This window comes from Balaenoptera ricei, chromosome 16 (genome assembly GCF_028023285.1).
Source record: "Balaenoptera ricei isolate mBalRic1 chromosome 16, mBalRic1.hap2, whole genome shotgun sequence".
Lineage (NCBI taxonomy): Eukaryota > Metazoa > Chordata > Mammalia > Artiodactyla > Balaenopteridae > Balaenoptera > Balaenoptera ricei.
In genome coordinates, this window is record NC_082654.1 from 43,997,409 (window position 1) to 44,285,766 (window position 288,358).

Here is a 288,358-nt window from a genome sequence, read left to right on the forward strand (position 1 = left end):
TTAGTCACTTTCCTTTTATTAATTTAAAACCAATAATTTTCTTAGAATCCTGTCCTTTTTGTGGCATAGTAATTAAAAACAAAGCAAACAAACAAACAAAATGGGAAATAATAAAGGAACAGGAAGTTAATTCTTTGCACAACTCATTATTCCTCATCTGGGGGAAGAATAATACAATCCTCTCTCCCCATGTACATTTTATTGTATCCTTTAACATCAGAAGTAGAAAAGCATTGTGCATAGACATGCTTAATTTGAGAGTAGTAAGCCTCCCATGAAGTATAATTTTTTGAATTGATGAAAATATTCAGTATTTGTGCGTTCAAGGCACAAAAGAACTATGACAAAATTAAATAAAAGTAAAATTAAATCCTGACAAAAATGAATAGTTTTGTAATTTTGTCAGAAGATTTTATACATACCCATTATCTCCCCTGGGTTGTGTATATTTTCTATGTCCTGAAATGTATTAATGCCTTTAACAAATGTTTTTTTATATTTCTAATACAGTGAGATTCTTTTCAGATTACAGTTTTCTAGATGTGAAGGCATAATGTGAAATAATCAACTATTCTGAGAATCAGGTTACTGAATGGAGGGAGTAGGTGAAAGGAATGCACATTGGCTAGGATCTGCAATTTAGTTCAAGTAGCTTTAAGACTCAGCTCCACAGCAGGAAACCAATCCTCTATGAAAATCTGGACATAAATACAACTGAATTTAATTGGAAAAGCCTTGAATTTTGGAGTCAATCTTCCAGAAAATGCCAAATTAAATGGAAAATTACTCTGGTTTACCTTGGAGATAGCTTCACACTTTAGAAAATTGCCTTGAGGAAGCTGCTTCTTTCTGTGATAAAGCTTTCAGTGTGTCTTTAATATGATACAAGTGCCATTATGACCCCAAATAACAGTATCAAAATATGAGTTGTATGGTATAGTTGTAAAAAATAAGAGAAGTAAGCAGAAGACTAGCTTGAGTAAACTCAATTGTACATCTCCTAAAATATTAAAGTATGAAAATATGAGTTCTTCCATTTTGGAATGATAAGAAATAACCCCATAGATTTTTGTTTGTTATCTTTGGTTTTTACTCCATTTTTGTGAAGCTCTAAGAATGTTTTTATGCATAAATGGGAGAGACAACCATTACTGTATATCTCAGTGTATTTAGCACATAGAAGTTGGAAAAAATACATGGATTGACTGACTTGTAATGAGAAAACACTGTTTCCTTGTTGAAAAAGAGCAACTTGAGCATTTGTAATCATCTATTTGCCATTCACAAAGCCTTGAAATATCAGCTCCCCTGTGAAGTGCTCTTTGGCCCTACCAACAGAACCTCCTATTCCTTTTCTACTTTATTTCCATTACTGGATTGTAACATTACCAACACATATACAGTCTTTTATTAAAATAGATTTATATATTCTACCCAATGGTACAATAAGGTGGCGGGGGGGTGGTGGTAGGAGCTGTTTACCACAGGTGCAAATGATTAGGGAAGTTCATTGGCTGTAGAGAATTAAAAAATAAAATAAACCTGACTACAATGCAGTCTGCTTTTTATTGTCACCATGTGTCAGCAACTCTACATAATGACAATGATAAAATATTCCTCTCCTCCAGAGAGGATCATTCCTACCCAGAGGCACCCTCCACTTCCCACCCCTTCCCAACCCTACCCCTATTTGGAACACCACTCGTTATATCCCTCCTTCAACTGTCATATATTTGAGGATAGAATCAGTTTTAAAATATAATTCATCTATCTATCTATCTATCTATCTACATCTGTGGTAATACAGAAGACACTCAAGAAAAGTTGGTAGATCATGTCAGTAAAATAATGCACAATTATAAGATCTAAAAATAGCACAATTAGAAGATCTAAAATAAAGGGAAAATGAGAAAGTTGGGTTTCTTACTAAAGGGATATCAAAATATATTTTTGTATTAAATCAGAGAAAACAGTACACAAAATCAAATAAATTATGGAAATGTTCCATAAAATTATTTTCCAAGTTGTCACAAAAAGTTATCGAAATATAGAGCAAAAAAATAAAATAAGCAGCAACTTAACAAGGAAATGTGTATCTCACATCTGCTCACATGTTTGACTGTGTCCACAGAGGATGAATATTGAAATAATGACTTCTCCTTCTCATTAGTTTTCCAAATCTCAAAAAGTGACTATCAGAATCAAATCCAGAAAAATGGATTTTGGGAATTGTACATCATGATATAAAAGAAACTTTATCCTGGATGGTATCAATGATAAGTTGACAACAGTATAAACTAAGTTCAGTACCTCTGTACTGGGAAAGAGGAATTTGACAAAGTCCACAGAGAAAAACAGTAGGAGAGGATAAATTTCTTTAAAAAATAAGAAAAAAAAAGTTAAATCCCACCAAAGTAGCAATATAATGGAGAATATATATATATATATCATTTTATGTAATATATATGTATATTACTTTGGAGGAGTCAAAAAAAATTTGGAAAATGACATTTTTAAAATGCTGAAGGAAAATGGAATTCCTATGGACTAAAAAGCAAAATAGGCATATGCATTACAAATATCATGGTTAACCACGTACCTAATGGTGAAGAACTCCTGATTTTGATATTTAGTAATTTAGAAGTCATTTTATCCCAGAAACAAGATTGGCTATGAGGAAATTAATTTTTAGACTATGATGGAATTGAACTTCATGCAGAAAGGAACACAAAAGAGAGAGGATCATCTGTTATACTAAGTACAAAGGCACTTGGTATCACTGCAAATATAAGTTGAAAGAGGAAAATATTTATTGCTTGATGCACACTATCCCCCAATCAAATCAAATTGGAAATGTTATTTAAGGATATAGACTTCCCTGCATACAACAAAGCTAGAATTTGAAAGGATTTCAACTTGTGGCTATTAAAATCATATTATATATATCATATATATATAAAAAATGCATGTGTATATATGTAGTATATATAATGTACTAGTAACAGTATATACATATACTGTGCTATAACTGATATAAAATATATCATTAGTTATAATTTATATTACATATAAATTATATATTACATTAATTCTAAATATTGTCTATAAATTATGACCAAGTTTTTATGGATTCACATATCATCAGCTTAGAAAAATTTGTAAAATTATAACTAAATCAGAATTGAAAAGGTTCATGTAAAATAAGGAATAGTTAATGACATGTAAGTCAAGGCAAACATTATCTCTTTATTACCCTGTAATCTCCATAAGGACAGAGGTCTTTATCCTTCACTGCCTTATTTTAGCCCCTAGTGAATAAAGAGTTACATAAAAAAGAACAGTCACTAACAGAAATAATAATATGGTGTCAGGAAAGAGGTGAATTACAATAATTTGAACGAATCTATTGTTGGGGTACTAATAAACAGAAGAATATATAGTTGGTGGTGAAGCTCTAAATTAAAGAATGCAGAATATGATAAATTGCCACAGAAGGAAATTGCTCTGGGACATGACCATCTTGTTTCTGAGTTTTTTTGTTTTTTTTTTTTTTTAACACACTGAAGTTGAGATTTCAGTGGACTGCGGGAAAAATGATCATAATATCAAGAAGTAGATTCTAAATGAAGAAAAGTGGTACAGATGAATATGAGCTATCTGTTACATAGAACTCCCTGGGAATATTCCTTCTTCCTTCAAGGCTTATTTTTAGTTATCCCTTTTCACTTTTAGCACAGAATTTAAGAATTTTGCTTTCTTTTCTGTAATGCTGCCTTAACAATTTTTCCTATGTTGGCTTAACTATATCCAGACATGTATATTGCAGGTCACCAATTTGGATTCCTTAAATTGTTGCTCCCAAAACAATCATGCAGTTTTTCTAATTATTTTCTTACTATTAGAAGCTTTAGAAAAATATTTTGGATTTAATAAGAAATTATACTAATGGAAAAAGTAGGAACATATCACCTAAAAAGTACTAGTACTTGTTGTAAAGGGTGTATATGCTTTCTTTTATTAATTGTTTTAGTTTTCTTCCCTGACTTCCAGGGGCTTAGTAGTCCCTAGTAAACATTTAGATATTTACGTTAGAATTTAACCCCACCAAATCCTGTTTGGTTTGAAAGTACATAATGTTAACAATTTTTACCTGAGGGTAATTTTAGGAATGAACACTTTTAAAGTTTAATATGACTCATTTTTTTTCTCAAGTTAATGTTTCATCTTCTGTTTAGTTATAAGTACATATAATCTATTATCTCTTTACCTATACTACACAGCAGCTGATCTAAGAATTTTGTGTTCTGCAATGGTCTGCTAGAAGAGGAAGGCATTTCTCTGTTGAAATTGTCTAAAATACAAGCTGTAAAGACATGGTCTCTACTCTAGATTTTAAAAGGTCCTAAATTAATCTTGTCATCATCGTCCTAACTCTTCATTAATATCTGTGTCTCAGTTACCCAGAAACTTTATAATTTTTGTGTATTGTGTGGCATATAGAAATACTGTGCAGAATTTTTAGAAGACTCCCTTATATAGTCCCTAATGATATCTAATCAAACTGACACTCTCCCTTCGTCCACCATGACTGATACCATTTGTCTTTACTGCATAGAGTGCCCTCCTGATCTCTCCTATAATGCTGTAGGGTTCCAACTATGTATGTTCTACTGTCTCTATTGCTGCTTTTCTCTGTTCTCTTTGATATTCCTGATGCTCTTATTAGGCAATTTTAGGCTTATTACATCTTTCCATGCAAATGTTCTTTAACTTGCTATTAGTGCTGAATCTCAGTAATGGTTATATGGCCTCCAAGGAGAGGTTTGTATAGAAAAGAAATAGTAATTAGTTGAATTTGGTTTCTATGTAAGTATCCTTTATCAATGTTGGAGAAAATAAAGCTCTATTAGTGTTTTTGAGATTTTAATTAATTTATTCATTTTTAACTTTGCCAAATTTCAGTTTACTTCCAAGTTTGAATGGAAAGTTGGTTTGACAATTCAGAAAGATGTTCTATAGATCTCATAACATAACTATGGTTCAAATGGACACTTTGCAGATTTTAAGTGCAGCCATGTAGGAAAACAGGAAGGGCAGGATGAACAAAGAGTACTGCTAGGCTAGTTAAATTCTAATTAAGCAGTGAGGAAGAGAATAATTTACTAAGGGATGATTTTAATAACCTGATAAATCTAAAATTAAACACATAAAGTTGAAACAATTTATAGTGATTATCAAAAATAGTATAACCATCAATTTATATTGGGTAACACTGAATTCCTATGTTTTTATTCAACTTTTGCTAATATAAAGTGTTATGTGAAATAAAACCAAATAGTAATACTTTAAAAATGAAGGTGGCATTATAGTGATAAAATTATCCTTTGGCGTGTTTCTAGAGGAATTCTGGAGGATTTTGTTATTAATCTATAAATATATTGATTTCCATAGGCCCAAGTATTATTTCCATTTAAATTTTGCAGTTATTGAATACTTTCAAAAATAGAAGATACCAAAAAGGAGTTCAGCATTTTTTCAGCATCCTCAAAACATCAACATATCCATACTTTAATTCAAGAATTACTTAAAATCTAATACATACATTCTAACAACTGAAAATGACCTGGGTCTTGAATAAATGGATCTTACATGTTGTTACTGTCAGCTAATTTACCTTGGGACTCCATACATTATGTTGGCTTACCACAAAATAAGGACCCAGACTAATACTCCCTGAACACATATTTTATGTTCAACATCTTCCACATTTCATCTATGAGGTATATGGAATTAGCCCCATTTTTATAGGCTGGAAGAATGAAGTTGAGAGAGAATAGCAATTGGTCCAAGAATCCATAGAAGGGTTGGAATTTGAATCCAAATTTTTATCTGAATGTATAACCCCTGATCTTTTCCAATACCAAATAGATTCCTCGTATAACATATGACACGTAAATGGTGCTTTGTAACTTTTCTAATATTTTGTATATAGCATTCTTTTGATGTTCCACAAAAATCCTTTCCTATGCATAGATCTAATAATATATTTAATTTCTATTTGAAGAAGACACTAAGAAGCAGCAGATGTAATTTATTTTTCAATTAATTTATAGTTTTTAACTTTTAAAAAAATATTTGTAAATCCTTTTTAAAAATAACTTTTTTGTAATGATACAAATGAAATTATTTACAAAACAGAAACAGACTCACAGACTTAAAGAATGAACTTATGGTTACCAGAGGGGAAGGGTGGGGGGCGGGGATAGATCGGGAGTTTGGAATTGACATGTACACACTGTTATATTTAAAATAGATAGCCAACAAGGACCTACTGTATAGCACAGGGAACTCTGCTAAATACTCTGTAATAACCTAAATGAGAAAAGAATTTGAAAAAGAATAGATACATGTATATGTATAACTGAATTACTTTGCTGTACACCTGAAATTAACACAACATTGTTAATCAACTATATTCCAATATAAAATAAAAATTTAAAAAAAATAACCTTTTTGTTTTAGGATAGTTTTAAATTTAAAAAAATTTATGAAGGTAGAATATATCATTTCTATACTCCACAACCCCACATCTAGTTTCTCCTAGTCTTAACGTCTTACATTAACATTTTAGTGAGGATTCTTCAGAGCAACAGAGCTAATAGGAGAGCTAATAGGAGATATATATATAGAGAGAGAGAGAGAGACAGACAGACAGACAGACAGACAGACAGAGACAGAGAGAGACAAAGACAGAGAGAGGGATTTCTTTATAGGAATTGGTTCACATAATCATGGAGGCTGAGAAGTCCCATGATACGCCACCTACAAGCTGGGGAGCAAGGAAAGCCAGTGATGTAGTTCTAGTTCAAGTACCAAGACCTGTGATCCAGGAACTCTGATGGTGTAAATCCCAGTCCGGGGGCAGAAGAACACCAATGTTTCAGCTCAGGTAGTCAGGCTAAGAGAAAATTCTCCCTTCCTCTGCCTCTTTGTTCTATTCAGGCTTTCAGCAGATTGTGTCTTGTCCACTCATATTGGAGAGGGTGATCAGTTTTACTCAGTCTACCACTTCAAATGCTTATCTCATCCAGAAACACCCTTACAGACACACAGAGAAATAATGTTTAACCAACTATCTGGGCACCATCTGACCCAGTCAAATTAACACATCAAACTAACCACTATCAGTCTGGTACATTTGTTACAACTAATGAACCAATATCAATTTACTTTTATTTATTAAAGCATACTTTCTTCAGATTTACTTAGTTTCTACAGCATATCCTTTTTCTGTTCCAGATCCAAACCAGAATACCACATTACATCCAATTGTTATATTTCCCTAGGCTCTCTTGGCTGTGACACTTTTTCAGACTTTCATTGTCTTTATGATCTTAACAGTTTTCAAGTATTGCTGGTGATCAGGAGTACTGATTAAGTATTTTGTAGAATGTCCCCTCTATTTAGATTTGTCTGATGTTTTGCTATGATGAGATTGGGGTGATTTTGTATGGGAGGTCGGCCATGGAGAAGAAGTGTAATTTTTATCCAGCTGTATCAGGGGCATATGTTATTAACATGACATCACTGTTGATGTCAACTTTGATTTACACAGTCAGAGTTCCTGGTTCTCAGGTCTTGGTACTTGAACTAGCACTACATCACTGGCCTTCCTGGCTCCCCAGCTTGTTTCAGGTTTCTCCACTGAAAGCTATCTCTTTTCCCACTTTTCATACTGTACATACGTAGTCCACATTCAAGCAATGAGCGTTATGCTCCACCTCTCTAAGGGAGGGTGTTTCTATTTCTTTTTTCTAATTATAATAATTGACAATTATAGACCTCTTAAAATATATGAAAAGAAACAAACTTTATAAAAATAAAAGTTATCTATAATCCGATACACACTTATTACATAATATCGGTGATTTCAAAGTGTGAGAGTTGTAACATAGGTGGCATTTGTTACCAGTGTCACATTGTGAGAATGTACTTCTTTTTATTCTCTTTCAAAGCTATGAGAAAATCAAAAATAAAGTTTGGTGTTGGTCTGTTATTTGCAATTGTCTGACACCATATCTTTTTTTTAACACTACTGGGGCAGCCTCAGGCTCATGTGTTTACAGACAACTCTTTCTACGTGGATCAAAATGACAATATTTTGTTTTCATCATATTTATTTTTAGGAACATGTTCATTTTTTTTGCCAATAACACTAGCTTCAAATTATAAAAGTAAAATCATATTACACATTAAAAAGTATTTTAAAACTAAAATGCTGATTAAAAACATATAAGTAAATAGTGATACAGATGGTATACAGAAATAGCAAATATGTGAGTGAGAGTTGTTTGAGAAATGTTAATCTAATATAAAAAGTAGCAAGCTATCAAAACTATCGGTAGGGGCTTCCCTGGTGGCGCAGTGGTTGAGAATCTGCCTGCTAATGCAGGGGACACGGGTTCGAGCCCTGGTCTGGGAAGATCCCACATGCCGCAGAGCAACTAGGCCCGTGAGCCACAACTACTGAGCCTGCGCGTCTGGAGCCTGTGCTTCGCAACGAAAGGCCACGATAGTGAGGCCCGCGCACCGCGATGAAGAGTGGCCCCCACTTGCCTCAGCTAGAGGAAGCCCTTGCACAGAAACGAAGACCCAACACAGCCAAAAATAAATAAATAAATAAATAATAATTTAAAAAAAAAAAAAAGGTGGGTTTAAAAAAAAAAAAAAAAAAACTATTGGTAGAATTCAAGTGTGTCTTCAGGTGCATGAGCCCTGTATAAATATTTTTTTCTTTTGCTCAATGCCAGGGAATATAAACAATTTAATTTTTAAAAATATAAAATCCATGGGCTCATTTGAGGTACAGTGATTTTTCAAGAGAACTTTAGAATAATGGGTAGAAAAGAAGTTACATATTTGTTTATTGTCCAATCAGTGTACATGAAAATCCTTCATAGTATTCAGGTACCATTTCTTTCTGTTTAGTTGTAGAAACCATCTCTTCCTGTTCTTTTTTGAAAAACAAAACAAAAAACAAACAAAAACACACACATGCACACCACATGATACCTGTAAATTTCATATGCCAAAAAAGTCAGTGGCACTTGTACTCACAATGCTGTATCTCTTCAATATAGCTGTTGTATTGAAGCCATATAAATTTTCTTATCTCTATAGTTCCCTGATACCATTTAGTTAATGCTGGTTACTCATGAGGCTGCATCATCCATTGTGTCACCCAAGAATGCTGCCTTTTAATGGCTTTTTCTCTGAGTTTGTTATTCTGCTTTGTTAATGATGACCAGAAGGCAAATCTCACCCAGAACATGAAGGAAAATGTAAAAGATTATTTAAAGTAAAAGGTCATGTTAAATATAGTCTTTGGAATTTTATTAAGTAAATGTAGAACGCATCTTCCAACTGTGTCTTCATTTTAACTGTTCAGGCCTTAACTGCCCCATTTCCAAATGTGATCTCTTTGAATGCTACTGCATCCTGCCTTTCATACACCCATCATCAGGAAGGAGGATATTGAGAAACCCATTGTCTGATTGAGTCAGTGGTCGCATTCCCACAGATAATGTTTATTCTACCTCCAGCCTGTGAGGATCCAATTTCACCTCCACATTAATCAGCAATAAGAGAGAGCCCATCAATCAGAAGGGCCATGGGTTTGGAAAGTCCTCATAAAGGAAAGAACAGCCACCCTGTGGGTGCAACCATGAAAGACTGTCTGACTACATGATTCAGACCTTAGGTGGGAGGATAACGGACTGTCCTGGGTGCCAGTGGAGGCAGCACAATGAAGTCAGTGGAGCCTGTTACCACCCACACACACACTCCCTTTGAGGTTGCACAATGGTGGGAACGGGAAAAGTGAAACTCCATACATTGGTCCCAATATATGGCTTTAGCTTGGTGATGGACCAGTAAGCAGAGCCCTGAACTTAACCTGGTTCTAATGTGAAGGAGAATCATCCAAAATCAGGGTGTCAACACTATTTTGGTGATTTAATTCAGGCAAGTGGGTCATGATACTGCTCTGTGGGACAAAAGCCAGACCAGCAGGTACCAGGATGAGCACATAGGTGTAATTTTTCCCTCCTCCTAGCTTCCCAGGGCATGTGATTGACCACATGATTAGACTTCCCTGAAGGGGAGAAATTTGGACTGAATTCAAGTCTGGGACTGCTCTTCCCAGATGGCACTTTTGGGATCTCTCAATCCTAAGCATCAGAAGGGAACTGAGCAAATTTCTAGGAAAGCACTCCAAAGCTTGGGGACTTTGGGACCATATCTGAGGGGAGGGGCCTCCAATTGCTGGGTATAAGTGTAGTATTAATTTGGTCATGCCCTAACTTTCCCCTTGGGAATATACCATGAAGCGTTCTCATTGTTAAATATCTTTTGGTACCTAATGTTGAATAACTGAAAAACAATACCTAACGGAGATTTCCTAATTTCATAATTTTGAAAATTTTGGTAATTTGACATATTAAAAATGTCAACGTTTTGATTCCTGACTTTAACATTTTATATATATTAGATATACAATTTATATGTCCTTTCTAAAAATTTTTAATGTCTAAGAATTTATATTTTTATCTCAGTTTGGTATGTTAATGTGTTTCTTATTAAGTCTCAGTGCTTCAATTACTTAGTATATTAATCCAAATATGGTCTCAGTTTGATGTTTGCCTTAAAATTATCATAGATTTTATGCATAGCTTGTATAAAATAACATCACTGGTAGTTTTTCCTTGATTTTTATTCTTTGAAAGTTCTTACCCTATTTAAAATTGATTAAATAACTTTGTTCTTTTTATCCATTTGTATTTATAACCTTTGGAATTTATATGTTAAGAACAAAGTTGATTTTTTAATTTTACAAAATATGTTTCATAAAATCATTTGTAAAATTAATAACTCAATGCTCATTAATGTATGATTTTTAATTGTATATTAAATTCACATAAATAAATAGGATAGTACACTATTCAATTTATTTCTCTTCTCTGTATATATATATATATATATTAGAATGTTTTGAAGTTTACTGTAATTCTTAATTCTTTTTAAAGCATTTTGTTCTAAGTATCAGAATTAGAAATGAAATAGTTTTTTTGATATACTTTAATGTAAAATTAAGACTTTTGCTAAAGAGAAAACCACAGACCCAAAATGGCATAGATTGTTCTAAAGCCCGTGATACCAAACCTAGATTTAATACCTGACCTAATTGCAGTTTTGATCTGCCCCAGAATTGTAATCTTAAGTGGCAGTCTGGAATTTCCTGGTCAGCACCAAAGAGGTAATCTGTTATGTGGGCCCTTTCCATCCCCCATCCCCTAAAGGAAGAGGAGCTCATCTGACCGATAAAGGACCCCTCCCCCCTCACTGTTGTTCCCTATTCCCAAAAGATGACCTTGCCTGAAATAATTTTTTCTTTTCTTTTGCTTTTTTCTTTTCTTTTGCTAAGAACTTCCATGCCCCACCCTACTTCTGCCTATAAGAACCTTTCATTTTTGCAAAAGTCTTCAGAGCACCTGTCTGTTTACTATATGGGATACTGCTTGATTCATGAATTTTTGAATAAGGCCAATTAGACCTTCAAATTTACTTGACTGAATTTTTTTTTTTTAACGCTAAATCATTAACATAATCTGGAGATTTAAACCAGATTATTCAGATCTATGTGACAAAATAAAAATTATCACCAAATGCACATACTATAGCTTGAAAGTAAGCAAAATTTTACTGACCTATTACATATAAAAAGAATGATTGTTAGAAAATAAAAATTGATGTATAATTTGATTAATTCAATTTGTTATTAAAATGATATTGAAAGTAATGTATCCATATGGCATCTATAAATTCTGTACATCTTAACCACTACTTACATTTAAACACAATTTATTTTATTACACCTCTAACATATGCCATACCAAGGTTGTTTTTATCATTAGACATAACCAAGTAATGGAAAATAGGTTCCAAATTGTTGTTTCACAATAACTAAATGTAAATTTGTAAAAATATTAAAGCATAAAGCTAAAATGAAAGTGAGATAACTGTTAGATCAAAGATTTGGAAGATGAATATGCATACATATATATTTATATACATGTGTCATGTATTTGTGTACATATGTTCACACAAATATACACATACACTCATTCATAGTGACTTATATTAGAGCCATGGTAATGTAGTACAAGAAAGACCTGAGTTTCAGATCTAACACATACTAGCTGGGCAAGTATTTAACTTAACTAGGTCTTAGTTTCACATATTGTAACTTTGTATATAAGACATTCCAGATTGGAGAGGAAACATTTTTCAAATAATGGATTCTTTAAGAAAATGCTATTTCTCTTTCTATCCCATTCTTCTCTCATTTCCAAAGCCTATTATTTCACCTTATTTTTGCCTTTCCATCTCCCTCTGCACATGTGGGCCTATATCTGCCACCCATTCCTTATGGATACTGTTTTATCACTTTTTCTCTATGACCCCAAACAGCTTCTACCAAATCATATACTTTAGCATACAATCATATCACAGATCGGGAAAAAAATGTTGCAAAAGACATATGTGATAAGGGCTGTTATCCAAAATATACAAAGAACTCCTAAAATTTAACAATAGGAAAATGAACAACTCCATTAAAAAAATGGGAAAAGACCTTAACAGATACCTCATCCAAAAAGATATACAGATGGCAAATAAGCATATGAAGAGATGCTCAACATCATATGTCATTAGGAAATTACAGATTAAAATAAAAATGAGGGGCTTCCCTGGTGGCACAATGGTTAAGAATTTGCCTATCAATGCAGGGGACACAGGTTCGAGCCCTGGTCTGGGAAGATCCCACCTGCCATGGAGCAACTAAGCCCATGCTCCACAACTACTGAGCCTGCGCTCTAGAGCCCGCGTGCCACAACTACTGAGCCCACGTGCCACAACTACTGAAGCCCATGCGCCTAGAGCCCATGCTCCGCAGCAAGAGAAGCCACCGCAATGAGAAACCCGCGTACAGCAGTGAAGAGTAGCCCCCACTTGACACAAACAAAGAAAGCCTGTGCACAGCAATGAAGACCCAACACAGCCAAAAATAAATAAATTAATTAAAAAAAGAAAAAAATAATAACAATGAGATAGCACTACACACCCATTAGAATGGACAAAATCCAAACCACCAACAACATTAAATATCGGTGGAGATGTGGGGCAACAGAAACTTTCATTCATGGCTGTTTGGAATGAAAAACAGTACATTCACTTAGGAAGTTTGGTGGTTTCTTCCTAAACATACTCTTACCATACAACCCAGCAATCGTCCTCAAAGTTCTACCCAAATGAACTGAAAATTTATGTCTACACAAAAAATACACATGGATGCTTATAGCAGATTTATTCATAATTGTCAACAACTTGAATTCAACCAAGATGTCCTTCAGTAGTTGAATGGATAAATAAAAGATGCTACATTCAGAAAATGGAATATTATTCAGCCTTAAAAAGAAATGAGCTATAAAACTATAAATTATACTATATAATTCCAACTATATGACATTCTGGAAAAGGCAAAACTATAAAGATAGTAAAAAGGATTGGGGAGGGAGTGATGAATAGGTAAAGCACAGAGGATTTTTAGGGCAGTGAAACTATTTGAATTGATATTACAATGGCATATTCATGTCAGAATACATCTGGCAAAACTCATAGGACATACAACACCAAAAGTGAACCCTAATGCAAACTATGGACTTTGGTTGATAATGATGCATTAATTTAGGTTCATGACTTGCAACTAATGTAAAACTATGGTGTGAGATGTCCATAGTCTGGGAGTTTATGCATGTATGGGAGTAAGGGGTATGTGGAAAATATCTGTATGTTCCTCTCATTATTGCTGTGAACTTAAAACTTCTCTGAAAAGTAGAGTCCATTAAAAAAAAACCTGGCTACAAATTTTACCTCATTTAAACTTGTATAAGTTATTTGTGTGTGAATACTTCGGTGAAATTTTGTGTGATTTTCCAGTACTTAAAGGGAATCACAAGATGTGTAGGCATTATTTTTCATGATTGTCTATGTTACTAAAAGATTTTTGATGCCCAGAAATCAGATCAGACAGACCATATCCCATAGTACAGTTTCCTGTTTTTTTAATTATTCAATTATAAATTCAGAAACAGAAGGACATTTACCAACTTTACACTGCCCAAGTTTAATCCAATGTGTGAGAGGTAATGGATGCATAATGAAGTCTAGTGACATCCTTTACCCTGCTAGCAAATGGAAGTTGAAATAGAGACAGGTTTCAGAAGTAGAAAACATTGATTTCTATTTAACCTGGCATACTTATCTGCACACAGAGCTCATATTAATTCTCTCCAGGGAGGTTTTCCTATGACAAGATAAGTTTTAAAAAGGAATAGAATTTGAACACACACACACACAACACTCATGTGAATGTACGCACAGACTGAACAAGTTTTATATATTTATAACTTAGGAGTTACATGTGGGAAAAACCTTATGAACAGAGGTAGCCATCTTACGAATCAGCCCTGTCCTAATACGAAAAAACAATTACTCAAACTCTTGACCTCGTGGAATGTTTGAAAGAACACTGAATCCATAGTCAAATAGTTCAGAGCTTGGTCCTTACACTTAGTTGCTCTAAGAATTTGGGCAAGTTACTGAATTGGGCAAGTTCAGAAGTTGATTGAAAACATTATGCGTTTGATAAATAGAAATTCTTCTTCTTACAAGTTGGAAGATATTTCGGTCATAGTAGTCACTGTTTTTGATACTCAGTCGTCCTCTAACAAACTGGTATATTAGTTCATAGCCTGCATAGAGTAGAATAATATAAATTGTATGTATATTTGTTGTACATAATGGGGCTCTAGTAAATGGCAGTTTCTAAGAGAGAGAGATATATATGAAATGATATCTGCATTCATCATAATATATACTTATAGACACATAAATGTATATACATATATATCCCACATAAATTATAATCTTAAATCCTAAAATTAACTCATCTGGCAGATTCTATTTTCTTTATTTTGAAAAAGAGAAAACAAAGTTCAGAAGTGTTAAGTGACTTGCCTGAGGCTGTACCACTAACAAGTGTCAGAGTTGAAATTCACACTCCATCCAACTGTCCCCAGAGCCAGAGTTTCCTGCACTACACAGCACTGCCCCCTACCTTTTCCAGCCTGGAGTCATCAGACATTATTAATTTTATAACTTACTAAATGGCATGAGAGCTGAAGCAAGAAGGCAGACCTTCTCCTTAATTGATATCAGTTGGGAACATTTTGACAGATGACAAATCTTTTGCTGCTCTGGGCATGTCCCAAATGCCTCAAGAACACTTTAAGTACTGATTTACAACAGAATTTTAGCAAGTAGGTGAATTTGCAAATCTGGAATCTCCCCCTCCTTCCCTCCAGATATAGATATATCTATATCTATACACATATCTATATCTATACAAATACAGATGTATAGAGTTGATCCTTATTACTCACAAAGTCTTTTTCCCTGTACTTTGAAAGTATAGGCAGTGGTAGCTACTAGCCAACACTCTAGAATCTGTTCTCCTATTTGAAACATGCACAAAGGGTCACACTAAGAAAAAGAAATGTCAAATTAGTTAACATATGTATTAGGGCCCGACATTGTATCAGACATTATTAATTTTGTCACTTAATGGCATAGAATATATAGTAGATTCTTCAGGTTTTTTTTATTGGAGTATAATTGCTTTACAATGTTGTGTTAGTTTCTGCTGTACAGTGAAGTGAATCTGCTATATGTATACATATATCCCCTCCCTCTTGGACCTCCCTCCCCCACCATCCCACCCATCTAGGTCTTCACAGAACACTGACCTGAGCTCCCTGTGCTATACAACAGGTTCCCACTAGCTATCTATTTTACGTTGAAGCTATTTGTTTAAACCCTCATAGTTAAGAAGTAGATGAACAGGAATATTTTTTAGGATAAATTTAAGTCTCCTTGTTTCTCTTTCCTTAACTTTCCTCATTTATCTAAAAACTTGGGTCAGATTTAAGGGCAAAGTGATTTACAACTAAAAAGGAAGGTTGCTCTGTAAAACTGATAGAGTAGAGGACCCAGATAAGATCAAAATAGTTAAGGATAGGGAATTCAAAAGGGTTGAAAGATAAGCATGTATGGATCGGGTTGTGCCTTTTTTTCTCCACCCACTAGGTCAAGGAAATAAAACACAGTGCTTAATATCCACATTTCCCATATGCCAGGAAAATGATAATAAACAAAATTTTGTAATGAAGAAAACAGCATCCTAAGCACACAGATAGTGGCACCTGGTATTCCATTTCTGACTTAAGACCTGGTCTGTTGCCTGGGGCAGCAGTCTCTGAACTAAAAGAAAAAACACGTTCACTGACTTTCTCTTTCTTTCATTTCTGGGCAACTTTCTCATCTTTGCCTAAGTATTTCCTATAACTGCAGTGGCAGTATAATAGTCCTGGGTCGTAGGTGTATGTAGTTGGAGCAAACAGCCTGCTGTCTTTCAAGTCTGCAAGGTACTCCCAACTCCACCCCAGTGAAAGAGGCAGAGGCCAAGAGTCTAGTCTATTCTAGTTCACTAGAATTCCCTATTAACATTTTGGGCCAAACCCTTGAATAATTACAGACGAGTGCATTGTCCCCCTAGTCTTTGACCTGAATGTACATTTTCTTCAGGATCTTCATGGGAAGAAATACTTGATTAGGGACACAATTTGGTTGTTCCAAGATCCACTGCCATCATGCCATTTCTAAGTGTCATTTATGTATATCAACATCAAAACCACATTCTATTTTTAGCTGTTCTTTTTTTTTTAATCCTTAACTAGTCCCTTCATTGTGTGCATTATCTCCCAGGCTTCTTCTCTCTTAGAATTCTTCCCTGTTACCTATGTGCTTCTTGGTGGGTAATTATCAATATATAGTCTTCTTCCTTTTGCAGCTCTACCCATTTGTGTCAAAGACTGCATGGCACTTGCTTGCTCCATCCCTGGTCATTTATTTGCCTACACTAGGGTCCAGTTTCATGCTATTCTTTTGTAGCTGTTTTGAATTTTGTGAAAATACTCCCAACTGCATACATAAAAACGCAAAAGGATATACTCTGTGACAATCACCAAATAGCTTTCCTCTTTCTTTTCCTTTTATTGTATCTATATGAGATGATGGATGTTAACTAAACCTATTGTGGTAATCATTTCACTATGTATGTAAATCAAACCATCATGCTTTGCACCTTAAACTTATACCATGATGTATCGATTATTTACCAGTAAAACTGGGGGAAAAAAACCCCCCAAATTCTAACATTTGCATTGAGTCCTTATCCATTTCATTCTTAATCCTATGCATTTTCCACTGTAATTCTCTGTCTTCTGAGTTACTGGTAGTCTTTTTAGTATTTTATATTAGCTATCTTCTCATGATATTCATTTAAGATTTTCACATTCATGTATATGTTTTAGTGAAAACATGCTCCAGGATAAGGGGCTCTTAGCTTAATGCCAATGGAATTCTCTAGATATGGCATATGGGATTCATAGATCTAAATACTCCCTAAAATTTTGTAAAATTTGTGTGATTGTATGTGTGTTTTAAACTATTTTGGAATAGAATTCATAGGTTTATAATATTATTAGTGATTACCATGCAACCTCCTAAATCTTTTAAATGTCAATGTTATATAAAATTATAGTAATGAGGAAAATAACAATAATGAACCCATAGTGTAACAGAAACAATAACAACCTCTACCGTTTATTGAGTTCTTACCATATTTTAAGTAGTATGCTGAGGGCTTTATATACTCAGTCTTAATTAATTCTTATAGTAAATTAGTGAGAGTTTTTTTTAAAGATTAAGAAACCAACTCTCAGAAAGACTAAGTCCCTCCCTTAAAGCATCATGTGGGTTAGTAGAAGTGACAGATCATAAAAAGTTCTACCTGCCTCCAGTGCTTATATCCTCAGGACATCATACTAATAACCTTATTCAGGCTAGACCAAATGACTTGCACAATTTAAAATATTCTCTGCCCCAGGACATATATTAATATTAAGCACAGTATTAGTGCATATTAAGCTAAGGAAAAAGAGTTTTATTTAGGTCATCAGTGAGTGGGCAGTGAATGTCTTTTTCAGTTTTACCACCCTCCGTTAAGGCTGAGTCAGACTAAATAGCAAGAGTAAATATGACCAAACGTCAACATGATTCCAAATTAAATTATTATAATCTCTTTATGATTGGAAAAATATATATCATTTTTGAAAGTTTTTATTAGGAAGGTATATGAATGTATATCCTCTATTTGAGATTTTTAAAACTCATGCAAAAAATGGTCTTAGCCATCTTTTCCATACTGGTTACTTGAAGGGTGATTGGACTAATCCAGAAGAACCAAAATCTATTTCAGGGTTAACCACTCCCTGCATTATTTTGGGTATAACACTAAAAGATTTTTAAGACTCATCTTTTTCAACCATAAGGAATAAAACTGTTGGACCAGGGGATCACTTTTTTCCCGTATTCTTTCCAATGCAAAATGATTTGTCCCAACTTTTGCCATCATTTTATTGTCTTCTTGAAGCCAAATTCTGTTTTACCATATTCTCTCTCTTTCTCCCTTTCTGTGTACGTGTGTGTATGTAGCTGTGTATGATCAAATTAATGCTTAACGCAGCAACAGAATTGCAAAGATTAGCTTTTACTCTTTCATCAGCTGGATATAAGCTTACATTAAATGTGTACCATCTTTCTCTTAAATAATCTGAATATATATGACAATTAAAATAATATGCATGGGGAAGCACTTTGCCTACTTAGCTTGATAAATGCCCTCCATAGTTATGCTTGCTACCCTTCATGCTTTTTCCCTCTCGGATAAGATCTGTAACATAGTACACTACTTAAGTAATTGGAAGTTTTAATTTGATTTCCTAGATAAGTTGTGAAGTATGGTATAACAGCAATTTGCTTACATTTGAAAAAATAAAACTAGTAAAGTACTCTCGGAAACCTAGTAGGGTGACAGTATGCCATGTATAATTTTGGTCACTTTATCCAGGAATGCTTCAACGATAAACTAACATGCTATATATTTTTATTTTACGTGCCTAGATTTGGAAAAATACTTCAATTAATAACAAAATTAATTTAAAATAGAAAAATTATGAATATATATGCAATCAGTAAAGTATCTGGAAATTTCCTTAAACATAGTGTTGGGTTCAGTAACTATTTAGAAGCAAGGAATGAATTTAATGAAAAACAGCTTCTGAAATTCACATGTTCTAGTGTATATGTACATGCATATGCTTATGTGTACATGCATGACATCTCAAATTTTTCTATCTACTATAAAAGTTCATTCAGTCATATGTATTTATCATATAATTTTGTGCACAGTGCCATGCTAGATAGTGTTGGCTGTTTCCAACGCCACATTCTGGGGAAAGGCTAATGATCATTGTATTGATTGTAGAGCTAATGATAATATGATTGAGAAGTAGGAAAAAAGAATGATAAAAAAGAGTTAATTAATAAGAAATAAAACAAACACACAAGCAAGTAATAGTAAATTTCCTTCCTAGGGAGCATTTATTGAGGACCTCTTATCAGACCTGTGTAGGCAGAAATCATTTGACTATGATGACAACAGCTGAAGCACTATTCACCTGCAGCAGTGGCAGAGAAATGTCAATTTCTGAAATGATTCTGGTAAATCCAAAAGCATTTGGTTCTATCTGTCTAAGCTAAGATGTAATTTATTACATCCATTACTTGTAATACTTTGCATCAGCAGTACAAAGAGTGAGATTACTCAGTTAGGGCTGTAAATAGTGAAGACGTGACACGAGGTGCACTGGGAAATAGAGCTTGTCATTGAAGGTGAGGGTCACGAGAGGATGTAGGCAAGGGCAAACAGATTAAAAGGAAGTATGATCATCAAGATAAATGAAGTGTCTTTTACAAGAGAGTCTAATCTTCTAGGAAGTCCACTGTTAATGTATCATTTATATCAAACACTAGGAAGAGAAAATTAGCAGAGGAAAATAATATTGAAATATTCATTGCCAAATTTCCAGCTATGCTTTATCACTCACTTATTGTGGGTGAGAGTTAATTTTATGTATAACGTTATTTTTAAAATCACCTTATGGATTACCAAAATATAAAACTATATCTAAAATAGTTAATATATTATCTGAATTTTATGGAGGTTATATTTAGATCAATTCAACTTAGTTTGAAAGCTCTCCCAGGATAATTTATTTCCCTGACATTTGGGTAAATTAACAATCCAAATGATTAATATTTCCTTAAAATAGATATGCCCCTGTACATAAGTACAGGCTGTAAACTAACAGTCTTCATTTAGAAATTTAAGCAGAGCACATAACACTGTCATGTGACTTTTTAGAAGAGTTAAACCTGACTGTGCTTGTGAGAATATCTATATCATCCATGCAAATAAATAAAAGCAATTAATTTTATCTTATAAACACTTCTGTATATTTTGATTGTATAAATATATATCATATGCAAATTTATCAGTGTATTTTTAAAGGACTGATTGGCCATTCAAGTTAATGTTTGACAGGTAATACCTTCCATAAAGATCTTGTTTATTTTTTTCATTGTCTAAATTTGCAAAGAGCTTGTTGAGTTGTTGCATGGATGTAGATATTCAGACTGAACACTGAAATTAACTTTTGATTCTGAAACTCTGCCTCAAATCCTGGAGTATTTTCTAATCAAAACATTACTAAATAATTAAAATATGCAATATAGCTTTATGCTTTGCATGTTTTTAACATAAAACACAGTATGGTTATGTTATGGATAGATTCTATCCCTTATGCTCTAAAACAAAATTAAATTTTCACATTATACAGAGGAGAGAATAGTAGAGTGGGGCACGTAGGTTACCTTGGTACTTTCTAATTGTTTAGGGTATTAAGTTGTGAATTTCAAGCTGTGTGAGATTTCAAATGACCATTAATCCCTGGAGCTCAGATACCATTCCCCAGGCTCACAATTCACTGATAGAAGCTTTAATGGACTCCAACACTTTCTCATGGATTACAGACATGTGACTTACCTGAAGAGTTGAGCAAAAACACTCTGTAGGCAAAAGCTGAAATAAGCATTTGACAATGTTCATACATGGAACAAATTGGTATGAACATGAAGGCCCTTCGCCTGAGTCCTAATCCTTAGTGTTAGAAGAAAAGTAATTCAAATGCTTTAAATTTATCAATAGAATTTCCTTGAGTTTCACAAGACAGTAAGACTTGGTGAAAATAAAACAGTTTAATTTGTGTTTACACATGTGTATAAGCATGATACTGTGCAGCTCTTACAACAATGCAGAAAGTATAGCAGAAATTGACTTTTGCTGTTAACAGTGAAGGACCTAATAGAATAAGATCTAGTAGTATATGATTTATAGTATAAGATCTAAGGTCTGAATATCTGGATTTAAGTCATGACTGAACCAACTCACAAATTATGTGAATTTGTTAATATATATACACTGTCTCTATACCTGCTCATCTTTTAAAAAAGAGTTCTTTTTTGTTAGGGTTATTACCCTTCACTCTGGCACTCTGACTCTAAGGTAAGTCAAAAAAAATTTCACCCAAATCCCATTATTTCATCTGCAAGATGGTTTATCCTCTATATTTTAGTGTTGTGATAAAGATAAATTATTATAAGTAAAAATGCTTTGAATTGTGTAAAATACTATGCTTTTTTTTTTTTTCTAGCCAGTAAGAGGAAATTCAGATTAACCAGTTGCAAGGGTGCCCTTACTGGCTTGGGTCAAAGAATGTTAATTGACCAAACTGAGAATTAAACCCATTTTCTGGCTTCTTTAGCACAATTCTCTTGTCAACTGATTTAACCAGCCATAGACCTAAACTGCCAAAAATAGAACTGCTATGTACTTTAGCAATGAACTGATATGTGAGAAACCACTTCTACAAGAAACAGTTTTAATGTATTCCCTATTATATGTCTCTTGAGCTTAAATTTATAGTGATTATTGCCAAAGTCACTTAGTAAACTAGAGCCTCCTAACTTTGCTCAAGTATGTAGTTTTAAATAGTTATCAATGATACATTTTAACAAAACACTAACACATCTATCAAAGCAGAAGGCTTGTCAAGGAAAGAGCTAAAAAGACTGACAAAAATTTCAAAGCTGAAAAAAAGATTTTTTTTAATCCTCTGCAAATTCAAAGCTGGATGAACAGAAATTAATATAATTTTCCAACAATTCACTCTAATTATGGAACTCTGTTCTATGGAATTTTAGCCTAAAGGAGATATTTTACATCCTATAAATATTGTACAAAAGAAAAAAATTTCAAAAAAATCACCAAAAAATTTAATTGATGACTAAAATAGTATGCTCTTTTAAAAAATGAACGCAAGCTTTTTCATTAAGATTTTGATGTCATCTGACCATCTAGATTTATTTTTTAAATTTGTATTGAGAAAGACTGTCAACCTTGCTTTCATTTCTTAAAATAATGATTTTGAATGGAAACAATGAATGGTTAAGCAAAAAAGAAGAGTTGTAACATTACCAATCTTAAACAGTATGCGTTAGTTTCCATCATAAAATATACACATATTCTCTTTACTAAATTATTTCAAGATTATTTAAATTTCTAATCTACTGTTTATTTCTGTTTCTGGCAGTATGGCAGATAGAGCGATCAGAGAAATTAGCTGGAAAGAAGTCTTTGGGAATTACCTAGAAGAAATCAACCAAAACACTGGATAAAATTTAGAAAAAGAAAAAATATATATACACATGATGACAATTGTGTTAGTGAGAAGGTAAAATAAATCTTAGAATGCTATAAATAAAATGAAACTGTGAATCCAGAGAGGGAAAGTAAGCCTAAATAATGTTGGCTCTTGGAACTTCTGCCAAAGGCTACTAGCCTAGCCCTTAGATTTTAATGGGTTTTGCAGAGAGATGATCTAAGGCCTCCACTGTGTGGGTGAAGCAAAGACTTCCCAAACAAATCTGGGTCTCCTAAAATTCAATGCCAACAACAGACAAACAAAGTATGAAAAAAGAAACATTCCACTGACAGAGACAAAATAAGAAAATTCTGCCCTAACAATTCCTAATCACAAACTGAGTATCACACAGTATTGGAACTGACATTTATAACATTGTGCTCACCTAAGAATGCACAGGCAAAAATAAAAATAATGACTATCCTAGATTTGTAAGGCCATGAGGGATCTATCAGAAACAACTATAAATACTTTCCAGGGGAATGCAGTTAAACTTTCAACAAATTCCCACAGATAAAGTGCAAGTGTCATGGACTCACCATTTAAGATCACAAAAATACATGAAGAAGTAATCCACTGTGAATAAGAGTTATGAGAACCAACAAACTTCAAAATCATACTGCATATATTGGAATTATCAGAACCAGAATACAAAATATATTAGTATATTTTGAGACATAAAATAAGGTATTAAAATATTACATATAAAAAAGAGTTTTCCAGAAATTTATGTATACACACACACACACACACACACACATATATATATATGGTATTTGAAGTTAGAAATTCAATCCAGAATTAAAGAGATTACATTCAGCAGAATATAGAATTGACACACTGAAGAATAGAAAAATCCCACAGAACATAACAAAGAGATACAAGAAGATAGTAAATATGAATGTGTGGTTGAGACATTGTTGATGGAGTAAGACCTACCATGTTACAAATTGGAATTTGAATAGGATAATAGTGGGAATGAAGAAAGGAAAATATTCAAAAATAGTGGTGACTTTTCCTCCTCCACATTCTCTTCCTCCAACTCTTCCCTTCCTTAGTCATCCCTTCAACTCATGAATGTTCAGACCTAAAACAGATAGATGGGGCCAACAGAGGTAGTCATTTAAAACTGATTGGAAAATAAAGGATATATATATTAGGAGTGTGGGGAGAGTACAACACAGCATTCTGAAACCTGAATGGTGTGAAGAGAGCATCTGAACAGAGATATGGAAATCTAGAGGAGTGTTTATTAAATAAAGAAACAAATAAATAAATAGAAGCACTGGAGCCAATTTCTCACTCTTAGAGAAGGTAATTACAAATATAGAAAGGAAGAAAACTAGAATGGACCCAATGATGTGGAACTGAATTTGGGTATATATGTGTGCACTCAAGATTTTTGATGATAGATAGATAGATAGATAGATAGATAGATAGATAGGCAGATAGATGCAGAACTAGAGATGGAAAATGTGACCAAATATAAATTTTCTGACTCTTTCACCGAGAGAGCTGGAAGCAGCAGTGTCCTAATAGCAATGAACGTAACAAATATTCAAATTTTGGCTTCTAAATTCCATCTTCCTGTAAGACATACCAATTCTCCTGGAGAATGACTGATACAGGGTATAGGCATATAAAAGTATACATATAACATATTGGGTTGGCCAAAAGGTTCGTTTGTTATTTTTCTATAAGATGGCTCTACTAGCACTCAGGTGTCTTTAACTTCATTTGAAACAATTTTGTTAGATTGTATGTGACAGTTGTCATATCAGCATGCATTTAAACAAAGACATCAAAATTGGTGAATTTTTGTGTAGTCATTTTAATGTTGAAGATGGAAGAAAAGCAACAATGTTCGGCATATTATGCTTTATTATTTCAAGAAAGGTAAAAACATAACTGAAATGTAAAATAAGATTTGTGCAGTGTATGGAGAAGGTGCTGTGACTGATCGAACGTGTCAAAAGTGGTTTGCAAAGTTGTGTGCTGGAGATTTCTCGCTGGACAATGATACACAGTCAGGTAGACCAGTTGAAGTTGATAGCGATCAAATCAAGACACTAACTGAGAACAATCAACTTTATACCACGCTGGAGATAGTTGATATACTCAAAATATCCAAATCAAGAGCTGAAAATCATTTGCACCAGCTTGGTTACATTCATCGCTTTGATGTTTGGGTTCCACATAAGTTCAGCGACTAAAACCTTCTTGACTGTATTTCCTCATGCAATTCTCTACTTAAACATAACAAAAACGTTCCATTTTAAAACAAATTGTGATGGGCTATGAAAAGTGGATACTGCACAGTGATGTGGAATGGAAGAGATCGTGGGGCAAGTGAAATGAACCACCACCAACCACACCAAAGGCCGGTTTTCATCCAAAGAAGGTAATGTTATGTGTATGGTGGGATTGGAAGGGAGTCCTCTATTATGAGCTCCTTCCGGAAAACCAAATGATTAATTCCAACAAGTGCTGCTCCCAATTAGACCAACTGAAAGCAGCACTCGATGAAAAGCATCCAAAATTAGTCAACAGAAAACAAATAATCTTCCATCAGGATAAGGCAAGACCACATGTTTCTTTGATGACCAGGCAAAAACTGTTACAGTTTGGCTGGGAAATTCTGATTCATCCACCTTATTCACCAGACACTGCAACTTTGGATTTCCATTTATTTAGGTCTTTACAAAATTCTCTTAATGGAAAAAATGTCAATTCCCTGGAAGACTATAAAAGGCACCTGGAACAGTTCTTTGCTCAAAAAGATTAAAAGTTTTGGGAATATGGAATTATGAAGTTGCCTGAAAAATGGCAGAAGGTAGTGGAGCAAAAGGGTGAATACATTGTTCAATAAAGTTCTTGGTGAAAATGAAAAATGTGCCATTTATTTTTATTTAAAAACCGAAGGCACTTTTTGGCCAACCCAATAGATCCTGGAACAACTTCTACCGGATAGCAAGAAACTGCTCAGAGATGTAAGCATGTCAAAAACACACAGAAGCTGAAGATATTCCAACTGGTCAAATTTGGAGAAATTTGGCCATCAAAATAGTAATTGTAATAATAATAATAACAACAATAATAACAATAGATAATAACATCAAATAAAATAGGAAACATGAATATAAAGCGATATAAATAAATAAATAAATTGGAAGTTTCATAAGAAACAAGATATTTACATAGTTTCAAATTGACTCCCAAGAAAATATTTATTAATTACAAAGGAAAAATGTATGACTTTTGAGTGATAAAATATGACACATAATACCTCATTAGAGTAGTCAAAGTGATCATCACTATTAAAGAGACAAATCTAAAGTGTGCACCACCTAATAAGATGCAATGAGAACACAGCATCAATTCTGTAAAATTCCTGCTAAAGTGTCGTAACCTGTACCATATCATGAAGAATGATATGCACAAATCCAAGTTGAGAGATATTCTTCAAAATAACTGGCCTGTAATATGCAAACATGTCCAGGTCATAAAAGTTAAGGAATTGCTAAAGAATTGTTTGAAATTGGAGGTAACTAAAAAGATGTGAAAATTAAGTGCAAACCATAATTCTGAGCTGAATTCTTTGGCTAAAAAGGACAATCCTGGAAAAACTGTAATGGAGTTTGCATATTAGTCAGTAGCAATATATCAAAGTTTAATGTCAAATTTGATGGTTGTATTAAGGTCAAGCAGTAGAATATCCTTTTTTGTACAAAATATGTATTGAAATATTTTTGGTGATACTATCAGGTCAACAAACTCTTAGATGGTACAGAACAAAATAGTTGTTCTTTATTTGCTACTATTTTGTTAAGTTTGAGAATATTTAAAAATAAAACTCCTCATTATTTTATTATACACCATTTTTCCTAAACTGTCTTGTAACAACAGTTTGTAAAATTTTCCTATTATAATTATTATTTTTTTAACTTCATGGCTATATACTTGCTCCCTTCAAGTATTGCAAGATGTATACTTATTACTAAAGGTAAAATAAATAAAAATTCATGTGGGGAGTTTTTTCCTAGAGGCTTTAATATCATTGGAGGCCTGTATTGTACAAATCACAGAATTCTTAAATTATTTTGGTGGTAAAATTCATAATTTAAAGAAGAAAGTAAACTGCATTTACACAAATTACTTTTAGTTACGAAAAGTAATACTAAATTCAGCACACAGTTTTCATAGACTCTACATAAACTTTTCTACTGAAAAATATTATTTGATGTATCTGGGGGAGGATGGGTGTTTGTTTCCAGAGCAAGACTGCAAAGTTATGCCTTTTTAAAATTAGTTAAGCAATTTTGAAAGTCTCTGCATTCATAAGAGTTTTACATAGAATCCCAAATACAATAAGAACTCACTGAGTGGGTTAACTGCATACTGGTTGCAAGTTAAGCAACTTAAAAATCATGCTTTAATCCTCCAAAGTATTATGTGAAGAAATTACAGCACACATTTACTGTCCAAATGGTATCCTAGTGACCTAAAGTGTTGAACATGGGATTTCTTTAAAGCAGAAGCTTATGCACACGATTTTGGCTCAAATTAATGCTTAATTTTAATTTTACTAAGATTTTCTATACTGTAAAGAGTAGTTATATAAATACATACAACAATGAAACTATTACAGAAAGTAAATGCCTTTTAATTACTAAAGACATTTAATGTAGAACTATGGACCAACTACTTTTTAGATATACAAAAAACAATAATTCAGGATTATTTCAAAGAGGTAAAAATATTCAAAACAGCCCACAAAATTCTGAGTTACTCATAGTGCTAAAATTATTAATTATTCCCAATTAAAAATACACATTGAGGGCTTCCCTGGTGGCGCAGTGGTTGAGAATCTGCCTGCTAATGCAGGGGACACGGGTTCGAGCCCTGGTCTGGGAAGATCCCACATGCCGTGGAGCAACTGGGCCCGTGAGCCACAGCTGCTGAGCCTGTGCGTCTGGAGCCTGTGCCCCGCAACGGGAGGGGCCGCGATAGTGAAAGGCCCGCGCATCGCGATGAAGAGTGGCCCCCACTTGCCACAACTAGAGAAAGCCCTCGCATGAAACGAAGACCCAACACAGCCAAAAATAAATAAAATAAATAAATAAATAAAGTAGCTATTAATTAAAAAAAAATACACATTGATATGCTTACTTGATACTGATGAATAGTAAGTGATAGTTAATGAGTCTGAAAAAAAAGCACTTTCTAACAATTCAAGTTTCAGGATGTTGAAATGAGATTTCTATTAAGAAAATCAGTGCCATCTCCTGAAGGCAAAGAAGAACAAGTAATCATCCTTCAGAGAAACTGAAAAGAAGATAATTATACGATAGTGCTGACATTTTGTTGTTCAAGGAGGGGAAGGCTGAGTATGGGTTTATTGGTAGATGTATGTTATTCTCATAGATATTGTAGAGTAATCACACAAATATATAAGATGCATTTTTAAATAGTCCTTTATTTATGTTTGTTTTTCATGAATTCTTAAATAATGTGTTGGGTTGCCATTAAATCATCTTAAGTTGACTTTTTCAAAACATGTAACTTTTTTAAGTGTCTGACAGTGTCTGAAATTATTAGTCTGCTAATTATCCCCCAAATCCATTTTACCATTCCACTTTTAATAAAGAATTCCTTGTTTTTAGAAGAGCGACTTGCTGAACAGTGACAAGTCACCCTTCTTAGTTTACTGTATCCAGCTTTGACCTTCTAACTAAGGTTTGTACAGTTACTGTTAGTGGAAGGGTTGTGTGCAACTTCTATATCACATCCTAATGAGTATCAGTTTGCTGTCCACTTTCTCTATTCCTTTCCCACAGACCAACCACAGAAACTGTGGGTATGAATTATCCACAACAACGTAGACAAGGAACACTTAGCTGATAAAAAGGTAGGATTTTGAGTTTTTTGGTTCACTTCATTCTGAGGTCTCTTTATTACAACAGCTCTATCTGCAGCCTAACTCAGTGGCTTTGCATATGTGGGTATGTGAAGACTATTTGAAGAGTATAACAGCATGAATATAAGGGACTTAATTTTTAACACTTTAACTTCCATATGTACTCTTTAAAAGAAATGATTTGCTGGAGAACATGTTTGAGTTATCCACAGCTCTTCTCCAACTTTACAAAAGAAAGGCATATCCACTCAACCAACCCCAATCTTAGTTCAGTTCCACGCTGAAGCTGTGGAAACCTCCATGGTATAAAAATGGGCAGCATTTTAAATGATTGAACAAGAATCCATAATCTCACAGGGTTTCCTGTATTCCCATCAGAACCAAAGTTAAGTAATACAAGTAAATGGAGGAATTCAGATTCAAACTTAGGCAGTTAGTTCCAGTGCCTGTTCTCCTAATCACAAGACAAACACTTCAAAAAGACAAGCCCAAAAGACAAAACCATCATACGCAAAGCTCTCGTCATTGACACTGTTTCTGAGCCATATCAACAACAATCATCCACAAGGTGTAAAGCCCAATTTGGATGAGGGGAGAAGCGTTGAGTGCCCCTGGAGCCCACGTTTAAAAATATCAAAAACTAAAATTTATTGAACATTTACTGTGTACTAGGCACCATGCTAAGCCATTCACAAAGGTGTACAATAACTCTGTGAGAGGTATATTTTATACATTCATTTTACAGAATGAGGCACAAAAAGGTGAGCAAATATTTTAAAGTAGCATAGGAAGTAGGTGGCTAAGTAAACAGTCAAATCAACTCACTCTAAATATAGAACTGGAAGTGTTCATTTGTGTTTATCTAGCCTAAGATATTAATTATAGATAGCATGCCTGATAAATAAATATCAGTAGAGGTGAACATAGATTAAGGTTAGGATTCTTTCCAAACTTAATATTCTACAAAAGGCCATATATTTTGTTAAGCAAGGAATCCTTTTTGATTACTTAGGACATCACATCACATCAGTATCATTCAATAATAATGTAAAAAATATTGATGTTTTGTATATTAATAATGATAACTACTTAACTTTTATACCTATGTAATCAATCAAGTAGTCACATTGGATGCCTTGTCTGTTTGAATCCTGGAATTCCATGGAAATCCATGTGGCTATAAATCTTCATGTATAAATATTAGAGTAGACATGCTTTTATTTCTCAATTGTAAATACCTACCTAGGATTGAAACCTCTGTGTTGTATGGGTAAGTATAAGTTTATAAATAACATAAAATGTTTTCCTAAGTGTATGTGTAACTAAATAAATACTCTTAAAAAATTTCCAAAGTGGTTGTACCATTTTACATCCCCTCTCCTACCAGCACTGCATGAGTTCCAGTTGGTCTACATTGTGCCACAACTAGATTATCTCAATATTTTAAATTTTAGCCATTCTAGTGTATATATAGCTGTGTCATGTTATTTTTAATGTGAATTTCTCAGAAGGTTAATTTTTGAGCACATTTTTATGTTCTTACTAGGAATTCAGATATTTTATTTTGTCAATTGCCTGTTCAAATATTTTGACCATTTTCTTGGGTCTCGCTTTCCTCTTACTAAGTTGTAAGAGTTTTCATTTATTCTTGATACAAGTCAGTAACATATATTTTTAACATATTCTTCAGTCTCTGAAGAGTCTTTTTCCCCCCTAATTGTTTCTCTTTAAAAAGAGACATTTTTAATTTTGGTAAAGTGGATTCATTCTTTTTGAAAAAATAGTTCATGCTTCTTCTGACCGAACTACCTTTGTCCTTTTTCTAGATTGTTTTTGAAATTAAATGGCCCTTGCATTTCTATACAAATTTTAGAATAAGCTGGACAAGTGTCTGTAAATAACTGTAGATATAAATTGTAATTGTATTAGATCTAAAAGTTAGCTTGGAGTAAGTTGATATCTAAACAATATTCAATATAAATATATATGTGATTCATATATTAATACAGTTTAAAAGAAAAAGTGAAAATTAATGCTATTCCAGGAATAAGAAATAATTGCTAGTACATTTTCATTTTAGAAAGATACATAAATAATACATAAAAATTGAATACCTAGTATATATACTAATTAAAAATATTATAAAATAAATCATGCTATATATTTCAAAACCATTGCTATATGTTAACACTGTAATTATCCAAATACATCCATGTTAGAAAATATGAACCTATCTCACTCATCTTTGAGCCTACAAACACATTTCTCTATTTTATCAGTACACTAACATTGATTAATTTTAGAATGTTCAGGATGCTTCTGTTTCTTTACTACATTAAACAGCTCTGTAATAAAAATCTTTGTACAGAAATCTGATATAGAATTCCACTTATATAACTGTGATAAATTTCCAAAACCACAATATCGAGATTTGTACATTTTAATTTTTCATATGCATGTATTTAAAATGTGAAAATGACCTTTATAGCTACTGGTCCATGTTAGATTTTTTATAACAAGGTATAAGAGGGCCAATTTCCATAGATACCTGCAAACTTTATAATACTCTTTATCGTTTTATATTACTTTTCAAATTATTTTGATTATGATCTATTGATAAATTTGTGAAGGACTTACCCAAGTGTACTAGAACCTGTTAGATATATGGTGACTATTTAAGAGTTTTTAATGTTTTGGGTGAGGCCAGAAAAGTGTAAATTCTAGAAATCAACTTAAAAAATAATTGTTCATCCCATGACAAATGGATCATTTAATTAAATACGTTTAAATACTTTCTATGTTTGCCAAGCATTATGTACTTCAGATAAATTGGTGAAGAAGGCAGACAAAACATAATTTTTCATAGGTCTTAACTTTAAGAGTGTTGGGCATGTAATAAACTACCAAATAATTGCAAAAAAGAAAGATATAACATATTTCTTTACCATCAATAAATATTTACTAAGCACCTACACTCCTTGGGATACATCACTGAACAAAGCAGGAAAAAATTCCATCCTTGTGGACCTTATGTACTACATTACAAGTAAGTACCTTTTATTTGTATGTTAGATGCTTTAAAGCACCATCAAACAACAGACGAGGGTAAGGGGAATTAAAGGGCAGTGACAAGTGCTACACAGAAAATTATAACAGTTATGCGAAAATGATGAGGAATTACTAAGGAAATTATATATAAGCTGAGATTTGAATGACAAAAAAGGAAACATTCATTTAAAGATATAAAGTCAGGTGCATGTATCATTTCGAATTACGGATTTCTCCATATATATGCCCAGGAGTGGGATTGCTGGATCATATAGTAGCTCTATTTTTAGTTTTTAAAGGAACCTCCATACTGTTCTCATACTGGCTGTACCAATTTACATTCCCACCAACAGTGCAGGAGGGTTCCTTTTTCTCCACACCTTCTCCAGAATTTATTGTTTGTACACTTTTTGATGACAGCCATTCTGACTGGTGTGAGGTGATACCTCATTGCAGTTTTGATTTGCATTTCTCTAATAATAAGCGATGTTGAGCATCTTTTCATGTGCCTTTTGTCCATCTGTATGTCTTCTTTGGAGAAATGTCTATTTAGATCTTCTGCCCAGTTTTTAATTGGGTTGTTTGTTTTTCTGATATTGAGCTGTATGAGCTGTTTGTATATTTTGGACATTAATCCCTTGTCGGTCACATCATTTGCAAATATTTTCTCCCATTCTGTAGGTTGTCTTTTCATTTTGTTTATGGTTTCCTTTGCTGTGCCAAAGATATATATATATATAAAACTGAATCGCTGTGTTGTACAGCTGAAAATCACACAATATCATAAATCAACTATACTTCAATAAAGTAAAAAAATAAAAACTAAAGTCAGGGAGAATAAATACTGCAAAGGCTCTACAGAAGAAATAAAATTGGCATATTTGAGGTTAAAAAAAGGCTAATATGCTTGAAGCTTAGAGGCTATAGAAGAATCACAAGAGCAGGTGCCTGAGAAGCAGGTATGGGCCATGAACTCAAGAAAGGTATATATAGAAGAGCCCATTTTAAAAAATCATTTAATATATCAACTAAAAAAAATAAATTTCTTTATAGCTTCATATATCTCCATATAATTATATTTATATGTGTATGTGCATGCATGCATGGGTGTGTGTTTCTGGAAACAACCACATAGTGACATGAGTGATAGTACTGAGTTCATGTTGTCATTTGATTCCACTGACTTTAATAGGATTGGCTAAATTTTCTGAGTTGTTCCAAATTAGATGTCAGAAGCATGTCTAGTTGATTTGTTACATTCAAGGGTGACCAGAAGGGATATATATATCCCTGTATATATGTATACATGCCAGGAAAGTCATAAAGGGATATATATATATATATATATATATATATATATATATATATATATATATATATATATATAAATGTATATACACACACATGCCAGGAAAGTAATAACATTGGATGAGAGAAGCAGGCCACAGAGTGTCTGAAAAGAAGGAAATGGGAGATAGGATGGCATATTACTGAAATGCCAAGAGCAATGCCTTGGCAATAAAACAGAACATAACTTCCTTTGTATTTATTTAACCCAAGTTAATTTCTCCTATGCCTCCGTTTCACCTGAAGAAAAGAAATTAACTTTAATTTGTGATTCCTTTCTACAGCTCACCTAAATTGATAGATTGGGAGAGGAGAAATTATTCTGTCTTCATCATCATCAGTCTATGCTGTCAACTCTCAGGCCCATTAGCTAGTCTTGTTCCTCAGCCATCAGTCCACACAAGTTGATAGTGAATTCCCATCCATAATCCTTTTTAGATCTGCATTTTTTCTCCCCCACACCCATATCAGTAATAGCAGTACCACATTCATTCTGCTGTTCCTTTAATCTGCTCTGTCATTTTCTAAGGTCTAGTCTTCCACTTCTTCTTTGTTCTCTTTCCTATTTCCTGAAGGTGAGTCTAGAAAACATACTCCCCTCTGCTTTTAAAATTCTTAAAGTACATGGATCTTCTTTCCTAATGCTAACATCTTCTTTCTTAGGGTTTAGTGCTTGAAGAAGGTTTAAAGAATGCCCCCACTCCCAAAAAGCCATGAATGCCTAGTCACCAGTTTCCCCTCATATTTTTCCATCCCTGACCACCTTCAACCCCACAAAAATAATTTTCTTTTTTCTAGTCTCAAGAATAAGAAACATTACTCATCTATCCATCTGCTTTCTCTAAAATTATTTTCACTGTTGTGAATCATTACAGTCATTAAGGTTCTAGATTTGAAAAATCAAAATGCAAGAAAATGCGAAAATATTTTTGAGTTCTTCGCTTCATATTCCTCCCATGAGTGAATAAGCACAGCAGAACTGTCAACTGATTTGGTGATGGTGATGGTGATGATGATGGAGTGAGTATGTGTGTGTGTGTGTGTGTGTGTGTGTGTGTGTATTTATGTTGGGGAGATGTATTAAAGTACAGCATAGATCAAAGGGCCCAAAATACAGAATGCAAGGGAAATAAATCTGTTAATCTTTCAAAATTGTTATATTGCCACTGATTAATGACATGGTAAATTGAGATACCCAACTAGGACACAAGATGGAATCACTCCGCCTTAAAGGCAAGTTGAATTTGCAAAGCATTTAGATACACACTTATACATGCCGTTGAAATATATGGTACACCTGACCCACAAAATGTGTGATGTGTTCATTAGAGAAGTCCCTTGAGTCCTTAGAATAAAGAATAAAGACAATTAGTGGGAAGCTGCCGCATAGCACAGGGAGATCAGCTCGGTGCTTTGTGACCACCTAGAGGGATGGGATAGGGAGGGTGGGAGGGAGATGCAAGAGGGAGGAGATATGGGGATATATGTAAATGTATAGCTGATTCACTTTTTTATAAAGCAGAAACAAACACACCATTGTAAAGCAATTATACTCCAATAAAGATGTTGAAAAAAATCATAGGAAAAAACAAAGAAAAAAGGCAAAAACAAGGAACATAACTAAATTTAAAAAATAAAATTAGGAGTTTATTTATTTTAAAATTTAAAAAACCTACTGTATAGCTCAGGGAACTCGACTCAGTGCTCTAAATGGGTGACCTAAATGGGAAGGAAATCCAAAAAAGAGGGGCTATATGTATACGTATGGCTGATTCACTTTGCTGCACAGTAGAAACTAACACAACATTGAAAAGCAACTACACTCTAAAAAAAAATTAATTAATATAAAAAAGTGTGTTCCCCTCTGCTTACCATGTAATACATGGTAATACATTATAGTAATTTGTAATAGCATCATTAATGATTACAATTTTTTAAACTTCTAAGAGCACAGCAATATAGTAAGAAAGCTTATGGAAGAGGGATTTGTTATTATATCTAGAAATTTGCTTTCACATTTTTATTAGTCTAATTATAGAAAGCTTTCCACACAATGAATTCAAGTATGGGGAGAATTCACACCTTGTTCTCTAAGTAGCTGTCACTGAATAAATCACTGAAAAATCTTTGGATGCTTTCTAGCTATTTATACATCTTTAATATTATAAAAACACTAAAATGAGTAAAAGAGCTAATTAGAGAAATCTAAAAGGAAAGGATAAAAATTTCCTTGTTAAGTATAATTGTTAGGACAAATCTAATTTGAAAGGTTAACAAGCACTTAAAAACTACTGAATCAAGTAAAGAGTGATGCACCTAATATAATTATATGTAGTTAGGGGGCATATTCATTTTTATATATTAAGATCTGTATTTCATTATGCCAAACAAATCTGAATTAAATGTTGCAGATTGTATTATATAAAATCTGAATTGAGGTTTTTAATTGACTCAAAATTCATATCAATTTTTGTAATTAAACTATCTGTATAAACTATTTGTTCTGAAATATAATGATAAAGGGTCTTCATTTTATGTATTCAATAAATATTATTTGGTTACCTGATACGTGTCATTCACAAATGAACAAAGCTCCAACCCTATTCGCAAAAGCTAGTATGACCCACACATGATAATGACAAAAAAGAAGTATAATAGGTTATAATATAGAGGAATTTAGAGTATCTTAATGGAATACAAATGACAGGCACCTAACTCAGTTTGAGGTGGGAAAGGGAGGATTTGGGAAATGTTTCTAAGTGGAGTGGACTCAATGATTAGGTACTTTAGGCAAGGAGAGAGAGGAATAGGGCTCTAAGCAGAGAAAAGTCAGCAGGTGATAAAGCTAAAAGAGGAAAATCCATCACATTTGTGTAACCCTAGGGAGTTGGAATAACCACATCCTAATATGAACAAGAGAGCATAGTAAGGACCAATGCTAAAACACAGGCAGATGCCGACGGCTTAAAGGTTTCATATACCAAAATAAGGTGTTTGACCTTTATTTGAAAGTCCCCTGTGGGTTTTTTAAACATGACATGTTCAGAGATGTATATTTAATCTATTTCAAATATTTCAAAAGGATATTTTCTTTTAGAGATATTTAGCAATAAACATGCAATCCAGTACACAAAAGGAGTTAAAATGATAGAACCATGATGGTATTAACAAAAAGATTTATTGCAAGGAATCTCAGTTTAATTCCATTTTTTTCTTCTTTTTTTCATTTTCATCTCAAATCCCTCAGTGAGTAAAATGCCTGCCCTTCCCGTGGGACAGCAGAGCAGAAGAGGGTGTAAAACTTTTGGGGAAATGTAATAACAGAGTCCCTCCCTGATATTTTTAGATTGACACCACCTAACTGGGATTATGTTTATCAGACTTTGAAACACACTTTATATGACCTCAAAGATCAGCAACAGAATCATTATATTTCAAAGTATGGAGCAGCATATTTAATGCCTCGAGGCACTCCAGGGTCATGTTTAACTCAAAACCAAGTTTGAAGTGACCTTTGTAAGAGACAAGCATTACTAATGGTTCTGCACTATTTGGATCCTAACAACCACTTGCACTGAGCTTCCTTTTCCTGAGAGAGGAAATAACTTTCTTCACTGGTTGAAAAATGTATTTGTTTGTGTGTATGCTTATGGCATTTTGGTAATTCAAATATGAGAGTATATTTCTAGAGGCTTCTTCCCTCACTGTGGTGATACAAGAAAAAAAAAAGGGGAGTGAGTCATCGCTGGAACTCAATTCCAGTAAAACATCAATTATTTTTCGGATTCAAGCCTGCCTGTTGTCTGATCTGCAAAAAATCTAAAAAATGGATACATAGACTGGACTGAAAATAGGAACTTAATGGGAAACAAAGAGAGAATAAAAGTTTGTAAAAGGAGATGTTAGATGTCTATTGAATTTGTCAGAGAGAGCTAATGGGTCAGTGAGATCAGACATATATATTTAAAAAAACAGATTAGGAATGAAAGTTTTACTTTGCATTAAAAACAAATAATTAAAATGGTGTTGACAAAGTAAGGAAGGCAAAAACAAATGAGGAACAGGAGAAGGGAAAGCTTCCAGAGAGAGCTTTTAAGGAGCTTTTGGAGCATTAAATCCTTCCAGGATTTTAAAAGTATCTTTACTATCCGGATCAAAGGTATATCTCAGGAGCCTACGCTTGAAGAGAAAACTAAGCAGAAGGTTCTAGTAGGTAATGAAAAAGCCCAGGGATTAAAATCTTCCCTGAATTAATGTATGAATTGTTTAGTCTAATAAATTGATCACAGAAAGGTTCAGCTTAGGTAAAAGAATCGTAAGCAGGATCAGTCAAGTCAATATATATCAAGTTACATCTGTGTCTACTAAAATCTTTTCTGAATTGAGTTAATGAATGATTCAAAAGTAGATCTATTTTCTGAGAAAACAAAGGGCCTATTGAGAAAAGGGCTTGAATGTGATATATCAGGTCTAGCTCCTTGAAAATTTCAATAGTGAACAATTACATCAATATAAGTTTTATAGGAGTTAATACTTGACTTTTTCTTTCTTTTTTTAAAAAAAGTTCTCTCTCTTCTTGTAGTTACTAGTACTGCATACGTTTTTGAAAAGTCTGCAGGATTGTTCAGATATAGCAGGGAGTTAAGACATTTGTATACTGCTGTGCTGTACAGTTGATTTGTAATTAATGCAGACAAATATTTGATGGTGGTTGCACAAAAGAGACGAATTAAATGAATCAAACCCCTGAATCCTTTTGGAAGCAAAGCCATGCAAAATTTCAATATGGCATGAAGAAGAAAATGACACAGAAGTTTAGTCATTGAGCTAACAAGAGGCTCCATGACTCCCTATAAGCTGAAACCAGTCACTTTATCTCCTAATGAATTGTGATGATGTTTTGTATAACATTATTTATTATACATTCATGCATTGGTTCATTCAATGCATATTTATGAGTATCTACTATGTGGTAGAGAATGTATTAGTGTACTACCAGTTAGTCTCCTGTGTCTAGAGATTGGTGATAGAAGTCACCTGTAAGACACAGAGAAACAATTGAGCAATTAAAAGAGTCTGATAAATGTTTTAGAAGGGAAAACACAATATATTCTGAGGTTGCATGGGATGGGGGTGTGGTGGAAAGACTCAGATTTGGAGGGGTGGTCACAACGAGTTTGGAGAAAATGAAATTTTAACTGAAACCTGAAATGTCAGGAGAACTTAGCAAATAGGAGGCAAGGTATCTGAAGAATAATAATTTCGGGAAGAAGGAACAACTGAGCATCCAGCTGTTATATCAGCAAGAGAGGTTTGTTCTAGGAAATAAAAATCAAAAGGACAGCAAAGCCCTAACACAGAATTGAGTGGGTAAGAACAGTGAGGAATGCTGTTGTCTGTTCAGATTTGCAAAACAAGCCTCTAACTGCGGTATGGAAATAGATTGTATACTGGCTAAATAAACTGAAACATTTTTGTAGCAATGCCTGTCAAAGACATCAGTACAATGGTGGCAGTGATATGGAAATTAGTGAACTGATTAGCAAAATCAATTTAAGAAGTAGGTGCTACTGATCTCATTAGTTAAATGGATGAGATTTAGGGATCACTGCAAGACAAGTTTCATTAGAATAATTGGGGGAGAGAGTAGATTATAATAGGTTAAGTAATGAATGTACAATTGGTAATTAAAATAAAATATATGTCTACCAAAACTTTTGGCTGGAAAGGGAAGAGAAATGTAATGATTTGGCAATGGAGGTGGGGGGGGGGGTTGAAAACATTGAGCATGGTTCCATGTTTACAGCAGAAAGCCAGTACCGAGAGAAAGTTGAAAGTATGCCAGAAAAGAAAGATTGAAATTGAAGTTCTGTTCTTAAAGAGGCAAGTGTGGTTGGATTCAGAGCAAAGGTAGAAGCATTAGCTTTATACAGAAATATAAATTTTTATAATAAGTAGGAGAAAACAGGTCGCTTTTGAAGGATTTGTGGTAGGAGTTTGAGGGACATTTAACTGTTAAGGCTGACAGTCAAATTGAACAGGAATTTATGAAGGACAAGGGACTCGGGGAACTGGAGATATTTATAAGAGAGTAGCTGAAGTTATGGACCATTAAATTCAACCTGGAACAAAATCAGGGGGAAAAAAAAGGGTGGAATGGTGCACAGGAAACAGACTGACTAGGGGACTGAGTTCCCCTTTGAGTTTGAAGAACAAATAAAGAAGTCGTGCAAATGAAAACAGGAACCTTTTATGGAGTGTTTCTATGGCCCACTTCATCAGTAGGCCAGTCCCACCCTGAGAAAAACAAGGTCAAGGAATTCGCCACAGAAAGAAATGGCTAAAGTGGATTGAAAGAAAAAGTTATAGAGAATTAAAAAGTCAGGGACCCAAAGGCTAAAGTTCTTTTTGAAGGGCTAGCTAAATGTTCAAATCATGCCAAAAAAGAAGGGGGAAGGTAAAGAGAATATCTAGGTGGCAAAGGGTTTGATGAGAGGGGAAAATTAACAGATAATTCTGTAGATGACAGCAGCAAGAGGTATAATATGTCCAAAAGGCCTTTGCCTCAAAATAGCATGAGGATGACCCAAGGATGAAGGAATATTCACCTGAAATTGGTTTGGTGTAACAAAGAAAACTAGTCCCATCTCTCATTCTGGGATATATATAAGGAATGTGAAATAATCAACTACCTCAAAATCAAATAGCCATTTAATCTAGGACATCAAAAATCTCCCCTCCAAAATAAGACTCTCTTTCTTATTGAAAAACTTTCATGTTAAGTGTGATACTAATTTCATTTCCACATTCACTCTTAATGTTGTTGGTAATGGAGTTCTATACTAGTTAAAGTACTACCAGAACACGAGCAACCTAACAAAGTCTCGTCTAAATAATTTAGGGTTTTTACCTAGCATTTTGCTACATTCTAAGGGGGTTGCTAATTAACTAAAACTTTAAGCTAGCAAATTTACGAGTATTTGAAAACAAAATATATTTTGGTTAGAAATCTTTCAGTCTGGAACTAATACACACATATTACACACACGCACACTTTTCTGGAACAAAACGGCTTAATCATGGAGTTAATGCCTGCTTGAATTAATTTATTGTTTCTCATAAAATTTGCTATTGAAAAGACCTATGAAGTTGATTAGCAAAGGATTATTTTCAAATTGACTTTTACATGTTAGAGAACATCTTTAAATTTTTTTCATGATTATAAATTTTAATTTCTTCCAATTTTAATGTATCAAATCTCACAGATTAATTTTAAATTCCAACCAAATCTTTAGTAAAACAAGAAAACATGCTGGTTATAAAGCACAGTTAAGGAAGCTCTGCATTAAAATTCTGTTATAAGATTCTTCATTTGACACTCAATTCTGATTAAAGGACTGTTAGCCATAAGATTATATTCTTAGGCTTGTAACTAAAACAGATTAAGATGATACGGTTTCCTCCTGCTCTGGAGAACAGTAGTAGACTGGATTTATGTTGTGCTATTTTTTGTTGTTGTTGTTATAGGCTTTGTCAAAGGAATTAGGTTTTAGAATTTTATGGCTTCATATGTTCCTTGAAAGATAATACTAAGCTGTATAGATTTGACCTTTACCATGTTCTGTAATTCCTCTGCATGGTCATTCTTATTCTTCCCTTGATGTGCTCAGAAGTCAATGACAAGAGAGAAGCAGACTCAGAAAATACTATTTATAACTGATAACTGGCCGAAGGCAGGCAATCCAGGCCTGTCTTTCTCAGGGTATTCTGTGTTTTCTGACTCTGATTCATCATCCTAGAATCCTAGATAAGCATCAGAATGAAGACAAAATGTCCTAAATCAATTAATGGAAAAATAATATTTTCCTTCAGTGGTTTGATTATCCCACTTCACATATAAGACAGGTTGTCACTGAGATGTTATTGATTTACCACTTTATGAACAGCAGCAATTCCCTCCCAGTTCCTGCACATCTTTGAAATCACCAACAATATTTTTTTTAATAAACAGGAAGATTTTGTAAACTCTGACAAAATATTATTGAATGCTTCTTATATGCCAGTTCTAAAAGTACAAAGAATTAAAAGATATAGTCTCTGCGGTTATAATCTATTCAATATTATGTATCTGGCAAGGATGTGGTCTGGATATGTTTTGGTATGAATGAAATTACTACTGTCTATTTAGCTTTAGGATTCTGATAAAGATATACAAAATGCACACTGCTCAAATGTTTTGAGAACAGGATTTCACTTGTCAAACATAGCTACTTGCTTTAGTTTCCTTAAGTCTGCACCACTTTTCTGATATTTTGTCTCAGTGATGCATCACAGAGAACTACTCTCCCTTTATCCATGTTTTACAGCTGTAAGGTGAAGATAATTCAGACCACTCACTTGCCTTCCTCATAAATATTAGTGAGAATAGGACTTACATTGCACTGTTTACTTGACTGTTAGGCAGAGAAAGGACAAATATTATATGATATCAATTATATGTGAAACCTAAAAAAAAACTAATACAAATCACCTTATTTACAAAACAGAAACAGATTCACAGACATAGAAAAAAATTTACCAAAGGAGAAAGGGGAAGAGGAGGGATAAATTAGGAGATTAATAGATACACACCACTGTATGTAAAATAGATAAACAACAAGGATTTACTGTATAGCACATGGAACTATATTCAATATCTTGTAATAACCTATAATGGAAAAGTATTTGAAGCTGTATACCTGAAACTAACACAATATTGTAAATCAGCTATAGTTTAATGAAAAAATAGTTTACTCAAGAAAATCAATCTAAAAAATTAAAAATAAAAATAAATTACTTCACTGTTAAAGATCTAGTCATTTGACACACTGTATGTCATTCATAGCACCTGATGACTCTGTCTAAAAGATGTGACACTGAGAGGAAAAGTTATATACTTTGTAGAACTCTCTGCTTTGAATATGTATTGAGTGGCCAAATAAGTGGTTGACCACTGCACATAAATGTCTACAGACATTTTAGGGGGTCTGGAATGTTGAATTTAAGTCAATTTGATTTTTTTCTGATAGATTGAACTGTTTATCATTATAAAGTATTGTTCTTTATCTTCACTCACAATTTTTGTTTCAAATTCTAAGTTTTTATTGTAGAAAATATATACGACATAACATTTCCATTTTAACTGTTTTTAAGTGTACAGTTCAGCCGAATTAGTTACAACCACAATGTTACACAGTTATGACTGCTTTAGATTTCCAAAACTTTTTCAACAATCCAAACAGGAACTTGGTAGCCATTAAGTAGTAACGCCCCATTCTCCTCTTGCCCCAGCTCCTGATAAACTTTACTCAATTTCTAATTTGACTATTCTAGATATTTCATATAAGTTGAATTGTACAATATCTGTCCTTTTGTGTCTGGCTTCACAATGGTTTTTATGTTTCATTCCTGTTGTAGCGTGTGTTAAGACTTGATTCCTGTTTATGGCTGAATAATAATTCATTGTATATGTATAACATTTTGTTTATCCATTCATCTTTTGATGAACACTTGGATTGCTTGCATCTTATGGTTATTGGGAACAATACTGCAATGAACACTGGCATACAAATATCTGTTTGTGTCCTTGTTTTCAATGATTTCAGGTGTATACCTAGGAGTAGACTCTCTGGGTCATACAGTAGTTCTATGTTTAGCTTTGAAGGAATCCCCAAACTGTTTTCCACAATGGCTACACAATTTAACATTTCCACCAGCAATCTATGAAGGTTCCAATATCTTCACATTTTTGCTTGCACTTGTTATTTTCTGATTCTTTGTTTTTTAATATAGCCATTCTAGTAGGTGTGAAGTGGTGTCTCAGCGGTTTTGATTTTCATTTCTCTAATGACTAATGATGTTGAATAATTTTTATGTGCTATTGGCCATTTATAGTCTTCTTTGGAGAAATATATACTAAAGTTCTTTGCCCATTTTATAAATGGAGTTGTTTGTTCACCTTCCTGAAAATGTTCTTTAATGTGCAGAAGTTCCAAATTTTGATGAAGTCCGATATATCTATGTTTCTTTTGTTACTTGTGTTTTAGGTGTCGTATCTAAGAATCCACTGCCAAATTCAAGGTCATGAAGGTTTACTCCTATGTTTGTCCTAAAAGTTTTACACTGCCAAGCTCCTTCCCAGGAGAACTACACTCAGCATCTCAAGCCTCCATAGCTTTGAACTGTGTCTTTGAGCACTGTGCTTTATCTTGATTTATTTTGGGCATCTGTTAGCAAGATGTGTCCTAAGGCAATTGCTTCTCTGCTTTATGCCATTTTGGCTTAGGAAAGGTTTCGTAGGAACACCCTACTTTCAGATAGCGAAAGAAACCTGTGCTACAGCTCAGTCAATATATGGTCTCTTACTCAATGGTCAGTATATGAAAGTCTGCCTGAAGTTTTTGATGCATTTGCATGTGTATCAAAAAAGTCATCAGCATTTTACCTTTTCATATCAAGGTTCGCAAACGCCTACAGCCCACTCTTTTCCAGACATTTCCAGCCCACTCTTTTCCATTCTGTATATCAAATTCTGTTACTTGCCACAACACGATTCTGTGAAACTAATTGTGTCATTTATGCATGTATTTAGATGTCAAAAAAACAGAACACCCAAAGAAAGAGTGGTTGATCACTTAAGTATTTATTTATTTGTTTTTTGTTGTTGTTGTTGTTGTTATGACCTAATAAGTCAAGAGTTGGCTGTGGAGGGTTTATAGTGACTCCATTTTTATATCAAGGACCCTGGATGCTGCTTTCTCTCTTTATCCATCATTCTTAGCCTGTGGCTTTTTGACCCCTCCATCATGTTTTTAAGTTATCTACAGGATCAACTTCATAGGCGTGAGACCTGTGTAGTAACACAAGGTCCTACTCTCGGAAAGGATTCTGCTCTTGGTTTAATACCCCTTGAAATTGTTAACAATTTTTCTTTGAACGTGCATCTTGTAAGTGAAGTCTTATGGGAAAATAAAACATGTGCATGAGCAGAGGAGATACATGGGGTGGCAATGTAGGCATACATCAGCTCAGGACTGCAAGCAACGAGAGCTATGGACAACTTGGGTGTGAAGCAGTTCAACTGGCCACCTGCTGGTCACAATGTACAGTAAATGTCAGAAGAACTAGTAAAATGCCATTGTATAAATTTTAAATTAAATTTAGACTTTCAAAAAAGGATGGTTTGAAGAGTTACGTATTTTTGAATTCTTACAAAACTTATTAGCTCTAGAAATACTAAAATTTATACTTAAAATAATTTATAAAACTGTATCCCAAAGTTTTCACATCCTATAAAGTACAATTAACAGCAGCAGTAGCAATGACATCAGCAGAAAGATCCTTCTCAAAGTTAAAAATTATTTCTTGCATTTGCCAAAAGAAACTGGTGTCACTTTCAACTTTATTATTTAAAAATGAAGATGCTAAAAGTATTTTGATGACATACTGGATAGATCTGGAGAAAAATGAGCCAGAAAAATCTTAGGATCAATCAAATATCACATTAATTATTATTTATTATGTTATAAAAATTTATGGATGAAAATATTTTATGCCATTTATAATATTTTCCTGCCATTATATTGTTATTCATGTATTACTATTATCCCTTTTAAGTCTTAAAATAATGAAATATTTTAAAGAAAATGTTTTATAATTATCCACATATTTTACCCCTGCTTTTTGAATGGGGGCCCTGCATTTTTATTTACACTAAGTCCCACAAATTATGTTGCTGGATATCTGCTATAACTTTGAGCATCATATCTATGCTATAGCCAAGAATAATGGGAAAAAATAAAAAGTAAAAAAAAAAGTGAAGGGAGTATGTGAACAGATTGGTCTTTCTTAAAAATACTATTTTTCCTCAGAAACCTCACCCAGTGATTCTTATATCTTATTGGCCATAATTGTATTACATACTCTTATAATTCCAAGGAAATTTTGAAAGCATAGAATTTTTAATCCAACACACTGCCACCCTGAAACAATTCTTTGTAGGGTTGTCTTCGTAAGGGAGAAAGGGTGAATGAATATTGAGCTATCCACAAGGTATTTTTCATTTTGTCAATGTTGAGAACATACCTGTGGTTCTCTATCACATCCAATAACCTCTTTTTCTAAAAAATATTATGCAACGCCTCCTTTATTCTTCTGAAATAAAATTATGAGTTTTATATGTTACACATAAAACACAAAAATTAGTCAATGTAATAGCCAAAATCCTAACCATAATCCTAAGAAGAAATAAAGGAGGTAATAAATAATATACACTTAATATGTTTAAAGATCACTATAAATTAGTTATGGTTACCCCATACATAGAATCATACTCAAAGCAAAAGTGATGCATGCCAATTCAGAAAGTCAGCTGCACTCCATAGGCAATTAAATATGACATGATATGGCAACATTGTCATCAGTGATCTGATCTTCCAAAATTAGGATTTTTTTTTAAAGTCTCTTAGTAGAGATTCCAACAAAATTAACTGTGATATTTCTTTATTTACACTGACATCTTATTCCTAATATAGTATACATTTAAGCCATGTAACTTAAAAGAGATGGATTCTAGACTCAGATAAATAAACAAATATTTTTGTGACGTGAATACCCAAGGAGAATATTGAAATTTGTTCAGTCTTCTGGGCATTTTCTTCCTTGGGTAGGAATATTGGACACTTTGCAACATGGATCACATCCCAGGCCCCTATGCTCTAAATATTAATAATGCTTCACAATCTTTGTTGTAGGCATAACATTTCAAGAAATGCCTCTTAGAGAGGTTAAACCTTTCTGCCTTTAGAGTTTTTCTTGTTATATTCTTTGAAGCACATTTCTTGTTTTTGTTGCTGCAGTGGTGGTTTGTGTTTCTTTAACTTTAATTCAAGTAGTTTTAGATGTTCCTGATATGCCTCATAGGGCCCATGCATATACTGCTGTATCCCTGAAGTTCTTAGTTGTAAGTTCTGAAACTGTTTTATGCAGGAATTCATTTATTGACATTGAATGTTGGATAATCCTCAGAATGACCCAGATATTTGGGAGACAAGTCTCTTAAAAATGGCGGGAAAAAGACAGGCTATGCTGCAAGTGTCACAGTCAAATCACGTCACAGAATGACTGTGATTAGGTTGCTGCTCCCTCTACTGTGGAACACTAACTGACAAAGTTCACACCATTGACACTTCTGTCTCTGGCACTTGATGCACCTGCTTGGCCTCACTGCGAGAGCTGCCCCTTATCCACAGCAAGTGGCTATAGATGGAATGGTTCTTCTGATAAGGAAAAGAACCATAGAGGCTGGAACAAGTTCCAGTCCCCCACCTGTTGTAACTGTCTATGCTATTATGAGGAAGCTATTTAATTTTTCTGGGTCTACCTCTTCATATTTTTTTTATTAATTTATTTTATTTATTTTATCTTTGGCTGTGTTGGGTCTTCATTGCTGCACATGGGCTTTCTCTAGTTGTGGCGAGCATGGGCTAATCATCATTGCGGTGCACGGGCTTCTCATTATGGTGGCTTCTCTTGTTGCAGAGCACGGGCTCTAGGCGGGTGGGCTTCAGTAGTTGTGGCGCGTGGGCTCAGTAGTTGTGGCTCACGGGCTCTAGCGCGCAGGCTCAGTAGTTGTGGTGCACGGGCTTACTTGCTCCACGGCATGTGGGATTTTCCTGCACCAGGGCTTTAAACCGTGTCCCCTGCATTTACCTCTTCATATTTTTAAAGTCAAGATTACTTTTGCTACCAAGAAAAACTACAAAAGTAGACAAGATATTAAGTGTGTACAAATGCACATCTGTTTAAAGGCATAGGAACATGAAAACACAGGTTGGATAGAACTACTGGGCCAACATATAGAAGATGGAAAATCAGAGAAGTGAATTCAGCATTAGAGTTGTTTTCCTCCTGAAAATGTTTCACTATTTTCAGAGGTAGAGCAAAACTACTGACAACTTCACATGGTTAGATAGGCAAATGTGGAATAATAATATTATTCTCATGGTTAGACAGGCCAAATTTAAGGTACTGACAAATTTCTTGCATTTTGAATTGGGATTTAATGGTAAACTGAAAATAATTCATCATTTGGTCTCCTAGAAAAATTCAAGCTCTCAAATTAAATTTACATGATCCTAGATTACTGATGCCTCAGTTAACTTCAAGAAACAGATGCAAATCCCTTAAAAGGAAGATAACTATACACTAGAATTTAAAAGACCATCTAGTACATGCCAGTACCCACATACAAACATCCCACAATAAAACAGGCAGGATATGAAAAGATTAAAAAAAAATTAATGACAAACAGGGAAAGACAGAGTCATGTGGATTCCAGTTACTGAAACCCTTATAAACTCTACACATTTTAAAATGAATACATATTTCATGACTAAGAATATAGATATATATGAAAAGTTCAGTGGAGGAAAATTCAAGATCTGATGGGAAAACTACAGATAAATATCTTAGCGAGAAAGCCCATGGCTACTCCATGAATGCCTGTGCTTGAAATAGCTCTTTCTGGAGAGAAGATGTAAGCTGACAACCTAAGCAAATATGAAAAATATACTAAGGGATGTTATTGTTTCAAAGGGCATATTTTCTGCAAACAACTACTAGAATATATATGTATTAAATCCAGGCAAGGATTTGTTAGGCAAGAACTCTCTATTGACCCACTCATTGAAATTGGCAAAGGGATTCTCTGGCTGATCAGTGATGTGCCAGACTGACATATTTTCTCCTGATTGAAGGCATGGGTCTATGCCTGAAGATGAATCTCCTCTTCGCCCTTGGAAGCCATCCATGGTGCCCAGTAGAATATTTCCCTAGGATGTAGGCCTTGAGGCAACTTCATCTGTGAACAAAAGAAGCCCATTTCCTGATATGGAATATGAGGCAGGGATGACATGAAATATGGCATAACTTATGTTAATTCAAAATTCCAAGTGTTTGCTTCAAATACTCATCATTATATCACAATCAGGATGATGCTCACCTCAAACTGAATCATGAAAATAATTCTCAGCTACGAAATTCTAATGATCCTTTGCCCTTTTCTTCGTCACTTAATACTGCTTGGCATTATTTTTACAAGACACTTGTGCGTTCACCTTAAATACGGTACTGGACTGCTAGCATTTGAAGTATATCCATGGAAATTTACTTTGTAGTTTAACTTTTGAGTTTTGCACTTATGCATGCACACACAAACACACACATACACATTTATCATACGTGAAGATCACTTTAAGCTGACATTTTCTGTAGAATTACATTCTTATTTTACTTTATGTAAATAGTACATTATTGAGTATTACCTCACACAGGTCAGAATGGCCATTATCAAAAAATCTAGAAACAATAAATGCTGGAAAGGGTGTGGTGAAAAGGGAACCCTCCTGCACTGTTGGTGGGAATATAAATCGATACAACCACTATGGAGAACAGTATGGAGGTTCCTTAAAAAACTAAAAATAGAACTACCATATGACCCAGCAATCCCAGTACTGGGCATATACCCTGAGAAAACCATAATTCAAAAAGAGACATGTACCACAATGTTCATTGCAGCACTATTTACAATAGCCAGGACATGGAAGCAATCTAAATGTCCATCAACAGATGAATGGATAAAGAAGATGTGGCACGTATATACAATGGAATATTACTCAGCCATAAAAAGAAACGAAATTGAGTTATTTGTAGTGAGGTGGATGGACAAAGAGTTTGTCATACAGTGAAGTAAGTCAGAAAGAGAAAAACAAATACCATATGGTAACACATACATGGAATCTAAAAAAAAATAAAATAAAAGGTACTGATGAACCTAGATGCAGGGCAGGAATAAAAAGGTAGACATAGAGAATGGACTTGAGGACACCGGTGGGGGGAGGGGGAAGCTGGGTCAAAGTTAGAGTAGCATGGACATGTATACACTACCAAATGTAAAATAGATAGCTCGTGGGAAGCAGCAGCATAGCACAGGGAGATCAACTCGGTGCTCTGCAATGACCTAGAGGGGGGGAATAGGGAGGTTGGGAGGGAGGCTCAAGAGGGAGGGGATATGGGGATTATGCATACATATGGCTGATTCGCTTTGTTGTACAACAGAAACTAACACAGTATTGTGAAGCAATTATACTTCAATAAAGATGTATTAAATAAATAAATACACTTTTAAATAAAATTTTTCATTTTAAAAAAGCTATATTGTTTAAAATGTGTTTGCTAAAAAATAATGTAGAAATGAATTTTATACAAAAATTCAAGTTATCTCATTTTTGACTACAATTAAGAATATTGTTTTTTTAAATATTATTCTTTTAATAGATCTTTATTGGAGTATAATTGCTTCACAATACTGTGTTAGTTTCTGTTGCACAACAAAGCAAATCAGCCATATGCATACACATGTTGCCATATCCCCTCCCTCTGGAGCCTCCCTCCCAATCTCCCTATCCCACCCCTCTAGGTCATCGTAAAGCACCAAGCCAATCTCCATGTGTTACGCTGCTGCTTCCCACCAGCTAACTATTTTACTTTCGGTAGTGTATATATGTCGATGCTACTCTCACTTTGCCCCAGCTTCACCCTCCCACCCCACATCCTCAAGTCCATTCTCTGTGTCTACTTCTTTATTCCTGCCCTGCAAATAGGTTCATCAGTACCATTTTTTTTTTTTTTTAGATTCCATATATATGCGTTAGCATACAGTATTTGTTTTTTACTTTCTGACTTACTTCACTCTGTAAGACAGACTCTAGGTCCATCCACCTCACTACAAATAACTCAATTTCATTTCTTTTTATGGCTGAGTAATATTCCATTGTATATATGTGCCACATCTTCTTTATCCATTCATCTGTTGATGGACGTTTACGTTGCTTCCATGTCCTGGCTATTGTAAATAGTGCTACAATGAACACTGTGGTACATGTCTCTTTTTGAATTATGGTTTTCTCAGGGTATATGCCCAGTACTGGGATTGCTGGGTCATATGGTAGTTCTATTTTTAGTTTTTTAAGGAACCTCCATACTGTTTTCCATAGTAGTTGTATCAATTTACATTCCCACCAACAGTGCAGGAGGGTTCCCTTTTCACCACACCCTTTCCAGCATTTATTGTTTCTAGATTTTTTGATAATGGCCATTCTGACCGGCATGAGATGATGCCTCATGGTAGTTTTGATTTGCATTTCTCTAATAATTAGTGATGTTGAGCATCTTTTCATGTGCCTCTTGGCCATCTGTATGTCTTCCTTGGTGAAATGTCTATTTAGGTCTTCCACCCATTTTTAAACTGGATTGTTTGTTTTTTTAATATTGAGCTCCATGAGCTGTTTGTGTATTTTGGAGATTATTCCTTTGTCTGTTGTTTCATTTGCAAATATTTTCTCCCATTCTGAGAGTTCTCTTTTTGTCTTGTTTATGGTTTCCTTTGCTGTACAAAAGCTTTTAAGTTTAAGTCCCATTTGTTTATTTTTGTTTTTATTTCTGTTACTCTAGGAGATGGGTCAAAAAAGATCTTGCTGTGGTTTATGTCAAAGAGTGTTTTTCCTATGTTTTCCTCTAAGAGTTTTAGTGTCTGGTCTTAAGTCTTTAATCCATTTGGAGTTTATTTTTGTGTATGGTGTTAGGTAGTGTTCTAATTTCATTCTTTTACATGTAGCTGTCCAGTTTTTCCAGCACCACTTATTGAAGAGGCTGTGTTTTCTCCATTGTATGTTCTTGCCTCCTTTGTCGTAAATTAGGTGCCCATATGTGCGTGGGTTTATCTCTGGGCTTTCTATCCTGTACCATTGATCTATATTTCTGTTTCTGTGCCAGTACCATACTGTCTTGATTACTGTAGCTTTGAGGTATAGTTTGAAGTTGGGAAGCCTGATTCCTCCAACTCCATTTTCCTTTCTCAAGATTGCTTTGGCTATTCGGGGTCTTTTGTGTTTCCACACAAATTGTAAAATTTTTTGTTCTAATTCTGTGAAGAATGCCATTGGTAGTTTGACGGGGATTGCATTGAAGCTGTAGATTGCTTTGGGTAGTATACTCACTTTCACAACACTGATTCTTCCAATCCAAGAGCATGGTATATTTCTCCAGCTGTGTATGTCATCTTTGATTTCTTTCATCAGTGTTTTATAATTTTCTGAGTATAAGTCTTTCACCTCCTTAGGCAGGTTTTTTCCTAGGTATTTTATTCTTTTTGTTGCAATAGTAAATAGGAGTGTTTCCTTAATTTCTTCTTCTGATTTTTTGTTGTTAGTGTATAGGACTGCCAGAGATTTCTGTGCATTAATTGTGTATCCTGCAACCTTACCAAATTCATTGATTAGTTCTAGTAATTTTCTGGTGGCATCTTTAGGATTTTCTATGTATAGTATCATGTCATCGGCAAACAGTGACAGTTTTACTTCTTCTTTTCCCATTTGTAGTCCTTTTATTTCTTTTTCTTCTTTGACTACTGTGGCTAGGACTTCCAAAACTAAGTTGAGTAAGAGTGGCAAGAGTAGACATCCTTCTCTTGCTCCTGAGCTTAGTGGAAATGCTTTCAGTTTTTCACCATTGAGTATGATGCTTGCTGTGGGTTTGTCATATATGGCCTTTATTATGTTGAGGTAGGTTCCCTCTATGCCCACTTTCTGGAGAGTTTTTATCATAAATAGGTGTTGAATTTTGTCAAAAGATTTTTCTGCATCTATTGAGATGATCATATGGTTTTTATTCCTTAATTTGTTAATGTGGTGTATCCATTGATTGATTTGCATATATTGAAGAATCCTTGCATCCCTGGAATAAATCTCACTTGATCATGGTGTATGATCCTTTTAATGTGCTGTTGGATTCTGTTTGTTAGTATTTTGTTCAGAATTTTTGCATCTATATTCATCAGTGATATTTGTCTATAATTTTCTTTTTTTGTGATATCTTTTTCTGGTTTGGTATCAGGGTGATGGTGGCTTTGTAGAATGAATTTGGGACTGTTTCTCCCTCTGCAATTTTTTTGGAAGAGTTTGAGAAGGATTGGTGTTACCTCTTCTCTAAATGTTTGATAGAATTTGCCTGTGAAGCCATCTGGTCCTGGACTTTTGTTTGTTGGAAGATTTTTAATTATGGTTTCAATTTCATTACTTGTGAAAGGTCTCTTTATATTTTCTAATTCTTCCTGGTTCAGTCTTGGAAAATTGTACCTTTCCAAGAATTTGTCCATTTCTTCGTGGTTGTCTAATTTATTGGCATATAGTTGTCTGTAGTAGTCTCTTATAAACCTTTGTATTTCTACAGTGTTGTTGTGATTTCTCTTTTTTCATTTCTAATTTTATTGATTTGCATCCTCTCCTTTTTCTTGATGAGTCTGGCTAAGGGTTTACCGATTTTGTTTATCTTTTGTTTATCAAAGAACCAGCTTTTAGTTTTATTGATCTTTGCTATTGTTTTCTTTGTTTCTATTTCATTTATTTCTGCTCTGATCTTTATGAATTCTTTCCATCTACTGACTTTGGGTTTTCTTTGTTTTTCTTTCTCTAGTTGTTTTAAGTGTAGGGTTAGATTGTTTATTTGAGATTTTTCTTGTTTCTTGAGGTAAGATTGTATTACTATAAACCTCCCTCTTAGAACTGCTTTTGCTGCTTCCCATAGGTTTTGGATCATTGTGATTTCATTGTCATTCGTTTCTATGTATTTTTTTAATTTCCTCTTTGATTTCTTCAGTGATCACTTGGTTATTTAGTAGCACACTGTTTAGCCTCCATATATTTGTGTTTTTTACAGTTTTTTTTTCCTGTAATTGATTTCCAATCTTATAGCGTTGGTCAGAAAAGATGCTTGATACGATTTCAAATTTCTTAAATTTTCTAAGGCTTGATTTGTGACCCAAGATGTGATCTATCCTGGGGAATGTTCCATGTGCACTTGAGAAGAAAGTGTATTCTGCCACTTTTGGGTGGAATGTTCTATAAATATCAATTAGATCTATCTGGTCTATTGTGCCATTTAAAGCTTGTGTTTCTTTATTTATTTTCTGTTTGGATGATCTGTCCATTGGTGTAAGTGGGGTGTTAAAGTCCCTTACTATTATTGTGTTACTGTTGATTTCTCCTTTCATGGTTGTTAGAATCTGTCTTATGTATTGAGGTGCTCATATGTTGGGTGCATAAATATTCATAATTGTTATATCTTCTTCTTGGGTTGATCCTTGATCATGATGTAGTGTCCCTCCTTATCTCTTGTAACAGTCTTTATTTTAAAGTGTATTTTATCTGATATGAGTATTGCTACTCCAGCTTTCTTTTGATTTCCATTTGCATGGAATATCTTTTTCCATCCCTTCACTTTCAGTCTGTATGTGTCCCTAGGTCTGAAGTGGGTCTCTTGTAGACAGCATATAGATGGGTCTTGTTTTTGTAACCATTCAGCCAGTTTGTGTCTTTTGGTTGGGGCATTTAATCCACTTACATTCAAGGTTATTATCGATATGTATGTACCATTTTCTTAATTGTTTTGGGTTTGTTTTTGTGGGTCTTTTTCTTCTCTTGTGTTTCCCACTTAGAGAAGTTTCTTTAGCATTTGTTGTAAAGCTGGTTTGGTGGTGCTAAATTATCTTCGCTTTTGCTTGTCTGAAAAGCTTTTGACTTCTCCATCGACTCTGAATGAGATCCTTGCTGGGTAGAGTAATCTTGGTTGTAGGTTTTTCTCTTTCATCACTTTGGGTATATCCTGCTACTCCCTTCTGGCCTGCAGAGTTTCCACTGAAAAATCAGCTGATAACCTTATGGGGATTCCTTTGTATGTTTTTTTTGTTTGTTTTTCCATTGCTACTTTTAATATTTTTCTTTGAATTTAATTTTTGTTAGTTTGATTAATATGTGTCTTGGTGTGTTTTTCCCAGGGTTTACCCTGTATGGACTCTCTGTGCTCCTGGACTTGGGTGACTATTTCCTTTCCCATGTTAGGAAAGTTTTCAACTATAATCTCTTCAAATAGTTTCTCAGACCCTTTCTTTTTCTCTTCTTCTTCTGGGACCCCTATAATTCGAATGTTGGTGCATTTAGTGTTGTCCCAGAGGTCTCTGAGATTGTCTTCAATTCTTTTCATTCTTTTTTCTTTATTCTGCTCCTCGGCAATTATTACCACCATTTTGTCTTCCAGCTCACTTAATCGTTCTTCTGCCTCAGTTATTCTGTTATTGATTCCTTCTAGTGTATTTTTCACTTCAGTTATTGTGTTGTTCATCTCTGTTTGTTTGTTCTTTAGTTCTTCTAGATCTTTGTTAAACATTTCTTGTATTTTCTCAATCCATGCCTCCATTCTATTTCCAAGACTCTGGATCATCTTTACTATCATTACTCTGAATTCTTTTTCAGATAGATTGCCTACTTCCTCTTCATTTATTTGGTCTTGTAGGTTTTTACCTTTCTCCTTTATCTGTGACATATTTTTTTGCATCTCATTTTTTTTCTTTTTTTTATGAGTGGGATTGTGTTCCTGTCTTACTGGTTGTTTGGCCTGAGGTTTCCAACACTGGAGTTTGTAGGCTATTGGGTAGATCTGGGTCTTGGTGTTGAGATGAGGAACTCCATGTGACCTTGCTCTGATCAATATTCCCTAGGGTCTGAGGTTCTCTATTAGTCCAGTGGTTCGGATTTGGAGCTCCCACTTCAGGACTTCAGCCCAACCCTGGGCTTGTGAACCAAGATCCTGCAAGCTGCCAGTTCACTTTGGGGTACCTCCCGTCTCCTTGGGCATCAGAGTCCCCCACTAGCAGCCGGCAGGTTCCCTAGTTGTGATGAGATGCTAACTCCACGTCTTTCCACCCTGCCATCTTGACTCCGCCTCCAAGAATATTGTTTTAATATTTCTGTTGTAGAAAGGACCTTGTAAATTAAGAATGCAGATTTTTGACTTGATATACAATAGCTTAATTTACGTCTTCACTCTTTTTTTCAAATAGCAAAATAATTATGTTGATAAAATATCTTCATTTACATACACAGAATCCGTCATTGCCAAAAGTTAGAATAAAAAACCTCTAATAGTGAAGTAAGAGACATAAAACACAGATGCTCTTTTAATCACCTAACGCCAAGTATTTACAAGAAAGATTAATTGCAAACCTATTCTGTAAAATTTCCGTTCCCTTTGCTTCAATTTATGGCCAAGTAATCACTAAATGCTTTGCTAAATTTCCCCAGAAATTTAGCAAGAACACATGTTCTTGTTATTCTATTTCCTAGTTTGAAGGAAATTTACACCAACCAATATGTGCTGAGACATAGGCTACCCACATTACCACAGTTCTATGACCAAACTGTCAAATAATCTGTGCGCTAACCATTAAGTCACAAAAGAGAATGAAAATCCTACATTTTTACTCAATAAGGCAAAGTAAGAAGGATAAAATAAGTATTCCAAATCTCTAATGTGTAGGCATTAAAATAGTTGTTCTTAGGTATGTGCTTTATACAAATATTTCTATTAGCACTTCTCAGACAAAATCTTTGAAAACAGAAGAACACTGTAGGCATTCAATCATTGAGACACATAAGGGGATGTAAGTCCTAGAGCTTTATTCAAGAAGGTAACAAAAAGATGTACCGTAAAACCATCCTAAGTAATATGTGGTGTTAGAAAATAATCCTTAAGTGTGTTTTCAGTTAGTATTACTGTTAACATTTCCAAATCAGCAATATAACCACCCAAAAAACATGCAAAATGTTAATGTTTAACTTACTTTTCTATCAAACTTAATATTACATTCTGCTTAAGAATATGTTCAAATCTAACAATCAATGATTACATTCAATCTACCTCACTGGATATATATTTATATCATTGGAGAGTTTAGTTGGAAGAACAGATAAAATTAAAGTCTATGGATGTAATACCTAAGGGCAAACACATTTCAATATATTTTATATTGAAAAATATACTTAAAATCTGTTTTTCTTAATCTTTTAGTAAGATAGTTTTTTGAGAAAAGCTTGTCTAAATATAAGCAAATCTAAGAACTAATTTGGTCTAATAAAGTTGATTATTTGAATACCATTTTATGTTAATGTTTTCCAGTTATCTGTACTAAGTAAGTAAATAACGCCTATTGTGACTGCTCTGTCTAAACAAAACACTTTATTTACCACAACTTCATGTATTTAAGGATGATCCTGCTGTTATACATTTTCCAGAGAAAAAGTAAATGTGATTAGGCCTGTAAATGACCTGCAGGTTTTCGAATACTATATTCGTTGACTAGGGACAAAATACTTTCTATATTTCATCAGTGTCATGGTTAGATCAGAAAAACTGAAACCTCAGAGGCAGTCAAGCAAGGAGAAATTTAATACAAGGTAAGGGGTGTTTACAATTTTATAGATACTAAGGTGATCCAATGATTTGATGCCTCCTGAAATCCACATCTTTGTTTCATCCCCTCCACTTGCCTGTGGGCAAAACCTATGACCTGCTTCTCATCAACACAGCATGGCAAAGATGATGAAAGTCATACCCATCATTATGTTACATTATATAGTACTCCATTCTGGCAGGCTGAAAGAATCTCCTTGTGGGATTAGTAATAAGAGGCCATGTTGGAGAAGCCTACATACAAGGAACTTCAGATGGCCTCTAAGAACTATGAGGGTACTTGAGGACCTGAGAATGAGATCCAATTAAGAGAACAAAGAGCCCCAAAAAGTTGAGGCCGTAAGTCATAAAGTCTCAAGGAAATAAATAATGTCATTAACCTGATGACCCTGGAATTCTTCCCCATTAGAATCTTCCCCAGTTGGGTCTCCACGTGAGAATGCAGCCTGGCCAATGCACTGATTGAGCAGAGGACATGGCTAAGTGGTGCACAGACCCCTGACCTCCAAAATCTGTGAGATAATACATGTTGTTTGAAGCTGCTAAATGTACGGTAATTTGTTAAATAGCAATAGAAAACTAATATACTCTTGGAAGGACTGAAGGAACAAGTTCAGAAAAAATCTGTTAGCTCTCTCTGATTTGCCCTGGAGGTCTTCCTGGATAGAAACTACCAAAGATCTGAAGTGCCTGCAGCCCCAAGAGGAATTATTTTTACCAAACAACTGATATCAAAGCAAAATCTTGAGGGACTTCCCTGGTGGCACAGTGGTTAAGAATCCGCCTGCCAATGCAGGGGTCACAGGTTCGAGCCCTGGTCCAGGAAGATCCACATGCCATGGAGCAACTAACACTGTGTGCCACAACTACCAAGCCTGCTCTCTAGAGCCCATGAGCCACAACTACTGAGCCCGTGTGCCACAGCTACTGAAGCCCATGCACCTAGAGTCCTGTGCTCTGCAACAAGAGAAGCCACCACAATGAGAAGCCCGGGCACCACAACGAAGAGGAGCCCCCACTGGCCGCAACTAGAGAAAGCCCACACGCAGCAATGAAGACCCAATGCAGACAAAAATAAAAAAAGATTAAAAAAAGCAAAATCTTGCATCAACAATGTTCCACCAACTATCCACTGGGCTGTGGGAGGGAAAAAATAGCTTCTGCTTTTCTTATGCCTTTAAAATATCTGAAGAGTACCTCACATTAGCTGAATGGAAACCAGAATACTGCTGGCAAGGCACTCAGTGAAATACAGTTCCCTCAAATTTGTAATATATATTTGGCATGTAGCAACAAATAAAAGATGGCAGCATAGTGATTAAAAGTACTAGCTCTGTCTGTGAATCTACTAAGTCTTAGGTATAAAATTTTATGAAATTCACTTAACCTCTCTAATCTCAAATTGTGTTTTCTATAAAATGTGAAAACTTTTATCTACCACATTGGGCTATAGAGAGGATTAAATATCTATGTATCTATGTAGCACATATAAATACCTCTAAAAATGTTTGCAATTATTTTTATGATTATTACTATTATTTCTGCTATCATTATTATTATTTACCATTAAATTTCTCTACATCTACACATCTTCCTTTTTCTGAAAAGAAAATGTTGTGTTCCTCCTGTTTTAAAACTAGATATTTCCAGTATGTTCTCATATCCTATTGATCAGTTCCTCTTCTTCTTCTGCCCCTTGGTTAACATTCTCTGCATGATCTTGCCACCCTTTCTAAATTCTATTTTCTTTCTCTACACTGTCAAAAGATTTAAGGTTGGTTTTTCAATATTCATTCCCTTTTAAAGTACCTCCCTATAATCTAGCTTCAGTGACTACTATTCTATTAAAACTCTGCTCTTCAAGTCACAAATTAACTTTTTCTTGACTGTTTTAATCTTCTTTAATTATTCCTCTTTCTTCCTGACCTCTTTTTAAAAAAGATTAAGTCAATGGAATATTTGTTGCTCCTAATAATTTTTGAGAGAAATATTAATGGGAAACCAACTACTTTCCAGATATAGAGATGAAAATATTGATAGTCCTTAGAGACTAGTGAGATAATGACTTGCCTCAATTTTAGTATAGCGTAATATAAACAAATCTAGTTAAGGAATAAAAAAAATTAACTGGAATATGTAGGAGAAGCTTCTCCTTGACTTAAGGCTTGAAACATACAGAGAAAAGATAAGAGAGGAGGTTGTGAGACAGCAGTGATGCATATTTTACCCTCTATCTTACTTTTTCCTTCCAAAGAATTGTGACTGTTTCAATTTCTCTCATTCTCCCTCTCCGACTTAATCTCAGGATTTATCAACTCTATTGATGAGAGCCAATTCTAAATGATAGCTGGATCACAAATCTAAAATGCACCCTTCACTCTTACTGGATCTTTTTTACCTTTGTGCTGAAGAGATTAGTGAAGGAAAAATGAAATACGGAAAGATTGATTGCTTGCTTGAATTACAGTTTTTGTTGACATATATGCTCAGTGAGAATCATTTTACCATGGGTCTTTAAAATTGTTTTTGTTTCACCTGAGTTAATAAATACACTAATTGTAGGTAACATATCTTGTCTTTTTCTTTTGCCTATCTCTACCCTTCCCAGACAACATTGAGCACAATATACACATATGTTATGTGCTCAAGAGATACTTATTGAAATGAATTCCAAACTATTGGTGTGAGCTTTCTATAACATGGCAAAGTAATATGTCTAAAGGTATTTGAAATTTATGATTCATATTAAGCTGTCTCTAAACACATAGGCAAATGGATGTATATTGCAAGAGTCTTTACAAGTTAAATACTACTTCACCAATAATTGGGTATATCAGAATAAGATGCCTTCTGTGTATTTTTAGTTTTAGGGAAAATTGCTTTTTTTCCTCTTTTTACTTTGTAAAAAGTATTTTCATTTCCATAGTCAGTAGGAAGTCAATCTACAGCAATTCTTAATATCCTTCAGAAAAACAGACAATGTCATTTTTTTTAATGTCATGGTTTGAGAGTTCCCATTTTTTCGGGACTATTACAAGAAAAAATTAAGTTAAATATAGGAAATTTAAAGAATTAATAGAAGATTCTCTAGAACACATTTTCATTCTTTACTCACTATTTCTTTTTTTAGTTATATATTTTCTAGTGTTTTTCCAATTTTAGTACAAATGTACTAAATTTTGTAAAAATAACTCCAGAAGACATATATTTTGTGTATGTCTTTATGACAAGTCATCTATTGCAGCAGGGAGAACAGTCTGTAGACTTGCCATCAAGATTCATTACCATCGTTATTGCTTCACATAAAGAGGGATTTAGCCTAAAAAGTAAAGCATAAGGACTTTGGGAGCTGCTGCCTAAAATGATATGAGAGTCTGAATTGTGCGAATGCAGATAAGGCAGTCTTGACAGGACTCTCTTTAGATTGAATGTACCAGTCACTGGTATTCTCTGGAAAATAAATGACTGCTTTTTAATTATCAACTCAAAATAATGCCATTTGGGATAAGTTACCAAGTTTATAGCTGAATGTACAACTTAAATTTAATTTATAGATGAACATGAAGCAAAGTAAAGAAAAAACTTTGCCAGTGAACTTAGAAATTATATGGTTAATTTAAATGTAGTCATAGCATAAATCAATACGAGGAATAATTAAATGCAGTAGAAATCAAATATTCTTTCACTGTTTTAATCTATCCCATTTAAAGGCACCCTGCAAATGTGGTACATTTTTACTATTTTTAAAAATGCTGTGCAGTAGAAACTAACACAGCATTGTAAAACAACTATACCCCAATTTAAAAAAAAAAAGCACTGAAACTAAAAAAAAAATTTAAATGTAGGGATATTTATCAGTTGTTGGGAGATGGTTATACAGCTGTGGGCCATTCCTTGATGACTGAATTCCCCTTATACTGTCCAGTGACCACTTCATCAGAATTACATGGTTTGTACAATCATTGTTCAGATTACTTGGCCCTACTTCAGTCATAATCAATATTTGGCATAGGAATTTAAAATTTTTCCAAGCTTCTCTGGTTATTTTAATATACACTGACATTTGAGAACCATGACTCAGAAGGATAGAAATTCCTATATTCAAATGCTTTTTATCACCATCAAACATTTGTAAACTAGAAAGATTCACATCATAAAGGAAACTTCAAAGAGGAAGAAAATAATCCTCACAAAATTCATACTCATATGATTTTTAGTGTAAAAATGTATTATGATAAAAGGAGATAGGAGACCTTACCAAAGACCAATATCCTAAACCCTGGGGATATAGGGATAAAAACAAAACAAAATAAAAACAAAAAAGATGTCTGCTCTCAAAGCAGCATCCACATTTCTTCCCACTACAATCTAGTAGGAGGAAGCAGAAAATAATACCATAGTAAGTAAACTATTTATGATGTAGGAAACAATGTATGACTTCATTCATTTTTGAAGGCTATATTATGAAATTTTCCATTGCACATATTCTTCTCAGCAATTTAACGATATTGTACTCTGGTCTTCACCCTTTCCTGTGGTTGTTTTCAGCTGATAGCTGGACTTCTATTTATAAATTACCTGTGTTTATATGCCTGCCGCCATGGTGGAGGCTGGGCAAGGTGCTCCTCTAGCCCTTCCTTCTTACCTCAGTGCCTGAACAGAACAAGGCCAACCAGTAGTAGCTTCTCAGGAGCTGCCAGATCTGTGAGGGCTCAGAAGGGTGGTTATGCTTTCAACACATTGTAAAGGGTCAGGTTGCCCAGGCTGGGTGAGTCGAGTTTGGGCGTATACAGGCTTGGGCTTAAATTCATTTATTGATGCATTGGACACAATAAAACCACAACTGTTATCAAAAAGTTCCCCCCTACCCCCCTTTTTCTTGTTCTCCCATTGGAAATAGCTTTAAAAAGAAAAAAGATTAAAAAAAAAAAAAAAACCCTGAAAGTCTGTGTAATGTCCTTAGTCTCTTCTTGGTAGGCTCTGAATTCCAATTTTTCATTTCCCAACACCATGAGAATCAATGTTTTGGTCTCTTAACAATGATTTTCTGCTTAATTTCTCCAATTCTGACTCCATGCATACACAGCATATGTGCTGACAAATGCTTTCTTAGATTCCTATCAGTATGTAGTAAATTACCACACTAGGGGGCTGTAACAACACTCTTACTATCTCACAATTTGCTTGTGTCAGGATTATAAGCATGCTTATAGTTGGTTCCTCTGCTCACAGTCACACAAGAATGCAAGTTGTTGGCTAGACTGTGTTCTCATCTAGAGGCTTGACTGAGGAAGAATTCACTTCCAAGTTCGTTCAGGTTGTTGGAATAATTCATTTCTTTGTGTCTGTATGACTGAGGCATTTTGCTGGCTGTCAGAAAGAGATTGCCCTCATCCTAAAGGATGCTCAACATTCCTAGAGTCTTCGGTAGTTTTTTCCATGTGGGCTTCCACTACTTGGCTACTGCCTTCTTCAAGCCAACAAGAGTTTCCCACTTCAAATAGAAACTTAATTAAGTTATAGAGGCATCCACCTGATTAAGTGAGGTGCTCCCAGAACAATCCGCTTTGGATGACCTAAATATCAACTAATTCGAAACTTTGCAAAATTCTTTCACCTTTTTGCCTCCCCCCAATCTAGTGAGATTTTTGCAAGTCCTAATTGCTGCTTTCTCTTCAAGTTGTGCCCCTTTAAGTGAGTTGACAAATATCCCATGAGGAAAATAATCTCCCTTCTTCCCCCCCTCAAATCTTGCTGCCTTTGTTGTTCTCTGTACCTTCAACGTTCTCTTTCTTATTTTGTTAGTATGATTGTTTGTGGTTTTTAATCCAGTTTTTATAGTTGTTCCCAGGGAAAATATTCCTTCTGATACCAGTTGCTTCATCAGACCTCGAAGCAGAGTTTGATGGTACACAATTATTTTAATCTTTTGCAAAACGTAAACCTTTCTTCTTTGAAATTGGATTTCTTTGGTTTTATATAATAAATTACATAAGATATAACCTGGGGCAGTTGGGTTAGACATGAAAAGCAAACGCACACAAGCTGAAATAAACAAGTGGGACTCATCAAGCTAAGAAGCTAGTACAATAAAGGAAAAAAATCAATAAACTGAAAGCTCTGTATGGAAAACAGTATGGTCTTTCCTCAAAAAATTAAAAATTGAACTACCATATGAATCAGCAATCCCACTCTTGGGTATATATTTATAGGAAGTGAAATTGATACCTTGAAGAAATATCTGCACACCCATGTTCATTTTACCACTGTTCACAACAGCCAAGATATGGAAGCAACATAAATGTCCCTCAATAAATGAATGGATAAAGAAAATGTGATATGTATGTGTGTGTGTCTGTGTATACACAAGCATATACAAATATATACATATATACATAATAGAACATTATTCCGCCATAAAAAAAGAAGGATATCCTGCTATTTGTGACAACATGGATGGAGTTGGAGGGCATTGTGCTAAGTTAAATAAGCCAGGTGGTGAAAGACCAATGCTGTGTGGTATCATTTATATGTAGAATCTAAAAGGAAAAAAAAAAGCTAATTTCATAGAAACAGAGAATAGAATGATGACTGCCAGGAGCTGCGGTTGGGGGGGGGCACTTAAATGGGATGATGTAGGTCAAAGGTACAAATTTTCAGTTGTAAGAAGATTAAGTCCTAAGGATCAAATGTACAGCATGGTGACTATACTTAATATGGTATTGTATATATTTGAAAGTTGCTGAGAATAGATCTTAAACATTCTCATCACACTAATAAAAAGAGTTAGCTATGTGATGAATGTGTTAATTATCCTGATCTTGGTAATCATTCCACAATGTATATGCATATCAAATCATCATGTTGTACACTTTAAATACAGGAAATTATATTTGTCAATTATTTCTCAATAAAATTTAAACAAAACAAACAAAAATAAACTTGAACAGCCTTCCAAATTGTTTAGGGAAAAGGATATTCCTTAGAGAAAAAAGATATCTGTCAAAATGTGGTTTAAATGATATAAATAGGAAACTGTCTTTTGATCTGGCTTCCTAACATGAGTAGTAGACAAAGGCTTGACTTATGCTGTCTTCACTTTGATATCATCTCCAGTAGTTAAGTCAATGACGCCAAGATATATGTTTATTAATAATTGTAAAAGGTACTTTAAAAATAGATACCTAAATATACATAATGTTCCATGTAACATCAGTTGAAAGAATAACCCACCGCCAATATCAAAGACACTCATCACTTTCTGTTTTTGTGTAACCCCTCCTTCAGCCTTCTCATAACAATATGTTGATCATCTAATCAAATTTTCATATAATTCTATTAGATTAACTCAATAAACTAAGAAATAGGAAGGGTCTTAAATTTTTTTTGAACTTAACAGAAGTCTGCAAATCAGCATTCAGTATTTTGTTTTTTCCTGCTAGTTTTCCTCCAATTGCAGCAATAAAAATGCTTTAAAGATCCCAATTACCCATTGCTGTCACACGTTGCCAAGCTTCCAAGGTAAAGAACTTTTCAAATACAGTCAGGTGTAGTAGAAGTTATTATCAGAAAATAAATCTTTCAAATGAAGAACAGCATTCTTTGCATGTTATATAACCTCCTGCTCTTTTTCTTACTAGACTGAAATATCAGGAATTTAAACCTAGTTTTAAAGATCTTTATCCAAAGAGCTTCTGTTAACATCTTTGGTAACCTTAAATGTTAGCAATTATAACCACTGGATCAATACTTTTCACGTTTTCTTGCTTAAATATCTACTGCAAGAACTTTAGTTCTATTATTTAGAAAAAAGCTAAACCCACTACTCAATGTCAATGTTATTAGGGGTGATTCATTAGCACACTCAGACAAAGATCTAGTCAAGTTTTGAGTACATAATATCTGCACAGAAATTGACAAACTAATGACTTCTGAAAGGAGGGAGAGGACACTATATTAAGGCAGGTGTGAAAACAAAGGAAAATGATGACATCTGAAAAATTCAGAACTATACTATATAGGAGCAGCCCATTTTATGTAGACTATCTAGTTGGAAATGAGAGTGGATAAGTTAAATAACTTGTCTTTAAAGTAGTTTTGCTATAGCAAACACACCATTTTCCCCCCATAGAGCATAATGTGCCTTGAGGAAGGAAAAGGAAGGATTGATATCACATGAATATATTCATATAGGAAGCAATATATTCATATAGGAATAATTCTGGGTCCTGAGCATAAAGAGCTTCTCCCTCCCTGTAATTATTCCTTATTTTGAACATGAATTTTATGGAGAATATGTATATGTGTGTATATGTACATATATATGTACATATATTATATGAACAGAAGGAAACTTCTGTTGGATGTTTAGCATTAACATCTATTCTTCCAATTTGACGTTTGTTACATATATTCTCCATTAACTGAAACTATTCCAATAAGCAAATATTATGGGATGCTTGCACAACAGGTTACCGAAAAGAAATAGTTTCCATCTAATACTATAAATATCACCATGAGTTTTTGGAACAGATTTCATTGAAAGCAATAATTTGTTCCATAAATGTCTGGAAGAGCCTATATAAAGCACTTTTCTGTTGTAACTCAAAATCGACAGTCAAATATTTAGTGTCTCTTTAGAAACCTAAATCAAATAGAATTTCTAATGAGTGCTTAGCAGAGATGCTTGCACATATTAAGTGTCTAATAGATATTTAGAGTATATTAATTGATACATATTATTCTCCATCAAACTAATTTTGACATTTCTCTACTTTTTTGTTACCAGCTTGTCATCATTTTTGGTTAGGGTGATAATTTTTTTCTATCCTGATTGTCACATACTGTTGATTTAAGAAAAGTGATTCATAATTGATCTTTTTAATATCCCTTCCCTGTTAAGTCTACAGGTAAATTATTCACAGGAGAAGCTAAAAATAATATCTAAACTCCTTAACGATGAAGAATTCTTGAGAATTATGGAATGATACCTTGTGTGTGTGTATGTGTATGTGTGTGTATATACACAACCATACATAATATATATATACTGTACATATATATACACACATATACATATATGTACAAATATGTATACATTATCTGGATATAATATATCATATAGGTATATAATATAGTAAATTTAGTATTTTCCCACCATCAATTTCTTTCCTCTCTGCATTCACGCTATCACCTCACTGAAAGGTAAAGTCTATGCCCCCAATTACTTGAATCTGAGCTGACTTGTGATTGCTTTGTTCAATTGAGTACACTATAAGTGATGTTGCATGATTTCTGTAACTAGATCATAAGATACTAACCATAATGTAAAAAGTACATCTACCCTGAGATCTCCAGCTGTGAGGAAGCCCAAGCTAGCCAAGTGAAAAAGCTAGTTGAAATCATTAACTCCTATAACCAAGAGAGATAATAGTGTCACCTATGTGGTGACTTTGAGGATTATTTGCTATGCAGCAAAAGATACTAAAACAGTATTCATCACCAAAATCACAATTCCACTGTAAAAAAACGACAATGATTTGTAGTGGTTTTGGGATTAGGCAATCAGTAACATCTGGAAGTGATCTGATGACATGGCTGGTAAGAGATTTAAAGAGATGGAAGAAAATGTTCATGGAGGCTGGGAAAAGAGATCATTATTTTGTAATGGCAGAAATTTGTATAAACTGCCATCCTTTCATAGAATAAGTATCTAATAAGCATGGATATTTCTGGGGGGAATTTTCAGGCAGAAAACAGAAAGTAGCTACTGCTTCTTCAAGCTGTCTATGTTAAAATCTAAGACAAGAAATGAACAACAACAAGAACAAAAGAAGTGTCTGGTTTACAAGAAAACTTTAAAGGAAATAATTAAAGGGCCTAGGATTCACTGAGTTCAAGCATAAGGCTATTTCTTATCACCTGTTTCTCTCAGGGGAAAAAAAAGTCTCAAACTGTGAAATGGAATGAAGACAAAGAACCTCAGTTGCCAGTAGTATAAAAGTGACCTATGAATGAAATATGGACCATCAACAGAGGTCTCATATCCATTAAAATAATTGAAAGGAATATAGTGCAGATGCATGTCTACAAATTGATAATCTAAATGAAATGGACAAATTTCTGGAAAGACACATTATCAACCTAACACAAAATAAATAGAAAACATGAATATTCCTATATTTATTAAAGTAATTAAAGTTGAAGTTAAAAGCCTTCCTGCAAAGAAGTTTCCACGTTCAGATGGTTTCACTGGTGAATTTCACCAAATAATTTTTTTTAATTATTATTTTAAAAAATTATTATTAAAAAAATAATAATAATAACTGAAAGCTTAGAAAACTATTTCACAAAAAAGGAAGGCTATTTTCCACATTATTTTATGAGGTCAGTGTTTCCTATATAACAAGGTTAACCAAAGATTTACATTAGAAGAAAGCTACACACCAATATTTCACATAAACATAAACCTAAAAATCTCTCACTAAAAAAAAAAGAAGTAAATATGTGAGGTGATGGATGTGAGTTAACGTAATAACTTGATGGTGGGAATCCTTTCATAATGTATATGTATATCAAATCATCCCATTATACAGTTTAATATATTACAATTTTATTTGTCCAATATACTTCAATAAGGCTAAAAACGGCTCAGATATTTTAGTTTCAAAATAAAAATGCATTCTATTCAAATATTAAAAAAAATCATTTAAAATGTTTTATCAAAACATATCCAGTAATATATGAGGAGTATTATATACTATGTACAAGTATCCAGTAATATATGAAACATACACCACAAACAAGTAGTATTTATTTAGAGAATTAAAGATAAAAAACAATAACACTACAACTAAATATAATAATGAAATACTACATTCATTCTCCCTAGGCTCAAAAACATAGTAAGAAGAGCCACCCTCTCCATTCTGTTAAACATTGTGCTGGGATCCTAAAAAGTGCAATAAGATAAGAAAAGTGAATCAAAGGCCTACACATTGGAAAAATAAATGAAACTACCTTTATGAAAAATGACATAATTTTATATTTCAAAAAGTCTAAGAAAGCTACAAAAATGCAGACAAAACTCATATATGAGGTAAAGAATATCCAGGATATGTCATATTATAATTTTACATAATAAAATATAATTATGTATATTTTAATATAGTACTATAGATAATTATATATATAAATATAATCAAATACTATATATTATCAAGGAAAAATATGACGTTGAATTTTAAATGTTAAAGTATTGTGTAAATGCCACTTAAAGTAACTTCAAAACATAAAATTCTCAGGGATATGTTTAGCAAAATGCCACAAAATCTATACATTGAAAACTACAAGACACTACTGAAAGAAACTAAAGAAATCCCACAAAAACATATTAATAAAAACTTTTGTAAGTGAAAAAAATAAATATATAAAGTCAAGGATCTCCACCTTTCCATGTACAATAAAAAATTTTAGAGATGTACAATATTCTTGAATTAAAAGGTTCAATATTGTTCAGATTTAATTCTCTCCAAATTGATCTGTAAATTTAGTACAATCCTAATTAAAAACTCTGCCAAGCAATTTTTAAAAAGAATAATGGAATGTGAAAATTTTTATTTCTTTCTTTTAATACTTAACAAAAAGTTATTGTACTAAATAAAGGCAGTGAAGTATTTGACAAAAGGATAAATCAATGAAACAAAATACAGAGTTCATAATTACTTGTGCATATATATGATTCATTGATCAATACAGATTTCAACCTAATTTAAATGGGAAAAAGACAGTCTTTTCCAATACGGTATTAGAAAAATTATATATCCAAATTAGGGGAGAAAGAAAAGTTTTACCTTGACTTCTCACCAGAGAAAAAGTAAGGAAAACTGTATTATATCTAAATGCAAAAGCTGAGTTTGTAAAATTTAAGATAGGAACACAGGACAGAATCTTCTCTACCTGGGCATAGAAAAAGATTACTCGGAAAGGACACAAAAAGCAAGAACATAAAATTTTTTAAAAAATAATAAATTACTGTCACAAACTGAGGATCTCATGCACTGTTGGGGTCTGTTGGACTATTTGCTCTGGGGGAATCCATTCTCCCATAAGAAGTCTGAGTAGCCTGAAATCTCTGTGCAGTGAGGAACCCCAACTTTGCCACATAGAGAGAACATGTGAAGTCAGAAATGCCCAACCAGCATCCATTTTTTCCTGCCATCCCACACAAGTGCCAGTCCTGTGAATGAAAAAGCTCTTAGAGGACCACAACTTTGGCTACCACCTGAGTGTAATCATTTTAGGGACACCAAATTAGAACCAACCAGATATTCAACCTCTAGAACCTTGAGAGATGTCATTAAATTGTTTCTTTATCAAGTCACTAAGATTTGGAGTGTATTATTATAATAGGAACAGGATTGTAAACAACTGACTTGGTTTCATATGCAGGTGGCACAGGCAAGCTAGTATACCATACTCTATCTGGGGCCTAAAAAAAAATGCCCACAGTAACAAAGACAATAAAAATATTAATCCTCTACCTGCTCATGATAATTTGTACTTCAAATTTTTGAATTAAACTTTTTCCAGGGATAAATACTGTAAATACTCTCAGGAGAAAATTATTTGTTAATTCACAAGTGTGTTAGAAAAAATGGAAACACTGAAGATTCTCTATTAATGCCATGGGGAAGTTAAATTCAGAGAAAACAAAAGGACCAGACAGTGGAGGTCAATTTCATTTCCAACTTTTGACCGTAGCCAAATCTGACATAATACATTAATTGATAGGAAAGTAGGCTTATTTTAATCCAAGTTGACTTCCATCTGGGTCTTGTAAACAATTATGTATATTTGATACCTAATATCTATACCCAGAAGACAGTAAAATAATCCAGAAAAATATAACATCACTTTTCCTTTTTTTTAATGTTGAACTCATTAACTTTTTAATCGGTTTTTCTAATGAAGTAATTGTTTTTGACTTCCTAGAATAAAGAAAATATATTTTAAATTTATGCTTAAAAAATAATTCAAGTTTGATTTATCTTAGAGTGAAATTTAAGTATAGACTGTGACTTTCTTGTTAATTGTTCTTAATTTCTGGAACCAAAAATTTCTATTTCTATATAATGCCTCAGAAAGATAACTCTGATATATTCTATAATATATATGGATTGTCAAAAAGCACTAGTCTAGAAATTATGGAACCAGTGTCTTAGATCTGTTCTCTGCTACTAATTAGAATATCAATTTTGGTTAAAGTTTCAAAAGACAGTGACTAGTTGGCATGCTTTCCTTTACCTTCTGCCAATAGAAGAGAAATGATACAGATCATGATTAACCATTAGGCCAAAGTAGAGAGACCACTGAGCCCAGCCCCTAGCAAATTTATGATATCCATGTAGCACAAGTGAGGAATAAACATTTGTTCTAAAAAAGCACTAAGAGATAAAGTCACAGCATAATATAACTTATCCTGATGATAAAAATAATTGACTGTGGAAGTAAAGTGTTGCCGTCTCTCTCCCTCTCTCTCTGTCTCACACACACACACACATAAACACCCCACACACCATAAACCCTTCACTTAGAAGTCATATAGCAGTTGATAGGGACATTGTTCTCAAAGTCTGAAAGAGTGACATTTGTGCTATGCAAAGGTGACCTATCTGGAAAAGCTGCCATTCTAATAACTCAGAAGACAGACCATTTACTTATGAACTTTTATCATATGAGAAGAAAATATAATGTGAAATAGTTTTAACAATAAAAGTAGTTAAATATATAGTAGTGTCAGTTGATTGCTGTTGACTGTATTTGGCAAATTAGTATTAGAAAGAGCTAAGCGCAGAAATAAAATGTCTGATTTTGCAAGTAGTAATGAAAGGGAATAAAGAGAGTCTACAAATTCAGGGACATGTAAGACTGAAAGAGACAACTGCTTCTCAACCTCAAAAGATAAAAAAAAATAAACAGAACTGCTTTGACCAACAAGGTTTAATCCAAAGTCAGCCTTGAAGACAGGATGAAATCAAGGGTATGTCCATGACACCACTGATTAAACCCCTGAATGACCTGAAGTGGTAACATAAATTCTTTCAATTGCAAGATGACTTCAAAAAATAGACTAAAAGTTGTGGCATTCCCACAAAACTTGTAGGCTTTGTGATGAAAGAGCAAAGATATACAGCAAATCTTAGGAGGATGTCTATAAGAACAAAAACTGGAAATATTGAAATTGATATAAGTAACTGATTGGATTCAAATATATAAGATATCCATTCAATTTTAGGCTAACAACTACTAAACAACCTATATTCTGGACTTTAATAAAAATAACTTTTGCCACTTTGAGACTTAACATGATTTTTCAGCCTGCAACCCTCTACAGACAAAATCCCTCAATGCCATTTTCAAATATGGCTAAGGAGGGTCACGGAAAATATTAAAATTTCCTATGGACAGTACAAAAGGTCACACAGGACAAGGTACTAGGAATTCTTTCCCAGTAAAATATTTCTTATCACTAGTAGGGGGGGATCCTTTCAAAGTTTTCTTAGTGAAATATCTGAGTTACTACAAACCAGCGACTAACATATACCCCACATGTTTTCCCATTTTTCAAAGGAGAATGCAATTCTATTCATCCTGTCTCTGTTCTACCATGTATATTCAGCATACGAGGACAAATATCTTTTTTTTTTAAAGTTAATACATCTACAGATGGAGAGAAGCAACTCAGTGGGCTGAAATAGAGACAAAGATTATAATTTGGTATAGTAAATAATATTAGTTTTATAACAAAGGGAACAAAACCATTTCTGCAAATTTGAGTTTATATCTTATCTTAGCAAAGCTTACACAGAGCCAGCAATTTATAAAACCTTTTTATGGGCAATCGGTGGAATAATGCATTAGACTTGGAACAGTAATTTGTTTAGACTAAGATTGCGTTGTTCCATTCTAATTTTAAGTGCTTTAACGTATACCAAACTCACTTATAATTAGGCTTCTTAACAATGCTCTATCTTGTTTTTTGAAATTTTGATGCACTGAAGCCTCTTTTTGCTTAGAAATGTCCCCAAATATAAAGCATTTTCCTTTCTCCAAAAAACATTTTCTAAGTTATGTTTAACTTTGTATCTCAGTCATTAACAAAGAAAAGTGTTAGTATAAAATCACCCTAAAGGTTTTGCAGTTGAAAGAATTGTGAATGCCAGACTCTACATTTCTATATACTTCAGAGATACTTAGACATGGCAAAGCTATTTTGACCAATTTGCCACCTATTTGGAATTTTCAAACATATTTAAGTGTGAGCTTTTGACACACGTTGAAGTTTATGCCTTGCTTGAATTCTATTTTCAGATACAGAAAATCCCTGGCTTGTTAGCAGTCTCTGTTTTCCTGATTCTTACACCCTATAAACAAGATCTCTTTGTATTATCTAAAATTCCCAGAAAATATCCATTACAAAAATTATCCCTCCTTAAAAGTCACAGTAAGAATATATAGACTTTGATTTTAAGGGTTCCAAAGCAGGCAGGATAACCTTCAAACATGAAGGGTAATTACATGAAAAGAGTGGATCAGATATTCTCTCTTGTTGGGTTCTTTCTTATCCAGGAAAAGTAGGTTTAATTCAACATGAGGGATTTTAGAAAATCACACATTAGAAAGGAGTACAGCAGTCAAACTGTCATAGTTATTCCCCAGAAATTACTAAAGTGAATGTACACATAAGATAAAGAGAGTAGCCAATGATTTCCTGAGAAACTTATTTTAAAGGAATTCCCAAGGATGACATTAATAAAAGAAAGAAGACAGAGTGGGCTTCTGGCAGATCGTTACTGTGAATTTATATATAAAATTCAAGACCCACTGTACTTATTCACTTTTGATAAATCAAGTAGTTATTGAGTTAAAATGTGCTTAAGCTCATGTTTGGAAAATAAATAAGAAGGCCAATAGAATTTCTCCAGGTTTTTATGAAATATTGATGGCTAACTTGAAGATTCAGATGAAAGCCAAAATATGAAGGCTAAGTGCTATTCATAAGGCGAAAGAAACTATTGCTCACTAGCCATAAAGAATAATATTGACATATCATACTTTTAACTTTGCTAGTGAAAATTATTCAAATGCTCAAAGCTAGAAATTATTTCTATTAGCGAGTAGAGAAAGAGTCATAATCCATGCTATATAGAGAGCTCATATAAAGCAATAATCAAAAAAATCAGCAACCCAATAAAAATATGGTTGTAAGGAGGAGCTTCAAGATGGCGGAAGAGTAAGACATGGACATCACCTTCCTCCCCACAAATACATAAGAAATACATCTACATGTAGAACATCTCCTACAGAACACCTACTGAACGTTGGCATAAGACCTCAGACCTCCCAAAAGGCAAGAAACTCCCCACGTACCTGGGTAGGGCAAAAGAAAAAAGAAAAAACAGAGACAAAAGAATAGGGACGGGACTTGCACCAGTGGGAGGGAGCTGTGAAGGAGGAAAGGTTTCCACACACTAGGAAGGCCCTTTGCGGGCAGAGACTGCGGGTGGCGGAGGGAGGAAGCTTCAGAGACAGGGAGGAGAGCGCAGCAACAGGGGTGTGGAGGGCAAAGCGGAGAGATTCCCACACAGAGGATTGGTGCCGACCAGCACTCGCCAGCCCGAGAGGCTTGTCTGCTCCCCCACTGGGGCGGGCAGGGGTTGGGAGCTGAGGCTCGGGCTTCGGTCGGATCGCAGGGAGAGGACTGGGGTTGGCGGTGTGAACACAGCCTGATGGGACTAGTGCACCACAGCTAGCCGGGAGGAAGTCCAGGAAAAACACTGGAGCTGCCGAAGAGGCAAGAGAGTTTTTCTTGCCTCTTTGTTTCCTGGTTCGCAAGGAGAAGGGATTAAGAGTGCTGCTTAAAGGAGCTCCAGAGACGGGCGTGAGCCATGGCTATCAGCGCGGACCCCAGAGACAGGCATGAGACACTAAGGCTGCTGCTGCCACTACCAAGAAGCCTGTGTGCAAGCACAGGTCACTCTCCACACCTCCCATCCTGGGACCCTGTGCAGTCCGCCACTGACAGGGTCCCGTGATCCAGGGACAACTTCCCCGGGAGAACACATGGTGCGCCTCAGGCTGGTGCAACGTCATGGGGGCCTCTGCCGCTGCAGGCTCGCCCCGCATAACGTACCCTCCCTCCCCCTGGCCTGAGTGAGCCAGAGCCCCCGAATCAGCTGCTCCTTTAACCCCGTCCTGTCTGGGCGAAGAACAAATGCCCTCAGGGGACCTACATGCAGAGGCGGGGCCAAATCCAAAGCTGAACCCCAGGAGCTGTGCGAACAAAGAAGAGAAATGGAAATCTCTCCCAGCAGCCTCAGGAGCAGCGGATTAAATCTCCACAATCAACTTGATGTACCCTGCATCTGTGGAATACCTAAATAGACAATGAATCATCCCAAATTGAGGAGGTGGACTTTGGGAGCAAAAATATACATATATTTTTCCCTTTTTCTCTTTTTGTGAGTGTGTATGTGTATGCTTCTTTGTGTGATTTTGTCTGTATAGCTTTGCTTTTACCATTTGTCCTAGGGTTCTGTATGTCCGTTTCTTTTTTGTTTTTTTTAATTTTTTTTTTTAGTACAGCTTTTAGCGCTTGTTATTGGTGGATTTGTGTTTTGGTTTGGTTGCTCTCTTCTTTCTTTTTTTTAAATTTTTTTTCAATAATTGTTTTTATTTCAATAACTTTATTTTATTTTACGTTATTTTATTTTATTTTATTTTAGAGTCTTCTTTCTTTCTTACTTTCTTTTTCTCCCGTTTATTCTGAGCCGTGTGGATGACAGGCTCTTGGTGCTCCAGCCAGGCATCAGGGCTGTGCCACTGAGGTGGGAGAGCCAAGTTTAGGACATTGGTCCATAAGAGACCTCCCAGCTCCATGTAATGTCAAACAGCAAAAATATCCCACAGATCTCCATCTAAACACCAAGACCCAGCTCCACTCAACGACCAGCAAGCTACAGTGCTGGACACCCTATGCCAAACAACTAGCAAGACAGGAACACAACCCCACCCATTAGCAGAGAGGCTGCCTAAAATTATAATAAGGTCACAGACACCTCAAAACACACCACCAGACGTGGATCTGCCCACCAGAAAGACAATATCCAGCCTCATCCATCAGAACACAGGCACTAGGTCCCTCCACCAGGAAGCCTACACAACCCACTAAACCAAACTTAGCCACTGGGGGCAGACAACAAAAACAACGGGAACTACAAACTTGCAGCCTGTGAAAAGGAGACCCCAAAAACAGTAAGTTAAGCAAAATGAGAAGACAGAGAAACACACAGCAGATGAAGGAGCAAGGTAAAAACCCACCAGACCTAAAAAAAGAAGAGGAAATAGGCAGTCTACCTGAAAATGAATTCAGAAAAATGATGGTAAAGATGATCCAAAATCTTGGAAATAGAATGGAGGAAATACAAGAAACTTTTAACAAGGACCTAGAACAACTAAAGAGCAAACAGACAGTGATGAACAACACAATAAAAGAAATTAAAAATCCTCTAGAAGGGATCAATAGCAGAATAACTGAGGCAGAAGAACGGATAAGTGACCTGGAAGATAAAAGAGTGGAAATAACTACTGTAGCGCAGAATAAAGAAAAAAGAATGAAAAGAATTGAGGAAAGTCTCAGAGACCTCTGGGACAACATTAAATGCACCAACATTCGAATTATAGGGGCCCCAGAAGAAGAAGAGAAAAAGAAATGGACTGCAAAAATATTTAAGAGATTATAGTTGAAAATTTGCCTAATATGGGAAAGGAAATAGTTAATCAAGTCCAGGAAGCACAGAGAGTCCCATACAGGATAAATCCAAGAAGAAACACGCCAAGACAAATATTAATCAAACTATCAAAAATTAAATACAAAGAAAAAATATTCAAAGCAGCAAGGGAAAAAAAACAAATAACACACAAGGTAATTCCCATAAGGTTAGCAGCTGATCTTTCAGCAGAAACTCTGCAATCCAGAAGGGAGTGGCAGGACATATTTAAAGTGATGAAGGGGAAAAACCTACAACCAAGATTACTCTACCCAGCAAGGATCTCATTCAGATTTAGGGAGGAATTAAAACCTTTACAGACAAGCAAAAGCTAAGAGAATTCAGCATCACCAAACCAGCTTTACAACAAATGCTAAAGGAACTTCTCTAGGCAGGAAGCACAAGAGAAGGAAAAGACCTACAATAACAAACACAAAACCAATAAGAAAATGGTAATAGGAACATACATATCGATAATTACCTTAAATGTAAATAGATTAAATGCTCCAACCAAAAGATATACACTGGTTAATGGATACAAAAACAAGACCCATATATATGCTGTCTACAAGAGACCCACTTCAGACCTAGGGACACATACAGACTGAAAGTGAGGGAATGGAATAAGATATTCCATGCAAATGGAAATCAAAAGAAAGCTGCAGTAGCAATTCTCATATCAGACAAAATAGACTTTAACATAAAGACTATTACAAGAGACAAAGAGGACACTACATAATGATCAAGGGATCAATCCAAGAAGAAGATATAACAATTGTAAATATTTATGTACCCAACATAGGAACACCTCAATACATAAGGCAAATAATAACAGCCATAAAAGCGGGAATCAACAGTAACACAATCATAGTAGGGGACTTTAACACCCCACTTTCACCAATGGACAGATCATCCAAAATGAAAATAAATAAGGAAATACAAGCTTTAAATGATACATTAAACAAGATGGACTTAATTGATATTTATAGGACATTCCATCCAAAAACAACAGAATACACTTTCTTCTCAAGTGCTCATGGAACACTCTCCAGGATAGATCATATCTTGGGTCACAAATCAAGCCTATACAAACACAGCAAGGCTAAACAATACACTACTTAATAACCAAGAGATCACTGAAGAAATCAAAGAGGAAATCAAAAATACCTAGAAACAAATGACAGTGAAAACACGACGACCCAAAACCTATGGGATGCAGCAAAAGCAGTTCTAAGAAGGAAGTTTATAGCAACACAATCCTACCTTAAGAAACAAGAAACATCTCGAATAAACAACCTAACCTTACACCTAAAACAATTTGAGAAAGAAGAACAAAAAAACCCTAAAGTTAGCAGAAGGAAAGAAATCATAAAGATCAGATCAGAAATAAATGAAAAAGAAATGAAGGAAACGATAGCAAAGATCAATAAAACTAAAAGCTGGTTCTTTGAGAAGATAAACAAAATTGATAAACCATTAGCCAGACTCATCAAGAAAAAAAGGGAGAAGACTCAAATCAATAGAATTAGAAATGAAAAAGGAGAAATAACAACTGACACTGCAGAAATACAAAGGATCATGAGAGATTACTACAAGCAACTCTATGCCAATAAAATGGACAACCTGGAAGAAATGGGAAAATTCCTAGAAATGCACAACCTGCCGACACTGAACCAGGAAGAAATAGAAAATATGAACAGACCAATCACAAGCACTGAAATTGAAACTGTGATTAAAAATCTTCCAACAAACAAAAGCCCAGGACCAGATGGCTTCACAGGTGAATTCTATCAAACATTTAGAGAAGAGCTAACACCTATCCTTTTCAAACTCTTGCAAAATATAGCAGAGGGAGGAACACTCCCAAACTCATTCTACAAGGCCACAATCACCCTGATACCAAAACCAGATAAAGATGTCACAAAGAAAGAAAACTACAGGCCAATATCACTGATGATCATAGAGGTAAAAATCCTCAACAAAATACTAGCAAACAGAATCCAACAGCACATGAAAAGGATCATATACCATGACCAAGTGGGGTTTATCCCAGGAATGCAAGGATTCTTCAATATACTCAAATCAATCAATGTGATACACTATACTAACAAACTGAAGGAGAAAAACCATATGATCATCTCAATAGATGCAGAGAAAGCTTTTGACAAAATTCAACACCCATTTATGATAAAAAACCCTCCAGAAAGTAGGCATAGAGGGAATTTACCTCAACATAATAAAGGCCATATATGACAAACCCACAGCCAGCATCGTCCTCAATGGTGAAAAACTGAAACCATTTCCACTAAAATCAGGAACAAGACAAGGTTGCCCACTCTCACCACTATTATTCAACATAGTTTTGGAAGTTTTAGCCACAGCAATGGGAGAAGAAAAAGAAATAAAAGGAATCCAAATCGGAAAAGAAGAAGTAAAGCTGTCACTGTTTGCAGATGACATGATACTATACATAGAGAATCTTAAAGATGCTACTGGAAAACTATGGGAGCTAATCAATGAATTTCGTAATGTAGCAGGATACAAAATTAATACACAGAAATCTCTTGCATTCCTATACACTAATGATGAAAAATCTGAAAATGAAATTAAGAAAACACTCCCATTTACTATTGCAACAAAAAGAATAAAATACCTAGGAATAAACCTACCTAAGGAGACAAAAGACCTGTATGCAGAAAATTATAAGACACTGATGAAAGAAATTAAAGGTGATACAAACAGATGGAGAGATATACCATGTTCTTGGATTGGAAGAATCAACATGGTGAAAATGACTATACTACCCAAAGCAATCTACAGATTCAATGCAATCCCTATCAAACTACCACAGGCATTTTTCACAGAACTAGAACAAAAAAACTCACAATTTGTATGGAAACACAAAAGACCCCGAATAGCCAAAGCAATCTTGAGAAAGAAAAATGGAGCTGGAGGAAGCAGGCTTCCTGACTTCAGACTATACTACAAAGCTACAGTAATCAAGACAGTATGGTACTGGCACAAAAACAGAAATATAGATCAATGGAACATGATAGAAAGCCCAGAGATAATCCCCCACACATATGGTCACCTTATCTTTGATAAAGGAGGCAAGGATATACAGTGGAGAAAAGACAGCCTCTTCAATAAGTGGTGCTGGGAAAACTGGACAGCTACATGTAAAAGAATGAAATTAGAACACTCCCTGACACCATACACAAAAATAAACTCAAAATGGATTAAAGACCTAAGTGTAAGGCCAGACACTATAAAACTCTTAGAGGAAAACATAGGCAGAACACTCCATGTCATAAATCACAGCAAGATCCTTTTTGACCCACCTCCTAGAGAAATTGAAATAAAAACAAAAATAAACAAATGGGACCTAAGGAAACTTAGAAGCTTTTGCACAGCCAAGGAAACCATAAAGAAGATGAAAAAACAACCCTCACAATGGGAGAAAATATTTGCAAATGAAGCAACTGACAAAGGATTAATCTCCAAAATTTACAAGCAGCTCATGCAGCTCAATACGAAAAAAACAAACAACCCAATCCAAAAATGGGCAGAAGACCTAAATAGACATTTCTCCAAAGAAGATATACAGATTGCCAAGAAACACATGAAAGCATGCTCAACATCATTAATCATTAGAGAAATGCAAATCAAAACTACAATGAGATATCATCTCACACTGGTCAGAATGACCATCATCAAAAAATCTACAAACAATAAATGCTGGAGAGGGTGTGGAGAAAACAGAACCCTCTTGCACTGTTGGTGGGAATGTAAATGGATACAGCCATTATGGAGAACAGTATGGAGGGTCCTTAAAAAACCAAAAAGAGAACTACCACATGACCCAGCAATCCCACTACTGGGCATATACAGTGAGAAATCCATAATTCAAAAAGAGTCATGTACCACAATGTTCACTGCAGTTCTATTTACAATACCCAGGACATAGAAGCAACCTAAGTGTCCATCAACAGATGAATGGATAAAGAAGATGTGGCACATATGTACAATGGAATATTATTCAGCCATAAAAAGAAACGAAATTGAGTTATTTGTAGTGAGGTGGACGGAGTTAGAGTCTACCATACAGAGTGAAGTAAGTAAGAAGGAGAAAAACAAATATCGTATGCTAACACATATATATGGAATCTAAAAAAAAAAAAAAAAAAAAGGTCATGAAGAACCTAGGGGCAAGACGGGAATAAAGACACAGACCTACTAGAGAATTGGCTTGAGGATATGGGGAGGGGGAAGGGTAAGCTGGGACAAAGTGAGAGAGTGGCATGGACATATATACACTACCAAACGTAAAATAGATAGCTAGTGGGAAGCAGCCGCATAGCACAGGGAGATCAGCTCGGTGCTTTGTGACCACCTAGAGGGGTGGGATAGGGAGGGTGGGAGGGAGGGAGACATAAGAGGGAAGAGATATGGGGATATATGTATATGTATAACTGATTCACTTTGTTATAAAGCAGAAACTAACATACCATTGTAAAGCAATTATACTCCAGTAAAGATGTCAAAAAAAAAGAAAATATGGTTGTAAGACATAAAACAGGCAATTAACTAAATTGGAGAATAGCTAATAGACATATAAAAATATCTTATCACTCACTATTAAGAATTGCAAATAAAGACATGATTTTTACAATATCAGATTGAGAAAGTTTAAATATTTTAAAAATAAACGGTACTGGTAAGAATTTAGGAAAATAGATGTTGTCTTATGCTTTCACCATTATATTACTTTGTATAATCCTTCTACAGTGTAATTTGGCAATATTTTTACCTCACTTACATTTAATTTGGAGTTACAATTCTACCTGTATACTATATCTTATATAAATACTCATAAAAACAAAGAAAGAGATTGTAGAACTATATTTACTCTGGTAATATTTACAATAGAAGACATACTAATGTAATTCAAAACTCTATTCTAGATGTTATAATTCCAGATATTATAAAAGTTAAACAGCAACTAAAGTTCATTTTCACTCACATAAAGTGTATTTGTCACTTCCTCATCAGTAGTAGAAGCACTCTGCTCTAGTCAGTCATCTGGAGAAACGGACTACTGCAAGCTGTAGCACTTCAACAGGTGGCTGGCTCCAAACCACCTTCACCCAGTTGACTGTGAGGCTGTGTGGGAGAAAATTTAGAGGAGGCTTTTGTTATATTACCCAGTCTTAGAAATGGTATACACCGTATGTTTTCAAATTCCATTAACCAGAGCCAGTCATATGGCCAGGGAAATGTAGTCTAGCCATTGTCCAAGGATAAAAGAAAATGGGTTTTAATGACCATATATCAGCATCTGGCATATCAGTTTATATGAAATTATTTAAATAATTAAGATAGGTGAACATATTACAATCATATGCAGTCAAAAATAACTGAGTGTATAAATATAGGTTAAACTATAAACAGTGATTATCTTTTTAGGAATAAGATTAGGGAAAAGTATATGGCAAACTTCACAATCAACTTTCTACACTTGTTCAATTTTATTTCAATGACTACATTATTTTATTTAATTGTATTTTATTTCACATTTTGGAAAATAAGAAAAATTATTTTCTAGTTATATCAGTGATCATCTTAATTTTGAAATGACGGATTGGTCTATATTAAATCTGGTTATATAGGATTTTAGATCTTGGAGATAATTTCATAAATTTTTTTCTGTGATAGCATGTAGACTATAGTTGTCTGACTATATAGCAATATTCCCTATTTTATAATATCTCTGGAAATATGATATTGAAAAGAAATCTGGTTAAAGGGAGAAAATAATAGATTCTGATATAAGTTCTACATTTGATTTCAGGAAATCAGTGAACACTTCCAAACATGTAGTAATTCTAATTCTTCCATAAATATATATTTAATATCTCATAGAGCATTGCTCAAATAAAGAAAAATCCTACAAATCAGTAGACTAGTCTCACCATTAATTTTTAAGCAAATTTGATCAAGTACATCTATATTGATGCTAGAGACACTGGAGATTTTCCATATGTAAAAATGAATTTTCAAAGCTAAATTAAAATTAAATTCTTATTATTCATTCCAAATGCCATAGTAGAAAACAAAATAAAATAAATCAAACCATTTTTGAGATCCTCCTTTATTATATGGCACCTGCAGCTAATATCAACATGCCTCTTTGTAGTATCAAGTTCCTAAAATTCTGACTGAGCACCTTACTTATGGATATTAAATTGCTCACCTCTCTAATGAAAAAACAAAACAACTTGCACATACACACATAGTAATTGCTACTTCTTCTTCATTTTGAAATATAGGATTGTTTACTTTTGCAGAATATAATACAGAGTGATTTCTGCCCTTGAAGGTACTTAGAAATTTACATTTATTGCTTTGAAATGGCTTTAGATGTGTCAGGTTTCAATTAGATTGACAACTTTTCCTGAAGAAGTCTGTGTGAAAATATCTGCCAACAAGTAGAATCATAGAATATGGGGATGGAAGGGTCCGTGGAAAACAACCATATCAAAATTCTATTTTGTCAATCAGAAATCTGAAGAATTATATTATCTACCAAATTTCACATATTTAAGAAATACCAGATCTGTACTAGAGTCCGAAGTTATGTCCAGCCCATTGCTTTTTCCCACTCTTCTACATACCCTGTCGAATATTTATTATAGTACTTAATACAATATTGGTGCAAACTGTTTTGTTTTTTCTTTAAAGAACATGAAAAGTAGTAGAAAACTGACTGAAACTGGTCTAACCTACAGGGTACTGGCAAAAAATTCAAACTTTTAATGAGTCAGTCAGTTACAACTTATATTGCAAGCATTTTCACTTAATATATGGAATAGTTCTATCATGGAATATGACAGGCATAAGTATTAATTGACATAATAAAAACTAATTTGACTATATCTCTGATAGAATATTACATTGAATTGACAGACAGTTTTTGAAAGCAGTTATACAAATTAAAAAATCACTGAAAGAAGAACTACTGATCAGGGAATTTAAGGAATAACACATGAGCAATTCTGATTCAATTGCTCATTTCTCTATACATTTTATGCGTAAATTTGATGTAATCCTAATAAGTTTTGTTATAATTTTTGCGATGTAGCATGGTATTTGAAATATAGAGCAAAAGAAACAATCAACAAGATGAAAAGATCACCTACTGAATCAGAGAAAATATTTGCAAATCATATGGCTGATAAGGGATTAATATCCAAAATATATAAAGAACTCATGCAACTCAATAGGAAAAAACATACAATATGATTTAAAAATGGGGAGAAGACCTGAATAGACATTTCTTCAAAGATGACATAAAGATAGTCAACAGGTACATGAAAGCAGATACATCACTAATCATCCGGGAAAAGTAAATCAAAACCATAATGAGATATTACCTCATACCTGTTAGAATGTATATAATTAAAAAGAGAAAGAAAAAAAATATCTTAACGAGCAATGTTTGCCAGCATGGGAATGGGGTCTGAATAAACTGACCCTTGATTTACTCTAATTTTAAGGTTATTAATATGATCAGGCAGATCACTTTTGTTCTTGTCGATGTTGTTAAAGCCACAACGTGGTAAGGTTTTCACTCAGAGACTATTCTGCGATAGTGTCCACACCACACTGAGGAGAAACAGATGGGTGTGAAATCAAAATTGAACAGGATAGAGACAAAGGAGGTGGAGATCTAGAGAGAAGTGGGGATGGATAGGTGACCGGGGGAAGGGACAGGAAAAAACAGCCAGAGCCAGGAGAAAACAACAAAAGAATGAGTTTTATGAAGTTAAAGAAGCTAATCTGAAGACAGAGTCCTCCAAGAAGTTTAGTAAAACTAAATTCATATAAAATCGAGCAACAAAAAAGTACTGAGTTGAAATCCAAAGTTATTGTAAGTAAAAAGAGCTTAAAGAGAAGAAGGTATGTAAAATGCTGTAGTTGGTCAGATCTTTTATTCCATTTGGTTATTGATTGCTATACCAAGACTACCAATGCATTTCGCTGCACCTACCCTTGCATGTTATATTGCTATATATCTAGACCTCTAGGGCTTTTCAAAACATATACTTTAAGAGAATAGGAGAGTGAAGAGAGAGACAAAACAAATTGTCAAATAAATTTTCATTTATTAGAAAATAAATAATTGATAAAATTTATTATCCAATACAGAATAATGGAGAACGGTAAGGTATGAGGTCAAAAAGAACAGTTGGTATAGGTGAGAATCAGCTGTTCCCCAAGTCCCTGAAAAATCTATTAGCTTTAATTTGCTTTATTTGAGCGAGGTAGAAAAGTTTGAATTCCAGCATCTTTCACGATACTTGGTACAACGCTAAGAAAAACACACCGTCAGTGTACAATAACAGCTAATTAAACTGAATTTGGGGTTGAAAATTCTAGCTGTTAAGTTGTTTAACAAGTCTTGTTTTCAACTTTGATATTTGTATTAATATTAATTTAAAATTTTCTCAACTAACATGAGTCTGAATTGTAATAAGAATTACAGTATGTTCCTATTCTTCCTAAAATAGATAATTAATTAGTAATTATACTATTACCATTCCATAAGTGACCCTAGTGCTTTACTTTTAGGGAATGGATGAAATATGATTGTTGAAGCACCATTTTATCCTGAAAAATGCTCTCAAAGTCCACCAACACTACAACTACAACTGAGTCCCTTGAATAACTGGATACCAGTATGTGCCGATAAATGTGGCAAGATGGATCCATGGGCATACTTGGTTTACTTACACTGATTAATAAAAAATCATCGGGAGAATATAGTTATGTGCAATTCTCAAAAAGTTCTTGATGATACAAATTCAATATAACCTCTGTTTACAGCACGTGGTCTTGACTCAAGATGGTTTGATACTTTGACAATTGCACAACTCTCTCCCAAATTCCTGTATGGGCCAATATCTTAGTCCCACTTGGTCGGATCAAAAAAAATTTTTTTAGCTTATATTACTTTGTAATATTAACTATGTAAACCTTATGTAATTTTATTTCTCTTTTTCTTGTTACTGTCAGCAAACTATGAAAATCCCTCCTTTTTTTCTTACTGACTAGAGCAACCTAGAACAGCACTGCAAATGTTCCTATACTTTCATGCTTACAAAATGATATTATTTCTGTTTGGCTTTTACCCAAATATTATTGTTATTTATATTCCTATTTCATCAAGCCTATATGCTACTACAATTCTTATTTAAATACAGTACTTTCTTATCATTGTTTTACCATAGCTTTTAATTATTGACTAGACAAATTTCTCTCCTTTGTAATAATTTGGTTATGTGAAAAATTAATAGCAAACCGTTAAAATAACTTTATTATCTATGAGAATCTACAATCTGTATAAAGGCTTTAGGGCCATAATTCACTTACTCAGGTTTTTTTCCAAAATCTATTCTGGGTTAACAAATACTGGGTTTTTTGTTATCTATGGTATTTGTTATGTTGCAAAAAAACAGAAGAAACAATGTGGAAAAGTTATCAGATTATATGCTGATATTGAGAAAATATATTAAATCTGATAGAGAAAAATATAAATAATGTGCATTTTAAGTTATAAATCAGTTCAACATTGCACTTAGAGCTCAACACGAAATAAATCTGGTTCAATGGATAGGTTATCAAAAAGAATCATGAGAAATACAGCTATATCCAGGGAATTTTCTATAAAAATGTGGGACAATACCTCATCTTTTCATATAGCTTATTTAATTTTTTAGAAAAATCTGTGTTACTTAACCTTCAATCTGGAACACTTAATAATAAATTATTGGAAAATAAAAATCACAGCAGAATTAGTTGAGACATACTCCTACAGTTTCAATCTTTTTAGAGCAGAATTTGCAAGACAGTACATTATAAACCATATCCTATGAAGACACAGGTTTTGTTTAGACCACATTGTTTTTGGATCATAGTGCATTTTAAAATGGGATGTTCACATGAAATATATATATATTTGAAATATATATGAGTATATACATACACGCATTGACAGTTGCAAATTTTAGTCTCTTTTGATAAGAATTGAAAATTTGGCAGCACATTTTCAACCTTACAACAACTAGCTGGAGCCAAGCTGCTGCCACTGTAGACAGGCTACGGTCCCCTGAACCCTATGCATCCTACTCCTCTACACTGAGGCTATTACTAACTGTTCATCTTTACTGCCTTGATTTCATGACCCTTAGCTAGAGAGGACTTTTGGGAGTGTGCATAGTAATTTCAGTATACCAATTCTTCTACGTCTCCCAGCTGACGCAGTAGGTAATGATAGCTGATGCTTTTAAGAGAGTTCATTCTTTTAAAATCAAGACAACTTTAAATTATCGTAAATAAACTGTCTTAAATTAAATTTCTAACAATGTTAAAACAAAAAGAAAAAGAAAAAATCTACTCTGCTTAACTAAGTCAATCAGAAAATACAATTAACCTGGACTTTTATTGCATGGACATTAGAGTTAGTGAAATCTTTACTTTTTAGGAATAAATGATGCATTCAACACAAAAATCAATTTAGAAAGCAACATAAAATTCCTATAGGAAGAAATCTTATTTTTAAATTTAATATTCAAATCCAACAAATACTTTATAAGTTAATTTCAAAAGTCTAAATTGAACATATAGATATATATTTAATTATTTAAAAATTAATAAATTTCTAACATACGTGTTTTATGCATTTTTACACAACAAACCTCCTGTGTATATTCCTTGAATAGCCAGACAGTTCAAGGTACAAACTTCTCTACATAACTGCCATTTTAAAACTGCTAACTTTGATTTTACAATTAATTAAAATCCAGATCATAGTTAGGAATTTCCATTATTACACTGTGCTGTTTTAAAATTAGGGCCATATATCCTATTGATGTGAATGAATTTTTTATTTGAATGGCCCTCGACTATTGTGATTTGAGGATGTCTAAGTATACTTTATACAGCATTTTCTTTTAGTTTTACATTTAACTGTTACTATTCAGCATTTTAAATGTGGTCCTGACAGTACAATTGCTTCTAATCTGTCCTAAAATAGATATCTCCTTTTACCACTGAAAATTGTTAAATTTATACAATTACTATATTTCAGTACCGATACTGTGACTTACATCTTGTTACACAAAAGTCGTTTTGACAATCCACTATTCTGTTTTAATAGATGAGTTTGCAAAACAATCTACTATCAGATAAATGATGTGTTACTGCATCAATGTTTGCTTTGAACTGTGGTTTTCTGGAAAAGGAATTAGCAGAAATATTTTAGGCTTTTAAATTTAGAATTATGAATCCTTCTGCCTATTCACTCTAAGCTGACACAATCTGGGAGAGGATGGAGTGAGTGTGCCTTGAATGTCAAACTAGAAACAAGACAGTACATTAATAAATAAAAACACGAATACTGAATGTTTTGAACTTATGGTTATACCCCCAAAATTGTTCCAAAGATGACAGAATGATATACAGTGAAAAAAGCAAATATGCTGGGGTAAGAAGACCTGGCTTTGGATCTCATATCTGCTACTTACTAACAGGGACTCTAAAGAAGACATTTGTCGTCTCTTATCCTTGACTTACTTGCCTTTAAAATGCAGAGAATGAATAACTCAGAGGTTTGTCAAGATGAATAGATAAAATAATTAAAATGAAAAGAAAACTCTAAACTCTACATTTAGATAATTGATTATTTATTCTTTAAATAAACATTTCTAACACATTTATTTTTATGTTGGAAAATGTAGGCTTTCTATAGTTTTGTATTGAAAGTTAAGAATTACATTCTGTTGGCTAACATTTACTGAGGTGCAGCAGCCTCTCATTTAGAGAGGCTAATAAATTATGAGCCCAGAAATCTGTAGTGTTAGTCTAAGCCCTGACAATTTCAGAAACTCATGTACTATCTCTTACTCTCTCTCAGCGAAGTATCATTTATAATCCTTATCTGTTGAGGTGTTAAAAGGATGAGTACTTGTAAAACATTTTAAAATCCCTTTATTGAGTATAAAAATCTTTGCACAATTATTTTTCCCAAGCCACAGTAAAGGATACGTATGGGCTCTTTAGTTTTAAGTAAATGCTCTGAATAACCCAAATTTGTGTAATTATAACAGCTGACTGGTTAATGCAAATTCCATTCTTTTAATGTTTATTGATAGAGATTTTTATACCACAAAGTGAAAAGAATTGGTATAACCAAACTGGGTTACAAATGATAAGGCTCAATGTGGTTATTTACAAAGTAATCTGAAAAAAATTTCCTTGTTAAGTTATACTACAGGTGTCTCTTTTTCCTGATCCTAACATTTAGAACTAAAATTATAATATGCAACAATTTTCACCAGTTTGGGGACTTTGATAAAAACTGCTAATGCATCCATACATTTGACTACCCCTCTCCATCCCTTTGCTATTCATCGAAACCCTTGATTACTTACAGTTAAAAAAATGAATACATTAAAAATAGATCATAATGATGAAAACAGTATAGACATTAAGCTAAAAGAAATTCCATTTTTAAAAGTCAGAATGTGAGAAGGAACTTAATAATTTTACACAATTGATTGTTGGAAAAAAACCCAAAAAATTCCTAAGTTCCCTGTAGGAATAACGTGGAAATAGAATTATCAAACTTATTTAGAGACATACTTTATTTTAGATTTAGAAAAAGAAAGCAAAAAGCCATGTACCTTAATGAGCTAGCAAGAATCAAACTGAACATTGCAAAAGTAACAGGAAAATGGCTTCATATCTCAACCCTTAATATCTCAATCTTTATTTTGAATGCATCATTGATGATTTCAAATATACATCATCACTTGATCATGAATGTAATTTTAAAGATAATCAGATTAAAAAGCGTACAACCTCACACAAAACCAAGGTGACATTAGAAAAATGATATTCAACTTTTATGGATAGTATTCTGAAATGAAAGAGATTAAACTGAAAATGAAGATAACTCTGCTCGTATTTCATGTTTTCTAGTACCTTAATGATCTTGGACAATCCCTTTATATTCCCTGCCTCAGCCTTCTCATGTGTATGTCAGGGATGATAATGGTTGTATCATCTAAATTACTAGATTGCTATGATAATATAGTGATACAATGAGTAATCAAGTACTGAAAAATTAAGAGTACAGTTGTATTTGATTTCAGCATGACCATCATTCATTGCCTATCAGGATGACACATTTGCAACAGTGCCTGAAAGCTTGCTATTTAAAAAGATGCTGTTACTAACCAGAGTTGTCCGCACCTTACATTTGATTGCATTTGGGGTAGACAACTGACAAAAAGGTAACAAAGATACTAACTGGACATGAACCTACGTGGAATAAAAACATCCCTAGCCATTGTTTCAGAGAAAGAAATGAAAGATATAGAGTATGTGCCTGAACTTGCAAATATTTTTCCCATAACATAGGTAACAACATGAAAATTAATACAAGTTAAATGTAAATGAAAAAATTTTAATAAAATAGCACTTACTGTTGCAGTTTTTAAATATGTGTATATTTGTGCATACAGATATATACACATACATATTAATAGGTATATGAGCATATGTGTATGTATATATGTGTGTATGCACATATGAACATGTGTACACACACATGCACATCTGTGTTGTGTATGTCTGTGGTTATAGAGATATTTGACCTTAGGCAATTGTGTGAACTGATTACACAGTCTCTGTAAACTTGGTGTCTTCAGGACTGATGTTCAGGCTTGAAACCCACAGGACAGGACAGAAGAGGAGATGGATATAAATTGGGAAAGAAAAAAAGGACAAGCTAGAATCTGTATACTTGAGATGAAGTACACATGGATGGACTGAAACCTGTTTCAACTGTATTTGCCTCAGTCCTTAGTTGTACAGATGTACTGCAGAAGCTGGTACATTACTAATGGGACTAAACACACAACCACCACTCCAAGAGTCAGAGAGGCAGAAGAAGGACCAAGTAGAAGATAGAGAATTTGCAGAACACTGCCTAGCCCTAAACAGGTGAACCAATGAATAAACAACAAAATATTCAAGCTACAAGTGTGCCCATTTGACACTATACTGAGTGTTATAAAATTCTTAATAAGTTTTTTTTTTTTTAAGAATTTTAAGTCATTACAACAGTCGCCTCTTTTTTTTTTTTTTTAATTTATTTATTTATTTATTTATTTATTTTTGGCTGTGTTGGGTCTTCGTTTCTGTGCAAGGGCTTTCTCTAGTTGCGGCAAGCGGGGGCCACTCTTCATCGCGGTGCGCAGGCCTCTCACTATCGCGGCCTCTCTTGTTGTGGAGCACAGGCTCCAGACGCGCAGGCTCAGTAGTTGTGGCTCACGGGCCTAGTTGCTCCGCGGCATGTGGGATCTTCCCAGACCAGGGCTCGAACCCGCGTCCCCTGCATTGGCAGGCAGATTCTCAAACACTGCGCCACCAGGGAAGCCCTCTTAATAAGTTTTACTTTTTTTATTGGTATATTCACAAGGATAATGAGAAACTAAATATATCTTGAGTGAGTTTTCTCTTCCTAGCCCTGTAATTCTTTTTTTTATCTTTATTGGAGTATAATTGCTTTACAATGGTGTGTTAGTTTCTGCTTTATAACAAAGTGAATCAGCTATACATATACATATATCCCCATATCTCCTCCATCCCTGTAATTAACCAAATGCTTTGTGCTCTGAGCCTTATCCTACCCAAGAGATATGTCCAAAATAAAGCACTGGTACCAGATGGGATTTCTGCTAATTTAGAAGGATCCCTCAAGTAACCAGTCTGGAATGATCTTTGGAGGAACTGGTGTTACTTTGTTTTGATTGAGTTTAAATCTGAATTCACTACACACACCAGGCTCATGCTTTCCCCACACTTCAATCAAAGCCAGCAAATGACTGTTTTTGATCCAGAAATAGTAAATATCTCTACCACCACCACAGCTTTTCATTGTTCTCTCTGTTGAAGTAGCAGCTTTTATTTTGAATGTAAGTTTTGTCTTCAGTAACAATTGTTTGTTTTTCTCCTTGCTGGAATCTAAACAAAGAGGTACATAGAAGGAAAAATTCTTCTTTGTATTTCAGTGTCATTGTGGATTCCATTCTTTCCTCACATAATGCAAAAGAATCCAAAATAATAACAGGAAAATAACTGACATGAGGTATAAAGACCTAAATGAGACCTGGGTGTATTTACTCTGTTTGCTTAGTAGCCCTGGGCAAAGTTTAAACACAGTATAACAGTAAGTAATCAACCATCAAAGAACACTGCATTTTAATCGATTTGCAATATATTCACTTAACTCCAACAGCCCATCAGAAACAAAGGCACTTTTCTTTGGCTCATGCTTTTTGTTGAACACCACTGAAAAAGTATTTTAAAATTAGGCCCTATTGTGTTACTATGCTGAAAGTGGCATAAATCATAAAACAGCATGTGGTTAAAGCCAGTTCTTGACAAAATTAGTCAGAGCTCAATAACTTCCCAATCTGTGTAGATCTAAGATTATTTTTCTTCAAAGTTTATAATAAAGAATCCCAAAGCACAGAAATATGACACATTTATGACTCCAAAACAAATGAATACCTTCAATTGGTTTAGGCAATAATCATGTCAGAGAAAAACCTTTGCAAAAATATGTTTTTGTACAAATAGTGGAAATAGTGGACTGAAAAGGGACTGCCATTTCTCAGACTCACCAGATAGACTAAAGGAAAAATTTATTTTGGCCTTACTTCCTGTGTACACAAAACTCTTTCTCACGTGTTCCAGACAACCCATAAAAAGACTCTCCTTTTTCATTAAGGCAAATTTAGGTAAAATTGCAAAGCAGAAGTGTCACTGTATGTTTCTATTTTCCCTACCTGGGTCTTGGAGTTGATCTAAATATCCATCCATTCTCCATCTTTTCATGGGGACCTTTTTACCATCCCATCTTCTCTTAGATATATTTATTTCCTTAATAAATACAGAGATAGAATATTATATATGAGTCCCTTGCAAGGTACTCCATAAAGGTATTGATTCCATAAAAATACTGAAGGGCTTCATTGGAGAAAAATACAATAGGAGCTTTGTTTAGAAGAATAACAAATGCAGCCATCTCTAGCATACATGCAGATCATTGATGATGTAGGCTTGTAACAATTTGTCTTCATGTTAAACACGGAAATTAAAAAAACGAGATGATAGGCTCTCACCCAATTTCCTTGAAACATAAAACTCTAAATTTTATTTTTCTTTAAATATTTGGTGATAGACAAATATTTTTCTACTCTAAGAATAGCAAAAAATAAAAATGACGAATTCAGCCTATACTGGAAACCAGTGCTGAGGAATGTTGGAATAAAGTGATACTGGAGATTATTTTGAACTGGAATTCACATGTCTCTTTTTAAAGTGGCAGGCTTTATTCTTATCTAACATCTCCTTGTCATGGGCCTAAGGTTGCTTGAAAGTCTAGAGAAGCCAAAAATATAGATTTTAAAATAGGAAACAACTATCTTTAAATTTATTTTTTAATTCCATTTTTAAAGCCTACCTCACACTGAGGGGCACATATATATCTCCGTGTGTGTGTGTGTGTGTGTGTGTGTGTGTGTACCTGTATGTGTGTGTGACTGTGACCAAATTTGACCCACAGAATTAAGAATTTCCAGCTTCTGGTATTGAAAATGAACTATGTATAACACAAACAAAATCATGAAACTATGACCATCACAAACAATTCAGCTTTACCCAACTTACTACAACTATATAATTCACTGAGTACACCTAGTACATTAATCAACACAGTGTACAATTCAGCCTTCCACAATTTACTTGTAGTCAGCTATCTATTAGTTAAGATAAAATGACTAGTTGGGATGAATATTGGGCACAAGAAAGGTTTGTATAGCAGATATTAAACAGAGTGAGTTGTTTGCATCTTATTTTCCTGCCACAGTCAATATAAACTGCCATATTGTAGAGCATTTCATGCCATATACAGAGATAATGGTGAGCAGAACAATAGCATTTTAAAATTCATTTGAAGTTTAATAATAACATTAATGCAGTCAATCTAATTAAAGGGCATTATGTAATTCACTGTCTCATTCATGCTTCTTGTGAAGATGAAACTGAGCAGGACTCTGTAGGGCCTTCCCAGGTACAAATCCTCTCTGTGTCCCTCGTTTCTTATTCGTAGAAAATAGGCTTCAGCCTCCTAGATCTTCCCTGAGTGCTAAAGAGCAGATTCAGGTACTAATTAGGGAGAGGAGGGAATGCAGAAGCAAAGCAGGAGCAGTCAAGAAACAGTGCAGGGATGGGGTAAGGTCCTGTTTCCTCCTGAAGGAATATACATAATAATATCTTTGAGTTCTTCTACAGGAACTAAGGCCCCCCCACCCAGGTGGTGGATAGTAAATTCAGGCTGAGCACAAGATTCCTGGAGCACCACCCTGTTACCTCACCACCAACCAATCAGAAGAAAACCACACACCCTGCAGCCCTCATCCCAAATTTTGCCTATAAAAACTTTTCCCTGAAAACCATTGGAGAGTTTAGGTGTTTTTACCACGAGCCACCCATTCTCCTTGCTTGGCCCTGCAATAAATTTTCTCTGCTCCAAATTTTGACATTTTGGTTTGTTTGGCCTCACTATGCATTGGGCACAGGAACTTGTGCTCAGGAACAAAGATGTTGATATTGAGAATATAAATATTTGTAATGCAGACATTGCCAGCTTTCCTGTTGCAAGATGTATGCTAGTATTTTTTAGCCTTTGAGTGACACATGATATAAATACAGAAAAGTTAATAAAGCATAACTGTACAGCACCCAAATCAGGTATTGGACATTTCTTAGCATTACAGTAGCCACTGTTGTGTTTCCTACTAGTTTACTTCCCTAAAAGGGTAACCAATATTATCCTGATTTTTAATCATGGATTAGACTTGCAATCATCTGAACTTCATACAGGTGTAATAGTAGAGTACAGAATTTTGTGTCTGACTTCTGTCACTCAGTACTATGTGAGATCACCCATACTGCAGAATGAAGTTGTAGTCAATTCATTCTTATCGCTATATGATATTTCGTTCCATGAATACATCACCATTTTTTATGAATTTTCTCTTGATTGGTCTTCCATGGTTCCCAAGTTTTGACTACTACAAATAGCACTGTTATTAACACTGATTTATGTATCCTGAGGAAAAAATATATGCACTTCTTTTAGGTAAAGGAACGGAATTGCTAGGCCATTGGTTTTATAACTATATATATAGCTTCCTAGTACTACCAAACAATTTCCCAAATTCATCAAATTACATCGAACTACTTTGATTCCAAAAGCAGTATATGTGCTCTTATTTCTCAATATTCTTTACAGTATTTCGTTTATAAAATTGTTTTATATTTTTGCCATTCTAGTGGCTGTGTATTTTAATTTCAGATAACTTTCAAATGACCAATAAAGTTGGACATCACATTACTCATTGTATATCTCCTTTGGAGAAGTGCTCCTTAATTTATTCATGTTTTGCTCATTTTTATATTTTTAAATACATATTTTTATTGTGTTACTTATATTTTTGAATTGAATGACAATATATTCATTTCTTTGCAATTTTTCAATAAAATTGGTTTATGACAAACATAAAATCTTATTAAATTAGTAAGGACAGTTTACTCTTTTAAAGATTTTCTACAAATTATTAGAAATCATTTCTAGATTAATATTTTCTGTAATTAGATTCATTGAACATAGTTAAACCTGATGATCACAGGAGACAATTATCAGCAGGAACAAAAAATGACAATTTTTTATCCAAAAAATGTGAATTCAATTCTCAATTTGATTTTTCATTTATTTTACAATAATTCATAACACCTAATCATGTGTCAGACATTTCTTAAAGAAACTATACACAGGTCAATGCACAAATTCTTGTCCTTGTTATAAACAGAAAACTCAAATCAATTCAATTAGCATGACAACTCTTGTGCATGTTTGTTTTCTTTTTAATTAGATATCAAAACAAAGCATGATGATCTTTCCAAAACTGTCTCTTTATGCCATTATAAAAAAAACAAATTCCTGAGTTGAAAAGACTGAGGTCAGACTCATGTTTAATTTTCTTAAGTTTTGGCACAATATATCTCCCTTAGTCCCAAATAATTTATTTAAATCCTGAGAGATAGAGTGAATGTGAGGCTAAGGATGTAAGGACTTAAATTCACATTGATTTCCTGTGAGCAAATCATTCTTGATGGTTTGTGATGATGAATTATACTCAATTCAGAGGAAGAAAGGTTTCCTTTGCTGCTACTTCTTTTTGTGACTATTTGACAAGTCTCCATGTTACCACATCCCTGCACCAATTACTAGATGTTTTTCAATGAAATGTAACCTATCTCTAGCTCTAACCTTCATATTGAGAAAGGAAACACATTCAGCTAGAAGAAAATAACCACAAGACGAATTAAAGCACATTTTTCTTTGACACACCCAACAGCAAGGTTAGTCATAGACTTTCTGGGTCATTAAAAGTAATTAGTCTTACCATAGCAACCAACTACTTTGGCAGCTATGTTTTAAATAGAAGATGTAAAAGGGAAACAGTAAGAAAAATAGTCTTTATTCTGCATGATCCAAACTCATTATGTAAGGTGACTAAATTATTAGATGAATTGTTTATATCTATGTTGATTTAGGGAGTAGAAAACAATCTTTATTGATCAATAGCAGCAATACAAATGGATTATATTAAGAAACATTCATAATCTGCCACAGATGGCAAGGAATAATTCAGGGTCATGCTATTAGTGGATATTTCTAAGGTTTGCCACTTAATGACTTCCTGTATTTAAAAATTCTGATATGAGAATTATGATCCAGCATAAAACAACTGTCTCCTATCACAAAACATATTACAGAAATGCATTTCTTATTCTCTAATGTAAATAATCTAAAATATATCAAATATTTAAAAATCATATTTTTGTAGCCTAATAAGACTGAATGTTCTGGGGTTACCATTAGTAAGATCTGATCAAAATATAAATCATGTGGCTTTAATATCCTGATAAGCCCAAGAAAAACGCTAAGCAATTCATTCTCTCTCACTTCCTCCCCTCCCTTTCTCCCTCATTTTACACATATCTCAAATTTTTAAGAAATGGGTAAAATTTATTTTTCTATTTACTTCCTTGGAATATCAAATTAAAATTTAAAGCTTAACCATAATGATGAATTTATTCAGTGTGCTTAATATTTTTCTTTTTTGCTCCTACAATTTGATTTAGCTTGCTTTTATTTTAAATCACTCTTTCAAAAATGTTTTAAACTGAAAGCACCTATTTTGTAAAACATGGCAAAATAAGCATATATACTTATTTCTGCTTCCACCAAATGATGATAAATGGTAGTAAAGGAATAAAAGGTTGTTTCTGCTTACGCATGCACAGCTCAGTCCTAAGTCAAAGAGTCCAGTGGACCCCTCTCCCAATCTCTGGAGCTCTTTCTTTTTACAGTTTCACCATTTGATATGAGCCTGCCAATTGTAGCTGGTTTGGCCTCAAATAGCAATTTGTGTCTCCTTACGTTAGTGAGACAACTGAGTCTTGGTTGGGTTTCCCTTTCTGGTGATGTGGCCTGGAAACTGACCCAGAAAACAAGATGGTACAATCACAGGGTCACCATCTTTGTTAACTTTCTCTCAGCCCACAGCCTTCTGTCCAATGTCAGAAAAGTACTCTTTCATATATTTTATCCTATTTTTTTCAGTTGTTTACTGTAGGAGAATAATCCAGTCTCTCTTCATTCTGGCCTGCTAACAAATTTTGGAAAGTTAAATTCTCCTTGCATTCCTGGGAGAAACTCTACTTGGTTTATATCCATTATGTTTTCATATATTGCTATATTTATAACCAAATTTCTGAAAACCAGTAAAAAGAGACCTTAAAAGCAACCAGTGAAAAAAGACACATGTACAGAGAAACAAAGATAAGATTGATAATAGACTTCTCATTGGAAATGATACAAGCCAGAGGATTTTTACATTGTATGGTCATGAGAGATATTTGTTCGTGTTTTATTTGTTTTATTTCATAATATCTTTGACTAGTTCCGATATCAGAATAATACAAAATTTCTAAAATCAGCTGGGAAGAGTTCCTTTCTTCTGTATTATTCAAAAGAGGTGTGTATGATATTATTTCTTTCAAAAATCATTGATAGAATTCATCAGTAAAGACTTATCGGCTTAGGGTTTTCATTGTGAAAAGGTTTTTAATTCAAAGTAAATTTATTTAATTGTCCATAGGTCTATTTAGACTTTCTTTTACTGCCAATTTTGTTTATTAAAATTTGTCTTTTAAGGATTTGCCAATTCAGCTTATCAGATTTATTGATATAAAGTTTTCACACTAATTCCATTTACCTATCTACATTCTCATTACAAAAATTAGTTTCTCTCTTAAAATGCTAAAAAAAATTTGAAAACAAATAGAATGAAAAAGAAACAGGTTATAAATTATTTGTCTCTGTTTATTAACAGTATAGTTAGTTGAGGTGGTATATATTTCACCACAAAATGAAGATAAGAAAATTTTCAAATATGGAATTTTAACACTCTTTCAAAAGCAGGATTTTAAGTTCCATTTACCTTATACTTTAGATTTTGTTTGGGGCTTTAGCCTCCTCTCTAATAACTTTGAAGCCCAAATACTCTTAGATGTTGGGGTAATACTATTGATACTAGGATGATTAATACTTTTTTTAATAGAAAATGTTGTCTGATACATCAGTTAACTATTGTGTAGAAATAATCACAAAATTTTACTGGTATTCAACAATAATTATTTATTTAATTCATGTGTCTCTGGATCATCTGTAGATCGGTCAGTGTAGGTCTGGCCCAGCTGAGATAGCTCCGTTCATAAAGGTTGGCTGAAAATGTATTTCAACCTCTACTTGGAACTAGCAGGGTAGGATGGGTATGTTCTTCCCATGATGATAGCAACAGCACAAGGGCAGGCCCAAATGTCAATCTTGTATGAAGACTTTGCTGATGTCATATCAGCTAGCATCACTAAGGGACCTTTAGCTTTGTTCCTTTCAGGAATTTAATTCAAAGCTTGCTTCTTTGGTAAATTATTTGTTATATTAGTTTAAATTCCATGTGTCTTAATATTTATTATTTTTCTTGTCTTGCATATTTATTCCTATTCTACGGCCTGATGTAAATCTATTCACATTTTATTATGTTTGATGTTTCTCTTATTTCATGAAGTATTAAACATGATTTTTTAGAAGAAAAAAATAAACTTCAGTCTAGAAACTGATCAACTTCCCTTTGAATTATGACAACTTATTTCAGAATATGAATGCTTAGTTTAAGGAAGGAACACATCCAATCCACCATAAGCAAACATGCTGTTGGGATTTTACGAGGCATTGCAAGAAAAATAAAATCCTCAAATTCTTCAGTAATCCATTTTATTGCTCATCAACCCAAATGAAAGGACCTATATTTTTATGTACAATTTAAACTGCTCATGTGGTAACAACTGAAATAATAATACTTAAGAATTATTGATCAATGGCAAGTGTTCCAAGTAGTATGCTAAGAAATCTGTATACATCATCTTGGGCTTCCCTGGTGGCGCAGTGGTTGAGAGTCTGCCTGCCAATGCAGGGGACACGGGTTCGAGCCCTGGTCTGGGAAGATTCCACATGCCACGGAGCAACTAGGCCCGTGAGCCACAATTACTGAGCCTGCATGTCTGGAGCTTCTGCTCCGCAACAAGAGAGGCCGCGATAGTGAGAGGCCGGCGCACCACAAGGAAGAGTGGCCCCCACTTGCCGTAACTAGAGAAAGCCCTCGCACAGAAACAAAGACATAACACAGCCATAAATAAATAAATAAGTAAATAAATAAATAAATGGATCATCACATTAAAAAAAAAATCTGTATACATCATCTCAATAATTTCCATAACAAGCTTGTGCAGTTGCTATTATTTTTATCTTCAGAGATATGGAATGATTTTCCAAATTTACAAAACTGATAAGTGTCAGAAAAAGGCCTTACGCCAAGGCAGCACAGTCTCACAAGAGCTTGTGCTCTAAACAAGATGCTTAGATCTAGTTCCATAATCTTGGGGAAATACATTATTTGGAACAGTATTAATTGTAATAAATGTACCATGTACATTTGTAAGGTATTAATAATGGTGGAGGGCTTCCCTGGGGGCGCAGCGGTTGAGACTCTGCCTGCCAATGCAGGGGACACGGGTTCGAGCCCTGGTCCGGGAAGATCCCGCGTGCCGCGGAGCAACTAGGCCCGTGAGCCACAATTACTGAGCCTGCGCGTCTGGAGCCTGTGCTCCGCAGCAGGAGAGGACGCGATAGTGAGAGGCCCGTGCACCGCGATGAAGAGTGGCCCCCGCTTGCCGCAACTGGAGAAAGCCCTTGCACAGAAACGAAGACCCAACACAGCCATAAGTAAATAAATAAATAAATAAAATAAAATAAAATAAAATAATAATGGTGGAAACTAGGTATGGAGTATGTGGAAACTCTATATTACCTTCACAATATTTCCATATCTAAAACTGTTCTAAAATTTAAAAAATATTTTAAAAATCAAGTCACATAAAAGTGTGTATAGGGGCTTCCCTAGTGGCGCAGTGGTTGAGAATCTGTCTGCCAATGCAGGAGACATGGGTTCGAGCCCTGGTCTGGGAAGATCCCACATGCCGCGGAGCAACTAGGCCCGTGTGCCACAACTACTGAGCCTGCACGTCTGGAGCCTGTGCTCCGCAGCAGGAGAGGCCGCGATAGTGAGAGGCCCGTGCACCACGATGAAGAGTGGCCCCCGCTTGCCGCAACTAGAGAAAGCCCTTGTACAGAAACGAAGACCCAACACAGCCATAAATAAATAAATAAATAAATAAATTTAAAAAAAGAAAAAAAAAGTCTGTATAGGTATTTTGCTAAATATGTTAACCTTTCTTTATTAAAAATAATTGATTAAAAGAAGCTATCACTTATAAGTGGCATCCTATTTCCAGAGATGTTAAAATGTGGATATATATATACATTTTAAGATTTTTGAAATATATAAAAAAGGTTTTGATCACTTCTTAGTTCTTTCCTGTTAAGCTTACAATAGATTACAAGGCCCTCTTATGTCAGTACTCAACTAAAGTGTCTGTCAACAGGCCTTCCTTGTTTTCCTCATTCAAGCTAAACTTTTTATTTCACATGTTTCTTCTTAACTCCTCTCACTCTCTGCCCCAATTTTCACTGTGGCACAACCTGTTATATTTTATACTCTCTCCAGAAACAGAGCATTCAAACCAACTGTTTCTTCTCTCTGGAATATTCCTCACCTTCTCATTTAGCAAACATTCAATTATCATTTAGGATTAAATTGAAATATTGTTTAATAAGCATGTCCTTCTCTGCCAGTTACCTGCCAAGTAAGAAGAGAACACCTTACTATTTGCCCCCCATAGATTTCTTGGCATCCTCTTTCTTTATAGCAACTGAACTTCTATTTCTTGCTTACATTCTGGCTTCTTCAGGATGAAAACATCTCATAAGACAAGGGCTGAGCCTCATCCACCAGAGGGCAGACAGCAGAAGCCAGAAGAACTACAACCCTGCAGCCTGTGGAACAAAAACCACATTCACAGAAAGATAGACAAGATGAAAAGGCAGAGGGCTATGTACCAGATGAAGGAACAAGATAAAACCCCAGAAAAACAACTAAATGAAGTGGAGATAGGCAACCATCCAGAAAAAGAATTCAGAATAATGATAGTGAAGATGATCCAGGACCTCAGAAAAAGAATGGAGGCAAAGATCGAGAAGATGCAAGAAATGTTTAACAAAGGCATAGAAGAATTAAAGAACAAACAAACAGAGATGAACAATACAATAACTGAAATGAAGACTACATTAGAAGGAATCAATAGCAGAATAACTGAGGCAGAAGAACGGATAAGTGACCTGGAAGACAGAATGGTGGAATTCACTGCTGCAGAACAGACTAAAGAAAAAAGAATGAAAAGAAATGAAGACAGCCTAAGAGACCTCTGGGACAAGACTAAGTGTAACAACATTCACATTATAGGGGTCACAGAAGGAGAAGAGAGAGAGAGAAAGGACCTGAGAAAATATTTGAAGAGATTATAGTCGAAAATTTCCCAAACATGGGAAAAGAAATAGCCACCCTAGACCAGGAAGCGCAGCAAGGCCCATACAGGATAAACCCAAGGAGAAACACCGATACACATAGTAACCAAATTGGAAAAAATTAAAGGCAAAGAAAAATTATTGAAAGCAGCAAGGGAAAAATGACAAATAACATACAAGGGAACTCCCTTAAGGTTAACAGCTGATTTCTCAGCAGAAACTCTACAAGCCAGAAGGGAGTGGCATGATATACTTAAAGTGATGAAAGGGAAGAACCTACAACCAAGATTACTCTACCTGGCAAGGATCTCATTCAGATTCAATGGAGAAATCAAAAGCTTTACAGACAAGCAAAAGCTAAGAGAATTCAGCACTACCAAACCAGCTCTACAACAAATGCTAAAGCAACTTCTCTAAGTGGGAAACACAAGAGAAGAAAAGAACCTACAAAAACAAACCCAAAACAATTAAGAAAATGGTCATAGGAACATACATATCGATAGTTACCTTAAACGTCAATGGATTAAATGCTCCAACCAAAAGACACAGGCTTGCTGAATGGATACAAAAACAAGACCCATCTATATGCTGTCTACAAGAGACCCACTTCAGACCTAAGGACACATACAGACTGAAAGTGAGGGGATGGAAAAAGATATTCTTTGAAAATGGAAATCAAAAGAAAGCTGGAGTAGCAATACTCATATCAGATAAAATAGACTTTAAAATAAAGAATGTTACAACAGACAAAGAAGGACACTATATAATGATCAAAGGATCAATCCAAGAAGAAGATATAACAATTATAAATATATATGCACCCAACATAGGAGCACCTCAGTACATAAGGCAACTGTTAACAGCTATAAAAGAGGAAATCGACAGTAACACAATAATAGTGGGGGACTTTAACAACTCACATACACCAATGGACAGATCATCCAAAATGAAAATAAATAAGGAAAAAGAAGCCTTAAATGACACAATAGACCAGATAGATTTAATTGATATTTATAGGACATTCCATCCAAAAACAGCAGATTACACTTTCTTCTCAAGTGCGCACAGAACATTCTCCAGGATAGATCACATCTTGGGTCACAAATCAAGCCTCAGTAAATTTAAGAAAATTGAAATCATATCAAGCATCTTTTCTGACCACAACGCTATGAGATTAGAAATGAATTACAGGGGAAAAAACGTAAAAAACACAAACACATGGAGGCTAAACAATACGTTACTAAATAATGAAGAGATCACCAAAGAAGTCAAAGAGGAAATCAAAAAATACCTAGAGACAAATGACAATGAAAACACGACGATCCAAAACCTATGGGATGCAGCAAAAGCAGTTCTAAGCGGGAAGTTTATAGCTATACAAGCCTACCTCAAGAAACAAGAAAAATCTCAAATAAATAATTTAATCTTACACCTAAAGGAACTAGAGAAAGAAGAACAAACAAAACCCAAAGTTAGCAGAAGGAAAGAAATCATAAAGATCCGAGCAGAAATAAATGAAATAGAAACAAAGAAAACAATAGCAAAGATCAATAAAACCAAAAGCTGGTTCTTTGAGAAGATAAACAAAATTGATAAACCATTAGCCAGACTCATCAAGAAAAAGAGGGAGAGGACTCAAATCAATAAAATTAGAAATGAAAAAGGAGAAGTTACAACAGACACTGCAGTAATATAAAGCATCCTAAGAGACTACTACAAGCAACTCTATGCCAATAAAATGGGCAACCTGGAAGAAATGGACAAATTTTTAGAAAGGTATAACCTTCCAAGACTGAACCAGGAAGAAACAGAAAATATGAACAGACCAATCACAAGCACTGAAATTGAAACTGTGATTAAAAATATTCCAACAAACAAAAGTCCAGGATCAGATGGCTTCACAGGTGAATTCTACCAAACATTTAGAGAAGAGCTAACACCCATCCTTCTCAAACTCTTCCAAAATATTGCAGAGGAAGGAACACTCCCAAACTCATTCTGTGAGGCCACCATCGCCCTGATACCAAAACCAGACAAAAATGTCACAAAGAAAGAAAACTATAGGCCAATATCACTGATGAACATAGATACAAAAATCCTCAATAAAATACTAGCAAACAGAATCCAACAGCACATTAAAAGGATCATACACCACGATCAAGTGGGATTTATCCCAGGGATGCAAGGATTCTTCAATATATGCAAATCAATCAATGTGACACACCATATTAACAAATTGAAGAATAAAAACCATATGATCATCTCAATAGATGCAGAAAAAGCTTTTGACAAAATTCAACACCCATTTATGATAAAAACTCTCCAGAAAGTCGGCATAGAGGGAACCTACCTCAACATAATAAAGGCCATATATGACAAACCCACAGCAAACATCATTCTCAATGGTGAAAAACTGAAACCATTTCCTCTACGATCAGGAAAAAGACAAGGATGTCCACTCTCACCACTATTTTTCAACATAGTTTTGAAGTCCTAGCCACAGCAATTAGAGAAGGAAAAGAAACAAAAGGAATACAAATTAGAAAAGAAGTAAAACTGTCACTGTTTGCAGATAACATGATACTATACATAGAGAATCCTAAAGGTGCCACCAGAAAACTATTAGAGCTAATCAATGAATTTGGTAAAAGTTGCAGGATACAAAATTAATGCACAGAAATCTCTTGCATTCCTATACACTATTGATGAAAAATCTGAAAGAGAAATTAAGCGAACACTCCCATTTACCATTGCAACAAAAAGAATAAAATACCTAGGAGTAAACCTACCTAGGGAGACAAAAGACCTGTATGCAGAAAACTATAAGACACTGATGAAAGAAATTAAAGATGATACCAACAGATGGAGAGATATACCATGTTCTTGGATTGGAAGAATCAATATTGTGAAAATGACTATACTATCCAAAGCAATCAACAGATTCAATGCAATCCCTATCAAATTACCAATGGCAGTTTTTACGGACCTAGAACAAATATTTTAAAATTTGTATGGAGACACAAAAGACGTCAAATAGCCAAAGCAGTCTTGAGGGAAAAAAACGGAGCTGGAGGAATCAGACTCCCTGACTTAAGACTATACTACAAAGTTACAGTAATCAAGACTGTATGGTACTGGCACAAAAACAGAAACATAGATCAATGGAACAAGATAGAAAGCCCAGAGATAAAGCCACACACCTATGGTCAACTAATCTATGACAAAGGAGGCAAGGATATACAATGGAGAAAAGACAGTCTCTTCAATAAGTGGTGCTGGGAAAACTGGACAGCTACATGTAAAAGAATGAAATTAGAACACTCCCTAACACCAAACACAAAAATAAACTCAAAATGGGTTAGAGACCTAAATGTAAGACCAGACACTACAAAATTCTTAGAGGAAAACATAGGAAGAACACTCTGACATAAATCACAGCAAGATCTTTTTTGATCCACCTCCTAGAGTAATGGAAATAAAAACAAAAATAAACAAATGGGACCTAATAAAACTTAAAAGCTTTTGCACAGCAAAGGAAACCATAAACAAGATGAAAAGACAACCCTCAGAATGGGAGAAAATATTTGCAAACAAATCATCAGACAAAGGGTTAATCTCCAAAATATATCAACAGCTCATGCAGCTCAATATTAAAGAAACAACCCAATCCAAAAATGGGCAGAAGACCTAAATAGATCATTCTCCAAAGAAGACATACAGATGGCCAAGAAGCACATGAAAAGCTGCTCAACATCACTAATTATTAGAGAAATGCAAATCAAAACTACAATGAGGTATCACCTCACACCAGTTAGAATGGGCATCATAAGAAAATCTACAAACAACAAACGCTGTAGAGGGTGTGGAGAAAAGGGAACCCTCTTGCACTGTTGGGGGAATGTAAATTGATACAGCCACTATGGAGATCAGTATGGAGGTTCCTTAAAAACTAAAAATAGAATTACCATATGATCCAGCAATCCCACTACTGGGCATATACCCAGAGAAAACCATAATTCAAAAAGACACATGCACCCCAATGTTCATTGCCACACTATTTACAATAGCCAGGTCATGGAAGCAACCTAAATGCCCATCGACAGATGAATGGATAAAGAAGTTGTGGTACATATATACAATGGAATATTACTCAGCCATAAAAAGGAACAAAATTGCATCATTTGTTGAGACGTGGATGGATCTAGAGACTGTCATACAGAGTGAAGTAAGCCAGAAAGAGAAAAAGAAATATTGTATATTAACGCATGTATGTGGAACCTAGAAAACTGGTACAGATGAACCAGTTTGCAGGGCAGAAGTTGAGACACAGATGTAGAGAACAAATGTATGGACACCAAGAGGGGAAGCCGTGGGTGGGTGGGGATGGTGGTGTGATGAATTGGGCGATTGGGATTGACATGCATACACTGATGTGTATAAAATTGATGACTAATAAGAACCTGCTGTATAAAAAAATAAATAAAATAAAATTCAAAAAAATTTTTTAAAAAAAAGAAAAGTTATATTTGCACAAACCCCTGCACGCACACACACACACACAAAGACATGGGCAACCTGTGTCTTTTTTTAAAACCATTATAGACCTAGGTTTTGGAGCAAGGTTTCCACAAAGTGAATGATGAATAAATACTTTGGGGAGATTATTGAATTAATTACTAAATAAAATAATATACCAGATGATTATGTGTAGAATGAGAGAAAAAAAGGGTCCATACTCACCTCCATCAGTTAAGTGTAGATATTTTATTTAGAAATATTTGAAGTGACACAGAAACATGAATATTGTATAAAGTCACAAAGTAAATCTTAATTTTAAATTGATTAAATCTACATAATCTAAAATAAACTAGCTCAGGAGGCAGGATCAAGATGGCAAAGTAGGAAGACCCTGAGCTCACCTCCTCTCACAGACATACCAAACTACGACTACGGATAGAACAACTCTCTCTGTGAATGACGTGAAGGCTGGCAGAATGGCTCTTTTAAGATGATGAATGCAAAGAGAAAAATGCATTGAGACAGGCAGAAGGGTCAGAGACGTGATCTAGTCAGGACACATATCCCTGGTGTGTGACCCAAAAGCGAAAAGGGATATCACAACCTCAGAGAACCTCCCTAAGGAGCAAGGGATTCAAGCCCCATGTAAGGCACCCCAACCCTAGGGACCAACATTTGGAAAATAAGCCCCCTTAACCAGTTTTAAAAACCAGCAGGGCTTACAACAGGGAGAATAGGAGGGCTATAGGAAACCAAGACTCCACTCTTAAAGGACTAAGGTACAAACTTACTCTGAGTCCCAGCACATAGGCGGCAGATTAAAAAGCACTTGGTGCACTAGCTTGTCTGCCAAGACAACCCCAGCATGTCCCAGCCTGTGCTGGGCTCCAGCTCCAATACCTCCCAACAAAGCAGCGGCCCATGGCAAACCCAGAGAGAAGCCCTGGCTGGTGCCAGGCTCAGGCTCCAGTCCCACGCAAGGTAGTGATTCTCAGTGTGCCCTGGGAAAAGACCTGGCCCATGCACATTTAAGCTGCAGCCCTCCCGCCAAAGTCTATGCACATGCAGTCTGCATAGGGACCCTCCCGCAAAAGGACACACCTTCAGTATTGGGAGATTCACCTAATTTATAGAGACAAACATAAAAAGTCAAACAAAATGAGAGAAATATGTTCCAAATGAAAGAATAAGATAGAACCCCAGGAAAAAACACACTAATGAAAGAGAGATAACTAATTCATCTGATAAGAGTTCAGAACAACACTGAAAACTATGAGACACTGATGAAAGAAAGTAAAGAAAACAAAAATAAATAGGAAGATACACCATGCTCATGGATCAGAAGAATTAATATTGGTAAAATGTCCATATTACCTAGGGAAATCTACATATTCAATGCAATCCTTACTAAAATACCCATGGTATTTTCACAAACCAGAACAATAATCCAAAATGTATATGGAATCACAGAAAACTGGAAATAGCCAAAACCATCTTGAAAAAGAAAAACAAAGCAGGAGTATCATGCTCCCTGACTTCAAACTATACTACAACGCTATAGTAATCAAAACAGTGTGTTACTGCACAAAAACAGACCCACAGATTAATTGAACCAATAGCCCAGAAATAACCCCAGGCACATATGGCCAATTAATCTACGGCAAAGGAGGGAAGAATACACCATGGGGATAAGATAATCTTTTCAGTAAATGGTGCTGAGAAAACTGGACAGCTACATGTAAAAAAAATGAAATTAGACCATTTTCAGTCACCATATACAAAAGCAAAATCAAAATGGATTAAAGAATTAAATGTAAGACATGAAACCATAAAACTCCTAGAAGAAAACATAGGCAGTATGCACTTTGACACTGGTCTTAGCAACGTGTTTTTTGGATTTGTCTCCTCAGGTGAGGGAAACAAAAACCAAAAAAAACAAATGGGACAACATCAAACTAAAAAGTTCTTGCACAGTGAAGGAAATCATCAACAAAACAAAAAGGCAACCTACTGAATAGAAGATATTTGCAAACAATATGACATTATTATTTATATATAAAGACATTATATATATTAATATATATGTATACACTATCTCTTCTCTCTATAGGAAGATATTTATGTTATATATAACTGTATAATATATTGTCATATAATGCAATGTATATTATATGTTGTATATGTTTATTATAAGTCTATATGCAATATTATCTATATGTTTATTATATATTTATACATCATATATTTACATATGTAAATATCTATCTATGCTATATATATGTAATGCTTTAGGTAATGCACTATAAATAGATATGCATATAATCATATATTCAATAACTCTGCATTTGATGATTTCTAAGCTACATTTCTCTGCCATTTCTTCCAAATACACAGTGAGATGTTCATCTATCTGTACAGTCTTTCCAAGGCTTCCCTTAAGGTATACAAGTTTCTCGTGTCATATAAAAAAAAAAAAAGCTTGGCAGATCAGATAAAATCTCATGAATTATGGCCTAAACTTTATGACTTATCTCTAACTCACTCCAATGATTTGTCACATCAGACTTTTAATTTTCATTTTATAAACGGAAGTACTAAAATGTATGTTAGATGGGATTTTGACCTGTGTACATATAAAATATTTTATTTCATGGTGTACTGGAAAGGAAATGAAAGCCACACTGGTAATGTACAAAAGGAATTCTGGGAAGATGGCAGTTCAAAAGTACATCCCTGAGCCACTCTCCTTCCCAAGGATGCATCTCTTAGATGGCTAAAACCCTGGGGACGTATGATGTAGCTTCCCTGAATGGACTCATAAGACTAATTCTGAGGCATTATAAGGCGGGAGAGCACAGTTCTCTGATGGATTCTAGCTCTCCTCTTCTAGAGGCAAATGGTTTTCACTTCAGTCATTACAAGTTCTTCCTTCTCAACATATTCCTATCTGGGGTCTCAGGAGTCTACTAAAATCTCAGTAGTTTCAAGCATTTGACAACAGTATAAGCAAAGGAGTAGGTTTGTTTTGGTTCATTTATTTATTTATCTTTTTATAACATGATAATCCCTAATTTAGAGAACATAAAAGGAATATTGAACTCTGCAAATTTCTTGAGGAGAGTTAGAGGATAATGGAAGGGGAAAAAATCTTGAAAATTTCCCATTTTATAATAATAATTTATAAGAACTTACCATTCTCTGATAATAATTTTTAATACTTAGTAAATTATGATATCTTAAGTAAAAATTATTGCTTTACTAGCATTTACTGAGAACTCTTCAATAATATATTTTAAAAGTCTGGTTGCACTAAACACATGGAAAAGTTGCATATTTTGTTTATTGTTAAGTACACAAGCATATAGTTAGATTTCCATTATTCTTTAGAAGAATGCTATTTACCAGTGCTTATCAGAATTCTTGGGTTAGTTATGATCTTTATTTTCTTTCTGTTCATATTCATTTTATTATAAATTAAAAATATTTAACTTCACCGTAATTAGTCGAGCCTATGTTATATGGTGAGGTAGATTTACATGAATGCTATATTTGGCCTACTTCAAATATTTAAGGCATATATGTACTGAAACTCAAATGTGAATCATAAATACTTATATTTCTAAAGAAGTTATAAACATTTCCCCGAATATTTCCTATACACAAAAATAAACTTCATAGATGATATATTGATATACTTTCTATTAATTAGATACTATAGATACTGTTAGACACTGGAAAATAAAATGGCAATATGAGGATCTTTGTAGTGTTGCAACTATTTAGTATCTTGGCTGTCATGGTGGATACTTGAACCTACACAAATTATAACTGAATAGAATTTAATTCACACACACACACTCATACACACCAGTAAAAGTAAACCTGGGAAAATCAGAACACTTATTTTGCATTCTGAAAAATACTCTTACTATAATACTGATATTAAACATAAAGGAGTATTACGGCACAAACACATCTGAAATCCTCTTTTTACATTGTTTCCAATGAGGGATACATTCCATTGTTTTTGGCAATACATTTATTGTTTATTTTATGTGTTCTCTCATTTTAATAAACTGGTTTTTTTTTAAGAAGATGACATTTCAACAATATATCACAGTACTTAAAGAGTTTTGTCAAAAGAATCAAACTCCTCTCATGTTTTGAAAGCAGCCAAATAAAGAAAATTACAGGAAAAACACATACCGCTATGTTCCTATACAGGCACTCTAAATTACCTCTGGAAGGAGCTCCCAATTTGGATTGTACCACCAGTTCTCAAATCTAATACATTGATGAAATGTGCATATATATTAAATACTTTGATATATGAGTAGAGGAATGTGAAAAGGATGTGAACAAAGAATCAGGGGCCTGTTGCCAAAAAGTAGACATTGAATCAATGTACTTCACTCACGTAGTTTTGTTTTTACAAAAAATTATATATAAAGAAGTAGGAACAGGAAGAGAAATGAGAGCACAATGCTTCTACTCAGACTATGGCCTAGCCAGTCATACAGAATATGATCAATCCTATTTCTATTTCTTCCTCATAAAGAGATTTAAGAAAATGAATCAGCAGAGAAATATTCAGGACTGAAGTTTCCCTTTCCATGGCCCCAAATCAGTTTGTTGAGTTGACTCTCTTGTGTCATATTTGGATCACACCTCAAAAATTCCTCTGTAGTTTTATTTTGAATTCATGTTTATTTGCTGGAAAGTGAATCAAAATTTATATCAAATGGAACATCAAATATTGTGCACTTAATTAGGCCAACCAACAAATTTAAGGTAAATTAACTTACTCCAATGTTGCGTTTCTAGAGAGATTTTTAAGGCTCAACTCTATCACATTTTACATGATATTTATGATACCTAAAAAGGATAAGTGACATGTTTAAGATCACTATAGGCCAGGTTTTTAGATTTTTAATCCAATAACATTTCTTATAGAGTGAATGTTTAATTTCCTAGCCGGTTTATTTCATACCACAATTCAACAGTGTCATCTGAACACTCATATTTGGCAAGGTTTATTATCAGTAAAGCCAAGAATATATTTACTCTACTGGCACCTCATTACTTAAAACTTGAACTGAGTATTTTTCACTTATTTTAAGGTTTTGCAATGTATTATTATGGGATACATGTGGGGATCTTCTTCTACGCCAAAGCGTTAATGATAATTACTTTTCCCAGCATCTCAGAAATTAATTGTCAGCAAATTCCATTTGTTGCCTCCTTCTAACCCTCACTGATTGCTTTGCCATCAAGAGAATGCAACACAGTTGACAGACTGTCATTGTAGTCTTAGAAGCATACAAAGATTTATACCTGGGCATTTTATGATTGCCAATAATTTATTATTTCAATCAACAAAATATATTCAGCATCCACTAATGACACAATTACTGTCTTAGGCCATTTGGGAGGTACAGTGATTTAAGTCAGGCTGCTAGAATTCTAGGAGTATTCATTTTAGGAGATGACATCAAGTCATGTTCTTGAATTAGTACAACAAAAGACAATTGCAGTTGTATGTTATCTGATTGATAACAAAAGGTATTTTAGGAATCTGGAGAAGGTTTTTGCAGGGAATCTTTTCCATTTCAAAGGAATAGAAGAGACACTGAAAAGTGGATACAGAAGTTAGTTTTCAAACATATGTATGATTATATTGGATAGGGATGAATAGGGAAGGCATTGCAGAATGTTAGGTGGATGACTGATATGTGCAATGTCAGAAAAGGAAAGGGTATTTTTAGAATCTCTAAGTGGTACACTAGGGCTAAATAAGAGTGTAAGTTCAGAAGAGAAGGGAGAAATGGACTAAAACACAGGCTGGTTTCTTTGGTAGCACTAAGGAATGCTCATCAAATTATTTTGATAGGGAAATGTTATTGTCAATGATGCTCTGTCAAGTAAAGTACTTATCATTCACTAGCAAAATGACATAGAGACATATTGCGGGAATAAAAATGATCATTATTTTGAAGAACAGATTTCATATTTGGCTCAGTATTTGTCCTATAATGAACTGTGATTTAAATTAAAATATAAAGCCACTATGAGAATAATCTTTCAAATGTGAAACTGAGATACACAAATGGTTAAAATAAAAAGCCCTTGAGTCTGTGCTCACAGATATCACCACCTAGATTTTCTTATTTGTACATGCACATGTTGACATATAGGTCTTCCTCTGTATACATACATGGTTATTAACAGCCAAAAGTATAGTTTCTTTAAAACTTATTTTCAGTTAATGAGTTATAATGCAACTTTCTTTTTTAGTTGTAATAATTTTAATTATCCATCAGATGTATGAGTTCTCTTTCAATATCTAGTATTTTTAAAAATGGTAAAGCAAAATTTAAAGATGGGTTCATGGCTCTTCATGCATTTTTAAACCTGTCAAGGGATGATTACTCAAACATTAGTCACACTCCATGCTTGTAATTTGGAAACATCGGTTATTCCAGAATGAGAACCAAGGTTAATTATAGATAAAAACATTGTGATCAAAGAAAAAATTGTGGTCCAATACCTTCTATTTCATCCAGGAAATAGATGTGGGGAATAAAAAATATGTTCAATATAATCTCCCATTCAATGTTTATAGGTAGTTTGGGGTTAAAAAGAAATTTCCTTGTGCAAATAAACATCAGGATGTCTTTAGTTACTCCAAAGGTAAGAAACACAATCGAGGTAACAAAAGGGCCCAGGGATTTTAATTGCTTGAGGCTTTTAGACACTAGAAAACCTAGTTCATATTTATTGGGATAATAACAGGCTTGTGGCAAAGAGAGTCAAAAAAAGAATGTTTTCTAGATGAAGAGTCTTATCCTTTATGTTTGAATTTAGGTTCTTCTAAGCAGAACCTTTTGTGCTTCATAGAAGTTTTAATTTGCCTACAGTGATATCAAAAGGAATATTACTTATGTTATTACTTTCTTTTTATGGTGATGAAAATGTATTTGATGATTCCTTGATTCAGTAATTTGGAGCATAATTTCATGTGAATTGTAAATCTATATATATTTACATATGTGTGTATATATATATATATAGATAAGTTAGAGAGATATATATATCTGTCTAAATATATAAATATGTATCTGATTTAATTAGGATTCATATCACTTTAGAGAAGAAAGAGAAAACACAAAGTAAACAAATTAGGAGAAATGATAACATTCTAGTTTGTCACACTTTTATACTTATGTAGACCCCATTTTATTCCATAAATAATTTATTAGTAATGCATTTTATTAATTCATTTTTATAAGGCAATACACTATAGTTTCATTTTAGAAAATTTGGAAAGCAGAAAGAAAAAGAAAAAATGAAAATAACCTATAGTCTTAACATTTAGATATATCCACTATTGAAAATTAGTTTATATATTTATAACTCATATATGTGCATGCACGTGTGTGTGTTATGTTTTGAAAATAATTCCATAAGTACAGGAGTATAAAGTAAAATCCTAAGATCTTTGGTGTCTTGCAGTAGTAAGCAGCAGAACAGGAAGTTCTGTTGCACAATGGGACTAAGAATTGGGAATTTCAGGTGCCATCTGGGGGAGGATGTAAAAACAGACAAAAGAAAGAGAAGCCCTTGTTGAAATTTTGATGTTGATATTATTGCAAATTAAAAGCAAACTTTAAATCAAAGTACCATTAGCATGATTTGAACTGAATCAAGAGGCAGGGCATCCCAGAGTCTGAGGTAGCCCTGAGAATATATGCCCTCTGACAATAACTGAAATCTTAAAGGGGTACTCTGAAATTGCACATACCCACAGTGACTTCCAAATCATTTAATTTAGATCTCTAGAGCAAAGAGTTACATAAAAAATTCTTTAGGTACAGTCACCAATCATGTATTCCCAGCCTATCAGCCTAGATTAAAATATTATAAAATTTTATTTATTATGTTTTAACCTCAATAATTGCAGAAAATTACCCCTCTGTATTACCACACCACTATCCAATAATAAATATTCTCCAACTTACTGGCTCAGGTATATTCCAGAACAAGTCCACTTTAACCTGTCTTGTTGCCTGAGTATTTGCCCCTCTGTTGCTAATCCCAGTACCTCTCCAATGTCTACTTCTGGACAAGGCTGGTCTCTAGTAAAGACCCTACTCCATCCCCAGGAAGGACATTCTCCTCTCAGAATTCCAGATAGTACAACTGAAAATAACTATGATTGTTAACAAAATTTACTGAAAGTGTTATATTAAGGAAAAGAAAACACAAAGTAACTAAAAACCTATATTCATAGTTAGCGGTCCTGAAACCTAACAGAACTTCAGAATACTTCTGAAGTATTAGAGCCTGTAATTAGGGCAGGTCACTATTTTAGATGGATATCTCAACTCTCTAAAATTGGATTCTCTTAGCAGTATAATACCTCAGAGTCTAGGCCCAATCATAACGTCCTGGAAGGAAATATGTATACTTACTTGTCCCAGAGTACTAGCTAATGTAAGCATTTATCCCTCTTAGGGCAACTCCCAAGCACACTGCTTTATTCCTATGTATCATAATTGTTCATTGCAAGAGTAATTTTTCCCAAACGCTTACACACTCAGTCTTAAATAGCCTGATATACAATATATAGTCAACTTAGTCCAGATAACACTAGAAATGTCAATCTAGCACCTCATAATATTTTCTCCAATATGGCAGGCAGAAAAATACCTGGCCCATATTTCCCTCCTATTGTAGAACAGCTTCAGCTTCAGATTTCCTACAAAGGAGCACTTTCACAAAAACGTAACACAAATAACACAATCACAAACACACACACACATACCTTCTAAGAACAAAAAAAAGAATTTCCAGGCAAGCCTTGGAAAGGAAAAGAGGGAATGGAGATAAAACTCTAAATTTGCAAGGTCACAGTTCTGCTAATATATACAACATAGTTTATTAAAGAGAAGATATGGATGCTATGCATTTCTGTTTTTCTTTACACAAGTAAGGGATTCCACACAGAAGAGTGAGGAGGAATTTGCCTTATATATCCATGATCAAGAAGTTTCATTTTCAAGATGGGTACTCTCTAAACATAGAAAAAAGTGATGCAACTTTATACACATTATTTAAATTGAAGTGGTTTTTTTTTTTGCTATTTACCACAAAACACCACAATGTATGGCTTTTCACAGTGTTAAAAATTTTATATTCAAAAATATTTTTTATTATATCAAAATATTTAATGAGTGTACCACATGTAGGCCTTCTTATTCAGCATTTTCATTGCCTGTCCTGTATATTTTAAACTTTTTGGACTTCTTTATTTGTCCCAGTAATACAAAAATATAAGTTAAGTCACTAGCTTTAAATTTGTTCTTTGTCAGATGATCAAGAAGGAATCAAGTGCTTTGACTCAAGCTGTTTTCCTAGTAGTGGAGCTTTATGTATTTCAGCAGAAGCTTTACAATGCCTGAGACTCCATTTTTTCCTGAATTGATAATTTCCTTTGCAGGGTGAGTCAACAAACAAGATAAATGCCTATAGGTGAACTGAATATAAATGATGCCATGGAGGTATAGATTACTCACTCAAACCTAGGCAAGCACAGACCTAGTAGTCAGAAATTGACTCTTGATATTCATGCCTTGAAATAATATGCAGACATGAAGTGTTCATAGATGCCAATCACATTGGAGTACAAAATGAAATACCTTGTAAAATATTATATATTCCTTTTTGTCTTTTACTTTAAAAGAAAACATCACATTATTCTCTGAATAATTTAAAAATAATCCATATGATATCATCTTTAAGAGTATTAATTCTTTAAGAAAATTCAAATTTTTACCTATCAAAATTTTTAAATAAGCATAGATTATAAGGAAAAAATAAAATTCTCATGTTGACTCACAAACCCAACATACATAGTTTATCTCACACATCTAAATAAGTTTAGTTATGAATGCTATTTATTTGGAATGTTTATTTTACTTAAACTGTTCGGATATAAGCTTAAAAATATTTATTAACTGTGATTACTTATCTCAGATACTTGTGCTGCCTGTGATACTGAACCAACCACAGTACTCTGTAATGGCCTATATGGGAAAAGAATATAAAAAAGAGTGGATATATGTATATATTTAACTGATTCACTTTGCTGTACACCTGAAATTAACACAATATTGTAAATCAACTATACTCCAATAAAATTTTTTTAAAAAGCATATCTACAGTAAAACAGTTAAATATTTTGGCATATTCATAAAAATGGAATTTGACAGATGTGCTGTCAAATATGGTAATCATTAGTCATGTGGAGCTATTTAAATTTAAAATAATCAAAATTAAAACCTAAGTTATCCTTTATATAAGCCACATTTCAACTGGTCAATAGCTGCAAGCAGTTAGTAGCTAACACATAGGACACTGCCCACATAGAAAATGTCTATTATTGCAAAAAAGTCTAATCAATAGTGTTGCTATATACCAAAGAAAATGAAAGCATTGCCATGTACTTTCATAAAAAGCACACAAAGAACAAACTTTATTTTTATTTTTGATCCCAAGTCTCTCTGTCTATATAACAGTGACATCCATGTTGTGTGTTGCTATTAGAATTTAAGAAAGAATAACAATCATCCTTTTTTCATCAGAGAAAAATGATATTTCCAGTATACATATAGAAATCCCACTACCAAATTTATCAAAAATATAATTTTTTTCAAGTTGCCAAAGCTGTGTGCTAAAGATAAACAGGAAGTTCTAGGAGATTTCTAAAATTAGGATTTGCAAAGAAAAATTCTAAGTAGATATTAAATATAGATAGTAAGCTAATTTATTTTTACTTTATCAAAATTATTGATTAGGCTTTAGCCAGTAATCTGAAAATCCATATCTAAACACTAGATTGGATAGAGAAATATTCAAAATGGTATGGTCATTGACATAGCCTGTTGATTTTTTGTACAATTATTTTGGCCAATTTAACATTTAACCTCTTTCATTAGCTAAATAGCACAGTACTCATGTGTGAACAATAAGTGGTTATTCTGCTGAGGAATAATATCAAAAAACAAATGAAATTATTAAAGAAATAAATGAGGAGAACAATTTGGAGGATAGTGATTTTCTGTAGTCAGATAATATTCTATATCTGTATTTTAAATGAGCATTAAAAATATAGCTTGGCCCAATGGCAAATTAGCATTTTTAAGAATATAATGTATATAAACTTGACAAGAATAATTATAGTCTATTTAAGAAAGGAAAGAAAAAAATTGTAACTAAAATGGTAAGTACAGTCACAGTAATTACAGCTGGCAAACACTTTGTACTGATGTCTTTAATAGTCTAGGCAAGATTTAGGCAGTCATATTTTAAAGACTAAAGTTTAATTTCTAATGATTAAATGTAAGAAGAATAGAATAAATTGGCAGTTAGGATTTTCAGTAATAAATCAGTTTGGAGAATAAACAAATTTACAGAACATCTCTACTTGAATGTGTTTCTGAAAGGCTTTTCATACAATGATATCATTAAGATCACAGAAGTACTCCCGTAAGACTTATTAAAATCTTTAAGTCATGGAGTGGAAATACTCTGACCTTGGATTACATAAAAATGTCTTCATGGTCCTAATGACTTCCCTTTTTTTGCCTCAAAATATTTATTCCCTGAAATGCTGAAACTTTTTCTTTTAATTAATAACACTTCATTTTTAAGAGCAGTTTAGGATTCACGGCAAAACTGAGTGGAAATACAGTGTCCCTGTATTCCAGTGCTCCCTGCCCCATCCACATGCATAGTCTCCCTCGTTATCAACACCCACCACCAGAGTGATTAATTTGTTAACAACTGATGAGTCAAGACTGACACATCATTATCACTCAAAGCCCACTGTTTACATTAGACTTCATGGTTGGTGTTGTACAATCTGAGTGTTGACAAATATATAATGACATGTATCCACCATTATAGTATCATACAGAATCATTTCACTGCCCTAAAAATCCTCTGTGCTTTTCCTATAGATCTCTCCCTGCCCCCTAAACTCTAGCAACTACTGATCTCCATAGTTTGCCCTTTCCAGAAAGTCATATAGTTGGGATCATACAGTATATAGCCTTCACAGATCTTTTCAGGCTTCTTTCCCTTAATAGGAGGTACTGAAAAATCCCTACATGTCTTTTCATGCCTTGAAAACTCAATTCTTTTAATTGCTCCATAATATTCAACTGTTTGGATGCACCATAATTTATTTATCCATTGACCTACTAAAGGACATCTTGGTTGCTTCCAAGCTTCAGCAATTGTGAAAAAACTGCTATAATATGTGTACAAAATTATTCCATAGACATAGTTTTCAACTCCTTTGGGAAATACCAAGCAACACAGTTGCTGGATTGTATAGTAAGGGAATGTTTAGTTTTGTAAGAAACTTCCAAACCACCTGTAAAAGTGGCTGTACCATTTTGTATTCCCACCAGCAAAGAATGAGACTTCCTTTTGCTCCACATCTTCATCAGCATTTGGTATTGTCACTGTTTCGGATTCTTGCCATTCTAATAGGTACGTTCTGTGTCTTCCTTTTGAAATATATTATAGACACTTTATAGAATTGGGTAGAAAAACAAAATTGAATATCTTTGATTATTATGGGTTATTTGTGCCCATAATATAGCATAGAAACACTTTAGCAAACATGCCCTTTCTCTATTTACTTTCTATATAATCTAAGATATAGTGTATTTTTATTTTTCTTACTTTCATCTCTCCTTCTTTCCTTCTTTCCTCTTTGTTTCTGCTTTTAAAATACCAGAAATTTTTGCTTGAAATAAGATGGCCAGTCTCTAAACCCACAAACAATTTACTTTGGGAGTAACAAAGTTTCATATACCTACACCATTCACTCTCTGGGAGGGTCCTAGAAAGCTTGAAGGGATTGCACTGAAAAGAGCTCGGAGAGGTAAAAAGCATATAAGGGATATTGGTGAAGATACTCTTGAAGATTGGTGAGAGATGTAGACACTTTACATTCTGGACAGAGAGGAAATTTTAGAATTAGATTTGTAAGCTTACAAATACTTTCTACTTCAGGCTTCTGGCTTTGAAAAGGAAAAAAATCTGACTTTCCAATTTCCCTCTAAGCTGTCCGATCACATGTCAATAGGTTGCATTTTGGATAGAAACTCAAAGTTAATATTCTCTAATAGTAATCATTGTAGAATCAATCCCATAAAAACTAGGCATAAGTAATCACAATCTTCCCAAATTTTCTCAGATTGTCTTCATGTTCTCTTTTTAACCTATAACAGTGGTTATTTTTATTGGAGAGAAAATTGATCCATATTTTAAAATCAAAAACAACTTGAGAAATACATTTGTGTTGTTGCTTTTCTGAGCTGGTTGGTTTAACATGTACTTTCCAGTTTCCATTATTTTCAAAACCCCTCTTTGTATTACAAAAAATATATTCCTATGTTTTTGCCATTTCTTTGAATTTCTGAAGCTTATTGTTTCTGACCATGGAGACTTTATAGAAGTAAATGCATACATTTTGGAAAGCCTCGGTTTAACTTATAGCATTACCATTTATCAGTTCTGTGATGCTGGACAATCAAATTTTGTGAGCAACAATTCTTTCATATGGAAACACAGAGGATTTAGTTTCTGCCTTGCTATCCTTGTCATTTTGCTATTGATATCAACCAAGATAAAGGTATATTGTGAAACTTTAAGTACTATCTACACATTAGATAATAAAGAGGGATGACTGTGTTGAACATAAGGAGTAATCACTTTTAATTGAATTTCTAACCAAAGTGTTCAAGTAATTTTATTTCAGAAGTGCCATCCACCAAATTAATCATAAAATTAACCAGATAAACCATATTTGTGAATTTTTACATAGTCAGGTTTTTAGATTTAAAAGTTAAAATGTAGGCTAGCAGTTTATATCTTGTTAGTATATATTGCTAAATATTCTCAATATACATGGATTTTGAATTTCACCAATAGTGGAATGGTTATTAACTATATTAAAAGCATGATTATTTCTTGAACCATTTTTATTGGCTCAGAAGGGGGCAACTTGGATTTATGTGACCAAGTGGTAATTATGTATCTTTTGAAATTAATTTGAAGGGTTATGGGTAATGAAAAGATTTACATAAAAACTGGATTTGTGTTATAATGAAATGAAATCAAATGTATTCTTCTCTGAGTTAATCAAATGTTTCTTCCCATTACAATTTTATTTCATATTAAGGTTACTAACATAAATTAGCTTTTCTTGTCCCTGGTTATTTTCCTCCCCCCATTGTATCATCACAAAACCTTTAAATATATATTTTAGTTAAATCTAAAACATTTAAATATGCTTTTCAGTTAAATTTACCCTCTTGCATAGATTAAATTAATGTACATTAATTAATAATAGCATTTAAAATATACATATTTAACAAAATTGTGATTAATGCATGCCTTATAGTTCAGGCTGCTCTAACCACCTGGATTTTTTTTCCTGCAAGTAAATTCAGTGAACAATGACCACTAATACAATTTAATGTGACTACCCTGATTTTTGCTAAGGCCACAGAAGTTTTATCCAATATGGTTTTGCACCAACACTGGAAATGTCAACAGAGTAAAAAGGTGACAAATATCTTCATATTTTTATAAAAATAGCTTTTATCTTTAGGATACCATGAAAGGGTCTCAAGGACCCTCGAGGGCCACAGAGCCCCATTAGAAAACTGCTGCACAGAGAAGTGAAGAGATAATATTGTCCTCAAATGAGGCCTTCTGCTGTATCTCTGGTGTATAGCAAACTGTGTGGTGTTCTCTGCTTACTGAGACAGAGAAAAAAGCTTTGGCCAAAACTATAGCTGCAAACTAAGTGTTGATCACATCCTATAAGTGAACCACATCTTGAAAAGCATCTGCTATATGTCACAACAATAGTCATTCTCCAAATCTCATCCAACTTCTACCTAGATCAAACAAGTTAAAATGGAATACATTAACACTCTAATCTACATTTTACAAGTCTTTGATAGTGGAACCAACGTTGGGGATTTCCCCAGAGATGTGGTATATCTTTTGGGCTTCAGTTTTAATGTTTAGGGAAAGTTTTAGGAACTCACTTTGACACTTCTTTCAATTTTAGTCCTCAATGCATAGATTCTATTGCCAATGTAATGGTTATATTTGAAGTATGCGTTAAAGAACAGGAGAAATAACTTCAGACCAAGAGGGCTTTTCTGTTAATTATATTAAATAAGACATTAAGATGCTTCCCACCTACTTCAGTCCTAGGGGTTATCATGATCAGTTAGATACCCCTAAAGATTCTTGTAGGTCATACCAGAAGATTAACTCTAGTACTGTTACCTCCTATGGTGACCACAATCTCCCCGTCTTTTTTGGCTAAATGTCACTGCCACTCTAGAATCTAATCATTTCCATTGAACTGTGAAGCCCATTTCAATAGTAGCATCTTCTGTCTTTGTTCCTAGTCTACATAGGACATTCATTATTGCACTTTTCAAGGATGTGTGAATTCTCTTCATCAATATCTTTCTCAGTACCTTAGTGAAAGGACAATTCCAAAGTCCAGATGGAATATCCAAGGAATGTATTTCAGGGCCAGGGCAGAGAGTGTTCATAATCCCTGCCCTGGTGCATTTTATAGCTTTGTGGATTACTGCTATGTGATTTCCATTCTTTATTCCTGAATAGCAGCTGTATTTGTGCATGTGTTTAATTGAAGTTAACTTACATGTATTCCACCCTTGTAGGTTGGTGGCAATGGAGAGATAAATGGTCTGCCCAATTCTGAGTAGTCATATCTGGACCAAGAGATCCTGCACTTTGAGCTAGGTGCAGTAACTGGATGGGTCCTTGGGTTATTTATTTTGGAGAGGGGTAGGGGTGTGTGTGTGTGTGTGTGTGTGTGTGTGTGTGTGTGTGTGTACTAGTCATCTTGGGCTGCCATAATAAAATATAATGGACTGGATGGCTTATCAACATAAATTAATTTCTCACAGTTCTGGAAGCTAGAAGTCCAAGATCAAGGTTCCAGTGGTCTCTTTCTAGTGAAGGTTCTATTCTTGGCTTACAGATAGCCACCTTCTCACTATGTCCTCATGTGGTCATTCCTCAGTGTGCACGTGAAAAGACGGAGAGAAAGAGAGAGAGCTCTCTGGTGACTCTTCTCATGAGGACACTAATCCAGTTGGATCAGGACCCCACCCTTATGACCTCATTTAATCTTAATTATTTCCTTAGAGGCCCCATCTCCAAATATAGCCACACTAGAGGTTAGGACTTTAACCTATGAATTTGGGAAAGGACACAGACATTCAGTCATAATAGTGTGTGTGTATATGTGTAAGTGTGTGTTTTATATGGGAAGAAGGTAAAAACAGATATTTGGGAAATCAGACTATGGACATCTTCCTTTTAAAATAGAGTAATGGCTGGGCATAGAGCCAACCAATTGAAAACTACTCATCCCAGCCTTTCTTATAGCTAATTGCTCAAAAGACTATGAACCGAATTGTTATGTACAATTTCCACACTGCTTTCTTGAAAAAAATCACTTGCTTTCCATTTACTTGTCCTTCTTTCTCCAGTTTTGAATGTGGGTACAGTGGTGACCCAGCTTCATCTGTGCAGATGAAGACAAGCTTCTCAGGGAAGTGGATCAGAGAGATAGAGGAAATGAGTCTCTGATCTTCTGATTCAGAGCTGTCTTAGGAGACCACTGACCTCATCTCCGTGCTACTGCATGAGAAAGAAATAAACTATTTTGTTTAATCTTTTGCATTTGGATATATATTTTTTTGGTTTATAGCATTTTATTTTTTTAATATTTGTTTGTTTTACTTATTTATTTTCCTTATTTTTTTGGCTGTGTCGGGTCTTAGTTGTGGCACATGGGATCTTCGTTGAGGCATGTGGGATCTTTCGCTATGGCGCGCTGTCTCTTTCTTGTGGTGCTCAGTCTTCTCCCTCGTTGTGGCATGTGGGTTTTCTCTCACTAGTTGTGGTGCATGGGCTCCAGAGTGCGTGGGCTCTGTAGTTTACAGCACGTGGGCTCTCTCATTGAGGCACATGAGCTCAATAGTTGTGGCGCGCAGGCTTAGCTGCCCCGTGGCACGTGGGATCTTATTTCCCCGACCAGGGATCGAACCCACGTCCCTAGCCTTGGAAGGCGGATTCTTTACCACAGGACCACCAGGGAAGTCCTGATTTATAACATTTTAGATGCAGCTCTGATTAATACAATGGAAGAATACTAATGTCGAGGATTAGTATTACTGATACACCTCAACCTCTATTAATATTTATACTTTCTATAATTCATGCATATTCATAAATACCATTTGCTTAGGGTTTTGAAAGTTGTTAATTACACTTCTCAAAGAACAAAGCCTTGCTCTGTGGGTTCTGGCTATTCAATCCTACTTTGTGAAGACCAACATCCCAGCCAACCCACTGCTCTAAATAATTGATATAAATTGTTGCACAATTGATTTGCCCTTAGCAAAAGGCTTTGAAAACTGCAATAAATCACTAAGACAGCTGAAATGATCTGCCTAGTTGTGCTACAATATGGTTTGGGGGTTGCATGAAGATAATGGTCTCAGACTCTATCCAATTCAAGTACATGGATTGAAATTATTGGCACTTTGAGAAATAATGTCATGTTACAGTTTGTTCTACATCCTCTCCTTAAAGTTCTAGAATATATATTATGTGACACTGTACATAAATAAAGTTTATGATTAATAATCCATTATTGTTAAATTGGAAAGTACCTATATAGTACATATTTTCTTTCAATTTATTCCACCGTCACAATTTTGCTTATATTACACATTCATATATTCACTTGACAAGTATCTATTGGGTGACTACAGTCTACCAGCCACTTTGTGGGGCTATTGGAGATACTATATTGAATAAGATAAATACTGAAATGCTATCTTCAAACCTGTGTTCTTAGCTAAAACCCCCTTAAGGGGTCAGTGATAGGACTTGGTTAACCATTGTTGTGTGAAGACATCAGTTATTTGCAACATGGAACTCTCCACAGAGCAGGTCAAAATATAGCAGCTGACTTCTCAGAGTGAGCATGCCAGAGAGTAAGAGAGAGCAGCCAAGACAGAAGTCATACTCTTTCCGTACCCTAATCTCAGAAGAAGCATCACATCACCACTACCACAATACATTCACTAGAAAAAAAAGGACTAAATGCAGCCAATATTCAAGGAGTATCTATTATAAAAGTGTATGAATATAAGGGACCACTGCAAGGATGTATACCATAAAGGCTTTTACCTCCATCACCTTTATGTTTGTTTTTCTTTTCTGTATTTTATCTTGATTTCTTTATCACTGAGTTTTTTCTCAATGTATGGTTGATTATATATTACTGTGCATTATATACTATAGATATCAAAGTTTACGGATAATTTTTGGTATAAGATGATGCTTTCCTTCTCAAGATATGATGTTCACTTACTTCTGGTTATATTCCTATGAGCATAAGTAGTCTGTGTGACCTTTACCCAGTTGGAGATTACAATGTTTCAAAGTTTGCTTTATTTATTGTGAGGGCTGAACTACTTTCAGTACAATTTTAGTCCTTGTATATGATGTTCAGAGTTCCTTTCCAAAGCCTGTGAACTTTAGTTAGGTCTCATTTCCTTGAAATGACAAAGAGACCTGTGTCTATGAGTTTTAGAAAGCTTCTGCTCAGCTAAATAGTCTCCGAACTTTCTCTTATAGAATGGTCAGAAATTCTAAGAAAAAAGGCAATTCTAAAATCCTGCTTCACCTTTTTGACTTTTGTCTTACATCCAAATCTCAGCCCTTTATGATTTCAGTGTTTTGGTAGTTAGCTTACTAATATCTTTACAAAAATGCACACATATGTTTAATATATACGTGTACATATGTGTTTTTTTTAGAATTTTCAGCAGAATGTTTAGCTTTAATTAATCTACCTATATTGAAAGCAGAAACAGTGTTGTTACATGATATTTTATTTTTCTTAAGCCAAACAACTATCCTTTTTATGCAGCTTCAGAAAGGCAAAGAAATTTAATCATAAGAAATAAGACTCTAAGCTTATCTATATTTTACTTGAAATGTTTGCTTTTGAACACGTTACGATAGTTATAACATTACATTTGAATGAATATATATACATGTATGTATATATGTATTTTATGTACATATGTGTATATACATACATACACACATATATACCTCAATACACTTTCCTATACCCACATACAGTTTCCAGTGTTTTGCAGAGGCATTGTGCCTTTCTATATTATATTAGATATAGTATGTCCACTATTTATAAAGTGCCTTTCACTGTTTAGAGTAGTATTATTCTCTTTATAGGGGATTCTCAGACTGCTAAAGTACAAGCGACCTGCAGAAGCAATATTCTCATTCCACTTTGAACTAGTGATCTCCTACTTCCTGTTTCTCAATGTTTTCTTTATCACAAAACAAGCTAGAAAAACATGCTATATTATCAAAAGTCCATTGACAAATCCAAAGTGGCATGAATTCCAATCAAAATATGTATGGGAAGAAGATGCCGATGATAATAAATATCTCATCAGCCTACGCTGTTATTTTTCTGCTCTGTTCCTTAATATTCTCGCGTTTATGATTTGTTCATGAATTCAGTGTCTTGGAACAGTTGTAGAAGGACAACACTGGGATTATAAAGTGGTGAAATGCTCAGAGAAGACATTGCTAAAAAGTAAACTGAGGAACATTAAAATTTTCTAGAGTTTATTTGAGCATACACAGATTCTAATCAAGCAGTACCAAACCAAAGGTGGTTAGGAATGTGGCACCAACAAGAGCTAGGCAGGAGCTTTTTATGGAGAAGAGGAAGCAAAACAAGGGAATTACTTGATTGGCTATAGTTTAAGCAGTTGCCTTGTTTGGTAAAGTTGGTTGTTTGTGATTGGTTGTTCTTAAGTTTCATTTTCTAGGATTTCAGTGCATAGACTCTGGCAGAGGTTTTGGTTTGCTTACACAGGCTACAAGGTATTTGAGACATCTCAGTCAAATGGCCGCTTTGTTTATAACTACTTTTAACAACATAGAAGCAGAAACAGTATTGCACAGGGCCAGGATAATAAAGCCAAACAAAAGGAACAGTTAAAAAGTAAATTTGTAACTTTATCCAGTTAAGGAAATCATTCATTCAGCCACTGACACTCACTCCTTCACTTTCATTAGTTCATTCATTCATTCATTCATTCAACAAGTTGCTACTGACGGCCTAATATGTGCCGGACACTAAGATTCAGGTTATAGAAAGATAAATAAAACACTTTTAATCCTTGAATCCATGATGCTTATATTTTAGTGGGACAGATTAAATAAAGTCTACAAATGCAGGAACACTGGAATGTGGCTACAAAAGCGACATGCTATCTTTCCTTACTCTTCCTCTTACTGTTTTCCATTTCTGACCAGAGGTAGGCACAAACCAGTTAGTCTACATGGCTTGGGTATAATATTTTTCTGTCTTTAAGTCTAGGTAGTTGAATTCTATACACTGTACATAGCACATTATTTAATACTTTATGAAATTTTAATATTTCATTTTCTAGTTAATGTTTTCCCAATCTTTGAACAAACACTGAACAATGCCAAATAAAAGAATATATTTTCTACTTTTGTGGTATCCTCTATGTGAAAAGTAACTTTCTCTACATAGTATTTGCTCAATAATTATCTAGCAATTTATTTTGGCAGACATGGCCTCCTGAAAGGAATTGAGAGGCAAGAAAAATATCTCCATATTTGTCAATGTTCTTTTTGTTATGATATATTGAGAGCTGCATATAATTCTTCCTTCCAAAAATAGAACCTCTTGTTTTGAAATTCAGTAAAGTTATGCATTTGAGTGATAGCTGTTTTTATTTATTTATTAAGAGGTAAAATATTTGCAAACTTTGATAATTCACTCTGAGTAACATACTTCTTGTGACACATTTCAAAAATAATCTGGACATTCTAGTATCTTAAAATATTGAAATTGAGCCATATAGTACAGCTTATTATAGTTTTCTTCCTTCATTTTATTTGAAGCTCATATTTCAATAATATATCTTATTCAGAAATGTGAGCATATATCATTCTTATTCAAAGCTCTACTGTATTGATTTAACTGAGACCTTATTAACTGGGCTCTTTTCTATGAGAGAAGCTCCTATTGACTCTAAGGTAAATATGAGAGATGCACAATCAAACCAAGGAAATAAAATGTGTTTTTTTACAACCTATTTAATTAGCAAGAGGTCAGGTAGATCCATTGTCTGCTAAACATTTTAAAAATACATTTACAATTATCATCTACAACTTAAACATAGAGTTTATAGTGTTTATTATCATGATAATTAAAAGTCCTTGTATGTTGAATTCCTCAAAGGCTCTGTAATCCTTCTCAGTGTTCTGAAAAGTAAGCATTTTATTGGACATAATTAGTATTCTTCTTAGACTGGAGAGGATCTGCTAACTTCTTTAAGCTAGGTAGGATTTACCAATGTACAGTTATATTTGAGATGATCTCTAAGCAAATATTTTAAATCATTTTAGTTAAGTATAGTGTGAATAATATGAATCAGCAGGTTATTATAAATGGCCATCTTTCTCCTGCAAATATATATTTGCTGAGTTCCTACTATGTGCAAAGTTGCATCTTAGACGGCAGAGCTGGTACTGCTAAGATGAAAGAGCCTGGTTCTATAACACTAAGGAGCTTGCAATCAAGAGAATGATTCAAACTAAAAAAGCATCAGTGCGGTTACACAGATAGATGGGTTATACTAGAAGCTGACACTAATTGTTGAAGAAGCAGTACATGTTTGTACTATGAGAGTCAGGGTAACCTATACAAATAAGATTTTGGCCTGAGATTCAAAAGATAGAGAAGATATTTATTCACAGATAAAGATAAAATGCAAGTTTTCTGGTGGAAAAAACAGCTCTTGGAGGTGAGAAAATAAATGCTGTATAGATAAACAGAATCATGTGGCTGTGCCATAGGATGCAGGATAAGAAAGAACATAATGAGAATGCCAGGCGGCTGTAACGAAATTTAGAAAGACTGTGAATGTCAGGCTAAGAGATACAAATTTTATTTGAGGAGCTTTTGAAGGTTTTCAAACAAGAGGATGACATGATCCTAACTGAACTGTAGGAAGCTTATTATAACAGTCACATGCATTATTCATAACAGTGGTGAGACCCTGAAGGCAATCTGAGTGTTCAGGTGAGAGATGTCAAGGAAATAAACTAGAAGAGTAGCCGTGGAACTGAAGAGAATTTTTTTTGGAAACGAAATCACAAAGCGATCTATAGTCCATAACGCAATAAAACCAAAAACTTTTTTTTCACCTGTAGAGTAACAATAAAGAGAAATGCCTTCTCTTCTGTCTTTTCATACTCTGTCAATAGAAAACACATTATTTACCCTCCTTTATCAAGCATGTATACTGAAAGCATTATCAGCCCTAAATGATGGCTGTAGAAGAATAATTTGTTTTTGTCCATTGATCCAGTTACCTGATTTCCATCAGGTCTCTCAGTACCAAGGAACAAAATGTGTGGCACCTTTACCCTGGGCAACTCATGCTCAATGTGATTCAGAGTGAGTGACTAATCCTAATTCTGGACCACTGGGAATTTCACAAAATTATAAGCACTGTGAGATCTGCCTGTACAAAGTCCAACTGACTATATCTTTTTTGCCACTAAGTGAATTACTACTGTACATGCAGCTGCTACGGTCTGAATGTTTGTGTCCCCCCCAGAATTCAACTGTTGAAATCCTAACCCCCAAAGGTGAATGTATTTGAAGGCAAGACCTTTGGGAGTTGCTTAGGTCACAAAAGTGGAGTCCCTATGAATTAGATTAGTGTCGTTATAAACGAGATCCCACAGAGTTCCCTCATCCTCTCCACCATGTGATAATACAACAAGAAGTCTGTCACCTGGAAGAGGGCCCTCACCTGACCATGCCAGCAACCTGATCTCAGACTTCCAAACTCCAGAATTTTGAGGAATAAATTTCTTCTGTTTAGAATGCAGTTCTACTACTGTTTAATTCTGGAGAACAATGTTACCTTTGGAAATCTTTTTAGTAGTTTGACTGAACTACTGCCTTATTTAAGCAATGCAAAAAAAAAAGGCAATAACAATAACTAATTTAAAACTAATTATGTACCAGGCACTGAGTTTAATGCTTTGCAGGAATGATCTCTCTTAACCCTCAAAACCATTTAGTGAGCTATGAACTACAGTTACATCCATTTTTTAGATAAATAAATTGTAACATACAGAAACATAATTCTTGCTACAAATCACAATACAGGTAAATAGAAAAGCGACTCAGGAACCCAGACCTTTCTGATGCTGAATTCCAGGCTCACAGGCACTCCTTGATGGTAAATTTTCTAATATATTATTATTTCCATACAAAGACCTAAACGTCATTATGCTATTCATTGCAATATTCACACTGGTCTTACTATATGACCTTCTGGGAAAATTATGTTAAATATTACCTCTACCTTTACTTCTGATATCCCATTGTCAAAGGAATTCTGAAATGTTAGCATTCCTTTTGCTTAAAGACACTCATGATTTTAGTGATAAAGACACTGATGATGACTAAAGTAAAAGTTAACATGTATTGATCAGTTAATGCATACTAGGGTCTGTCCTCTATAGGTCCCAGTCCAATTCAGAACAGTCAAAATATATAGAAGCAGGAATAAAAAAGTTGTGTAGAATATGAAAGTTTTTTCTCTGCATGGAACACATTCCTTCACCAAATTTGCTTTTACAGATCTTTCAATTAATTAAGTGTGGGGAAAAGATTGTGTTTAATTACAGACCACAAAATGTGGAATCAAAAGAACTAGGCTTTGAGTCCTGATGCTATGCAAACTGTTTCAGCTTCCTGCCCTTGGGTGAATTATTTATCAATTCCTTTGTTTCTGAGGCAGAGATAGCAGTACCAGGATTTTTCCACTATGACGGGGAGGGAGGGAGGTGGAGGGTCATGCCCCTAACCCCCTCTTGTTCAAAGGTCAACTGTAATTTAATCTCTGGGTGTGCATGTTGTTCTTGAGATTTCTAATTTCAGAATAATGAAATTTTCTCCTCCTTAAAGAATTGATTTTCCCTACTTTGAATAAATTCATTCTTTATTTACTTATGAATGTATACATTCTCCAAGTGTTTTATTATAATTATAATAATTATAATTATGCTAATAATTATACTACTAATAATTATACTCATCTGGGAGATGGCACCCAGAATACTACAAACTATCTTCAGAGTATAAGATTAAAATGCAGTAGTTTCTCCTTTCCTCCACAAAATAGATACTTACAAAATCGCACAACTTGAGGAACTGCTCCTTTAAATAGTGTTTTGGAAATAAATAGATATACATATTAATAGATAAAGCCTATCATATAAATATAATTTGATGAAGTGAGTTTTCTAAGAAAAATATTTTACTGTCTGGCCATTATTTTTGAAATCTAGTAGAGAAGACTTGTTTGATAATTTTTTAGAGAAAGAGGATAGTAAGCTGAATATGAACATGAAGTTAATCCAGGATACATTAAGGAAACTTTTATAAAGTTTAAAAATATTGACTTTGAAGAGACAATTGATGAAATATATGTAAGTATGATATACTTCTAAATTAAGTATTACAAGATGAAAATATTAATTAAAATTATGACACACAAATATTACTAAGGCAGAAAAACATTAAGAAATAAAATGATAATTAGAAAAATCTATGCTAATGAATTGAGCTTTTATGTGCTTTAGGATAGTTTTGACATCATGATATTTGTAAGTGGGAACTTCTTCAGAGATTAGTTTTGTCCATTTTATACATGAGTCAAAGACGTCTCACCCTGATAGGTATGGAGATGACAAGGGATAAGATTTTAGTTACTTTGCTATTTTTCAGTTGTTGCTTCAGTTCAATCTAACAAAATTTTCTATTGGTAGCTAGAGAATCTAATGAAAGTATTTTCTTTCTCTTAAGCACTTCATCTATATTAGCTATTTGGCTGTCTAACTGTAACTATATTCCTACTATATATTACTGCCCAATTTCTTAATCTTAAAATGGGAATACAAATCAATCTCCGAGTTTTGTTGTAAAGAGTAAAGGAGATAACATACATAAAATATTTATCAGAGAGCTTAGCACAGGTTTTAAACATATGAAAAGTGATAATGATAAAGCCCACTAGTAAGTCTTATGCTCAATGATTATATGGCTTTTATTTATGTGTTTAGAAAGTCTTAGGCAACTATGTTATATTAATAAACTTATAGAACAGTATCAGTTCTTTATGCAGATACTGATCTTTTTTTTCTGCTATAGAGATCATTTCATTCAGATATTTTGGGAACTAGAAACTAGCCTAAAAAAATGTGTGTGTCAGGGAAAAAGGAAATGGGCAGGATGGACTGTGAGGAAGAAGGGGAGAGTAGGAGAGAAAAAAAAAGATAGAAAAAGGCAGATTCAAGCAGAGACAATGGGAGAAGAGTCAGATCAACATGGAGAATACCTGCTCCGTGCAGTGTTTTCTGACCTTAAACCTGAGAAGTCTTTGATCTAAAGCCTTAGGTTTGGGGCTTCGGCAACTCTGAAGGAACTGGCATGGCCGACCTCATGATGGGTGATTTTCCAAGATGAGCATCATGTTTTCCAGAATTACATGGGCAGGTCTACTGTATGTGAACTTCAGGCCTTGATAACCTTACTTTAAACAACACTGTCCACAATGGACTCAACCTAGGTGCCCAATTCCTGGCTTGAACTCTCACTTGACACCTTCTTGATCTTCCTTTTTTTTTTTTTTTACCTTTTTTAAAGTCTTTATTGAATTTGTTACAATATTGCTTCTGTTTTTTGTGTTTTGGTTTTTTGGCCGCAAGGCATGTGGGATCTCAACTCCCTGACCAGGGATCGAACCTGCACCCCCCTGCATTGGAAGGCGAAGTCTTAACCACTGGACTGCCAGGGAAGTCCCTTGATCTATTTCTGGACAAAGCTGTGTTTCTCAGAAATTTGGAGACCACCCAGGAGATGTATCTGGAATCTACACCTCTGAGCAATTTTTAAGTCATATCCTAAAATTCATGTGAAAGTTACTGAACAGGCTGAATTACATAGGTGTGAGCAAGCAAACTTTTTTTTCTTCTTATAACTGAGTTCAAACACGTTTTAAAAAATTTCTCTCCTACTTGCCTATGGATAACCTGAAAAAATCCTGTAACTTTTTTAGTACTTACAGATATTAAAAGTCTTATTTTGAAACAGTAAAAAGTCCAAACTAACTGTATTAGTTTTTTATTGTGTTGTAACAAATTACCCCAAAGACAATAGCTTAAACAACACCAATTTATTATCTCACAGTTGTCTAGGTCGGAATTCCAGATTAATTCTGCTGGTTTCCCTGTCCTGGGCTTCACAACGCTAAAGTCAACCTGCTTCCAAGTTTACTCGCATTGTTGACAGAACCCAGTTCCTTGTAATTACAGGACTGAGCTGACCATTTTGCTGACTAGCAGCTCAGGGCCATACTTAGCTCTTAGAGCTTTGATCCTTGCATATGAGCCCCAACTCAGAGTCTGAATCAGCACACCAAATCCTTCTCATCCTTGGAAGCTCTCTGAATTCTCTTTCTGCTGTGTCTATTGATATTTTCTGCCACCAGCTAAAGAAAGTTCTCTGCTTTTAACCATTTATGTGATTAGATTTGACCTTCCCAGGTAATCCAGGAAAATTTTCTTTTCTTAATTGAATCTACATAATATCTCATATTCACAGGTTTTAGAATTAGACTGTGACATCTTAGGAAGACTATTATTCTACCTACCATACCAATCTCAATTAAAATTTCAATTTCTCATCTGGTTCAAAGCTTTTCTTATCATCCATCCTCCCCCCAATTTAGGTCATGCCATAATTCTGTACTGTAAGTGCAAAAAGTGTTTTAGTTTGTCATTTTGCTCTCCTCCACTCATCTTATCCCTACTCTTTCGGAAACGTCTGAGCTTTCCAGGTTTGGCGACATGGCAAGGAAAGATTTTAGAATAAGTCTCAGTTAATTAGAGCTGGTGTAAACTAGCATGGTGGTCTCTTTGTGACTCATGTTCTACCTCTCTCACATGCACTGCTACTGTGGATTCTTTGGAAATGTTCCTGCACTGTTCATTTCTTTAATACAAACTCCTGGAAAAAAACTAAACTATGGAATACACCTGATAGCCAATATTCATTTTGGCACTATTCCCTCATTGTAATTGGAATATGACAACAAAAAATATTTAAAATCTAGCAATACTGAACTGAATTTTCCCTTTATATTCAGTAGTCAATAATAAAAATCTGTGCATTTACATACATGGATTATAAATCAGAGTTGTGTGAGTCCAGGTCCTGACACCTGGCTGTGTGACTTTGGGAAAGTTTCACAACCTCCTTCTGCCTCAGATTTCTCATATCCAATATACAGACAATAACAGTGCCTAGTTCACAGTACTGCTGCCAGACAAATTACTTAATAAATGCAAAGCATGTAGAACAGATCTTGACACTTGTAATGCTCTTAATAAGTAACAATTATTATTATTATTATTATTATTATTATTATTTCCTGATGGATTTCCCTCTCTCTTTAATAATCTCCTATTCTTCATGCTTATAATCTTCTCACTTCTCATATACCCATTATCTACAGTTCTCCAATCCTTCTAGAATTAGCTCCATGTACCTCCTTGCTCAATCCCTGCCTCAATTGCCCTTCTCCCTATTCTCTCTCTCCCCCAATCCTCTCACTTTCATACACACACACACAGAGCAAAGTTTATTTAGAACTTCTTTGTGCTCTCAGAGCACTTTTTTTCTCTATTTCACCTCTGATTACATTTCCTTTGTCAATACCATCTAGCCAAAGATCACTAGGAACACACTTGCAGTTGAACAAGGTGGGTTCCTGTTTTGTTGTAAGCAAGGTAGAAAACAACTCATGGGGAATCGTGGAGTGTCTTAGTAAGAGAGTTTTAGAAAAGACTTATTACTGTAAGGTTTTACTGTTAGGTGATTTCCTTACGTTTAAGGAAATGAGGCTTTGCTCTGGATTGGGTGTTGTCAGGAAGTAGAGTACTTTTATGATTGGTGTCTTAGCCTGTTTGGGCTGCTATAACCAACTATCACAGAGAGGATGACTTATAAATAGCAGAAATTTATTGATCACGGTTGTAGAGGCTGAAGATCCACGATCAGAGAGCCAGCATGGTTGAGTGAAGGCCCTCTTCTGGGTCACAGACTTCTTTTTGTATCCTCACATAGCAGAAAGGGACAAGAGAGCTCTCATAATTTAATCACCATTCAAAGACCTAACCTCCTAATACCATCACCTTTGGGGGTTAAGATTTCAGCATATGAACTTGGGTGAGTAGATACAAACATTCAGACCATAACAATTGGGTTGGGTATCTTAATAAATGTTATCTATAAGGAGGGCACTCTAGAGCCAAGCTAAAATTATAAATGGCAAAGAGGCAGTAGTCACTATTTTAGCCAGAAGAATGAGATGTTTGGTATTTTGCATGTTGGACAATGTCCGTATTTATCTATGCTCAGACATGACTACACAATGGTCTTGTTTTTGTCTGAATCCATCCTATTCAGAGTGACTTTGTCTGATGCTGACGTTCTATATAATTATTCACATTCAACAGAATAACACCAAAGCCTGACTAAAAGTAGTAGGCTGGGTCATAGTATTACCAAGGCCTGCTTGTCTTTTTCTCATCTTGCATTAGTTTATGCCTCTTTCTCACTAAAATAATATACCTCTTGGATTAAAAGATTATTCATCATTATACCCCAGGAATTTGCCACAGCACCAGACATTTAATAGGGACACAATAAATATTTGTTAAATTAGTATCTTACATATCCAAAACTGCGACTAGTTTTTTTAAATATATATCTAAAGGGAACATTCATCCATTTATTAAATATTCATCTCACCTATCATCATTGACTGGTTCTTAGATATAGCTGTTAACCAAACAGTGCATTCCTTATCAAAAGTAACCGTGGATCCAAAATATTTTTTCTTAAAAGAAGAATCATGGTTTAAAATCAAATTTGCTATGAAGGATACAAAATTAATTATAACTTGTGATTAAAATTTTTAGATAGCAGCTTTATAAAAAGAAATTTAAATTGCAATCTCTATTTGCTAATTTATGTCTTTGGCAATGTTTGCATCCACATTGCAATTTTAACACTTTTTCCTTGACAAGTCTTGCAATGACCATAGTTTTTTTCACTCTGGATTCAAGAATGCTGTTTATGAAAATGGAAGCACAGCTGATGACACTGTGATGACACACTGCACTAATAAATAAATAAACTGACTTCTTTCCTCTCCCCAGTGCTCCACTGACAGATGAGACTAGGTAGTATATTTTCAAAGCACCATTGTACTAGTGATGCATTGGAACAGAATGCCACTAGAGAGACTTTCCCCCAAGTGAAATATTGTTCTGTCACAGGGTTTTAGAGATTTAAGCATCCATTTCCAAATCTAGTCCATGGGCCTATTTGAAAAATAAAATCAAAGTTTCTTTTTAATTTCTTTTTTAATCTTAATATATCAAAGAAAATGCAATGCATGTGTATGATAGCTGAGAGCCCAAGCAGTTCAAACTCATAAATAATGTATTTTCCGTGTATTGTATACATGCGAAAAGGCTAGCTTACCTTCTAGGGGAAAAAGCTTAAGGTAAAGGGTAGACATGCTAAACAACGGGCCTTGGGATGTAAAGAAGCAGTTTATATGAGGTCTAAGAAAAACAAACTCAGAACTACTGTGCAGGAAAAGGGATACAGTGAAAACTTTTTAAGGATAACTTCTGAAACCTTTCTCCCCAAAGCTTAATGCATGTGTTGTCAACCCCACATATGTAAGTGATTATGACCAGAATAGAACAGAGGGGGACACGAGACGTCACTGTGCAGGTTCAACAACAGGAGAAAGGCTGTGAAACTCCTCTGGCTACTCCATAGCCAGTTGGGTGTTTACTTCTCAGAAGAGCTAGATTAATCTAACCCAAGATAACCATCCAGTTTAACCAACTAAGCACAAGAACCATCAAAGCTATGTGAGTACATGGGGAAGTAAAGTAGAGCTGCCCTGCCCAGATGTACAGACTGTGCCTTACTGAAAGCACTTGGCTAAAGGGACACGAGTGGGGCTTGGAATCCATTCCATACTCTGCTCACCAAGCCAGCAGCCCTAATTTGGAGGAATCAACTCAGACCATGGGGGACTCTTTCTTAACTGTCTCCAGAATGAGTAACTTTTTATGAATTATTTATCTATAGGGAGCACCTTTTTATAATTTGTACAAAGGGGCCAAAGTATCCTTCTAGAGTACATGGAAAAGAAGTAAAACAGTCAGATGCAATTATATGTCATTTGATGTTTGATAGGTAAAAATAATTTCAATCTATTTCAGAAGGTACAACAGGTCCAGTGTAGATACCAGGTGCTATATGGATTAGTAACACCTCAGAACTCAGATTCCTTTACCAATTGCAAAAAGACTGGTTGGATTGAGGCCATAACTTATTCTCTCAGAAACCTTTATACACACTACTATATTTAAAATAGGTAACCAACAAGGACCTACTGTATAGCACAGGGAACTCTGCTCAATATTCTGTAATAAACTAAATGGGAAACGAATTTGAAAAAGAATAGATACATGTATATGAATAACTGAATCACTTTGCTGTACATCTGAAACTAACACAACACTTTTAATCAACTATACTCCCAAATAAAATAAAAATAAAAAAAGGAAACCTGCATCCCTGACTCTTTGATACCCTGGCTCATTTTCCTGACTTTAGCTTCATTAAACACTTGACTTATATTTGGTGCATTTATGGACTCCCTGCTGAGCTGGTTAATGCTCCCAATTCACAGACCCATATTTTCTCCTGCATTATTAATTCCTGCATTGATGAAACCATGGGCAACATTTACCATGTATAAGAATGGTAGAGTATTTCCTATCAAAATGATACAGACCTTATAGCTGAAGCCAGGTCTTAGAGTCCTCCAGCTTTGCCAGGAATTATCCATATTTTTATCTGGATGCTAGACATTTTAGGGTTCCTGGGGGAAATGGAGTGCTTTGGATAGCAAAAGGAAAACTGGAAGATTGTGCATATGACTACATACCAGTCAGTATGGGTACATGGGTATTTTTTTAATAATTTAGCAACTGGCACAGCCCTCTCAGGGCATATGGACTGAATATCAATCATGGGTGGAACTGACCTTGCGCTTCTACCCAAGGTCCTCCTGTTTGTATTTTACACCTAACTCTTGTTGCCATTCCATTAACTGCCATTTATGCTTCCCAGGCAGGTCAAGCCTTGCATCTTCTAAAGTGAATAAATCCCTATTACTTCCATTATTTTAAAAAAATCACAGTTTTTTGGCTTAGTGTAGTTTATTTTGAAATTTCTTACTTTGCAACTGAAAGAATACTAACATAACTTCTTATGTCCTCAGTACCTTATTTCTTCAAATTTATACTTTATCATTTATGTCTTCACTCTCTACATATTGATTCCTGACAAAAAAAATCAATTTGTCCCATCATCCTAAAAATCCCTATCTTCTAGCCTGCTTCCCTTGATCTCTTTCTTCCTCTAAACACCAAAATTCTTGGAAGTACCCTTTACTTTAGCTCCTCATATTATTTCATTTACAAATATGAATTTCAACCTACGAGTCTAATAAATAGGTTCCCGCTAAGATAATTACTAATCTGCAAGATTCTGATTCAATGGTTTATTTTCTTAACAAGTTACCTTCTACCTACCTTAGAACATTCTTTCTAAGATAACATTTTTCCCTGTGCCTGTTCTGTGTATTTTGGTGTTCTCTCATATTTGCTTTCCATCTTTTTCTCTTCTAATTCTATATTCTTTTGGGGGGCCATCCCATCCATGATTTTCAGTCCCTATATTATCAAGGTTCTTAAATATTTATTTCCAACTCTGATTCATTTTTTTTTTTAAACTAAAACTCTACAGTTTGGTTCCTTACTAAAGATCCTTCCCAAATGCCCAGTTACCCAAAGTGAAATACCCCTCAAACCTAAATTCTTTATCATTATTCCTTAAAACAAACTTGATTCTACTTCTATTCTTCCAAACAGGTTTTATGTGAGTTTTATCCACCTGGAATCACTTGCCCTACGTCCGTGTAGCATCCAAAGCTTGCAAAACATGGTCTCTCTTCATGAATCTTGCAGCTCAACACATTATCCCCACCGTTCCTGCCGACCTTGTATGGTGTATTATTTTTTAAATCATCTTAAGACTTCCCACTCTAGAGTTTGTTACCTTTAACTGATTTAGCATCATTTACACTGCAGTTTGGACCACGTCAATTCCCTTCTTAAATATTCCTTAAAATCTGTTCACATTTGATCTTCTTAAAGATCTTTTCACAATACCTTAGAAACAATTCCTAACTTATCAGCGTTTTATATCTCTTTTTCCCTACCCTCATTTCTTTAAACACATAAAACTATCTTATATACAATTGTCTCATCATCTAATCTAGTTCTTGGAGGAGCAGGGCTCATCTAACAAACTGAAAAGGATTATGTGCTGGTATTTCTCTACTACCCTTGCAGGAGATTTAGACCACCACTGCAGGCACTTTATTTACCCTTGTAACCTCAATGTATTTTTCAACTTGAATTTTAACCTTTAGATTCTGTTACCTTTCTTGCTCTCTTTGAAATATAAAATATATATACATATCAGGAAAAGGGAAAATCATATATAACTAAAATTGTTAGAAGGTATTTATGAAAATATAAGTTATTTTCAAAACACAGTAAGAAAATAATGGCAGATGTATGCTTGCTATTTCAGAAAAGGCACAGTAAAGGGAAAAGAAAAAATTAGGTCTCGTATCAGACTTAAAAGTACCACTTTTTAAATTGTGTAGAAGAAGTAAATAGACCCAGAGTAAACAGAATTCAACTTACAAGGTTTTTGTGGTTGAAATTGTATTGCACCATTTCCCAGGGAAATGAGCTGCTAGAAATTCAACACATAATTTATTACCCTCACTTCTGTTTCTATTCGGAATCTTATAGTACATACCATCTATTTCTAAGGAAGTTAGGCTACCTGTTAAGATTCTTACATTCCTTAAGGAAGGGAGCATGCATGTGGTATTATTCAACCTAGTTTATGTATTAAAAAATAGATATGGAAACTGAAGAAAGTACCCATAGGACACCACTCACATATGAAAATTGATATATGTACTCAAACAACTTAATGTATTTCCTGAATTACTTCAAATTGATCACATATGAAATATTTCTGAAGACTGAATTTTTTAGCCCTTATCCAGATGCATTACTACTGACATTGGAAATAGGTTTTCCATTTGGAAATTGGATGTACAATTAAAGATGTTGGATGTACAATTAAAGAGCTAATCAAGGAAGTATCCATTATTTCCAAATGATTCGGAGGCTTCTACCTACTGTTTTAAACCTGCTTTATCTTTCCTAATGTAGTCTTATTTTATTTCCCCATTAACCTCCATTTCTACATGGGTATCATCTGTAATGTCAAAAAATGTCTGCTTTGGAAAAGAAAGTGTATTGTATTGGGAATTTAGAGGAATAGTTTCTAGGTACCGCCTCATTGGCATTAGATTGATATTCACAAATGTTAATTGAATACTCAAGATTACCAGGTAAATAGAAAATAAGAATGGTTTACTGTTATGAAAGTTTGTTATATTAACTGCAAAGTTTTTATATTTTTGCAATTAATCAAATTTAGCTTATGAATGTTTTTTTCATTGAACGATGAAATAAACTATTAGAATGATTTATCTGCTTTCACCTATGGAATTAACAATTTCTTTTCGTGAATAGTTATATGTCTTAGATCAGTCTTCTTTACTGCTGCAATTGCTCTGAATTGAGTGTATTAGGAAAAAAAGCTATATATATATATATATATACACACATATATGTCACCGAGAATTCATAAAATATGAACTCATCAGAGAATTTTTAAAATTTTAGTCTTATCTCATAAGTAATAATATTCATAATTAGAAAAATTATGCATTATGGTTAAGCCAAAAAATAATTAAATATGTTTACTGAATATATATGAAATACAACTACATTGGAACAAATATACATCTTAGAAACCTGTTTTGCCTCACAGAACAATGCATGAAAAAATAATTTAATGTCAATTTATCCTCATTTAAAGCAACATTTTAAAAGGATTATTTGGGAACAAAAAATATTATTGTGTTAAAACACCTGAAAAATCTGAAGTAGTATATAATACTCTTTTCTACTGAAATGACGATATTATTTTGATAAACTCTAGTTAGGTGGAATTTAATACTTAGAATTCATGATTCTGGATGTTAAATTTCTTATTTGGAAATGTATTCCTGATTACTTTGAGTAAAAAAAAATGACTTCACGGAACTAACCACCAAAACGGCATGTATGAAACCTCTACAGCCTCTGCCTTACCCGCTCACCTTGGCAGATATCAATGAAGGCCCATGCAACCTCCCTTGTGGCAGGCATTTGTCATGGGCTCAGCAGCTACTATGTGTGAATTTTGAAAGGAAAAATTTGGATTAAACTAAAAGCTCAGTTCATGTGTAGAGTTTAAGTAGTCACTCAGAGCTCTGGGAAAAATATAATTATTTGTCAGACACCTATTTATTTTGGTAACACACACACACACACACACACACACACATGCATGTGTGCACAAAGGATTTACAAAACACTAAAGACTCAGTAAATGTTTTAACTGACGCTATTTGTATTTTCAAGTGTTCCATCATTTCCCTCATTGCTTCCAACAGCTCTTCGCTCTAGTAAAACAAAGCAGTGCCTGTGAGCAAAATTTATTTGACCACTCTGATGCAAATGACTGGTGACTGGTTAGTAGCCAGTCATTTTAGTTGCATGGTACTTTGGGAGGAAAAAAGGGATCAGACAGTGGTCACACATACTCAAGTCACTTGTCTAAAAAATGCAAATATCTGCACAAAATTAAAATACTGCTAAAAATCAATGTATTTCACAAGTTTTTTGACTCCTTGGCATCATGAAAAGAAGTAAGCTATGAACTTGTTTTCTAAATTATTCAAAAGCTCCCAGCTGTATATTTTTATAAAGCTCTAAGTCACTGGATTGTCCCTTTATATTTAAATTCCTCTAAGAACATGAAAGCACCTGGATATAAGCTTTTAATTTGAAATCAACTCCTTTTGCATATCAATGTGCTCCTTTGCTTAGCTTCCTTCTTAAAAAAGCATTATTCAGTTTACAAATATATCTTTTTTTAAATAGTTGATTTACAGCGTTGTGTTAGTTTCAGGTGTACAGCACAGTGATTCAGTTATATATACATACACACACATATATATATACATATATATATATTCTTTTTCAAATTCTTTTCCCTTATAGGTTATTAAAAAATACTGAGTATAGTTCGCTGTGCTATACAGTAGGTCCTTGTTGGTTATCTATTTTATATATAGTAGTGTGTATATGTTAATCCCTAACTCCTAATTTACCCTTCCCCGCCACGTTCCTCTTTGGTAACAAGTTTGTTTTCTATATCTGTGGGTCTGTTTCTAGTTTGTATATAAGTTCATTTTTATCATTTTCTTTTTTTTTTTTTAAGATTCCATATATAAGCTATATCATATGAGATTTGTCTTTCTCTGTCTGGCTTACTTCACTTGGTACGATAATTTCTAGGTCCATTCACGCTGCTGCAAATGGCATTATTTCATTCTTTTTTATGGCTGACTAATATTGCATTGTATATATACCACATCCTCTTTATCCATTCATTTGTGGATAGACATTCAGGTTGCTTCCATGTCTTGGCTACTATAAATAGTGCTGTAATGAACATCGGGGTGCATGTATCTTTTTGAATTATAGTTTTCTCCAGATATATGCCCAGGAGTAGGATTGCTGGATCATACGGTCACTCTATTTTTAGTTGTTTAAGGAACCTCCATACTGTTCTCCATAGTGGCTGTACCAATTTAAATTTCCACCAACAGTGTAGGAGGGTTCCTTTTTCTCCATGCCCTCTCTAGCATTTATTATTTGTAGACCTTTTAATGATGGCCATTTTCTGACCTGTGTGAGGTGATACCTCATTGTAGTTTTGATTTGCATTTCTCTAATAATTAGCGACGTTGAGCATTTTTTCATGTGCCTATTGGCCATGTGTTTGTCTTCTTTGGAGAAATGTCTATTTAGATCTTCTGCCCATTTTTTGATTGAGTTGTTTGTTTTTCATATTAAGCTGTATGAGATGTATATATATTTTGGAGATTAATCCTTTGTCAGTTACCTTGTTTGCAAATATTTCCTCCCATTCTGTAGGTTGTCTTTTTCTTTTGTTTATGGTTTCCTTTGCTGTGCAAAAGCTGTTAAGTTTAATTAGTTCCCATTTGTTTATTTTTGTTTTTATTTCCATTACTTTAGGAGACAGATCAAAAAAGATATTGCTGCGATTTACTTCAAAGACTGTTCTATGTTTTTCTCTAGGTGTTTTATAGTATCCAGTCTCACATTTAGGTCTTTAATCCATTTTGAATTTATTTTTGTTTATGGTGTTGGAGAATGTTCTAATTTCATTCTTCTACATGTAGCCATCCAGTTTTCCCAGCACCACTTACTGAAGAGACTGTCTTTTCTCCATTGTATATCCTTGTCTCCTTTATCATAGATTAAGTGACCAAAGGTGCATGAGTTTATTTCTGAGCTTTCTATCCTGTTCCATTGATCTATATGTCTGCTTTTGTGAGTTAACACCTATCCTTCTGAAACTATCCCAAAAATTGCAGAGAGAGGAACACTTCTAAACTCTTTCTATGAGGCCACCATCACCCTGATACCAAAATCAGACAAAGATACTACAAAACAAGAAAATTACAGGCCAATGTCAATGATGAACATAGATGCAAAAATCCTCAATAAAATACTAGCAAACCTTATTCAATAATATATTAAAAGGACCATACAACACGATCAAGTGGAATTTATCCCAGGTATACAAGGATTTTTCAATATCCACAAATCAATCAGTGTGATACACCACATTAACAAATTGAAGAATAAAACCCATATGATCATCTCAACAGATGCAGAAAAAGCTTTTGACAAAAATTCAACATTGATTTATGATTTAAAAAAATCTCCAGAAAGTGGGAATAGAGGGAACCTACCTCAACATAATAAAGGCCATATATGACAAACTCACACCTAACATCATACTCAATGGTGAAAAGCTGAAAGCTTCCCCTCTAAGATCAGGAACAAGACAAGGATGCCCACTCTTGCCAATTTTATTCAACATAGTTTTGAAAGTCCTAGCCACAACAATCAGAGAAGAAAAGAAAAGAAAATGAATCCAAATTGGAAAAGAAGAAGTAAAACTTTCACTACTTGCAGATGACATGATACTATACATAGAAAATCCTAAAGCCACTACAAGAAAACTACTAGAGCTCATCAGTGAATTTGGTAAAGTTGCAGGATACAAAATTAATACACAGAAATCTGCTTCATTTCTATACACTAACAACGAAAGACCAGAAAGAGAAATTAAGGAACCAATCCCATTTACCGTTGCATCGAAAAGAATAAAATACCTAGGAATAAACCTACCTAAGGAGGCAAAAGACCTGTACTACAAAAACTATAAGACGCTGATGGAAGAAATTGAAAACAACACAAACAGATGGAAAGATATACCTTGTTCTTGGATTGGAAGAATCAGTGTTGTTAAAATGACTATACTAGCCAAGGCAATCTACAGATTCAATACAATCCCTACCAAATTACCAATGGCATTTTTCACAGAACTAGAACAAAAAATTTTACAATTTGTATGGAAACACAAAAGACGCTGAATAGCCAAAGCAATCTTGAGAAAGGAAAACGGAGCTGGAGGAATCAGGCTCCCTAACTTCATACAATACTATAAAGCTACAGTCATCAAAACAGTATGGTACTAGGACAAATATATCTTGAGTGCTTGATACACTGCCAGCGTCTGTTCACTGTTCTTCGTAAGAAAGCAATGGACAAGTGACCAAGACAGCTTGGCCTTAATGATCCCCTCAGCTTGACTAAATCTTAGACAGGTATCTTCCGGTCTATAGGCCCTTGATTCCCTTTTCTTAGAACATTTACTTTAGAAAACTTGCAAATATAAATTATTTCTCTGCCCCTTTGAGATGTAAATCTTTTAAAAAGCCTTTTGCCAGTTTTATAAGCTAGGACTATTTTTCTCCAGGACCTGGAAGCCATCTGTTTGAAATGTAATCACCAAAGAGTATAACACCCCTATCTCCCAGTTTCTGTGAGAGTGTAGATGCCTAACACAGATGGCCTAATAACATTGACCAATTTCCCTTCTACTGCCCTTCAATACTTCTCCAGTAGTTCACCCCATCTATCAAAAATTCTCCCTCCTTAAAAATTGTCTCATTTCTTGTTGCAGCAGACTTGAGCTAAATCTCTTTCTCTATTGCAGTAGTCTTTAGTAAAGTCTTCCCTGTCTGTTTAACTCTGTCAGGTACAATTTCTCTTCAACATAAGACAGAAAAAGTCCCTGTCCTTAGGGAGCTTATATCTTAGTGGGCAGAGACCCAGTAAAAAGTAAATCAATAAATCAAGTAATTTCATATTTTTATAAGGTTATGAAGAAATTAAGAGAGATAATAGAAGTTTTGGTCCAAACATAAAATGGATAGATCATGCTAATATGATAAAGTGAGTAGGATGTAATTTATAAAGGGTTATTTTGAAATTGTGGTAGAGGGGAACCACAATAAATAGTGCAGAACCTGGAGTTACTAGCAGCTGTGCAGTAATAACTTGCAGTCCCCAAGGATGAAAGTAGGAGTGGTAATTAGAATCCAGGAGAGAGGGGAGGAGAGAGTTCTGTAGATAATAATCTTGTGTGAAGGACACAGCCAGCCTTCTTACAAAGACACAACCCAGAAGTAAATATCCAGGTTTTACTCTACAACCTATCTCCCATCTCCTGCAGGGGATCTCCACTGGCCAAACTCAACAGGAAGCCAGAAGTCCTTAAAGCCCTGTTCAAAAACTTAATACAGTTGAGCCAACACTATTTATTTTGTATAATATATTTAACTCAATGTACACCGTTATAATATCTTTATTCCATTTCAAGTATGTGTCATTAATCTGTTCACATCACTCTGAGGCTATGTCACTTGACATGAAAGTTAGTGAAGAGATGTCTATTTACTTATTAAATGGAAGACAATGTATTAATATAGAAAAAATGTTCATTATTGTAAAAATCAAACAAATAATGTTTGAGCACTATCTAGGAGAGTTATCATATGGATATCAGACTATGCTCCTGAATATGCAATGTATGGGAGAAAAACTTTGTCACTTGGAGGAATGAAAATTCCTGAAAGACAGACATTATGTTATGCCTCCTTCCCATGCATCAAAGGGGACTGGAGTATTGAGTGAAGAAAATTAATGCCTCAAACATACTAAGAGTGCAAAAAAGGGTATCCTTCAGATTACAAGGCAAAAGACTTTCAATTTGATTCCATAGATAGTGGGGAGTTATTAAAAATCTTTTGAAAAAGCAAATTAGATTGTGTGTTTGTGTGTGCATGTATGAGTATGAACATGTACTTATAAAACAGGTAGCGGCATCCAGGGTAAACATGAGAACAGATGGATTAGGTAAGAGACCACAATAACAGTCCATTTGAAAACTACTGTTGGTCATTACAAACTTTTGGTAAATATCTAAGTCACTCTTGCATTTTCTATCCTCTGTACTAGTTAGTCTGCAATTTCCCTATGACTTTAAATAACATCTATGCCTATTAAATACATTTATAGGCCTTAACCTCTCCTCAGAGCTGCTAACTTGAGTATCAAACTGCTTATTTTGTCTTCTTAGCTCTTTTGTAAACATTTCCAACTATATACATGCAAATGATCACTCAATCCCTATGATTGGCCCCATCCCTACATTGAAACTTCCTCACTCCCAGTCTTTATGTTTCCCAAAATAACCTGAGAATATACCCTTTGTTGGAATGTGCTTTCATTTGTCCATTCCATCTGATCAATATTGTTAAGACATGGCTCAAATATCACTTTCTCCAAAGCTTCTGCAGCACTGTTAAGTACTGTATTCTTTCTAATATCTCACTAATTTTCTATCTGCCTATTTATCATTATTTTTCCAAGGCATATCATAATTAAATTGCTTAAAATCCATAAGTAGGAGAAGATCTTAACAGTAGCCAGAGAAAAAAGATATTTTATAGAAAGACAAAGCATAACAGCAGACTTCTCCTCAGAAACCATGCAAGCTGATAAAACATGTAAATTTTTTCTTTTTTTTTCCATTTTGCTTTACAGTATTTTGTTTTCAATCAATGCCTGTGAAGATTCCTCATCTTGTGTCTAATGAGTATGACAGTCACCTCAAATCAGCATGTCCGCAACATTCTGTAAGCCAATCTCTCAAGTTTCTGTGAAAAAATACCCCTCCAACAAGTTTAAGTGGTGCACTCATTAGGCTGTCCTCCTGGAACTGGGTCCTGGATGAATACCATAGGTCTATTCTCCAGGGCTCCCCGAGGAAACCAATGAACTGTATACACTCAGTAGAGAGTCTGAGAATACCCCAAAGGGATAAAACAGGATCAGGCTCATGCAGGGCTGTCCAGGCTCTGGCACTCCTCCCAGAGGGCACTGCTGGACCTGGCTGGTCCCAGCTACTGGAAGTGGGAAAACGTTAAATAAGAGACTTCAAAGAGTAAGAATACCTCCAGGAACATGGTTCCTGTTTACCCTTGTTTAAGGGTAAGATTATATAAAATGACAATTATCAAACCAATTCACAACATTGACTCGCCTATATGTTTGTAACCATATTAAAATGTATTCAATTATATTTGAATAGATGATATATGTTGATTAATAAATGCAAAGATGAAAAAAATGAGAGATAAAGGGGAGATGTTTTAGAACTTAGAAGTAAGAATTTATTTTCCTTGCATTCCTAATACCAGTCTCCTTTTCAGAGTTAACAGCTAGACCCTTATTGACACATTATGAAACAGAGTGCTTTAAAAACATACTTGTCAAAGTGAAAAATTATGTTGATATAAATTCACAATTTGAACATGATACAGGAAAAAAATTAAATGTGCAAGAAGAAATGTGAACTCTGTGAATGTGTTTTTATTTTAATATTTAAATTGTTTCATTTTTACAGATTCTTGTTTTTCTCAGATTTATCCAAAACAGATATAAACAGAAATAAAAACATACTTAAAATTATCCACCTTGCTATTCTCTTGGGGACACTGTAAACCTTAGATTTTAAGAAGATATCATATAATAAATATTTAAGACCTAAAGTAGCAAGTGTGGGACAGAGAACCAATTGATCCTAACAGCAGTTTCTGTCAAAAAGCGAGTTACGCACACATGGTCTCTCCTCTGCCATATTGAGTTGATGGTTCCATTCCCATGGCCCTGATTACATTCAGGCCATTATACTCAGCCATCCCTACTATTAGGTATAATCATACCCAGGCCTCTATTCAGGTCAGGAAGAAGAAAAGGAATCAACAATGACACATTTGTGTTCTGAGAAAACATGGGCTGAAGAGTTGAAACAAGTGTATCTCTCTTTCAGACTACCCATAATAATCACTGCCTCTGCTAATCACTGTTCTTCTAGCAGTATATACTACTGGTTGTATGACTACTTTAATACATAATGTCTTGCACTGTTATTTGATCATTTGGGAGGGGAGATATTGTTGTCTTTTTCAAAATGTTGTATGTTATCCGGAGAAAGGGCTTGGTCCCTAACTGCTCACCTTAAAACAAAACAAAACAAAAACAAAAACCAAAAAACTAGGTTATGCTCACACAGTTGCCCTTAATCCAGCTAAAGGAAAATAGCCATGTAGTAGTGTGGTATTTTAAAGCTAGAGGTATGGTTACAAAATACTTAGACATACTTCCATATGTAAATTATGAAAGTATTTTTTTTCTGTTTAACAGAGACACATTCCTAGATTATTTTCGATTTGGGCAGGATGGGAATGGAGGAAAATGAGAATATTCATTGTAGTGAATTTCTCTGCTCAGTAGTGCTTTTCACATGTCCTAAATCCAAAATTACTCATATTTTACAGGACTCCTGGAACAACTGTTTGCACAAAGTGTTACTGTATTACTAAATGAAAAACAAAAACATTCAGCAATAACAGAAGTTGCCAAATACTTTTTTTTAAAATAAAGTTTGACTTCCACTACACAGTTCAGATGAAATAAAGACTGCATGAACTGCTAATATTGGCATATAAAATTTAAGTCAATCTCTTTAAGACATACAAATATGTATACATATATATGACTTAAATATATATATATAAATTTTTAAAAATATATATATATATAACTTAGAAGAATTCAATTGCAGTGACATAATGAAAAATCAGGATCCTAAGCAAAGTATTTCACTTTTTCTTCAAAAGACCTTCACGCCTCACCGTGCACTTCAATGTTTTGTCTTTCAAAAACCACTAGAAAAATTTCCCTACCCTACAGAAAAATAAGCTTTGGTCTATCCTTTCCAAATCCTCAACATTTCCACTTTAGCTCTCTGGATTTCTGAACCTGCATGGTGCTGAATAAAAGTACAATCTATCCACATTTAGGAACACTGGCAGTCAGTACACACTATTTAGTAATTCAACAAGTATTTTAAGTTATTAAACCACTATTATGTGCTGATAACTGTACTTAACACTGGAGTTAGAAAAGTAAGCAACACAGACCTATTTAATGCAATCACATAGTACTTACAGGAGATGAAGGGTGAAAGGAAATACTGAAATAATTACGTATGTAATGTTTATTTATATGGTAATATAGGAGAGGCACTGAATATGTAAATCCCAAACCTATTCTAGTTTTCACATAGTTTAAATGAATCACAGACCTAATGTATCCATATTTTGCATTCCTCGGTGGGTCATTAGCAAGGCTTATATTTATTAAAACAAAGATGACAAAAAACAATCTGCATCTATTTTTTGAGAACGTCTAATTTACATAGTATTACTATGCTTCTCTCCATATATTAGCCTTATTTCTATCTCATTTACTTGAAGCCTCTGCCAATGCTATTTAAACCCAAATTCATAATTTTTCTAAGGCCAACTCCCAAATTGATAGGAAGATGATTTTTTTATCCTATCTGTCCCTCCCCACCCCATAGTCATATTATCTAAAAAGAGAATGTGATATGTACCTTCCTGCAGAGATTTTACTTGATATGGTATTATATCCAGTAACTTTTTTTTAAATACATCTTTATTGGAGTATAATTGCTTCACAATGTTGTGTTAGTTTCTGTTGCACAACAAAGTGAATCAGCCATAGGCATACATAGATCCCCATATCCCCTCCCTCTTAATCGGGTTAAGAAGTGAAAGGAAAAGCACACTTATCAACAAACCGGAATGAATACAGACTTAATGCTGCTTTTAAGAGAGTAACTGACACTCCCCCCCCAAAAAAATATATGAAAGCAGATTTATATGTGAGGGATATTTTTAAAGGAATTTAAAAAAATAACTGAAATGAAACCTTGAGAGAAAAATGTGAAAGCATCCACATGTCACTGAATTGGGCTTTCATAAATTCCAAAGCACACCATGAAGACAACATTGTTTCCATATATTATTAGAACATATTCCCTTGTTTTCAGAAAAACAATATATCCATAGCCTTGAGACTCTGCATATTTGGCTTAGGGTTACTAAAACATCACACATGCCTAGGACCATACACCTGGCAGAGATTAAAATTACTAATTCTGAATTCCATAAAGTGCTCTTACTGCCACAAAATGACCACTTCCCATTTGTGTATATATTTTATTACAATAAAATAAGAATTTATTATTACAAACGTATTCACTTTTTCTTAAGAATTTTAAAATGCCTTAATAACAAGTGAAGTCTATTTACATAACATTAAATTACAGATTAGGGTACACTTTTGCTATTATCACAATGGTTTTCATTTTTCTCCAAGGTTAGAATAAAAATACATTTATAAACTGATTGGAATTGCCCACATACATTATCAAATTAAAATAATAAGAAACAGATTAAGATGAAGTAATATAGACTGTGTTTGCCTTTCTGCCTTAAATAACTAGAAAACTGAACAAAATATATAAGAGAGCAGACAACAGTGTAGGTCTGAACATCTAAAAGAGAGGCAAACAAAATGAATCCTGTGGCTTCCAAACGATATTTCAAGACTGCAGCACAGGAAAAGATGCAAATAGGGCCCAGGGGAACTCATGATTTGGGAAGCCGGGTATAAGAACTTGAGGAGGCCAAGGCAGCAAAAATTGGGTGGGCAGAGTCCACAGAATGAAGTAGCTGCATAGGGAATAGAGGAAATCTTCAAAGTGAGGCCTCTCAGCCTTGATCTACACACAATCTCCAACTAGAATAAAATGATATTATAAAGATAATGATCGGAATCTTATGAATCATTCTATTTTTAAATCTTTGTAATTATGTTTGAAGCAAATGTAATGAAGTAAAATTCACTGATCAATCAAGAAGAGTGAATAATGTTCTTGGTAAAATGGGTTTCTTTACCAGATTCTTAGTATAAAAATTAATGTAAATAAAAATCAAGCAAAACAAGCTCACAATATTTCTTTATAGACCAGAAAATGCTTTATTCCAAAACAACAAATAGTAACATTTTTCTTTCTATTAAAATGTTTCATTTCTATCTTGTATAATAGCAAAACTAGACCCACATATTAATGACATTGTCAAACATATCACTGTTCTGAGGGGTTTTTCCCCCTATATTTAGGTGTTAAAATTAACTTCTATGATATGAGAAGAAGGTGATATGCTGAATATCTGAAAAGTTTCCCATTAAAAAAAAAACACATAGCTTAAATTAATTAGTGTGGATGTTTGTCATGTCCATTGACCAGATTCCATGAGTGTTAATATTTGGGTGGGAGGAGAGAGCTAACACAATAAGGCAATACCTAGAGGTGCAATGCTGTGTATCCCAATTTAATGTATTTTGTGTCTGTGGCTATTTCTCTCCATGCAATTAAAACATATTAAAGGACAGAGATGGAACTTAAAAACTAGTAGGGTAGGGTATTTCCCAAGAAGACACACACATTTTCTGGTTTATGCTAGAAACTTATCAGATTAGTGCTCAGTGTGATGGAAATCCACCTCGCCAGCTCTGAAATCCTGAAAACACGAGTTAAATTTAAAAATATATTTAGAAGCTATGGAAGGAAATGTTTGGAAGAGAAGGAGAAGAAGGAACAGAGGGAGAGGAATCATTTGTACTCTTAGCCATCTGTGAGAATTTGACTACACATTTTTTGGAGGGGGGGAGCAAATGATACCTGTGCAGGAAATTCTGTCATTATTGATCAACTTTAAATATGCACTCACTTTTTCAACCAATAACCCATCTCCTAGACTTTTTCCTACAAACACCCCTGCACATCTGTATACCTTTAAGTGCACTTGTACAAATGATATTTATACAAACATAACTCGCATTGTTTGAACAAACAAAAACTGGAAATGACCCTAGCGACCAAAAATAGAGAACTAGTTAAATAAATCACACGACAGATAATTGCTAATACTAGAAAAAGGAAAAAATAACCAAACACGTAAAAGATTATCAATGTGTGAACTTCCCCATCTCACCACCAGACACTAATACACAGTTTGAAATAGCTGCCCAATGTAGCTGCTTTTTCTTTTAATTATACTAATTTTCTTAGTATAACATTTTCCGTTGCAACTAATTCATTTCAAGAAGGACAGTACTTTAGGTAGTACAAGATGATTTGTGATTCTCTATTATTATAACCATACAGAGACGTTTGGTAATCTATTTTAATGAGATAGTTGAAATACAGCCTTGGTGATTCTAACTGACATAACCATACTGCCGTATATTCAAATTTGAGGCTGCTGGTTTTATGATCAAGTAGGTTATGTCACTTGTAAAGCACTGTTTTACTGGTAGATCAGATGATTATGACCTTATTTCATAGGCTTACATAAAATAAGATTGAGAATGGTTTTGAAATAAAATTACTATTTTCATTGTTCTACTCCTTTCATTTTCTCACTCTGTTCAATTGTTTCATTCATTATAGATCAGAAATGGAAGTAGCTTGTTTTCCCTGGTATCAGTTAAGTATGTTCCTGAATTCTCTGAATATTCTTTTCCACTTAATGTAAAATGTTCATCTTCAAAGGAGATGGGATTTGATACACTATGAAAGCTAACCTTTCTCATGACCAAGAATAACATGTAGTTGAACAACCATTGCCTTACATTAAACACTTAACCTATCTTAGTTACTTCTGTTTGCAAATTGTGGGTAACATATCAAATATATTAAATTTTCTTGCAATCCCCAAATCTGTAATTATATAAAGTCCTTAGTTTTAAACATTTTAAAGTATGACTTTCTATATGTCTCATTGCCTGGTTAAACATATTAAATATGTTATATTCATCTACGATTTATAAGCATGTAGTACACATTTATGGATCATTCCTATGGGGCAGTTTCTAAGCTAAATACTTTATAGATAATGCCAACTAATTCAGATAACTAATTATACAATTAGCACTACTATTATAGAAAAATAGGTATGTGTTAGTTGAGGTTTATGAAGACATCAAGTAGTTTGCTCTTTTGTAAATGAAACCAAGTCAATCAAATTCTAGAAAATATTTTTAAACATTATGCCACATGCTGCTTACTTATGCTACACTAATTAAATCAATATATATTTTATCTATGTATGATTGTCATCTTCTGCCTTTACATAGTACATGATAGGGGAGTATTATAAATATATATACAACATACTCCATCATATATGAAAATGACATTACTGCACCACCATATATATTGAGTAACTTTTTTCCATAGAAGTGATAGAGTTACAGGAACTGTTCATACCCCTTCACCTGTCCCACCTCTGACAATAGTAGATAATGTTTGACTCTGGCACATTTATCGTCTGTTAATCATAGTCTGATGTTTTCAAATTTATCTAAGAATATACGGTAAAGTATAACATGTATAACTATGCCTAAAGAGACATCATAAGGTATAAAATATTTGGGGGGATTTTGAAAGGAGGAAATGAAAAAGACTTTAAATTTTAGATCTAATTTAACTTTTGAAACTTTTAGGCCATTTAATATTCAAGAGTTCTTTTCTCTTTGAATCCTGATGTCAGTATCTCTCTTCATCTACCACCCACCTTCTTCTAACTTTCATGTTGTACTCCTTGTACCAAGGCTTATCTTCACCTTAAAAAAGGAATTCTGTCCATACTGAAGGGCTTCCATGCTAGAGGCAACTGTCTTTCCCTCCTCTTCTTATTCCAATAAAATCTCTAACCATGTATTACTAGGGCAATTACGTTCCTTCTTTGATACCAAGGGAGTGGTTGTTTCTGCTTTTAAAATGGACAGGAATCTCAGCACCTAATGAAAAAGCACTGTGAGGTCTCCTACATTTTATACCACATCTAATTTCATGCTTAAGAATTTTTCCTCTGTAGCATAATTTAAAAGTGTGATGTAAACATGGAAATCAATGTCAGAAAAAAAGAAGTGGAGAAACAATTCATAGAAGATTTGATGAAATATAATTTCTAGGGTTTGTATCTATTGACAAGGCACAATTGGAAAAATAATTTTGCTGGGTATATTCCCAATTAATTACACCTGATGTGACATTAAAAATTATACACCTTCAAAGACATTTAAAAACTACCTTTTTAAATAACTACATGAAATCTCATTTTAGCCATACTTTCATCTGTGGCAATTTAGCATTAAGAATCTCCAGAAAATCCCTACCTATCATCACCAGCATGTTTCCAGAAGATGTGCTGTGGTCAAGGTGAAATGAGAACTTATCAATTTCACAGTCAATTCAATTCAACAAACATCTATGGAGCATCTGTTACGTAATAGGAATTTTTCTAAAAGTGCAGTGAAACTCAATAATCAGTAACACATAGGCTATGCCTGAAAGGAGTTCACCATCTAATAGTGGAGACAAAAGGTCATATAAATTACCTGTAGTAGAAAACAGGGCACTATTAAGGTGCCAAGATGAGATCAATTATTTCAGAAGATTAGAAAATAATCATGGAAGTAACACCTAAGCTGGATCTTGAAAGCTGACAAGGATTTCACAGGTGGAGATAGAGAATTTTCAACATGTGGAGATAGAGAATTCAAATCTGGAAAATAATAAAGACTTTTAAAATGCGAAACTGCATTTGTACAACTAGAAGGATTGACAGCAAGTTATAAGGGAATGGACCAGTAGAGCTAATCTCAGCTCAGATCCAGAAGTCTAGAATTCCTGACTGGAGAGTTTGCAATTTAAGTCATTTGTAAAGTACATTTTTTTGGTAATATGTCTGCTTATTTTTATAAATCTTGCTTTGTACATTTTTTCTTTTTTCCATATGAGACTTATTTTAAAAAATAAAATAAAATATCTACATGTTTTTTTTTCCCCACTCAAAATTTTTAAAAAGCTATACAGAGTTTTAGAAAAAATAAGCATTGTTAGTTTTTATCAATTTTTACTGAATATATCAATGATAAGTTTATATTATTTCGAGCACTGGGCTTCCTTGGTGGCGCAGTGGTTAAGAATCCACTTGCCAATGCAGGGGAAACGAGCTTGAGCCCTGGTCCAGGAAGATCCCACATGTCGCGAAGCAGCTAAGGCTGTGCACCACAACTACAGAGCCTGAGCTCTAGAGCCCGTGAGCCACAACTACTGAGCCCGTGTGCCACAACTACTGAAACCCACGTGCCTAGAGCCCATGCTCTGCAATGAGAAGCTATTGCATTGGGAGGTCCATGCGCCGCAACGAAGAGTAGCTCCAGCTCGCTGCAACTAAAGAAAACCCGTGCACATCAATGAAGACCCAACACAGCCAAAAATAAATAAAATAAACAAATAAAAATAAAATAAAATAAAATAAAAATAAATTTATATTATTTCCAGCACTAATCTGAACATGTATTGAGGGTGTTTTTTAGCATCATTTTGTCTGTTTAAAAATTAGAAAAGGAACAAATTATAAATTATTCTCATTGTAAATCATTTAGGCAATACACAAGGGTATTAAGTAGACTATGGTACTATTTCTTCACAACTCACCTCACTCTTTACAGACCTTTAAGCGTGACCCTGATAAATATGCAGTATTTATCCTTCTAGCTACTGCAAATGTGTATGTATGTATGTATATATATACACACACACACACACACATATATGGATGTATATATATAATATATATTAAAATATATTTTATTCATGTAAATGGAATTCTAATATATCAATTGTTCAGACTTTTACTTATTTCTAATTAACAATTACTTAGAGATGTTTAAATTATCCTTTTATTCTATTCTCAAAAAGAGCAACTATGAAAACGTATGCTTATTTATCTTCCTCTACATTTGCAAAAGTTGTTTGTAAATGAAAACTTTAATACACATATAAACTTGAAAGACTTGAAAGACTCGAAAACATCAAACTTTCAATTATCTAATACTTAGAATTTTCAAAATAATAATTGACATTATAAAATCATACTTGTCATTAGTCTTTTCAATGTAGTTTTTTTTCTCCTTCTCTGAAAGTTGTCTTGTTCCTCTCCTTATACTTCTCTGCCCTAAGTTACCCATGTTTAAAACATCATAATAAAACTTCCATATGTTTGTTCATGTTTATATACTCATTCAAAAGCAATTAGATGGATACATAGCTGTATATTAATACATTTGTGTATTAACACATATATACAAATATGTGTATGTAAATATATATTTATATATCAAAACACAATTTATCCTCATTAGTTAGGGATTCCATATTTGAGAATTCCCATACTCATTAAAATTTATTTGTAACCCCAAAATCTACACTATTGATGGTACTTCCATGGTCATTCTTATACATGTGCAGAGCAGTAAAAAATTTGAGCCACCCAACCCACACAGTGTCAGCTAAGGTTTAATAGGGTGATGCCCAGCCTTCTTGTTTTATCTCTCATACTGCAAGCAAGCATCATTTTTGCAGTCTTTTTAGTTGATATTTTTGGCATTTTTGTGATTTTTGTTGGTGATTTCATATCTTAAAATAGCCCCAAGTGTAGTACTGATATGCTGTGAGTCCAAGAAGGCTGTGATATGCCATATTACAAAGAAAATATGTGTATTAGATCTCCTTCATTAGACGTGAGATTTAGTGCTGTTGGCTGTTGAGTTCAATGTTAATGAATCAACAATGTATAGTAAATAAAATGTCTGTAAACAGAAATACTCATAAAACAAGTTATGTGTGGACTGGATGACAAAAATGTTTTGACCTAGGGCTCTCAGGAATCTAACCCTATACTTCCCCTGAGAGTAACTGCTCAATATTTGCAAATTCAGTTTCTGTAGCAGCTATATAGGCCATAACTACTACAAATAATTAGAATTGACTATATCTATATGTATGCATGTATGTATCTATCTATCAATCATCTATTTGTAGTTTCATCCTTTCATAATACAAACTGTATTTTAGAAGAGACTTGATGTTAACTTCTTGTAAAGTTTATCTATCTTATTTATGTAGTCTCTAGTTTTCACTTGGAATTTAATTAAAACTATTATAATCATATGGTATTTCTATTCTAAATGATATCTATAATAATTTACATTACAAGATTTCCTGCAATCATAGCATTCTTGTGGAAAAGCATACTTGGAAATATACAGCATATATTTTTACATAAATATTTATCAAAACTAAGTGACAGCAGAATATATACCTATCATTAATGTATGGGGTGACAAATTTATCACAAATAAATAAAGTCACATGATCAGCACTCGAATCAAGAAATGAAATACTGGCAGGACAACCAAAGGCCCCTATCACTCCCCTTCTCATTCAAAAGCACCCACGTAGACTGGAGTATTGAGAAAATCATGCACATACCAAAAGTAAGATGTATGCTTTAAAAAGATCTGAGAAGATTCTAAGCTTTCACTTTAGGCTGATCCTGAGGCTCAGCATCTACGTGTCAAAAAGGTACTCAGCAGAGACAATCTTCAAGTATTTTTTTGAAGTTTTTGTTGATTTGTTTGTTTCACTTTTAGCTCCAGGCACTCAAGGAAATTAGACAAAATACTAGATAAATTTAGGCTAAGGGAAAGAGACCTCAGGGAGCAAACACAGGAACATAAGCTTTGCAGAAATAATTTGTAAAGTCACTAAAAAATTGGACTCTAATAGCCCTCAACAATCAAAACTAAAACAAAAACAGCAAACTCTTATAAAGGGGAATAATTTAATCTCCATAGTTACCACATTATATTTTTAAAATATCCAGATTCCAATAAACATCACAATACATACAAATAAACAGCAAGTATGGCCCATTCAAAGAAACAGGATAAGTTGACAGAAACCATCCCAAAGGAAGTCCAGATATTAAATTTACTAAAAAAATAAAAAGCTATATAATGACTGTTACAAGTATAATCAAGGAGATAAAGAAAACCATAGACAAAGAATTAAAAGAAATTAGAAAAATAGTGTATAACAAAATAAGAATATCAATAAACTAACAGAAATTATAAAAAAGAAATAAATAGAGATTCTGGAACTGAAATGTACAATAACAAATGAAAAAACACTAGAGGTGTTCAACTTCACATTTGAGCAGGCAAAAGAAAGAATCAATGAGTATCAAAAAAGGATAATTGAAATTGATCCAGTGGAGCAGAAAGAAAAAAGAATGAAGAAAAGTGAACAGACTATGATACCTGTGGAATACTAAAAAAAAAGTGAATCAATATATGCACTATGGTAGTCCAAAATGGAGAGGAAAGAAGAAAAAAATGCAAGAATGGCTCAACCTTTAAAACATCTATAATAAATAGATGTAATTTGTCACATTAGTAGAATGAAATGAAAAAAAAAATACATGATCATCTCAATTGATGTAGAAAAAGCATTTGACAAAATCCAACACCCTTTCATGATTAAAGAGTCACCCAGAAAACTGGGAATAGAAGAAAATGTCCTTAATATCATAAAAGGTATTTATAAAAAATAACACAGCTAACATCATACTTAATGGTGAAAGACTAAAAATATTCCCGCTGGGATCAGGAACAAAACAAAGATGCTCATTTTCTCCACTGCTAGTCAACACTGTAAAGGAAGTTCTAGGTAGAGCAATAAGGTAAGTGAAAGATGAACAGTATCCAGTTCAGGTATGAAGAAGTAAACTATTTCTATTCACAAATCACATGGTCCTAAAGAATCACAAAAGATCATAAAATCCCAAAGAATCCTCAAGATAGCTACTAGATTTAACAAACAAATTCAGTAAAATGTAGAGTAGTTATAGGGTAAATCAACACACAAAATTAGTTGTATCTCTATACAAAAGCAATAAATAATCCAAAAATAAGATTAAGGAAAAATTCCATTTATAATACCATATAAAAGAATAAAATAACTAGGAATAAATTTACCCAAGACAGTGAAAGATTTGTACACAGAAAACTACAAATCACTGCCGAAATAAATAAAAAAGACATAAATAAATGAAGAAATACCATATGTTCAACAACTTGAAACTTACCATTTTTAAATGTCAATACTACCTAAAGAAATCTACAGATTTGATGCAATCCCTATCAAAATTCCAACAGCTTTTTTAAAAGAAATGTAAAAAAATAAAAATCCACAAATTCATATGGAACTGCAAGGGGCCCAGAATAGCCAAAACAGTCTTGAAAAAGAACAAGGTTGGGGAACTTACACTTCCTAATTTCAAAGCTTGCTACAAAGCTACAGTAGTCAAAACAGCGTGGTACTGGCATAAAAACAGACATATAGACGAACGTAATAGAATTCAGAGTCTAGAAAGAAACCCATACATCTGTGAACAATTGATTTTTAACAAAGATGGCAAGTTCATTCAACAAGGAAAGAATAGTCTCTTCAACCCATGGCACTCAGACAACTGGATTTCCACATTAAAAAGAATAAAGTTGCGTCTTTAACTCACACAATTAATTATAAAAATTAATTCAAAATGAATCAATATTCTAAATATAAGAGCCAAGGCCACAAAGCTGTTAGAATAAAACAAAGGGGTAAATCTTCATAAACTTGAACTTAGTAATCGACTCTTAGTTGACACCAAAAGCATGAGCAACAAAAGGTAAACAGATAAACTGAACTTCATCGAAATTTAAAACTTTTATGCATCAAAAGACATCATCAATAAAGTGATAATGCAATTTACAGAAAATGATTTAATGTTAGCAAATGATGTATCTGAAAAGAGTATAATACACAGAATAAATAAGGCACTCCTAGAACTCAACAATACAACAGAACCAAATATATCTTCTTTGTATACCACCACATTCAAGATATAGAACATCTTCATCTCTCAGAAAGTTTCTCTGTATTCCTTTTCAGAAAACCTGCCCTCTACCACAAGGCATTGTATCTCACCACTGATAAGGTTGGCCTGAGCTTGAATTCACATAAATCAGTTGATACAGAATGAACTCTTTTGCATCTGACATTGTTTTTCAACATGATGTTTTTGAGGTTTATTAGTGTCCACACAGACACCAGCAATATATTCATTCATTCTCATGGCTGAATAGCATTCTATTGTATAAATGTAACAAAGTTTTAAAAATCATTCTCCTGCTGAAAATTTAGGGTATTTGCGGTCTGTGACATTAAAAATAAGGACACTATGAACATTTTTGTACATGTTTTTTGTTACATATATTTTTAAAGTATTTAAAAAATACTTTTAAAACACAGATTTTTAAAAGTTTGGCAGTTCTTCAAAAAGAATTTGAAAGAGATTCAAACAAATACTTGTATGATAATGTTCATTGCAGTCTTAATCAGAATAGCCAAAATATGGAAGCAACCCAAATGTCCATCAACAGATGAATGAATAAACAAAATGTGGCATATACACACATTGGACTATTTTTCAGTTATAAAAAAATGAATGAAGGTCTGATATATGCTACAACATGGATGAAACTTGAAAACATTATGCTAAGTGAAAGTAGTTTGTCACAAATAATCCTACATTTTTTATTCCATTGATTTGAAATGTCTAGAATAGGAAAATCAATAAAGACATAAAGTAGATTGTTAGTTGCCTAGGTTTGGAGAGAATGAGGAATGGTGAAATTATTGTTGAATGGCTACAGTTTCTGTTTGGGGTGATAAAAATATTTTGTAAATTCCAAATTAATTAATATTACTGAATAGTACAATTAAACAGACAAAATTTTTAATTATATATATTATATTATATATACACATTATATATATATTATATAAAAAGATGTATATCTTCATTTTACCACATTGAGAAAAAATTAAAAAGTAATTAATGTTACTGAATAGTACACTTAAAAAAGGTAAAATGTCAAACTTTATATTATATATTTAAAATTATATATGTATATATGTTTTACCACATTGAAAAGCTTTATTTATTTCTACATTTTTAAAGTATATTTCATATAGGTATAAAATTCTAAGTTGACCATTATCTTCTGGCAGATTTTTTAAGATGTCTTTCCTTTTTCTTTTTTATTCTATTCTGTCCTTTACAAAATAAGATATCATCCTAATGCTCTTTTTAAAGTATTTTTCCTCCATTTCTGCCATCTGGCTACTTTAAGAAATTTTTCTTTACATTTCATGTTCATAATTGCATCATAATAAGCCCAGGTGTGGTTTCCTTTGTATTTATTTACTGGCTTATTCTGCTTGGGGTTTACAAAAGTCCTTCATTTTCTTTAACTTTCCTCAGTTCTTAAAAAAATACATGGACACTATAATTTCAAATATTGCTTCTCTCCTCTTCTTCTGAAACTTCAGATATATGAGTGTCTATGTGTGTGTGTGTGCACACATGCACTCATGTGCATGTGATGGGCAGAATGTACTTTCTTCAACGTTTCCTTATGTCTGTTTTCATCAGAGAAGATTCAGCTTTGCACTCATGCGCAGATATTATTGGGCATAGCCTCATTAATTCCATCAGAGAATAAATGCAAAGGTGAACTTCCACCTAAGAATAAATTAAGATTCCTACTAAACTTAAAGCTACAGCTACATTCTGACATGGGGGCTCACCTTGCTTTACATGAGCTAGTAAAGATATGAGTTACTCTATTGGAAGGAGCGATTTACCCTGATCATTGTGAGTTAAACTTGTTGTTCTCTAACAGGGGTAGGGAGAAATACTGTTATTGATTAGTTATCTATTGGGTATCTCTTGGTGCTTCATGATAACCTTCAGCTCAAAGCCTTCAGGGATTAAGATCTGGGTCATCCCTGCCACAGTACAACCCACGCAGATCTGAATAAATGCTAATTCAAGGTGAAGACTTTAGAAGGGAGAGTAGAGAAAGAAATTATGAGTATTAGTCATAGCCTCAGGACCAACCGCAGTTGCAAGAGCTGTAGTTTGTTCATTTTACTAAATCTTTTGCAGGTTTCCCCTAAATTGTAGCTAACAAAAATCCTGTGGATTCTGAGACTGAATGGGATGTACTCAATTTGAGAAGCAAGTGGATTTGGGCCGTGCAAGAGGTTGACTACTGTAGAATGTGTTAGTATTCTAACCAGATCCCCTTCAAATTCCTTTTACTGATTACACAAGTCCACTCCCAACTCCTGCTAGCTCCTTTCCTAATGGCTCAAATCTTCAAAACTTCTCAGAAAGTAAACTTGGACAAGTGGAACCACTTTGAACAAATGCCTGAGAGGTAGAATGTTCGCTCACAGTCAGTCACTGACTGATGTAAGAATATGAAAATCTTAGCTTCCTCACTTCAAGCTAGAAGAAAATCTGTAGTCAAACTGACATTCCAGAACATTTCCAAAATCGGGCCAAGACTGGAACGTCACATGAAATAACACCTTTGCTTTTCTTCCTCCTCTTCACTATCCTGCTTCTCAGACTCCCTTACCAGTTTCTTTTGGGAACACATTTTGAACTGATCACTCTCAGATACAACCTCATCTCAGTGTTTGCTTACAGGTAACCTGATCCAGGACAACTAATTATATCACTTTGAGTTGAAGTATTTAATGAAGTTTAGGAGGATTATATAAATTTGTAAAGGAAAGATGGAAAGCTAAACAAAACACCATGGTTATAATTGAGTTTTGGAAGAAATAACATTTTTACAACCTATTTATGATCTAAATATAAATTTGTATGAGAAATATGATAAAATCTCACAAGTTTCATAACTGTCAATTTGAACTTAAAAAATCGAAACATAATCATCACACACACAAATGATTGCTTAATAATTTCCCCTTCAGACAACAGGAAATGAAGGGTAGGAGCATTCTGTAACAGATCTAAACATCAAGAATTCAATCTCTGCAGCAGATTAAGAAGAAGATTGATTTAAAGAAACTTGAATATCTGACACTCATCCACTGAGAATTTTGCATTAGTTTAAATGTAAGGATTATTTGCAGAAATGGTGTAGTTGTAGGTTGGTACATACAAAGAGAAGAAGTTTCTGTGATAGCCATAACCCTAACCTTGAAGAAGGGGATAAATTAAAGACATGAATTCATATAACCCAAATAAAATTCATTGACATTCATAGAACACAAATGCAATGTGATCAATGCAGCTGATACACTAAGAACAAGTATTGTTCCTTTATAGGAGACTGAGGCATCAGAAATTTAAACTTAAGTCTGTGTTACATAGCCGATATTTTCCATAATTTTCTAAAAATTGATGCAAAGAAGGGATCGTAACTAGTCTTTAGAGTATTATTTCAGAAATACTATATAAATGTGATTATCTTCCACTTATTTAACAAAAGCTTACTGGGTTACTACTACATTTCAAGCACTCTGTTAGGCAATAGCCAAAATAATTAGACAAAAACATTACTCAGTAGCATTGAGGAGGGCTAACTGTATCTTTTTAAAGATAAAACAATCAATAATGTTAATTATGATATAAATTCCCAATATAGTTCTCAAATAATTTTGCTATTTCTTGTAATTAGGATCTTCAGATTCAGATTAATCAACCCCCTGATGTAACAGTAGAAGTTGCAGCACCAGTAACTGTAGTGCCAGTACTGGTAAAAAATGATTAAAAAAATAAGTTTCTAGGGGGGATCTTGATGCCCAAGGAGATGGGAGGAACTCCCGAGCGACTGAGTAGGACGTTGGGGGGAGTGAGGGGGAAGGAGAAGTGGAGGCTGGACAGGACCAGTGCTGCTGAGGAACCCTCAGGGGCTTGGAGGATTGGGGAGAGCATGCCTAGTGTTTCCCCTGCCCACTTGGCTCAGGGGAGCCTGCTGGGCTCCTGAGCCTGGTCCTCCACCCTCTGAGGCCCCCTCTGGCCGTGTGGGTCCTAGGAGTGTGGGATGGAGGGAGGAGGGGGGGAGAGGAAGAGAGATGGATGGTTGGGGGGGACCCTCAGGGACCAGAGGATCAGAGGAGGTGTGGTGGGTGTTTCCCCTGCCCACTCAGGCCCCAGGAAGGCTGCTGGGGGCCCAGGCTGGGTCCTTTGCCTTCTGGGGCCCCCTCCAGCTGTGTTGGTCCTGGGGTGGGGTGGAGAAGAGGAGAGGCGGATGGAGAGGGGCTCTCTGGGATCAGAGGATCAGGGGGGAGCACAGACTGGTGGAATGGGTACAAAAACAAGACCCATATATATGCTGTCAACAAGAGACCCACTTCAGACCTAGGGACACATACAGACTGAAAGTGAAGGGATTGAAAAAGATATTCCATGCAAATGGAAATTAAAAGAAAGCTGGAGTAGCAATACTTGTATCTGATAAAATAGACTTTAAAAAAAAGACCGTTACAAGAGATATGGAAGGACACTACATAATGATCAAGGGATCAATCCAAGAAGAAGATATAACATTAATAAATATTTATGCACCCAACACAGGAGCACCTAAATACATAAGGCAAATGCTAACAACCATAAAAGGGGACTTTAACACCCCACTTACACCAATGGACAGATCATCCAAACAGAAAATAAATAAGGAAACACAGGCTTTAAATGACACAATAGATCAGATAGATTTAATTGATATTTATAGGACATTCCACCCGAAAGTGGCAGAATACACTTTCTTCTCAAGTGCACATGGAACATTCTCCAGGATAGATCACATCTTGGGTCACAAATCAAGCCTTGGAAAATTTAAGAAAATTGAAACTGTAACAAGCATCTTTTCTGACCACAATGCTATGAGATTAGAAATCAATTACGGAAAAAAGAGCTCTAAGAAACACAAATACATGGAGGTTAAACTGTGCACTATTAAATGACCAGGATATCACTGAAGAAATTGAAGAGGAAATTTTAAAAATACATAGAAAAAAATGACAATGAAAACACGATGACCTAAAACCTATGGGACACAGGAAAAGCAGTTCTAAGAGGGAAGTTTATAGCAATTCAATCTCACCTCAAGAAACAAGAAAAATCTCAAATAAACAATTTAACCTTACACCTAAAGCAACTAGAGAAAGAAGAACAAAGAAAACCCAAAGTTAGTAGAAGGAAAGAAATCATAAAAATCAGAGAAGAAGTAAATGAAACAGAAACGAAGAAAACAATAGCAAAGATCAATAAAATTAAAAGTTGGTTCTTTGAGAAGATAAACAAAATTGATAAACCATTAGCCAGACTCACCAAGAAAAAATGGGAGAGGACACAAATCAATAAAATTAGAAATGAAAAAGAAGGCATAACAACTGACATCACAGAAATACAAAGGATTATAAGAGACTACTACAAAAAACTATATGCCAATAAAATGGACAACCTTGAAGAAATGGACGTATTCTTGGAAAGGTACAATTTTCCAAGACTGAACCAGGAAGAATTAGAAAATATAAACAGACCTATCACAAATATTGAAGTTGAAACTGTAATTAAAAATCTTCCAACAAACAAAAGTCCAGAACCAGATGGCTTCACAGGGGAATTCTATCAAACATTTAGAGAAGAGGTAACACCAATCCTTCTCAAACTCTTCCAAAAAATTGCAGAGGGAGGAACACTCCCAAATTCATTCTACGAGGCCATCATCACCCTGATACCAAAACCAGACATATATATCACAAAAAAGAAAATTACAGACCAATATCACTGATGAAGATAGATGCAAAGATCCTCAACAAAATACTAGCAAACAGAATCCAGCAATACATTAAAAGGATCATACACCATGATCAAGTGGTTTTTATCCCAGGAATGCAAGGATTCTTCAATATGCGCAAACCAATCAATGTGATACACCATATTAACAAATTAAGGAATAAAAACCATATGAACATCTCAATAGGTGCAGAAAAAGGTTTTGACAAAATTCAGCACCCATTTATGAGAAAAACGCTCCAGAAAATGGGCATGGGGGAACCTACCTCAACATAATCAAGGGCATATATGACAAACCCACAGCAAACATCATTCTCAATGGTGAAAAAATGAAAGCATTTCCACTAAGATCAGGAAAAACACAAGGTTGTCCACTCTCGCCACTCTTATTCAACAAAGTTTTGGGAGTCCTAGCCAAGGCAATCAGAGAAGAAAAAGAAAAAAAAGGAAGACAAATTGGCAAAACAGAAGTAAAACTGTCGCTGTTTGCAGAAGACATGATACTATACATAAAAAATCCTAAAGATGCCACCAGAAAACTACTAGAACTAATCAATGAATTTGGTAAGGTTGCAGGATACAAAATTAATGCACAGAAATCTCTTGTATGCCTATACACTAACAGAAAATCAGAAAGAGAAATTAACGAAATAATCCCATTTACTATCGCAACAAAAAGAATAAGATACCTAGGAATAAACCTACCTGAGGAGACAAAAGACCTACATGCAGAAAACTATAAGACACCGATGAAAGAAATTAAAGACGATAGAAACAGATGGAGAGATAGGCCATGTTCTTGGATTGGAAGAATCAACATGGTGAAAACGACTATACTACCCAAAGCAATCTACAGATTCAATGCAATCCCTATCAAACTATCAATGGCATTCTTCACAGAATTAGAACAAAAATTTTACAGTGTGTATGGAAACACAAAAGACCCCGAATAGCCAAAGCAATCTTGAGAAAGAAAAACGGAGCTGGAGGAATCAGGCCCCCTGACTTTAAAGTATACTACAAAGCTACAGTAATCAAGACAGTATGGTACTGGCACAAAAACAGAAATATAGATCAATGGTACAGGATAGAAAGCCCAGAGATAAACCCACGCACGTATGGTCACCTAATTTATGACAAAGGAGGCATGATCATACAATGGAGAAAAGGCAGCCTCTTCAATAAGTGGTGTTGGACAGCTACATGTAAAAGAATGAAATTAGAACACTACCTAACACCATACACAAAAATAAACTAAAATGGATTAAAGACCTAAATGTAAGGCCAGACACTGTAGAATTCGTAGAGGAAAACATAGGAAAACCACTCTATGACATAAACCACAGCAATATCTTTTTTGACCCACCTCCTAGAGTAATGAAAATAAAAACAAAGTAAACAAATGGGACCACATTAAACTTAAAAGCTTTTGTACAGCAAAGGAAACCATAAACAAGACAAAAAGACAAACCTCGGAATGGGAGAAAATATTTGCAAGCCAAGCAACAGACAAAGAATTAATCTCCAAAATATACAAACAAATCATGGAGCTCAATATCAAAAAAACAAACAACCCAATTAAAAAATGGGCAGAAGACCTAAATAGACGTTTCACCAAAGAAGACACACAGATGGCCAGCAAACACATGAAAAGATGCTCAACATCACAAATTATTAGAGAAATACAAATCAAAACTACAATGAGGTATCACCTTACACCAGTCAGAATGGCCATCATCAAAAAATCTACAAACAATAAATCCTGGAGAGGGTGTGAAGAAAGGGAACCCTCTTGCACTGTCGGTGGGAATGTAAATTGATACAGCCACTATGGAGAACAGTATGGAGGTTCCTTAAAAAACTAAAGCTAGAACTACCATATGACCCAGCAATCCCACTACTGGGCATATACCCTGAGAAAACCATAATTCAAAATGACACATGTACTCCAATATTCATTGCAGCACTATTTACAATAGCCTGGACCTGGAAGCAACCTAAATGTCCAATGACAGATGAATGGATAAAGAAGATGTGGTACATATATACAATGGAATATTACTCAACCATAAAATGGAACGAAATTGGATCATTTGTAGAGATGTGGATGGACCTACAGTCTGTCAGAGTGAAGCAAGCCAGGAGAGAAGAACAAATAACATATATTAACACATATATGTGCAATCTAGGAAAATGGTACCGATGAACCTATTTGCAGAGCAAGAATAGAGACGTAGATGTAGAGAATGGACATGTGGATGCAGTGGGGGAAGGGGAGGGTGGGATGAACTGGGAGATTAGGATTGACATATATACACTACCATGCATAAAATAGATAGCTAGCAGGAACATGCTATAAAGCACAGGAAGGTCAGCTAGGTGCTCTGTGAGGACCTAGATGGGTGGGATGGGGGGGCGTGGTGGGAGGGAGGTCCAAGAGGGAGAGGATATAGGTATACATATAGCTGATTCACTTCATTGTACAGCAGAAACTAACACAACATTGTAAAGCAATTATACTCCAATAAAAAAAAAAGATCTAGGTAAAAAAAAAAAGAATACGTTTCTACCTGTGTCTTCCAAATTGAACTCAGTAATGTTTTCTTAAACATCTTTATGTGCTTTAACTGCCTACCATTCACGTGAACACCTTCCAATCTATGTTGAGCAAAGCTTTCGGTTTATCTCATTTAGAGAACTTTTTTACAGAAAACAAACTATCCTCTGTTTTCTAGGGAATGAAAAAGCATACTAACAATCAAAAGTAAAATACTTCACCCAACTAAGCTAGATATTACTGATATTGTAATTTTAGAATAAAAACAATTTTAAATCAGCCAAGCAAACAGGAGACCTAAAATTATTTCAGGCTTATTATGTTATGATGGGTTTTGGAGCTTTATTATATAATATCTGAGAATATAAAAACAGCAATTCATACATGATAATTGTGTTTTAATTGTTATGGTGGGTGATCTGCTAAAATATATGTAAGAGCAATATTAAAAACATGGAGTTTGGAATACCCATAAAACAGCACAGCATTTTTGATGCACTATGTGACTGATAAAATAAAATCTATGTTGATTTCCTAATGACAATTATGAAGATATCTATGCATAAAATTCCCCATTTTTAAAGCACAAGATACATAGCATCAATTACATATTAAATTATGAATCACACTGGTTAAAAGTCACCTATAAATCAGTCAGCTACAGCAGCTGTGTAAGAGGACTGAAATTACATCATTTTCTTCTACACGGTGGTGTCATTGAAATATCCTGGATTCTCTTTACCAAGTTTTCTTAAAGTTGGACATAACTACAAAATTACTGACATTAAATGATTATTATATATATTAAAATTTGAGCTAATTCAGTGTATTTAACTAACACTTGGAATGGTGAACCTAGCTCTACGATAATGACTAAGGACATACAGAACCAGATTTGGCACACACTCATGCTTTGTTTCTGTTTGTGCTGGCAAGCCCAATTATGAAAATTAAATGTGCCTGTTTAACAAGTTACCAAATGAAAAGTTATATGCCCTAGACCCAGTGGGCTAACCTCAGCATGTTTTCTCATGTTGATGACAGAGATGCAAAGAGAAAGCAGAAACATCAAAAGCTTCCTAAGGCCTAGGCTCAGAAGTGGCACAATGTCACTTATGCCTTTTTTGTAACAGTTGAAACAAATCACAATAGATTTGGTGGGAAGAACCACAAAACCATGTGGCAAAGACTGTGGATACATATGCCTGTTTCTGGATAATAAGTTAGACTCAAGACAACATTGTCTAAATAGTCTGTTCTCTAATTCCAATTATTCACTCTCCAAGTTGGGAGGAATATATCAAAAGTATGCCTCCTCAAGCATGACTATGAAATCAGATGGGAGCAGTTGTTATTCAATCTGTAACATCAGTTCAAAATCCAGGATACAATGTTACAATGTTTATTACCAATCTGGGAAACAACCTTTCACTGTTCTTGTCTTCTCTTAAAAATAATCATCTTGGACCTCAGCAGGTAATTCTTTACTACTGCTTTCTGATATCCAACATAAAATACTCTCTCTTAATTTTGTCTCTTTGGTAATAAAAGATACATTTCCTTAAAAAATATTTCATAGTGTGTTCACAAATTAGTGTCAAAATTTATTTGCTAACTTTTCACGCTTCACGAATGAGATATCTATAACTGGCATATGATGGACAAATACAACTAGTAGATAATGGAAACACACATCAAAAGGAAATTGTAACCATTTAATAATATATTGATAGTTCTACAATCCCTATGACAACATTTGCAAGTATGCTAGCTGACTATGGCTTGTTTAATGAATAAAACTGTCATGTTTTCCTTAATTATCTTTGGGGGATAAAAAGATCAAGTATAATATTCATTATTTCATGTTGACTAATAGTCATACAACTCAATATTCTTAATCCAAATGCCTAAAACATAAAATTTAAATTTCTGTTATGGAAGGTCAGAAGAAATTAAAAAATCAGGTAATAATGCAGGAAGAAGAAGAGGAGGGGGAGTAGGGGAAGAAAAAGGAGGAGAAGGAAAAATGGGGAGAAGAAGGGTAATGAAATGGGAGAGAAGGAGATAACTGCATTCTTAAGAAATCTGAAAATTGTTTCCTACTTTTCAATACTATCATCATTTTTCATATTTACTTAGCACTTAATGCATTCCATGCATTGTACTATGTATTTATAAACACAAGATATTCAAAATAGGAATAAAGATGCCAATAACACTCATTTTCAGCAATTATAATGAGTCAGTAAGGTTAATGATCAGGAATCTTATTTTATTTATCAATAACAAAATTCAACATAGCAAACTTTGTGCTTTCATTAATTTTAATACTTGTATCATGTGACCCTCAGTTAAATCTTTACTTTTATTATTTATCTTATTACATAGATTATTTTCTCAAACAGATGACTTTTTTCCTCAGCTAACTCATAAATCACTTAAACTCTGAGATAACCAGTGGAGAAATGGGCTGGAAAAGGTGTTGCAATTGAATATGCTAATCTCAGGAGGGCGACTAAAGGCAGATCTCCCGTAATTCCATTCTGTTTCTGCTAGTGACCGTCCAATTTTTCCCTGAGGCCCAAAGTTGCTTCAGATGTGGTTACACACATGCCATCTCCATATTACTCTGAGCATGGTTTTTAATTCCAGCTTATATCTAAATACTTCAAACATATTCACGATTATTATTTTTTAAGTCATGGCTTTTTCAGATTTACCCCCATTTACCAATTTCTTTGCTCTGCACAAATTAGCACATTTTACTCTGAATTTTTAGATATTTTCTTCAGTAATAATTCTTTTTCAAGTTTCTGGGTGTGGTTAGGTCTCTGAAGTGTCTTTATCCCATCTTAATTATTGGAGTATGATTTGTCTAGATACAGAATTTGAGGTTGAGTAAATATTATTCCTTAAAATTTTTATGATACTCTTCCAATATATTTAACTTTTGAGGAGTGGTTGATGTGATTGCTTTGAGCCCATTTGATCTTAGTTGTGAGGGGTGTGAACAACTGTTCTCAGTAACAGGGAATACATTATTGCCATTCTTTAAGGCAAAAGTCATGTATTTTAGGCAGAATAATTGTGGAATCAAAAGAGAATGAGCTTTAGAGATAAACTGATCTAGATTTTGTTTTTTATATATGAAGTTCCCAAGCCCTAACACAGACCTAGAAAATCAGAAACATGACATTGGGACAACAACCTATGCTGTAAAAGTGATTTTGTTTTTTGCAAAAGTATGAGAAACATAAGAAGAGACAATGTTTATTGAGCTCTTAAATGCCAGAGTCCATCCTTTGTGTCCTTTTATCCGGAAAACACACATATTACTATTATATCTACTATCTATCAGAAGTCAGAGGTTCAGCGAGGTTAAACAGCCTGCCCATCACACAATGTATAGTAATAGGAACTTTTATCTTCAAATAAGCAGACATTTGATCTAATGAACATACTGGCTTTCCTCTGACAAAACTAATCGCACTTTCTCAATGCAGATTTTGCAATCTTCAAATGAATGCGATTTTTTAAAATCGTTGGACACCTAATGATTCTTTAACAGCAAATCATATGTAATATAACTGCCAGAAAAATGAGAACAACAAACAGTGGAGTAAAGTTTAAATACTAAAAACAAATGAACTTTCAAACTCATTAAGACAGTATATGTGATACATTCAGAAGCAGCAGTCACTATGAGATATCTCGTCAACAGTTTGTAAAATACAAACTGAATAACTCTCTGGAGTTTCCAGGACACCGTATCAAGTTTTTTTTTTTTTTTTTTGGTGATTTCTGCAAATCTTGTATACAAAATAGTGAAATATTTAGATAAATGTGAGTAGCAAAAGGCAGTCTAGGTATGTTTGTTGCTGTGCTTATTTACTACTACCTTGGGTTACATAACAAGATAAGGAGATTGCTACCTCACTTGAACAAGGTAAAAATCACAAATGCACTCACACTCATTGAAACATCCCCTAGTATATTGGGGACATTCTATTGCAAACATATTAATGAAGAAAGTTTTAGAGCTTAGGTATCAGAAAATGAATTTTATTCTATTAAATATATTTAAATACAATTAATAGTACCAAAAATTAAAACATACATAATAAAAAATACTGACATTATAAAATTTTAAATATTGTAATGCATTACTGCTAAGCATACAAAAACATACATCTACGTCTACACATAAATTTATTAAATGAGATGGAACCAAGTTTTTTTCAATAGACTCTTCAAGTTTTCTTAAATTTTTTAATTTAACGTAACAATGTTGTTTTCCAGAACTTTCTCTCTTTGCAAATGATAAGTTTTTATTCTGGGATCTTTTAATCTATTCACATTGAACGTTAGATCCACTGACAACTAAACACCTGTGCTAAGTAACTTTGTGCTGATTCAATGTGAAAACTCCAGATTGGCCACAGATATTCATTAAAACTAATGAGAGCTTCATGGTTAATTCCCTATGTGCCGGGATGTATATTGCTCCCTAGCGTTAAATAGTCCTTAAATATTTACTTCTTACCTTGTGCCAACTGTTAATAATTGGGTTATCCACATGCTTCTTGCACATATTTAAAGAGGAAAGAAAAAAAAAAGAGTAGTTTCTTGTATAGGGGATTCAACCATAGAACGTGTTAGGTATACACAAGACTATTTTTAACGTTCTTATATGGTGTTATTTTTTGCAGTCATTAATATTAACAGGAGACACTTCTTAAAGAATTTTTATTCCTTCTACAAAAATCCTTTAGACATTAAAATTCCTATGTCTGAAATTTTCTCTGGGAAAAAGATGAAATGTTTGTGATAGGATGAGGCATAATTTGGCTAATAAAATTCCTAAATATAGTCTTACAAAAAATAAGAAAATATTTTCCAGGTCAGAATATTCATTTTTATTTTTATGACGCATTTGTTGTGCGGTTGACTTGGTTACATCTTTGTTTTACATCGTAGAAAAGATTCATGAAGATCGGAATATCATCTTTTACGATCATTATTGTACCCCTATTGCTTGAAAAAGGGCCGGGTACACAGTAGGCATTTAATTTTTTTCAACTTCCCTATGCTACATACCAAAAAAAAGATTTTTTACATTACATACTGTGAAAGAATGATACTTCTTAATAGCACTTGGTAGGATTGGATAGTATTTGGCAGACCAAAGTTCCCCCTTAAACAGTAAACATATATTTGAAGGCATCAGAAAGTTGCAGAAGGGACAATCTTTAGGAGGAGAAAAACTCCAAAAAGGCAAGCTTTTAGAGGTACATTGAGAATTACAGCTAACCTGGAAGGCATTAATCCATCCTGTATTTTGGCTAGAGGTTTAGAATTAGAGTTGTTTTGCCCACCAAGTCATTTAATGAATTGAGAAAGTTGAGCTGGACTGGAAGTGAAAGAGTTAAGGCAAAGTCTCTGAAAAACAAAGCGGCCTGCCTGAAAGCCTCAAGCTGTAGGTTAGGAAGCCTCAGTAGGGGTTGGGCTTGAGAACACCAAATAAGATTTAAAGTCCTAGAGGGAGGAGTAAATTGAAACAGGATTTCCAACCACTTTTCGGTCTGGTCACTCACCAATCCGAACACAGTGAGTATGAAATGCTATCTTACTGCAGTTTAATTTCCAGTTCTATGATGAAAATGATGATCAGCACTTTTTCAGGAGCTTATTGTCCATTTGTATATAATTCTATTTTTTATACAGTATCTGTGCAAGTTTTTGCCTGCTGTTAATTTAATGAAGCTTTTTGTTATAATTGTTGATTTTAGGGGGCAGAGATAAACCCAACAAAACAAAACAAACACATGACAAAGATTATAAAAGCAATAAATTATAGAACAATATTTCTCATGACTACTGATGAAAAATCCTATCTTATATGAAGTATAGAAAGTTGATTTCATTAACATAGAAAAAGGCAATGAATCATGACCAAGTGGATCTTACTGTAAAAGTTGTTTAACATTAGAAAATTAATCCTTGTGACTCAACATATTAGTAAAAAGGAGAAAGCTTAACCATCTACGTAGATTCCAGAAATTTATTTGACCAAATTCTAAATTGAAAAACTAGGAATAATAATACATCATTAGTATGATAAAGATTATCTATAAACATCTATAAAATAATCATACTAGCTGATGAAATAATGAAGAAATTCCTTCTAAGAATAGGAGAATGCCTATCATCATGATTAAAAAATTAATTAATTATTAAATAAACATTTAAAGAGAATACTATTTACTATAGCATTGAAATGATCACACATTTAGGAATAAATCTAACAAAGATGCCCTTTATTTCTATACACAGAATGCAAAAAATATTATTTAAATAAATTTTTGAGAGAACAAAATAAGAGGCAGATACTATGATCATAGATTCAGACTCACTATAGTAGAGATATTATTCCTCTCCTCCAAATTATATAGGTATTTTAAGAAATCCAAATAAAATTTTGCAGCATGTGACTATGTACGTATATGAACATACAAGTTGTTTCTAAAATTTACGTGAAAAAAACAAAGGATCTATAATAATGTAAGAAAGAAGAAACAAACTGAAAAAAAGAACAAAAATACTAACAGCTATCAAGTCAAATTTTAAAGCTATGTTAATATTGACCAATATGACTGATGTAGGAATAGAAAAATTTAGATCAACGAAACTGCATAAACAATTCATAATTGTACCACATACATTCAGTCATTTGATTTAGGACAAAAATGACACTTCAGTGCAATGGAAACTCTTGTTTTAGTAATAAATGATGCTGGGTTAACTAGATATAAATATGAATAAATACATAACTTCTCATCTTCAGTAGACATCAGGAAAATGCAAAATAAAGTTGCAATAAAATATGACTACATGCAAAAGAGAATGGCTGAAATAATCAGGAAATACCAAGTTTTGACAATAATGTGAAGCATTCCAGAAACACCTTTTCTGCAGACAAAAAGTTAAATTGATAAAGCCACTTTGGAAAACTGCCAGTAACTGCAGGGGTGAACATATCATAGCCTATGATGCAACAATGTCACTTCTACATATATGCTCTACCGTAATGTTTACATATGTTTAAAATGTGTATGTGCATGTGTATTATGGATGTTCATATTATCACTATTCATAACTGTTCAAACTATAAACTTCATAAATGCCTATTAACAGAAAAATAAATAAATGTATTTGACTTATTTGTAAAGTGGATTATTATACAGAAATGAAAATAAATGGTAAGTAACTTCCAGCAACAATATGGCTGCATGTCACAAAAAAAAATGTAAAGTGAAATAAATCAGACACAAAGGACTATATATTGGAAGATGCTGATCATATGAAGTTTTAGAACAGACAAAAAAGATGAATGCTGTTAGGTGTCAGGAAAGTATATATTATGCAGATAATGACTGGAAGGTGACAGGAGTGGGCCTTCTGTGATATCCATATAGTATGGCATTATACAGTAATATTATCAACATTTAATCTAAGAATTCATAAGGTTGGATTTAGGTCTACCATTTTATTATGTTTTTTTCTGTTTCTAACCCCCGACTTCTATTCCTTTCTTCCTTCTTGCCAGTCTTCTTCTGTATGATACGAGTATATTTAGAATTTTATTTTAATTTGCTATTTACTTTTTTTACTCAGAACATATTGCATTATTTTCCATAATGATGGATACATATATAATTATACATTTGTCTAAACCTGAAGAATGTACAAAACAAAAAGTGAACCCTAATGTATATTATGCACTTTGGACAATAATGATGTGTCAATGTAGGTTCATCAATTGTAACAAACATACTGCTCCAGTCGGGGATGTTGATAATAGGGGAGGTTATGCGTGTGTAGGATCAGGAGATATCTGGGAAATCTCTATTCTTCCCCCTTAATTTTGATGTGAACCTAAAACTGCTGTAAAAGTAAAGCCTCAATAAAGAAAATAATATTTCCTAGACAACCTTTAGCCTGGATTGTAACTAGGACTCCCTAAATATCAGTGTAGATAACCCTGTGGTCATATAAAATGTTAATGAAATATTAACTAATATGAGCATTTAATCCATGTAATGTCTTATACTAAGCTTAATTTAACATAAACTATATTATTTTATGATCCAAGGAACCCACTGAGATAGCTAAATAATTATCATTCTCATTTTATATATTTAAACAACACTAACAACAGTAAAACAGAGCCCCAGGACAGTTCAATGATTTCTTCAAGTTGATCCATGGAGCTAGTAAATTATAAAAACCAGATGTAAAATGAGCATTCTGCTTTGACAATATGTTTTCTTACTCAGCTAACTGATTAAACTACTTAAAATAATTCTATTTACAAATCTGGTTATTAGGCCATTCATCAATTCCTTTGTTGACCATAAAAGCATTGTTTCAGTCATCTTATATGGCTGAATTTTTTTTTTTTTTTTTGAGAGATTCTGTGTCTTCGAAACTCAGTTACGTTAACAGGTTGGTCATATGATATACTTGTATAGTAGGTAATTTAAAGAGTAATCAAACAAAACAAATTTTTATTTTTTCTTAGTTAAATATAGTCTGATAACCAATAGTATGAGGATCATTTGTTTCAAAAATAAAAGATAAACGCCAAAGCAAAATATTTTCATTTAATGTAAGTATTTTAATTAATGATAAAGTAACTTTTTGCCCACATGGTCAATTTATAAGATGACAAGATGTTTTTGTCTTTAAAATATTTCACACTGTAATCAATCAGCAATGTGTCTTTTACAGATTTACATGCCTGCACAGCCTAAACTTTCTACATTAAAGATATTAATAAAAGATAAGTTCTGATACAGTAATATTTAAGCACTTTAAATAGTACACAAATTTTAAAGTGTGGCTTACAATTACTTAAGGATTCATCAATGACCATAAATTAAATAAGAAATGAGAAAAAATATATGCACAATTTAGATCAGCATTTGAATATTGATGTTAAATCATACTTCAATCTCCTTTTTACAAAAATTACTTAGTATAACATTCCCTTTTTAAGGGCATCTTTATTAGAACTTTTAATATTACTTAAAATTAAGTTTCTCTCCATAATTTTTTTTTGACTATAGTTTTAAGTTCCTCCCAGTTTCAATGATAGTGATATAAATGTATGAAGTGATTCTTTTCTATATGTAGTTAAAGTGTAGATGTTAATTCAGAAAATACATTGTTTAAAACATCACTATTTCATAGTTTCTTCAGCATTACCATGTTGATTTTAAAATCAATCAACATTTATGTGATTGATTGCTTTAAAATGAACTCTTTTCATACAAGAGGCACTAGAAAAAGCTAGCAGAAAATCACAATCCTGAACCTAAGGCTGGTGTAGCATTATAAATTGTGATGTCACAATCTCTTCACCAAATTTAACTCACCGAAAGAGACCCTCTGGGCTTTTACATACAGAATACTTGTTGTGTCACCTATTAAGCTTGTTGTATAGAGCTCTAGAGAAGAAACTGAAACCCATCAATGTAGCTTCATGTTGGTAATGCTAGGGTTCAATACTTTCTTGCATACAGCTGAGGTCTTACTCAGAGCAACATAATGATGCATCTTACTGGTCTGAGAGCCAAATAGATAATTGCCTGCTGAACGAATTATGCTTAAGATGCAGAAAGAAAACAAAACTAACATTATTGAATATTAGCTTTGAAAATGAAAGCTTTCTTTGAACTAAAACAAGTTTTTATTTTTCAGATTGGGAAGGATTTGTTGAAGAGTAGTTTGGGTTTGTTACCCTAAGCAGAGGCAGGAAACATAAAATGTTGAAGAAAAGTAATGTTATGTTCATGATTTTTCAACATCCTGGTTTTACCCAGTTTTCTCAAACATTCAGTTTTTAAAATTGACTACCCTAAGAATCCATGTCTCCTTCATTAAAATAAAACACTGGCACAGCATGTCAAATGTCAGTATTAAATAGCTGAACATTTTAATTCTAGTATAAATATACTTTCAGAATAAACTACTATTTTTTAGTGAAAAAGAAATAGAATATTTTCAAGAAAGACACAAGTATACTTCCACATGTTTCTGCAGATAGAGATTGTCCTTTGACTGAGAGTAACTATGTATATACATTTATATATATATACATACACACACACATACACTCTCTGAAAGGTATAGAGAAGCAGCCAGACTCTCTGAAGACCTCAAAACCAAGGAAGGGAAGGGCACAGGGGTGATTTCCCTGAGTACTTTTTTTTTTGACTCATATAAACTTATAACTGAAGAAGCCAGTCATCAAGTAATAACAATGGGCAGAGACTGAAAAAGCCCTACCGAAGGACTAGAGAAAGGAGAGACCTAGCAATATAGAAAACATTTAGAAAATATTTGTTCTTATCCAGACAAATATTACAGAAAAAAACAGGCTCTACTCTCACCCACATCAACGAAGGCCAAATGAGGAGCCTACATTTCTACCCTCACCAGATTTAACAAGGTGCCCAACACACAAGCTAGGGTGAAGTCAGAGATAGACAGGTAGGGAGCTGGGACATTCATCCCCAGCATGGGGTAACAAGCTCACTACCCTAAGGAATCTGTTGATTCTACCCCCACACAAAACTAATGAGGATTCTTCCATGTCTAAAAACGCTGAATAGGGAAAATGCACATCTGTACCTTCCAGATAAGGAGGTGGGGCCCCCTACTTCCTGCAACAGAGCAGTATCAGAGAAAGGCATCTAAAACAGAGGACTTCAGTAAGGTCCAGAGGCTCATAACCTAATATTCAAAATATGAATTTCCTACTGAAAATCACACATCATAGCAAAAATCAGAATGATTTCCAACTGAATTAAAAAGGACAATTCAGTGATGCAAATGCTGAGGTGACAGAGAACTTAAAGTTACCTGACAAAGATTTTAAAGTAGCCATAACAAAATTGCTAAAAAGAACAATTACATACACACTTGAAACAAATGAAAAAATAGAACATCTCAGCAAAGAAATAGCAATTAAAAAGAAGAACCAAATGCAAATAAAGTAACTGAAATAAAAACTCAGTAAATAGGCTTAAAAGTAGAATGCAGAGGACAGAGGAATGAATCACTGAAGTGGAAGCTAGAACAATATAAATTACTAGAACAACAGAGAGAAAACAATGGGAAAAAATGAATAGACTATAACAAAATATCAAACATTAGAGTCTTGGGAGGAGAGGAGAGTGAGAAGAGCCTGAAATATAATTGCAGAATTAATGGCTAAAATTTTCCAAATTTGGCAAGAGACATAAACCTACAGATTTAAGAAGACGAATGAGTCCAAAATAGAATATAGCCAAAGAAATCCACATGACATCATAATTGGAATTCTGAAAACCAAATACAAAGTTAAAATATTGAGAGCAGCAAGACAGAAATGACAACTTACCTATTGGGGAAAACAATTTAAATGACAGGAATTTCTCATAAGAAACCACAGCAGGAAGAGGAGGTTGTACAATGTTTTTTAAAGTGCTCAAAGTATTGTCAACCCAGAATCATATATGCAATGTAAATAACCTTCAGGAATGAATGGGATATCAAGACATTACCAGACGAAGGAAAACTGATGTAATTTATTATCATCATACCTACCTTAAATGAATGTCTACAGGAAGTTCTCTAAACAGAAAGGAAACAGTAAATTAAGGTATCTTTAGACATCAGTAAAGACAGAAGCATACCGTAAGCAAAAACTTGAACAAACACAATGGATTGTGCTTCTCCTCTTGATTTTTCTAAATTATGTTTGACAGTTGAAATAAAAATTATAAAACTCTCTGATATGGTTTTAAATAAATGTTGAGAAAATATTTAATATGATTATATTAAAAATGTAAGGGAGCTGTAAAGTGATGTAGAAGGAGGTAAGGTTTCTATACTGCACTCATTCTTGGGAAATGACACAACCAGAAGACTGTGATATCTATATCAATATCTGTATCTATATTTAACCTCTATCTCTCTTTATATGCATATATCACCTAGAGCAGTTCAAAAGCTGTATAAAGAGATACACTCAAAAATACTATATGTAAAACAAAACAGATTTGTAAAAGCTGCTCGAATAATACACAAAAAGGCAGGGAAAAGAAAACAGAAATGGAAAACCAAAAGAACAAGCATAAAACAAAAAATGAAATGGCAGACTTAGCCCTAATATATGAATAAATACCTTAAATGTAACGATCCTTCAAAAAACACAAAATGACAAAACTCATCCACTATGAAGTAGATAATGTGAATTAAAGAAACTTTAATACTATCAGTATTAAAGAAACTGAATTTGTATTTAAAAGTCTCTCTCTAAAGAAATCCCCAGGCCCAGAGGGTTTCCTTGGAGAATTCTACCAAATGAATAAAAAGACTAAAGCCAATTCTAGAAAATCAAGAGGAGGATAAATTTCCCAACTAAATTTGTGCAGCTGAGATTACCCTAAAACCAAATACAGTACAAAAAAAAAGAAAATTGTGGACCAATATCCTTCATACATATAGACTCAAAATACTTAAATATTAGCAAATAGAATTCATGAATATATAAAAAGAATTATACTCCATGTGCTAGTGGTATTTATTCCAGAGAGGTAAGTCTGGTTCAATATTCAAAAATAAATAAATGTAATCTATCAAATTAACTGGCTAAAGAAGAAAAATCGTGATTTATCAAATGATGCAGAAAAAGCACTTATCAAAATCCAACACTCACTCATGATAAAAACTCTAAGACAAATAATACTAGAGAGGAACTTCTTCAAATTGATAGTGATTATCCACAGAAAATCTATAGCTAATATTAGTGGTGAAAGAGTGAATATTTTTCCTCTAAAATTGGAGAAAAGGTTATCTGTTCTCACTACTTTTATTCAACATGATGGAAGTTGTAGTCAGTGCAAAAAGGCAAAAAAAGGAAATAAAAAGTATGCAGATAAGAAAGGAAGAAAAAAAATTCCTATATGCAGATGATACGATTTCTTTGTAGAAAATCCAAATGAATCTACAAATAAATTCCTATAACTATTAAGTTCTTCAGTCAGGTGGCAAGATATAAGATAATATATACTGCATCTATTATATTTCTATATAAAAACAATTAACTCATGTACATGGAAATTTGAAATACAATAACACGTACAATGACTCTAAAAAAGGAGAAATACATAGGTGTTACTCTAATAAAATATGTGCAGTATGTGTATGACAAAAACTATATAACGCTAATGGAAAAAATCAAAGAAGATGTAAACAAATGAAGAAGTCTGTACATACTAATATAGTAAATATGTCAATTCTCCCTAAACTGATATGCAGGTTTAATTCAATTCCCATTAAAATTCCAGAAAGACTTTTTAACTATAAACAAGATTACTTTCACATTTATCTGGAAATAAAAAGGCACTAGAATAGCTAAAACAACCTTGACAAGGTAGAATAAAGTGGAAGGAATCAATCTACCCAATACCAACACTTATTACATAGCTACAATAATCAAGACTGAGTGATATTGGCTGAGGGATAGACACACAAATAATGGAAAAGAATCTTTATTGGAAATAAACCCACAGAAATATGCCAACTAAATTTTTGACAATAGTGCAGAAATAATTCATTAGAGCAAAGACAGCCTTTTCAATCAATGATGCTGCAGCAAGTGGAAATTCACAAAGAACAAAAAATGGACTAAAATCTTATTTCTTTCACAAAAAAATAACTGAAAATGGATAATAGACTTAAACATAGAATACAAAACAATAAAACTTTTTAAAAAACAGCGTGTTACAAAATCTCCAGGACTAAGCAAAGAGGTCTCAGACTTGACACCAAAAGCACAATCCACAAAAGAAAACAAAGAGAAAATTGACTTCACCAAAATTAAGTTTCTCAAAGAATGAAAAGCAGCTACAGAGAAAATATATGCAAAACAGGTATTTGACAAAAGACGTATCATGAATCTAAACATAAATAATGCTAAAAAATGACCAGTTTAAAAAAAAACAAAATAACCATATAGATAATGGAAACAAAGACATTTACCAAAGAATTTTTACAGATTGCAAATAAGCACATGAAGAATGTTCAACATTAGTCATCAGGGAAAAGCAAATTAAAACTACTATGAACTATCACTATATACTGATTAAAATGGCTAAAACAAAAAATAATGACAATACCAAATGTAGTGAGTATGCAGAGAAAACAGATCTTCATTATTGGTGGGGAAGTATAATGGTATACCCACTCTTACCAGTTTGGCAGTTTCTTAAAAAACTAAATTTGCAGCTACCATAAAGCCCAACAATTACACTCTTGAACATTTATCCCAGAGAAATGAAAACTTAGGATCATACACACATACACACAAAAAAACTGTACAGAAATGCTTACAGCATCTTTATTAGTCATAGTCCAAAACCCGAAAACAACTCAAAGGCTCTTGAACAGGTGAAGGTTTAAAACAAACTTGGTACATCTATACCATAGACTATTACTTGGTAATTAAAGAAACAAACTACTGATGCATGTAACAGCCTGTATGAATCTCCAGAGAATTTTGCTGGGTGAAGAAAAGCCAATTCCAAAAGGTTGCACACCTTGTGATTCCATTTACAGAACATCCTTGAAATGACAAAATTACAGAAAGGGAGAAGAGATCAGTGGTTACCAGTGATTAAGAAAGGGGTGAGAGTCAGGGAGAAGCCAGTGTGTCTACAGAAGAGCAAAATGGGAAATCCTTCTCATGACAGGTTTTCTGTCTTGACTGTATCAATATCAATATTCTGGTAGTAATATTGTACTATAGTTTTGCATGATGTTACCATTTGAGGAATCTGGAAAAAGAGTGCACATGCCCTCTCTGTATTATTTCTTACAACTGCATCCGAATTGCAATTATCTGAAAGTAAAAAAGTTTTAACAACAATAACAAAAATTAGTCTAAATAAAAGAAACATATAGAAGTTTCTAGATCAACCCCCTAGTTTATATTTGATTTTGTCATTTGACAAGTATCTACTGATTCCAGGTGATAGGTGTGGGGATACTTCAGAGGACAGAATGGGCATAATATCTGTTTTCATGGGTGGAAATAAGAGAAAATAAACAGGTGATTAAGTTTATTAAGAGAAAAATGATAACTGCAATGAAAGAAACAGGAGTATGTTCCAAAAGAGAAGACTGACATATATACACTACCATGTGTAAAATAGATAGCTAGTGGGAACCTGCTATAAGGCACAGGAAGCTCAGCTCAGTGCTCTGGGGATGACCTAGATGGGTGGGATGGGGGGGATGGGAGGGAGGTCCTAGAGGATAGGGATATATGTATACATATAGCTGATTCACTTCATTGTACAGCAGAAACTAACACAACATTGTAAAGCAATTATACTCCAGTAAAAAAAGAAAAGAAAAGAATTTATCTTAAGGGAAGGATTTTAAAAGATGTATGTATAAGCTTGGTCATTACAATATGTACAACATGTACATAATAGTAAAAACTGGAAGCCAATAGGGATTAAATAAAAACATTAAAAGTTAAAAAAAAACAGAAAATAACAGTATCAAGAATAGAAAGAAAAGTCACAGATGGCATCTTTCAGCAGGTACACCTAAGATCCTTAATGAGGGATCTGAGGCTCAGAGATGTGGCAGAGATGAGCTGCTCCCTTCCAGAGTGAAGAGTGTTTCTGGGAAGGAACTGCTCATATACAAACTGCCATTCCCAGCCTAATTTAGAGCTTTATAAGGCAACATGATAAAGATCTGTCCAAGTGAATGTAAGCTAAAATGGCCTGGTCCAAATAAATGTCCCACATGACGTTCCCCTGTGTGCTTTTCCCCTTTAGGCTGGATGGAACAGAAGGGACCTCATGAGCATTCTTGAAAGACGTATATTGATGATGACATAAACTCTATTAGCCTCTGTCCCTAAATGAATGGATATTTCTTTCAATACCATACATTGTAAGATGTACCATTTTTAATGTACATTAAAAAAATAGCCGTTAATTTCACTGATGAACTAGCACTTACAAGACACAACCCAATTTCAGAGTTATTAAATATTTGAAAAGCAATGTGCCTTTTAGAATATGTGATACACAATTTATATGATGAAAATAGTTTACAAAGCATTTTCATAAACACTAAAATATTCACCATTCAAACCATCAATTGACTGATAGAAATACAATGTCAAAGAAGTAAAATGATTTGCCCTAAACATCAGAGCAATTATGTGATTAAGACTAAGGGCCAAAGCATTCTGACTTTAGCACTCTATGACTTACCTCTTTTAGAAAATACCGTATAGTTCTACAGTTATATAGTCCTTGGTTGTTAGGTGACAATAATGGTTGTCAGATGAAATACATTTTAGAGATTTAAGACAACTTCAGTTTACAGTTTCATTGCATCTACATTTCTTATCAATCTGCTATATGTGCCATTGCTAAATGTAAATACAGTCGCTTTTTAAATATTACACAATGATCCATATATCTCTTTGGTTACAGCCTTTGATGGCTTCATGTAGAATACACATGGATATCCACAATCTTTCCCTATGGTTGAAACAGGAAGAAAGGGGGCAGAGCACAACCTTTAAAAGAATGACATAGCCACAGTACATGATGAAAACTAGTGAGAACCAACTAGGTCCAAGATGGCAGAAGATTCGATTTTCAGTAGACCTTGAGCCTCTGGTCTCAATCATATGCTCATTGTAATATATTAGCATAAGCTAAATGACACACCCACCAGCAGCATGACAGTTTTGAGGTCAACCATAAAAGGTCAAAAAGTGGGCAGTGGCCCAATTCCTGGAAATCCCCACCCCTTCCCCAAAATAGTTGGAATAATCCACCTACTCATTAGTCTATGAAATTATCCAGCACATAAAAACTAACCAGGCCATATTTCAAGGCCTCTTGCTTCTTGCCTTCCAAGATGGCCCACACTCTGTCTATGGAGTGTGTTTCTCTCTAAATAAATCCACTTCTTACCTATCATTTCGTCTCTGAATTCTTTCGCGACAAAGAAAGAACCTTAAATTCACTGGCAACATGATGATTTAATTTAAAAGGAAATGAAGATTTGCTATCTGTACTAAATAATATCACTAAAGGGATGAATTAAGTTGTTCTGCAATAAACTGACTTCTTGAAATATCTATGGATTCAGGACTAAATGTTTTTCCTATGTGGTTTACATTAACCAACACAGGCATACCCTTCATCATCTATTCTTCATCATCAAGAATTTATTGAGCTCTTACTACAAGTCACCACCCCCTATCCTGAAGGTGTTTTCATTTCAGGTGGAGGTGTGATGACAGAAATAGAATTTAAACTAGTCAAGGTGTTATACGATACAATCTTTATCTTAATGAATTCTAGTCTCATAGTTCGACTGCCATCTTTCAAGAACCCACCCCACACCCCACCACCTCTCTCTCCCTCTTTTTCTCTAAAACTTTTTAAACTAGAAAATTAGAGCTAAACACAAAGCTAAATTTTTATTCAAAATATGCGCACATAAGAAGAGGGCAGACATTTATTTCTCTTCCTTTTTACAACTGACTTTAACCCCAGATTTCATATTATCTACCCCTATTTTTTTCTTTTTTTCCCCCTATTTTATAATATAATATGGAATCCTTGTTTCTCTTCTTTTTAGATATTTTAAAATTATTATATACTCTGTAATTCTTGAGAATATGGAGAAATCCTTTTTTTTTTTCTGAAGAATACCTCTGCTTCTTTCAGTAGTTCCTCTTGGGATATTCGTCCTTTAGTTATTTGTTTCTACTTCATTCTTTTTCTTCCCAACATTTATGATCAAGATCCATTCAGGTTTCTTTCTGGTTACTACTCTTCTGTTTATATGGATACACAAGTATTTGCAGGTATAAGGAGGTGTGAGATGAGTGAAATAGTAAAGCTTATAGTTTGGATTTTTTGCTTCAATCCCATCCTCTGCCAACTGGTTTTCACTTTGTTTATCCTGAGTTAATGCATTTGCTAGGTTTTTTGTTTTTTTTTTTTACATCTTTATTGGAGTATAATTGCTTTACAATGGTGTGTTAGTTTCTGCTTTATAACAAAGTGAATCAGTTATACATATACATATATCCCCATATCTCCTCCCTCTTGCATCTCCCTCCCATCCTCCCTATCACACCCTTCTAGGTGGTCACAAAGCACCAAGCTGATCTCCCTGTGCTATGTGGCTGCTTCCCACTAGCTATCTATTTTACATTTGGTAGTGTATATATGTCCATGCCACTCTCTCACTTTGTCCCAGCTAACCCTTCCCCCTCCCCATGTCCTCAAGTCCATTCTCTACATCTGCGTCTTTATTCCTGTCCTGCCCCTAGGTTCATCAGAACCATGGTTTTTTTTAGATTCCATATATATGTGTTAGCATACAGTATTTTTCTCTTTCTGACTGACTTCATTCTGTATGACAGACTCTAGGTCCATCCACCTCACTACAAATAACTCAATTTTGTTTCCTTTTATGGCTGAGTAATATTCCATTGGATATATGTGCCACATCTTCTTTATCCATTCATCTGTCGATGGACACTTAGGTTGCTTCCATGTCCTGACTATTGTAAACAGAGCTACAGTGAACATTGTGGTACATGACTCTTTTTGAATTATGGTTTTCTCAGGGTATATGCCCAGTAGTGGGATTGCTGGATCATATGGTAGTTCTATATTCAGTTTTTTAAGGAACCTCCATACTGTTCTCCATAGTGGCTGTATCAATTTACATTCCCACCAACAGTGCAAGAGGGTTCCCTTTTCTCCACAACCTCTCCAGCATTTATTGTTTGTAGATTTTTTGATGATGGCCATTCTGACTGGTGTGAGGTGATACATTTGCTAGGTTTTATTTTTGAAAATGTGACTTTGGAATAAGTCACAGGTTTTCTGTGAAATAATCTGGTGGTTACTGCTTTCCCTATAATTATTTTTTTTAATTATAGTATTTTATGGCAACTTTTAATCAATGTCCTTGTTTAAAAAATCTTTCAATAAAGCTGGTTGTGAATATTCACTCAACAGTCTGATGCACCAATTGTGTTATGTTCTTATTAAATTTTAGTCAATCATATAAATACGGGAGAGTAAGCTGAAACTTTTCAGTAGTAAATATTATAGCTTCTTTGATTATAAGTGCCTCTTCAAAACAAGGTTGATGGTCCTATGGGCACAGGACTCAGTGGATGTGTTTTGAAAAAGAATGATACAATTTCAAGATATTTACAATATGTTTATATAACTATGTATGAAAGACAGATTTCTCATTATCTTCTTTTGTTAAAGTTACACCCAGCCATTCAACCAGTACCTAATGATGTCTCCTATTGCTCTTGAAAGGAATGGTCTTAACTATTATTTTCTGGTATCATCTGATAAAACTTAGATAATTACTGAACCAATCTTCCTGGGAACTTTCAGAAAAAAAAAGCACATTTTGAAAACCTTGTTAATTCTAACAGGTCACTTGGGTAACAGGGGATTATTGCCTCAGTTGGCTACAACAATGACCTTGTAATTTTAAACAGTTAATATAATTTCCCTATTCAAATTTAATTAAAACTAGCATTTAGTGCTCAGAAAGAAATTTGTTGCAAATTTCCAGTTGGCAGTAAACACTCTCAGTCTCACATTTTCACATTTGCTTTAGCAAGTCATGCAATAGCAGTTATTTAGATACTTACTATCTGCAGCCTTCGTTGCTGACTTAGTCACTTTTGACCCTCAGCAACCAGCTAAAGAATGCATGTTAGAGACCAAATATTTTGCAGGCAAATATAGGAGTGTTGCATATAACTACTAAGTAAGTAGGTCAATAAGTAAGCCAAGAACAGCATCCCCATCGTGATCACTTGCCACTGAATACCTCTTGGCCACTCTTTCTCAGAAAGTTATTAGCAATCAACTGAAAGTTAAACCAAACATGCAATGCATGGATGACCTATGTGGGGTTATAACTACTCGCTACCCAGTCATTACTCACTGCAAATGTCTGTATTATCTACTAGTGGTGTACCAATGTTTATTACACCTGGAACAGAGAGTTTGTAAAAAAAAAAAAAAAACAACCTTCTGTTGTGGGACAGAATTGTTTTCCATAATTTGTACTATTTCAGGAAGAATAGTTTTTTTTTTAATTTATAAATTTATTTATTTATTTTTGGCTGTGTTGGGTCTTCGTTGCTGCGTGCGGGCTTTCTCTAGTTGCAGCGAGCAGGGGCTATTCTTCGTCGCGGTGTGCAGGCTTCTCATTGCAGTGGCTTCTCTTGTGGAACACGGGCTCTAGGCGTATGGGCTTTGGTAGTTGCAGCACACGGGCTCAGTAGTTGTGGCTCACGGACTCTAGAGCGCAGGCTCAGTAGTTGTGACACATGGGCTTAGTTGCTCACAGCATGTGGGATCTTCCCAGACCAGGGCTTGAACCCATGTCCCCTGCATTGGCAGGTGGATTCTTAACCACCAGGGAAGCCCAAGAATAGTTTCTTGATTTGTTCTTTAGTTTTAAAGAAACAACCCAAGACATACAGATAGCTAACAGACCATGAAAAGATACTTAACATTACTAATCATCAGGGAAATGAAAATCAAAATCACAATGAGATATAACATCACATCTGTTAGAATGGCTATCAACAAAAAGACAACAAAAATAACAAGTGTTGCTGAGTATGTGGAGAAAAGGGAACCCTTGTACACTATTGGTGAGATTATAAATTGTTACAGCCACTATGGAAAACAGTATGGAAGTTCCTCAAAAGATTAAAAATAGAACTATAATATGATCCGTTGTTCCATTTCTGGATATTTACCATAAGAAAATGAAAACACTAATCTGAAAAGATAATGCACCCCAATGTTCATTGCTGCACTATCTACAATAACCAAGACATGGAGCCAACCTAAATGTCCATAGACTACTGAATGGAAAAAGAAGATATATAAATACACACAATGGAATATTACTCAGCCATAAAAAGAATGAAATAATGCTATTTGCAGCAATATGGATGGACCTAGAGATAACATACTAAGTGAAGTAAGCCAGTGAAAGATAAATATCTTATTCTATCACTTATATGTGGAAGCTGAAAAAAATATACAAATGAACTTATTTACAAAGCAGAAATAGACTCACAGACATAGAAAACAAACTTATGGTTACCAAATGGGAAGGGGGTGGGGAAGGATAAATTAGGGAGATTAACATATACATGCTACTATATATAAAATAGATAACCAACAAGAACCTACCGTATAGCACAGGGCACTAAACTCAATATTTTGTAATAACCTATAAGGGAAAAGAATCTGAAAAAGGATAGATAGATAGAGAGATATATAGATAGATAGATAAACTGAATCACTGTGCTGTACCCTTGAAACTTACATGACATTGTAAATCAACTATACTTCAATTAAATAAATAAATAAAGTCAACTGACTGTGAAGTTTAATCACATCCACAGAATACCATCACAGCATATAATTAGTGTTTTATTGAATAACTGCTTACTGCAGTCAAGTTGACACATCAAAAGATCATCACTCCTTACGTTACACTGAATGATTTTTCACATCAACCCAATGTTGCAAACCCAGAATAAACCCTGCTTGTCCAGGACAAGAGTTATTATTTTCATTTTGCAGATAATGAAACAGACTCAGAGAAACAATATCACTTGCTCAACGTCATAAAGCTCAGAAGTGATTAAGCCCAAACTGGAACCCAGGTCCTATGACTGTAATGTTGTCAATCTAACTCCCAATTAAAATACAGATTGTAAAGTTCTAAGTAATATTTTAAAGCCAGGAAGAGCTACAGAACGCAAGTAATAGTTTTCTGACTATTACATTTTAAAAACTGTTAAAAAAAAATAAGGTAGAGTCATATGACTTTTTATTTTGCCAAACAAAAGCAAATGAACAAAATACTACAACAAAATAAATATCACCAAAATCACCATATTTTCATGAAGCAGATATTAACTCCAAGAAATTTTAAGGGCATAATCTTAAAGTAACATACAATTTGTCCCAAGAAAGTATACGGTACCCTTCAATAACAAGTAAAGAAGATACATTGCAATTATAATTATTTTCCTCATTTGATTATCAATGTATGAAAATATCTTAGACTTTCATTTGGGAACTGCTGGTTTGTAAATAATATTGTTGACAGAGGGAGGGGGTAGGGAGAGAGAGTGGTAGAGGGAGGAGAGACAGGATCATGTGTAAAGGAAGTGTGCGGGGCACAGGAATTACTAAAGAAATTGTAGAGATCTTACTCATCTGTAAAATATAAGAAGCAGACAACTGACTTTATCTCCAATCTAACTAAAATGCTTTAAAGTTAATCCTGGAAAAAGCCTGTCCTTTACAAAATTTTTTAAAAGAACCAAACTCCAAATTTCCATTTGTATATATAAATAAACTGGAATGCTGTGCTGCAATTTCTCTCTCAGAATCATACTAGTGAAAATGACATACTGAAATACCAATGGCAAGATAGTTGCCAGTGTCAGAATAATGAAATATGAACCATAAAGAAAAGAAAGTTAATAATTAAATAAGTAACGAGATACTTGTATTAATATATATTTTATATGTCTGTATATTATGAAACCAATGCTACTTTTCTTAGACTGTCATCTTGATATTGACAAACTTCCTCACAAAGTCCCTGAATATAATGAGAAGTCTGGCATTTTCAGTAATAAACTCTAAGGAAATACTAAAAAGTGGGAACAGAGGTGAATAGAAGCAGGTAATATAATTAATATTTAGAATACGGTATAGCTAAATGGCACCCTTACTGTTCATTTATCATAGTAACCAGTGTGGTGCCAAAAAGTATGGGTTGTGGTTGAACATCTCCCTTGCACGTAAAATTCAAATACCGGTATCACATGATCACTAATTGTTGGCATGGGAAGATTACTGCCCATCGTTCTATAAAAGTACCAGGAAGGCAGGTTATGGTGAAAACCTGATCACAGTGTGGAATTTGTTTAAGGTCATGCTTTAGTATTTTAGTTTCTAAGAAAATGTAGATAGTTTGTTAGCAAAGCAAAAGGTTTTTATATTTAGAATCTTCACTAGTAAATATTAAAGGTTGTTATTAAAATGCTAATAATTGATTGGGCTTTAAAATAAGAACCAGACTGTACTACATTAAATTTAGGTATAATTTAGCATAATATCAATGGACGGTGACTTCACTCAATAATATGTTTCATAATTTTAAAAAGAAAAAAATAACGGTATCTATTTTTAGATTCTAAAATCTGTTACATTAATTGTCATATAAGATTTTAAAATATTTAATTAAAGGTTAAAAGCATGCTTCTATCCTTGTAAAATGTCAACAGAATAATTATGGTAATCTGATACATATTCTAATACTTCATAAATAGAAATATATTGGGTTAGTTTAAAAAGCATTATAAGACTTTAACCATGCAAGCTGTAATCTAGGTCAAAACACTGCACCCGTAGGAACCTCAGCAGCCTCTTTTGTAAAGTGAAGGGTTTTATCTGTGGTCTCTAAGGATCCTCCTTTGAAAAGGTAGCATTTTGGATTCTAGAGGAGGAAATTACACATTTCTAATAAGAATTGAGTTGAATAATAATATCTTATCTAATAGTTAATCTAACTAAAATAAGAACATTTCAGATTTATATGGCAAATTTAGCCAAATTTTTTCAAGTTAATTTGTCAATACTGATTGGATGATTATTATAAATATAATGGGTGCCCTGTCCAGAATGCCGGAGGTGAACTACTGAAGATCTTGCCCCTTGAGAAAAGTATAGTAAAGCAGTCACACATACAGGTTAATCATCTAAATTAGTCTGTATGAATCTATTCTAGACAGGTGAATGGATGAATATAGATTGATACACCAAATTTTGTTCTATTTTTTCATATACCAAGGCTTTTTCCAACAGTAAAATTCTGAACTCTTTAAAATATAAAAATCTGAATATAAAGTCCTTTGGTTGACCTTAGTAACATGTGTAATATATTTTATCTGAACTTTAGTTTTGTTCTTTTGTCTTCAAAGTTTCAACAGGCTTCTTTCAACTTCAGACCTTAAGTTTTAAAACCTACACTTTAGTAGTTAAATTCTTCTCATTTAATTTAATCTATATCTATCTTTGAAAAAGCTGTAGTGAAAGCACCTGATTATATATCAGTGAAAGTTTTACTTGTCTTTGAAAGTAATATAATTTATGATTCAATTTATTCTTGGGTTCATTCCAGATTAACAGTGTAATTTACACATTAGCTCTAAAGTAGGGCCCTGATAAAAGGTTCAATCCAATAAAATTCATCCTTTGTTCTTCGTGTCTGCTATAGGTATCTGTAAGGTTGGTTTAGGGTTTTTGGGGGCTTTTTTGGTCTTTTTCTTGTCGATTTGGCTGGACAGTGAGGTGCCCAGATATTTGGTCAAACATTATTCTGGGTGTTTCTCTGTGGGTGTTTTTAGATGATAGTGACATTTCATTTAGTAGTTAATGTTTGGTAGTCTTTGAGTAAAGCAGATTGTCTTGCATAATGTAGGCCTCATCCAATCACTTGAAAGTCTGAACGAAACAAAAAGGCCAGCCTCCCCAGAGAAAGAAAGAATTCTTCAGATTGCCTTCAGACTTCACCTGCAACATTTGCTTACTGTTTCTATAGCAGATAGGCTTCAGACTTGAATTGGAACATCAGCTGTCCTAGGTCTCCAGCTTTTCGGCCAATCCTGCAGATTTTGGATGTTGGACTTACCAACCTTCATAATTGTGTGAGCCAATTTGTTTAAAATAAATCTATCTATATCTGTATCTATATTTATATCTATATCTATAGCTATATCCTATTGCTTCTGTTTCTCTGAAGAAACCTAATACAGATTTGGCACAGAGAGAGTGATTATAGAGGAACGAAATCTTAAGGATGAATTTTCAAATTAGTTCTGGGTGTTCTGGATCCTACAAAGTAGAAAGGGATAGTACAATGATAAGAAAACAAAGAAAATAGAAGTTTTCCTTATGATAAGTATGGTAGGCAAATTTCAAAATCCTCTCCTGTCTCTTGCTACCACAACTTTATTTAATCCCCCTCAATTTGTGTTTAATCTGTACCTAACCACTTGCTTCTCTCAAAAAGAATAAATTATAAGTAAAGGGATATCACTTTCATGTTTAGGTTACAAAAGACTAGATAGTCCAGGCCTCCCCGGTGGCACAGTGGCTAAGAATCTGCCTGCCAATGCAGGGGACACGGGTTCGAGCCCTGTTTCAGGAAGATCCCACATGCCGCAGAGCAAATAAGCCCATGCGCCACAACTACTGAGCCTGTGCTCTAGAGCCCATGAGCCACAACCACTGAGCTCGCATGCCACAACTACTGCAGCCCACGCACCTAGAGCCCATGCTTCACAAGAGAAGCCACTGCAATGAGAAACCCACATACCGCAACAAAGAGTAGCCCCAGCTCACCGCAACTAGAGAAAGCCCACGCGCAGCAACAAACACCCAACGCAGCCAAAAATAATAATAATAATAAATTAATTAATTAATTAATGAAATTTATTTTAAAAAAAGAATAGATAGTCCTCTTACTAGAATTCCCTCTAAATTTTGCTGGCATTCTCCCTTGCCTTCTTGCTTACTTGCTCTGATGAAGCTACTTGCCATTTTTTGAGATGCTCCATGGAGAAGTCCATGTGGCAAGGAACTGAAAGAGACCTCCATCTCATACATTCTGAAAAACTGAGGCCTTAATCCAACAAAACACCAGAAACTGAATCCTGTCAACAACTATGTGAGTGATCTTGGAAGTGGATCTTCTCCGGTGGAGACTTCAGATGAAACTACATCCCTGGCTAACACCTTGACTGCACCTCTGAGAGACACAGGCATCTAGCTAAGTTGTGTCCAGATTCCTGACCCACAGAAACTTTGAGATAATGTGTTTGTTTTTTAAAACACTAAATTTTTGCATAACATGTATTTATTATGCATTAATAGATATACTATTATGTCTATTAATAGAAAACATAATACATAACTTAAAACAAGTTATTTCAAATGTATTTAAACATATGTCATTTGTTCCTCATTTGTAGCATGGCTAACAGTGGTAAAATAAATTATTTACACTGGAAAACATTACCTCATTTAAATTAAATAATTTGTAATGCATTAAATTTGTGCTTGAGTACAGGGTTAGATGAGAAACAGCCTTTAAATGCCCACCCTTATTTTCTTCTCCCATTTTAAAAACTGATTATTAATTTTAAATAGTTATTATTATTAATCAGAGAAAACAATTTCATGATAGGCAAATGTTTTCAAATTCTTTTTCTGTAGCAATTTTTTATGCTATATTGAGTGGGAACAATAATTAAAGTTAAAATATAGTCAGTATTATCCCAAAAACATGCAGAGGAAAACTAATTATTCTTGGTTTAATGAAGATAATCTGGTAGGTATGTAAATGTTGTTTAATTGAACCTGATGTCCTGTTAAAAACAGAAGAAAAACAGAGGAAAGCGATACTTCTAATTCCAGAACATACTTGTTCAATTTTTTTTACTAATCTTCTTTCTGTCACTATAACCTGGTTTAGAGTTTGTAGAATTCTATGTAAATAAAATTATGGATTTTGTACATTTGTGTCTTCTTTCATTCAGAAAAATTATTTTGGGATTCATCTACCTCATTGTGTGTATCATTAAGTCTATTCCTTATTATTGCTAAATTGTATGACTATACTGCAATTTGTTTATCCATTTACCTTTTCATTGGCATCTGAGTTGTTTTCAGGTTTTAACTAGCAAAAATAAACCTGCTATAAATATCCATGTACAAGTCTTTGTATGGATATATGATTTTATTTTTCATGAGTAAAAACTTCAGAGTGGAATGATTAGAGTAGATGCTAAGAGCATGTTTAAATATTTTACAGTATAAGAAATTGCTTCACCTTTTTTCAAAGTGGTTGCACAACTTTACATTTCCATCATATATCTATATGTATATCTACATCTATATCTATACATGTGCGTGTGTTTTTATTTGGTAAATTTGGCAACCCTACCTGAGTTTAAATTCTGCCCTAAACTTAACACAATGTTATATTAACAAGTTATTTATTTTCTTTAATATTCATTTTCCTAATGGTATCATAAGGAGATAAAAACATATTTTGTTGTAATAAGTTTATAATATGTTATAGAATTCACATTTTCTAAGAACTACGTAATAAATTTCATATAAATCTTATCACAGTGTATGGCATAATAACTAATACTGAATTATAGGCATCATGGTGTTCTTAAGCTCTCACAACCTTATTTTTCCTTAATTATAAAAAAAATGCCTATTTTTCTTCAAGAATAATGGAAAACATAATGAATCATATATAAAATAGCAATGGGCATGAGATCCTGCTGACTTCAGTATACTTTCTGCTACTAGTAAGACTTCAGTATACCTTCTCCCAAACTGTTACCATGCCTCTATTTTCAAATTTATGTCATTTGTTAGAAACCACTTAAATCTTTTTCTGGTTGTAGGTATCATTATATTTTTTCACCCTTTGATAACTTCTCTTAAGAACTGTATTTTGTGATAATTGTGGTAATAGTGATAAAAGTTAATATATAGTGAATGTTCACTAAGTGCTTTATCCCTTTTATTAATTTGTAAGTTGAACACTTTAATTGGATTATTTCATTTGATCTCATGACCAATATATTTTCCTTGACTATTATCTTTCATTTTCTGGTTGTTCTTTTATTTCCATTTTACATTTGATTGAAAATATTATATTAGTTTCAAGTGTACAACATAGCAATTTGATATTTTTATATGTTATGAAATGTTCATCATTATGAGTCTAGTTATTTTTAGAAATGCAGCCTCTTCCTACAAAGTCACTCATATTAACTGATTATTTAATTACTAGAAATATATATATTTTCCAGTAATTAAATATTAGATATATAATGTATTCACTTTGTATACATATGTATAAAACACACACATATACTCACACACACACATATTTAAGACTCTTGCCAAGTGGAATTTAATTATGTCTTTCTCAATAAACCCCAATTCATCATAGTTTTTTTTTTACAATCTGTATATTGTTCCAGTACTATTAAAATTAACCTACTTAGAAGTGCAGAGATCACCCACATTTTTCACTGGAAATTTGTTAGAGTACATAAGGCCATTTTATCCACAAAAGTAGGTTGGTGGAGTTAGGGTTCACTATCATGATTAGTATTACAACATCCACGAGTAAGATGATTGTCAACATGTTCACTTCAGTGTATACCAGAGAGAAGCCTCAAATCACACAAAATGTCAGTATGAAGCAGAGCATGCTATAAAAATGTTGAGTATTAATTCAGAGCACAGCATTAATACATAATGTAATATAGAGAAATATAGCATTATTCCATGTGAAAAATGACCTAGATTTTTAGATGATCAAAGGTTAAGTATGTGCAACATATAACAAGGCTGCTACAAGCTTACACAGACCAAACATTTACAATAGGTTGAAGTAGAGTAACTAATGTGAGTGGGATTTGGAAGCCTTATATAGAAATGATCCCTGAGGAAATCAAGATTTAGTCTCAAAAGGAATAGAAGTCTTCCCCGGGAGTAAGTTGTAAAGTTTTCACTTAACTAATTATGTTTCCCTTGACAAGTTATTAAACTTTTCATTAGTACAATCAAATGTGTGGATGATATGATTTATAAGCTCCCCTGAAACTCTAAAATTAGACAATAATTATGACACAATTTTGAAGAGCACTCACTTAGAAATGAAGTAGACTATTTCTTTCATTCTTTAAAATATGTATTAAATGACAAGAAAGTACAAAGCAAAGGTCTGGCACATAAGGGAAATTGAGAATGATGAGCAAAGCTTTCTGCACTCATAAAACCTAGAATAAATAAGGGGATGCACAGCATACAGCAGTAAAATTCCTATGAAGTATTATGTCATTTAGTTCTATAAAAGAGCATGGCCTTCCCCTTATACAACCTCCATCCCCCATAGTTAAATGATAAGTTAGACTGAGGAAGTGAATGCTTGGCGTTGGGAGAGGTATAGAAGAGTGGAATGGGACTAAAGAAGTTTATATAAATTAAGAGCTTATGAAATGGATAAAAAGCCCCCATACGGAGCAATATTTGGTGGGGAATTTTACATAAAACCAGTAATTGGGGATTATCTGCAGTTAATAAAATCTCCTAAGATTCTGTTGACAAAATGGTCGCTTTTTTCATTTATCCTGCTCCAGGAAAGTACAGAAGTTCTTTATTATTTCACATAAAACTATATTTTGACTGTTCACTTCACGTGGCCTTGGTTTTCATCTTAAAATAAACTAAATATATAACTATATAGAGACAAACTCTGTTTCATGATTTTTTTCTATTTTTTAGAATAGTTTTAAACACATAGTAGGCACTTAATAAATACCTGTGGTCCCTCCAGAAATCCCTCTCAAGCAAAGAATTTTTTTAAAAAACTAATGAATCTACTCTCTATACTGTATCATTAACATGTGCTAATTTCTAAACTGTCCTGTAAAGAATCATGTGTGTGTGTGTGTGTGTGTGTGTGTGTGTGTGTGTGTGTGTATTTTGGAGGAAGTTGTTTATTACTAAATTTTAAAAAGCTATTTACTTATTTTACAAAAGTGATCTCTTCCCTATTATCTAATTATAATAGTACTATTTCTAGATAAAGCCTAGTTTATTATTGTTATCTAAGCTCTATACTCCTCAGTAGCATTAAGCATACAAGAATCAACTATAAATAGTTGTATTTTGTCATAAAAATCATATTAAATTTAAAACTAGTGATTAAGTTTGGAAGCATTACCTCTTATGTATTATAATTAACATGTTCATTTTGAGTAATTTACAGAAGGAAAAGGTGTGTGTGTCTGTCTGTTTGGACTTGAGGTGCACAACAAAGAAGCAAGGAATGGTGGCCACAAAGAAAAGCAATGGATATTTGAACTTCATGTTGTTTTGTTAAGCTTTATAGTAAAGAGGCATGAATAGTGAGAACCACAAGTAGGTGATTTGTGATATTTCAGGCTCTAAACCACAGTGCCTATCAAACAGTTGATATCTTAAAAATATTTTTAATAAAATAATGCACCAACGTGTATCCTCAAAAAGTTCCAAAAGATTCATAGTCCTCTTATAGTGCTGCTTTTTAAAAGTGTTCAGATATTTTTAAAAAAATATATAGGGTAGATTAAATTTTAAGAAAAAGATAGTGTTGTTATGAGGAGCAAAAAGTGGATCTTTTATTACAAAGATAATTATACTACAGAATGGCAGAATTGTTCCTATGGCAATGATTTATCTTTTCATACGCTTTTATATAAAATATCAGAGTCTAGCAATTAGTTCACCTTTTTTATATTTTTCCATAAAGAATTTAGCATATTTAGAAAAGAAGGAAGATGCAAAGATATTTGTTAGACACTCGTGTTTAAATCAAGATGCCCTGTGATGTCACTGGCGTCTCCAAATGATTGACAGTCAAAAATAAAGACAGCTTTTGTTCTGGTAACACATGCAATCATAGAGCAAATGATGCATTTTCTCATCGATCACAAAGATAGATTCTTCAGATCATTATTTTATTGCTTATCTTTTGAATAAGATTACTAATCTTGCTTAAAATAAAATATGATTTTGTTTAACAAGATTGTCTTCTCTTGGAAACACAGTGATGTTGCCAAGTTTGTAAATGAGAACCATCAAATTAGGCATATCATATGCAAACTCCTCAGAATTTAATGCTAATATCTTGAAGGTATGCAGAATCACAGAATATTAAATATGGAGGTTCACTAGGCATTATTCCAATCTAAACCCTTTAAAAAATAAAAGCTTTATTTTAAGGATGATAGAGTAATGTATCCAAGGTTCCCTATTCCCTGGGAACTTCCTTTAATATCTATGAGTTGCTTTAAAATTAATGACTTCTCACACTGCAAATTACTTATAAAGAAATCCCAGAGAAAATATAACAATAGTGAATTTTGTCTGCTGAATACAAGTTGTGAACTCTGGGAACCTTATTGAAAATAAACAGAAATTCAGAAGTACCCATATCCCACAGGCTCCATAAGACGTACTTTCTCACAAACCCAGGAAGAACCACGTTGCATACAACCCAGCTTGCCCTATAATCATGACCACAATGTACCAATGTCAGTTTACTAGTTTTAATAGTGTACTACAGTTATGTATGATATTACCATTGGGAAAATAAAAATGAAATGTACACTAGACATCTCTGTACTATTGTTGCAACTTCCTGTGAATGTAAAACTATTACAAAATTTAAAAGTTAAAAACAACAAAAACAAGGAAACTATTTCATTAATTAATAGGAAAGGTTTTATCACCACAGAGTAAAAGCAAGTTTGAAAGGTATTTCTAACATCCCCTTGGAATTTTTCTCCTTTTAAATTAAAATGTTAGTTTATTTGCAACATCATCTACAGATGGGAAGATCTATGAATTTCAGTATTTAGGATTAGTTATTTTGTATTAGGATGTGAATGCTATTTATAAATTACAGAATGTCTTCTAAATAGTACTAATTTTGTTATTAATGGTATTGATAGGCAGACAAACCTGAAGGGTAAGAAGCAATTTGTTACAGTTACTTGAGTAGAAGGGAATTTTAGGCAGTAGAGATAGCCTCCGTAATAGTTTAACTGTGTAAGAAAAATTGGGACACGCCAAGAATCACATATAGTTCTGTACAGCACATGTCAGAGTGGCCATGGACTAAACTGTAAAAACAGGAAAAGAAATGGCTGTGGGGAGCAATGGGTTGCCCAAACAAAATATAGTCTTTTAACCTATTTAAGAGTTAACATAATCTTTTTCTTTTTATTGAAGTATAATTGATTTACGTCATGTTAGTTTCAGGCATACAGCAAAGTGATTCAGTTATACATATATATATATTGTTTTTCAGATTATTTTCCATTATAGATTATTACTAGATATTGAATATAGTTCCCTGTGCTACACAGTAGCTCCTTGTGTGTATCTATTTTATTTTTTTTTTAGTTCTGTGCAGCATTTACACTGTTCTTTTTTTTTGAATTTTATTTTATTTATTTTTTTATACAGCAGGTTCTTATTAGTTATCTATTTTATACATATTAGTGTATACATGTCAATCCCAATCTCCCAGTTCATCACACCACCACCACCCCTCCCCGCTGCTTTACCCCCTTGGTGTCCATACATTTGTTGTCTACATCTATGTCTCTATTTCTACCCTGCAAATCAGTTCATCTGTACCATTTTTCTAGGTCCCACATACAGGCGTTAATATATGATATTTGTTTTTCTCTTTCTGACTTACTTCACTCTGTATGACAGTCTCTAGATCCATCCACATCTCTACAAATGACCCAATTTCATTCCTTTTTTATGGCTGAGTAATATTCCATTATATATGTGTACCACATCTTTATCCATTCGTCTGTTGATGGGCATTTAGGTTGTCTATTTTATATATAGTAGTGTGTATCTGTTAATCCCAAACTCCTAATTTATCCCTCCCCCACCACCACTCCATTTCCCCTTTGGTAACCATAAGTTTGTTTTCTATGCCTGTGAGTCTATTTCTGTTTTGTAAATAACTTCATATGTATCATATTTTAGATTCCACATCTAAGTGATATCCTATATTATTTGTCTTTCTCTGTCTTCACTCAGTATGATAACCTCTAGGTCCATCCATGTTGCTACAAATGGCATTATTTCATTCTTTCTTATGGCTGAGTAATATTCCATTGTGTGTGTGTGTGTGTGTGTGCGTGTGTGTGTGTGTGTGTATCCTGTAATTTAGAAACATTAATTACATAGAAGTGCATTAATAGTTACACTTCTAAAGATTTACTCTGAAAGTGAAACAAAGCAAATCATTTTCTGAAGTTATCTGAAAAAAAGTAAAGTATATACATGTCAAATGCAGTGTTACATATAATAACAAGGAAAAAAGACAGCAAATGTCAAAAATAGGGTTATACTGTGCACAGAATAATAGCCCCAAAGATGTCAATCTCCTAACCCCAAAACCTGTTATTATAGTGTCTTACATGGTAAAAGGAACTTTACAGGTGAGATTTAATCAAGAATTTTGAAATTAGGAGATTATCCTGGATTATCCCATCTAGGTCGCCTGATACAATCTCCAAGGGTCTTTATGAGAGGGAGGCAGATCAGAGAAGAAAATATGCTAGGCTGTTGGCTTTGAAGATGGAGAAAGAGGTCACAAGCTAAGGAATGCAGGCTGTCTCTAAAGTGATAAACGCAAGGAAACAGGTTCTCCTCTACAGTCTCCAGAAGAAATGCCAGGTTCTAAACTCACTTTAGTCTTTTGACTCCCATAACTGTATAAGAATAAATTTATGTTGTATTAAATTACTAAGTCTTTGGTAATTTGTTACTGGCTATATAAGTTTTTGTGGTCGTGATATAGTGTTTATGAGAACTTTAAAAATTATATGACATGCTTACATTATACAGCTAAGTGAAAAATAAATTATTATATATGTGAGCTACACCAGTACTAAATAGTAAAAATTATAGATGTACCACAAACTTGGAAATCTACTATAACATTGTATTTATAATTGAGAAGTAGAATAATGGGCACTTTAAATTTCTTCTTTATATGTTCAAATATTAACCATTTTTCTCTAATGAGTATAATAAATAATACAGCAAGTCATGAATAGCTCTAAGATTCTTAAGAAGAGATTAAAGACATCTGGTAGACTTAAGTGTAAATTGATTATTTATCAGTTGGGCCTTTTCTAACTCCTTTACCATTAAATCATTTAAGTGCCTGATAATTAAATAAGCAAAATCTCACCTTATCTGTAGGGAGTCAAAGTACTAAACACGTTAGGAAGGTGATTTTTTTCTCAATTTAACATCACTGTATTTAATATCAGCCTTGCCAAAACTATATTTCTACTCTGATAATACATTTCTCACTTTCCCAGAGGAGACAGGTCTCTACCAAAAGCATCATCTACTTCCAATGACATACATTGTAAAATTATTTTTCAGGGATAGAAGCTAGAAATTATAGCATTCTGACACTTACTAAAAAATAAATGAGGATGCTGAGACTTGAGAGGTTAATTGACTTGGTCAAAGATTCTTAAGAAAAACTACTACCAAATATTATAAGATGTTGTGAGTCTCAGAACAGCAACTGGTGCTGAGAAGGATATATAGTCAGCAAGAGATGTGATTGCAATCTGGCCAGTCCAAAACAGCAGATTGTGCAATTTAGCTTAAGCAAGGATTCTAAGACTGTCCAGGGGAAATTGGTCTGATTAGCTTTCCTATGATTTATTCACTTTAAGTCGTCACTAAGACCTTGGTGAATTCACTGAGTGGCAATGCTTTGCTAGTGGAGATTCCAGGCCATCTGATTTTTACCTTAAGTGACATGACATTTCAGCCAAAGCATTTGGACACATTATACTACTAGGTATAATCAACATATATCTTAAACCATCTCTCCATGGAATGGAATTTTTTTCTAAATAAATGGATAAAAGATGAATGAATAACACATTTGAAAAATCTTTAATTTTACTTCTTAGACTTAATTACAAATTGTTGCATAATTTAGCCTGGTATTTTCTATAAATGAGTTTATTTTGATCAGTTAAATATTGTACTTGCCTAATAAATTAATTTTTGTTCAGTTTTAAATACTGCTCCTACTACCTGAATATCAAATGAATTTTACAACTCTTTGAGTTAGCTAAACATTTTTCTAAATTTGGCCATGTTACTGCCATGAAGAACATGTTCAAGATTTAAGATCAATATAGGCATGTCTATATTTTAGTCAGACATGTTTTATTTGAACATTATTTATGTTTTATAAAAATTAGGCCAATTTAAAAAATTAAGATATTTCACTTAGAATAGAGATTTCTAGTTTTTCTTGAAAAATTGGAATTTCTGGCAACATACAGCTCACAAAGAAGTATAGCCACAATCAGAACACAAAGAAAACTTTCATGTCTTAAAAGACACGTACACACATTCACACTCAAGTTTCCTTCAATGCCCATCATTCATACTACATACGTGCACAGTTAATTTATTATCTACCTGATCCTTATAGGCTTGCATCTTATAGTTGTTTACATTTGGCATCTTAAAGTTTCACAATGAATAAGGATATAAAGGTGAAGAGAGGTTTGCAAAAGGGAGTATGTAAAGGTTCCAAATAAAAACTTAATCTTCTTTGCAATTTTGTATTACTCTTCATTTATCAGAAAGCATCAGGCATGGATTTGACATTTGCAGAGAGCTGACACTGTCTCTCTCAAATGGGCTTAGAAAACTTCTGTCAATAAGGAGTTAGACTACTACCTGCACCTTTCTTTATTCTTTTTTTTGTCATATCAAGAATTGACATTGCCTTTGGGCCCTGACCTTTCAATTCACCAAATAGGCAAGCATAAGGTGAACTGCAGGGTCTCAAGGAGGGTATTTCTGTTAGAAATGGTCATTGTTAATACATAACACTGAAGTAGTTGGCAAAAATGCTATGGACTTTCTCAATTATATTTTTAATAACACACATTGCCACCATATGATAGTCAATAATTCACTGAAATGAAAGCTATAAAAATACATAAATGTGACAATTCCTTAACTGCAAAGGAGAGTTCACAAAATCTACACTGTGCAAAATGCAGACATGTCAAGAGATTTGGAGAAACAGATGACACACTTTAATTTTATAGTAAAGGAAAGACAGTGCCACTTGACAAGGCTTTGGGGTTGTGGTATATCTGTGCAGGGTGGAGGAGTTTGCTCTCCAAGCTTCACTGATTGGAATTTAAGTGATAATTTCATTACAAGGAAACATCTAATTTACATAATCAAAACTAACAAAATAATGGTTTTTCCTACAAAGTGAATATTTATATTTATCAAGAAACACAACGAATCTGTATTTTTTGTTTACATACCGTTTTCACTTATATATCCCATTTCATGTAATTCTTAAAAACACTGAAGGCAAAACTACACAGAAATGTCTACATTTTGGAAATATACTTTCTACAAAGACTATCACAAAAATAATTCAAAAGGTAGAAAGAAGGTAAATAAATTCCTGGGTGATATTTCAGTGAGGTGTTGAGATTGACTATGTATTATCTGGTCTAGATTACAATTCTTCTAGGGTCAAAGTTTATCTTATAGATTTTTATTTAGTAGAGATTAAAATAATTTCTGTCCAGTGGAACAGATAACTCCAATGGTAATAGTTTATTGGTCTTTTTGGCTTAAATTTTCCAGATTAACTTTCTATGATGTTCAACAAATTTGCTTGGTTACACTTTTACTTCACAGTTTTCTTGATCTTGAGAGCAACATACAACTCTATCAGGGAGATACTCTTACCGTCTCCATTTTATGAATGAAAAATTAAAACTCAGAGAGGTGAAGTAATTTACCAAGATCATAGAGCTAGTGACTAGCAGAGCCATATTAAATAAGGTTCTAGAATCAGACTACATGAATTTGAATTTTTGACCTGCATGACAGTTGTAGGCAGCCTTTAAAATGTCCCCCTGGGACATCATTACTTCCTGGCATTCATTCCTTGTGTAGTTTTCTCCCTCTCTGAATGGGGCTGACCTGTGTAACCAACAGGATACTATAAAAATGACAGATCTGACTTCTGAAGCTAGGTCATAAAAGTCATTGTGGCTTATGCCTTGTTTTCTTGGGTCACTTGCTCTAGAGATGATTAGCTGCATGTCATGAGGACACTCAAAAAGTACTATGGAAACGCCCACATGGCAAGGAACTGAGGCTTCCTGTCAACAGCATGACTAACTTGCCAGGCATTTTGAATGAATCACCTTGGAAAAAGACCTTCCAGTCCCAGTTAAACCTTCAAATAACTTCAGCTCCAGCCAACATCTTCACTGAAAACTCATGAGAGACCCTAAGACATTATTCAGTTAGCTACTCCTAAATTCTTAACCAACAAATACTGTGAGAGATAATAAATGCTTGTATTTTTGAAGTATTTCCTTAATTTAAGCTTATTTTTTTCTTTCCTCTTATCAAGACTTTGAGAATCTCAAAATTAAAATGTACTGATGCTATGATAATATTGCAATATATTGCCATTGCCAATTTATATAAATTTATATAAAACAGCTTGGTGTGATTTTGAAAGATTAAAAAATAAGACATTTATTAAGCCACAATCTATTGAGTGATATTATTGTATGGACAGTATCTCTAGTGGGTTTTTAGACCATAAAGCCAATAAAATTCATAACAGTTAATGAAAACCTTACCACAAAAGTCAGTCAGTAATTCAGCTTAAAAAATATTGTAACTTGTGACTTTATTAGGAAGTGACAGAAGCTATAGGTGAATAGAGGAGGGGTATACAAATCAAACTGGCAACTGAAAATTGGCTTGGGAAGTACTGCTAAATGGGTCACTATTACCTGGTCAAGGAGGCTGTGCATGTTTGGGGGCAGGGGTATACAGGAACTCTGCACTTTCAATTTTGCTATGAACCTAAAATTTCTCAAGGAAAAATTATATTAAAAAAAATAGGTATGTCAGGTGGTGATGTAATATACCAATGAAACCATACCATATGTGTATCTATCTCCCTACATATGCATATATATAGATTTTAAATATTATTATATGATTATTCATATATAATAATATATATTATATACAGAGAGACATTCATTCACTATATATATTGACATTGATGGTCATTATATATTATATAATACCATTATGTAGATAAATATATATATATATATACACATAAAATAGCTATATATGAGTTATATGCTATATATCTATTATATATTTAATTCAGTTGAACAATAGTTATATATGAAAACTAAAATAAACTGAAATTATAAACAGAAGGAAAACAACACTGATGGGAAAACTCAGAAAACTTAATATAACTGCTTATAGCACAAGACCATGCATAAAACCTAAAGGTCAGTAGATGTCTGAAAAATGAAAATATTTTTAAATATATTAGAACATAGTCTCTGTTTATGCATTTTGACTTATTTGTATATTGTACCTCAAAACTCTTTCTATTTCCTTGGAATTTCCTTGATCTTGCAAGGACAGAGGAAAACTGAAAGAGTATCAGTGGCACCTGGGCACCTCCAATGTCACTCCCACCCTTCCCCAAAATGGTGCACCACCCTGGCTGGCACCAGTGCCCCCCAAATGAGGCCTGCGCTCTAGGAGTCCAGCGTCACATAACAATTGCCAGCAACAGTCATTACATGGCCTCATAGCCAGCCATGCTGAGGAAAAGCCCCACACGAGTGCTCAGGCAGCAGTTGATGCCGGGCATTGCACAGCCAGCCCAGGAACAAGCCCACCTGCCAACGTGCCCACAGAAGTCATGGGCAATCCTCACAGACAGGTAAACTGGGGGCCAACGCCAGCATGCCCACAACAATTACATGCCAAACACAACAGGAAGGTGCACAGGGTCTTCAGAATTGAAAGAGAGATATCGAGTTTCCTGGACAAGCAAAAGCTAAAGGAGTTCATCAGTACTAAACCAGCCTCTTCAATAAATGGTGTTGAGAAAACTGGACAGCAACCTCTAAAAGAGTCAGACTGGACCACTTTCTTATCCAATATTAAACTCAAAATGGGTTAAAGACTTAAATGTAAGACCTGAAAGGATAAAACTCCTAGGAAAAGAAAACCCCAAAACCTAGGTGGTATACTCTTTGACATTGATCTAAGAAATATTTTTTGGATCTATCTACCCAGGCAAGGGCAACAAATGCAAAAAAATAAAAGACAAATGGGACTACATCAATCTAAAAAGCTTTTGTACAGCAAAGAAAACCATTAATAAAAGAAAAGGCAACCTACTGAATGGGAGAAAATATTTGCAAATACTATATCCTATAAGGTGTTTATATTCAAAATTTACAAAGAATTCATACAACTCAATATCAAAAAAAACAATATGATTAAAAAATAAGCGGAGGACCTGAATAGACATTTTTCCAAAGAAAATATACAGATGGCCAACAGGCACACGAAAAGATGCTCAGTATAACTATTCATCAGGGAAATGCATATCAAAACCACAATGAGGGGCTTCCCTGGTGGTGTGGTGGTTAAGAATCTGCCTGCCAATGCGGGGGACACGGGTTCAAGCCCTGGTCCGGGAAGATCCCACATGCCGTGGAGCAACTAAGCCCATGCGCCACAACTACTGAGCCTGCGCTCTAGAGCCCAAGAGCCACAACTACTGAGCCCACACACCACAACTACTGAAGCCCGCACGCCTAGAGCCCACACTCCACAACAAGAAAAGCCACCGCAATGAGAAGCCCGCTCACCACAACAAAGAGTAGCCCCCGCTTGCCACAACTAGAAAAAAGCCCATGTGCAGCAATGAAGACCCAATGCAGCCAAAAATAAATAAATATACATAAATAAATAAATATACAGTTTAGAAAAAAAGAGAGCTATCACCTCACACCTGTCAGAATGGCTAATAAAAAGACATGTAACAAGTATTGGCGAGGATATGGAGAAAAGGGAACTCTCATGTACTGTTAGTGGGAATGTAAATTGGTGCAGTCACTATAGAAGACGGTATGGAATTTCCTTAAAAAATTAAAAATTAAACTACCATATGATCCATAGTTTCTACGTCTGGGTATTTATCAAAAAGAACACAAAAACATGAACTCAAAAAGGTAAATGCACCCCTATGTTCACTGCACCCTTATTTACAATAGCCAAGATATGGAAGCAACCTAAGCGTCCATCAGTTCATAAATGGATAAGGAAGATGTGTATTTGTACATATATATACACACACACACATATATACAATGGAATACTACTCAGTCATAGAAAGAATGAAATCTTGTCATTTGCAACAACATGGATGGATCTAGAGGGTATTATGCTAAGTGAAATAAGTCAAACAGAAAGATAAATAGAATATGATTTCACTTACATGTGGAATCTAAAAAACAAAACAAATGAACAAACAAAATAAAGCCAAAACAGACTCATGGTGGTGGACAAAGGGGTGGGGAGTTGGGTGAAATAGGTGAAGTGGATTAAGAGGTGTAAACTTCCAGTTATAAAATAAGTATAAGTGAACACTAATTTGAAAAGATACATGCACCCCGATGTTCACAGAAGCATTATTTACAATAGCCAAGATACGGAAGCAGCCTAAGTGTCCATCAAGGGATGAATGGATAAAGATGTGGGGTACATACACACACACACACACACACACACACACACACACACACACATACAATATTACTCAGCCATAAAAAAGTATGTAATTTTGCCATTTGCAACAACATGGATGGACCAGGAGGGTATTATGCTTAGTGAAGTAGGTCAGACAGAGAAAGACATATACTGTATGTTTTCACTTATATGTGGAATCTAAAAAATGAAATGAATGAATATAACAAAATAGAAACAGACTCACAGATACAGAGAAAAAACTAGTGATTATCAACGGGGAGATGAGTACGTGGGAGGAGCAAGCTAGGGGAAGGGGATTAAGAAGTACAAACTACTATGTATAAAATAAATAAGCTACAAGGATATATTGTACAGCACAGGGACTATAGCCAATATTTTATAATAACTATCAATGGAGTATAATCTATAAAAATTTTGAATCACTATGTTGTACACCGAGACTAATATAATATTGTAAATCAACTGTACCTCAATAACAAAATAAGTCAGAAGAATGTAATGTACAGCACAGGTAATATAGTTCATAATATTGTAATAACTTTATATGGTGACAGATGATTAGTAGACTTACGGTGATCAATTCATAACGTATATAAATGTCAAATCACTATGTTGTACAGCTGGAACTAACATATAGCTGACTCTTGAACAACAGGGGTTTAAACTTCCTGGTACCACTCATACATGTATTTTTTCAATAGTAAATACTACAGTACTACAGAATCTGAAGTTGGTTGACTCTGCAGATGTGGAACCGCAGATAAATAGGAACCATGTATAAAGAGGAACAGAGTGCACTGAAGGCCAACTATAAGTTATAGTTGCATAGAGGGTTGGCACCCTAACCGACGTGTTGTTCAAGGGTCAACTGTAATATTGTAAGTCAACTATACTTCAGTTAAAAAAAGGAAAAAAATAAAAGGAAGAGTAACTTAAGAGTGACCTCTTCAGAAACACTTCCCCAATCTATCAAACCATGAATGTAAGTCAGCTAGCAGCTTCTACTATCTTTGAGGGCCTACTCTATTTAAGGTGAATTATGTGACTAATTTAAGGGGTCCCTGAAATATACCTAATCCTTATACAAAGGGACAAATGACATCAGAAGGAGAAACAACTTTGCTGAACTCTGATATATTCTCATACCACTATAGGAAATTAAATGATTTGATTCTATAGCTATTAAACTTTGCATATTAATAAGGTAAGTATAAAATGTGCACCTCCATTTTAGACAGATGCATTAAATTTTGCCAGTAAGTGGAAAAGATAAGTTAAATTTTTAACATTTCCCTTTTGGCAATATATGCAACAGGGATGCCAGACTGGATACAAATATTATCAGAAAAATATAATATCCTACTTGTCCAATAAAAGAGGAAATAGATGACACATTCAACAATTCAAGTTACTTTTGTTTTCATAAATGCTCTTATTGCTACAGTTTAAAACACAGAGTGCTAAAGTATTAATTTCAATAAAAAATTAATTTCAAGTGCAGTAGATACCCACCCAGATTTGCTTTTTTGCATGTCTTTGTCTTCTAGAAAAATTTCCATCAAGAAATCAAACTATCATCAATGTTTGCATAATGAACATGAATGTAGAATCAGGAGAGTTGATTTATCATTCTTAATGAATTATTTAAAAAAATGATGGTACTCTGTGCATTCATTCTACTCTAGAGAAAACCTGTGATACACAAAAGATATTCCTTTTTATAGTTCTTGGAATTTTTTTTTTTTCACAGAGTGTTAAATTTAAAGACCCATACTCTTCCCTGAATGTTTTATATCTCTTACAATTGAATGTCAGCCCTAAACCTTTGGTGTCATTTTCTTTTCTCTAAATATTTGCACAATTCTGACATATGAGTGAAAGTTACTTTCACAGCTAACCTCCTTCTCTTTATCAAAGACACCAAGCTTGTTTGACATGAAGAAGTGTTAGAAAGGTAATCACTAAATTTCACAGGAGACTGACAAAGAGGATTCCATACTCAAGGATAAACTAAGTAGTTCATTTAGGTGACCACCATGCTTCCAATCTCATGAGATCTAAAAATAAACATCAATGCTGGTGAATATAACTGGTGAATATAAACACAAGACATTATCTATTGTCTTTTTTGTTTCATGTTTCTTTTAATTTCTCTATAGTTCCTAAAGCTTCTGTAAATCAAAATCCTGTTGCATAGTACATTTTTATTTCCCTTTATAAGATGTTGAACAATGTAATTCTAAAATATTTTTAATTGAAAAATTCGACTCTGGGGAATTGAATTTTTAAAAAATCTAACTTTAGTTTAAATGCCACTTGGAAAATATCAAAGCTGCATTTTTATCTAATATGTGCTTCAAGACACATGATGAATACTTCATACCGAAAGGTATTGCAAGAAGGTAGAGTGCCTATATCACTAATATTTTATTCTATTGTCTAAGTACTTCCACAGTATTCTACAAAAAAGAAAAAGTATATATTACATGTTACAAAAAATAAGTGTATATTATATGCTTTGATATGTTTAAAGAGTAATAGACTACTTCTGACATTGATCTTTTTAGTTTTATATTAAATGCTATAAACATCAAAGGGAATCAAAATTATCTGTGCATATTTCTATCTACTTTAACATATATATTTTTTCTTTTTGTACTTATTTCTTATATGCAATGATGAGAGAGATTTGAAAGCCACTGACTTACCTCCCATTCAAAACTCTGATGATATTAATGTCAGAGTAGTAAATACATTCCATGTTGGTGGTGATTTTGAAATATAATAGAGATTGATTTATTACTGTATTGATGTAACATTTTATTCTAATTGTGTTTTAAAAAATATTATTTTGGATGCTGGGCATTAAGATTTGTTTTTCAAATGAAGAAAAGAATGTTACCACGTAAGAGATTCATACCATACTAAAATAAGAACTTGGCAAAGTGACCCATTATGATAAACATTAAAACATTATACAGGTTGTGATGTCACATGTTATTTTTCAAAATTTAATATAATGAACTTTTAAAAGCAGTCCTGCTCTCAAATGAGATACTCAGAGGTATCCTCTATTCCATTTACGCAAGTTATAATGGTAAAAAACATAAAGGGAGAAAACTAATACTGTTGGGATTTAGAGGGAAAATAAATCAATTGTCTTAGAACTCTGTAATTTCTTAGAGTGACCTTTCTTGGTTATTTCAAATTCCAATGAGATCCATGAATAAACACTTATCCTGTCATTTAAACAGTGAAAAACTGAACATTAGGTAACATTTTTGTATAACTTGAAGATGTTATCAAGAGGAAAAAGGCACAGAAAAACCCAAACTGAGTTTAAGAAATGTAGCAAAATTGTCACCAAGAGTGAACACATCATCTGTCCTCTCAGTTTTCTCTATGCCTTTCAAGAGATATTCAGATTCCAAAGGCCAGTGTGAAATGTCATCCTCTCAGAATAACAAAGTATTAGTTTGTACAGTGTTTATCAAACAATCTAAGATGTAAAATATTACTGAGTTAGTTATTACCAATACAAAGAAGCAGCAGACTTGGAGAACATTTAGAATTTAAACCGAATAAGGGAGTAAAATAACACAAATGACTAAAACTAAAATTAGTTGTGTCTTCAGAGAATCAGAGATTCAAATATCAGCGTTATTTGACACTGTGAATCCTAACCATCTAAATAAGGGGTTGCCAAAACTTCGGCTGTGAAGGGCTAGCTATTAAATATTTTAGGCTTTGTGGGCCCTATGATCAATGTTGCAATTACCTAACTAAGCTCCTGTAGCACAAAAGCAGCCATAGGAAATACCTACAGGGATGCATATGGTTGTGTTCCACTAAAAGTTTATTTACAAAAACAGACTTGTTCCCATGTGTAGTAACTTGATCCCTGATATACATGAATAAATTTTGATCATAAACTTTAATCTTGGGTCTGTCATGTGTAGACCTAGCCTTTATTCCTTTTAATTGTAATCTTCCTACAATTTAGCAAACACAACATACACACATGCACACACACACATACTATACATACACATAAATATTTATTATACATATATATTTATTATATTAACATGATACATGTGCACACATATATTACAAATTTATATATATATATATACACACACACACACACACACACACACTATACCTGTTTGCAATATATTTACCTAAAAGTTAGGACAGTTATTTTTCTCTAAAATATGGGAGAGGTTCAGTTTCAAATATTTAACCAGTGGCCTGTTCATATCTTTTGCCCATTCTCTAATTGTATAGTTTAGTTTTTACCATTGGATATTGGTAGTTCTTGATATGTTCTAGATACTGAGTCTTTATAGGATTTGTAGTTTGCAAGTATTTTCTCCCAATATGTAGCTTGGCCTTTCATCCACTTCACAAAAGCTTTCACCGAATAAAAGTTTTTAATTTTTACGGGAGTCAGAACCTGGACAGCATGAGAAAGGCATGCATATAGGGGGAGGGAGATATATGTAGGCTGAGGAGGGCCAGCCCACAGAGGATAGGATCAGCATGGGGTCTCAGAGAAGGAAGAGTAATGCATCCACATGGAGGGGCAGCCTAGGGCCTGAATATGTAAGAGGAGGGAGGGCAATGGCAATCCCAGGATTTGGCTACATATATACAGGTAGAGTTGCCAGATAAAACACAGAACAACCAGTTAAATTTGTATTTCACATAAACAAATGAAACTGGCAGCCTTGATAAGTGGAGTAATGAGAGTTGGGTTTCTAGAGGTACAGAAGAAATTGTAAATATGGAAAGAAAGAAAACTACAATGATACTGTAGCAGAGTTGGGAATATTGGTGTATAATACACAGTTTTTCAGTATATATAAGTGAATGCACTTGCAATATATATATTTTTTCCCTAACTCTTTTCATTCAGAAGATCTGGGAGCAGTGGCAACCCAACAGCAATGTGTAGAACTAGCTCCAGATCTTGACTTGTAAATACCATTCTCCATCTAAAGGAATCAAGGACCCCTTTAGAAATGGTTATTTCCAGGCCTGGGACAAAGAAAGTATAAGATGAACTGGACATATTTTGCTTTGCCAGGAATAAAAAGGTGTTCCAAGAAAGGTAAGGACGTAGTAAAAATACATGAGGATCATTTTAAAGGAGTTGTGACTGTACATATATGGTAAATATTCATTACCAAAATGATAATGATATTAATAGACTGTCATTCTCTGTATAACATAGGAAACCATGAGTTCATGTTGATATAAATTAATAAAGTTTAAATTGAAAGTTTGATAGGAATAAAATATCATCTCAAAGCATCTCCTCAAAAAAAAATTAATTACAAAGCAAAAGGGAATACATTTTACATAAGAGAAGCCCTGGAGACACCACCTACTGGAAATGATGAAAGTAAACATCCTCATTAACAGGGCAAGTCAAAATCTGGGAAGCAACAAGAGAAACAAAGAATCATTTCTCTGACATACCTGCCAAAGATGCACACCTTTAACCTAATGGTGAAGAAAGAAGACAAAAACCCAAATTGAAGGGAGAGCTATATAAATGTCCCATAATTTTTTCAGGTGTCAAGGTGATAAAAGTTAAAAAAAAAAAAGACATTCTGAATTTGATCCATTAGATATGTAAGACGTTATATTGACACTAGGCAAAACTCCAATGGTGTATGAGGATTAGAAGATAGTAGTGTATTAATGCTGGTTTCCTGATTCTAGTGGTTATATTGCAGTTGTGTAGAAGAATATCCTTGTTTGTAGGAAATATACATCTAAGTCTTCAAGAGTTATGGGTTATCACGTCACCAACTTACTTGCAAATGATACAGAAAATATAAATAAGCTTTGTAACTTTTAACTTTTCTATAGGTTTGATATTAGTTCATTTTTTAATCTGCAAAAAATTATATAAGCAAAGGAAATATCAAACATTTGTTGCAGGATTTTTTAAATCCTAATTTTGCTATGATATAATGTGCAAATATGACCTGACTCCTGACATTTCTGATTACCTCTGAAGAAAACATACTGGATTAGCCAAGATATGATGGGTACTTATAAACACTGGAGTCTCATACTTTTATTTTTCTCAACAATTTGTCTATAGATGTAAAGCAGTTTGCATCCTGCATTTCTCAGATATCTGTCATAGTAAAGGAAACCTGCTGGTTCAAATGAAGACAAAACCTGCCTTCTCAGTCATGATGAAAAATGTTCTTTTCTCTTATTTACTTGCTAACACAGTTGTCCTTAATGACAGTGCTGAGCTTCATTGTTGTTGTTTACTGCTGCTATAATTGTGATTCTTATAAATTAGGCAGATGTGAACCTTTCTGCTTGTCATTCAGAGAATATTGTTTGTTACATCTGCTAAGCTTGCTCTTAAGGATGGAAAGCCCAAAGAATGCTATTCATAATCACCAACTCATTCACCTCTAGTCTCATGATATTTCACATTTAACCAGAAGAAATGAAATAAGAGCTTTTCACCACACAAACACAACAGAAGTTGTGGATAGGCAACAGAGAAGCATCTGGATGGTTCATGAAGCATCCAGTACCCACAACACCTGGATGATCTGACATAAACTTCACGCCCTTGCTTTGTGCGCATTGTGTTTCCGTTTCTCTCTGGTAGTATTCTTGGTGGTTATTTTGAGTAAATGTGACTATTAAATAAGCTTTGCTCGTAATCAGTCAAAAAGAAATTGAAAGGTATACAACAAGAAGTTTTTGAAGAAGGGCTGGAATAGAGAAGAGTGACTACGAGTTGAACTGTTAGTCCTTGAAACACATTTTTCATGGAGGGGGGATGTAGAGACTTGAACTTGGGTTTAACATGAACAGATACTTATTTCCATAAATAATTATAGAATAAAACTTCCTTCTTCCATTCCATCTCTTTCTTTCCCACTCTTCCTCCTCTCCTTTCCTGCTTGCTACTCTTTTCTCTCCCCTCCCCCTCCTCCCGTTCTCCCTTCCTCCCGCCCTCCCTGTATTCCCTCTTTTCTTTCTTTCCTTCTTTTTCTCTCTTTTTTCTTTAAATATAAGCAGAAGAATTTATGGGAGAGTTATACTGAAGTCATCTCAGTATAATTCATTTAGATTAAAGCTTGAACCCCTGCTTTATTTACTTCTTAGTATAACCTACTTTTCTCTAAAGGACTGTCTGCATTTGAGAACGTATTTTTCCATAAGGCAAGTATGCAAGTCTATTTGAAGATGATCAAATGAAGGGAAGACAGCGGTGGTTGACTGTTTTTTTTCCATTTATTTTTTTGCAATATAAGAGCAAAAAAAAATTGAAGGTAAATATAAGGCAAACATGTTGAGAAAGTTAAGTTTATGTGTTATTTAAGCAATATCTATGTAAATCACTATCACTGATGTTCTTAATAGACAATTAATAAGAATATACCAGAATAAAATCTCAATCACTATTGGAAAATATGAGACTCAAAAAATGAAAATAAGAATTTTAGCCTTTAGATTGTAAAGTCCATAATTAGCATAAGTAATAAATTTTATTAATCATTAATCAGTGGACATTCAAATTAAGAGCTATAACTGGATCAATACTTCCAAATTAAAAAAAAAAAAAACTATATATCTTTAGTCTCTGTATACAATAGCCAAAAATGTTGGCAATGCCTTTTCTGTCCCTTAGTTATAGTAATTTTGTGTTTGAAGTAATAATTATTTAATATGCAATTAAACAAACACTATTTTAAGAAGTCATAAAAAGATGACATCTAAGCTTTTCCTACAGTCTTCCATACTACAACCACCAGAGTTGATTTAACTAGACTGAGGCAATTACTTCAAATAGAAGAGTGAAATTTTAAAAAATGGTTTTTAATTTCTTGAACTTCAAAAGAACAGGTGTACTCCAATTCATCATTTTTATGGTTAAAAGGATGATTGTTTTTATAACTAAAACTGTTTCCTAATTCTAAGCTATCCTAAGATTCTGTGTTATTTAGTATAGGGAACATCTTTGAATTCTGACTTTTCTGGGAAATCCAAAGAAGTGGCCATCTAAGAAGTAAGTATTAATGAATGTCCCTGACACCATGCACAAAAATAAACTCAAAATGGATTAAAGACCTAAGTGTAAGGCCAGACACTATCAAACTCTTAGAGGAAAACATAGGCAGAACACTCTATGACATACATCACAGCAAGATTCTTTTTGACCCAGCTCCTAGAGAAATGGAAATAAGAACACAAATAAACAAATGGGACCTAATGAAACTTAAAAGCTTTTGCACAGCAAAGGAAACCATAAACAAGACCAAAAGACAACCATCAGAATGGGAGAAAATATTTGCAAATGAAGCAACTGACAAAGGATTAATCTCCAAGATTTACAAGCAGCTCATGCAGCTCAATAACAAAAAAATGAACAACCCAATCCAAAAATGGGCAGAAGACCTAAATAGACATTTCTCCAAAGAAGATATACAGATTGCCAACAGACACATGAAAGAATGCTCAACATCATTAATCATTAGAGAAATGCAAATCAAAACTACAATGAGATATCATCTCACACCGGTCAGAATGGCCATCATCAAAAAATCTAGAAACAATAAATGCTGGAGAGGGTGTGGAGGAAAGGGAACACTCTTGCACTGTTGGTGGGAATGTAAATTGATACAGCCACTATGGAGAACAGTATGGAGGTTCCTCAAAAAACTACAAATAGAACTACCATACGACCCAGCAATCCCACTACTGGGCATATACCCTGAGAAAACCATAGTTCAAAAAGAGTCATGTACCAAAATGTTCATTGCAGCTCTGTTTACAATAGCCAGGACATGGAAGCAACCTAAGTGTCCATCATCGGATGAATGGATAAAGAAGATGTGGCACATATATACAATGGAATATTACTCAGCCATAAAAAGAAATGAAATGGAGGTATTTGTAATGAGGTGGATGGAGTTAGAGTCTGTCATACAGAGTGAAGTAAGTCAGAAAGAGAAAAACAAATACAGTATGCTAACACATATATATGGAATCTAAGGGAAAAAAAAAAAAAAAGGCCATGAAGAACCTAGTGGCAAGACAGGAATAAAGACACAGACCTACTAGAGAATGAACTTGAGGATATGGGGAGGGGGTGGGGTGAGATGTGACAGGGTGAGAGAATGTCATGGACATATATACACTACCAAATGTAAAATAGATAGCTAGTGGGAAGCAGCCGCATAGCACAGGGAGATCAGCTCGGTGCTTTGTGACCACCTAGAGGGGTGGGATGGGGAGGGTGGGAGGGAGGGAGATGCAAGAGGGAAGAGATATGGGAACATATGTATAACTGTTTCACTTTGTTATAAAGCAGAAACTAAGACACCATTGTAAAGCAATTATACTTCAATAAAGATGTTTAAAAAAAAAAAGTATTAATGAATGAATAAATGTTTCAAAGCTACTTTAAGTTTAATGATATATGCAGCCTTCAAAATGCATTTGTGATTCTGATTGTTTTTCTTTGTTTCCTTTAGATAATTCCATGAAATATTAGGATGATAAAATGTTTATTATAGATACTTAATAATTCATTTTATCTCTTTATAAAGTACATTTAATTGATAGCTATTTCAATTATGAATGCATCTACCTGCAACTGCTTACATGTGATATAAATTTAAAATGTCAAGGTTTTGAAGGTAAAATTAATTTAGTTGTTCTTATAATTCCTAATTTGGATTATTTTTTATGTTTTATTTATGCTTGACTTTTCATGTCTATAACAAAAGACGCCAAAAGAAAAATTATTTTAGTTGTTTGACAAAAGCATGGTAGTTCTAGGTGCAGAGGAAAATAGTGGAGAAGGGTTGAGAAATGGAAGGCTTTGCAAAATTTTTTTCTTAAAATAACTTCATGTCTAAGAAGCAGATCATGGCACAAGTTTTAACCGTTCTTCTCTACATTCCCTTCTTACTTTTATCTCATTTCATAAAATTTATTCCCATAAAAATAGTTGACATCTGTAAAACTGTGTATTCCTTTACACACCATTCCATTACAATATACCATTCCATTACAGTGTGAAACTTCTTTGGGGAAAATAGCCCTAAGTCTACGCTACTTATGACATCACTCTATGCACATTTATATCATGATTACTTTAGGATATACTCAGATCAGTTTTTCTTAGTATTTTCATGCCACCTCTCTGGGCATGGAAAAGGGAAAAGCCTTCATTCACAGTTCTCATACCTTCCAAACAGTTCACAATCCCCATGATACTGTCAAGAACAAGTTAGTCCTATACAACAAACTAGTGAATATAACATAAAAGAAGCAGACTCACAGATATAGAGAACAAATTAGTGGTTACCAGTTGGGGGGAGAGGGGCAATAAGGGATGGGGAAGTGGGAGGTACAAACTACTGGGTGTACGATAGGCTCAAGGATGTATTGTACCACACAGAGAATACAGCCAATATTTTGTAGTAACTGTGAATGGAAAATAAACCTTTAAAAATTATATAAAAATAAAATATTTTAAATAAATAAATAAATGCAAAAAAAGAACAAGTTAGTCTTTCTCTTTTTATCTTCTTTCATCAATAAACTTCAAATAAATATGATACATATTGATATATGATCATTCATCTAATGCTCAAACATGAATATCTGTGAAATTATTCATTTTACTTATTTAAAGACAAAATAATTCAAACATAGAGAATATAAGAAACAGGGTTACACTGTTAGCAAGTGGTTGAGTCAGAATTTGAATTTAAGCCTCCCTACTGCAGCCCCCTCCTGTCAGAGGACAGCCATGGCTCTTTCTGACCAGACCCCCACAGTCCAGACCTCCCTCTTTAGCTGGGGTGTTTCCTAGCATGTCCCTTGCCGGAGCATCCACATGGATTCTTGCATTCCACTTCTCATTCCATGCTACTTTAGGAAACCCTGATGCTCTCTTCCTCTCCATCAAGACTACTGACTCCTTGAGTAAAGATACCCTTCATCTATTTCTCCTAGTCACACTGTATTGAAATCATATTTTATCCTGTGGATATGAGCTACTGCAAGCCTCTTAATTTCCAAAAATGTAGAGATGTTAGCATCAAATATGCATCCATGTTACAGCCAGGAAGGATGAGGGGAAGCTTACATGCAAAATATCCTCTTGACTTTATATTTCTGCTTGTGATTCTTTTATGAGAGCTGCAACACAAGGAAACTTCTAGCTGCAAACGTGCCCAAGAATTTAAATATTTTTGTTGTTTTCTTCTCGTTTTTTTGTTTTGTATTGTTTTTCCAGTGATTCATTCCTCCTCCCTTCAACCAAAATAAGGTTTGTTTTTAGAAAATTAGGTGAGGCTAGTCATTAAGTATAGAAAGCGATCAACTGCCTTAGTCCATTTGGGCTGCTATACCACAAATACCATAGACTGAGTGGCTTAAACAAGAAACATTTATTTCTTATAGTTCTGGAGGCTGTGAAGTCCAAGATCAAGGCACCAGCAGTTTTTGGTGTCTGGTGAGAGCCCATTTCCTGTTTGCAGACTGCCTGCCATCTTCTTGTCCTCAAAGGCAGAAGGGGCAAGAGAGCTCTCTGGGGTCTCTTTTATAAGGGCACTAATTCCATTGAATAGGGCTCCACTCTCATGACCAGTCTAACCTATCAAAGTCCACACCTCCTAGTTGCCATCAGTTTGGGGGTTAGGATATCAACACATGAATTCTGGAGGTGAGAAATATTCAATCCATAACATCAACTCCTTTGCTTGTTTAAACTTTCTTAATGAAATATCACAACTTAAAATACCATAAACACCATAAAACCAATTCTTACTCAGCCCTTTTAGCCATTATTGTAACTTTATTTTTTTTAATTTTATTTATTTATTTATTTATGGCTGTGTTGAGTCTTCGTTTCTGTGCGAGGGCTTTTTCTCTAGTTGGGGCAAGCGGGGGCCACTCTTCATCGCGGTGCGCGGGCCTCTCACTATCGCGGTCTATCTTGTTGCGGAGCACAGGCTCCAGACGTGCAGGCTCAGCAATTGTGGCTCACGGGCCTAGTCGCTCCGCGACACGTGGGATCTTCCCAGACCAGGGCTCGAACCCGTGTCCCCTGCATTGGCAGGCAGATTCTCAACCACTGCGCCACCAGGGAAGCCCATGTAACTTTATTATTTTTTAATTCTATTTATTATTCATGTTGCTCACAAGGCCACGTGGTGGTAGAGGCACTGCATGTTCCTCATGTTCCATATATGTTAAATTTGCCTAACAATCAATTTTACTGTCTTTTTCTCTAACCCAAGTTCTTTTAGCCTTTATATAATGTATTTAATTTTCAGACCATTTAACTTCCTTGAAGGCTCTCCTCTGAATCCTTTCCTGGTACTTGAGCTCTCTCTATTTACAGAGGGCAGAAAAGAACAATCATCACTTCTCTCAGGTGTTTTAAAGATACATGAATGAAAATAAATGAAGCACTTGAAATTTCTAAGGCTGTCTCTTTGTAATGTAATGTTCATCATTTATTTTATAAGTCCTCCCATATTATTTTAATCTCATGCATACTTTCAGGGTAGAAATTCTGGGCTAGAAATTTAATAGAAATGTGTCAGCGAATGTGTGGTATGTGTGTGTATGAGTGGTGTGTGTGTGTATGTATTGGGTATGTGTGTATGTGCAATCCTTATCTTTACAAACTTAAGGCTTTTATACATTTCCATCAGTATTAATGAGAACTCCATGTGAATTAAGAAAGCACAGATCTCACACTATTTCACAACTTGTTGAAGTCATCAGGAGCCTATTACTTCTTTTACATATTTGTCTTAAAAGGACTTTATGTATGTTAGTCATTTCTTTATACTGATATTCTAAGAAATAATAAAACACAAATAACATCTATGGCAGAAAACTCAATAGATTATGTTAAAGAGCTGAGAAAATATATAATACAATTATGTTTCTAGTAAATATTCATGAACACTTCTGTAATTCTGTTAGGTGTATCTGCTGGCACAGTGTTTTCTTTGCACTCCACCTGCACTTGAATGTGTAATAATAATTTTTTCCTACAGTTCTCAGAAAATATTCACAGACCATAATAAAATGGTGTTTTTGGAATATTAACCCTTTAGCCTTTATATCACTTTTGTGCTAGACCAATAAGATTACAGGAGACAGAGATGGCAAGATTACTTAAGACTAGAACTTTAACACTAGTATAAGAGAACTCTAGCTCTCCCACCTCTTCCAATGCTTTGTTTCAAAATGAATGAATAAGTATAAGGAAGTTCTAGCCAGGTCTGAATTTTCTAGCAATTACAGGCAGTCCCAGACTTACAATGGTTCTACTTACAATTATTCAACTTTAAAATGGTGAGAAAGTAATATGTATTCAGTAGAAAACATACTTCAGATTTTGAATTTTGATCTTTTCCTAGGCTAGCGATATGTGGGACTATACCCTTCAAATACTGGGCAGTGGCAGCTGCAGCTCCCAGGCAGCCATTCGAGCATGAGGTTAAAGGACCAACATACTTACAACCATTCTGTACTCCATACAATCATTCTCTTTTTCCCTTTCATTATAGTGCTCAATATATTACATGAGATATTCAATACATTATTATAAAACAGGCTTTGTGTTAGATGATTTTGACTAACTCTAGGTTAATATAAGTATTCTGAGCACATTTAAGGTGAGGCTAAGCTATGGTGTTCAGTAAGTTAGGTTATTAAATGCATTTTTGACTTATATTTTCAACTAATGATGTGTTTATGAGGTCATAATCCAACTGCAAGTTGAGAAAGAGCTGTAGGTAGGTTGAGGGGAAGCAATGAGAGCAGCAGTCAAAGCTAGCCCAGAGTCAAACAAGATGAGGGAAGGGGAAGAAAGTAACTAACATTTCCTGAGCCACTACAATGTGTCAAATAATATACTGTTATTCTTCTTAATATAACTGAGGAAACTGAGGCACTGAGAGGTAACTCAGTCCATATCAATAAACTAAGGAAGTGACATAGCTGGAATTTCAAGCCATATCTGCTTTATTTCAAAGCCCATGTTGTGTCTTTAAACTGGCTCCTCATTACCAGCTGGTGTGATATTTGATAACCTGGTTAGCAAAAAAACAAACAAAAAAAAGATCCAGGCAATGAAGAAGGGCAATTAGGAAACTGAGTCAGAGGAGGCAAATGGGATCAGGATATCACTGAGCTTAAGAGCAAAGTATTTCTTTTCCTTAAACTTAAGATCTTTTATATCTTTTCTTGTCTTTGAACTAATTTTACTGTCTTTTTTATTGCAAGAAAACTCACCAGTGTTAATTAATACTATAAAGTAATATATTCTTAATTTTAAAATATAGGCTATACAAAAGGATATACATTTTAAAATCAAAATCATCTCAAATCACTGAAAACAATTAATAACTCAGTATAAAACTTTGCAAAATTTTATGCATTTTTGTCTCTGTGAAGTAACTATAAATGTTTACAAAAATAACATATTTACAAAATAAAACCAGTAGTTCATGCTTATTAACTGCCTTCTTTTTGTTCAACCAAAACACCCCTGTCATCTTTCAATATTAACAATATAGATGTATATTATCACTTTCAATACTGCATATTATTTCTTTAAAAAAAGTTTACCATTCTTCTATTTTAGGTCATCTAATTTGGATTTTTGGGGTGGCTATTACATACAAGTGTTGGTATGAATATACTGAAAAAATACACTTATGCTTGTACAACTATTTTCTAAATATGTATTCTTTGCGATTGAACTTGTAGGTCAGTTATGCATATTTTCATACCTAGTTTTCCAGACAGCATTTCTGATGGGTAAAGTATACCTTTTATCTCACATACTTACCTACACAAATCATTCTCTATCTTTAGAAGTATTACCAAATAAGTAGAATTGAAAAGATATAGCACTATTTTAAATTGCCCTTTTTAACTCATTAATGATTGAAAAATTCAATAATGATTGAAAAACTCCTTTGCCCAGTGTCTATTAGGTTGCTCTTCTCTTTCTTATTACTACTTATAAGATCTGTACATAGATAGGACATTAACCCTTTATATGTCATATATGTTTTAATGTTTTATCAAATTTGCCATTTTATATTTTTAAATATTGAAATGTTAAATGTTTCAATGAAGTTTAAAAGATTTCTGAAGTCAAATTTGTTATCCTTTTCTCTGTAATTTCTTGCTTTGATGCCTGTGTAACTTTTGAAGAGGGGCCTGCAGGCTTGTGGGTCAAGAACAAGAGCTACACCTGGCTCTGGTGATGGGTGAGCAATGAGAATAGAGGTATAGATTATCCAGACAGTCCCTGACACCCCAAGAAAAACCATCATGGACTGTGGAAAAAGCTGTGGGATTAATGGAAAGGAAAATAACTCTCCTTTTTTCAAAGATTGCCACCCTGAGAAAACAGTCTGTGAGCACTGCAGACTGCAGCCTATGGTCATTTAGATGTCCTTTGTTTTCTTTCCTAAAAATTCTTCACTTAGAAAACATACATACATGCACATATCATCTATATATGTAAATTACATATTTTCATATATATTAACAGATGTGATTCTAAAAGAATATTGTGACATTGCTGGAAACAGGGTTATTAAATTAAGCACATTTGATAAACGTAAAGAAAACATAAAGGTAGGGTCATTTCACACAGGGTCGAAGGCCAAGTTATACAAGAAACCAAGACTAGATTCCGGGCTTTGCTTCTGTTGCTAAATTCTTTTCTAGAACATGATGAAGTTTATGTTTTGTCTATTGCATTCTTAGTAATAGAGCTCATATAAGAAGCATAGGCTAGGTTCTTTCTTTGGCAATTATTTAACTATGGGATAAATCTATATTAAATGTTTGATTATATAAATGAAACAACAATGTATTTAATTATTTTCAAACTTACAATCATGACATTTGTAAGTAACTCTTAAAACAATTTTAGGGCTTCTCTGGTGGCGCAGTGGTTGAGAATCCGCCTGCCAATGCAGGGGACACGGGTTCGAGCCCTGGTCTGGGAAGATCCCACATGCCGCGGAGCAACTGGGCCCGTGAGCCACAACTAGAGAAAGCCCTCGCACAGAAACGAAGACCCAACACAGCCAAAAATAAATAAATTAATTTAAAAAAAATTTAAATTTAAATTTAAAAAAATTTGAAAAAAAACAATTTTAAATAACTAATCTGTGTAGCATTAATATCAGAAGTATACTTTTCTCCAGTATATACTTCTGTGGTTTATTTCACCATTTGGCACCTCCCTATGGGGCAAAAAAGAACTAAGATTGGATAACCAAGAAAAAAAACAAAACAAAAAGGAAACAAAAAAACCACACACACACAAAAAAACTAATGTGATGCACTTGCTCTGTGTGTGTACATTTGTGTGTATGTGTGTAATCTCTGAAAATACTACCTCATATTCATAGTGTTTGTTATAGTTTTCCAAACACTCGCAAATAAAACACATTGATGGGCACAAACTACTTACAAAAAATGGAAGGCAGACAGTAGCTATTATTTTATGCCTTTTAAATATGTTAAAACTGATTCATGCCCAGATAATTTAAGTAACTCATTCAAAATCTAACTTAGGTCTGTGCACCTATATTTTTAGTAAATGCCTGAGACAAATATTCATTGATTTCCTTCTATGTGCCAGGCAGTATTCTAGTCCCCTGGAATACAGCAGTGGAAAAAGAAAGAACAGTGGCTTTAATCACTTTGCCAAAGCCATGGACATATCTCTCAGACAGAGAAGGTGGTTAAGCAGATTTAATAGATACCTGTACACAACCCAGGTCTGTTGGGCAATAGTCCAGTATTCCTAGTCTAAACCCTTATTTATATGTGAGTAAAATCAATTATATGTATTTAAAAGAAACTGAACATGTTTTCAATCTCAACCCCCACTGAATATATCTCAAAATCTAAGCAAGTTTTTTCCCCTGCCTTGGGGCTTGAGTACTTAATTTTTATGTTATCATTTTTATTCTTAAAGTGATATAAAATTATAATATTTCCAAGGACTATCATATCTGAATTCAGACTGTCTGATACTTTATAGAATTTAAATTGGTATGGATGTTCATTGCAGAGAGCAGACATTAAAGATCACTAAATAAAATGCTACACTGGACCAGGAAGATCAAGATAGTGCAGTAGAAGGATGCTGAACTCACCTCCTCCATAAACACATCAAAAATACATGTTAAGCAAGTCTCACTGAAAACTAACTGGAGATTGGCAGTGAGACACTTGTACAATGAAGGCTGTAAGAAAGATCCACACGGAAACGGGAAGGAAGGGAAAAGAAGCAATCAGGTCAGGACCTGTGCCCCTGAGAGGGTACACAGCTAAGAAAACTAGACTCCTCTCTTGAAGAGTGCACACTCACTTGCTTACTCCCGAAACGAGGCTGAGAAAGCATATTGAAACTGCACAAGACTCTGGTTGGTTCCCCGCAATCACTCTGGCGCAGGCAACAGTCTAAGCCTAGCACCCCCTCCAGCCCCACTTGCTTCAGGATGCAGCTCCATACAAGGGCAAGGGCTGGAGCAGCCAAGGGGAGTGTTCAGTTGTGAGGGACAGAGTCTGCTCAGACCCAGGAGGGAAAGTGAAAGGGGCAGGGGCAGCCATTTCTGGCGCTTATGGAGGCAGGACACCAGGAGCAGTCTGGAACTCTGACTGGGTCCGGGGCTACCTCAGTCTGCACTCTGACCCACACTGAGAGCCAGCTCCACCCCCTCTTACTACATCAATGCTTCCCTCTGGGGCGAGGGTGCCAGTGCTGGGAAGAGCACACACTTAGCGGGAATGTTACCAACTCAGACCGGACCCTCAGGGTTTCTGCTCCAGCAACTAAGGACCCACCCCGACTCCCAATGGAGTAGTGTTGGCCACTGAGCAGAGAAGAAGCCCCAGCCAACAAATAGCTCTGGCTCTAGCCCCTCCATCTCCAGCCCCACTTCCTACCAAGGTAACAGCTGCTAGCCCATCCTGGGGAAAGACGTGATTGGTGAGCACATCAGATACAGCTCTCCCACCAAAGCCATTGGTCACATGCAGACTATATAGGGATGCTCCCACACAAGGACACCCCTTCAAGACCACAACAGCCTAGACACAAGACATTGCTTAAAGAAAATGATTAAGGTATAAATATTTGGAGAAGTATGCCAAGTTCATTGGTAAAAAGACTCAATAGTGTAAAGACATGTATTCTTTCAAAATAGAGTTATTTCAGCATACTTTTTTCCAGATATTCACAAGCCAATGCTAACATTTATATAGGGAAAAAATACTTTGTAAAGGCAGATCAAGTTCAGGGAATTAATGCTACATAAATTTGTCTTACTATAAAGCTAAAATAAGGGAGTGTAGCATTGGCATAGAATAATCAAAGAGTTCAATAAAACAGAAAACACATTCCCGCTCCGTGGTTAAATATTTAACAAAGACACTAATTCAACTAAATGAGAAAGAAAAAAAATCAATAAATGAAACTGTATCGACTAGCTTTTTTTTAAGGAGAGGGGCTTAACCTTGCATCATATTATACATAAAAAATTAACACAAAAATATACAAGCTAAAATTATAGCTCCTAAAAGAAAACATAGATGGATACTTAAGTAAACAATCATAAAAAACAACATGTTTATCAAAAGATCCTGTTAAAGGAAATGAAAAAGCAAGCCACAGATTGAGAAGAAATATTCACATATATATTTCTGATATAAACTTATATATCCAGAATACATAAGAACATCCAACAAATCAATAAAAATAAAAGAAAACCAATGGGCAAAAAAACTTGGACAGGCTCCGCAAAAAATAAAATATATAAATGGCTAATAGCTAATAAGCATGAAAATGATGGTCAATATCACTATTCATCAGAGAAATGCCAATAAATTTCACAATAAGATACCACAGTGCAGCACTACTATGGAAAAGAAGACTAATGAGTAATAAGCAAATATCAGACGATGTACTAAGTAATTTGATTTTCACACATTACAGGTGGGATGTAAACTTGTACAAAAACTTTGGAAAACTGTTTTTTTTTTTAAGTTTATTATATACATTTTATGATGCAACAATTCAATCCAAATGTTATTTTTTAGAAAAATAAATATATATACCCACAAATATAGATTGATTACAAGAATGGTCATTGCAGCTTTATTCTTAAAAGTAATATTTTGAAACAACTCAAATGTCCCTCATAGGAGAATAGATAAACAGATTGTGATATAGTCATATAATGCAATATTACTCAGAAATTATGAGAAATGAACTATTGATTCACACAATAGCATGAAAACAATTATTTAAATGCTGAGTGAAAGAATTCAAAACAAAAGACTGCATACATTCTGAGTCCATTTCCATAAAGTTTAAGTAATCTAAAGAGATAGATACAAATCAGAGTAGTGATTGTCCCTGTGAGATGAGAAGAAAGGAATGGGGGGGACTGTCTAGAGTGAAGGCAATATTCCATACCTTAATTTGTGTGTTGCTTAAACATGTGTATACGTTTGGCAAAAGTCACAGAACTGTCTTCTTAATACATGGACATTTTATAATATGTAAACATATACCAATTTTAAAAATTAAAAAATAAGAGTTGACAATATACATTTCTACTTTTCATTTATTAAATAATTATCACTGGTATTAAGCAGCTAGTTAATTCCTGCTCATTTGCTATTCTTATGTGGTTGATACATTTAAAGTTCAATTTGTGGTCTTTGAATGTGTCCAACAGCATATCCGTCTATGTTTTAGAATCCCTGACACTAATTCCATAATGCCTTATAGGTCTCCCTAGTTACATGCAGCTCATTCCAATGTTCTTATTTATTGCTGAGTTTATTAGAACGCTCTCTGTGTTGCCTATATTGCTTTCTCTAACTTGTCCTGGTACTTCCCCATGGACAAAACAGAAATGTTTGAAATTATTAATAAATACTTTAAAGAGAATGTCTCACCTCTCTCTAGGAATGTGTCTCCTTAATTTATAATAATATAAATGCATCTCATATCAAGCTGTCTCTTCTAAAGCAACTAAACAATATTTTCTAACATTTTGTCCCCCTTTCTAGAATGTGAGAGCCAAATTAATTTTTCCCTTTCAAAGTGTTAACAGCTTGTGAAATTGGACTCAGTGAGATAGTCTGGACAAGCCATATAAACCTCTTCCCCCAACCAGACATTCTTCTATTTAAGTGTACTATGGGCTGTATTTCAGAACCACAGAGCTCTGCAGAGACAGGAGGGGATAAAAAAGGAAGAAAAGAAAAGGAAAACACACACAAGACGGACTTGTATTCAAACAGAGATAACTAAAGTTAGAGTAAGAAATAATCAGAATAAGAAATTGCAGGATAGCCATGAAGAATGCACAATCTATATAATTTTGAAAACAACAATAAAACCCAGTTTTGCATATTTGAATGTCCCCTTTATGGAAGAGAAACGACTTTCATGTAGCTCTTTTTTCATGTATTCAATATCAATATGAATTGGAAAATGACATGTTAAAGTGTTTCCATTTATAGGAATAAAAACAAAGTACAGGTAAATGTTATTGGAGGAAAAACATGGTTCATATCAGCCAGTGTCTCCACATTAGTACACTCATTTGGAATGGGGATTTTTTTCCCCCAAATCTGCACAACTTCATGCAAATAAAATGAATATGGAGCAGAATGGCTGAGATTTTTAGATGTTCATATTAACAACTGCAAGATTGAGAAGTTGAGATACAATTTTATCTAAATGAGTAGTTCATATAAAAACCAAATTGTATTTCAAAAATATTTCGTAAGCTACCAGCCACAGAAGACCTTTAATGAGTGGTCAATATATCTGAACTCTGTAAAATTGCTTCTATTTATAAATATTCTAACTGGATAACTCTGTTCTTAAGAATGCAAAAATCGAACAAATCAAACTCTTCTGAGAAAAGCTTTCACACAATCTGCCCAACTGTACAGAGCAAGGCAGACTGCTATTGTAGGCCTTTTTTTCTTTCTTTTTTTCTTTTTTTTTTTTTTTTGTATGCCTGCTCTATCTAACTTGATACAGGTGAAAAAATAGGAAACAAAATAATTGTCTGTTATCTTTATTGCTTCTGGTATTATGTGGACTCCTTCTACCCCTGAGCTATTTCAGTGTGGGCAGAGAAATCAGTTGACATATTACCCAGTGGTATCACTTGAACACTGACACCTTCCTCTTGCATTCTGTCCAACTCTGCACACTCAACAGGAGACACAGGATTCTGAATAGAAATGCTGGCACAATCTGATGAATGCTGTCAGAGCTCACCAGTGTGAAGTCCATCGGTACTAATGATCATGCCACGAGCTGCTGGCAGGAAATTATTAACGATACTGCCTGAGATCTGCAAACCTCTGGCATATCAATTAGCAGAAGCACACACTGTCAATTTTAACCTCCAGATTAAACATCCAGAATGAAAGAGAATCTTATATGAGGTGCATGGTGATTTCCTGGATATTCTGAGCATTTGGTATTGGTATCATGTTTGTTTTATACTATTATAATTACAGTGAAATGGCTCAAATTAGTCTGTCTCCTCAAATCCAATTTTGAAGATTTACTGATTTTAAGGATACCAAGGGGGTGGTGTTAGGAGTAGGTTGGGAGGGGCCTAGGGGGTGACTAAGAAAGATGCTCATAATAATTTAAGGAGATTATCTTTCCCTTTTAGGAAGATGGCTACAGATAAGGGCACTTAGAGTTCATGATAAATTTGTTCAAATTGCTTCTTGATCCTTCTTAGTTTCCTACCATAATCATTTGCGCACAGACTGCACAAACACCTGCAATTCCTCACTTGGTAAACATTCACTAAGTGCCTTCTCAATTTCAGACACGGTCCTAGTTTTTGTGATAGGAAATAGGTAAGTAAGGCAAGGTTCTAACACTGAGAAGTTTACAACTGGGTTTTTGCTTTTTTCCCCACAAATTAATAAGTTGAAACAACCAGCATTAAACCATCTCAATGACCCCTCTTTCTGACTGTGGACTTATTTCTGTACACTGAATTAAAATTTTCAATCCATAAACCCCTCCATTCTACAACATGCTATACTTCTGAATTGATCAATTCAATCAATTGATTGAATTGATTTCCAAAGTTAATCTTTTGCTATTATAAGAAAAAGAAGAGTGGCTACTATTTAACATTAATTATGTGCAAAGTAATACACTAAGTCACTTGTACCCACAGTTCATTCATTCAGCAACCATTTTGAGCATCCACCATATGTGAGATACAAGGGTGAACAGAAAAGACAAGCTTGTTTCTTTAAGCTGCCTACATTCAGGTTGAGAAAGATATATTTATAAAAAAAAAAAGTGACAAGGTAGAGACAAGAGCTATAATAAAAATAAAACATCACTATAGGTCAGGAGTGTGTACAATGTTAGATGAAAATCCTCCATGTTTCCATTCCAAATTAGCAGAAATGTCATGTATTTCCCTCAAAGGGTTTCTTCTCCCCTTAAATTACCAAAAAAAGACTTTCTTCGGTTAAGAGGTAATTAAGTCCCTCTACCACAACTAAGTGTTCCTGCTGGAAGCAGGCTAAATCTACTGCTAACTCCTCTACTTTTCTGACTCAATGAAATGATAAAGAGAATGGAAAAAAGATAATCCGGAGGACAGATTAGGAACCAAGAAGGCGGAGTAGAAGGACTTGCTCTCACTCCCTCTTGCGAGAGCACCAGAATCACAACTAGCTGCTGGACAATCATCGACAGGAAGACACTGGAACTCACCAAAAAAGATACCCCACATCCAAAGACAAAGGAGAAGCCACAATGAGATTGTAGGAGGGATGCAATCACAGTTAAATCAAATCCCATAACTGCTGGGTGGGTGACTCACAGACTGGAGAACACTTATACGACAGAAATCCAATCACTAGAGTGAAGGTTCTGAGCCCCGCGTCAGGTTCCCAACCTGGGGGTCCAGCAATGGGAGGAGGAATTCCTAGAGAATCACACTTTGAAGGCTAGTGGGATTTGATTGCAGGACTTCGACAGGACTGGGGGAAACAGAGACTCCACTCTTGGAGGGCAAACACAAAGTAGTGTGCACATCGGGACCCAAGGGAAGGAGCAGTGACCCCAGGGAAAACTGAACCAGACCAACCTGCTAGTGTTGGAGGGTTTCCTGCAGAGGCAGGCAGTGGCTGTGGCTCACCATGGGGACAAGGACACTGGCAGCAGAAGTTCTGGGAAGTACTCCTTGGCGTGAGCCCTCCCAGAGTCCTCCATTAGCCCCAACAAAGAGCCCAGGTAGGCTCCAGTGTTGGGTTGCCTCAGGCCAAACAACCAACAGGGAGGGAACTCAGCCCCACCCATCAGCAGTCAAGCAGATTAAAGTTTTACTGAGCTCTGCCCACCAGAGCAACAGTCAGCTCTACCCACCACCAGTCCCTCCCATCAAGAAACTTGCACAAGCCTCTTAGATAGCCTCATCCACCAGAGGGAAGACAGCAGAAGCAAGAAGAACTACAATCTTGCATCCTGTGGAACAAAAACCACATCCACAGAAAGACAGACAAGATGAAAAGGCAAAGGGCTATGTATCAGATGAAGGAACAAGATAAAACCCAAGAAAAACAACTAAGTGAAGTGGAGATAGGCAACCTTCCAGAAAAAGAATTCAGAATAATGATAGTGAAGATGATCCAGGACCTCGGGAAAAGAATGGAGGCAAAGATCGAGAAGATGCAAGAAATGTTTAACAAAGACCTAGAAAAATTAAAGAACAAACAAACAGAGAGGAACAATACAATAACTGAAATGAAAACTACACTAGAAGGAATCAATAGCAGAATAACTGAGGCAGAAGAACGGATAAGTGACCTGGAAGACAGAATGGTGGAATTCACTGCTGCAGAACAGAATAAACGAAAAAGAATGAAACGAAATGAAGACACCCTAAGAGACCTCTGGGACAACATTAAATGCAACATCATTTGCATTATAGGGGTCCCAGAAGGAAAAGAGAGAGAGAAAGGACCCGAGAAAATATTTGAAGAGATTATCGTCGAAAACTTCCCTAACATGGGAAAGGAAATAGCCGCCCAAGTCCAGGAAGGTCAGAGAGTCCCATACAGGATAAACCCAAGGAGAAACATGCCAAGACACATAGTAATCAAATTGGCAAAAATTAAAGACAAAGAAAAATTATTGAAAGCAGCAAGGGAAAAATGAAAAATAACATACAAGGGAACTCCCTTAAGGTTAACAGCTGATTTCTCAGCAGAAACTCTACAAGCCAGAAGGGAGTGGCATGGTATACTTAAAGTGATGAAAGGGAAGAAACTACAACCAAGATTACTCTACCTGGCAAGGATCTCATTCAGATTCGATGGAGAAATCAAAAGCTTTACAGACAAGCAAAAGCTAAAAGAATTCAGCACCACCAAACCAGCTCTACAACAAATTCTAAAGGAACTTCTCTAAGTGGGAAACACAAGAGAAGAAAAGGACCTACAAAAACAAACCCAAAACAATTAAGAAAATGGTCATAGGAACATACATATCGATAATTACCTGAAACGTGAATGGATTAAATGCTCCAACCAAAAGACACAGGCTTCCTGAATGGATACAAAAACAAGACCCATCTATATGCTGTCTACAAGAGACCCACTTCAGACCTAGGGACACATACCAACTGAAAGTGAAGGGATGGAAAAAGATATTCCATGCAAATGGAAATCAAAAGAAAGGTGGAGTAGCAATACTCATATCAGATAAAATAGACTTTAAAATGAAGAATGTTACAACAAACAAGGAAGGACACTACATAATGATCAAGGGATCAATCCAAGAAGAAGATAAAACAATTATAAATATATATGCACCCAACACAGGAGCACCTCAATACATAAGGCAACTGTTAACAGCTATAAAAGAGGAAATCGACAGTAACACAATAATAGTGGGGGACTTTAACACCTCACTTACACCAATGAACAGATCATCCAAAATGAAAATAAATAAGGAAACACAAGCTTTAAATGACACAATAGACCAGATAGATTTAATTGATATTTATAGGACATTCAATCCAAAAACAGTGGATTACACTTTCTTCTCAAGTGTGCACAGAACATTCTCCAGGATAGATCACATCTTGGGTCACAAATCAAGCCTCAGTAAATTTAAGAAAATTGAAATCATATCAAGCATCCTTTCTGACCACAACGCTATGAGATTAGAAATGAATTACAGGGAAAAAACCATAAGAAACACAAACACATGGAGGCTAAACAATACGTTACTAAATAAAAAGAGATCACTGAAGAAATCAAAGAGGAAATCAAAAAATACCTAGAGACAAATGACAATGAAAACACGACGATCCAAAACCTATGGGATGAGGCAAAAGCAGTTCTAAGAGGGAAGTTTATAGCTATACAAGCCTACCTCAAGAAACAAGAAAAATCTCAAATAAACAATCTAACCTTACACCTAAAGGAACTAGAGAAAGAAGAACAAACAAAACCCAAAGTTAGCAGAAGGAAAGAAATCATAAAGATCCAAGCAGAAATAAATGAAATAGAAACAAAGAAACCAATAGCAAAGATCAATAAAACTAAAAGCTGGTTCTTTGAGAAGATAAACAAAATTGATAAACCATTAGCCAGACTCATCAAGAAAAAGAGGGAGAGGACTCAAATCAATAAAATTAGAAATGAAAAAGGAGAAGTTACAATAGACACTGCAGAAATACAAAGCATCCTAAGAGACTACTACAAGCAACTCTATGCCAATAAAATGGACAACCTGGAAGAAATGGACAAATTCTTACAAAGGTATAACCTTCCAAGACTGAACCAGGAAGAAACAGAAAATATGAACAGACCAATCACAAGTAATGAAATTGAAACTGTGATTAAAAATCTTCCAACAAACAAAAGTCCAGGACCAGATGGCTTCACAGGTGAATTCTATCAAACATTTAGAGAAGAGCTAACACCCATCCTTCTCAAACTTCCAAAAACTGCAGAGGAAGGAACACTCCCAAACTCATTCTATGAGGCCACCGTCACCCTGATACTAAAACCAGACAAAGATACTACAAAAAAAGAAAATTACAGACCAATATCACTGATGAATATAGATGCAAAAATCCTCAAGAAAATACTAGCAAACAGAATCCAACAATACATTAAAAGGATCATACACCACGATCAAGTGGGATTTATCCCAGGGATGCAAGGATTCTTCAATATACGTAAATCAATCAATGTGATAAACTATATTAACAAATTGAAGAATAAAAACCATATGATAATCTCAATAGATGCAGAAAAAGCTTTTGACAAAATTCAACACCATTTATGATAAAAACTCTCCAGAAAGTGGGCATAGAGGGAACCTACCTCAACATAATAAAGGCCATATACGACAAACCCACAGCAAACATCATTCTCAATGGTGAAAAACTGAAACCATTTCCTCTAAGATCAGGAACAGGACAAGGATGTCCACCCTCACCACTATTTTTCATCATAGTTTTGGAAGTCCTAGCCACAGCAATCAGAGAAGGAAAAGAAATAAAAGGAAGACAAATTGGAATAGAAGAAGTAAAACTGTCACTGTTTGCAGATGACATGATACTATACATAGAGAATCCTAAAGATGCCACCAGAAAACTACCAGAGCTAATCAATGAATTTGGTAAAAGTTGCAGGATACAAAATTAATGCACAGAAATCTCTTGCATTCCTATACACTAATGATGAAAAATCTGAAAGAGAAATTAAAGAAACTCTCCCATTTACCACTGCAACAAAAAGAATAAAATACCTAGGAATAAACCCACCTAGGGAGACAAAAGACCTGTATGCAGAAAACTATAAGACACTGATGAAAGAAATTAAAGATGATACCAACAGATGGAGAGATATACCATGTTCTTGGATTGGAAGAATCAATATTGTGAAAATGACTATACTACCCAAAGCAATCTACAGATTCAATGCAATCTCTATCAAATTACCAATGGCATTTTTTACGGAACTAGAACAAAAAATCTTAAAATTTGTATGGAGATGCAGTCATAAAAGGGAAACACAAAAAATACTTGTGGCAATGGAAGTGTTTAGTATCTTGACTGTAGTGATGAATACATGAAACTACACGTGACAGAACTGTGTAGAACTATATACACACACACGTAAAAGTAAAACTGGAAAAAATCTGCATAAAATTATTTGATTATATCAATGCCAATATCCTGGTTGTGACATTATACTATAGTCTGCATGTGATTATACGTTCTTTCAAAAAAGTTCAGTTAAATATAAAAATGATAATAATTCAAATATATTTCCCAGATCTAAAACATAGACATTTTTTAGATTGTAATGGTAATCTGAGTTCTTCCCAAACTGAATGAAAATTAATCCACACAATATTCCATCAATATGAAATTTCAGAACTCAGTAAACAGAAAATATGTTCCAATTATATAATTTCATACAAAGGATCATGACTCAGAATGGCATTGGAATAATAGCAGCACTAAAAGCTAGAACATAATGGAACATGCCTTTTGTATTCTGTGGGAAAATTGTTTCCTCCTACATGTCAATATTCAACCAAACTCCCTTTATATGTTTGGCATGTAAAATATCTATAAATAATATCTTCTATGTTTGAGGAGGGCATATAGAGATATTTTCAAACATATGAAGTTTCAGAAACTTTGCTACCCAATGACCGTGTCTCACTATCATATTAGAGGATGTTTCACACTGTAATAAAGAAATAAATGAGAATAAAGAAGTCATGGGCTTCAGAAAACAGGCAATTCAAATAGATAACAGACAAAAGCAATTCCCAGAATAAGGTTGGAGGAACATATCTCTATGACAACTCTTCATCAAGCCCAGGAAGCCATTGTGTGAGAGTCAAATGGTCAGAGGGCCCTGGGAGAGATTTCTTCAAAAAGAGAAAAAATAATGGATTATCTAATCTATCAACACATATTACAAAGAAGCTTTACAAAACTGAGAATCATGAGTTGAATTTGTGATATAGACATAGAAAACTATGTAAGTGGAAACATAAAAGACCATTGTAACCAAGAAACAAAATGATGTAAAGGAAATGAAGAGCAATCATAGGATACTACATGGCACAGATCTGTATAGCTTTTCTTTGGAAACAGTATAATAAAATTGTACAGTGATTAAATTTATGATATAGTGATAGAGGGAAGATTAGTACAGGAAAGTATGTGTGGAGTAGTTAAGGGATGCTAAATCCTAATCTTCCATAGGAGAAAAAAAATCAATACATAATATTTATAAGTTAAAAATCAAAAAGTAGAAATGGTGGGACATCGTTCAAAGATATGAAAGGATACAAAAATCAACTAAAAGATTTGAAAATGATTGCCTCTGCGGAAAAGGAAATGGTAAAGGAAGGAAACATATGACAGTACAGTTTTACTAAAACATCATATAATTATTTGACATTTTATATATTCTGAAATCCATATATCTCTATCTATATATATGTATATCTAGATATACACACATATACATATATACACACACATTTAGATATTAATGCACATATAGATATACATATTAACAGTTAATATATCTTACAAAGTTCAATTCATTCTAAGAACATTTTAAATTCATCAGAGATTAATTTGTCTTACATAAGGCTATATGAATTTCACATTTTAGTTATAACTCTAAGAACATAATACTAAAAATATTTACTTTCCCATAAAAAGAAAACTGCTTTTAAAGCTACTGAAACACAAATCAAATAGGATGTTTATTACTAAAGAAAATATAACAGAATTCAATGACAGTAATTTTTACCAAAATGGACAGAAAATTGATATAAGATAAATGGATTTATATACATAATAACCCATTCATAAAATATTAAAAAGAACATGCCTTATGGGAAAATGTTATGAAAAAAATCTACCTTCCCTATTTCACAGTTAAGCAGGATTATGGATGGTACTGAGAGATGTCGCATATCAAAGCTGTGCCCTGCAATGTTCAGTATAGCATTCAAATAAAAACTAACATTGAAAATATCATTCATCATCAAGGAATTCAGAAAGTATTTCTGAGGTTATCTGCAATATTTTGATCTGATGTCCTCATAGAAACTTCATTTGGAAGACTGGTAGAGAAAAGTATCTGAATTATAGCTAATAACTTTATACTTTAATGTCAGCTTTAAATTTTACAAAGGTATCAAATATTTATAAAATTAAAAATATGCTTCTATTTTTTGAGCAACTAAATTTTATGGGCTTTTATTAGGCAGAATGATTTTTACAACAAATAACTGCCACAATCTGTTTTCTTTTCTTTTCTTTTTTTTTTTTTTTTTTGATAATACTTACAAAAAGAAATCACCTAAAATGCATGGAAAATTTTAATTCATAATGAAAATAGTACAATCAATAGTTATAAACAAAAGGTACACTTAGAAGACTTCTGTCTCTGCTAACAATAGAGCATTTGGTATTGAATCTATCCTCACATCAAAAACAACTAAAAAATAATTGGAAAAATATGTAAAAAGTTGTAGACACTGTAAACCATGCATTTTTCACAGAAATAGAACACGAACTGTAAAATTTGTATGGAACCACAAAAGACCTTGAATAGCCAAAACAATCATGAGAAAGAAGAACAAAGTTGGAGGTACCACACTCCCTGATTTCAAAGCTATAATTATCAAAATAGTATGATATTGGCATAGAAAAAGGACACATAGATCAATGCAACAGAATAGAAAGCTCAGAAATAAACCCAGGCTTATATGGTAAATTAATTTACAACAAAGGAGCCAAGAACATACAATGAGGAAAAGACAGCCTCTTCAATAAATGGTGTTGGGAAAACTAGACAGCCACATGAAAAAGAATGAAACTAGACTACAACCTTATACCACACACAAAAGTTAACTAAAATTGAATTAAAGACTTGAATGTAAGGCCTGAAACCATAAAACTCCTAGAAGGAAACATAGATGATAATGTCCTTAACATAGGTTTTAGCCATAATGTTTTGAATCTGACACCAAAAACAAAAGCAGCAAAAAAAAAATAAACAAGTGGGACTATATAAAACTAAAAATCTGCTGCACAGCAAAGGAAATCATGAACAAAATGAAAAGGCAACCTACAAAATGGAGAAAATATTTGTGAATCATATATCCAATAAGGGGTTAATATTCAAAATATATAACAAACTCATACAACTCAATAGCAAAACAACAATCTGCTTTAAAAAATGTACAGAGGACCTGAATAAACATTTTTCCAAAGATATACAGATAGCTAACAGGCACATTAAAAGATGCTCAACATGACCAATCATCAGAGAAATGCAACTCAAAACCGCAATGAGATATCACCTCACACTTGTCAGAATTATAAAAAAGACAACAAATAACAAGTGTTGAAGAGGGTGTGGAGAAAAGGGAACCCTTGAACACTATTGGTGGGAATGTAACTTGGTGCAGCCACCATGAAAAACAGCATTAAGGTTCCTCAAAAAATTAAAAATAGAACTACCATATAATAAAGGATTCCATTTCTGGGCATTTATCCAAAGAAAACAAAAACTGTAATTTAAAAAGATATATGCACATCCATGTTCACTGCAGCATTATTTACAATAGCCAAGATATGGAAACAACCTAAATGTCCACTGTTGGATGAATGGATAAAGAAGATGGAATACTACTTAGCCATGAAAAAGAATGGAATCTTGCCATTTGTAACAACAGGCATGGACCTTGAGGGCATTATGCTAAGGGAAATAAATCAGAGAAAGACAAATACTATATGATTTCACTTACATGTAGAATCTAAAACAACAAAATAAAAAAACAAAGCAAAACAACAACAACAAAACACAATCTCATAGATACAGACAACAGACTGGTAGTTGCCAGAGGGGAGGGGGGTGGGGGTGGGGGTGGGCAAAATGGGTGAAGCAGGTCAAAACTTATTTATTTTATACCTGCAAATTTCCAGGTATAAAATAAATAAGTCATAAGGATGTGAGGTATAGCATGTACTGTAGTGCATATTTGAAAGTTGCTAAGAGAATAAATCTTAAAAATTCTCATCATAAGAAAAAACTTTTGTAACTATGTATGGTAATGGATGGTAACTAGACTTATTGTGGTGATCATTTTGCAATGTACACCAATACGAAATCATTATGTTGTACACCTGAAACTAATATAATGTTATATATCAATTATATCTCAATTTTTTTTAACTATTAAATTATATCATTTCACAGGTGATAGAAAGATCCTCTTCTCCTTAAGTATGTCTCCCACAGTTCTTGAAATGCCACCATTAGGTATCACTTATGATGGGAAACAGGACAAGAATGAAATGTGAATTTAAAGACTGCACATTGTTCTAAATTGTTTTTCATCTAGGTAAAAATAGGATCATGATAAGTACCAACAGGAAAGAATGAATTATGCAAGTATAAGTAGAAAATTCCCCAAAGCAAGATGTCTTATTTCACATATTTTTAAAACTGGTTCCAGTCATATGATAAAGGACCATCACAGACAGTCGCTTTTAATATTTGTAAGAGGAAATTTAGACTCTCAGACAAAGATAAGGATGAACAGTTCAAAGTACTCCCAGGTCAGATTTAATTGTTTAGATTCTCTTACAGGTGAGGCTATTGAAACTTCTTGGCTCCAACTAAAAATTTACCCAAGAATGCAGAATCCAGCATCTCAGAAATAATAGAGGTAGAGGTGAGGTTGTATTTTTTTTTAACCTCTGTTCTGTTTTTTTTTCCTCTCCAGGAAGAACTCTTAAGAACATCTGTAATTACTCAGCAACTGTTCATATTTCTCTTTTCTCATCAGAATGGCCTGGAATGGGGAAAAAACTAGAAGAGAAAGAACCATGTCTGGAACAAAGTGAGCAAGCACACTGAACTTGTGTTGCAACTTATCACACTTTGCCATGGCAGACACTGCTAATCCATCTCTGCAGTGGGTCCTACTGGGCTCCTGTTCAGTGACACAATCTTTATTAACACATTCACCAGGAAGCACCTACACATCAGGGGCGCTGGTGCCCAAGAGATTAAATAATTTTTCTACTTCAGCTCATGTATGAAATTTGACTTAATTATAAAACTGGAATGTATCAAAAGTGTATTCCTATTCTTGGCAATAAAGTTTAATCATCACTGTACTTCCTTCACGTCCACTACCATAAGAAAGCAGAAGTTCATGTGGACCTAAAAGTACCAGCAGTCTTTACCTTGCAATATATTTGTTAATTATTAACAATAACTAACCTGGGGAGAATTTATGCTTTCAAGTGCTGTACCAAGTAATTTCATGGATTATATCAAGTATTACTCACAAGAATATTATGAGAGAGGAAACCTAGAATAAGAGAATTTATAGATGAGGAAACCTAGAAGAAGAGAAATTATTTGACTTCGTGAAAATAATACAGATATTGAGTGGTGGAATCATGATATTAATCTGGCCAGTCTAAGTCCAAAGCTTTCATTCTTAAGATTTTGAGGTTTCATTAACAACTGCTATTTTGAAAATTTGCACCCTGATTATGTTTTTTAAATCTCTCTCTCTCTCTCTCTGTGTATGTGTCTCCTTCTCTCTTTCTCTCATATATAAATACTTCTATAGTTTCTTCAGTTAAAAAAAAAAACACTCTGTACCTGAATTTTATAATTGAGAAACTGGAAAAAAGCAAAACAAAATATAAGACAAAGGACTGTAGAGGTGAAATTCTCCTTTAATGCCTAATCTCAAAAGTGTTATTTTCTAAATAGGATTATGAATGCTGGAACTTTGTTCAATAAAACATTTATTAGGCCAAGGTGACTGAAGCCACACTCATAAAGTGTTCTTCATACAAAACATACTGCACAACAGCTAAATAAAATGGATTGTAAACATGGCTTCCATACAGACAAATTAAACAAGAGACCTGAAAAGATGTGACAAAATAATAGAGTGAAAGAAAACATCATGAAAATACAGAATGGTCTGAACGAAGGCCTTTATCTTTTATTTGTACCTATGAACAAATGAGGCAGGCTTGCTGGGAAGAGATAAATTGTCTTGAAATGAGTGATCCTCAAAGAAAAACAACAATTAATAACTATTAGGCTTTTAGAAGATTTTTATCTTCTGTTTGAACATTTAAACAGAACAAAGTATGGTGAATTTGCCTAGCCCCAAAAGTTACCTCAAATTTCAACTTGAAGTATTTATCATTTACATTAATTCTGAGTCACTGAGGACATTAACTCTGAAAGTGATTGTAAATACTGGATTTATAATTGTTTTTTGGAAACATCAGGTTAAGGAAGAGCAGGAAGAGCTTCAAATGAGCAACATTTGCTTTGATTTTTTTTCAGGGGGTGCTGCGCTCCACAGCATGCAGAATCTTAGTTCCCCCACCAGGGATGGAACCCGTGCCCCCTGCAGTGGAAGCACAGAGTCTTAACCACTGGACCGCCAGGGAAGTCCCTGCTTTGCTTCTTGAAATCAAGATTTTTTAAATTCCACAAATAGGTAAAACAGCTAGAGAGAATTAATTATATTATGAATGATTATTAACCACGGTAGAGAAAAAGAAGAAAATATAAAACATGACTTCATTAGTTGACATATTATCATTTGTTCCAAAATGCCTCCTACTATTTAAAAGAGAAACAACCACATCGGCTTACTGGATATTTTACTATGCTGGCCCTTGTTTTTCAAAACAGCAACAACATAGACACACACAAAGATTTGAGGACAAACATTTAATTTTCATCATTGGCATTAGCAAACTTCAGTGGGGCAGATAATATTAGAAATCGGATACTCCTTATCCATCTGGGAGAAGGGTATCATTTTCCTAGAGGGTAGAAAATGTTTTTAGATCTATTTCTAAAGGCGTAAATGGACAAGCTCACAGCTGTGAGCTCAGATTGATGCAAGAGGTTAAATTCTAAAACCAAAATGATAACCTCTTATTAGAATGGCAGGTCTAAAACAGATAATCATTGAAAAACTTCAGCTTTTTAGAGTAAGCCCTTTCTTTGAATGTGCCCAATATTTAGAGGTTTGATATTTCATTTTTTACCCAATTTGGGGAGAATGTAGAGATATAATACAGACTGATAGAGAAGGGGTAATGCAGAAAGGCTTATTAGAACTTAGAATGCGATGTAACAGCTAGATACATCTGTGAAAACAGTTGTTATATTAACGTCTGAGAGCTCTGCTGCTTTGTATTTTAGGGGTGTAAGTAAGGCCTGTTTTTCTGGATTGAAGTGATCTATGTTAATTTCTTTTCATACCTGTATGCTACTAATCTATTTGGGAATGAACCTTTGGTGGGATGGGACTTAGATTAAAAGAGAGATTTAAGACATAGTTACTACTAATCACCATAAATATCTGCTAAAGGCTTGCAGCTTCTCAAGCACATAAAGTCCAGAGAAACAGCCTTATCAAGAGTATGATGAACTTAGAACTCCATAATAAGATATCTTTTCAGAAAGTAGAAATTTGAGATCACCTAGGACTAGGCAATATCTCGGGAATTTAGAAATCACAAAGGTTGAATGTGGTCAAGATACTGTGTTTCAAAACAATTGTTCACTGCTACACACAGCAGTCCCAAGGCACCTCTACATCTCAGGATACAGTTCTCAGCATTCCTTGCTGAATTGCTTTTCATCTAGATTCTTCTCCTTGGGAGACTAATGCTGGAAGTTTTCCCCAAGCCAAATAGAAAGAAAAGACGTTTTTGCTTTCTGTCATTTGACACACCAACCTCATCCTTCTTTTTAGATATTTTCTCACATGTGTGTTGTCTTCATTCTCTGTGGTATTTTTATCTGGCATTTAAAATTCCCAGCTGCAAACCAGTTTTCTGGAGAAAGTTCAATGCTGTGTCTCTGAATTTCCAATTTATTTTTCTTTCTCTCACAGATATAATTTCGTTATCGAGAGGACAGGAAAGGACATTTGATAATAATATTCATTAAAACAGATTACCTTCTAGATGACAATCTAAATAAAATTAATTTACATGAATACTTAGTTTTATTGCTAAAATATGAATATGAATAGAACAAAGCTTTATTAAGTAAGATGAATGTCATATAATGCAGAATGGTGAAATGCTATTGTAAAGCTGTCTTTTGTTAAAGTCTGAGAAGAGTGTGAAAAAATAAAAACAGATTCATTACAGCTAAGCTGTCTAAGTGATAGCTGCCAGTAGGAGAACTGTAGACACAAGACATCAGATATCTGATGAAGTTACCCAACTGCCCATTTTCTCTTGTAATGTTGATGCCAAAAACATTTTTCCTTTAGTGTAACACTTTGCTTTCCCTTGTATGTGAGAATCTGAGTTATTCTTTTATGATGTCAAGATAGTTATCTGTGTAGTACCTTCTGATGATCGTTTACTTATATTTAGCTTTTCATGTATTTGTGTCTTTAGTCTCTAAACCAAACTATCTCAAAGTTTATAGGCTCTCGAATTTTTTTCTTTATTTTAATCTCCCTTACCACCTAGGAAGGTGGCTTGCACATCACAGCTTCTGATATTTTTGTTTGGTGTTTGAGGACATGTTTTGCATTACCAGGATAAATGTATTTCCTCTACTAAATGCTACTTCTTGATTAAATGTTCCTGTATTCATACATTTTTAACACTGCCTATTCTATGAAACCCTAACATTTCAGAACAAACTGGTATTTTGTCCTATCAGGTTAAATTTAGTTGTCTAGAGTCTAAACTCTGGGATTTACCCCCAAATTTAGTAATCCTTTACTTCCGTTTGCTGTGAAGACATCTGATGAAAATAATATCAGGGCTCTCTAGACTGTATATTTAAAAGGATTTGGCTAGGATAACAAAATTTCACCTTTCTAAATAAAATTATAAGTACTACATTCATCTTTGGCCTTAGTATCCTTTCATTGATTTAATTGTTTTTGAAAACCATTTTAGACTTTGTGATGATTTCCCTAATGGATATTCACCCATTCTTAAACTTCTGAACAAAAAGTGTAACCTGGTGTCCCTCAATTCAAAGTAACCTGGTAGTCCTAAGAGTATTACTAATTTTCAATTCACAAAACTCAGGCTGTAGTATTATCCCTACTGAGGCTTTATCAACTTGTCAGATCAAGTGAGCACTTAATTTGTAAAGCAGAATAACAAATTCCTTTATATAACCATCTAACAAGAATTATCACCATTCTATATAATATAATGGGCTCTTGACTTTGTTCACCACATCTGGTAATGATAACCTGGAAATATATCCTCTGGTAAAATTAGTTCAAAATGATATCTGGATAGTGTCAATGAAATCAAGTCTTTATAAAGTAGGCTGGGTCACAAGGCAGAATAGTATATTGATCTCGAAGCCTATATATTATTTTAATTTTTGCTATTTCATAGTTGAATAATCTATACATGCAATAAATTGATTGTTCAAAGAGCAACTTTATTTTTGGTCCTCACAAGAAATTATTTCCTACAAATGTGTAATCTTCCAAGGGACTCATTTTCTGAATGGTGGTTTACTTTTATATCTTGAGCATTTATCCTAAGCATGCATTTTCTCCACTCCCTTGCATTTCTGTGAGAAATACAGCCAAGTGACCTGCTTGGTTTTTATTTCCATTTTTGAGTTCTAAGTAAATACAGTATTCACAAAATAAAGGTAACTTACTTGATAGCTCTATCAAAATATGGGAAGAGGAAAGTCCTCAAATCCATTTCCAACAATGTCCACCCAGTCCTGATTAGTTTTGGAGACTGACTTACCTACAGGGTCAGGTCAAACCCAGAATGTGTAGCTTTTAGGAGCAACAAAGACGAGAGACAGCAGGAAAGAGGGCATGGGTCTAGCAAAATTATATTGATTACTGAATGAATCATGGATCATTAGTTAATAATCTGTTTTTTGAAGCAAAAGTTAGTAATGATTTAAATATGAATTATAAAAATTGGGTATTGAAATGTAATCAGCACAAATCTGATTAGTTTGAAAGGTCAAAGCCTTTCAAACCTGGAAGTGGCTTAAAGTTAGTATAACAGAGTACTTTTCTAGAAATTAAGACAGCTTCTATTAAAGAAACATGCTTCCAGAACAAAAACAGAAAAAAACAGACAACTCTTAAAAAAACTATAAGTATAAAAGTTGAAGGATAAATACCTTCTAATTTTTGAAGATTGGCCTGAAGCCTCATGTCTCCCATTAAAATCTATGTTCTTCAGTGTTCATAAGTGAATCTCGAAGGTCACCAAATTACAACTTGCAAGAAAGAGATAGGGTCTCCTAGGACAAAGAATTAAAGTTGCAACAAGCTCTGCCTTTCCTAATAAAGGTACTCTCAGTCCATCCCATCTCCACTGGCCATGCCAACACATATCCAGAGGCCAATTCCGTTGTTTGTAAGAAAAAGAATATAAATAATGATAGGAAACTTAGGAGTTATTTTAATGTTAGACTTTGCAAAATCTAGTAAAATCCTCTCTAGGTCCATTTTGATACAGACCTTACTTGACTACTATAGCATGGTGAACACTTTGTGGTCAATCAAATATTCTGAAATTTTAATGAACAAATGGTCTCTGTCTTAACTACAGGAACACAGAAAGCATTACTATGAAAGAGACTGAAGATAGGGAAGAGGTCTAGGTCTTGCATAGCCACACTGCAATTACAGGATCTATAACTGATGACTTGTGACTTGTAGACCATTATCTTTTAATTCTTATTTAAATAAAAATTTGTTCAGTGTTTGAGAAAATGAGATACCATGCTAAGCGGTATCACATGTAAATAAGAAATGGATCAGAAATGTTAAAGCTGGAAATACAACACATTAGTGCATTAAGTGAAAGAGACAGAACAATGTAGAAGTGGAAAAATAGAGAAAAAAGAGATGTAACAAGGTTTACACAAGTAAAACTGAATATATTTACTCATTTCAGGAATACTGAATTTCAAAATCTTCTGGAGTATTACTTTTACATATAGTATCAACTGTTTTTCTGGTCCCTGGGTCAGTTTTTAAAGCTTCAGAGCCATTCGACTCATGACTGAGTAGAGAATCATAGCAGCTTTAAGGACCAATGTCTCCTTTCTAAACTTATGTAGCCAAGAGTCTCTCCACGTGATGTGCAACCTGAAAGCAGTCCTGACTCAGGGCATGCAGGAAATGGACAACTAAGTTATTCGACTTAAGCAGTATCACAATGACTGATTATTCCAATATATCTTATGCATATGTATACTTGTGAAAGGATGACTTAAACACCTCCATTTTTCTACTTTGTACTACTCTCTGCTCCTAGTTTTGACATCTGTAAGCTATCCCCTGATGATTCATTCAGCTCCCTCACATAAACACCAAAGAATTGCCCTTTTTGACTATACTTCATTTATGAAACTTACTGAATTTTGTTCTTCGTCATATACAGTAATCCCATGTTCCATTCCTAAAAGATTTCTCCATAGAAAACACCTAATCTTTAAATCAATGAGAATATATAAGCATTGCCTCACAAAGATTGTTTCCTCTAGGAAATGCAAAATTATAATGTAGAAATAGGACATTTTGACAAACCATTAAAATCCACTCAATAAATATCTTAGGCAACAGGGCTCTTTAGAAGCCATTACATCACACTATCTAATAATCTTCCTATATAATACTCATGCTGCTTACCTACCCCACAATTAAATCAAATTCTTAACATGAAAATCACTCCCTACAAATCATTTTGAGAGTACAGCTTAAAAATAACAATCTATTACAGAAACATCATTAACAAAAGATATTTATATCCCATGATCTTAATACATACCATGATCTTAATTTTTTCCTAAATGTTTAATTTTTTAAATTTGTCATTAAATTGCATCCCAGAAATACAAGGATTTAAAAATAAGGCTTCAAGCAGGCTATCAAAACTCTGGGAAATAATATAGTATATATGTAGTAATCTTCAGTGAGGAAACTATGGAAAAGAGAGTGAAAGTAGCTTGTTCCAATTTAACTAAAAACTAAATACTTGAATGTCCCTCCACACTTATTCAAAAGTACTATAAACTCTAGGCCTCAGTATTAAAACATGGCTTTGATTTGCCACTTTCTACTTTTTCCCCAATCTCTCTCCATTCCACTCCCTTACAGTCAGTTAATGTTATTGAATGTTTTCAATTTTAAAGTAGAAATGTAGTTTGAAAATATAATAATGAAATACCCTACAAGCACTGCAAAAATCAACCAAGGAACCAAAATTAAATTGAGTTTTTCTACACATTGCCACTAAAAAATTTGTATCAAAATTTAAAAAAAAAAAAACTCCTTATGATGCACAACAGAAAATGGAATCCATACTTTTTGGGAAAATACATTAGCTCCCTCTGTAATGGGCAAGCACAGTCCATAAGCTAAGCTATAGCTTTGATTCTAAAAAGGAATGCCTGAGTGTTTATACCTGGGAAGTATATAAAATTAGGAGAAAAAAATGTGTTTTCATTTTAGTATTTTTCTAGCACATGAGTACAATTTATATATTTGTTATTTCCACAGTTATTAGTCTGTACATCACTTCTACCCAAGAAAAAAGTAAATTAAAATGTTAAACATATGAATGACCAGCACAGTATAGGCACATTCTCTATATGACAAGCTATTTACCCATATTTCACTAATCTATGTGTTTTCTATACTGTGTCTTAAAGAAAAGATGTTTTATATTATATATTTCATCAAGTTAGTGTTATTTAATGTCTTTTAAAGAAAAAGAAAATCTTAACATATAATATTTAGAAACAAAGAGGTATCTAGTGAAATCCTGTTTTCCATATAATTTTTTAGTTAAGAAATAAGTTATAGTGAACTAGGTAAAAGTAAATAGTAATTGATAAAGTGTACATATGAGACTTAAAAAAATCCTTAAGAAGATAGTTGGGGAGAGAAAAAGCAAAAGCAAAATGGGGAAGTGCTATCAATCCAGGCTGGCATCATACTTTTAGGAGAAAAAATGTACAGGTGATCGCTGATGGCTGCAATTAATCTGTAATCATTGTCTATTACTTGTAATGGATTTGTATCTCCTCAAAATTAATCTTTAAAAATACTGATTGTAGGCATTTAGAAGTCTTTTAGTGAAGGGACAAAGTCAGAGAACAAATGAAAAAACATGAACTTCATTATTCATCAGCCCTCTCACCTTTCTCTGCAACTACTTATTCAACTCTCCACCCTTCATATTTTCATCATCCTGCAATGTGTCCAAAATTCATAAAGCTCTCCACAATGCCCTCTTCTTCTTCTTATGACAGCAATAGTGATATACACCCTTTGTTATAATTTGCTTGTTTCTCTGGCTATACTGAACACGTAACTGTGAGACATTCATGATGCTAAGGGATTTAAACCCAAGAGTGCGCAAGACTTAAGTCTTAGTAGGATTTAAATCCAAGCATAAGAGGTATTTCAACCATCCTAATGTTACAATGTCAAACTTGAAAACAAAAAGTTATCACCACTTACTTAGCTATTGGATCTATGAAAATGTTATGTCCCCTTGAGCCTTTGATTGTGACTTTGTTTGAAAAAAAGAGCATCCTAGATTAGGGTGTGCCCTAAACCAACAACACGTTTTCTTATAGAAATGAGAGAAAACACACAAAGGAGAAGGCCACATGAAGACAGAGGCAGAGACTGGTGTGATGCTGCCACAAGACAAGGAACACCTGGATCCATGAGGAGCTAGAAGAGGCAACAAGGAAGTGCAGCCCTGCCCATGTGACTTCAGACTTCTGACTCCAGAACAATAAGAGAACACATTTCTGATATATTAAGCTACCAATTTTATCATAACTTGTTATGGAAGCCCTAAGAAGCTAATATACAACATACCTCCATTATGAAGTAAACAGAACTAAAGCAAGTATTTGGCACATTTGGCAAGTGGGATCACGTATGTCACTGTGCTTTGAGAGCCATCAACATAAAACTAATCTAGATAGTGAATAGCTAGTGTTTTGGTGAGAGAAAATTGTGGCCTGGACATTTGTTTGGGGAGTGGAAATAGAGAGAAACCTGATAAATACTTAGGAGGCAGAAGTATCAGGATATGATGATTACTGGGATGCCCAAGTTTGAGGAAGAAGGAGGTATCAAGAATGACTCTCAGGTGTCTGTATTGATGAAAGTTAGATATATTTAAATTATACATCCACTACTCAATGTGTACATGACAAATCAATGTTACACCAAAGAGTAAATTGTGTGGTGGCAGGTAATATGCCATACTCCATAAAACATCAAGTTTAGAGAACTTTTAAAGAAAACAGGAATAGCAGTTATGCTTTGGACCATTTGGCTGAACAGTTGCATTTTTTTTTTTAATTTTATTTATTTATTTATTTATTTATGGCTGTTTTGGGTCTTCGTTTCTGTGCGAGGGCTTTCTCTAGTTGCGGCAAGCGGGGGCCACTCTTCATCGCGGTGCGCGGGCCTCTCACTATCGTGGCCTCTCTTGTTGCGGAGCACAGGCTCCAGACGCGCAGGCTCAGCAATTGTGGCTCACGGGCCTAGTCGCTCCGCGGCACGTGGGATCTTCCCAGACCAGGGCTCGAACCCGTGTCCCCTGCATTGGCAGGCAGATTCTCAACCACTGCGCCACCAGGGAAGCCCCAGTTGCATATTTAACATCACCTTTGATTTCCTCAGAAACGTTGCTTTAGCTCTGGAGCAATGGTCTGAACACAGATGTTTTATTTAACATTTGAAAATCCCATTGTATTTTATCATTTTTGTGTGGCTGAAATTTTAAGAATTTATATTGTTAATGTAAATGTTATTCCTCTTCACTGAGTAGGATCTTTGCTCATTCCTAATGTTTAATGCATTATTGCACGACAGAACATATTTAAATAATGCTCTGCATCTGACCCTTGTTTCAGAACAGCGCAGAGGTAAATCAAAGGCTCCTTGTTGTAAGCACTACAGAAAGCATTGAAAAAGAGTGAAATAAAGCTTAAAATTAGGCTCCTACTAAGGAGATTTAGATATAATCTAGTTAATAATCATACAGCAGCATCAGTTTGCTAAGCTAGTCAAGAACCCTGCAGGTGTAGAGTATGAATGAAGGTTAGCTCCCGGGAAAGCACTTGATGACAACAGCTGTACTTCTCCGACCTGATCTAATCATTAAAGAAGAAAAAGAAAAAAATAATGATGTGAAGCCTTACAATGCAAGCTTAGAAAAACAAAACAAAGTTGGACAGCATTCCCTTAGAGAATTAATAGGATAGAAAAAACTGTTCCACTTTTCCCAGTTACTATTTTTAATTCTGAGTCTACTCTGACTCTGCTCTCCTTCTACATATTCATTTTACCTCCCACTTGCTTCCTTCAGAAATTCACCGATGCTTCACAAAAGTGAAGTTAGTTGTATTGTCTATTTACTTATCCCGAAGAAATCACTTGCAGGTTTTTATTGTTATTATCAGTTTAATTGTCTTTTTTTTCTAAAGTGAAAGTATCCTTAAGGCTTCACTCCTCTATTCCCAATTCCTAACACAATACCTGGTGTTTATTGGCCACTCAATAGGTATCTGCTAATTTGAAGTAAAGGCAATTCCCTTCTCATTCCATGAGATGGTCAGCTTCCATTCTTTTGTTCTTTATACCTCTAGTTCATCCTGAATATATTCTTAGAACTACCCAGGTTCATAGTGACTTAGTTGTCCACCAGCCTCTTAGAATTATAGCAACTACTGATCTTAGATTTTCCAAGACAATCCTAATTTTATTTAAGTTTACTACTTATGTAAATAAACTAACAAATGTGTTGCTTCATCTTTATTTGCTATTGCATTACACAAAAATGACTGACCAGATTTTATTAAATCTATTTGACTCTCAGATCAAATTAAACTAAGGGTCCAGTCAGAAACATCATATTAATCAGTAGTCAAATACTGCAGCATTTAACCTGAATGAAAGACAGAGACAAGAAACTGGAGTTTAAAGGAGGGATTGGTAGTCAGAGAAGAATGTAAACCAAGAAATAAAATATTTGGAACAAAGGGGAGTCTGAGAAATTGAACCCAAATATGCAAGACTGATGTGGGTGTGTGGTTATATGTACTCCAACCGGATCTGAATGTTAGTACAAGGCATAAGGCACTTTCAGATAATAGTATGATTACACAAGTTCTTAGAACAGTACCAGATTTAACTCTGTTTTACCTCCGTCTATAGCTGCTCTGTCCAATATAGTAATCACTAGCCACACATGGCTATTGAGCACTTAAACTATGAGTAGTATGAACTGAGATGTACTATAAGTGTAGAATATGTATATATTTTGAGGACTTGGTACTAAAAAATAATTCATAATGCTGCATTAATAATTTTATACTGCCAATGTGTTTGATAGATAATATTTTAGATACATATTTAATTTCTAATATAGCTACAAGAAAATTTTCAATTAAATGTCTAGCTGGTATTATATTTCTATTTGACAACACTAGATCAGAGAGCAGCTCAATCTTCCAAAATAACTTTTTCCCTAAGTAATCCATTTGATTTCAGATGTACTTAACACAAATATCATTAAGAACATAAAGATGTATGCATTATAATAATGGCTTCATATAAATTATATTTTAACAAAACTGGAGGAAAGATATACATTTTTATTTGAAACAGGCCTATTTTACCAAAAATTCCCCTAACAATTGCATACAAATTAAAAATTAGACATTTTATAATGGCTCTTAGAACAAATAATATTAGTTATATACTACAATTTTCTTTTTTTTTTTTCATCAGTTGGAAATATTTTATCCAGAGTGGGGATATATGTATACTACAGTTTTAATTACTAAAATCAAAGAATTCAACATAATAAAATTTCTGAGTAAAGTTTTGTTAAACAGAAGTGAAAGGAGAGAAAGTTCCGTAGTGAAACATAAAAACCCTGAGAGAGCCAAATTCAGAAATGTAATATTTCAATAAAGCGAAGAATAACTTAATGCAAATATTGTATGTAATTCAATCTAGGTATGAACAATTTAGGCCTCAAAGAAGAAAACTCTCATTAGTTTTAGTTGAATTCACTGTGAGTGATATGGTTCATTTGATCTTGAAAAACATAATATAATACAAGTTTGAAACCCATGAAAATTAATTTGGGAAAAATCCTTTTAAGAGGATGTTTCATGTTTTTACATAGTCATGCTTGATGTGTTTTGGGGTTAAGGTAAAAATATTCTGCTTCTCTTGGTTTATGGCAAACTTCCTCATTACCATTTTCTTTCTGTAACATAGTCTCTCACATCCTTGGAAAAACATAACAGGTTGATTTTGTTTTAGTATGATAGCCATCAGTTTCATAATTTGATTAAATATTCACATGCAAATGGCCAAAGTTTTCCATAACTAGGTATAAATATGAGTGAACATCTGAACGAAACATAACAAAATGACACAGGTAAATGAAAACATATGTTAATAAAGAGGGCTAATATCAAGAATATTCCATTTAAATATGAGTCTTTTCTATATTAAGCAAATTTGTTATTTAAAAATAAATATATAAATAGCAAAAAAGACAATTTTCCCCTACGGTCAAGAGGTAAATTCAGATGTAATTATCTGACATAGAAATTGATTTTTTAGGCTACTAAGGCCCCTATCATTACACTAATAAATGACTTTCACATAAATTTCTCAAATGACATTTAAATACAATTAATTAAAATTAAAATACAGTTCATTTGTAAAACTGCTTTATATTGTGCTTTAGGGGGACATGATAATTACTATATTTATCCAGAACTTATTTTCTATAGAAGTAATGAATAAGTAGATATTAAAGATGCATTTTTACATAAGCCACACGCTTAACTTTGAGGAAAATGTGAGTTTCCTTGGCAGAAGTATGCATTGGAATAAATCAGGACCAGGATCAGGGTTAGAGGAAGTGACTGTCCCCAGAATAGCTGTAATCCCAGAAGTAAGCAGCAGGACATGTTTATGCATAATATGGGTTGATGCTAATATCCAAAACAGCAGATCTGGTAGCTAGGTACTCCACATTATTGTCAATATTTGTAATCAGGAAGATGGGCCAGTCTTTGTCTCTGGGTCCTGAACCCAGTGTAAAGTCCATAGCCAACAGCAAACAAACAGCAACAAACTATGATCTCCATGAGACCAGATGCTTTAGCAGAACTTTTTGCCATGATTTATTTTAGAGCAGGATTGCATTTTGTTTTGAGTATTAGTAACATTAAAAACTGAAAGTCAAGGGAGGGGCAAGATGGCGGAAGAGTAAGACGCGGAGATCACCTTCCTTCCCACAGATACAGTAGAAATACATCTACACGTGGAACTGCTCCTACAGAACACCCACTGAACGCTGGCAGAAAAAGTCAGGCCTCCCAAAAGGCAAGAAACTCCCCACGTACTTGGGTAAGGCAAAAGAAAAAAGAAATAACAGAGACAAAAGAATAGGGACGGGACCTGCACCAGTGAGAGGGAGCCATGAAGGAGGAAAGGTTTCCACACACTAGGAAGCCCCTTCGCGGGCGGAGACTGCAGGTGGCGGAGGGGGGAAGCTTCGGGGCCACGGAGGAGAGCACAGCCACAGGGGTGCGGAGGGCAAAGCTGAGAGACTCCCGCACAGAGGATCCGCGCCGAGCAGCACTCACCAGCCTGAGAGGCTTGTCTGCTCACCCGCCGGGGCGGGCGGGGCTGGGAGCTGAGGCTCCGGCTTTGGTGCTAGCCGGGAGGGAGTCCGGGAAAAAGTCTGCAGCTGCCGAAGAGGCAAGAGACTTTTTCTTGCCGCTTTGTTTTGCGGCGCGCAAGGAGCGGGGATTCAGAGCGCCGCCTAAACGAACTCCAGAGACGGGCGCAAGCCGCAGCTATCAGCGCGGACCCCAGAGGTGGGCGCGAGCCGCAGCTATCAGCGCGGATCCCACAGCAACAGGGGCGCAGAGGGAAAAACGGAGAGATTCCCGCACAGAGGCTCAGCGCCGAGCAGCTCTCACCAGCCCGAGAGGCTTGTCTGCTCACCCGCCCAGGCGGGCGGGGGCTGGGAGCTGAGGCTCGGGCTTCGGTGCTAGCCAGGAGGGAGTCCGGGAAAAGGTCTGCAGCTGCCGGAAGAGGCAAGAGACTTTTTCTTGCCGCTTTGTTTCGCGGCGCGCAAGGAGAGGGGATTCAGAGCGCCGCCTAAACGAAGTCCAGAAACGGGCGTGAGCCGCGGCTATCAGCGCGGACCCCAGAGGCGGGCGCGAGCCACGGCTAACAGCGCGGACCCCAGAGACAGGCCCGAGCCGGGGTTATCAGCGCGGACCACAGAGACGGGCAGGAGACACTAAGGCTGCTGCTGCCGCCACCAAGAAGCCTGTGTGCGAGCGCAGGTCACTCTCCACACCGCCCCTCCTGGGAGCCTGTGCAGCCCGCCACGGCCAGGGTCCCGTGATCCAGGGACAACTTCCCCGGGAGAACGCACGGCAAGCCTCAGGCTGCTGCAACTTCACACTGGCCTCTGCCGCTGCAGGCTCGCCCCGCCTCTGTACCGCTCCCTCCCCCCAGCCTGAGTGAGCGAGAGCCCCCGAAGCAGCTGCTCCTTTAACCCCGTTCTGTCTGGGCGGGGAACAGACGCCCTCAGGCGACCTACATGCAGAGGCAGGTCCAAATCCAAAGCTGAACCCCGGGAGCTGTACGAACAGAGAAGAGAAAGGGAAATCTCTCCCAGCAGCCTCAGAAGCAGCGGATTAAAGCTGCACAAACAACTTGATGTGCCTGCATCTGTTGAATACCTGAATAGACAACGAGTCAACCCAAATTCAAGAGGTGGACTTTGGGAGCAGGATATATTAATTTTTCCCCTTTTCCTTTTTTTGTGAGTGTATAGGTGTATGCTTCTGGGTGAGATTTTATCTGTATAGCTTTGCTTTCACCATTAGTCCTAGGGTTAGGTCTGTCCAGGTTTTTTTGTTTTTGTTTTTTTTTTTAACTTAAAAAAAATTTTTCCTAATAAATGTTTTCTTAATAATTTTTTCCTTATTTTCTATTTTTAGAAATTAAAAAAAAAAATTTTAAGTTTCTTCATATTTTTTATTTTAAAAAATTAAAAAAATTTTTTCTTAATAAATTTTTTTCTTAATTTTTTTTCTTATTTTTTATTATAATAGCTTTATTTTATTTTATTTTATCCTCTTTCTTTCTATTTTTTTCTCCCTTTTATTCTGAGCCGTGTGGATGAAAGGCTCTTGGTGCTCCAGCCAGGCATCAGGGCTGTGCCTCTGAGGTGGGAGAGCCAACTTCAGGACACTGGTCCACAAGAGACCTCCCAGCTCCACGTAATACCAAACGGTGAAAATCTCTCAGAGATCTCCATCTCAACATCAAGACCCAGCATCACTCAATGACCAGGAAGCTACAGTGCTGAACACCCTATGCCAAACAACTAGCAAGACAGGAACACAGCCCCATCCATTAGCAGAGAGGCTGCCTAAAATCATAATAAGGCCACAGACACCCCAAAACACACCACCAGACGTGGACGTGCCCACCAGAAAGACAAGATCCAACCTCATCCACCAGAACTCAGGCACTAGTCCCCTCCACCAGGAAGCCTACACAACCCACCGAACCAACCTTAGCCACTGGGAACAGATACCAAAAACAACGGGAACTACGAACCTGCAGCCTGTGAAAAGGAGAGCCCAAACACAGTAAGATAAGCAAAATGAGAAGACAGAAAACCACACAGCAGGTGAAGGAGCAGGGTCAAAACACACCAGACCTAACAAATGAAGAGGAAATAGGCAGTCTACCTGAAAAAGAATTCAGAATAATGATAGTAAAGATGATCCAAAATCTTGGAAATAGAATAGACAAAATGCAAGAAACATTTAACAAGGATGTAGAAGAACTAAAGAGGAATCAAGCAACGATGAAAAACACAATAAATGAAATTACAAATACTCTAGACAGGATCAATAGCAGAATAACTGAGGCAGAAGAACGGATAAGTGACCTGGAAGGTAAAATAGTGGAAATAACTACTGCAGAACAGAATAAAGAAAAAAGAATGAAAAGAACTGAGGACAGTCTCAGAGACTTCTGGGACAACATTAAACTCACCAACATTCGAATTATAGGGGTCCGAGAAGAAGAAGAGAAAAAGAAAGGGACTGAGAAAATATTTGAAGAGATTATAGTTGAAAACTTCCCTAATATGGGAAAGGAAATAGTTAATCAAGTCCTGGAAGCACAGAGAGTCCCATACAGGATAAATCCAAGGAGAAACATGCCAAGACACATATTAATCAAACTATCAAAAATTAAATATAAAGAAAACATATTAAAAGCTGCAAGGGAAAAACAACAAATAACACACAAGGGAATCCCCATAAGGTTAACAGCTGATCTTTCAGCAGAAACTCTGCAAGCCAGAAGGGAGTGGCAGGATATACTTAAAGTCATGAAGGAGAAAAACCTACAACCAAGGTTACTCTACCCAGCAAGGATCTCATTCAGATTTGATGGAGAAATTAAAACCTTTACAGACAAGCAAAAGCTGAGAGAGTTCAGCACCACCAAACCAGCTTTACAACAAATGCTAAAGGAACTTCTCTAGGCAAGAAACACAAGAGAAGGAAAACACCTACAATAACAAACACAAAATATCTAAGAAAATGGGAATAGGAATATACATATCGATAATTACCTTAAATGTAAATGGATTAAATGCTCCCACCAAAAGACACAGACTGGCTGAATGGATACAAAAGCAAGATCCATATATATGCTGTCTACAAGAGACCCACTTCAGACCTAGAGACACATACAGACTGAAAGTGAAGGGATGGAAAAAGATATTCCATGCAAATGGAAATCAAAAGAAAGCTGGAGTAGCAATTCTCATATCAGACAAAATAGACTTTAAAATAAAGACTATTACAAGAGACAAAGAAGGACACTATATAATGATCAAGGGATCGATCCAAGAGGAAAGTATAACAATTGTAAATATTTATGCACCCAACATAGGAGCACCTCAATACATAAGGCAAATACTAACAGCCATAAAAGGGGAAATCGACAGCAACACAATCATAGTAGGGGACTTTAACACCCCACTTTCACCAATGGACAGATCATCCAAAATGAAAATAAATAAGGAAACACAAGCTTTAAATGATACATTAAACAAGATGGACTTAATTGATATTTATAGGACATTCCACCCAAAAACAACAGAATACACATTTTTCTCAAGTGCTCATGGAACATTCTCCAGGATAGATCATATCTTGGGTCACAAATCAAGCCTTGGTAAATTTAAGAAAATTGAAATCGTATCAAGTACCTTTTCCAACCACAACGCTATGAGACTAGATATCAATTACAGGAAAAGATCTGTAAAAAATACAAACACATGGAGGCTACACAATACACTACTTAATAACGAAGTGATCACTGAAGAAATCAAAGGGGAAATCAAAAAATACCTAGAAACAAATGACAATGGAGACACGAAGACCCAAAACCTATGGGATGCAGCAAAAGAGTGCTAAGAGGGAAGTTTATAGCAATACAAGCCTACCTCAAGAAACAGGAAACATCTCGAATAAACAACCTAACCTTGCACCTAAAGCAATTAGAGAAAGAAGAGCAAAAAAATCCCAAAGCTAGCAGAAGGAAAGAAATCATAAAGATCAGATCAGAAATAAATGAAAAAGAAATGAAGGAAACAATAGCAAAAATCAATGACACTAAAAGCTGGTTCTTCGAGAAGATAAACAAAATTGATAAACCATTAGCCTGACTCATCAAGAGAAAAAGGGAGAAGACTCAAATCAATAGAATTAGAAATGAAAAAGGAGAAGTAACCACTGACACTGCAGAAATACAAAGGATCATGAGAGATTACTACAAGCAACTCTATGCCAATAAAATGGACAATCTGGAAGAAATGGACAGATTCTTAGAAATGCACAACCTACCGAGACTGAACCAGGAAGAAATAGAAAATATGAACAGACCAATCACAAGCACTGAAATTGAAACTGTGATTAAAAATCTTCCAACAAACAAAAGCCCAGGACCAGATGGCTTCACAGGTGAATTCTACCAAACATTTAGAGAAGAGCTAACACCTATCCTTCTCAAACTCTTCCAAAATATTGCAGAGGGAGGAACACTCCCAAACTCATTCTACGAGGCCACCATCACCCTGATACCAAAACCAGACAAAGATGTCACAAAGAAAGAAAACTACAGGCCAATATCACTGATGAACATAGATGCAAAAATCCTCAACAAAATACTAGCAAACAGAATCCAACAGCACATTAAAAGGATTATACACCATGATCAAGTGGGGTTTATTCCAGGAATGCAAGGATTCTTCAATATACGCAAATCAATCAACGTGATACATCATATTAACAAATTGAAGGAGAAAAACCATATGATCATCTCAATAGATGCAGAGAAAGCTTTCGACAAAATTCAACACCCATTTATGATAAAAGCCCTGCAGAAAGTAGGCATAGAGGGAACTTTCCTCAACAGAATAAAGGCCATATATGACAAACCCACAGCCACATTGTCCTCAATGGTGAAAAACTGAAACCATTTCCACTAAGATCAGGAACAAGACAAGGTTGCCCACTCTCACCACTATTATTCAACATAGTTTTGGAAGTGTTAGCCACAGCAATCAGAGAAGAAAGAGAAATAAAAGGAATCCAAATCAGAAAAGAGGAAGTAAAGCTGTCACTGTTTGCAGATGACATGATACTATACATAGAGAATCCTATAACTGCCACCAGAAAACTACTAGAGCTAATCAATGAATTTGGTAAAGTAGCAGCATACAAAATTAATGCACAGAAATCTCTTGCATTCCTATATACTAATGATGAAAAATCTGAAAGTGAAATTAAGAAAACACTCCCGTTTACTATTGCAACAAAAAGAATAAAATATCTAGGAATAAACCTACCTAAGGAGACAAAAGACCTGTATGCAGAAAATTACAGGACACTGATGAAAGAAATTAAAGATGATACAAACAGATGGAGAGATATACCATGTTCTTGGATTGGAAGAATCAACATGGTGAAAATGACTATGCTACCCAAAGCAATCTACAGATTCAATGCAATCCCTATCAAACTACCACAGGCATTTTTCACAGAACTAGAACAAAAAATTTCACAATTTGTATGGAGACACAAAAGACCCCGATAGCCAAAGCAATCTTGAGAACGAAAAATGGAGCTGGAGGAATCAGGATCCCTGACTTCAGACTATATTACAAAGCTACAGTAATCAAGACAGTTTGGTACTGGCACAAAAACAGAAATATAGATCAATGGAACAGGATAGAAATCCCAGAGATAAACCCACGCATATATGGTCACCTTATCTTTGATAAAGGAGGCAAGCATATACAGTGGAGAAAAGACAGCCTCTTCAATAAGTGGTGCTGGGAAAATTGGACAGGTACATGTAAAAGTATGAAATTAGAACACTCCCTGACACCATGCACAAAAATAAACTCAAAATGGATTAAAGACCTAAGTGTAAAGCCAGACACTATCAAACTCTTAGAGGAAAACATAGGCAGAACACTCTATGACATACATCACAGCAAGATCCTTTTTGACCCAGCTCCTAGAGAAATGGAAATAAGAACACAAATAAACAAATGGGACCTAATGAAACTTAAAAGCTTTTGCACAGCAAAGGAAACCATAAACAAGACCAAAAGACAACCCTCAGAATGGGAGAAAATATTTGCAAATGAAGAAACTGACAAAGGATTAATCTCCAAGATTTACAAGCAGCTCATGCAGCTCAATAAAAAAAAAAACAAACAACCCAATCCAAAAATGGGCAGAAGACCTAAATAGACATTTCTCCAAAGAAGATATACAGATGGCCTACAGACACATGAAAGAATGCTCAACATCATTAATCATTAGAGAAATGCAAATCAAAACTACAATGAGATATCATCTCACACCGGTCAGAATGGCCATCATCAAAAAATCTACAAACAATAAATGCTGAAGAGGGTGTGGAGAAAAGGGAACACTCTTGCACTGTTGGTGGGAATGTAAATTGATACAGCCACTATGGAGAACAGTATGGAGGTTCCTTAAAAAACTAAAAATAGAAGTTCCATACGACCCAGCAATCCCACTACTGGGCATATATCCTGAGAAAACCATAATTCATAAAGAGTCATGTACCAAAATGTTCATTGCAGCTCTATTTACAATAGCCAGGACATGGAAGCAACCTAAGTGTCCATCATCGGATGAATGGATAAAGAAGATGTGGCACATATATACAAAGGAATATTACTCAGCCATAAAAAGAAATGAAATGGAGGTATTTGTAATGAGGTGGATGGAGTTAGAGTCTGTCATACAGAGTGAAGTAAGTCAGAAAGAGAAAAACAAATACAGTATGCTAACACATATATATGGAATCTAAGGAAAAAAAAAAAAAAAGGTCATGAAGAACCTAGTGGCAAGATGGGAATAAAGACACAGACCTACTAAAGAATGGACTTGAGGATATGGGGAGGGGGTGGGGTGAGATGTGACAGGGTGAGAGAGTGTCATGGACATATATACACTACCAAATGTAAAATAGATAGCTAGTGGGAAGCAGCTGCATAGCACAGGGAGATCAGCTCAGTGCTTTTTGACCGCCTGGGGGGGTGGGATGGGGAGGGTGGGAGGGAGGGAGATGCAGGAGGGAGGAGATATGGGAACGTGTGTATATGTGTAGCTGATTCACTTTGTTATAAAGCAGAAACTAACACACCATTGTGAAGCAATTATACTTCAAAAAAGATGTTTAAAAAAAAAAAAAAAGAAAGAAAGAGAATAAAGGGCACTGAAAATGATAAAAAAAAAACAAAAACAAAAACTGAAAGTCAGCTCAACCCAAGATTATCCAAAGAGAGTATTCAACCTTCAACTAATTTCTTTACCAATTCTCAGAAAGTTCTGGATTCAGCCTTCTGAATTCACTTGCAGAGATTCCTTAGTGAAGTTCATTGGCCGGAAGTTAGAAAACGTGGATTGAAATATAACTGTCATCACTTCTTGATCCTCATTTCCCTCATAGAGAATTAAAAGATAACACTGACGTGTATATATATCAAGAGGGTTTATAAGGGCTATATGAAAAAATTATGCAAAATCGCTTTGTCTAGGCAATTTTTTACAAATCTGCAATATTTTTCATTACTACTATTGTTGCGACTATGATAATGGTGATTTTGCTGCTAGACACCAGCTAATAAACCTGTCAATATAAATAACTAATTTTGCATGAATTTAAATAAATGCTTTATTCTATGATAACTTTTTTTAATCTTTTACTTTTAAGTAATAAGTTACCTATTTACTTGTCATAGTGTTTGTGTGGAGTAGGGGAGAAAAGGTGGTTTGCTTGGTGACCTTAAAAAGAGAACACAGATATCTCCTCCACAACTTTTTTAGTGTCCAGAGCCCACCCATGGGATTCAGTCTGCCTATTAATGGCTGCTTTCAGAGTAAAGCCCTGACAATTTGATTAATGAAAAATGTTTGGTTTTGAATGATCAATCTGTGATGAAGATGATATAGAGCAAAGGCAATATCTGAATTAGAGCACATAGCAAATTTATTTGACATTAGAAGAAGGGCATAGACAAAAGCAAGAATGGAGAATAAATGGGACAAGAGTACGAAGGGTGGATAATGGGCACTGATTACAAAGCACTGGAGAAAGTACAAGGTAAGGAAATGAGAACAGTTCTGGAGACAGCACCAACAATGTGAACCTACTAAGCATGTTGTTCTTATATATGGCCCAACCAACTTCACTTAGCAAGAGGTGAGTTCTTTATAAAGGGGTTAATCAAGGCCAGAGTATCAGATGCTCACTTAGCATGACAAATACATCTCTCAAGTCAAATCTAGAGGCTTCCTTTACCTTAAAGATTTCTCTTAAGAAATGCTGCCTACATCACATCTTAAAATCCAGGACTTTTGGCAAGCAGATTTTCAGGTTAAATATACTTCCAGAGAGAAAAATACCACTTAACCTAAGTATATCATGAGAGCACTTTGGAAAGAGAACTATTTCCTCATAACCTAAACTATTTAAAAGAATGTCTAAAAAATACAATTTATAAAAGCAAATAGCTTTTTGGGTTGTCCAGGGGATGTAAATAAAGGCCAATTCTATCAATTTTGAAAATCACCATAGCTAAGTTTTTACTCTAATAAAATGCTTTGCTAGAATAGGGTGCAGAAATAGTATTGTAACAAAGAAGAACCCTCATTGATCCAGCAAATCTGTTCTTCTACATAAAATTAATATCAATTTGTTTATGCATCTATGACCAGAGAATATAACTATAAATCATTACTTATGAACACTTTAATACAAGTACAGACTGTTGTCAGAATATTTAAACATGGACAAAAGCTGTATTTATATGAAATACTTCAAATCTAACAGCTACCCAAAATTAAGTCACCAGTGCTGAAATAACAATGTCCTGTAGATGACCAACTAACCCAGGTTGCCTGGGACTGAGATTCCCAGTTCAGCAGACTTTTCATGCTAAAACCAGGAAAATCTTGGGCCAACTGGAACAAGCTGATTACCCTAGTAGTGCAATGCGTTAGTCAGATGTCTTTATCATGAAATCAACTTCAAAACACTGCCTATAACTGTAATCAGAAACATTATTTCTGTTTTATTTTGGTCTTTGTAAACTATTTTATATACTAAGCTGGAGTCACATGATGCTGTCAAAGATTTGAAATGACTGTGCTCCAACACAATTTGCCCTAAAAGCAATCAATTTGGGGTATTCTGAAGTGATCAGAATACTCATGAACTTTTTTTTCCCAAAACACAGTGAAATCTCTGCCACATTTATTCAGGCAAGGGTCAGAATTGTTTACAAAAAAATGCTAGAAATAGATAATATGTATTTGATATTTAAGAACTGGAATCAACAATTGATAGTTATAGCAATCCCTTATAGCCACTCTCAATGTAACTATTACAAAAGCTTCCTCTCGCTTGACAGTTTGAGTGATATATACTATTAGATTTTTTTCTCCATTAATCTTGAAAAAACTCATAAATCTAAATAGGATTATTTTTTTGTGCCATGCCTTGTGCTATGAATAGGGTATGATGTAATGAATAAGGCATTTGTTCAACTAACATTTATAGAGCTTTTGTACACATTATTGGACTACACACAGTTTTGCGCTTGGCACTTAGGTAAATTATCCAATAGATAGAAAGCCCTTGATACATAGCTGTTGGTACAATAAATGGTTCCCAAAAGAAATACAAAGTACTAACTTCATCTTTCAAAATCTTATAATTCCCCTGGAGAAACATATCATCCATTAAAACCAGGTTTTCTCAACTTCAGCACTACAGGTACTGACATTTTGGGCCAGATAATACTTTATTGTGGTGGGCTGTTTAGTGCATTATAGGCTATTTAGCAGCATCCCTGGCCTCTACCCACTGGATGCCATTATCCACCCCCCCCCCAACCAACGATAATGTTTCAACATCCAAAAATATCTCCAGACATTGTTAAATATTTCCTGGGTGACAAAATCACCCCAGATGGAGAACCAGTAGTATAAAAAGTAAGTTACAAAGTCTGAGAAAATAGTCAGACTAAGGACAGTGTACTCCTACTCTGAATCTAATGTGAGCCCTTAGAGAGCCACTTGACTTTGGACAGTAGTGAATGAAGAAAGGGATCAATCTGTGTTGCAGGACCTGGGGAGAAATATCTCAAAACCAAGGGGAATAACCAATTTAGTTCAAAATCTTCTGGGGCTGGGCAGGGGAATAATTTATAACATCGTACCTTCTGTCAAGGGGTCAATTTCTAAATTTATTTTGAAAAGGCAATTTTTGCATATGTCAAAATTATCTTTAAAAATACTTAGAACATTACTACTCTAAAGGCCAATATTCTATACTATTTCTCAATAAATCTAACACAGCCAGTGTTGTTGTTTTGTTTTCCCCAGTGTTGGCACAGTTTACTCTTTCAAGTATCAGCACATAAAGTAGTTGGCTTGTTCTTAGTAGTTACGCTGAATTTAAAAGTGAGAGTTACATTCTAGGGCATAAATGCTTTAGGTGGAAAAGTGACTAGAACTACCCACACTATTTAACACATTTTTCATTTTCTTTTTCTTTATGGTTGATGATATAGAGCTTCATTTGTGCAAGTAATATAAATATGTCTTTGATGTAATTTTCTGTGTGGGATAGAGAATTGAATAAAAGACTACAATCTAGGCCAAGAAAGAAGATCAAAGCTGAGAGTGCAAAGTAGAGCCTGGGGGAATCCCCAGCATTGGGGCGATGCTACAGGCTGTTGTCAAATGTACTCCAGTGGGCTTGGTTAATGTGAGGATGGAACTATTAAATTTGCTGATCTAGTCAGCATAACAATGCAGGTACATGGCCCATTTGAGTGAAGGGAGAGAGTAGTATGAGTTGAAGGGCTTAATGAAATTCTGTTTAATAGACTTAGAAGAGATTTATATTTAGATCACGAAGAATGTGTTTGGGAAAAATTGCAAGCAACAACAAAAGCAAGAATGCCAAAGCAAATCTATGAAGAGGAGCATATTTTGGTTCTTTTGAAAAATCATTGTATAGGAGTTTGGAAGGGTGGTATAAAAGAAAAATCTTGCACCAGACACTTATTAAAAACAAGATAGATTTTATTCAAGGTATTGCAGTAGAGGAGAGAGGATTCACTATAGAACTAAGCTCAACTCTGAATACAGCAAAGACAGCTGAGGATTTATAGTCAGTGAACAGAGTAAAGGTGTTGGTGGATGGAAAATTACTAAGAGGAACTTGATTAGATATGAAGGAGGGGGGTATGTTTGCTAAAGGTGAATTAATAGATTTCTTGCTAAAGCCAGGCCAAGGACTTATTTATCAATGGTGAGGGATAAGGAACTTGATTAGAAATCAAGGGTGGGGGAATTCTTGATTAACTGCTTAACAGGATTTTTTGTTCAACCTGGGCTCAGCAGGCCAAGCATGGGCAGGAGGCCAAGGTCAATGCCTAGTTGGCAAGAGGGCTCAAAGAATTTGAATAAAGTTTGGTCTAGGAAGGAGCCCTCATCAGTAGGCTGGGACCTGATGACAGATAGCTTTACAGTCAGGAAGCAGCTTCAGCTGTGCAACTACAGAAAAGTTTTCCTTCCTTTATTCAGGTGGTTATGTTTGCCCCTGGATATCACCCTGAAAATTAGACTTTCCCCATTTTTTTCTCTTCCCTGTTACCTGTCTTCTAGTAATCCCAGTTTCTACACCTTGCTTCTGACATCCAAGATACTGAACTTATTTACACCCACATTCCTGTATAACACTAAGATTGAGGATTTGCTCTATAGACAATGGGAGCAAGCAGAATGATTTTAAGATTATGGGCAGTGATAGGCCATTACAGATTTTAAACAAATATCAGCATGAATTACATAAATATCAACTAATTGTGTGCTTTGCAGCTAATCAAAAAATATTTTTATGCTAAATGTATTTAAATTCCTATTGCTTGGAATTCCCAATTCCTTAAAGCAACACAATAGAGATAACGTAGACTTTGATAATAGGAGGTCTGGATTGACACTGGATCCACAGACAAACTGGCCCTTCCTTTGTCAAAACTCTGCACTACAAACAAACAAAAAATGGCAAGATTGGGCCTGAAAGAATCCAATACTTTTTAAAATATCTTTTCCAAAAAGGGAATGTTTTCTTTTTGCCCAGGTATAAACTTTATAAGTTTTTATTGTAATAAATAATTCAGAAAACTCAAGAATACAAATTTAAATATGAAGGTGTTAATCCTTCCAAAATCACACCCTCAGTAGATACCCAAGAAATATATTATTTTACATCCTTGGAGTATTTTCAATGCCTATATATTTAATATAAAGAGGAAAGAGATATTTATATGTTGCCCTGTAACTTGCTGTTTCCATTTAACAATATATTTTTCTCTATCCATATGTATATATCATCTGTATTTTTAACCACTAAATATTATTTTATTGCATCAATATAGTATAGTTTATATAATTTATAGTCCATAGATGGACATGAGATTTTTTTCAATTTTGAACTTTATTCTAAATACTTCAATGAATATACTACTATGTAGGTAATTTGCATATTTGCACACATGTCCTAGAAGTAGAATTCTTTTAGTCAATTCTCACTTTTCCCTGGGTAGTTCCTCTGAGCATCCTAGCCCACAATGAATTCCTACATTTATATACTAATACAAATCTTAAAGTGTTTATCATATAATATAAAATAGCAACAATAATCAGACTTACAAATTTTTTGTTAATCTTCTACCATGACCTATGGTAAAACAGGTTAAGAGAGGATACAGGTCAGACTGCCTGGAATATACTAGTTATATGACCTCAAGCAAATATTTAAATTCTCAAAGCCTCAGTTCTCTCATCTCTAAATACAGAAAACAGTAGTTTCTATCTCATTTCATGATAAAAGGATGAAATTATATAATACATATAAAATGATTAGTACAGTGACTGGAACATAGTAAGTGCTCAGTAAATGTTATTTATAAATTTTATGATACAGGAATTCAAGAGCAGAGAATCTAAGACACATTCCTAGGAAGCAGTGGGATGGAGTGTCTAACTCAGATCATCTTAGCTTCGAAGATCGCACTCATTTTATCATTTTCTGCTGGCTCCTTGTACTGAATTAGTATTTGCTGTTTCACAATGTTCAGACACTGAATAGCCTTGTAGTTTCGAGCACTAACTGCAAAGCTGTACTAATGGAGTTAAAAATCTTAGCTTCACACCTATGGATGGTGAAGCTTTAAGTAAATTACTTAATATCACACTGTCTCAGTTTTCTCACCTGCAAAATGTGGCTCACGTCAACTAAAATTTTGGTGGGAATTATACATATATATGTTATACATTAATTAATTATATATATGAATGGTACCTATCACATACTTAGTATGGGTAAAAAAATGGCAGTTATTATTATTATCAGTCACCTTTTTCTCTTCAGTGTATGGCCAATGTTTACCACTATGTAACATATTCATTAATAGCAGAAGTTTTATCTCATACAGTATTGTCATCACTCTTAAAACTGGTAAGTACACAGCATTTTCTCACTAAATATTTATTGACCTGCATCAATGACTTGATTCACTGATAATGATTCATATCCTACATAGGGACACCAATTCTAGAAATATTTAATTTTATTTCTTGACCCTAAGGACATCATAGAATGGTATTAAAGTCATTTCCTAAATACATACCTCTGGGCCTTAAAATTAATATTCTATTTTCTTAAAAATAAGAATTGATCTCAGTGCTATTTTACAATTCCATCATCCTTTAGTAATGTTCACACTCTCATTCTTGAAATCACATTACCTCAATGCTTGAAAATTAGCTAATATATTCCTCCAAAAATTTCTGATTTTAATAGTGAGGTGAGCTTAGAAACAAAAAGAATGTTTTTCTTGAGAATTAAGTTTAAATAAATAAATTTCTTCTTAGTTTCACATACACACACACAAACACACACACAAACACACAGGAGGAAAGATTTTTTTTAAAGAATTGAATTAGTCAGTCTTTCCCCAAGAAAGAGCCCCTTTGAGAGTTCTTAGTAGTAAAGCTGGTACACAGGAAAGACTAAAGGTATGCCTCACAAAAGAAACTGGATATGTTAAAGCCTAGAATGAATTATTTGCTACCAGTGGCTATTTCTTAGAGGTGGAATCAAAGCTTCCCAAAAGCTTAACAAGAAACTGCCAAAAGTCCTGAACTTGGGCAAGTTCATATACCAAGACTCCAGAGGAAAACAGAGAAACACTGAAAGAAATGCCTTAAGCTGCAAAATCACCTTCTGCCCCAGCAGGAATACTGTTCTTTCATATAAGATGGAAAAAGCAAAACAAGTTCATCTTTTGTTTATTATTTAATTCACTTGTTGAAAGGAAGGGAATAATAGGGACTCAGAGAGTTCAAGTACTGGTCTTATTAAAATAACATTTAGGTGGAAGAAAAAACCTTCAGCATGAAAAATGCAGGAATCACAACCTAGAACAACAGTACCTACCCATTTCACTTGGAGGAAGAGAAACATAGGCTCATAAAATGGTGGCTTATCAACAATATAGGGGAAAAAATAAACACTAAACACCTGGGCTACAATCCCATCAAATACTAAAAGGAAAAAATGTCTAATTTTGTTATAACTTCCAAAGACACATACATTGCTTTTAAATACTATTTGAAAATAATTAAACAAAATAAAAACATTTAAATGAGAAGGAATAGGTTAGTCAATAAATGGCAAATTCACAACCTAAGGTGAGGTAAAAAATGGGGACTATTTGGGGAAACCATAAATGTAGAGTTAGAAACTTTTATATTTTCCACACAAGTGTCCTTACATTTTCCAGTACTGCAGAATTATACCTTAGATATAGCCTTTTTTCAAAAATACCTGAGACAATTACCTGAGACAATTGTCCTTCTCACATCAGCCTCACTGAACAAAATATTTTTCTCTTTCTATAAATCTACCACCTGCTTTATGAACTATTGCTTTATCTTGCTGAAAGTTGGCATAAGCAATCCACAAATCTCAAAGAAAGGTCAGTAAAACAATAAAAAAAAAACTGTATGTACATTGTTAAAATCCACTGGACCAGCAACTTTAGTTAAAAATAATGATATATTTTTGTTTTCCTCCTGGAAGCGTATCTTAACATTTCCCTAAATTATGCTTTCACAAATAAGACAGATCAAGGAATTGGCTTGCAGTGAAGTTACATTACCTTTTATTTTTCTTCTCCCACCCCTGTTATCACAAAACTCTCATGTAGGTTGCTCTTTCATAAATGTTTTGCCTACATGGACAAATGCAACTTCCTTAACATAACTACTGTTTTCCGACCAATGAAAACTGCTTGACTGCGGTCTTATTTTAGATGGCTGTTGACGTGTTTAACAAGATGCAAACATATTCCTCCACATTTTATTTCATATTCTGAGGGAAACTTCTATTCTCAATCAGTTTTAGCTTCTGCATTACATATTTGCTAATATGTAATGCCTTACGTATGTGCTAATATTTCATTTTTCTTCCAGGACAAGTTTTCCATAGTAAAAAAAAACATTATATATATATATATATATATATATATATATATATATATATATATATATATATATATGTGTGTGTATATATATATATATATATGTTATATATATAAATTATATATATATATATATATATATATATATATATATAAAATCTCTATCTGCATTCTTCAGCATCAAAATAACATTTTTAACAATTCTTTGAGTAATCATCAGGCTTTAGTCTGGTGATATCTAAATATGCTGGTCCTTCAAGTGACTGTTATTAATAAGTACTTACCATAGTATAAGCCTTTGAACACATTTTAAGTGAAGAATAACTGAGAGATGTTCTTCAATGAGAGAAGTGGTACAATAAAATAAATGAGAAAATGATGACATCTTTATCCCCTGATGAATTCACTCAAAAAATATTTACTGATTGACAGAAATATAATATACAGTAAGTTAGAAACTTGCAATATAAATACGAAGAAAGCATAACAGAAGAATGGAATTAGCTCATTTTTTTAGGGGAGAGATAGACATACAAGGAAATATTTTCCAAGTAGAGGATTGAATGTAACTAGTAGCCATGGGAGAAATTACTTTTGAGTTTCAGTCTAGGAAGGCTTTCAGAGGTACATAAAATGCTCATGCAGTAATAGCAGAGTAATATTCTTAGAGAAGGATGTTAGAGAGCATCCAGGTGTCCTGAAACAAAATTTTTAAATATGTACCATCACTAATAATGTGAACTCCAAATGGGTCACTTCTGAAAGACTCATAATTCATAGAGCTACTGGAATTTCAAATAAGAGATATTCTTTTAATAGACATTCAGTTGTCTTGTGAAATCAGCACAGTGCAACCAAAATGCATTATATAAATAATTTAATAATTTTATTTAGGTATCTGTATTTTTTATTAAACTGTCAGTAACTATTGTTTGCTGTACAATCACTGATACTATTAATTCATCCTCTGGTGGATTATGTTAGTATCCATAGAATAGAGCACTTACTACTTTTTTCACTGTACCATGATATCTGATAGAAGCAGCCATTTTCACATTGTTTTAATTAAATTTTAGCATAATTTTAATATGATTAAGATTTATGGAATCCAATGTATTGTATTTCAAAGGAAATGATTCAATGGAGTTACAACTAAACATAAAATCAGGGAGATGAAGAATGCAACAAGTAAGGAAGGTGAATCTTATTATTTGTCACCAGACATATCCATTTGTTAATGTGTTAATCAACTGTCATAAAGCAGTGAAAAGAAGTGGTGTTGTGCTTGATTGTCATTTCTGGAATTACTGTATCAAAGAGGTATTTGATGTCCTTTGTGTGATTCAGGGAAATAGCTTGGGATATAGACATTTATTTTATATAATAAATTTATTATATTTATTTTATATAATAAATTATCCCAGCAGGGGTAATTTAAATATTCACAAACACAGGTCTAGCAAGTTTCAGAAATAATAAGCAAGATAACTGGAAACTGGTTACTGTATTCTCTTCTAGATTCAAACTCAGACAGTCTTGGTTTAGAAAAGTTATAGTATTCAGTAGTTTACAGAAGTCCATTTTTTCATTAAACAATGTCTATAGATGCCTGGAAATGAAGTTATCATATCACTAGAATGACTGTCTTGTGTGTTCTAGTAAATGCAGGTTTTTCTCTTTACAGTATGGGGTAAGGATTTTCTGTTTAGAATTTTAAGATGCAATAATAGAAGAGAGTTAGTAACTGGGGAGAAGAATCACTGTCTGAAAATATTTTTTCTAATTTTTGCTGCAGAGGGGGTAAAATCATACAACTAGCAGATATTGCTCAGCCCCACAATGGAGAATGAGAGTCATGCTGTACATTTCATAGGACAAATCCATAGAGTGACACCAAGGACCATGAAACTAACCTATCCTTCCCCAACATTTTCCAGAAGAACAGGTCAAGACTGAAAGTTTTTCTAATTTATGATATCTCTTCATTCATGGTTTAGGAATTGTAATGTCAATTCTCCAAACATTTACTGAACATCTATAAAGTTTCCCTCCTTATCCCCATACCATACTGCTCATTTTGGTATAAGTTAACTGAAAACAGTGGAATAGGGAACTCTAAAATTCCATCCATCCACTAAAGCAATGATTAAAGTAGCAAAAACTGTCAGAACCAATTTTTCAGAGCTTTAGAATCTGATAAAAAACTTACAACAACGAGAAGAATGCTTAATGAAGAAAAAAGCTGTTAAATTTTATAAAGAGAGCATTGTGGAATTTTAACTTACCCACCTACCAGCCTAGGCTCCCCAGGGAAAAAGACAGACTAGATTCCTGGTGTGGCTTGCTATTGCCTTAGGGTGCCAACCTCAGAACTTTCTCAAGGCTGGAGTAGCCTCCTGGCAGCATTTGGCAAAAATCTTTAAAGGCAGATATATTAGCCACAACCACATGGGGCAAGAAATTGGGACAAGCAGAATACACACTGAAAACCTGGGAAGGAAGAGGCTGGGGAAGAAAATACATGGGGGAATAAAGATCTTGAGAAACCAACCCATATACTTGGGAAAATGAAAGGCCAAATGTATATCCAAGTCTGGACAAATGTTACAAAAGACCTGAAAGAGCCTAAGCTTTCACCTTGGGATGACCCTTCAGTTCCTCAAGCAGTAAGAGGAGGATGATGCAGAGTTGTAAACAGCTAAACTAAGCTTTGGAGGAGTGTCCCAGCAGAGAGCCAATCTGCAAAGACTAGGAGAATTTTATTTGTATTTTAGCTCCAGAAATATACAAAATCTTTTTCAAACCACTAGCTAACCACTAAGCTAACAGAACAGAGACTTCAAGAGTACATATGATAAAGAATACAGTCTTTACAAAAATAGTTTAGAAAAGTCACTAAATAAGCAAACAAACAATGACAACCCAACATAAGTAGCAGCAACAAACACTTTGGAGTGGGAAAAATATGATTTTCAGAATAATCACATCATGCTATTAAAATGTCTAATTTTCGACAAAAAAAATACAATACATGCAAAGAAATGAATCAAAATAAGAAAAACATGGAGAAAACTAATAAACTAAAATCTGGTTCTTTGAAAAGATCAATAAATTAAAATCTAATTAATATCTTAAATTAAATAAAAAATTTAAAAATTCTCTAGCAGTCCAACCCATCAAAAAAGGAGAGAAAGATTATCAATATCAGAAATAAAGGAGGAATCATCCCTACTAATCCCAGGAATACTGAAGGGATCATAAAGGAATATTACACACAGTTCTACGGCCACAAATTTGATAACTTAACGTGAAATGGACCACTTTCTTAAAAGACACAAACTATCAAAATTCACACAAAGAAAAATAGATACTACAAATAGGCTTACATGCATTAAAGAAATTGAAGCAATAATTACTAACCTTCAAAAAAAAGCAGCAGGACCAGATTATTTCACTATTGTAATTTTCCAAATATTTAAGGAAAAAGTTATATCAATTCCCCATAGTCTGTCCTAGAAAACAGAAGCGGAGTAAACACTTCCTAACTTCTAAGAGGGCCACATTACCCTAATACCAAAGGCATTACTGGAAAGGAAAACTACAAAGCAAATGTCTCATGAACAGAAAGGCAAAAATCCAAACAAACTGTTAGCAAATCAAAAAACAACAATGTATAAAAAGTATGACCAAGTGGGATTTACTCCAGATATTCAAGTTTGGTTCAATATCCAAAAAAATAAAAAATTGACCACATTAACAGCCTAAAGAAAAATCATGTGATGATATCAACTGATGCAGAAGAGACATCTGACAGGATCCAACACTCATTCACAAAAAAAAAAAAATCTCAGCAAATGAGTATAAAGAATATCTTCAAAATTCCACAGCTAACCACATACTAAATGGTGAAAAAAAATGAATGCTACTCTCTTAAGAGTGGGAGGAAGGTAAGGATGTCCTCTACCACCAAACCAATTCAACAATGGACTGCAAATCCTAGCTAGTGCCATAAAACAGACAAAAAAAAGAGGAAGTAACAGTATATTCTTTCATATACGACATGACTGTCTGTGTAGAAAACCTCAAAGAAAACCAAAAAAACTTGCAGTATAAACAAAAATAGCAAGGTTACAAGATACATGGTCAATATACAAAATTTATTGTTTTCTTATGTATCGATAATGAATAATTTGACTTTGAAATTTTAGAAAATATCCTTTACAATAGTACAAAAAATGAAATACTTAGGTATAACTATAACAAAGTGCAAAAAGGATCTATGTGCAAATACTGCAAAATTGATGAAGAATCTCAAAGAAGATCTAAGATATCAAATAAAGATTTTTCATGTTCATGAATCAAAAGAGTCACTATTACTGATATCATTTCTTCCCCACTTAATCTCTAGACTCAATGAAATCCCAATTAAAATTCCAGAAATCTATTGTGTAAATACTGACAATCTGATTCTAAAGTTTATATGAAAAGGGAAAAGACAGAATAGGCAATACAATACTGATGAACAGGAACAAAGTTGGAGGATTCATCTTATCTGATAAAAGTAGAAAAATCAAGACAGTATAGTACTGGTGAAAAAAAAAAAAATAGGCACATAACTCAATGGACTAGAATAGAGAATCAAGAAATGACCCCTACAAATATAGTCAACTAATTCTTGACAAAGGAACAAAGACAATTTAATGGAGAAAGAAGGCTTGTCAACAATTGGAGCTGGAAGAATTGGGTCTCTGTATGTAGAAAAATGAACCTAGATACAGACTTTATACATTTTATAAAAATTATCTCAAAAAGGATCAATCATAGACCTAAATGTAAAATGCAACACTATAAAACTAAAAGAAAACATGGAAGAAAATCTATATAACCATAAGTTTGATGATGAGTTCTTAAATACAGTATCAAAAGCATAATCCATGAAAGAAAAAAAAAGATAAATTGGTTTTTGTACAATTAAAAACTTCTACTCCGTGAAAGACACTGATGAATGACTGAAAACACAAACCACAGTCTGAGAAAAAATATTTTCAAAACGCGTATCTGATAAAGGACTTGAATCCAAAATATACAAATACTCTTAAAACACACAATAATAAAAACAAAAAAGCATGTAAATTGGCAAAAAATCTGACCAGGCACCTCACCAAAGAAGATATTTGAATGGAAAATAAGCATATGAAAACATGCTCACATCTTTTGTCATTAAGGAATTGCAAATCAAAACAATGAGATACCACTACAAAACTACTAGATTGGCTAAAATCCAAAAGACTGACAGTACCAACTGCTAACAAGGATTCAGACCAACAGAAATTCTCATTCATTGCTGGTGGGAATGAAAAATGGTACAATCACTTTTGAAGAACATTTGTTAATGTCTTGCAAGCTAAACATAGTCTTATATAATCCAGCAGTCATGCTCCTAGGTGCTTATTCAATGGATTTGAAAATTTATGTACCCAACAAACTTGCACATTAATATTTGTAACAGCTTTATTCATAATTTCAAAGAACTGGAAGCAACCAGGATTTCCTTCAAGGAGTGAAAGGACAAACTGGTACAACTATATAAAGACCACCATTCAGTGATAAAAAGAATAAAAATATGACAACAAATAACAAGTGTTCGCAAGGATATGGAGAAAAGGGAACCCACATGCACTGTGGGTGGGAATGTAAATTGGTGCAGCCACTATGGAAAACAGTATGGAGGTTACTCAAAAAATTAAAAATAGAACTACCGTATGATCCAGCAAATCCACTTCTGGGTATTTTTCCAAAGAAAACAAAAACACTAATTCAAAAAGTTATATGCACCCATATATTCACTGCAGCATTATTTACAATAGCCAAGATATGGAAGTAACCTAAATACATGTGTATATATATACATATATATATACACATATATATATATGTATATATATATATATACACACACACACAATGGAATATTAGCCATAAAAAAGAATGAAATCTTACCATTTGCTACATGTATGGACCTAGAGGGCATTATGCTAAGTGAAATAAGTCAGACAGAGAACAACAAATACTATGTTTTCACTTAAATGTGGAATCTAAAAAACAAAACAAATGAACAAACACAACAAAATAAAAACAGAGTTATAGATATAGAGAATGAAACAGGTGGTTGCCAGATTGGGGGGGTGGGGAGGAGGAAAGAAATAGGTGAGGGGATTAAGAGGTGCAAACTTCCACCTGCAAGATAAGTAAGTCACGGGTATGAAATATACAGTGTGGGGAATACAGTCAATAACTGTAATACCTTTGTATGGTGACATATCATAACTAGATCTACAGTGGTGATCATTTTGAAATGTAGAGAAATATCAAATCACTACATTGCACAACAGGAACTAACATAATGTAGTAGGTCAATTATACCTCAAAAACAAGTAAACTCACAGAGTTACCAGAGGTGGAGTGGGGGGAGGGGAAAATGGATGAAGGCAGTCAAGGGGTACAAGCTTCCAGTTATAAAATAAATAAGTACTAAGGATGTAATGTACAACATGATAAATACAATTGACACTGCTGTATGTTATATATGAAAGTTAAGAAAGTTAAACTCTAAGAGTTCTCATCACAAGGAAAAATTTTTTTCTATTTATTTAATGTTGTATCTATATGAGATGAATGCTCACTAAACTCACTGTGATAATTATTTCATGGTGTATGTAAGTCAAATCATTATGCTGTACACCTTAAACTTATACTGTGCTGTATGTCAATTATATCTCAATAAAATTAGGTTACTGTGAGGGTGACATATAACCAAAATGCAACTCAAAAAATCAAAATATGAAATACAAATTGTTTGCCAGTTTAGGTTTTTATGTTTCCCAAGTCCATTTATTCTTTCTCTCCAAAGAAGTAACACTTGTTTTAAAAAAAAATTCAAAATATAAAATCATGAGAAGACCTGTATGAAACTTGAATGCATATTTCTACACGAAAAAAGTCAATCTGAACAAGGGTACATATTGTATAATTTTGATATTATAACATTCTGGAAAGATAAAACTAAAGAGATGGTAAAAAGGTGAATGGAGGCTAGGGTTCCCAAGGGAAGTAGGGAGAGCTTAACAGATGAAGCATGAAAGATTTTTGGTGTTGAAACTGTTCTGTATGAATAGAAATGTTGGATAACAACAATAACCATTTATCAAAATCCTTATAACTTCACAGCACAAAGAGTGAACTATAATGTGTGCAAATTTTAAAATAATCATTTAAAAGGCCAGAGGATCCCAGGATCAAATGTGGAAGCTATAAAACAAACTGTACTATAACTACATACAACAACATCACTGAATGGCAAAGGGGAAAAGGGTGCCAACCTAAATAACTTTGGAAATGAGTGGAGTTTGTAAAACTAAATGCAAAAGAAAATGTGCAATAAGCACTGTACTCTAGTTGAGGAGGTTGTTTGCCACAGCGATATGAGTTAACAATTCTGATACCACTATACATGTACACTGAAACTTAAAAATCAATAAATGAAAAAAAACTGAAGAGCCAAAATTCACACTGCTGGAGTGGGGAGTTATAGGTAAGTAAGTGGAAGAGACTAGAATCATCCATGCAGTGATGTCTTAGAATTGGAGACATCAGCATGAACTCATGTTTAGCTTTACATAGTACAGATAGTTAGACATAAACATATTTATAGATATGTGTATATGCACGGGCTAATATACTCACATGTATTTTCTTGCTCATAAACATATTTATAGATATGTGTATATGCACGGGCTAATATACTCACATGTATTTTCTTGCTCTGTCAGCTTAAAGGGCCTAGAGCAACACAACTCCAGTCAAAATTAACACATCCAGTGCCCAGATCTTGGTTTCTAACACAATTCTCCAGTAAAAGGAACCAGTTTTGGGGAAAATGTCTGATTCTCATACTGGGCAGGAAATACAGGAAGTACTCAAAACACATACCAACAAACCCCACACTGATAGAGGTATGTCAAATGGGCACTGAAGCAAACTGAAAGAGCTCTCAATGGCCAGAAATAGACCAATTTTAGCAGCAAAATAAAGTAGTATTGGATTATAACTTAACATTAAAATAAATATCCATTAGTCCATGGATATAAATAAATTATTGAATAGATAAATAAATTGGGGAAAAAGGAAAAGTCACCCAGCACAATGAGATATCACCTCACACCTGTTATAATGACTATCATCAAAAAGACAAGAGATAACAAATGCTGGTGAAGATGCAGAGGAAAGGGAATCCTTGTACACTGTTGGTAAGAATGTATACTAGTACAGCCAGTATGGAAAACAGTATGCAGGTTTCTTAAAAAATCAAAAATAGAACCACCATATGCCTCAGAAATCTCACTTCTGTGTATATATCCAAGGAAATGAAACCATCATCTTGAAGATTCATCTGTACTTCCATGTTAACTGCAACATTATTCACAATAGGCAGGGTATGGAAATAACCTAGGAATTTGTTCACAGATAAATGGATCAAAAAATGTGGATGACATATATGGTGGAATATAATTCAGCCTTAAAAAGGAAGGAATTCCTGTCATTTGGGGCAACAGGAGTGAAACTGAAGGGCATTATGCTAAGTGAAATAAGCCAGACAGAGAAAGATAAATATTCATGGTATTACTTATATGTGAAATCTAAAAAAGAAAAAAAAGTTGAGCTCATAGGAACAGGGAGTAGAGAAGAGGTTGCCAGGGTTTGGGAGTGAGGGAAATAGGGAAAGTTTGGTAAAAGAGTACAGACTTTCAGTTATAAGATGAATAAAGTCTAAGGATCTAATGTACAGCATGGTGACTAAAGTTTATAACACTGTATAGTATAATTGAAATTTGCTAAGAGAGTAGAACTTAAATGTTCTCATAAAAAAGGGGAGGGGTTTTAAAAAAGGTAAAAAAAAAAAATCTCCAGTGCAGAATGTTTCCAAATAATTTATATAGATAGTCCACTCTCAAAAGGTAGAGCATAACATCACACTTCCTATGTGAGGGCTGTGCAGTGACTTCTTTCCAAAAAGTACAGTAAGAAAAAAGGAAGGAGTAACTATATAGAAGACAAACCTCACAAATGCTATCTGAGTCAGATGTCAAGGTTTACATCAACAATGACACATCTTATTGATAGTATATACCTTTGATATGATGTGATGAAAATGGTTACCTATCTCTATTGTCTTCCTCCCCAAAGCATTCAACCCCATTATAGTTATGAGAAAATATCAGACATATATCAGTTGAGGGACATCCTACAAACTATCTGGCCAGGAATCCTCAAAAACATCAAGGTGATCAAAATCTAGGAAAGTCTGAGAAACTGTCAGAGCAAAAAGGAGTATTAGGAGACAGATGACTAAGTGTAATGTGACATACTGGATGGGATATCCCTAACATAATACCATGTTAGGAATGGATATGATGTTCGTGATAATCAAGACTGCCGTTTTGTTGGATGTTCATGGTTTAAACTTTTATCATTGAGGTTTTCAGTTTTAGGATTAAAGTCTCTTCGATTATCCCAAGTGATAATGTAGATAATAATTTGAGGGAATTAAGATATTAATGAAGTAGTCATTATTACCTTAGTCTTTAAACTTCACTTGTATAAATCAACTGAAAACTAGCTGAAACTTTGGAAAATAGAGAACAAAATTGACAGTATAATATTCAAAGCAAACACATTGCAGTAGAGAGAAAGGAACACATTTTGATCTAAATAAGAAAGTGTAATGGTAACTTTTAATAGTAGAGCTTCTTTAGAAAGAAGATAAGTTTAAAATTTGATCCAGTTAAAAAAAGGACAGAAAAGGATGTACAAAATTGACAAAATACCACTGTTCTCCATTGACAAACATTTCCTTGCATTTCAATTTTACCTGAGGATGGTTCTGATGGGATTTTAGAAGTATAAATGAGGCAATTCATTTTATTAATGAAAAATAATAGTAATATATGATGAAATGCTTCTACACACATATAATTTTATTTTGTAAAAAGCCTTTGGAAGATGTAAGAAAAACCGATGGATGCAAGTATTTAAGTATATTTTAAGTGCTTGGTTGAGTTATTCAAATTAATATGATAAAGAAGAAAAATTTGCATTGGTTATTGGCACATAAAACTAAATTACATTATACAGTTGTGCCCTCAATACTAAAATAAGCAGAGTTTTCCTGGATTAAGTGTCTCTTGACCAAGTTAATGATAATATAATGGTATACCTATCAGCTCAATTAATTAAACAGTAATTATTGACTGATCATAGGTGGAATAACAATCTTATCCTTTGTCAAATGTCTTGTGAGGAATTGTGAGGAGCAGAAGATGCTATCTCAAGGGGATGAACACACATTGTAAATAAAAAATTGTTGAGCCTGTTTCCTTGAGAAATTCTGGGGTGTAATAAAGGTGTGTTATTTCTTCCACTGATTGAACACAGTCAGTGTAAAGAAAACAAGCAATCTTGAGGATCCTTGTTAGCCCAACTATTCTTCCTGTCATTTTTGTTATATGGAAAGGAACATGTTATGAAACAAAATAGAAATTACTCAGTCTTGTGTCTGTGCGAATTGCTGAATAAGCATAGCAAACAGTGGAGACTACTTTATAAGGTGCTTTTCCTGTTTCTTGCTTTTGTCAGAGGGTCAAGTCCCCTTCAAAAAGTGGCTATAAGTACAGAATGGAAGGTCAACATGCTATAATTTTAAGTTTCAGTTTAAAAAACACAAAAGAAATCTTTCATGAGCTTAGGAAAATTGGAGAAATATACTCCAAGTAACTTGGGTTTCTAAAGATCTTTTTTAGAAAATCAATAGCAATATCAGGCAGTACTATGCTAAGAGAAATTTCTAAAGCATTTATAAAATCCTATATCTTTCAATAGAGAGCTTTGATTTTAAGTCCCTGTCCCATTGATGCAATGTATTGATTTTTCTTCTCACTGTTCATGAGGTCCTTTTATTTTTATAAGAATACCACTAAAATGTGTCCATCAGTTCAGGAAAAGAGGGTGAATATACAAAACTATAGTCCAGAAAAATCTTCACTCTGTAAAAATATGAAAGAATATAACCTATGCTTTCACACTTTATGGTCAGTCTATATATTTATGACACATAAGTACTGTGTGGTTGGTCTAATAGGAAAATAATTACTTTTATCATTCCTCCAGGACCGAAGGCAAAAAAAGACACTCACTAATCATTAAAGAAACGCAAATCAAAACAACAATGAGGAATCACCTCACACTGGTCAGAATGGCCATGATTAAAAAATCTAGAAACAATAAGTGCTGGAGAGGGTATGGTGAAAAGGGAACCCTCCTGAACTGTTGGTGGAAATGTAAATTGATACAGCCACTATGGAGAACAGCATGGAGGTTCCTTAAAAAACTAAAAATAGAACTACCATATGACACAGCAATCCCACTACTGGGCATATACCCTGACAAAACCATAATTCAAAAAGAGTCATGTACCACAATGTTCACTGCAGCACTATTTACAATAGCCAGGACATGGAAGCAACCTAAATGTCCATCAACAGATGAATGGATAAAGAAGATGTGGCACATATATACAATTAAATATTACTCAGCCATAAAAAGAAACGAAATTGAGTTATTTGTAGTGAGTTGGATGGACCTAGAGTCTGTCATACAGGGTGAACTAAGCCCGAAAAAGAAAAACAAATACCGTATGCTAACGCATATATATGGAATTTTTTTTAAAAAAATGGTACTGATGAACCTAGTGGCAGGGCAGGAATAAAGACGCAGACATAGAGAATGGACTTGAGGACACAGTGGGGGGAAGGGGGAAGCTAGGGCGAAGTGAGAGTAGCATGACATATATACACTACCAAATGTAAAATAGATAGCTAGTGGGAAGCAGCAGCGTAGCACAGGGAGATCATCTCTGTGCTTTCTGACGACCCTAGAGGGGTGGGATAGGGTGGCTGGGAGGGAGCCTCAAGAGAGAGGGAATATGGGGATATGTGTATGCATATGGCTGATTCACTTTGTTGTACAACAGAAACTAACACAGCATTGTGAAGCAATTATACTCCAATAAAGATGTATAAATGAATGAATGAATGAATGTAAAAGAAAGAGAGTCCAGAAATTAAAGGCAAGTATGTTGCTGTAAACCCTATCCTTCACTTCACCAGTGGCCACAACTGAGCATGATGCAATTTCAATTTTTTAAAAAATTCTTGATTCATGGTTTAAAGACTTACGTTAGTTCTGATGCCCTTAGGTAAAAAAGATTTGCAAACCTCTGGCCTAAATTACCTTTTTTTTTCTTTTTTAAAATAAACCTAGAACCACAGGATACATTTCTCTGGAACTTTCTTAATCTTAAACCACTGTTTCCAAGAACTAAGAGATGCTAAGTTCTGTCGTATCCCCTGCCTCATATCTCTGTTCTTGTTCTATTTTCTCAAGACCAAATAAGAGACTGTAATATAATTCCTACTAACTGCCAGAAGGTAAGGAGAGTCTCTCTTTTTAACTGACCGTTCTCTTCTCTGGTGGTCTTCCTCTAGGACCTTCAACTCTGCTGACATTTGTAATCTCTTGAAAGAAGTATGGTATGAAGATAAGGTATACAAATGCAAAGGCCAGGGATTTAAAACATAGTTTTGGCACTTAAAAGCTTTTAATTTGCCTAGCAGTGTCAGCTGGATTATATTTTTTATATTGAGTTATTCTTATTTCTATTTTAACATAGCGATTGAATAAGTTCAATTTTGAAGGACTAAACAATATTTTATGAGACTGTCTGATAGTTTCTTAAAATATGTTATATTTGAGCATATAGAAATTTTTTACATATTCTAATTAATTTGAAATTTGAATTTAATGAAAGCAAAAATATATTTTAAAGTATATTTTCATTTTAAATGGTATAATATTTTTAAATGATAGAAAAATATAAAGAAAATAAAAACTTGTTTATAACCATCCCAACTGGAAATTATGATAATTTTTAATTCTTGAAATATTTAGCCTATTTGTATATGTGACAAAAGTTGGAAACATATTGAACATACATTTTTGAAAATGGCTATTTTCATTCAACAAAATATTGTATTCTCATGTAATTAAAATAGTTTCTAAACCTTGTTTTAGTGACTAATATTAACTTTATATGAATATAACTCAATTTTTTAACTATCATCTATTTCTAGGCACTATTAGTGTCTAGTTTGTTCTCAAGTTTCTACCTTATAAAAATAATGCTGCAACTTTCAGTTTCCAGTTCCTCATGTAAGGAGCTTGGAAGTTGCCACTTCATCTTAACAATAGGTAAAAAGTTGGAACAACAAAAAAATCTATAAAAATTCTTGGATCCCTAAGAGAGGGGAGGGCACAAGGCAGACCATTACTCCCAAGATTAGAGAGACAGACAGGTGAATACATAGAGTCGAGGTAGGATTAATAGAGCAGAGACTCATAAGCAGAAACCACTGAGGGAATCAGTGCCAGGGTAGGCAAACCTGAACTATAACTGGCAAATTGCTGGAGGCTCACTGTAGACAAGTCTGAAAATTTAAAATTCCTGAGGTGCTCAGTGATAGAAGGGCTCCCACAATATTGAGAACTAGTAAGCAATACAGCAGATTGCAGGATACAATTTTAATATGCAATAGTCAATCACATTCCTATATACCAGCAATAAACAAACAGAATTTGAAATTAAAAACATAATACCATTTACACGAGCTGCAAAAACACCCAAAATACTTAGGTGTAATTCTAACAAGATATGTACAAGACCTATATACAAAAAAACTACAAAACTCTGGTGGATGAAATCAAAGAACTAAGTAAAGGGAGAGCTCTTCTATGTTCATGAATAGAAAGATTCAATGCTGTCAAGATGTCAGTTCTTCCCAACTTGCGTCAGTACAATCCGACCAAAATCCCATCAAGTTATTTTGTGGATATCAACAAACTGATCCTAAAGTTTGTCTGGAGAGGCAAAAGACTCAGAATAGTCAACACAATATTATAAGAACAAAATTGGAGGACTAATGCTATCTGACTTCGGTCTTACTATAAAGCTACAGTAATCAAATGATATTGTCTATAGAATAGACAAATAGATCAACAGAACAGAATAGAAAGCTCAGAAATAGACTCCCATAAATATAGTTAATTGATATTTAACAAAGGGCAAAGGCAAGACAATTGGGCAAAGATAGTCTTTTCAACAAATGGTGCTAAACAGCTGACAACGGGACATACACATGCAAAAAAAAAAAAAAAAAAAAAAAAAAAAAAATATATATATATATATATATGTAGACACAGATTTACTCCCTTCACAAGAATTTACTCAAAATGGATGACAGATATAAATGTAAAATGTAAACCTAAAAAACTCCTGGAAGATAACATAGGAGAAAACCTAGATGACTTTGAGTATGGCAATGGCTATTTAGATACAATACCAAAGGCGTGATCCATGAAATAAATAATTGATAAACAGAACTTTGTTAAGATTTAAACCGTCTGCTTTGCAAGACAATGTCAAGAAAATGGGAAGACAAGACATAGACTGAGAGAAAATATTTGCAAAGGAAACATCTGATAATGTACTATTATCAAAATATTCAAAGAACTCTTAAAACTCAATGATAATAAACAACCCAGTTTTAAAAAATGGACAAAAGACCTTAACAGACACTCTATCAAAAAAGATACACAGATGGCATATAAGTATATGAAAATACACTCTACGTCATATGTTATCAGGAAAATGCAAATTAAAAGAAATGGAATAACACTACATGCCTAATAGAATGGCCAAAAAATTGAACATTGGCAACAGCAAATGCCGGTGAGGATGTGGAGCAACAGGAACTGGTAGGAATGCAAGATGGTACAGCCGTTTTGGAAAACAGTTTCGCAGTTTCTTACAAAACTAAACATACTCATACCATATGATCCAGCAATTGTGCTCCTTTGTATTTACCTAAAGGAGTTGAAAATGTATATCCAGACAAAAATATGCATATGGGTGTTTATTGCAGCATTATTCATAATGGTCAAAACTTGGAAGCAGCAAAGATGTCCTTCAGCTGGCATGAATAAATAAACTGTGGTACATATAGGGAATGGAATTCTATTCAGCCCTAAAAAGAAATGAGCTATAAAGCCATGAAAATACACGAAGGAACTTTAAATACATATTACTAAGTGAAAAAAGCCAATCTGAAAAGGCTACATATTTTATGATTCCAACTATACGACATTCTGAAAAAGGCAAAACTATGAACACAGTAAAAAGATCAGTGGTTGCCAGAGGTTGGGGGAGGCTGAGAGGGATAAATAGGCACAGCACAGAGGTTCAGGCAGTAAAAATATTCTGCAAAATACCATAATGATGGATACATGATATACATTTTTCCAAACCAATAGAATGTATAACACCAAGGGTGAATCGTAATACAAATTATGGACTTTTGATGATTATGATGTGTCAATGTAGGTTCATTAATTGTAACAAATGTACCACGCTGGTGGGGTATGTTAAGAATGGAAGAGACTGCATTATGTGTGGGAGCAGCAGGTATATGAGAGATCTCTGTACCTTCTTCTCTAATTTGCTGTGAACCTTAAAGTGCTATTTAAAAAATCAAGTTAAAAAAGTAATAATGCTGCAAGAAATGTGATTTACATAAACTTTACCCAACTTTTCTGATATTTTGTTAGAGTTCTATTATCGGTTGTATTACGCTCCCTCAAAATTCCTACGTCAAACCCCTAACTGCCAGTACCTTAGGAGTTGAAGGTATTTGGAGACAGAGCCTTTAAAGAGGTGATTCAGGCAAAGTGAGGCCCTTTGGACAAGCTCTAAACTACTCTGATTGGTGTCTTTATAAGAAGAGGAAATTTGAACACATAAAAAAGAAACACCAGGGATGCATACATACAGAGGAAAAGCCATGTGAGGACACCAGAAGGCAGATATCAGCAATCCAAGGAGAAAGACCTCAGAAGAAACCCAAACTGCTGACATCCAGCCTCCAGAACTGTGAGAAAATTAATTTCTATTGTTTAAGCCACATTAGTCTGTGGCATTTTGTTTAGGCAGCTCTATCGGGCAAGATTCTACCTTTCATCTGATATATTTGTTCTATCTATAACACAGCCCAAAGCAATTTCTTTTCTAATAATGAACATATGGAATAACTACAGCTTACTCATATACAGAACATAGGGCAAGGAGTTATACAGATCTCCCTTCCTAATAATTACAATGTACAGAATTTACAAACAACATCAAAAAGATAATAAATATTATGTGACTCTTTGTAAGGAATCTCATCAGGTAATCAAGTAAGACTTGCCTGTTCAAGGATAACCAGTGGTAAATAAATTTATATTTTAAAAAATGCCTTACTTTATACTGTAGTGAACTATGATTGGTCCTTTCCCAGAACTATGAGAATCTGAAGAATTATCACACCTACTTTTGTATAAAACGTTATGATCTAAGGCAGTGAAGTAGAAGAGAAAGGGGGAAATATTAGCCAATAAAACCTTGGAGGTAGATTTCTGAGAATATAAACTGAATTTTTATGGTATAATGGATATTGCTATTTCTTATTTTCTTACTATGTTTCTCAAATGTCACTGCTTTAATAATTTAGAACTAAACCTGGTAGTTAAGTATTATGCTGGCAAGGTAATGCAATCTCTAATTTTACAAAATCAATAATGGAGTAGACATATTTAAATGAGTGAATTTCAAGAAGTTTGCTTGAGGGAGAATCTTTTTATAGTCAAAAAGTGATAAAGTAAGTTAACATTTGTATTATAGGGATGTGAGTTTGTTATACAATATTAGATCTAGGTGCACTAGAAGATGCTACATTATTATTAACAGTATACTAGTCCTAAGGCATGTTAATTACATGATTTTACGTTACTTTGTAGATGTGATAAAGCAATTAATTTTTATTTTTAAGCTGACAACTATGCTCAAAAGTAATAATTTTATATTGTTTTTGTCATTTTATAAAGCTGAAATAAGTTTTCCAATAATAAATATTTACTTACAGTGTTATTGTTTTATGTAACTGCATTTAGTTTTAATTCTACACTAATAGGACAGAATTGTATCAACAGTCTTTTCTTATCTTCAGCTCACAATATATTCCTTCTAGAACTATACATTGCATAGTGTTTATAGTTATGTAGAAATTTTATGTTTTAGCAACATTTACTCTTTACTTGAAATATTTTTACTTGGTAGATGTTATATGAAAAAGGGCCCCATGACAAAACAAATTTGGAAATTCTGGATAAAAGCAGTTAACCAGTTTTTCTTTTTCCTTGAAGGAATTCTCAGAATCACTAATATGTTAAAATACATTGGAAATCCCCAAAGAAGACACAGACTTTTCAATATTTGCCAAAGGTCAGGCTGATAATGTTAATAACTATCCCATGAGATTTTGATCCTAACCCTATTGAATTTATTTTATCACTGTTAAACACATACACTTAAAATTGTGTTCTATTGATACTACCTAGGAAATAGCTTTAAATTCTGTCAATTCTGTTTCCATCCCCACTGTTATTATTCCAGTTCTAGCCCTACTTATCTTATTGTTGCATTACACAACAGCTCTGCAAACATCCTCCTCCCACTGAAATCAATTCTTCCCACAAATTATCCTTCTAAAGTTAGATCTCATCAAGTAGCTTTTGACATTTTCAAGGAAAAGTCTCAATACAGCAATTGGCATAACTGCAACATGGCCTCTATCATCTTTGGCAGGAGCATCTCTCCATACTCTGCCCTTAGTCAACCCCATATTTTGGTCCGTCATATTTACTAATGATTTTCTAACAATACAATGAACTTTCATGCCTTTGTGCTTTTGTTCTGAAACATCACTACCTCACTTGACCCCTCATATTTCAAGGGTTAACTGAAAGGTAATCCTGTGATGCCTTCATCTTCATTCCTCCTTTTGAATTAACTGATTTTTAAAATATCTTTTTGTAGCATTTTATATTTATCTTTATCATAAAACGTACCGCAGAGCTACATGTCTCTCTTAGTATACTGTAAGAGTATGCCAGCCAGCAGATAGGATATTTTAGGGAGAAGATGTTTTTAAAAGACATCTGGTTCATTATGATTTTTTTACTAATTCTATTGCAAAAACACTTCCCTTATTTTTAAATTCTAGTTTCACCTACTGTCATATCCTAAACTTTGAGATGAGATATCTGTGTAATTGGAGTAGGGAGACCTGGGTATTGAAAGTAGGGAAATGAAGAATAAATAAAAATGGAGTGATAATCATACTAGTTTGATTATTTATTGGGTGCTTCCTATATGCTAGGCAACTTGGTAAGCACTTCATATACACTATCATATTTATGAAATATAGAAAGACAAGAAAACACTAATAAAAGGTGAAATAAGAGGGCATCCTATTTGGACCTCATAGTGCTGCAGTCCAGTCCTACATTCACATAACCATATAAATTTTTGAGCTTTCGCTAGGTGTCAGGCACTATGTCAAGGGCTAGTGATAAAAAAATGAGTAATTCCAACGTTCACAGAGCACACAAACTAATGTTATGTGAAGGCTATTATATAAGAGGTCCATAAAAAAAAGTTATGAATGACCATAGAAGCTGACTGTTATTGGATGAATTGTGTCTCCTCACAAAAATATGTTGATATCCTAACCCCCAGTACTTCATAATGTGACCTTATTTGGAAATAAGGTCACTGCACATGAAATTAGCTAAATTAAGATGAGGTCATACTGGAGTGAGATGGCCTCCTAATCTACTATGACTGCTGTCCTTGTAAGAGGAGGAGAAGAAACAGAGCCCAATACATGAGGGGGAAATGCCATGTGACAACAGAGGCAGAAATTATTTTTGTGCCACTAGCTCTTGGAGTAGTGCCTGACAGAATTTCAATAGCACATT